Here is a 288,358-nt window from a genome sequence, read left to right as displayed (position 1 = left end):
CCTGTCACTGACCTAACCCCACCGTCCAACCAACCCCACTGTCACTGACCTCACCCCACTGACACACCATCCCCACTGTCACTGACCTCACACACCTGCGTCCTGTCACAGACCTCACCCCCATGTGTCCTGTAACAGACCTCACCCTCCTGTGTCCTGTCACTGACTTCACCCCCCGTGTCCCGTCACTGACCTCACCCCTCGGTGTCCTGTCACTGACCTTTCCCCCCTGTGTACTGTCACTGACCTCACCGTCCTGTCCCACCACCCCCACTGTCAGTGACCTCACCCGCCCTGTGTCCTGTCACTGACCTCACCCCACTGTCCCACCACTGACCTCACCCACCCGTGTCCTGTTACTGACCTCACCCCGCTGTCCCACCACTGACCTCACCCACCCGTGTCCTGTTACTGACCTCACCCCCCGTGTCCTGTTACTGACCTCACCCCCCGTGTCCTGTCACTGACATCACCCAACTGACCCACCACTCCCACTGTCACTGACCTCACCCACCCGTGTCCTGTTACTGACCTCACCCCCCGTGTCCTGTCACTGACATCACCCAACTGACCCACCACTCCCACTGTCACTGACCTCACCCCCCTGTGTCCTGTCACTGACCTCACACACCTGTGTCCTGTCACTGACCTCACCCCCCTGTGTCCTGCCACTGACTCACCCCCCCATGTCCTGTCACTGACCTCACCCCCCTGTGTCCTGCCACTGACTCACCCCCCCATGTCCTGTCACTGACCTCACCCACCCGTGTCCTGTCACTGACCTCACCCCCCTGTGTCCTGCCACTGAGTCACCCCCCCATGTCCTGTCACTGACCTCACCCCCCGTGTCCCATCACTGACCTCACCCCACTGTCCCACCACCCCCACTGTCACTGACCTCACCCCCTGTGTCCCATCACTGACCTCACCCCACTGACCCACCACCCACACTGTCACTGACCTCACCCCCCGTGTGGCCTGTCACTGACCTCACCCCCCCCGTGTCCTGTCACTGACCTCACCCCCCTATGTCCCATCACTGACCTCACCCCACTGTCCCACCACCCCCACTGTCACTGACCTCACCCCCTGTGTCCCATCACTGACCTCACCCCACTGACCCACCACCCACACTGTCACTGACCTCACCCCCCGTGTGGCCTGTCACTGACCTCACCCCCCCCATGTCCTGTCACTGACCTCACCCCCCTGTGTCCCATCACTGACCTCACCCCACTGTCCCACCACACCCACTGTTACTGACCTCACCCCCCTGTGTCCTGTCACTGACCTCACCCCACTGTCCCACCACCCGCACTGTCACTGACCTCACCCCCCCGTGTCCTGTCACTGACCTCACCCCCCTATGTCCCATCACTGACCTCACGCCACTGTCCCACCACCCCCACTGTCACTGACCTCACAGACCTGTGTCTTGTCACTGACCTCACCCCACTGTCCAACCACCCCCACTGTCACTGACCTCACCCCCTTGTGTCCTGTCACTGACATCATCCAACTGACCCACCACCCCCACTGTCACTGACCTCACCCTGCTGTGTCCTGTCACTGACCTCACCCTCCTGTGTCCTGTCACTGACCTCACCCCCCTGTGTCCTGTCACTGACATCATCCAACTGACCCACCACCCCCACTGTCACTGACCTCACCCTGCTGTGTCCTGTCACTGACCTCACCCTCCTGTGTCCTGTCACTGACCTCACCCCACTGTCCAACCACCCCACTGTCCCACCACCCCCACTGTCATTGACCTCACCCCCCCCTGTGGCCTGTCACTGACCTCACCCCACTGTCCCACCACACCCACTGTCACTGACCTCACCCCCCTGTGTCCTGTCACTGACCTCGCCCCCCTGTCCCACGACCCCCACTGTCACTGACCTCACCCACCCGTGTCCTGTTACTGACCTCACCCCGCTGTCCCACCACAGACCTCACCCCCGTGTGTCCTGTTACTGACCTCACCCTCCTGTGTCCTGTCACTGACCTCACCCCACTGTCCCACCAACCCCACTGTCACTGACCTCACCCCTCTGGGTCCAGTCACTGACCTCACCCCACTGTCCCACCACCCCCATTGTCACTGACCTCACCCCCCTGAGTCCTGTCACTGACCTCACCCCACTGTCCAACCACCCCCATTGTCACTGACCTCACCCCCCCATCTGTTGTCACTGACCCCCCCATGTCCTGTCACTGACCTCACCCCCCCGTGTCCTGTCACTGACTCACCCCCCCATGTCCTGTCATTGACCTCACCCCACTGACCCACCACCCCCACTGTCATTGACCTCACCCCCCCCGTGTCCTGTCACTGACCTCACCCCACTGTCCCACCACCCCTAGTGTCACTGACCTCACCCCCCCCCGTGTCCTGTCACTGACCTAACCCACCGTCCAACCAACCCCACTGTCACTGACCTCACCCCACTGACACACCATCCCCACTGTCACTGACCTCACACACCTGCGTCCTGTCACAGACCTCACCCCCATGTGTCCTGTTACAGACCTCACCCTCCTGTGTCCTGTCACTGACTTCACCCCCCATGTCCCGTCACTGACCTCACCCCTCGGTGTCCTGTCACTGACCTTTCCCCCCTGTGTACTGTCACTGACCTCACCGTCCTGTCCCACCACCCCCACTGTCACTGACCTCACCCGCCCTGTGTCCTGTCACTGACCTCACCCCACTGTCCCACCACCCCCACTGTCACTGACCTCACCCGCCCTGTGTCCTGTCACTGACCTCACCCCACTGTCCCACCAACCCCACTGTCACTGACCTCACCCCCCCGTGTCCTGTCACTGACCTCACCCCACTGTCCCACCACCCCCACTGTCACTGACCTCACCCCGCCCTGTGTCCTGTCACTGACCTCACCCCACTGACCCACCACCCCCACTGTCACTGACCTCACCCCACTGTCCCACCACCCCCATTGTCACTGACGTCACCCCCCTGTGTCCTGTCACTGACATTACCCAACTGACCCACCACCCCCAGTGTCACTGACCACACCCTCCTGTGTCCTGTCACTGACCTCACCCTTCTATGCCCTGTCACTGACCTCACCCCCCTGTGTCCTGTCACTGACCTCACCCCCCGTCCCACCAACACCACTGTCACTGACCTCACATCCCCATGTCCGGTCACTGACCTCACTGTCCTGTGTCCCATCACTGACCTCACCATCCTCTGTCCTGTCACTGACCTCACCCCACTGTCCCACCACCCCCACTTCACTGACCTCACCCCCCTGTGTCCTGTCACTGACCTCACCCCCCTGTGTCCTGTCACTGACCGCACCCCACTGTCTCACCACCCCCACTGTCACTGACCTCACCCACCCGTGTCCTGTCACTGACCTCACCCCACTGTCCCACCACCCCCACTGTCACTGACCTCACCCCCCTGTGTCCTGTCACTGACCTCACACACCTGTGTCTTGTCACTGACCGCACCCCACTGTCTCACCACCCCCACTGTCACTGACCTTACCCACTGTGTCCCATCACTGACCTCACCCCCCGTGTCCTGTCACTGACCTCACCCTCCTGTGTCCTGTCACTGACCTCACCCCACTGTCCAACCACCCCACTGTCCCACCACCCCCACTGTCATTGACCTCACCCCCCCCTGTGGCCTGTCACTGACCTCACCCCACTGTCCCACCACACCCACTGTCACTGACCTCACCCCCCTGTGTCCTGTCACTGACCTCGCCCCCCTGTCCCACGACCCCCACTGTCACTGACCTCACCCACCCGTGTCCTGTTACTGACCTCACCCCGCTGTCCCACCACAGACCTCACCCCCGTGTGTCCTGTTACTGACCTCACCCTCCTGTGTCCTGTCACTGACCTCACCCCACTGTCCCACCACCCCCACTGTCATTGACCTCACCCCTCTGGGTCCAGTCACTGACCTCACCCCACTGTCCCACCACCCCCATTGTCACTGACCTCACCCCCCTGAGTCCTGTCACTGACCTCACCCCACTGTCCAACCACCCCCACTGTCACTGACCTCACCCCCCCATCTGTTGTCACTGACCCCCCCATGTCCTGTCACTGACCTCACCCCCCCATGTCCTGTCACTGACCTCACCCCCCCGTGTCCTGTCACTGACTCACCCCCCCATGTCCTGTCATTGACCTCACCCCACTGACCCACCACCCCCACTGTCATTGACCTCACCCCCCCCTGTGTCCTGTCACTGACCTCACCCCACTGACCCACCACCCCCACTGTCATTGACCTCACCCCCCCTGTGTCCTGTCACTGACCTCACCCCACTGTCCCACCACCCCTAGTGTCACTGACCTCACCCCCCCCCGTGTCCTGTCACTGACCTAACCCCACCGTCCAACCAACCCCACTGTCACTGACCTCACCCCACTGACACACCATCCCCACTGTCACTGACCTCACACACCTGCGTCCTGTCACAGACCTCACCCCCATGTGTCCTGTAACAGACCTCACCCTCCTGTGTCCTGTCACTGACTTCACCCCCCGTGTCCCGTCACTGACCTCACCCCTCGGTGTCCTGTCACTGACCTTTCCCCCCTGTGTACTGTCACTGACCTCACCGTCCTGTCCCACCACCCCCACTGTCAGTGACCTCACCCGCCCTGTGTCCTGTCACTGACCTCACCCCACTGTCCCACCACTGACCTCACCCACCCGTGTCCTGTTACTGACCTCACCCCGCTGTCCCACCACTGACCTCACCCACCCGTGTCCTGTTACTGACCTCACCCCCCGTGTCCTGTTACTGACCTCACCCCCCGTGTCCTGTCACTGACATCACCCAACTGACCCACCACTCCCACTGTCACTGACCTCACCCACCCGTGTCCTGTTACTGACCTCACCCCCCGTGTCCTGTCACTGACATCACCCAACTGACCCACCACTCCCACTGTCACTGACCTCACCCCCCTGTGTCCTGTCACTGACCTCACACACCTGTGTCCTGTCACTGACCTCACCCCCCTGTGTCCTGCCACTGACTCACCCCCCCATGTCCTGTCACTGACCTCACCCCCCTGTGTCCTGCCACTGACTCACCCCCCCATGTCCTGTCACTGACCTCACCCACCCGTGTCCTGTCACTGACCTCACCCCCCTGTGTCCTGCCACTGAGTCACCCCCCCATGTCCTGTCACTGACCTCACCCCCCGTGTCCCATCACTGACCTCACCCCACTGTCCCACCACCCCCACTGTCACTGACCTCACCCCCTGTGTCCCATCACTGACCTCACCCCACTGACCCACCACCCACACTGTCACTGACCTCACCCCCCGTGTGGCCTGTCACTGACCTCACCCCCCCCCATGTCCTGTCACTGACCTCACCCCCCTGTGTCCCATCACTGACCTCACCCCACTGTCCCACCACACCCACTGTTACTGACCTCACCCCCCTGTGTCCTGTCACTGACCTCACCCCACTGTCCCACCACCCGCACTGTCACTGACCTCACCCCCCCGTGTCCTGTCACTGACCTCACCCCCCTATGTCCCATCACTGACCTCACCCCACTGTCCCACCACACCCACTGTTACTGACCACACCCCCCTGTCCTGTCACTGACCTCACCCCACTGTCCCACCACCCGCACTGTCACTGACCTCACCCCCCCGTGTCCTGTCACTGACCTCACCCCCCTATGTCCCATCACTGACCTCACCCCACTGTCCCACCACCCCCACTGTCACTGACCTCACCCCCTGTGTCCCATCACTGACCTCACCCCACTGTCCCACCACACCCACTGTTACTGACCTCACCCCCCTGTGTCCTGTCACTGACCTCACCCCACTGTCCCACCACCCGCACTGTCACTGACCTCACCCCCCCGTGTCCTGTCACTGACCTCACCCCCCTATGTCCCATCACTGACCTCACCCCACTGTCCCACCACCCCCACTGTCACTGACCTCACCCCCTGTGTCCCATCACTGACCTCACCCCACTGACCCACCACCCACACTGTCACTGACCTCACCCCCCGTGTGGCCTGTCACTGACCTCACCCCCCCCATGTCCTGTCACTGACCTCACCCCCCTGTGTCCCATCACTGACCTCACCCCACTGTCCCACCACACCCACTGTTACTGACCTCACCCCCCTGTGTCCTGTCACTGACCTCACCCCACTGTCCCACCACCCGCACTGTCACTGACCTCACCCCCCCGTGTCCTGTCAGTGACCTCACCCCCCTATGTCCCATCACTGACCTCACCCCACTGTCCCACCACACCCACTGTTACTGACCACACCCCCCTGTCCTGTCACTGACCTCACCCCACTGTCCCACCACCCCCACTGTCACTGACCTCACAGACCTGTGTCTTGTCACTGACCTCACCCCACTGTCCAACCACCCCCACTGTCACTGACCTCACCCACCCGTGTCCTGTTACTGACCTCACCCCCCTGTGTCCTGTCACTGACATCATCCAACTGACCCACCACCCCCACTGTCACTGACCTCACCCTGCTGTGTCCTGTCACTGAACTCACCCTCCTGTGTCCCATCACTGACCTCACCCCCCTGTGTCCTGTCACTGAACTCACCCTCCTGTGTCCCATCACTGACCTCACCCCCCGTGTCCTGTCACTGACCTCACCCTCCTGTGTCCTGTCACTGACCTCACCCCACTGTCCAACCACCCCACTGTCCCACCACCCCCACTGTCATTGACCTCACCCCCCCCTGTGGCCTGTCACTGACCTCACCCCACTGTCCCACCACACCCACTGTCACTGACCTCACCCCCCTGTGTCCTGTCACTGACCTCGCCCCCCTGTCCCACGACCCCCACTGTCACTGACCTCACCCACCCGTGTCCTGTTACTGACCTCACCCCGCTGTCCCACCACAGACCTCACCCCCGTGTGTCCTGTTACTGACCTCACCCTCCTGTGTCCTGTCACTGACCTCACCCCACTGTCCCACCAACCCCACTGTCACTGACCTCACCCCTCTGGGTCCAGTCACTGACCTCACCCCACTGTCCCACCACCCCCATTGTCACTGACCTCACCCCCCTGAGTCCTGTCACTGACCTCACCCCACTGTCCAACCACCCCCACTGTCACTGACCTCACCCCCCCATCTGTTGTCACTGACCCCCCCATGTCCTGTCACTGACCTCACCCCCCCATGACCTGTCACTGACCTCACCACCCCGTGTCCTGTCACTGACTCACCCCCCCATGTCCTGTCATTGACCTCACCCCACTGACCCACCACCCCCACTGTCATTGACCTCACCCCCCCGTGTCCTGTCACTGACCTCACCCCACTGTCCCACCACCCCTAGTGTCACTGACCTCACCCCCCCCGTGTCCTGTCACTGACCTAACCCACCGTCCAACCAACCCCACTGTCACTGACCTCACCCCACTGACACACCATCCCCACTGTCACTGACCTCACACACCTGCGTCCTGTCACAGACCTCACCCCCATGTGTCCTGTTACAGACCTCACCCTCCTGTGTCCTGTCACTGACTTCACCCCCCGTGTCCCGTCACTGACCTCACCCCTCGGTGTCCTGTCACTGACCTCACCCCACTGTCCCACCACCCCCACTGTCACTGACCTCACCCGCCCTGTGTCCTGTCACTGACCTCACCCCACTGTCCCACCAACCCCACTGTCACTGACCTCACCCCCCCCGTGTCCTGTCACTGACCTCACCCCACTGTCCCACCACCCCCACTGTCACTGACCTCACCCCGCCCTGTGTCCTGTCACTGACCTCACCCCACTGACCCACCACCCCCACAGTCACTGACCTCACACACCTGTGTCCTGTCACAGACCTCACCCCACTGTCCCACCACCCCCACTGTCACTGACCTCACCCCACTGTCCCACCACCCCCATTGTCACTGACGTCACCCCTCTGGGTCCAGTCACTGACCTCACCCCACTGTCCCACCACGCCCACTGTCACTGACCTCACCCGCCCTGTGTCCTGTCACTGACCTCACCCCACTGTCCCACCACCCCCACTGTCACTGACCTCACCCCCACTGTGTCCCGTCACTGACCTCAACCCTCGGTGTCCTGTCACTGACCTCACCAACCCGTGTCCTGTCACTGACCTTACCCCCCTGTGTCCTGTCACTGACATTACCCAACTGACCCACCACCCCCAGTGTCACTGACCACACCCTCCTGTGTCCTGTCACTGACCTCACCCTTCTATGCCCTGTCACTGACCTCACCCCCCTGTGTCCTGTCACTGAACTCACCCCCCGTCCCACCAACACCACTGTCACTGACCTCACATCCCCATGTCCGGTCACTGACCTCACTGTCCTGTGTCCCATCACTGACCTCACCATCCTCTGTCCTGTCATTGACCTCACCCCACTGTCCCACCACCCCCACTTCACTGACCTCACCCCCCTGTGTCATGTCACTGACCTCACCCCACTGTCCCACCACCCCCACTGTCACAGACCTCACCCCCCCCCGTGTCCTGTCACTGACCTCACCCCCCTATGTCCCATCACTGACCTCACCCCACTGTCCCACCACACCCACTGTTACTGACCACACCCCCCTGTGTCCTGTCACTGACCTCACCCCACTGTCCCACCACCCCCACTGTCACTGACCTCACCCCCTTGTGTCCTGTCACTGACTCACCCCCCCATGTCCTGTCATTGACCTCACCCCACTGACCCACCACCCCCACTGTCACTGACCTCACAGACCTGTGTCCTGTCACTGACCTCACCCCACTGACCCACCACCCCCACTGTCACTGACCTCACCCCCCTGTGTCCTGTCACTGACCTCACCCCCCCCGTGTCCTGTCACTGACCTAACCCACCGTCCAACCATCCCCACTGTCACTGACCTCACACACCTGCGTCCTGTCACAGACCTCACCCCCGTGTGTCCTGTTACTGACCTCACCCCCGTGTCCGACACTGACATCACCCCACAGTCCCACCAACCCCACTGTCACTGACCTCACCCCCCCATGTCCTGTCATTGACCTCACCCCACTCTTTCCTGTCACTGACCTCACCCCACCGTCCAACCACCCCCATTGTCACTGACCTGACCCCCCGTGTCCATCACTGACCTCACCCCACTGACCCACCACCCCCACTGTCACTGACCTCACAGACCTGTGTCCTGTCACAGACCTCACCCCCATGTGTCCTGTTACAGACCTCTCCCTCCTGTGTCCTGTCACTGACTTCACCCCCCGTGTCCCATCACTGACCTCACCCCTCGGTGTCCTGTCACTGACCTTTCCCCCCTGTGTACTGTCACTGACCTCACCCCACTGTCCCACCACCCCCACTGTCACTGACCTCACCCGCCCTGTGTCCTGTCACTGACCTCACCCCACTGTCCCACCACCCCCACTGTCACTGACCTCACCCCCCCTGTCCCACCACCCCCACTGTCACTGACCTCACACACCTGTGTCCTGTCACAGACCTCACCCCCGTGTGTCCTGTTACTGACCTCACCCTCCTGTGTCCTGTCACTGACCTCACCCCACTGTCCCACCACCCCCACTGTCACTGACCTCACCCCACTGTCCCACCACCCCCATTGTCACTGACGTCACCCCTCTGGGTCCAGTCACTGACCTCACCCCACTGTCCCACCACGCCCACTGTCACTGACCTCACCCGCCCTGTGTCCTGTCACTGACCTCACCCCACTGTCCCACCACCCCCACTGTCACTGACCTCACCTCCACTGTGTCCCGACACTGACCTCAACCCTCGGTGTCCTGTCACTGACCTCACCAAACCGTGTCCTGTCACTGACATTACCCAACTGACCCACCACCCCCAGTGTCACTGACCACACCCTCCTGTGTCCTGTCACTGACCTCACCCTTCTATGCCCTGTCACTGACCTCACCCCCCTGTGTCCTGTCACTGACCTCACCCCCCGTCCCACCAACACCACTGTCACTGACCTCACATCCCCATGTCCGGTCACTGACCTCACTGTCCTGTGTCCCATCACTGACCTCACCATCCTCTGTCCTGTCACTGACCTCACCCCACTGTCCCACCACCCCCACTTCACTGACCTCACCCCCCTGTGTCATGTCACTGACCTCACCCCACTGTGTCTTGTTACTGACCTCACCCCACTGTCCCACCACCCCCACTGTCACTGACCTCACCCCCCTGTGTCCTGTCACTGACATCACCCAACTGACCCACCACCCCCACTATTACTGGCCTCACCCCCGTTTCCTGTCACTGACCTCACCCCACTGTCCCACCACACCCACTGTTACTGACCACACCCCCCTGTGTCCTGTCACTGACTCACCCCCCCATGTCCTGTCATTGACCTCACCCCACTGACCCACCACCCCCACTGTCACTGACCTCACAGACCTGTGTCCTGTCACTGACCTCACCCCACTGTCCCACCACCCCCACTGTCACTGACCTCACCCCCCGTGTCCCGTCACTGACCTCACCCCCCGTGTCCTGACACTGACCTCACCCCACTGTCCAACCACCCCCACTGTCACTGACCTCACCCCCCGTGTCCCGTCACTGACCTCACCCCTCGGTGTCCTGTCACTGACCTCACCCACCCGTGTCCTGTCACTGACCTTACCCCCCTGTGTCCTGTCACTGACATCATCCAACTGACCCACCACCCCCACTGTCACTGACCTCACACACCTGTGTCCTGTCACAGACCTCACCCCACTGTCCCACCACCCCCACTGTCACTGACCTCACCCCCGTGTGTCCTGTCACAGACCTCACCCCCGTGTGTCCTGTTACTGACCTCACCCTCCTGTGTCCTGTCACTGACCTCACCCCACTGTCCCCCACCCCCACTGTCACTGACCTCACCCCACTGTCCCACCACCCCCATTGTCACTGACGTCACCCCTCTGGGTCCAGTCACTGACCTCACCCCACTGTCCCACCACGCCCACTGTCACTGACCTCACCCGCCCTGTGTCCTGTCACTGACCTCACCCCACTGTCCCACCACCCCCACTGTCACTGACCTCACCTCCACTGTGTCCCGTCACTGACCTCAACCCTCGGTGTCCTGTCACTGACCTCACCAAACCGTGTCCTGTCACTGACATTACCCAACTGACCCACCACCCCCAGTGTCACTGACCACACCCTCCTGTGTCCTGTCACTGACCTCACCCTTCTATGCCCTGTCACTGACCTCACCCCCCTGTGTCCTGTCACTGACCTCACCCCCCGTCCCACCAACACCACTGTCACTGACCTCACATCCCCATGTCCGGTCACTGACCTCACTGTCCTGTGTCCCATCACTGACCTCACCATCCTCTGTCCTGTCACTGACCTCACCCCACTGTCCCACCACCCCCACTTCACTGACCTCACCCCCCTGTGTCTTGTTACTGACCTCACCCCGCTGTCCCACCACTGACCTCACCCACCCGTGTCCTGTCACTGACCTCACCCCACTGTCCCACCACCCCCACTTCACTGACCTCACCGCCCTGTGTCCCGTCACTGACCTCACCCCCCTGTGTCCTGTCACTGACATCACCCAACTGACCCACCACTCCCACTGTCACTGACCTCACCCCCCGTCCCACCACCCCCACTGTCACTGACCTCACTGTCCTGTGTCCCATCACTGACCTCACCATCCTCTGTCCTGTCACTGACCTCACCCCCCCCCCCTGTGTACTGTCACTGACCTCACCGTCCTGTCCAACCACCCCCACTGTCACTGACCTCACCCCCCCATGTCCTGTCACTGACCTCACCGTCCTGTCCCACCACCCCCACTGTCACTGACCTCACCCCCCCATGTCCTGTCACTGACCTCACCCCACTGTCCCACCACCCCCACTGTCACTGACCTCACCCCCCTGTGTCCTGTCACTGACATCACCCAACTGACCCACCACCCCCACTGTCACTGACCTCACCCCCCCCGTGTCCTGTCACTGAACTCACCCCACTGTCTCACCACCCCCACTTTCACTGACCTCACCCTCCTGTGTCCTGTCACTGACATCACCCCACTGTCCCACCACCCCCACTGTCACAGACCTCACCCCCCCCGTGTCCTATCACTGACCTCACCCCCCTATGTCCCATCACTGACCTCACCCCACTGTCCCACCACACCCACTGTTACTGACCACACCCCCCTGTGTCCTGTCACTGACCTCACCCCACTGTCCCACCACCCCCACTGTCACTGACCTCACCCCCTTGTGTCCTGTCACTGACTCACCCCCCATGTCCTGTCATTGACCTCACCCCACTGACCCACCACCCCCACTGTCACTGACCTCACAGACCTGTGTCCTGTCACTGACCTCACCCCACTGACCCACCACCCCCACTGTCACTGACCTCACAGACCTGTGTCCTGTCACTGACCTCACCCCACTGTCCCACCACCCCCACTGTCACTGACCTCACCCCCCTGAGTCCTGTCACTGACCTCACCCCACTGTCCCACCAACCCCACTGTCACTGACCTCACCCCCCCGTGTCCTGTCACTGACCTCACCCCACTGTCCAACCACCCCCACTGTCACTGACCTCACCCCCCCATGTGTTGTCACTGACCCCCCCATGTCCTGTCACTGACCTCACCCCCCCCGTGTCCTGTCATTGACCTCACCCCACTGACCCACCACCCCCACTGTCACTGACCTCACCCCCCTGTGTCCTGTCACTGACCTCACCCCCCCCGTGTCCTGTCACTGACCTAACCCACCGTCCAACCATCCCCACTGTCACTGACCTCACACACCTGCGTCCTGTCACAGACCTCACCCCCGTGTGTCCTGTTACTGACCTCACCCCCCTGTGTCCGTCACTGACATCACCCCACTGTCCCACCAACCCCACTGTCACTGACCTCACCCCCCCATGTCCTGTCATTGACCTCACCCCACTCTTTCCTGTCACTGACCTCACCCCACCGTCCAACCACCCCCATTGTCACTGACCTGACCCCCCGTGTTCCATCACTGACCTCACCCCACTGACCCACCACCCCCACTGTCACTGACCTCACAGACCTGTGTCCTGTCACAGACCTCACCCCCATGTGTCCTGTTACAGACCTCTCCCTCCTGTGTCCTGTCACTGACTTCACCCCCCGTGTCCCATCACTGACCTCACCCCTCGGTGTCCTGTCACTGACCTCACCCACCCGTGTCCTGTCACTGACCTTACCCCCCTGTGTCCTGTCACTGACATCATCCAACAGACCCACCACACCCACTGTCACTGACCTCACACACCTGTGTCCTGTCACAGACCTCACCCCACTGTCCCACCACCCCCACTGTCACTGACCTCACCCCCGTGTGTCCTGTCACAGACCTCACCCCCCATGTGTCCTGTTACTGACCTCACCCTCCTGTGTCCTGTCACTGACCTCACCCCACTGTCCCCCACCCCCACTGTCACTGACCTCACCCCACTGTCCCACCACCCCCATTGTCACTGACGTCACCCCTCTGGGTCCAGTCACTGACCTCACCCCACTGTCCCACCACGCCCACTGTCACTGACCTCACCCGCCCTGTGTCCTGTCACTGACCTCACCCCACTGTCCCACCACCCCCACTGTCACTGACCTCACCTCCACTGTGTCCCGTCACTGACCTCAACCCTCGGTGTCCTGTCACTGACCTCACCAAACCGTGTCCTGTCACTGACATTACCCAACTGACCCACCACCCCCAGTGTCACTGACCACACCCTCCTGTGTCCTGTCACTGACCTCACCCTTCTATGCCCTGTCACTGACCTCACCCCCCTGTGTCCTGTCACTGACCTCACCCCCCGTCCCACCAACACCACTGTCTCTGACCTCACATCCCCATGTCCGGTCACTGACCTCACTGTCCTGTGTCCCATCACTGACCTCACCATCCTCTGTCCTGTCACTGACCTCACCCCACTGTCCCACCACCCCCACTTCACTGACCTCACCCCCCTGTGTCTTGTTACTGACCTCACCCCGCTGTCCCACCACTGACCTCACCCACCCGTGTCCTGTCACTGACCTCACCCCACTGTCCCACCACCCCCACTTCACTGACCTCACCGCCCTGTGTCCCGTCACTGACCTCACCCCCCTGTGTCCTGTCACTGACACCACCGTCCTGTCCAACCACCCCCACTGTCACTGACCTCACCCCCCCATGTCCTGTCACTGACCTCACCGTCCTGTCCCACCACCCCCACTGTCACTGACCTCACCCCCCCATGTCCTGTCACTGACCTCACCCCACTGTCCCACCACCCCCACTGTCACTGACCTCACCCCCCTGTGTCCTGTCACTGACATCACCCAACTGACCCACCACCCCCACTGTCACTGACCTCACCCCCCCGTGTCCTGTCACTGACCTCACCCCCCTATGTCCCATCACTGACCTCACCCCACTGTCCCACCACACCCACTGTTACTGACCACACCCCCCTGTGTCCTGTCACTGACCTCACCCCACTGTCCCACCACCCCCACTGTCACTGACCTCACCCCCTTGTGTCCTGTCACTGACTCACCCCCCCATGTCCTGTCATTGACCTCACCCCACTGACCCACCACCCCCACTGTCACTGACCTCACAGACCTGTGTCCTGTCACTGACCTCACCCCACTGACCCACCACCCCCACTGTCACTGACCTCACAGACCTGTGTCCTGTCACTGACCTCACCCCACTGTCCAACCACCCCCACTGTCACTGACCTCACCCCCCGTGTCCCGTCACTGACCTCACCCCTCGGTGTCCTGTCACTGACCTCACCCACCCGTGTCCTGTCACTGACATCATCCAACTGACCCACCACCCCCACTGTCACTGACCTCACCCCCCCTGTGTCCTGTCACTGAACTCACCCCCCGTGTCCTGTCACTGACCTCACCCCCCCATGTCCTGTCACTGACCTCACCCTCCTGTGTCCTGTCACTGACCTCACCCCACTGTCCCACCACCCCCACTGTCATTGACCTCACCCCCCTGTGTCCTGTCACTGACCTCACCCCACTGTCCCACCACCCCCACTGTCACTGACCTCACCCACCCGTGTCCTGTTACTGACATCACCCCGCTGTCCCACCACTGACCTCACACACCTGTGTCCTGTCACTGACCTCACCCCACTGACACACCATCCCCACTGTCACTGACCTCACACACCTGCGTCCTGTCACAGACCTCACCCCCGTGTGTCCTGTTACTGACCTCACCCTCCTGTGTCCGTCACTGACCTCACCCCACTGTCCCACCAACCCCACTGTCACTGACCTCACCCCCCCATGTCCTGTCATTGACCTCACCCCACTCTTTCCTGTCACTGACCTCACCCCACCGTCCAACCACCCCCATTGTCACTGACCTGACCCCCCGTGTTCCATCACTGACCTCACCCCACTGACCCACCACCCCCACTGTCACTGACCTCACCCGCCCTGTGTCCTGTCACTGACCTCACCCCACTGTCCCACCACCCCCACTGTCACTGACCTCACCTCCACTGTGTCCCGTCACTGACCTCAACCCTCGGTGTCCTGTCACTGACCTCACCAACCCGTGTCCTGTCACTGACCTTACCCCCCTGTGTCCTGTCACTGACATTACCCAACTGACCCACCACCCCCAGTGTCACTGACCACACCCTCCTGTGTCCTGTCACTGACCTCACCCTTCTATGCCCTGTCACTGACCTCACCCCCCTGTGTCCTGTCACTGACCTCACCCCCCGTCCCACCAACACCACTGTCACTGACCTCACATCCCCATGTCCGGTCACTGACCTCACTGTCCTGTGTCCCATCACTGACCTCACCATCCTCTGTCCTGTCACTGACCTCACCCCACTGTCCCACCACCCCCACTTTACTGACCTCACCCCCCTGTGTCATGTCACTGACCTCACCCCACTGTCCCACCACCCCCACTGTCACTGACCTCACCCCCCTGTGTCCTGTCACTGACATCACCCAACTGACCCACCACCCCCACTATTACTGGCCTCACCCCCGTGTCCTGTCACTGACCTCACCCCACTGTCCCACCACCCGCACTGTCACTGACCTCACCCCCCCCCGTGTCCTGTCACTGACCTCACCCCACTGTCCCACCACACCCACTGTTACTGACCACACCCCCCTGTGTCCTGTCACTGACTCACCCCCCCATGTCCTGTCATTGACCTCACCCCACTGACCCACCACCCCCACTGTCACTGACCTCACAGACCTGTGTCCTGTCACTGACCTCACCCCACTGTCCAACCACCCCCACTGTCACTGACCTCACCCCCCGTGTCCCGTCACTGACCTCACCCCTCGGTGTCCTGTCACTGACCTCACCCACCCGTGTCCTGTCACTGACCTTACCCCCCTGTGTCCTGTCACTGACCTCACCCCCCCATGTCCTGTCACTGACCTCACCCTCCTGTGTCCTGTCACTGACCTCACCCCACTGTCCCACCACCCCCACTGTCATTGACCTCACCCCCCTGTGTCCTGTCACTGACCTCACCCCACTGTCCCACCACCCCCACTGTCACTGACCTCACCCACCCGTGTCCTGTTACTGACATCACCCCGCTGTCCCACCACTGACCTCACACACCTGTGTCCTGTCACTGACCTCACCCCACTGACACACCATCCCCACTGTCACTGACCTCACACACCTGCGTCCTGTCACAGACCTCACCCCCGTGTGTCCTGTTACTGACCTCACCCTCCTGTGTCCGTCACTGACCTCACCCCACTGTCCCACCAACCCCACTGTCACTGACCTCACCCCCCCATGTCCTGTCATTGACCTCACCCCACTCTTTCCTGTCACTGACCTCACCCCACCGTCCAACCACCCCCATTGTCACTGACCTGACCCCCCGTGTTCCATCACTGACCTCACCCCACTGACCCACCACCCCCACTGTCACTGACCTCACCCGCCCTGTGTCCTGTCACTGACCTCACCCCACTGTCCCACCACCCCCACTGTCACTGACCTCACCTCCACTGTGTCCCGTCACTGACCTCAACCCTCGGTGTCCTGTCACTGACCTCACCCCCCTGTGTCCTGTCACTGACCTCACCCCCCGTCCCACCAACACCACTGTCACTGACCTCACATCCCCATGTCCGGTCACTGACCTCACTGTCCTGTGTCCCATCACTGACCTCACCATCCTCTGTCCTGTCACTGACCTCACCCCACTGTCCCACCACCCCCACTTCACTGACCTCACCCCCCTGTGTCATGTCACTGACCTCACCCCACTGTCCCACCACCCCCACTGTCACTGACCTCACCCCCCTGTGTCCTGTCACTGACATCACCCAACTGACCCACCACCCCCACTATTACTGGCCTCACCCCCGTGTCCTGTCACTGACCTCACCCCACTGTCCCACCACCCGCACTGTCACTGACCTCACCCCCCCCCGTGTCCTGTCACTGACCTCACCCCACTGTCCCACCACACCCACTGTTACTGACCACACCCCCCTCTGTCCTGTCACTGACTCACCCCCCCATGTCCTGTCATTGACCTCACCCCACTGACCCACCACCCCCACTGTCACTGACCTCACAGACCTGTGTCCTGTCACTGACCTCACCCCACTGTCCAACCACCCCCACTGTCACTGACCTCACCCCCCGTGTCCCGTCACTGACCTCACCCCTCGGTGTCCTGTCACTGACCTCACCCACCCGTGTCCTGTCACTGACCTTACCCCCCTGTGTCCTGTCACTGACATCATCCAACTGACCCACCACCCCCACTGTCACTGACCTCACACACCTGTGTCCTGTCACAGACCTCACCCCACTGTCCCACCACCCCCACTGTCACTGACCTCACCCCCGTGTGTCCTGTCACAGACCTCACCCCCCGTGTGTCCTGTTACTGACCTCACCCTCCTGTGTCCTGTCACTGACCTCACCCCACTGTCCCCCACCCCCACTGTCACTGACCTCACCCCACTGTCCCACCACCCCCATTGTCACTGACGTCACCCCTCTGGGTCCAGTCACTGACCTCACCCCACTGTCCCACCACGCCCACTGTCACTGACCTCACCCGCCCTGTGTCCTGTCACTGACCTCACCCCACTGTCCCACCACCCCCACTGTCACTGACCTCACCTCCATTGTGTCCCGTCACTGACCTCAACCCTCGGTGTCCTGTCACTGACCTCACCAAACCGTGTCCTGTCACTGACATTACCCAACTGACCCACCACCCCCAGTGTCACTGACCACACCCTCCTGTGTCCTGTCACTGACCTCACCCTTCTATGCCCTGTCACTGACCTCACCCCCCTGTGTCCTGTCACTGACCTCACCCCCCGTCCCACCAACACCACTGTCTCTGACCTCACATCCCCATGTCCGGTCACTGACCTCACTGTCCTGTGTCCCATCACTGACCTCACCATCCTCTGTCCTGTCACTGACCTCACCCCACTGTCCCACCACCCCCACTTCACTGACCTCACCCCCCTGTGTCTTGTTACTGACCTCACCCCGCTGTCCCACCACTGACCTCACCCACCCGTGTCCTGTCACTGACCTCACCCCACTGTCCCACCACCCCCACTTCACTGACCTCACCGCCCTGTGCCCCGTCACTGACCTCACCCCCCTGTGTCCTGTCACTGACATCACCGTCCTGTCCAACCACCCCCACTGTCACTGACCTCACCCCCCCATGTCCTGTCACTGACCTCACCGTCCTGTCCCACCACCCCCACTGTCACTGACCTCACCCCCCCATGTCCTGTCACTGACCTCACCCCACTGTCCCACCACCCCCACTGTCACTGACCTCACCCCCCTGTGTCCTGTCACTGACATCACCCAACTGACCCACCACCCCCACTGTCACTGACCTCACCCCCCCGTGTCCTGTCACTGACCTCACCCCCCTATGTCCCATCACTGACCTCACCCCACTGTCCCACCACACCCACTGTTACTGACCACACCCCCCTGTGTCCTGTCACTGACCTCACCCCACTGTCCCACCACCCCCACTGTCACTGACCTCACCCCCTTGTGTCCTGTCACTGACTCACCCCCCCATGTCCTGTCATTGACCTCACCCCACTGACCCACCACCCCCACTGTCACTGACCTCACAGACCTGTGTCCTGTCACTGACCTCACCCCACTGACCCACCACCCCCACTGTCACTGACCTCACAGACCTGTGTCCTGTCACTGACCTCACCCCACTGTCCAACCACCCCCACTGTCACTGACCTCACCCCCCGTGTCCCGTCACTGACCTCACCCCTCGGTGTCCTGTCACTGACCTCACCCACCCGTGTCCTGTCACTGACATCATCCAACTGACCCACCACCCCCACTGTCACTGACCTCACCCCCCCTGTGTCCTGTCACTGAACTCACCCCCCGTGTCCTGTCACTGACCTCACCCCCCCATGTCCTGTCACTGACCTCACCCTCCTGTGTCCTGTCACTGACCTCACCCCACTGTCCCACCACCCCCACTGTCATTGACCTCACCCCCCTGTGTCCTGTCACTGACCTCACCCCACTGTCCCACCACCCCCACTGTCACTGACCTCACCCACCCGTGTCCTGTTACTGACATCACCCCGCTGTCCCACCACTGACCTCACACACCTGTGTCCTGTCACTGACCTCACCCCACTGACACACCATCCCCACTGTCACTGACCTCACACACCTGCGTCCTGTCACAGACCTCACCCCCGTGTGTCCTGTTACTGACCTCACCCTCCTGTGTCCGTCACTGACCTCACCCCACTGTCCCACCAACCCCACTGTCACTGACCTCACCCCCCCATGTCCTGTCATTGACCTCACCCCACTCTTTCCTGTCACTGACCTCACCCCACCGTCCAACCACCCCCATTGTCACTGACCTGACCCCCCGTGTTCCATCACTGACCTCACCCCACTGACCCACCACCCCCACTGTCACTGACCTCACAGACCTGTGTCCTGTCACAGACCTCACCCCCGTGTGTCCTGTTACTGACCTCACCCCCCTGTGTCCTGTCACTGACCTCACCCCACTGTCCCACCAACCCCACTGTCACTGACCTCACCCCCCCATGTCCGGTCACTGACCTCACCCCACTGTCCCACCACCCCCACTGTCACTGACCTCACCCCCCCATGTCCGGTCATTGACCTCACCCCAATGACCCACCACCCCCACTGTCACTGACCTCACAGACGTGTGTCCTGTCACACACCTCACCTCCGTGTGTCCTGTTACTGACCTCACCCCCCTGTGTCCTGTCACTGACCTCACCTCACAGTCCAACCACCCCCACTGTCACTGACCTCACCCCCCCATGTCCCGTCACTGACCTCAACCCTCTGTGTCCTGTCACAGACATCACCCAACTGACCCACCACCCCCACTGTCACTGACTTCACACACCTGCATCCTGTCACAGACCTCACCCCCGTGTGTCCTGTTACTGACCTCACCCTCCTGTGTCCTGTCACTGACCTCACCCCCCTGTGTCCTGTCACTGACCTCACCCCACGGTCCAACCACCCCCACTGTCACTGACCTCACCCCCCACCTGTATGCCGTCACTGACCTCAACCCTCGGTGTCCTGTCACTGACCTCACCCACCCGTGTCCTGTCACTGACCTTACCCCCCTGTGTCCTGTCACTGACATCATCCAACTGACCCACCACCCCCAGTGTCACTGACCTCACCCTCCTGTGTCCTGTCACTGACCTCACCCACCCGTGTCCTGTCACTGACCTCACCCTCCTGTGTCCTGTCACTGACCTCACCCACCCGTGTCCTGTCACTGACCTCACCCCACTGTCCCACCAACCCCACTGTCACTGACCTCACCCTCCTTTGTCCTGTCACTGACCTCACCCTTCTATGTCCCACCACCCCCACTGTCACTGACCTCACCGTCCTGTGTCCTGTCACTGACCTCACTCCAGTGTCCCACCACCCCCGTGTCCTGTCACTGACCTCACCCCCGTGTCCTGTCACTGACCTCACCCCACTGTCCCACCACCCCCACTGTCACTGACCTCACCCCCCCATGTCTTGTCACTGACCTCACCCCACTGTCCAACCACCCCCACTGTCACTGACCTCACCCCCGTGTCCTGTCACTGACCTTACCCCCCTGTGTCCTGTCACTGACATCACCCAACTGACCCACCACCCCCACTCTCACTGACCTCACCCCCCCATGTCCGGTCACTGACCTCACCGTCCTGTGTCCCATCACTGACCTCACCGTCCTGTGTCCCGTCACTGACCTCACTCCAGTGTCCCACCACCCCCACTGTCACTGACCACACCCCCGTGTCCTGTCACTGACCTCACCCCACTGTCCCACCACCCCCAGTGTCACTGACCTCACCCCCCTGTGTCGTCACTGACCTCACCCCCCTGTGTCCTGTTACTGACCTCACCCCACTGTCCCACCACCCCCACTGTCACTGACCTCACCCCCGTGTCCTGTTACTGACCTCACCCCACTGTCCCACCACCCCCAGTGTCACTGACCTCACCCCCCTGTGTCCTGTCACTGACCTCACCCCCCGTCCCACCACCCCCACTGTCACTGACCACACCCCACTGTCCCACCACCCCCACTGTCACTGACCTCACCCCTCTGTGCCCTGTCACTGACCTCACCCCACTGTCCCACCACCCCCACTGTCACTGACCTCACCTTCCTGTGTCCTGTCACTGTCCTCACCCCCGTGACCTCTCACTGACCTCACCCCCCTGTGTCCTGTCACTGACCTCACCCCCCCGTGTCCTGTCACTGACCTCATTCCCCTGTGTCCCGTCACTGACCTCACTCCCCCCGTGTCCTGTCACTGACCTCACCCCCCTGTGTCCTGTCACTGACCTCACCCCCTCGTGTCCTGTCACTGACCTCACCCCCGTGTCCTGTCACTGACCTCACCCAACTGTCCCACCAACCCCACTGTCACTGTACTCACCGTCCTGTCCCACCACCACCACTGTCACTGACCTCACCCCCCTGTGTCCTGTCACTGACCTCACCCCACTGTCCCACCACTGACCTCACCCCCCTGTGTCCCATCACTGACGTCACCCCACTGTCCCACCACCCCCACTCTCACTGACCTCACCCCCCTGTGTCCTGTCACTGACCTCACCCCACTGTCCCACCACCCCCACTGTCACTGACCTCACCGTCCTGTGTCCCGTCACCAGCCTCACCCTTCTATGTCCTGTCACTGACATTGGCCTCCAGTATCCCTTCAGCAATCTCACTCTCCTGTGACCTGTCACCAATTTCACTCTCCTGCATCACATCACTGATATCACGGTCTTGCATCCAATTATTGTCTTAACCCATTTGTATCTTATCACAGCCTTCCTCACAACTGCTTTAGTGCCCACCCTTGTATTAGCAGCAAACATACTTCATAACCTTCTGACCCTCCATCTGAGTCTGGGACACAGTTGTAAATGAGAACCCATCACTGATAATGTAGCAGAGCCTGAGCCTGCCAACCTGTTTACTGCAAGTAATTTAATCCGTTATCCATATTTCCCTCAACACCACAAGGTCTGAGCTCATGAAGTGACTTTTTATTTGCCGTTTGGAAATCCAGATACCCTCCATTTACCAGGTCTCATGTGTTCACTCTGGTTTTTCCATCCTCGCTGAACTCGAACAAATACAACACACACACATCTCTCCCTTTCATAAGCATGCTGATTCAACTAAATTTCATTATCACATTTTTAAATGTCCTGCCATGACTTCCCTGTGGATTCCAGCTCTTCCCCAAGGGAATTACAGTGTAACATTTATATCTTCCAAACTGCTGGATCCGTCCCAGAGTTCTGGTAGCTTGCATCCACTTTCTCTGCAGCTATTGGGATGCCCAGGCACAGACCACAGGCTGTCCACGGTACACGTCTCGAATAGTAGGGACTGTTTTAAGTACCTCCCTCTCCTTTTGTATCCCACTCTCTTACAATTATTAGGGTGCTTTGACCAAGCAGTCAAACACATTAACTGACATTTGTTCGTCTCTTCATTATTAATTCCCCAGTCATACCCTCCAAAGTTTCAACATTTACTTTAGCTTCACTCTTTCCTTTTAGACACTTGCAAGGGTTTTTACTGTTGTTTCTTGTTCCCACTGTCTTTACTTTCCTCCTGTTATTTTCTTTGGACTCATTCTTTATTTCCTTTGAAATTCCCCATTCTGCTGGTCCTCCACTAACCTTGGCAACATCACCTGGTCTTTCCTTCAGCGTGATACTGCTTGACTTCCTTATTGGAACTGGAACTGCTTTATTATTGTCAACTGTACTGAGATACAGAGGAAAGCTTGTCTTGCAGATCAATTCATTACACAATGCATTGACGAAATGCAAGGGAGCACGGTAACAGATCTCTGAATAAAGTGTAACATCTACAAAGGAAGTTCAGTGCAGGTAGACAATACGGTGTAAGATCATGAGATAGATTGTGAGCCATGAATCCATCTTATTGTGCTGTCAATAGTCTTAAAGCTATCCTGCTGGTATATACTTTCAGGCTTTTGTATCTTCTACCTGATGGAAGGGGGGAGAAGAGAGAATGGCCGGGTGATTTATACTGGCTGCTTTACCTTTACCAAGGTGGGGAGAAGGACAGACAGAGTCCATGGAGGGGACTCTGCTTTTTGTTATGTTCACAATTCTCTGCAGATTCTTGTGGTCACAGGCAGAGCAGATGCCATACCAAGATATGATTCGTCCAGATAGGACGCTTTCTAATGTGCACAGATAAGATCAATAATGGTCAACAGGGACGTGACAAATTTCTTCAACCTCCTGAGGAAGTGGAGACATCGGAGAGTTCTGTTGGCTGCGTGGTGCTTTGAATTTTCGATGGATGGCCCATCTACTGGAGCCTTTCTCGTCAGAATTCACTGATCAGCCACACCCAAGCTTAATGATCCATCCTGAGCTCTCTTTAACACTAACCCTACCCTAGCCTATTCTATTCCTCCACATTCCCATCACTCTCCCATACACTAGGGATAAGGGGACGCGGGAGGAATCTGGAGCACTCAGAGGGAAACTCAGCAGGAACGTGCAAACTCCACACAGACAGCGGTGGATGTCGGGATCAGACTTGGGTTTTTGGTGCTGAGGCAGTGATACCACCTGCTGCATCATTGTGTTGCCTCTTTGCCTTTAAGAATCCTGAAATATTTCCTTACGTGTCTGCCACCTCTGTCCCAGGATTTCTCTAATGCTCCTCTGAGATTAAAGTTTCCCGTTTATTCCGATAACTCTCTGATAACCTCTGGCATTGGTTCTTTGAGAGGAGGAGCAAGGAATAAAGTGAGGGAGGGAGGGAGGATAGATGGGAACAATGGGGGGAGGGGACCCATTGGGAGCAATGAGTGGGTGATAGAATAAATGGTGGTGAGGGGAGAGAGTTGGGACTGGGGGAGTGGGGAGATTTGGGACCTTCACGGGAGGGGGGACAGAGTCAGGACCTTCAGGGGAGAGGGGCAGATTCGGGAATTTCAACTGGGAGGGGGACAGAGCCAGGGAGGGAAAGCAGAGTCAGGTCCTTCAGGGGAGAGGAGAGAGCCAAGACCTTCAGGGGAGGGGCAGGTGTAGTTGGTGATGTTTCTAAGAAGGAGGAGAGTCTGCATCTTCAGGGGTGAACTTTTTAAGACACAAGACAAGGCACTACCTTTAGGACCTCTCAGCAAAGGCTAAAGGAAATTTGAAGGGAGGCAATGCACTGGATTAACACGTCCCAATCGGTGTGTGTGTGTGTGTGTGTGTGTGTGTGTGTGTGTGTGTGTGTGTGTGTGTGTGTGTGTGTGTGTGTGTGTGTGTGTGTGTGTGTGTGTGTGTGTGTGTGTGTTTGTGTGTGCACCAGGCTTGAGTGAGAAAGATGAGGATTGTGTGGAACAGAGACAGCAGGCTGGAGGCGAGATATTGCGAAGCCGGCAGCTCGATTCCCATTCTGCACACAGGCTGCCTGACAATGAGAATGTTTTATTGTCAGCTCTGTCCATCGATCGATTGGGGGAACTGGGGCCCAGGCAGGGGGGCTCCACTCTCATTCTCTGCTTCACTAATATTAAACCAATATCTCACCCAGCTTTCAGCTCCAACTCTCTGTAGAATTGTAAAGCCAGGAAAAAAAATTGCAGCTTTCAGAGTGTGTTAACCCATTCCTTCCCAAATACGGCTTTATCCCAATTTTGTGCCATTCTGCCAAGAGAAGCAGGGCCTCAAGCCCATCAATGTAATAAACACACACACAAAATGCTGGTGGGCCGGGCAGCATCTACAGAGGGAAATAAATAGTCGAAGAAAGGCCTTGGCCCAAAATGTCGATTGTTTATTCACCTCCATAGATGCTGCCTGACCTGCTAGATCCTCCAGCACTTTGTGTGTGTGTGTGTGTGTGTGTGTGTGTGTGTGTTGCTAACAATGTGATGCTGCCTGATAAAGATGATAAAAAAAACTTTCAGTGAGCACCAATGGCCAATGAATTGCATTGAGGTGAAGGGCGGGTACTGCACAGCGGTGGGTGGAAATCAAGCGGGCACCCACCCTTGCAAACTACGTCTAAGGTGTAAATGGATGCTAGGCTACTGAGAGGATAGTTCATTAAAGCTGATGACAAGAACTTAGAACATTCCTCCAGATATATAGGAGAGCACTCTGATTAGCTGCATCCACGCCTGGTATGCAGGTTCTCGTGCACAACCAGCTCAGTCACGGGCACAACCCTCCCCACGCTCGATGACTCAAGAAGGCATCATCCGTCGTCAAGGATCCTCACCACCTGGGACATGCCCTCTTCTCATTACTGCCATCAGGGAAGAGGTTCAGGAGCATGAAGACCACACTCAACGATCCAGGAACAACTTCTTCCCATCTGCCATCAGATTTCTGAATAGTCAACGAACCCATGAAAACTACCTCACTATTCCTCTTTTGCACTATCCATCTACCTATTTATCTGACATGCCATCTTCTCACAGCTACCATCAGAGAGAAGGTACAGAATTCTGTAGTCCCATACCACTTTCCTTCAACCATTCAGTTCTTGAACCAACCTGAACAACCATAATCGCTACCTCGGTACAGCAACATTATGACTACTTTGACACTTCCCACTACATTGGACTTTTTTGCTCTAATTGTGTTCTTTCTTGCAAAATTTGTGTATAATTTACATTAATGATTTTCATAGGAATGTTGTATCCCTAATGCTATGCACCTGTCACACTGCTGCCAGTAAGTTTTCCATTGCACCTGTGTCTGCATGTATTTGTGCGTACGGTCTTCATCTTTGATTTATCTATCTCTTTATTATTCAACTTACAGTAATTTTTGTCTTGCACTGTACCATAGCCATAAAACGAAGAATTTCACAACATATAGTATGTCAGTGATAATAAGCCTGATTCTGATTCGGAAAACGTACGCAGAGCCCGAAGTCGGATTCCAGAAGAGGAGAGCCGAGGAGTTGCAGTAATTGGCAGCAGAAGGCAGCTACAGCAGAGAGAATGCTGCAGCAGAGGGCAGTTGGCCTGTCGTTTCTGTGCCACCCCTCTGAGAGAGCAGCAAGGGCAATGGCTTCAGTCCCTTCCGCACGACACTAGCAAAGAGCCAAGTCCAATTGCCTTGTGACAGCCGCCATGAGTTGTGCTTCTCTTCCCTTTTCAACTTCAATGGCCCTCAGAATCGATCAGCGGGACAGGCTGCACTCAGAGCAGTTTGTCCCACCCTATTGTCATGTATCTTTCCCCTTTTCCTTTTACTTCTCAAATCTAATCTTTTTTTTGAAGTCTAGGGTCCCTGTAGGTGGCAGCACAGCCAGATAAAGTGGCTAAAGCACACGGGGTACCTGTCTTTATTAGCCAGGGCGTGGAATATAACAGCAGGGTGCAACCTGCAAAAGATCAGCTGGAGGACGTGTACATTTCTGGTCTCCACTCTGTAGGAGGTAACTGCACTGGGGAGGGTGCAGAGGAGGCCTGGGAAAGAGTAGTTCACTCACAAGGAATATGTGGGTGAGGCTGAGTCTGTTCTCCCTAGAGCAGAGGAGGATGAGGCTGTTGTCCCTGACAAAGGGGATCAACATTATTAGCAGGTAGATTGAGAACTTTTTTCCACACAATGGAGAGGTATAAAATAACGTTTAAGTTGAGGAGCAAGAGAGAGGTTTAGAGGAGCTCTGGGGGGAGAGGTTTCTCAGAGGAGGGGTTGGAATGGGTGGTAGAGGGACACTGAAGGAGCATCGAGATGAGCAATTGAATCACAAATGCAGGGAAGGCTATAAACCAAGTGCTGGTAAATAGGGTGAGCATAGGGTCAAAGTGGACAGGGTGGGTTTGAGGGGCTGTTACTGTGCTGTCTAGTTGTACAGATCTGCTTTATAAGCAGTGCATATACAATCAGAACTTGCAGTTCAAAGTAATTTCTCCTGTCACTGGTAGATGTTTTGAATCTGCATCCTTTCGACACTGAGCATTCTGAACTTCCCTACATATATTAATTTAAGGGACGAAGGCAGCCCAAGCTGAGCCAGCATTTACTTCCCCAACCTGAATAGCCCTTGAGAAGGTGGTGGACAGCTGCCTTTCTGAACTGCCGCAGTGCTTGAGGTGTGGGTACCCCCATAAATTCTGTTAGGGAGTAAGTTCCAGGATTTGGGCACGACTTCCTTTAAAACACAAGGAGAAAGAGTTGATCACCCGTCCCTTCAATGCTGGCCTCGGTGGCCTCGGTGCCAATTCTCCATGCCCCTCCATCCCACTATCTGTTATATCTTTATCCTCCTCTGCTTTAAATATTTCCAATGATCTGGCTTCCGCCAAACAATGGGACAGGGAATTCCCGGGATTCAAAACCTTCTGTGAGAAGACATTTCTACACACCTCAGTTTTCAGTGCTCAGCTCCTTATCCGCTTGTCTGAGACTCTCCCACCAGTGAAATTTGCGGAGAGTTCTGGACACAGCACATCACAGGAAAGCAGCCCCCTCCCCCATGGACATCTACACTTCTCGCTGCCTCTACCCTCTCTGGACATCCTCTATTCTTTCCCCTTTCCTAGTGGGCAGAAGATATATAAGTCTGAAAACATATACCACTAAGTTCAAGGGCAACTTCTACCCTTCTGCTATAAGACTATTGAAATATTTCCTAATGTGATAAAATGGACTCTGGACCTCACAATCTACCTCATTAAAAATGTGCACCTTGTGTATCTGTACTGCAGTTTTTCTGTAACTGTTAAACTTCATTGTTGTTTTCCCTCAATGCACTGTGTAATATGTATGAACAGTACGCAAGACAAGCTTTTCATTGCGCCTCAGTACAGGTGACAATAATACATCAATTCCAGTTCCCAACTTCTGCCTTGTCAAACTTTCTTAGGGTCTTTATGAACTATAAAATGAAACCCATGATTTTCAACACCTAAATTAAGTCTCTCCATAACAGTTGCTTTAAGGAGAAGAACGACCGTTTCTTCAATAAGTAAAGATAAAATGCTGGAAGCTCTCGGCATCAGACAGAGCCACAGAACGATTCTCGGTAAAACCAGAGAATACTCCATGGAGAAAATTGCCTTTGTCTACATTTTATTTCAGATTTCCAGCATCTACAGCTTCTTTATCTCTGCGCACATTCCCACTAAATCCACTGGAGACTGGAAGAAGGAGAATAGCTCTTAACCAGCAGTGGAGTTACTGGGGCACAGTCATGACAGTGTTTCCGTAGCAAGCTATTCTTGTTTTTACGAGGCCGAGTTGCTAGCTCGATGCTCAACCTGAATTGGATTTGAACTCGGGAACCTTCGCTCTGGAGTCCGGCGCTGATATTATTGCACCACCAAGTGGGACAACTGGAGACTGGAGGAACTGAAAAAATTGAATGGATCTGGGATGGGGGAGAGGGTGGAGTCAAGATAGCTGTGGGAGTTAGCAGGCCGGCAATAGATGTTCGGTGCCCTCCTGTCCTGAGTTGGAAACTGAGAGATTGAGATGGAAGGGAAGAGTCCTGTGGGACACATAATGGCAAAATTATGAAGTACTTATCCCCCATACAGAGGAACTGCCCGAGAAGTAAAGGGCTCCCAGCATGTCTCTTTCTCACTTTATCACAGACTTCTAAAGGATTGGCCAAATCCTCCAGCCTCAAACACTCAGGGGCTTTTGAGGTGGGTGAATATTTGAGAGATGTTGTGTGTTACAGAAGAGGAGTTGAGGGCAGCATGGATCAGCCAAGATCATCTCCTTCTCTCTATCCATCTCCCTCTCTCACTCTCTCTCCCTTTCCCTCTATTTCCTTTCTCTCCCCCTCCTCTTTCTCTCTTTCTCTCTCTCTCTCTCTCTTTCTAATCCAGAATGCTTTCACAGTAAGGGAATACTCTGGACTTGAGTGTCGCTGTCCATGGTCCTCCCTTACCCGTCCATGCACTTCAACAGTACAAGAGATTTTGAGGATGCTGTTAATCTTGAGCAAAACACACAAAATGCTGGTGGAAGTCATCATTCTGGCAGCATCTATGGAGGAGAATAAACAGTTGACATTTTTCACTGAGGCCCTTCTTCAAACCTATGCATTCCTTTCCATGGATGCTGCCTGATCTGCTGAATTCTTCCAGTGTTTTGTGTGTGTTGTACTTGCACTGCCTGGCTGCTGATTATGCAGATCCTCTGACCCAGCAGGAACCTGTCGAGGGAAGAAGAGGCTTCAGGTGCAAGTTGTCTCAGGTGGTGTCTGGAGGCCTCTGAAACCCCAAGAACCATAGATTGCTCACCGCTGCCAACGGTTTTCAACAGTTTTTAAGTGTCTACATAGGGTGATGGTTATAGAGCAGCACAGCACAGAAACATGTCTTTCAACCCATTTAGTCCATGCTGATCAAGTCTTTGGCCTAGTCCCATATAACTATACCTGGACCATGTCCCTTCAAAGCTCTCCCATACATGTACCTATCAAATTTCTCTTAAATGTAACAGGTGAAGTTGCATCTACCACTCCTGCTGGCATCTCATTCCACACTGGCACCACCTTCTGACTGAAGAAGCTCTGCTTCAGATTCCCCTTTCACCCTAAACCTATGACCTCTAGATCAAGTCTCACCTAACCTGAGGAGAGACTTTGAAAAGCAATTCAAACTGATATTTAAAAAAGGAAAAGGAACACAATTGAAATGCTAACTAATTTTGTTGATGTGCATTTAATGTGTTTAAGAATGTGTTGGCACGTGGCCAAGTGGTTAAGGTGTTGGTCTAGTGATCTGAAGGACGCTAGTTCGAGCCTCAGCTAAGGTAGCGTGTTGTGTCCTTGAGCACTTAACCACACATTGCTCTGCAACGACACCAGTGCCAAGCTATATCAGCCCTTGCCCTTCCCTTGGACCAACATTGGTGGTGTGGAGAGGGGAGACCTGCAGCATATGGAGACCATCAGACCTGCCAGTCTCCCATACAACCCTGCCCAGGCCTGCACCCTGCACCCTGGAAATTTTCCAAGGTGTAAATCCATGATTTCTCGAGACTAACGGATGATGATGATGATGATGATGATGATTATTATTATTATTATTATTATTATGTTTAAGAAGTGGTTCATGTATTTACTATGGCAGCATCCACAGAGAGGGAACAAAGTCAATACAGACTCAGTGAGCTAAAGCCCTGGTTCCATGCTATAACTCTGTATTAACCCTGTATCTCTCTCCACAGATGCTGTTCAACGTGTTACTTAGTTGCAGCACATTCTAGTTTTACACCGGAAGATCATAAGCTATAGGAGCAGAATTAGGCTATTTGGCCCATTGAGCTTGCTCCATGTTTCACTGTGGCTAATCCATATTTCTTCTCAGTCCCAATCTCCTGCCTTCTCCCTGTATCCCTTCATATCCTGACCAATCAAGAATATATCAACCTCTGCCTTAAATATATAAAAAGGCTTGGCCTCCAGAGCTGCCTGTGGCAATGAATTCCTCAGATTGACTACTCTCTAGTTAAAGAAATTCCTACTCACCTCTGTTCTAAAAGGACATCCCTCTATTCTGAGGCTGTGTCCTCTGATCTTAGACTCTCCCACCCCATCTGCCATTTCTTTGCCCATTCTGCTAATCTGTTCAAGTCCTTCTGTAGCTTCTCTTTTTTCTAAAACTACCTGGTCCTCCACCTATCTTTGTATCATCTGCAAACTTTGAGGAAGCCATGCTGACGACGGTTTATTTTATCATGTCCCTCCAAGAAACCTCATCCTTAATAATCAGCTCCAACATTTTCCCAACCACTGAGATCAGACTAACTGGCCTATAATTTCCTTTTTTCTGTCTCTCTTCCTTTATGAAAAGTGTGGTGACATTGGCAATTTTCCAGTCTTCCAGAACCATTCCAAAATCTAATGATTCTTTGAAGATCATTACTAATGTCTCCACAATCTGTTCAGCCACCTCTTTCAGAACCCTGACTTACCTACCTTCAGACTTTTCAGTTTCCTAAGAACCTTCTCCCTAGTATTGGTAACTTCACACACTTCATGACCCCTGACATCTGGAACTTCCACCACACTGCTAGTGTCTTCCACAGAGAAGACTGATGCAAGATACTTATTCAGTCCATCCACCATTTCCTTGTCCCCCATTACTACTTCTCCAGCATCATTTTCCAGCAGCCCATTATCCACTCTCCCCTCTGTTTTTATACTTTATGTCCCTAAAGAAACTTCCGGTATCCTCTTTAATATTATTGGCTAGCTTTCTTCTGTATTTTATCTTTCCCTTCTTAATGACATGTTTACTTGCCTTCTGTTGGTTTTTAAAAGCTTTCCAATCCTTTAACTACCCACTAAGCTTTGATCTATTATAAGCCTTCCCTTTGTCTTTTCTGTTGGCTTTGACTTCCCTTGTTATCCATGGTTGTGTTGTCTTGCCTTTAGAATACTTCTTCCTCTCTGGGATGTATATATTCTGTGCCTTCCGAATTGCTTGCAGAAATTACAGCCATTGCTGCTCTGCCATTATCCCTGTCAGTGTTGTTTCTCCAATCAATTCTGGCCAACTCCTCTCTCATGCCTCTGTAATTCCCTTTACTCCACTATAATACTGATGCATCTGACTTTAGTTCTCCTTCTCAAATTTCAGGGTGGAGTTGATAATATTATGATCACTTTTCCCTAAGGATTCTTTTACCTTAAGCTCTCTAATCAATTACAGTTCATTGCACAACATCTAATCCAGAGTAGCTGATCCCCGGTGGCCTCAATCATAAGCTGCTCTAAAAAAGCCATCTTATAGGAATTCTATAAATCCCCCCTCTTGGAATTCTGCACCAATCTGACTTTCACAATCTGCCTGCATATTGAAGTCCCCCGTGACTATTGTAACATAGCCCTTTCAGCATGCATTTTCTATCTCCCGCTGTAAGCTGTGGACCTCATTCTCACCACTGTTTGGGGGTCTGTATACAACTCCCATCAGGATCTTTTTACCCTTGCGGTTCCTTAGCTCAATCCACAATGATTCATCACCTCTTTCTAATGATTCGATTTCATTTTTTAGCTATAGAATCACACTGCACCCCCCCCCCCTCACCACCTTCCTGCCTGTCCTTTCAATACAATATATATCCATGGACATTAAGCTCCCAGCTATAATCTTCTTTCAGCCATGATTCAGTGATACCTACAACTTCATACATGACAAACTGTAGCTGTGCTACAAATTCATCCACCTTATTCCGTATACTGTGCGCATTCAAATATAACACTTTTGGTCCTGTATTCACCCCTTTAGATTTCCCCCCATGTTACACTTCACATCAAGCCACTGACTGCAATATTGCCCTATCATCAGCCTCTTCTTGCTAGGAGTCTCACTACACATTCCCTCTGTTTGCAATCCAACTACCTCAACTTCAGCACTATTATTCCAGTTCCCATCCCCCTGCCAAATTAGTTTAAACCCACTCGAACAACTCTAGCCAACCTGCCCACAAGGATACTGGAACCCCTCCGGTTCAAGTGTAACCCATCCCTTTTGTACAGGTCATACCTTCCCAGATGAGATCCCAATGAACCATAAATCTCAACCCTCCTCCCCCTGCACCAGCTTCGCAGCCAGCCAAATCTTCACAATCTTACCCACATTGGCACGTGGCACAGGCAGCTATCCAGAGATTACTACACTGGAAGTCCTGTTTCTCAGCTTTCTACCTAGCTCCCTAAAATCTTTCTTCAGGACCTCCTCACTTTGTCTACCTACATCATTGGTGCCAATTTGTACCAAGACTTCTGGCTGCTCACCCTCGCCCTGAGAATGCCATGGACACAACCTGAGATATCCCTAATCCTGGCACCAGGGAGGCAACGTAGCATCCAGGTGTCTCTATCGCGCCCACAGAACCTTATCTTGGTTCCTCTGACTAAAGAATCTCCTATCAACATTGAAGTCCTCTTCACCTCTCTGCTCTTCTGAGCCACATCACCAGACTCAGTGGCAGAGACCCAGTCATTGTGGCTCCCTGCTCCCCCTCCTTCCCTCAGTAGATTGTCATCCTCAATAGTATCTAAAATTGTATAATTATTGAGGGGAACTGCCACAGGTGTTTTCTCTACAGGCTGTGCATTTCCCCAACTTCTCCTGACAGTCTCTCAGTTACCTGCCTCCTGCAACTTAGGAGTGACTACCTCCCTGAAGTTCTTATCTACCACCTCCTCATTCTCCCATACAGGTCATCCAGCTGCAGCTCCATTTCCTTAATATATTCTCTCATGGCCTGTAGCTCGGTGCACATGGTGCAGATGTATTTATCCCGGAGACAAGAGGTCTCCCAGACTTCCCATGTCCCACATGCAGTACCAACCACTGAAGCCACTCTCGCGATACCTTGCATAGATGAGCAATGAACACAGAGAGTAACCTACAGGACAATCTACCTCGCCCAAGTCACTGACTGGCACACTCAAAAGAATGGCCGTTCTGCTTGCACCTGTGTTACTTGTATTCCCCCTTACTCATAAATGCCTTTTGCCGATTGGTCACTCAACTCAGAGAAACAGCTGCAAAGCTCTGCCTTTGAAATCTCGATCGCTGCCCTAATTAAAAGGTAGCTCTTTTCACGCACAACTGGTGTGGATTATCCAACTAGTTTTAAGTCAGATCTCTACCATCTGCAACTGTTTACAGGTCCAGCGGTGGTGTAGAGCTAGCAGGGGGAATGAATCAGGAGACTTTCCTAAATACATTGCCATTCTCTGGTGCATGGTGAGATGCTCCAGCTTATCGCACAGCTCTGCCATCTACTCAAGCAGACACACACTGGAATGTGAGCAACTGACAGACCATGTCTCTCCTGAGCTGCCAACTCCCTTCACGCAATCTGGGCCAACAACACAGGATCCATGTGCATACTTGTTCACCACCAGCATTAACCAACAGTCTGTGTTGGAACTACAAGAGTCTGTAGATGCTGGAATCTGAAGGGTTTCGAACTGAGACATCGACAGTTTCTCCTCCACTGAGTTCCTCTAGAAGTTTGTACTGCTGCTCTATATTTTATATTGTGTATCTCCATTCTTCCTCATAAAATGAGACACTTTGCATTTCTCTGGATTAAAGTTCAAAGTAAACATTTAATAACAGAGCATATATTGTACCTTTCACCACATGCAACCCTGAGATTCTTTCTCTGTGGGCATACTTAGCAAATTTATAACAAATCTATAGAATAGTAACTAAACAGGACCAATGGACAACAAACTGGGCAAATGCAAATACAAATAAATAGCAATGAGCATGAAATAACAAGATAAAGAGTCCTTAAAGTGAGACCATCAGTTGCGGGAACACCAGAAGTAGAACGAGTTTTGTTCAAGAGCCTGATGGCTGGGGGTTAGTAACTGTTGTTGAACCTGGTGGTGTGAGTCCTGAGACTCTTCTACCTTCTACCTGATGGCAGCAGTGAAGAAAGAGCATGGCCTGGGTGGCGAGGATCTCTGATGATGAATGCTGATTTTCTATGGCAATGTTTCATGAAGATGTGCTCAATGGTTGGGAGGGTTTTACGTGTGATGTACTGGGTCGAATCCACTATCTCTTGTAGGATTTTTTACTCAAAGGCATTAGTGTTCCCATACCAGCCAGTCAGCACACTTTCCACTACACATCTATAGAAGTTTCATCTTCCATTTTACTGCCTTCCTAAACCTGCCACTGTCCTACCTGCTGCTAGTTGTTACTTAGCAACGGTTCTCAGTAGTGGTCAGGATCCTGGACAAGGCAGAATTATCCATTAGCAAAATTGAATGGGAAACCATTACTTGAAGATCAGTTAATGGCGATGATTCAACGAGAGAGTGGGGGTAAGTGTAAACACATTCCCACAAAGATAAAAGTAGGGCTGGTATATCATGGGCAAATCCCTCCCATCACCAGCAGTATCTTCAATCATTTGGTTCTTGAACCAACTGGCACAACCGAAATCACTACAGTTTAGCAACACTGTGACCACTGATCACTCTGCACTAAAATGGACTTCAGTTTTCCCTTTGTTCTGATTGTGTTCTTGCAAAGATTACGTGTAACTTATGTTGAATTTGATTTTTTGTGAATGCTGTGTATCTGATGCTACCTATGTGCCTGTAATGCCACTGCAAGTAAGTTTTTCATTGCACCTCTGCATCTGACAATAAACTTGACCTTACCACATGAGTACTGCACCAGCACCTCCTTTGAGCCCAGACAAATGAGGAATCAAAGTTGGGAAACAGTGAGGCAAAAATGGGGAGCAGGACTCACTTTGATAACAGTACAGTGTGGGAAGAAGTACAGAAATTGCAAGTGGCAAGTGGGAAAAACAGCAGAAGAAGGCCAATCGGACCCTCATGACTATTGTCCTATCCAGTGACATCACAGCTGACACTTAATCTCAACATGAAGGTGGAATCTCATGTGAATAGGGTGGTGAAGAAAGCTTTTGGTATGCTGACCTTTATAAGTCAGAGCATTGAGTATAGGAGTTGGGGTGTAATGCAATGTTAAAATTTTGCAAGGCATTGGTGAGGCCAAATTTGGAGTATCGTGTACAGTTCTGGTCACTGAATTATAGGAAAGATGTCAACAAAATAGAAAGAGTACAGAGAAGATCTACTAGAATGTTACCTGGGCTCCAGCACCTAAGTTACAGAGAAAGGGTGAACAAGTTAGGCCTTTATTCTTTGGAGCATAGAAGGTTGAGGGGGGACTTGATAGAGGTATTTAAAATTATGAGGGGGATAGATAGAGTTGACGTGGATAGGCTTTTTCCATTGAGAGTAGGGGAGATTCAAACAAGAAGACATGAGTTGAGAGTTTGGGGGCAAAAGTCTAGGGGTAACACAAGGGGGAACTCCTTTACTCAGAGAGTGGTAGCTGTGTGGAACGAGCTTCCAGTAGAAGTGGTAGAAGCAGGTTTGATATTGTCATTAAAAAAAAAAATTGGATAGGTATATGGACAGGAAAGGAATGGAGGGTTATGGGCTGAGTGCAGGTCAGTGGGACTAGGTGAGAGTAAGTGTTCGGCACAAACTAAAAGGGCCAAGATGGCCCGTTTCCGTGCTGTAGTTGTTATATGGTTATAACACTACTTCCGTGCATGAATCTCAGACCCTTTGAAACCTAGGTATCCTCAAATTTACTTAGAAACACAGCCTTCCACAGAGATCGTGGATGGGGAACTTCCAACATTCTTTGGTGCTGAAATCTCTTCCAATCTCTATCATGAACAGCCTACTCTTTACCCTCACACTGCAGCTGGGAGAACATCATTACAGGGAAGAACAACCCTGTAAGGGCCCAGAAGAATCTTGTGCATTTCAGTGACAACACACCTAACTCAGGGTCTAATGGACTGTGTGCTTATCTCTGTGACTGCTGCAGGAACCAGACTGATGAAGGTGTGCCACATTCTCTCTGTGGAAAGTTGGAAAGGAAAACTGGTCTTGCGCACAATATTCCTGTTGTGCTCTCCTTAGGACTCCAGATCTCAAAGTCCCTGGTCTTCCGCATATCTCACAGGGACACTCAGGACCCTCTGAGCACGAAATTAAACATTTAACAAGCACTCAGATAGGTACATGGATTGGAAAGGTTCAAAGGGACGTGGGCCAAACATGGGCAGGAGGGACTAGCTTAGATTGTTACCTTGGCTGGAATGAACAGTATGGGCTGAAGAGCCTTCTTTTATGCTGTGTTAAAACCATTCAAACTCTCACCAGTCATAGAACACCCCCCCCCCCATTCCACTGGAGCAGATGAGATGAACTCCCAGTGTTGTACATTAGTTTTCATGGTGTTTGTCCATTTGCTTAATCTCCCACCCGGCTGCCCTCCATCAGCAGATTTGGATACGTTAATGTTTGAGTTCTCTATGAGTGCACGGAGAAACACTATCAGGTAATACAAATGCCTCTCTCCTCAAGTGGATGAAAAAGTTCATCAGAGTTATTTCAACCAAAACAAGGCATCATCTTCCACACAGATATCCATTCCACAGTTAATATTTCCTGAGTAGATTACCTGAACACTGCCACAATATTTGTTCTGTTGATGCAAATCTGATCTTAGAAACATTGAAAACCTACAGCACAACACAGTCCCTTCGGCCCACAATGCTGTGCCGAATATGTACTTTCTTTAGAAATTACCTAGGGTTACCCATAGCCCTCTATCTTTCTAAGCTCTTATTATCTCATCGTATTACAATTAAAGTCTTTTTTAAATTCACCATGTCATTACTGCTTGGGTTGACTTTGAGGCTTTGATTGTGTGGATAGTCAGAGGCTTTTTCCCAGGGCTGAAATGATTAACATGGAGTTTCTTCAAAGACTCTATCGTATCGACCTCCACCACTGTTGCCAGTAGCCAATTCCACACACTCACCACTCTCTGCACTAAAAAACTTACCCCTAACATCTCCTCTGTACCTGCCTCCAAGCACTTTAAAACTATGCCCTCTCACGTTAGTCATTTCAGCCCTGGGAAAAAGCCTCTGACTATCCACACCATCAATGCCTCAATGTCAACCCAAGCAGTAATGACATGGTGAATTTAAAAAAGACTTTAATTGTAATATGTTGAGATAATCAGACTCAACACATTCCAACAGAGTCCAAGCTCTGGGATGGACAATAAACACAGAATCAGTACAGTTGGCTTTTAGAGTAACTGTTAGGAACACACAGGTACAGTATGTCTTCAGGGAAAAAAATCCCAGGGTTGTATGTGGTGACATGTATGTACTCTGATAATAAAATTTACTTTGAACTTTGAGAAGTAATAGTCAGTAGACACACAGAATCAGTACAGTCAGCGCCAGGAGTAACAGCTCGTAACAATAGAATTGGTCAATCTGGGCAGAATTGTCCACAATATTCCAAATACACATTCTCACTGGTGTTCTGTATAGCTGTAACCTAATGTCCCAAATGTTGTCCCACTCAGTGAAGGCAAGTAAGCCACAAACCTTCTTCGCCATCCTGTCTCTCTGTGTCTCCACTTTCAGACAACCGTATGCTTGTCACCCTGGGTCTTTCTGTTCTAAAACAGTCCCTGGGGCTCTCTCAGTTGCAGCCCTTAGTGAATTTCCCAAAATGGGAAAGCAGTCAAAAGCTATTCGGTCTTTACTTTTTCCTTTATTGATAAATCCTTTTGCAACCCTGACAATTTTTTTTCAATGATTGCAACATAAAGACTGTTTATAGGGTTGTAAAGGGGTGCTGATGACTCACTGTCCCTAAGCAAAACCTCACTGCTTGAACTTTCCACCCTCTCCCAAACCAGCTCAGTCACAGTGAGTCTCTCCTCAATGAATGCCCTCCATCGCTTTCAGCAAACATGCTTCCTTCTGCACCAAACCCTCATTTTGTTTCACTGCTTGTTGTATAAAAAAAACTCACTGAAACTCCCTGCTCAGATTTCAATCTTCACCTCTCAGGCTCCCTAATGCTTGTTTCCACTGAAAACTCTCTTATCCACAGCCTTCGTCGCTCTCTCTGCCAACTTATTTCTGTCACCTGTATTAACCATTTGGACGACAATGTTGTCATCGTGGTTTGTAAGTCTGTGAATGACATCAAAATTGGTGGCACAGTAGACCGTGAAGAAGTTCATCTGAGATTACAACAGGATTTAGACCAAATGGGGAAACGTGCTGAGAAATAGCAGATAGAATTTAACGTAGTTAAGTGTGAAGTGATGCATTCTGGTCACTTACACAATAAATGTCAGGGCCCTGGGTCTTGTTGTTGAACACAGAGATGTAGAGGTGGTGATGGTTTGCTGGCCTTCACAGGTCAGGACACTGATTACAAGGGTTCAGATGTCCCATTACAACCATACGAAACATTGGTGAGACCAGAATTGGGGTACTGGGTGCAGTTGTAGTCGCTCAGCTGCAGGACGTATGTCCTGAAGTTAGAAAGGATGCAGAAAAGAATCACCAGGATATTACTGGGACTGGAGAGCTTGAGTTATAAGAAGAGGCTGGATAGGCCGGAGCATAGGAGATTGAGTGGTGACCTTATGAAATCATGGCAGGTCACAGTCTTTTCTCTATGGTAGGGGAGCTAAAAGTAGAGAGCACAGGTTCAAAGTGAGAGGAGGAACATTTTGAAGGGACCCCGAGGGGCAAATTTTTTTCATACTGAGGGTGGTTAGTGTGGTAAACCATGTATATCTGTTTGGACACGCCCCTCTGCTGACTGCGCCTGTGGCTCCTCCAACAGACCCCTAGATAAAGGTGATTATGTCACTGCTCCTCCCACAGTCCAGGGCAGTCATCCGGCATGGATGTGCTCCATTTTACTGCTAATAAAAGTCTTTCAGTATTTACTCTGCTTCCAGTCTTTTGGAGTTACTGATAGTGCATCAGTTAGCATGTGGAACAAGCTGCAGAGGAAGCTGAAGTTGGACAGGTACATGAATAGGAGTGGCCCACAGGGATATGAGACAAACACATTTGGTCAGCGTGGATAATTCAGGCAGAAAGGCCTGTTTTTTGATCCTTACAGCCTCTCTACTTCTATTGAAGTATAGAGCAGTGAGCTTTGTCAAAAATGCTGAATTAAAAGGTAATCATTTCAGTCCCACACTTGGGCACAAAAGTCTGAGTTTGCTTCATGGCAGTGGGTTTGTTCCCACGTCCGGAAGATGTGCAGGGTGGTAGGCTGATTGGATGCTGTAGGCTGCCCAGAATGTGCAGGGGAGGGGGCAAATCTGGGAGGGAGAGTCAGTGGGGAAATGGGGACAATGAAATGGTTTTAGTGCCAGTGGGATCTGTGATGGATGTGAACTCTGAGCTGCTGAAAAGCTTGTCTTGCATGTTCATACAGATCAGATCATTACACAGAGCATTAAGGTAGAACAAGGTAAAAAAAATGGAAAATACAGTTTAAAACTACAAGAAATGTGCACTGCAGGTAAACAATAAGATGCAAGATCATAATGTATAGATTAACCATCTTATCATACAAGAGGTTCATTCTAGAGTCTGATTAGCAGTGGGATAGAAGCTATCCTTGAGCCTGGTGGTGCGTACTTTAGGTTTTGATATCTTCTGCCCATTTTGGAGGGGCAGACGAAAGAATGCCCGGTGTGGGTGGGGTCTTTGATTATGCTGGCTGCATTACAGAGGCAGTGAGAAGTTCAGACAGGGTCCATCGAGGGTAGGCTGGTTTCCATGATGTGCTAAAATATGTCCACAGCTCTCCGCAGTTTCTTACAATCACAGGCAGAGCACTTGTAAAAGATCACACTACATTATTTCAAAGAACAGTAGCATTATTACCCCTGTTGCCCTGGCTACAATCTATCTCTCACCTAACATCACTGAAAATAACCCACTCATTAGCCTTTCCAGTAAATCGTCCTTAGCCCGAAGATGAAAACAGACCCATGTCTGGCACCTTCAGATCCCGTTTCACTCTCAAAGTGTTTGATCATCCATGCCACGTCCAACTTAGAAGTTCCTCAGTGGAGCCACCAAAGAAACTGCTTTTAAAGAGAAACTTTAATTTACATTGTTAACAGAATGAAAATAATGAGAAACTGCTCTCAGTAACTGGAGGGTTACAAGCAGGTCGGCGGTTTAGGTTAATTGGTCGATGGAACAATGTGCCAAAGAAAAGATCTCCTTTCAATGAGCCGTTGTGTGTGTGAAATGCATGGTCAGACATGGGCAGATACAGATTCAGTAATACCTGTAGAGATGCATTTATAAACCTCTGAGTCAGCAGAAGCAAGATTCTGGGAAATCCTTGCTGTTTGTAAATGATACTACGCTACCTGTACCAGTGGTGTTCACATGGTTATTTAATCACATAGACACACCACTGGACCATCTCTCACGCACAATAATGACTACATTTTATTGACAGCAAACTCTGATTTGGAAAAGCCAAAGGCTAAAAAGGCCAGGGACCATATAAAACTTCTTTATGTTTCTGCTGGCACTCTGCTTCATGAAGTCTACGCGAGAAACATGATAAGGTCATTCATGCCCCGTGGACATGCCAAAGTGCTTTTTGACCCTGAAATACTTTGACAAAAATGTCAAAACAGAACAGGAAACACAGGAGTCCATTTGTGAGTAGCAAGCTCTCCTAAACAACTAAGTAATAATACCTAGGTGGCCTCTTTGAGTGACCTTAGGTAAGCATTGATCATTGATCAGAAGGTTGGGAGAATTCCATTGCTTTTGTCTGTAAGAGTGTAATGAGATCTTTAAAGTCCACCAGAAAGTATAGGCAGAGTCTTGGTTTAATATTTCATAGGGTTATACAGAATGAAACAGACACTTCAGCCCAACTCACAAGACAGCAAGACTTAGGAGCAGATTTACAACATTCAGCTCATCAAGTATGCTCCGCCATTCAATCACGGCTGATTTATTTTCCCTCTCAACCCCGTTCTCCTGCCTTCTACCTATAACTCTTAAAACCTTACTAGTCAAGAACCTATCAACCTCCACTTTAAGCATACCCAATGACTTGGCCTCTGCAGCCACCCGTGGCAATGAATTCAACATCCTCTGGCTAAAAAAGTTCCTCTTCATCTCTGTTCTAAAAGGATGTTCTCCTGCCCTGATCTATGCAGTATTCCAGGTTTAGTCTCGCCCTACTCAGTGCCTCGACCAATGAAAGCCAGTGTGCAAAACACCTCCTCCATTATCCTGTCTGCCTGTATCACCCCCTTCAGGGCAACATTTACCTGCACCCCAGTCTCTTTATACTGTAACGTCCCAAGAGCCCTGTCATTTATGATTAGCACCCTGAATTAACTTCCCAAAATGCTTCATGATGCACCTATCCTTGTTAATCCCTGTCTTTGCTTTCCCAGTTGATACTGTGACCAGGCAGCCCTTTTCTCTGTCCACTATATCACTAGTTTTAGCGTCATCTGCAAACTTACTAATGGCACCACCTAGATTCTCATCCAAATCATTAATACAGAACAGAAACAACAGAGGACCCAGCACCAATCCCTGTGACACACCACTGGAGACACGCCTCCGGTGTGATAAATGGGCCTCCACCTCCACCTTTTGCCTCTTATCACCAAACCAATTTTGTATCCATTTGGCCAACTCACCTTACATCCTATCCTCTTCAAGCGTCTAGATCACCTCTTCAAAAAATTTGTGAGACATCCATGCACAAGTTCATAGTGACTATGCTAATCCATCTTTGACTTTTCAAATCTCACCTCTCAGAATTCATTTCAAAATCTCTGCCCCACTGATGTTGGCCTATCAGTCTGTGGTTCTTTAGATTGACCTTGCAGCCCTTCTTGAGTAAAGGAACAACATTAGTCACCCTCCTACCTCATCCACAGCACATGCATAGCCCCAACTGGCTCTCCGCTCTGCTTTGAAGCACCTCGACATGTCAGGCTTTGTGTTCAATACCATCATCCCCTCAGTACTAATCATCACGCTTCAAATCCTGGGCCTCTGAACTTCTAGTTGCAGCTGGATCTTCAGCTTCCTCATCGGAGACCACAGTCAGTGTGGATCAAAAATAACATTCCCTCCTTGCTGCCAGTCAACTCCGGACACATCTCAAGGATGTGTGCTTAGCTGACTGCTCTACTCTCTCTATACTCATGACAGTGTAGCTCAAATGTCATCTGTAAGTTCACTGATATTGTTGCTGTTGGTGGTAGAATCTCAGATGGTGTCGAGGTGGTGTACAGGAGGGAGATAGACCAGCTGACTGAGAAGATTTGCAACAGAAACCCTGCCCTCAACATTGAAAAGTCCAAGGAATTATTTGAGGACTTCAGGAAGGGGAAGTTGGGAGGACATGCACCTGTCCTTATTGAGGCATCACCAGTGGAAAGGGTCTTGCACTTTGGTAGAAGGACCAAAAGCACAGACTAATTTTTAAATGGGCAGAATCTTCAAAACTATGAGGTGCAAAGGGACTTGGGAGTTCTCACACAGGATTCTCTAAAGGTTAACTTGTCTAAGAAAAGATGTGCTGACATTGGAGAGGGTTCAGAGGAGTTTCACGAGAATGACTGTGGGAATGGAAGGGTTAATGTTTGATGGCTCTGAGCCTGGACTCATTAGAATTTAGAAGAATGGGGGGAGGGGAAGAGGGATCTCCTTATAACCTATGGAATGCCTAAATCGGGGGTCGGCAACCCGCGGCTCCGGAGCAACATGTGGCTCTTTTACGTCTGTGCTGCGGCTCGCTGTTGCTTTGGGAAATAATTGGTCAGTATTTAATTAAAATGTATTTTATGTTAGTTTGTTAGTTTTTGAAATGTAATTCTAAATTTGAAGATTATGGTGATCTTGTACAATCTAATTAAGACGTTGTGGCGACCCATTTCCTGACACATCCGAACCGGCTCACAATTAGCCAGCGTTCAGGCTAAGGGAGATAGCCTACGGGGGTTTGTGAGTACGTGTCTTTTGCAGCATCCGCGCCCATGGGGGGCGGGTTGAGGGAGGCTTAAAAGCAAGGCTGTTTAGTTCGAATAAAGCTATCTTTGACTGCAGTTTACTGACTGCGTGTAGCACACCACTACAACGTGTTTTTATCACTGGCTGTCCAGAGGGAAGGTGCTGAAACGCTTTGTCACGTGTCTGGAAGAAGTGAAAACTTTCCTGGGCAGCAAAGGGCCCACCTTTCCTGAGCTAGAACAGCCAGAGTGGCTGGAAAAGCTACACTTCATGGTAGACATGACAGCGCACCTGAACACGCTGAACACAGCTCTTCAGGGGTAAGGACGTACAGCCCTGCACATGTTGGAGGATGTTTTGGCATTCGAGCACAAGTTGACAGTGCTTGCCAGAGATTTACAGAAAGGCACATTGTCTCACTTCCCCAATTTGAGAGAGTTCAAACAAGGTCACGACATGATAAATTCGGAGTATTTACATTCTGCAATCATCGCAATGCAAACATCGTTTGGGAAACGCTTCTGTGAGTTCAGAGAGGAAAAAAACACATTATCCTTCCCGGTCACTCCCCTAAGCATCGATCCATCCCTACTGAATACGACTGTATTGTCAGGTGTGAGTCAACCTGACCAAGTATGATAAATATTTTAATTGCCTATTATTTTACGTATATTCATATGTTTTCATTGTTCAGTGAAATAGTCCTTTTATTTTTCAGGTTGACAACTGGCTGACGTTATTTTTGGTTTGCTGCTGGTGGCAAATTTAAGTTTGGCGTTTTTCATAAATACAAGAAGGACTCAAATAGACGTTGAGTATTTTACTTAAAAGTAACCTTCAACCCAACGTCTTTTTTTCGGAGTTCAAAATGTTTTTGTTGCATGCAGAAATGTAATTTCGTTTTCTCTGCAGGAGTTCATCAATTTCATAAATGCAACACATTATAGTTTGTTTATACATAGCATAAAGGCAAAACAAAACGTTGTATGCAGTGTTATTTCATTTTAAATGTCAAACGGGTTTTGCGGCTCCCAGTGTTTTCTTTTCTGTGGGAAACAGGTCCAAGTGGCTCTTTCAGTGGTAAAGGTTGCTGACCCCTGGCCTAAATAGAGTGGATGAGGAGAGAATGTTTCCTCTAGCAGGGGAGTCCAGGACTGGAGGGCACAGCCTCAGAATAGAGGGGCATACATTTTGAATGGAGATAAGGAGGAACTTCTTTAGCCAGAGGGTGGTTAATCTGTGGAATTTGTTGCCACAGGCAGCTGTGGAGGCTAGGTCTTTGGGTGTATTTAAGGCTTGAGAGGTTCTTGATTAGTCAGGGCGTAAATGGGCAGAAGAATGGGGTTGAGAGGGAAAATGGATCAGCCTTGATGAAGTGGCAGAGCAGACATAATGGGCCGAATGGCCTAATTCTTCTCCATGTGTGTGACCATAATAAAGCTATTCCAGTTCCAATTCCACCTTCACAATCTGCTTTGCTTGTATTCTGTTCTCCTTCCTCAAGACAGATCTGGCACCAGCGTACCACAGAGCTTTTCCCTGCAACTTAAAACACCCCAGTCTTCTCATGTTTCCAGTCTGCTGCAGGGTCACTGACCCAAGAGGGTAACTCTGTTTCCCTCTCCTCACCTGCTACGAATCTCCAGCAGTTTCAAGAGTAAGATGGTAAACACGGCCCCCTCACACCCTGTCATCACTTCTGCCACCAAATTGGTTAGCACGTTCCAAGAAGTCACGCTAGCAGCTATACTTCATTAAGAGTTTGAGGAGGTTCAGTATGTCTGGCACGTCAGCAAACACCAGCAAATTTCGACAGATGTGCCATGGAGAGCATTCTGACCAGTTGTACAACCACTTGCTAAGGAGGCTCCAATGCATAGCATCAAAAGAGGTTGGAGAAGGTTGACCCTCTCCTCATCATCGAGAACATTGGCAAAAGACGGTGCCTCAAGAACAGAGGACCAATTGAGGACCCTCACCCTCCGGGTCATTACTAGCATTGGCAGGAGGCACAGGAAACTGAAGACCCACATCTACATTTTAGGAACAGCTTCCTACCCTCTGCAGTCAGATTTCTGAACGCGCCATGAACTCATGAATACTACCTCTTTTGCACTAGTTGTTTTAACTTATAGTAATTTTTAAAAAATATTAAGTCTTGCACTGTACTTCTGCCACAAAACAACAGTTTTCACAGTATACGTATGTCAGTGATTCTGATTTGGACTCGCTCTCTCGCTGTTACTTAATCCCCGAGACAGAAGCTGTGCATCCTACAGACTCGTACATGATTCCTTAATAATTCAGACTCTAAGAAACTAATGAGTAACTTCCACTCCCTCAAAGCATGCCTTCCATTTCTTCTAGTCCCAGCACACAAGTCATTCAATCCCCAAGTCCATCTGACTCCCTCACACACTGTCTACCTCCTTATGATCTTATTGTTTACATGCACTGCACTTTCTCTGCAGCTGTTACAGTTCATTCTGCCTTGTTATTGCTTTACCCTGTTCTACCTCAATGCACTGTGTAATGAATTAATCTGCATGAACAGTATGCAAGGGAAGCTTTTCAGTGAAACTTGGCGCAGTCGACAAAAATAAACTAATTCCAACTCCAACTCCATATCAGCTGTAAAGAAATAGCAATAACATGAATCTTACTGTCCATAGTTCTCAGAGATTAGATGAGTTTGAGGGTGAAGGACAACACAGAGAAGAGTATTATTTACAGCAACTGTATACGTATCTGAGGATGTGTGGACATCCCTCACGCGCTGTCCACAATTCATTCACTCAGTCCTTATACATATCTTTACTGCACTCTTTTCAATTTAACTTTTCAACTTTTCTATAATAGTATTCAAAGAGAAGCCTCACTAATGGCTTATATGCCTAAGATATTGTCCAAACCCCTGTTCTCAGTGCCCTCCCTGATGAAGGCCAACATGCTAAAAGTCTTTTTCACCACCCTGTCCCCCTGTGACGCCGCTTTCAATGACCCATGGATTTGTATTCTGAGCTTTGTTTCCTCCATTACATTCTCCAGTAGTCTACTATTCATAGTCTAAGTCCTATGGTGGTTTAACTTTCCAAAATGCATCACCTCACAGCTATCTGTGTTGAAATCCATTCGCCATTCCTTGGCTCACTTCCCTCACTGAACAAGATTCTCCTGTAATCCACAATAACCTTCTTCAGTTTCACTAGCACCTCCTACTTCCATTATCACCTGCATACTAACTGACCAAACCTTCTCCAAATCAGTTACTGTATCTAAATAACAGGAGTCCCACCACATAGGTTGGACATAAGTCACAGTCCTCAACTCTGAGAAAGGACCTTCAACCTCCACCCTCTGCTTCCTATCTCCAAGCTGATTTTGAATTTAGGGAGATCTCTTTCACTTTGTGTGTTAAGTACAGTGTTGGGGATTCAGACACTCACTGAGACCATAGCTGAAAGCCATTTAACAAATGATAAATGGAGGCTGGCCATTAAAAGTGGATAGGAAGGAGCAGAGGTTATCCTCTGCTTTAGGAAACTGAGAGCAATTCTGCACAGAAAGGATGGACTTGCCTGGCAAGAAGTGTGATATCAATTTACCAGAACAAGACCTAAAGTCTAAAGATCAAGCTTCAATGAATGAATGCAGGAACTAGGGCTGTGCTCCCTGGAATTTAAATGGCAGGTGATAATTTAAATGAAGTGAATAAGGTATTAACAGAAACTGATCGGATAGTGAAAAGGTTCCAGTATTTTCCTGGCATACATGACGAATAAACTCTTTTCTGGCTTCCACCTGGGTACAGGCATCGATTTTGACTGACATTTTGATGATAAACTCTGCCATTTTCATCAGGGATGATGCCTAGGCATGTCTAGACAGGTGGGTAGGTTTACCCCTGTCATCCATCACAGATAGATAGGGTCGTAAAGAAAACTTTTGGCACATTGGCCTTCATAAATCAAAGTACTGAGTACAGGAGATGGGATGTTATGCTGAAATTGTTTAAGACTTTGATGAGGCCTAATTTGGAGTATTGTGTGCAGTTTTGGTCACCTACCTACAGGGTAGATGTAGATAAAGCTGACAGGATGCAGAGAAAATTTACAAAGATGTTGCTGGGACTGGAGGATCTGAGTTATAAGGAAACATAGATACATAGAAAGATAGAAAATAGGTGCAGGAGTAGGGCATTTGGCCCTTTGAGCCTGCACTGCCATTCAGTATGATCATGGCTGATCATCCAACTCAGAACCCTGTATCTGCTTTCTCTCCATACCCCCTGATCCCTTTAGCCACAAGGGCCATATCTAACTTCCTCATAAATATAGCCAGTGAACTGGCCTCAACTTTTTCCTGTGGCAGAGAATTCCACAGATTCACCACTCTCTGTGTGAAGAAGTTTTTCCTCATCTCGGTCCTAAAAAGCTTTCCCTTTATCCTTAAACTGTGACCCCTCGTTCTGGACTTCCCCAACATTGGAAACAATCTTCCTGCATCTAGCCTGTCCAATCCCTTTAGAATTTTATACATTTCAATAAGATCCCCCCCAATCTTCTAAATTCCAGTGAGTATAAGCCTAGTTGATCCAGTCTTTCTTCATATGAAAGTCCTGCCATCCCAGGAATCAATCTGGTGAACCTTCTCTGTACTCCTTCTATAGCAAGAATGTCTTTCCTCAGAGTAGGGGACCAAAACTGCACACAATATTCTAGGTGCAGTCTCACCAAGGCCTTGTACAACTGCAGTAGAACCTCCCTGCTCCTGTACTCAAAGATTGAATTGGTTAGGACTTCATTCCGTGGTACATAGAAAACTGAGAGGAGATTTAATAGAGATATACAAAATTACAAGGGGTATAGATAGGGTAAATGCAAGCAGGCTTTATCCCCTGAGGTTAGGTGGAACTACAACTAGAGGTCATGGGTTATGGGTGAAAGGTGAAAAGTTTAAGGGGAATATGAGGGGAAGCTTCTTCACTCAGAGGGGCTTGAGTGTGCCAGCACAAGTGGTGCATGTGAGCTCCATTTCAATGTTTAAGAGAAGTTTGGATAGGTACTTGGGTGGTAGGGGTATGGAGGCCAATGGGAGTAGGCAGTTTAAGTGGTTCAGCATGGACTAGATGGGCCAAAGAGCCTGTTTCTGTGCTGAACTTTTCAATGACTCTGTGAGGGACATGAATAAGTAGACAGTCATAGTCTTCTTCCCAGGATTAAGTCATAGATACAAAATAAGTTAGCAGATATGATAGGTAACTTCTTTATACAGAGGACAACAAACTGACAGAGGAAGTGGTTGGTAGGTACAATTGCAACATTTAAGATAGGTACATAGAGGAAAGGGGTTGGGGGTTATGTGCTGATCATGAGTAAATGGGCCGCAGTGAAGACGTTGTGGTTGGCAGAGTTCAGATGGGCTGAAGGGCCTGCTTCTATGAACCTACTCTAAATGCAGAAGCTGGTGGATATTTGTAACTCTCTTCCTGATGCAGGATCAGTTGCTGAATTTAAATTGTAGGTGATCAGATCTTCGTTAACAGGAAACACGAGCGACTATGGGGCAAAAGCAGATCCATTGAGCCAGGCCAAACATCAGCTGTGGAGGTTTGGGAGTGGGCAGGATTCCATCATGACTCTGGGGAATGGAGAGGTGAGATACTTACCACTCTGTACCAAGCATGTGAGCTACTCTTGAGGCCACAGGGTTGGATGAGGTTTATTCTGGGGGTCTCAGTGATCAGAATGTCATTGAATGACCAGGGTTGGTGGTCAGACTCTCTCCTGTTGGAAATGGTTATTCGAGGCCACTATTGGGACATGAATGTTTCTTGCCACTTCTGTCTATACCAGAGGGGCAGGAACTGCCACATCTTTTGACCATCTGAAAGCAGAATTTTATTGTGTAATCTTACGACAGAGGCAAGGGCAGTAATGTAGCAGCTGAAGAGGGTGGGCCCTGAGAAACTCCTGCACAGATGATGTGAGACTAGGACAAGGTTGCTTTGTGTTTAATTCCTCTTCTATCCAGCTGCGTTCCATTTGATTCAGGCTCCCTGAAGCCACATTTGCTCGAGAGTAATCATTGTCCTCCCAGCTCTGCAGTTCAACACTCTGGCCCATGCTGGAACAAGGCCTAGAGCTAAGAGGTCTTGATGCAAGGTTTTGTCCCAAAGCAGTGACAGTTTCTTTCCTAGCACAGATGCTGCTTGACCTGATGAGTTCTTCCTGCAGGTTGTGTGTTGTTCCAGATTCTTTTACACCCTGCAGTCTCTTGTATCTCCTGGTGAAACCCAAGCCGGGCATCAGCAAGTAGGGTGCCACCCAGGATATATAACAGCACAAGAATAGGCTCTTCAACCCATGATGCTGTGCCAAACTAATTAAACTAGTTATTAAATACCTAACTAAACTGATCGCTCCTGCCTTCACAATGTCTGTACACTCCATTCTTTGTACATCCTTGTGCCCAAGATCATTATGAATGTTTGCAGTGTATTTTCCTTCACTACCATCCCAAGCATCAACCAATTTCTGTAAAAAAACACTTGCCCTGCACATGTCTTTTGAACTTTCCCCCTCTCAACTTAAATGCATGCCCTCGAGTATTCACATATTGACCCTGGAAAAAAAGTACCAGCTGTATTCTACGCCTCTCTTTATCTTGTAAATTTCGATCAGGTCTCCCCTCAGCCTCTGCCACTCTAGAGAAAACAACCCAAGTTTGTCCATCCTCCCCTTATACAACATTCTCTCTAATCCAGGCAGCATCCTGGTAAACCTCTTCTCCATCCTCTCCACATCCTACCTATAATGGGATGGCCAGAATTGAATGTAATATTCCAGATGCAGCCTAACCAGAGTTATATAAAGCTTCAAATTATTTTCCCAATGCCTGAACTCAATGGCCTGACTAATATAAGGAAGCATGCCAAACATCTTCCTTCTCCACCCATATCTGCACCTGATCTATACCCCGCTGTATCCTTTGGCAGCCTTCCACACTACCTGGCATGACAGCATAGCAGTTAGCCCAACACCTTACAGCAGCCAGCTGTAAGATCGGGATTCAATTCCTACCAACCGTCTGTAAGGAGTTTGTACGTTCTCCTGTGACTGCATGGGTTTTCTCCCACATTTCAAAGACTTAGGGTTAATAAGTTGCAGGCATGCTATGTTGGCACTGGGAGCCCAGCAAACTTTGCTGATTTGATTTGATGCACTTGATTGATATGAAATGACACATTTCACAGCATGGTTTGACGTGCATGTGACAAATAAAAGTAATCTTTATCCCAATGCCATTAGTCTTTGTATCTTCTCAAAGTCACTCCCCAGCTGTCCATGTTTTCATTGGAGTCAGTGTGTGATTTAGTTGGGTTTGTAGATGTATTATATAAAACACAGAGAGTGGTGGATTCCCGGAATATGCTGCAAATGCAAACATCACATTCTGGAGGCATCTAGACACATGGACAAACAAGGAGTGAAGTGATATGGATCTGGTACAGGCAGATGGAATTAGTTTTATTTCGCATCTTGGTCAGCACGGAGAGGGCCTGTTCTTCTTTAGTTCTATGTTCCAGCATGATTTTGACTCTTATGGGTTGCTGTCAAGCTTCCTTGTGTGTTACATACTGAATGTAATGTGAGAGGGTATTCTGACTTACAAGCGAAATAAAAAGCTGTAGGTTTGTTCCTCACCTCTCCGTCTCTCATGTGTGCTATTCACGGCCACCCAGCTTCCCAGTACCACAAACATTAACAACTGGTGACAAGGTGATGAGTCTTCACACGATATCTACTCTTCTGTTCCCTTCAGCAAGAAAGGTCCACCTGAAACATTGGTGGTGTACCACAGTGTAATGTGGGTGAACAAAAAGGAGGATGCCATAAGCCATGTGAAAACAACTACAGAAAGCGTGGTAAGTATAGAATCCGAGGGGAGAGAAAACAAGAACAGGATGGTTAAATAAAACAAATAAGAGAGGGAGCAATGGATAAGGCTAGTTAACTTTTCTGGAACATGATTTTGTTTGACATTGTGACAATGTTTAGAAGTATGAGGCTGTATGATGAATCGATAGAGCAATGGAATTCAGAAACTGAAAGATTTGAAAGTTTTGCACTGGCAAATCAAATTTCACATGATATTCATGTTCCAACTTTTCTGACTGTGACAAGGTGCCAAAACACTTAATTTATTACGCAGTCTAATGCAACACGGTAAGCCTGATGTTACACCTTACAAGGACATAGTTAAAGTCTTAAAGGACCACTATTCACCTAAACTTTTGATTATTGCTGAGAGGTTTAGATTTCATAAAAGGAATCAAGAGGAAGTCAAGTTTATTTCGCAGCTTGTGGTGGCGCTGAAGCAATTGTCTGAACACTGATTCTGAGCAGTCACTGAATATCACGAGACATGAGGGACTCATACTGTATGTAGTCTGTGCAGTGAGGCAATTCAGAAATACTTGCTTACAGAAGACAGTCTAGCATTACAGAAGGCAATAGAGGTAAGTTCATCTATAGAGAGGACAGCTAAAAGATCTATTTAGTGCATCTCTTCAAGTTAAACTAATTTGGCAGGGAGATGGGAACCGGAGTGATAGTGCTGAGGATAGGGTAGCTGGTTTACAAACAAAGACCGTGTGTAGTGAGTCTGCTAGCAAGGAGAGGCTGATGATAGGGAAAAATTACAAACAAAGGGATGAGTTGCAATGTAAAAGAGATACAAAATACAAAAGGTTGATGAATACAGGATTGAAGGTGCTATGTCTAAATGCAATATACAGAATAAGATATATGAATTTGTCGCACAGTTACAGACTGGCATGTATGATGTGGGCATCACTGAGTCGTGGCTGAAAGAAGATTATAGCTGGGAGCTTAATGTCCAAGGATACACGTTGTATCAAAAGGAGAGGCGGGTAGGCAGAGGGGATGGGGTGGCTCTGTTGATAAAAAATGAAATCAAATCATTAGAAAGAGGCTACATAGTATCAGCAGGTGTAGAATCGTTAGAGGTATAGCTAAGAAACTGCAAGAGAAAGAAGACTGTGATGGGAGTTATGTACAGATTTCCAAAAAAGTAAAGATATGGTCTACAAATTAGAAAGGGAGATAGAAAATGCAAGTCAAAAAGGCAATGCCACAATAGTGTATGGAGGATTTCAATATGAGGTAGATTAGGAAAAGCAGGTCAGTGTGGATCCCAAGAGAGGGAATTTGTAGAATGCCTATGAGATGGCTTTTTAGTGGAACTTGTGATTGAGCCCACTAGGGAGTCGGCTATTCTGGATTGGGTGTTGTGCAATGAACCAAAATTGATTAAAGAGCTTAAAGTAATGGAACCCTCAGGGGCATTTGAGCATAATAAAATATAATTAACCCTGCAATTTGAGAGGATGGAACTACAGTCAGATGTATCAGTATTACAGTGGAGTACTGTAAAGGGATTTTGTGGAGGCGTGAGAAAATAGCCAGCCAAAGTTGACTGGAAGGGAACACTAGCAAGGATGATGGCAGAGCAGCAATGGCTGGAATTTCCGGGAGCAATTCGGAAGGCGCAGGATAGATACATCCTAAAGACGAAGTATTCTAAAGACAGGATAACACAACCATGGCTGACAAGAGAAGTTAAAGTCAACATAAAAGCAAAAGAGAGTGCATATAATAGAGCAAAAATTAGAACTGGGAAGATTTTAAAAACCAACAGAAGGCAAAAATGTCATAAAGGAGGAAAAGATGGAAGATGAAGATAAGCTAGCCAAGAGTATTAAAGAGGATACTCAAAGTTTCTTCATATAGATAAAATGGAGAGTAGTTAAAGGACCGCTGGAAAATGATACTGGAGAGATAGTAGTGGGGGACAAGGAAATGGCAGACAAACTGAATAAGTATTTTGCATCAGTTTTCACTATGGAGGATACTAGCAGTATGGTGGAAGTTAAAGAGTGTCAGGGGCAGAAGTGAGTGCAGTTGTGAAAGAGGTGGCTGAAGAGATTGTGAAGGCACTATTAAGGATCTTTCAAGAATCAATGGATTCTGGCATGGTTCCAGAGCACTGGAAATTTTCAGAGGTCATTTCACTCTAAGAAGGGAGAGGGGCAAAAGACAGGAAATTCTAGGCCATTCGTCTGAATTCAGTGGTTGGGAAGATGTTAGAGTCGATTATTAAGGCTATGGTTTCGGGGCACACAATAAAATAGGTCATAGTCAGCATGGTTTCCTTAGGGAAAAATTTAGCCTGATAAATGTGTTGGGATTCTTTGAAGGAATAAGAAGCAGGATAAACAAAGGAAAATTGGTGGATGTTGTGTACTTGGATTTTCATAAGGCCTTTGACGAGTTGCCACATATGAGGCTCCTTAACAGGCTAAGAGCCCATGGAAAGATACTAGCATGAATAGAGTATTGGCTGGTTGGCAGGAGGCAAAGAATGGAAATAAAGGGAGCCTTTTCTGGTTGGCTGCCAGTGACTAGACACAGATGTTTATGTTGGGACTGCTTCTTTTTACATTATATGCCAATGATTTGGATGATCAAATTAATGGCTTTGTGGCCAAATTTGCGGGCAACATGAAGGCAGGCAGAGGGGCAGATAGTTTTGAGGAAGAGAGGTTACAGAAGGACTTAGACAGATGAGGAGAATCAGCAAGGAAGTGGCAGATAGAATACAGTGTCGGGAAGTGTTTGGTCATGCATTTTGGTAGAAGCGAAGACTATTTTCCAAATGGAGAGAAAATTCAAAAATCTGAGGTGCAAAGAGACATTGCTCTCCATTTTTCTTTTATTCATGTGCCCTTCTAAGAGTCTCTTAAATATTAATATATCTCTCCACCTCCTCACACAGTGTAAAAAAACTCCTAGCTCAGACATCCCTCCTATACTTTTCATCAGCTATCTTAAAATTATAGCCCCTCATATTAGCCATTTCTGCCCTGGGGAGAAAAAAAAACTCCCTGGCTGTCCACTCTGCCTATGCTCTTATCATCATACATGACTATATCAAGGCTCCTCTCATCTTCCTAGCTCACTCAACCTTTCTTCATGAGACAAGCTTTCTAATCCGGGCAACATTCTGGTAAATCTCCTCTGCACCCTCCCTGTATGAGCGACCAGAACCAAACATAATTTTCGGAGCATTGTCCAACTGGATTTGGACTACAGATATAATGTGCTCTAAGATGGTGCAAGGTTGAGAAGCAAAGTGCAATGGTTCAGTGGAGTCAAAGTTACATTTGAAGTCTGCAGACTGCAGGGGAGAACATTCACTTACACTGTGGTGTAATGCTGAAAGCAGACACTTGTGTTGCGTATCAGAAATAGGCTGAGAAAGAGTGGAGATGTAGAATGGATAGGGGCAGAACACCAATTAAAGACGTTGATAGCACAAGGCACAGCTAATGGAGGAACTTCTGTCACAGCTGCAGCGACCCTTCGTTCAATCCCGATCTCCAGCACTGCCTGTGGGTGAAATTTCCATGTTTTCCCTGTGACCATGTGAGTCTTCCAACCACCCCCACATCCCAAAGGCTAATTGGGTGCTGTGAGTTGCCCTTTTGTGTGTAGGTGAGAGGTAGGATTGGGGGGGGGGGGGGTCTGTAGAAGAAGTAAGTTGGGGTAGAAATTGCTGTCAAAAATGGGTGCGATGGTGGGTACTGTCTCAATGGGCTGAAGAACTTGTTTCTGAACTCCAACTCTCTCAGAGAGGTGGTCAAACAGCCAAAGAAATAACACAAGGCACAATGTGAGACACTTAGTGCAAGGGTTCAATTCAGGGCAGCTTAGCCTGTGAGAAAGGGTAGCTTAAACACAATTAGTTACCACAGAAGATCACAGAGAAAGGGTACAATTATAAAGATGGGCTGAGAGGAGAGACCACACTCCAGTCACTCAAAGGCTGAGGTTTTGATGAAGAAACTGTGACAAACATCTCTGCTCAGTATTACTCTGCTGCAGATACGTGTGTGCATCTAGCCAGACTTCAGAGACAATCCACCAAGATCAAAGAACATGCTGGAGGAACTCAGAGGGTCAGGCAGCACCTTGTAGGAGGGAAAGGAGAAGTTGACAATTTGAACTGAGGTTTTTGATGGTTCCTTTCCCATGACAGGTGCTGCTTGTCCTGCCGAGTTCCATCAGCACATTGTTTGTTCCGCCAGCACATTGTTAGTTCCGCCAGATTTTAGCATACGCAGTCTATCATGTCTCCGTCAGGATCCAGTATGACTTTTTTCCAAGTCCAGTTCTGTGACTAATGAGGTCATGTTGGACCACGTGGGCTCTTCCACAGTGGGACAGAGGGTGAGTGACAGAACAGGAAAGGTGTTTGGGTAGTTGTAGAGGTGGTGTGTTCCTTCCCTGATATATGTTGGGCTCTTTGCACTCTCAACATACTGATTTGAGTTCAAACTTGCACCCACAGTGGTCTGCTGTTGTGACAATCGAGTCTCTTCAGACCACTGAAATTAAACGTTGAAAATAAAACAATGTTGGTAGATTTGACATTAGGTTGAATGCTACTCTGTACAACTCCCTCATGGATGTCTTCCATGTTTTTAAATGCAGCACCTAATCCAATAGGGTGGTGGGACAGAGAAATATCTCTACCAAAAGAGGTGGGAGGCATTCCTTCCCTCCACTAGCCTACAGGTCACCTGTGGGCAAGGTGTAGCACCTGCTTACCACCCCCCCCCCCACCTTGATCAGGACAACATTAAGCCAAGGGAGCAGATGGTAGTTAGTCGTATGAGCAGCTGGTGCATATCACAAGACCTAGTTATGGCGCCCCTCAGACAACCTCTGAAGAGTATTGATTATGGCAGGAGTCACCCGCCTTGTAAAAACACTGCTCAGAAGAAGGCAATGGCAAGCTACTTCTGTGGAAAAATTTGTCAAGAACAATCAGGGTCATGGAAAGACCATAATCGCCTAACGGGCGCATATGAACAAATCACCCTAATCCAATGCTGCCAGAAATTCAGATGTAAGACAACAGCCTCTCAACATTGGTGAAGTGTGAGATGAATGGTTGTTACAGTCTTTGAACAGCATACAACATTGCCCTTCATAACTCTGATCATATCTTACTGCCTTGATAAACCAACCAATATAATCAAAGACCGACCCACTCTGGACACCCTCTCCATCTCCACCTTCGGGCAGAAGATACAAAAGCCTCTACCCCACTATTTTCAGACTCTTGAATGGACCTCTTTTACAACAAATCAAACTCTTGCCCTCACAAACTACCTTGTTATGACCTTGCACATTATTGTCTACCTGCACTGCACTCTCTCCCTAGCTGTTACACTTTATTCTGCATTCTGTTATTGTTTCACCTTGTACTGTCTCAATACACAATGCAATGATCTGATCCTTATGAACAGTATGCAAGACAAGCTTTTCACTGTATCTTGGTACACATGACAACAATAAGCCAACATCAATGCTTCTAGAAATTCAGATGTCAAACACCAACCTCTCAATGGTGGTGAGGTGTGATACTGAATCATCGCTATAGTCCTTACACAGCTTACATCAGCATTATTCTTTGAAATACGTGTCAGAAATCTGCGTGACACAGCTGCTAAACTTGTTAAGCTAAGATTTGCTGCCAGTATCTTATTGTTCTATCACTTATTTATCTACGTTTTCCCTAGCCTTGGTGACTAAGACTTGATATTACCTGTCAATTCTGCCATCCCTATTGGACAGTGAGGTGTACTGGGTGTTATCATCTCTGAAGATCTATCCTGGGCCCAACATATTGATGCAACTACCAAGAAGGCACGATAGCAGCATTATTTCATTGGGAGTTTGAGGAGACTTTGTATGTCACCAACGACTCTCGTAAATTTCTGCAGATGTACTGTGGAGAGCATTCTAACTGGATGCCACTAAGTAGGGGCCACTGCACAGGATCAGAAAAAGCTGCAGAAAGTTGTACAAGAGCCTGAAAACACAAACTCAGTGTCTTAGGAACAGATTCTTCCCCTCTGCCATCAGATTTCTGAATGGACAATGAACCCATGTACACTACCTCGGTATTTTTTCTCTTTTTTTGCTCTCTTTTTGCACTAATTCAATTAAATTATATATGTGTGTGTGTGTATACCTTATTCTAATTTATAGATTTTTATAATTATGCATTGCAAAATACTGCTGCTGCAAAACAACAAATTTCACACCATATGCCAGTGAAACCTAATTTCACAAAATAAACCTGATTCTAACCAGGGGGCTGAGAGAACAGAGCAGCAATACTGAGCGCAGCACAAAGACCCCACCCACCATAGACATTCTCTCTTCTCACCTCTCCCATCAGGCAAGGTGCCTCGAACCTTATTGTCTACCTGCACTGCACTTTCTCTGTAACTGCTATACTTTATTCTACTTTCAGTTACTGTTTTACCTTATATGACCTCTACGTACTGTGTAATGATCTGATCTGTATGAACAGAATATAAGACAAGCTTTTCACTCTACTTCTGTACTTCTGACACTAATAAACTCATTAACCAATTTATTCTAGATCTGAGGCACAAAAGGAAATTATGAGGCAAATAACCTTCACAGTTCCCACACAGAAGAACCTCATCTCTGTTCTCTCAATCCTTGTCGAGTGCCCTTGCACGTAGCCCAATTGAACCTTGGAAACACACCAGAACGACTGTAGTGATTGGGAGTGGTGACTCAACATGGATAATTAAAACTGGGTGATAATGCTGGCACACTACAACACTCAGATCCTGAAAAGGAAAGGGAAAAAATGTTCCATTCTCTCTGCTGGGGTATTCTATTGCTCCCAATGTGACCTCCTCTGCATTGGTGAGACACATTGTGAAATGAGGAACCTCTGCTCCATCCACCACAAGCAGGACTTCCCAGTGGCAAACTTTGTAATTCCCATTCCCATTTCCATTCCGATGTGTCGGTCTTTGGCCTCGTCTCATGCCCAGATGAGGCCACCCTCAGGGTACAGGAGCAACACTTCTGGGTAGCCTCCAACCTGATGGCATGAATATCAATTTCTCCTTTCAGTAAACAAATCCCCCCCCTCATTCCCCACTCTGACCTTTTACCTCTTCTCATCTGCCTATGACTTCCCCTGGATCCCCTTCTCCAATGGCCCACTCTCCTCTTCTATCGGATTCCTTCCTCTCCAGCCCTTCCCACCTTCCACTTGGTTTCACCGATCACCTTCCAGCTAGCCTCCTTCCCCTCCACTCCCCCCCCCCTTTACCTTTTTATTCTGGCATCTTCCCCTTTCCTTCTCAGTCCTGACAAAGGCCCAAAATGTCAACTATCTCTTCATTTCCATAGATACTGCCTGGCCTGCTGAGTTCCTCCAGCACTTTGTATGTGTTGCTTAAATCATTGCAGGATTTGATTGATTTTCAGTTCTGAGTGCATTACTCGCAGATAGGAGGTGCTCTTGCAGATAGAACTGACAGCACACAAGTTGGCCATTCAACAGTGGGCTGGTGCCAACCCTCAAGTTTTACACACCTTTCCTCCTACTCTACTCCACCTCACCCCATTCCCAAATCCTGCACCTTCTTCATCTGTGTCTGTATCCAGCTTCCTGCTTAATACTCCAACATTCGCCTCAACCTCTGAACATGGCAGCGAGCTCCAGAGCAACCCCACTCTCTGTGCAAAGGTATCTCTCCTGCTGATAGTTGTTATAGCCATTCCACTCCCATAATTTCTCTTGTGCTTCTTCTTAGCACAAACTGGCACTTGTGAGATTTGAAATCTTCATAAATAAGGAAATATGATCCTCTGAAGTTTAAACTGGAAGGGCAGTAATCTGTTCCTTAATGAATGTTCAATGGCTGGCTCTTTAATTAGACACTGACATGGTTTCTTCAAATTATTGCTCTACTATTAACCTGCAGGTCATGGGTATAGTAATTATTTAAAGGAGAAAGCCCCTACTGCATTATTTAAAGATGGTCAGTACATCATTAATTATTCAAAGACATTGGTTGCTGGCACTGAAATTACTTATAGGTGGCAGACTGATTAATAATTTACTGAACGCAGTCTTGCAGCCATTTAAAAAATTATTGGATTTGTGACTTGCAGCTCAAATCGGCAGTAATTAATGCAGGTCACTTCTAATTCTTTAACGGAGCACTCCTTGGTACCTCATTTTGAAATGCAAGTCACCAGCACAGTTATTATTTAAAGCAGCGACTATGACGGACTATTTCCCTTCAGGAAGTAATTCCTACCCCAGTGAGGTCACTGGAATAGAAATAACACGAGTGGCTGATCGACAAAACACACGCACCGCCATCACCCCCTGTTCCTCTCGTTGTTCAGCAGTTGGAGATGGCTGCTTGTGCTGTGATAACCACAGTGGACCAGCTCAGCATTACAGCAAGACCCTGCCGCCTGATACTTCTCCAGTGCTCAGGACAAATAACAAAAGCCCAAAAGCTCATGGGCTTTCTGGCCCGTTGACCTTGGCATTCAGTGAGCGCAGGCATCGGAGGCAATAGCGAGAGGCAAGAGGTTCAGGAGTGCATTTCTATGGAAAGTACCACCGGCCATGAAACGCTCAGCTCTACATTCAGCCTCAGTCCTGTCCCCCACAGCACACAGCACAGGCAGGCTGGTGAATGGCTCCTCAGGGACCGAGGCATTTTCACAGTTACACTCTTTATTATAATCACTCTCTGACCATTTGTCTCCTGGAGAAAGCAGGAATCCAGGGAAGTGACCCTCACCCTGAATACAGAATCATATAGTGACTGGTACACTGTATGAATACATAAGGCAGACTGCACAGTAACCCTTCCTCTCTGATCTCTGCCACATCCTCCTTTTTCTTTCAGTGACCAAAGGAAAGAAATGCTATTAAATTACACTTAGATGATTTTAAGAATACCGTTTTCTGGTTAGGAATACTGGTTTGATATTGAATAAACTAAATTTCACTTATATTACATGGGATTCCTCCTGGTATGTTGTAAAATATAATTTATTTCCCCAATTTTCATGCCCCCCCCCAGAACAACGTCCTTGACTATAATATTAAAACCCACATGAGCTACCAACATGCGTGAAAGCACATTGCTTTTGAAATCAAAGCCACAGAAAGCATTCGGCACTTGGCTTTTATTTGAATAGCCATCATTCTGCTTTTGCCCGGGATAATTTTATAATCCTTGATCCAACAGCACTCTAGTGAGAATCATCATGGCTGCGGGTAATGCTGGTTCACAGGTTCAGTGAGCCGGGTTTGATCCTGGTCTCCGGTGCTGACTCTGTGTACGTGCTCTTCCTCTGAGTGATCTGTTTTGCACTCACATCCCTGAGACCCGCCAGCATGCTATACACCACACACAGGTCACAGAGAAGCAGCTTCACCTCGCCTCCTCCAGCCCAGAGTGTCAAGTAACACAGGAATGGGCTTGAGGGAGACAGACTCTGTATTGTGATCTGGAGCTCCTTGTCACCTGGAAGGGCACCAGTTCTTACATCGGGCGCTCGGCGTACAGGCACCAGAGCGCGGCCACAAAGCTGGGTCCTGAGGCAGTCTACAGCACCTGTCATGTAACCAAGGAAGATCATTCACCTCCGCTGAACACTCCATTGTCTTTCTGGAGTGAGGGTGAAGCAAAGGAAGTTGGTGACTGCAGAGACAGGCTGTCACATAATGTGCCTTCAGCCCACAGACTCTGCTGTTAGCCCACGGACTCTGCCCTCTTAACAGCCCTCAGTGATCAGAGCCAAGAACTGAGCACTACAGTTAATGTCATCTCACTCCAGGATCTCAGCTAACCATCCCCATCATATCCAAGGCTCTTCGCATCCCTTGGACAGTCACCACAGTTATCACCCTCCCGGGAATCAGCATTGTCCAAGAACAGACTCTGGCCCAGGTATTGGATAATGCGAGGGCTCTATGTAGTCATTCTCATCGTAAATACATAGGGACTGTGCAGATTCAGGTACAGGAATCTGAAGACACACACTCAACGTTTCAGGAACAGGTTCTTCCCCTGCACCATCAGATTTCTGAATGGTCCATGAATTCATGAACACTATCTTGCTACTCCTTTTTTGCACTGTTTATTTATGCTATGTTTTATTGTAACTTCCAGTAATTCTTTATGCCTAGCACAAAACAACAAATTTCATCATGCATTCTATGTGAGTGGTAGTAAACCTGATCTGATTCACTCAAGGACCTGCACATTAACGCCAACCTTCAATATGCCGTTTATGCACAGTAACCCTCTTCCTAAAGTCTGTACCTAACAGTGAGAATGCAGGGACCCTGGTTGGGAGCAAATAGCTGATTATTTACATCTATTAAAATCACACTTATTTAAAAGACGTTTGATAGGTACAAGGACAGAACAGTTTGGATATGAGCCGAACATGGGCAAATGGGACTAGCTTGGATGGATATCTTGGTCGTCCTGCACAAGATGGGCTGAAGAGCCTGTTTCTGGGATGTACAACTCCATGACTCCGCTTGCTCCACACCTCCCCAAGACACGCTCCCCAAGACAGCGCGTTGTCCCTAGGTAGACGAGAATGACAGTTCTGCATAAGATGAAAATTGGGAGACTTTCTACTGCTTTGTAGATCAGTTCATTTCCAGTTCAAGGAGGAACGGAGAGCTATTTGATTTAGGTCTGGGAAATGAAGTGCAGCAAATAACTAAGACAGCAGACCAATTGGGAAATAATGAGCACCGCTTCAATAGGAAGCTACAATGAAGAGTCAAAACCTGTGAATTACTTGTCTATGTTTGTAGATTGCTAGCTCAGTAATATAAGCACCATATTACTATCTTGTTAAGCAAAAAGGATGGCATTTCAGATTGGAAGTGCTGGATTCGCCCTCCGACAATGAATGATTTGAATGTCTCTAAGGAATACAAGTGGTCAAATTACTGGTGACACAAAGTAGGGACTCCAGTCATCAAGGAGAATGTTACAACAAATAAACAGGTCTGTGGAAGAGGTGGGCAGGTGGCAGATGCAATTCAAGGCAAAGTCAAAGTAAAGAATTGGAAGGGAAATGTGTCGAAACCTGCGGATCAGCGGAAGGAAGACCCAGCCTCCAAAAATGCTGCCTCTGCTAATGTCAGCAGATTCAGCAAAGGCAAACTAGAGTTCACAGTCTACGTGACAATGGGAGTTTGCCACAGATGCAGAGAAAACAAGAGGAATCTTCTCATCTTTTGAGTTCAGGGTTAATGAAGAAAAAAATCGATCCCTCTGGATGGGGAGTAAGTCACACAGAACGGTCAGCAGAGTGCCAAACAGCCAAGTGCCTACATGCAATGCGTCCTTAAGACCAAGGACAGTTTCACCACAGGGAATCACTGCAGTGACAGGAATGCGAGTAAGAACAGGGTAGCAACAAAGACACAAGAGCAGTAATCATCATACATACATTCTACACTGAGTCACAAGCAGGTAGTTTTTAGACCACAAGAATTAGGCCATTTGGCCCATTGAGACTGCTCCACCATTCCATCATGTCTGATCCGTTTCTCCCCTCCTCAGTCCCACTCCCCGACTTCCTCCCTGTAACGTTTGGTGCCATCAACATCCATTCAGCCTGAATGTTGAAATCTCCCATGACTATCACAACATTGCCCTTTTGATACACCTTTGCTATTTCCTGTGGTCTACATCCTAGCAACTGCTGGGATGACTGTATAAAACTGCTGTTAGGGTCCTTTTATCCTTGCAGTTTCTTAACTCACACAGATTGCACATCTTACGATCCTATGTCACATCTTTCTACTGATTTGATGCCATTCTTTACCAGCAAAGCCAAGCCACTCCCTCTGCCTACCTTCCTAACCCTCCTTTACAATGTGTAATCTTGGACATTCAGCTCCCAACTATAACCATCCCATTTTAAAGGTCCAAAAGTGAAAAAGAAAGGGTTGCTTAAGAAGGACAAGCCACAGGTGAAGGCGCAGTTGTCAGGACAGCGGCAAGGGGAACAGGGGACACAGAGAGCCCAAAAGCTGAAGATCTCAGAGAATGAGAAGGAGTGGGATAGAGCTATGGAGGGAGATATAAGCATGGCAGTTGTAGGATTCATTTTAAATTCTCTTGTCAGGAGTTAATTATTATACAGACCTTGTTCTCTGTCCCTTCTAGACATGCCACTTTACCAAGTCAATGGAGTTCTGGAAGCAGGGGGCAGGGCATTAATAATTTCATCTGCCACATCTTTAAAAATCTTTGATTTCTGTCTTCCTCGTCCTATTACTTGTTGAGTGCTTCCTGGATTTCTCTCCATTGTCACCAATCCCATTCGTCAACATACCCTTACCCATTTATCACAATCCCTACCTGACCTCAGCCAACCCCTCCAAGAACAGGCCCAGCACCATCAAAAGCTCTTCATATGACATGCTGTTTAATCCTGGAATCATTGTAGACAATACTCTGGTATCATCAATATAAAATCTTCCTGATCTTCAATTCCCTCCGCAGTAAATGATGACATTCAGTCGTGTTTTCTGATTATCTGCTGTACCTTCTCTGAGCAGACAGGGTGATGAAGCAGGCTTTCAGCACACTGTCCTTTATCAGTTAGGACACTGAGTATAGAAGTTGGTATGTTCTGTTGCAATTTTTCAATATGTTGGTGAGGCCACATTTGGAATAATGTGTCCAGTTTTGGACACCCTGCTATAGGAAAGATGCCATTAAGCTGGAAAGAATGCAGAGGAAATTTCCAAGAACTTTAAGGACTGAGTTATGGAGAGGGGTTGAGCAAGTTGGGACTTTTTCATTGGAGTGCAGGAGAAGAAGGGGTGATTTTAGAGTGGTGTATAAAGTCATAAGGGGCATTGGTAGGGTGAATGTGCACAATCTTTTATCCAGGGTTGGGGAATCAAAGACTCGAGGGCTTAGTTTAAGAGATTTAACGGGATCTGAAGATGGTCATTATATGGAAAAAGCTGATAAAGTTAGTGGTTGAGAAAGATACATGAACAACATTTAAAAAGCACTTGGGCAAGTATGTGCATAGAAAAGGTTTACGGATATGGGCCAAGCGTGGAAAAATGGGACAGGCTTAGATGGGAATCTTGGCCAGCATGGACCAGTTGGACTGAAGGGCCTGTTTTCACACTGTACAACTCTATGAATCAGGCTCTAGGAAGCCCCTAACCACCTTGCTGTGTTTTGCTCCCTGATCAATGTCTCATTTCCTCGCCAGTTCCTGAAGGAGTTGCTCTCTGGATATATAGCCCACTCCCACTGTTACCAAGACGGGTTTTCAACCTTCTTCCCCAGGAAGTTTACCTCCTCCACACACCCCCAGAGAAGCGTACTTCTACTCCCAGACTCTCTGAAACCAATGAAACGAAGGGCTTGAGATAAGAACCTCACAAGTTTGGTTTAAAAATCAATGCACTGAATGAGCAGCACAGAGCTCACAGAGCAGACACAGAATGCATCTGTTGTATTGCGTGATGTTTTGTGGGACACTGTCAAGCAAGGTGTCATTGAATACCACAGCACAGAAATACGCCCTTCTCCCATCTAGTCTGTGCTGAACCATTAATCTGCCTAGTCCCATCGATCTGCACACTGATCATAGCCCAACAGACCCCTCTATCCATGTACCTATTCAAATTTCCCTTAAATATTGAAATTGACCCTGTAGCCACCACGTGTGATGGCAGCTCATTCCACACTCTCACCGCCCTCGGAATGAAGAGGTTCCCCCTCCTGTTCCCCTTAAACATTTCACCTTTCACCCTTAACCTTTATAGGAGTTGAATTAGGCCACTCAATGGGCTTAATTCTGCTCCTATATCTTATGGTCTTAACCCACGACCTCTAGTTCTAGGCTCACCCAACTTCAGTGCGAAAAGCCTGCTTGCTTTTACCCTGATAATTTCGTACACCTCTTTTAAATCTCTCCTCAATCATCTGCTTTCTAGGGGACAAAGTCTTAACCTATTCAACCTTTCCCTATAACTTAGGTCCTCAAGTCCCAGCAACATCCTTGCAAATTTTCTCTGCTCTCTCTCAACCTTGTTTACATCTTTCCTGGAGGTAGATGACCAGAAGTACACACAATATTCCATATTAGGCCTCACCAATGTTTTATACAACTTCAACATAACCTCCCAACTCCTGAACTCAAAACACTGATTTATGAAGGCTAATATGCCAGAAGCTTTCATTACGATCCTGTCTACCTGTGATGACACTTTTAATGAATTATAGATCTGTATTCCCAGATTCCTCTTCTACCACACTCCTCAGTGCCCTGCCACTCACTGTGTGAGACCTACCTGGTTGGTCCTCCCAAAGTGCAACATCTCACGATTGTCTGCATTAAGTACCATCTGCCATTTTTCAGCCCATTTTGTCAGATGGTCCAGATCCCACTGCAAGCTTCGACAGCCTTCCTTGCTATCCACTACACCCCCAATCTTGGTGTCATCCGCAAATTTGCTGATCCAGTTAACCACATTATCACCCAGATCATTGACATAGGTGACAAATATCAATTGGCTCAGCAACAATCCCTACGGCACACCACTAGTCAGAGGCCTCCAGTCAGTTGTAGAGGCAACCATCTACAACCACTCTCTGGCTTCTTCTGCAAAGCCAATGTCTAATCTGATTTTCTACCTCATCTTGAATGCCGAACAACTCAACCTTCTTGACCAACCTCCCAGCTAAAGTCCATGTAGACAACATCCCTGCCCTTCATCAAGTTTCCTGGTATCTTTCTCAAAAAACTTTATAAGTTTGGTTATATATGACCTACCACACACAAAATCATGTTGATTATCTCTAAACAATCCCCATTCATCCAATACTTATATATCTGGTCCCATTGTACACCTTCCAATAAGCTTTTCCACTACCAATTTCAGGCTCACAGTCTAATAATTTCCTGACTTATTCTTAGAGCCTTTCTTAAACAACAGAACAACATTAGCTATCCTCCAACACCTCACGTGTGGCTAAGGAAGTTTTAAATATCTCTGCTAGCAACGTGTAATTTCTGCACTTGCCTTACACATGATCCAAGGGAACATCTTCTCAGGCCCTAGGGATTTATCCATCCTAATATGCCTCAAGACAGAAAATGCCTTCTCTTTAGTAATCTGTATAGGATCCTCACTGCTGCACAGCCTCACATCTATAGACTCTGCATCCATCTGCCGAGTAAACACAGATGCAAAAAAATCTTTTTAAGACCTCTCTCATCTCTTTCAGCTCCATGCATAGACTACCACATTGATCTTTCAGCAGACCAGTACATAGAAGTCCCAACGAGAGAGTGTCTCTCTCTCAATAAATTATAGATCTGTATTCCCAGATTCCTCTGTTCTACTGTATTCCACAGTGCCCTACCACTGTCCTACCAAGACCTACATTGGTGGGTCCTCCCAAAGTACCTTAAGAGAGGCCTTGATCTAATAGGGAATGTAACAGGGCAGGTGACAGAAGTTTGTGCTGGGGATCATTTTGCATCTAGCGATCATAATGCCATTAGTTTCAAGGTCATGATGGAAAAGGAGAGGTCTGGTCCTTGGGTTGAGATTCTAAATTGGAGAAAGGTCAACTTTGAAGATATCAGAAAGAACCTGGCAAAGGTGATAAGTGGGAGGCCTTCAAAAGTGAAATTTTGAGAGTACAAAGCTAGTATGTGCGTAGCAGAATAAAAAGGTAAAGATAACAAATGTGGGGAACCTTGGTTTTTCAAGAGGTGTTGAGGTCCTGGTTAAGAAAAAAGAGGAGGTGCGTTGCAGGTAGGAACAAATGAGGTGCTTATGGAGTACAAGAAATGCAAGAGAACACTTAAGAATGAAACCAGGAGACTAAAAGAAGTTGCTCTAACAGACAAGGTGAAGGAGAATCCTAAATGCTTCTACAGATATATTAAGAGCAAAATTGGTCTTCTAGAAGATCTGAATGGAATGAAGATCTGAATCTACATGTGGAGCTGAAAGAGATGAGGGGGAGCTTAAAGGGACTTTTTGCATCTGTACTTACTTGGGAGACAGACACAGGGTGTATGGAAGTGAGGAGGCAGAGCAACAGTAGGATCATGGACCCGAGACAGATTACAGAGGAGGAGGAGATTGCTATCTTGAGGCAAATTAGGGTGGGCAAACTCCCAGGGCCTGACAAGATGTTCCCTTGAACCCTGTGGGAGGCAAGTGCAGAAATTGCACAGGCCCTAGCAGAGACATTTAAACCAGCCTTAGCAACAGGTGAGGTGCCGGAGGATTGGAGAATAGCCAATGTTGTTCCACTGTTTAAGAAAGGCTCTAAGAATAAGCCAGGAAATTACAGACTGGTGAGCCAAACATCAGTAGTAGGAAGTTATTAGAAGGTATTCTCAGGGCCAGATATGTAAGTATACATATATGAGCATGACATAGGGATAATCAGCATGGCTTTGCACATGTTAGGTCATGTCTAACCAATCTTACAGAGTTTTTTAAGGAAATTACCAGGAAAGTGGATGAAGGCAAGGTAGCGGATGCTGTCTACGTGGACTTTAGCAAGACATTTGACAAGGTCCCACATGAGAGATTGGTCAAGAAGGATTAGTTGCTTGGAATTCAAGATGAGGTAGTAAATTGGATTAGACATTTGCTTTGCGGGAGAAGCCAGAGAGTTTTAGTAGATGGTTGCCTCTCTGACTGGAGGGCTGTGATTAGCGGAGTGCCACAGGAATTGGTTGCTGGGTCTGTTGTTGTTTGTCATCTGTATCAACAATCTGGATGACAATGCGGTTAACTGGATCTGTAATCTTGCAAATGATGCCAACACTGTAGGTGTAGTGGACAACGAGCCTGCAGCAAGATCTGTACCAGCTGGAAAAATGGACTAAAAAGTGGCATATGGAATTCAATGCAGACAAGTGCGAGGTGATGCATCAAGGTAGGTCTTACATAGTGAATGATAGGGCACTGGGAAGTGCTGTAGAACAAAAGGATCTGGGAATACAGGTCCATAATTCATTGAAAGTGGTGTCACAGGTAGATAGGGTTGCAAAGAAAGCTTCTGGCACATTGGCCTTCATAAATCAAAATATTGAGTACAAGAGATGAGATGTCATGTTGAAATCGTATAAGGTGTTGATGAGGCCTAATTTGGAGTATTGTGTGCAGTTTTGGACACCTACCTAGAGAAAAGATGTAAATAAGGTTGAAACAATACAAAGAAAATATACAAGGACGTTGCCAGGTCTGGATGGCCTGAGTTATAAGGAAAGATTGAATAGGTTGGGACTGTATTCTTTAGAACCTAGAAGATTGAGAGGAGATTTGATAGAGATATACAAAATTATGAGGGTATAGATAGGGTAAACGCAAGCAGGTTTTTTTCCACTGAGGTTAGGTAGGACTACAACTAGAGATCATGGGTTAAGGGTGAAAGATGAAAAGTTTAGGGGGAACTTGAGAAGAAACTTCTTTACTCAGAGGGTCATGAGAGTGTGGAATGAGCTGTCAGGGCAAGGAATACATGTGAGCTTGATTTCAATGTTTAAGAGATGTTTCGATAGGTACATGGGTGGTAGGAGTATGGAGGGTTATGGTCCCAGTGCAAGTCAGTGGGAGTAGGCAGTTTAAATGGTTCAGCATGGAATAGATGGGCCGATGGGCCTGTTTCTGTGCTGCAGTTTTCTATGACTCTATGACTAAGACCAAGTTTGTCCCTTGATATCCTTTTCCTTCAACATATCTGTAGAAGCTCTTGCGGTTTTCCTTCGCCTTGGCTGCTAGATCAACCTCCTGTCTTCTCTTAGCCATCCTGATTTCCTTCCTAAATGTTCTCTTACATTTCTTATACTTCCCAAGTACCTCATTTGTTCCTGCCTGCCTATACCTGCCATGCACCTCCTTCTTTTTCTTAACCAGGGCCTCAATATCTCTCAAAAACCAACTGCCTTTTAGTCTGACAGGAACATGCCAATGCTGTACTCTCATGATTCCACTTTCCTGAGAATACCTTTGCCAGAAAACAACCTGTCCCAATCCACACTTGCCAGATCTCTTCTGATACCATCAAAATTGGCCTTACTCCAATTTAGAATCTCAACCCAAGGACCAGATCTATCTCTTTTCTATACGTACTTTGAAACTGATGGTATTATGATCACTAGATGCAAAGTGTTCCCCTATACAAACTTTTGTCACCTGCCCAGTCTCACTCCCTAATAGGAGGTCCAGTATCGCACTCTCTCTAGTTGGGATTCCATGTTCTGATTAAGGAAACTTTCCTGAACACATTTGACAAATTCTTTCCCTTCCAGCCCTTTTACAGCACATTTACAAAATGTGGAAAGTTAAGTCACCTACAATCATAACCTTACATTTCTTAGAACGGTCTAAGATCTCTCTACAGATTTGTTCCTCTAAATCCCATAGACTGTTGGGTGGTCCATAATATAATCCCATTAAAGTGGTCATAACTTTCTTATTCTTCAGTTCTATCCATAAAGCCTGACTAGACGAGCTCTCTAGTCTGTCCTGACTGTGCGGGATAGGTGAGGGTTGCAATGGGATGGAAGAGTTAAGGGCAAAAGTGAAAGGAGGATCCAGAGTGAGAGCCAGGGCATGATAGCTGTAAGAATGTACCCAGCAGGGTGCTCCCTGTACCCAGGGTAGGAGGGATGAGGGGATGCAGACAACAGCTGGAAGAATGTACCCCAGGAGGTGAGGGACCTGTATCCAAGGTAAGGGAGAGTGATGAGGGGGGTGGAAGTGTGTGGGGAGTCAATAGTTGATGGGATGTTCCTGAGGGGGAGTGAGGTTAGTACCGGGAGTGAGAGAGGTGCTGGGACTGATGGTTGGGGTCAACAACAGCGGACATCGGTAGGACCCATCCCGGGAGAGGGCGGCATTTACAGGGACTGAGATGCCCTTCCCCCCCAGCTGCTGCAGCCAAAAGGATTGCTTCATCTATTGATCAGGTTTCTGTAATCGATTTCTCTTCCAGTGCTGCTGCAGCTCTCCTTACTGCCCCCTCCCTGATCTTTGGCAGCAACACCAGAGTTAACCACACTCCCCCTCTCTCCCCCAGCCCTGTCAGGAGGTGGGGGCCTTGGTGGAAGAAAGCAATAGCCGGCTGGCTCCCTGAGAGGGCCGGGAGGGGGGGTCGGCCCCGCACACACTCGCTCTGTCCTGATTTGATCATCACTACGATGCGGTAAGCACTTTGGATATTGCACCTATTTTTCACTGTGCTGCAGTCAATGAGAAGAGAAAGAGAGGGAGGAAGGGAGAGTGCAGGGGGGGCGGGGAGAGAGAGGGGGAGAGTGAGAGGGAGAGAGAGGGAGGGGAGAGAGGGAGAGAGAGAAGGAGAGGGAGAGAGAGAGAATGGGGAGAGAGAGAGGGCGGGAGGGAGAGAGAGAAATGGGTTTCAGGGAAAACTCATGGGTAAAATGACACTTAGAAGCTGAAAGATATATAGAGAGATATATATAAATAGGAAAAAGGGGAATAAAATCTGGCACAGAGAGAATGAGTTGAGATACACTAATTTAGCAGGTGATGATTTAGTTTGAGGTCTGTGTGCTTGTGCATGAGGCTTGGTCTGTCACTGTACATATGAGAGGTGTGTGGCAGGTCTGCCAGGTCAACAGCCACACAATATGACGATGAATGTTTATGCAATGACCACTGTGTGTGTGAGTATGAGAGAGAGAGAGAGAGAGAGAGAGAGAGAGAGGAGTGAGGGGGGAGAGAGAGAGAGCAAAGAGAGAGTATGCGAGTGGGAGAGGGAGTGTGAGAGAGAGGGAGTGGGAAAGAGAGGGGGAGAGTGGGAGAGAGAGGTGGGGAGAGTGGGAGAGAGAGGGGGGAGAGTGGGAGAGAGAGGGGGGAGAGTGGGAAAGAGAGGGGGAGACTGGGAGAGAGAGGTGGGGAGAGTGGGAGAGAGAGGGGGGAGAGTGGAAGGGGGAGAATGGGAGAGAGCGAGAGAAAGGGAGAATGGGGGAGAGAGAGAGAGACAGAGAGTGTGAGACAGATAGTATGAGTGGGACAGGGAGAGGGTGCGAGACAGAGGGAGAGAGTGCGAGTGGGGGAGGGAGAGGGAGTGGTCCCAGCCTCAGATGCTCTCTGTGTGAGAGCATCTATGCTCCCGACTTCATGGGTTTCTCCTAAGTGCTCCCCTACCCCCCACAGTCCAGAATCCTGTGTGTGTGGATAGGTTAATGAACTGGGGGGGGGGGTAGCAGCTAGGAGTAGGAATATGGTACATAGGGGGGACTTTCTGTGACATGGAAAGGGGCTAAAAGACGTGTTCTGAGAACCTGTATGGGCCAAATGGCTTTCTGCCTCATGGCAAAATAAATTCACTGCATGCAGGTGGTGAGGGAAGTGCATTGACATGTGTTCAGGTCATAGGGACCAAAGTCCGTATGTATTTTACTGGGGAAAACTGCAGAAAGCGCTTTGTGATATTTTAAGTCAAGAACGGAGTTGAGGATGATAATGGCGAACGATCCATTCTCTTCCACAGTGTTACACTGATAGATGCTGGAATTTTATTTACATTTGTAAAGTTTACCAGGTTACAGGATACTAACCTTCACTGGGGGAATGTGCCCTCTGATATGACACTCTCCATGTCCGAGCCCAGTTAGCGAGTGGATCACCTCCTGCCTGTTGTACATGCACTCAGCTACTAAGAGTTCTCCCTGCAGTGGTGACCCAGGCTGGTCTCTATTGGGCAGCTAGCAGAGTCACTGTCTAACAGCGAGAGAGACCTGGTACCCTCCTGACCAGTCTGTGTGTGGAATTTACATATTCTGCCTGTGACCGTGTGGGTTTTCACGACTTCCCCACACCCCAAGGGTATGCTGGTTCATAGGTTAACCAGCCACAGCAATTGCCCCCAATGTATGGATGAATGGGACAAACTGGAGGGAACTGATGGGCAATTGTCAGGGCAATAAAATAGGATCAGTGTAAATTGGCACCTGACGTTTGGTGTGGCCTCTATGGCTAAAGGCTTGTTTCCACACTCTTTGGCTCCGTATTCCCTGAGATACTGAAGATAGTCTGTATTAATTTGGTATTTTGCAACAACTGCCAAGACATACCAATGTTTAATGATAAGTAACAGGAACATGAGTCAGACTCTCAACCTCTCGAGCTCACTGCACCATTCAGTGCTAATAGCTGATCTAGCCTTCGCCTCAGCATCACTCTCCCAGTCTGTCTTCATACTCCTCAGCTCCCTTTCCTGAGTATAGAGTCATAGAACGGTACAGCACTGAAACAGGCCCTGCAGCCCAACCAGCCCATAATGACCTTGGCGCCCACCCATCTAGTCCCAATTTCCTGTGTTTGGCCCAGATCTCTCCAGGACCCAGCCCTCTATGCACCAGTTCAAATGCTTCTTAAATGGCACTATTGTACTTGCCTTAACAATTTCCTCATCCATAAATTCACCAATCTCTGCATGAAGAAATTGACCCTCAAGTCCCTTTTAAATCCTTCCCCTCCTACCCTGAACCTATGCCCCTAGATTTAGACTCCTCTACCCTAGGGAAAAGATCCGACCTGCGCACTTCCCTTGGTAGAGCAATCAAGTCATGAACCTATGAGAGAAGAAATTCATCTTCAACTGTGTGAAATTGGCTACCCCATATTTAGAAAAGACATTCCTCTTTCTAGGTCCCCCACTGGTGGGACATTCTCTTGCCAGACTGCAATCTACCCCACCCAGTATGTTGTACATTTCAATAAGATCACCTCTCCTTCTTCTAAACCCAATATCAATACAAACTTCCTTTAAATGTCAATCCTTTCCTTGCAGGGATCTTCTCTACCTGCCTCTAATGCAAACACATCCATCCTTAAAACGAGAGAGCAAATGTGGGTGTAGAGTTCCAGCAGATGGTTCACTGGCCTTCTGTAAGGTTGGATCAGAACTCCCTTACTTTTGTATTCCACATATCTTGCAATAAGAGCCCTTCATCAGGACTGAAAAGAAAGAGAGCAGGCGACTGGTATAAAAGGTTGGGTGGACAGACATGTAGGTGTGGGAGTGGGAAGTGGAATTAAAATGGCCAACCACTGTTGATCCGACTGTTACAAACAACATAGTAAAGATGCTCAGCTTTTCTTTTACTTTAGAGTCAATGAAACATACTGCAAGACATAGCCCTACAGTACACCCAGTCTATGCTGACCATCATAGTTACACTACTCCTAGACTAGTTCCATTTTATTCTCCGCACATTCCTACCAACACCTATTATCTGCAAAACACAATTAACTGACTAACTCACATGGGTTCAGGATGTGAGAGAAAACGGGATCATCCGGAGGAAGCCCATAAATTACAGCTGAACTCCCCACAGGAGCCCTGGAATCCAGGACTGAATCCAGGTCACTGGAACTGCTCTACTTCGCTTTTACATGCCTGCTCAAGTCTTATTGCCCATTTTACATTACCTGCTTGTTGATTCTTGTAACTATTTCCTCCCTTTGTAATTTTTATGGTCACATTGCCAATCTTTAAAAATTCCCCAATCCTCAGATTTTCCTGAATCTTCACAACATTTGGTGCCTGTTCTTTCAATCTGATCTCATCTTAGTGAGCCAAAGAGATTTAATGTTCTCATAGAAATGTTCTTGCTCAATACAACATGCTAAGACTTTTGAAACATCTCTTTAAATACTTACCCTTTTAAAGTACTTTCCAAGTCCACTTTAGACACCTTTGTCCTCATATCCTTAACCTTTGTGTATAGCCTTTGTATAAATTTCAAATGTTATTTTCAGACCCATGTTTTTCATTCTCAACCTTAATTTGAAACTCTTCCAATCCATTTCTTCCTTGGGCAAATTCTTACTACGAAATCATTAATTAATTCTATTTCATTACACGATAATGGATCTAAAATAGCTCTGTCCCTGCTTGGTTCTTCAGTGCTTACTCAAAGAGACCATCCAAGAACTAATCCTCCAGGCTACCGTTACCAAATCGAATTGTCAAAATCACCTCTGATTATTGCAGTATCTTTCTTGCAAGCCCATCATATTTCTTGATTTGTACTGTATCTGATAGTATAGCTGCTATTTGGAGGCCCATATACCAGTCCAGCCAGTGATTTCTTGCCCTAATTGTTTTGTAGTTCCACTCATACTGTGGGTTGAATTTTCCAAACCGCTGTCATGCCTTCCCACTGCAGACTGTACAGACTTTGTGAACAGAACCATCCTTCCCCAAATAACCCCAAAAATCTAGTTCCCAAGATCAATCGCTGCCATGAACATCAAATCGGGCCAGTTGTTTCTATTTGTGCAGTCAGCTTAGTACTGGCAGCATGAATTTGCATGGTCACCTGCTGTGCTCTGTCTCTTCCACTCTCCCTTCCTGAAGCTCTCCAGTTACCATTATAAGAGAAAAAGAATCCCTGTCATTGTCTAATCACAAACAAGAGAAAATCTTCAGATGCTGGAAATCCAAGCAATACACATGAAGTGCCGGAGGAACTCAGCAGACCAGGCATCTTCTATGGAAAGGAGTACACAGTTGACATTTCGGGCCGAGACCTTTCATCAGGACTGGACAGAACTGTCTGGTAGACTAACCTCTACTTTGTTGAGGACAGGTGACAATTGTCAGATACCTTCCCTTATTTACCCCTTGTACAAGACCCCACTAAGGAGCACCAGGCCATTGTCTTCCACACATCTCCTATCTATTGCCGTCAACCTCATAGTTCCCTCACCCTGCACCTCCCGTTTCTACTTCCTACCCAAGATCCATAAACCTGCCTGTCCAGGCAGACCCATTGATTTTGCCCCACCAAACTTATATCTGCATACCTCGACTCAGCTTTATTCCCCCCACCCCTCGGTTCAGTCCCTTCCTACCTACATCTGTGACACTTCAAACACTCTTGATCTTTTCAATGATTTCAAGTTCCTTGGCCCTGATCATCTAATTTTCACTACGGATGCCTAGTCCCTATACACCTCCATTCCCCAGGAAGGCCTCAAAGCCCGCTGTTTCTTTCTGGACACTAGACCCAACCAGTTCCTCTCCACCACCATTCTCCACAGCCCTGAGAACTCACAAGGTTCACAGCTATGCCTGCCTTTTTATTGGCTACGTGGAACAGTTTATGTTCCAAGCTACACTGGTGTCACTCCCTAACTTATCCAACATTATGTCGACGACTCCATTGGTGCTGCTTCCTGCACCCATATGGAGCCTGTCGATTTCATCAACTTTGCCTCCAACTCCCCACCCTGCTCTCAAATTTCTGACACATCCCTCCTCTTGCTCGATCTCTCTTTCTCTATCCGGGGAAGGCTTATCTACTGATATCTTTTACAAACCCACTGATTCTCACAGCTACCTGAACTATATCTCTTCCCACCCTGTTACTTGTAAAAATGGCATCCCCCTTCTCTCAGTTCCTCCGTCTCTGCCACATCTGCTCTCAGGATGAGGCTTGTTATTCCAAAACTAAGGAGATGACTCCTTCTTCAAAGAAAGGGGCTTCCCTCAACCACATCTCTTCCATTTCGCACACATCTGCCCTCACCTGTCCACCTGCCACCCCACCAGTCATAGGGTTCCTCTTTTCCTCACCTACCACCCCACAAGCCTCCGTGTCCAACAAATAATTCTCCATAATTCTGCCATCTCCAACAGGATCCCATCACCAAGCACATTTTTCTCTCTCCCCCCCCCCCCAAGTTTCTGCTTTCCTCAGGGATTGCTCCCTATGCCACTCCCTTGTCCATTCTTCCCTCCCCACTTATCTCCCTCCTGGCACTTATCCTTGCAAGCGGAACAAGTGCCACAACTGCCCCTACACCTCCTCCCTCACTCCCATTCAGGGCCAAATGGTCCTTCCAGGTGAGGCGGCATTTCATCTGTGAGTCTTCTGAGGTCATCCACTATTTCTGGTGCCAGTGTGGCCTCCTGTATATCGCTGACGTAGATTGGGAGACTGCTTCACCAAGTACCTATGCTCCATCTGCCAGAAAAAGCAAGATCACCCAGTGGCCACCCATTTTAATTCAACTTCCCATTCCAATATGTCCATCCATGACCTCCTCTACTTTTGCGAGGAGGCCACACTCAAGTTGGAGGAGCAACACCTTATATTCTGTCTGGGTAGCCTCCAACCTGATGGGATGAACATTAATTTGTAGAACTTCTGGTAATGTCACCCCTTTACCATTCCCCATTCCCACTTTATCTCTTTACCTGCCCATCACCTCCCTCTGGTGCTCCTCCCCCTTCCCTTTCTTCCATGGTCTTCTGTCCTCTCCTTTCAGATTTCCCCTTCCCAGTCCTTTATCTCTTTCACCAATCAACTTCCCAGCTCTTTACTTCACCCCTCCCCATCTCCCAGTTTCACCTATCTACTTTGTATTTCTTCTTCCCCCCTCACCTTGCTACTCTGACTTTTCAACTTTTTTTCTCCAGTCCTGACGAAGGGTTTTGGCCCGAAACGTCAATTGTACTCTTTCCCAATGATGCTGCCTGGCCTGCTGAGTTCCTCCCAGCATCTTGTGTGTGTGTTTCCTGTCATTGTCTTATCTTTACCACTTCCCTTTCCAAATACCACTTCTCTCCTTTCAACTTGACTTAATCTCTTATCTAATTCACTTCTGGGGTCCCTATCTATTGCCCAACAGGTTTCAACCTGCCCTCCAGTTTGCAAGAGGACCCTCCTCCACTGAAACAGTAGCGGAATTTTTCTTCCCTCTGATTATTCTTAGCTGGAGTCGAGGGAAGCTCTCAACCAGCATTTGATGAACAGACGCAGTAGGTGCTGGGGACACTGATTCTTAAACCATCTGTATGACAATTCCTATTTTTGTGCTGACAAACAATCTCATTAGTACAGAATTAATATAGGTCCCTCCCACACATAGGGAAATTTCTCTGCAAGTGAACCACTTGCACTGCCCATGATATCCACGTCTTTCTCTACACAGCTGCATGCTTCATCTCGACCCCCATGAAGGGTAAAGACACTGACGGAGGCTTGGGAAAAAGGCCAGAGCACAGAAGGTCAGGACCTCACCATTTTTTAACAGAAAAGAAGAATAATTTTGATTTTAATTTGTTAGTGAGGGAAACCGTGAATATGCAACCAGCGGTGGGCAAAGAAATGAGGACAGAAACACACAGGGGATGGGGAATGGTGAAGGAGATGGGAGGAGGGGAATGATTACCGGTGCTCGTTCCGCCAGAAGAAACAGGATCTCCCACTGACCACCCATTTTAATTCTACTTCCCATTCCCACCCACTCCAGGGATATGTCAATCCATGGCTTCCCCTACTGTCACAATGAGGTCACATTCGGGTTTAAGGAACAACACCTTATATTCTGTCCAGGTAGCCTCAAACCTGATAGCTTGAACATCAATTTCTCATACTGCTGTTATCATTCCCCAGCCCCTTTTCTCTCTCTCTCACCTTATCTCCTTGCCCACCCATCACCTCCCTCTGGTGCTCCTCCCCTGTCTTCTTTCTTCCATGGCTTTCTTGTCCTTTTCTATCAGACTCTCCCTTCTCCAGCTCTGTATCTCTTTCACCAATCAATTTCCCAGCTCTTTAGTTCAACACTCGCCCCTCCTGGTTTTGCCTATTACCTTGTGTTTCTCTCTCTCCTCCCCCCACCTTTTAAATCTATTCCTCATCTCTTTTTCTCCAGTCCTGATAAAGGGTCTTGGCCCAAAACATCGGCTGTTCTCTTTTCCATAGATGCCTGGCCTCCTCCAACATCTTAAGTGTGTTGTTGTAAATGTAATGACGTTGTTTTGAAGTGCCTAAGCGTTCTGAAAGCAAAAACCAGGTTACTCTGAGAAAAGCAAGTTCTTGAAAAATGGAGGCGCACTGATCAACATGCACATGAAGACAAATGTGTGGCAGCCAGCAAGGGTCGCTGGCTGGAAGTGAGCAAAAGGCAGGCAGAGAGACACTTCGTGTGTATTGTACGAGGAGGAAGTAAACACAGAGTAGGGGAAACAAAGGGAGACACTCCCATAAAAATTCAGAACCAGGAAGACAGGTGATAGTATGAGTGTGAAAAAGGGAGAAGGGATTCCACCTGTATTCAGCAGAACCTGTTCAAGCCATTGCAGCAGGTTTAAAGATGTCAGCTGAAAACCACAGCTCTGTTAGGAACGCCCAGGTATACAAAAGGTGAACAGCAATAGGTGGTTTTTGCCCTCTTTGCCTGAGGAGCACTGTCTATGGCCTGAATCTCCCCTCCCCTGCACTGTCTATGGGCCATCTCTCCCCCCCCCCACACTGTCTATGGACCATCTCTCCTCTCACTGCACTGTCTATGGGCCGTCTCTCCCCTCCCTTGCACTGTCTATGGGCTGTCTCTACCCTCCCCTGCACTGTCTATGGGCCGTCTCTCCCCTCCCTTGCACTGTCTATGGGCTGTCTCTACCCTCCCCTGCACTGTCTATGGGCCATCTCTCCCCCCCCTGCACTGTCTATGGGCCGTCTCTCCCCTCCCTTGCACTGTCTATGGGCTGTCTCTACCCTCCCCTGCACTGTCTATGGGCCATCTCTCCCCCCCTGCACTGTCTATGGGCCGTCTCTCCCCTCCCCTGCACTGTCTATGAGCTGTCTCTCCCCTCCCCTGCACTGTCTATGGGCCATCTCTCCCCCCCCCGCACTGTCTATGGGTCATCTCTCCCCCCCTGCACTGTCTATGGACTGTCTCTCCCCTCCCCTGCACTGTCTATGGGCCGTCTCTCCCCTCCCCTGCACTGTCTATGGGCCATCTCTCCCCCCCCCACACTGTCTATGGACCATCTCTCCTCTCACTGCACTGTCTATGGGCCGTCTCTCCCCTCCCTTGCACTGTCTATGGGCTGTCTCTACCCTCCCCTGCACTGTCTATGGGCCATCTCTCCCCCCCTGCACTGTCTATGGACTGTCTCTCCCCCCCCCACACTGTCTATGGGCCATCTCTCCCCTCCTCTGCACTGTCTATGGGTCATCTCTCCCCTCCCCTGCACTGACTACGGGCCGTCTCTCCCCTCCTCTGCACTGTCTATAGGTCATCTGTCCATCTCCTGCACTGTCTGTGGGTCATCTCTCCCCTCCCCTGCACTGTCTCTGGGTCATCTCTCCCCTCCCCTGCACTGACTACGGGCCGTCTCTCCCCTCCTCTGCACTGTCTATAGGTCATCTGTCCATCTCCTGCACTGTCTATGGGTCGTTTGACCCCTCCCCTGCACTGTCTGTGGGTCATCTCTCCCCTCCCCTGCACTGTCTATGGGCCGTCTCTCCCCTCCCCTGCACTGACTATGGGTCATCTCTCCCCTTCCCTGCACTGACTACGGGCCGTCTCTCCCCTCCCCTGCACTGTCTATGGGCTGTCTCTCCCCTCCCCTGCACTGTCTACAGGCCGTCTCTCCCCTCCCCTGCACTGACTACAAGCCGTCTCTCCCCTCCCCTGCACTGTCTATGGGTCGTCTCTCCCCTCCCCTGCACTGTCTATGGGTCATCTCTTCCCTCCCCTGCACTGACTACTGGCCGTCTCTCCCCTCCTCTGCACTGTCTATGGGCCATCTCTCCCCCCCCCACACTGTCTATGGGCCATCTCTCCCCTCCTCTGCACTGTCTATGGGTCATCTCTCCTCTCCCCTACACTGTCTATGGGTCGTCTGTCCATCTCCTGCACTGTCTGTGGGTCATCTCTCCCCTCCCCTGCACTGTCTCTGGGTCATCACGCTCCTCCCCTGCACTGTCTCTGGGTCATCTCTCCCCTCCCCTGCACTGACTACGGGCCGTCTCTCCCCTCCCCTGCACTGTCTATGGGCCGTCTCTCCCCACCCCTGCACTGCCTATGAGCTGTCTCTCCCCTCCCCTGCACTGTCTATGGGCCATTCTCCCCCCCACCTGCACTGTCTATGGGTCATCTCTCCCCCCCTGCACTGTCTATGGACTGTCTCTCCCCTCCCCTGCACTGACTACGGGCCGTCTCTCCCCACCCCTGCACTGTCTACGGGCCGTCTCTCCCCTCCCCTGCACTGACTACGGGCCGTCTCTCCCCTCCCCTGCACTGTCTATGGGTCGTTTGTCCCCTGCCCTGCACAGTCTATGGCTCGTTTGTCCCCTCTCCTGCACTCTCTATGGGTCGTTTGACCCCTCCCCTGCACTGTCTGTGGGTCATCTCTCCCCTCCCCTGCACTGTCTATGAGCTGTCTCTCCCCTCCCCCACACTGTCTATGGGCTGTCTCTCCCCTCCTCTGCACTGTCTATGGGTCATCTCTCCTCTCCCCTGCACTGTCTATGGGTCGTCTGTCCATCTCCTGCACTGTCTGTGGGTCATCTCTCCCCTCCCCTGCACTGTCTCTGGGTCATCTCTCCCCTCCCCTGCACTGACTACGGGCCGTCTCTCCCCTCCCCTGCACTGTCTATGGGCCGTCTCTCCCCTCCCCTGCACTGTCTATGGGCCGTCTCTCCCCCCCCCTTGCACTGTCTATGGGCCATTCTCCCCCCCACCTGCACTGTCTATGGGTCATCTCTCCCCTCCCCTGCACTGTCTATGGACTGTCTCTCCCCTCCCCTGCACTGACTACGGGCCGTCTCTCCCCTCCCCTGCACTGTCTATGGGTCGTTTGTCCCCTCCCCTGCACAGTCTATGGCTCGTTTGTCCCCTCTCCTGCACTCTCTATGGGTCGTTTGACCCCTCCCCTGTACTGTCTGTGGGTCATCTCTCCCCTCCCCTGCACTGTCTGTGGGTCATCTCTCCCCTCCCCTGCACTGACTACAGGCCGTCTCTCCCCTCCCCTGCACTGTCTATGGGCCGTCACTACCCTCCTCTGCACTGTCTATGGGCCGTCTCTCCCCTCCCCTGCGCTGTCTATGGGTCGTTTGACCCCTCCCCTGCACTGTCTATGGGTCATCTCTTCCCTCCCCTGCACTGTCTATGAGCTGTCTCTCCCCTCCCCTGCACGGTCTATGAGCTGTCTCTCCCCTCCCCTGCACTGTCTATGGGCTGTCTCTCCCCTCCCCTGCACTGTCTATGGGCCATCTCTCCCCTCCCCTGCACTGTCTATGGGCCGTCTCTCCCCTCCCCTACACTTTATGGGCCATCTTTCCCCTCCCCTGCACTGTCTATGAGCTGTCTCTCCCCTCCCCATCACTCTATGAGCTGTCTCTCCCCTCCCCTGCACTGTCTATGGGCCGTCTCTCCCCTCCCCTGCACTGTCTGTGGGTCATCTCTCCCCTCCCCTGCACTGACTACGGGCCATCTCTCCCCTCCCCTGCACTGTCTATGGGCTGTCTCTCCCCTCCCCTGCACTGTCTATGGGCCATCTCTCCCCTCCCCTGCACTGTCTATGGGCCGTCTCTCCCCTCCCCTACACTTTATGGGCCATCTTTCCCCTCCCCTGCACTGTCTATGAGCTGTCTTTCCCCTCCCCATCACTCTATGGGCCGACTCTCCCCTCCCCTGCATTGTCTATGAGCTGTCTCTTCCCTCCCCTGCACTGTCTATGAGCTGTCTCTCCCCTCCCCTGCACTGTCTATGGACTGTCTCTCCCCTCCCCTGCACTGTCTATGAGCCGTCTCTCCCCTCCCCTGCACTGTCTATGGGCCGTCTCTCCCCTCCCCTGCACTGTCTATGGGTCGTCTCTCCCCCCCTGCACTGTCTGTGGGTCCCCTGCACTGACTACGGGCCGTCTCTCCCCTCCCCTGCACTGTCTATGGGCCGTCTCTCCCCTCCCCTGCACTGTCTATGGGTCGTCTCTCCCCTCCCCTGCACTGTCTATGGGCCGTCTCTCCCCTCCCCTGCACTGTCTATGGGTCGTCTCTCCCCTCCCCTGCACTGACTATGGGCCGTCTCTCCCCTCCCCTGCACTGTCTATGGGTCGTCTCTCCCCTCCCCTGCACTGACTATGGGCCGTCTCTCCCCTCCCCTGCACTGTCTATGGACTGTCTCTCCCCTCCCCTGCACTGTCTATGGGTCGTCTCTCCCCTCCCCTGCACTGACTATGGGTCGTCTCTCCCCTCCCCTGCACTGACTATGGGCCGTCTCTCCCCTCCCCTGCACTGTCTATGGGTCATCTCTCCCCTCCCCTGCACTATCTGTGGGTCTTCTCTCCCCTCCCCTGCACTGACTACAGGCCATCTCTCCCCTCCCCTGCACTGTCTATGAGCCGAGTCTCCTCTCTGCTCCTTAGAAAGCCCAACTGCAAGAGTGGAAATTAGAAATAATATTTACAACCGAAGCAGTTGTTCCCTTCTGTCCTCAGTAACTTAGGAGAGGTCATCCATAGTACAATGAACTGCAACAAATTGGCGAGATGCACTCTGGGCTTGACCTTCCTGAGAGAGAGAGAGAGAGACTGAGATGGAGATAGTGAGAGAGAGTGAGATAGAGAGTGAGGTAAAGAGAGATAGAGAGAAGAGAGACAGAGATGAAGAGAGAAAAGCAAAGGAAAGAAAGACAAATGTGGAGTACTGTGTTTCTCAGACGATGATGAGGGAATTTGAATTCCCTGTCTGGTCTGATTAAAAGAGCGTGAATACTCCCCATAGAGGGATTACTAAATATGTTCTTTGCTGCGTAATCAAATATCACAAAAATAATTAATCCAGTCAAATTAAGGCCTCCCAAGGTGTTTGCAGGCACATGGAGACCGAGTGCACAGTAAGATAATGAAACACATCAGTCGTGCTCGACAGCTGCTGTGCCTCAGACAAGACGGGTTTAGAAATATTAACCGGAGCTGCACATCTTTGGCCACCCTTCCAGCCATACAAGGTGCCCAGTGTTAACTCTCATGTTTAGTGCATAGGTCAGACAGAGCACCTCCATCCCCTGGTACCACCTGTGCCTTGGCAATCTCACATACACTACAGTGTGATATATCTACTGTCACATACTCCTCTTCTCATGACACCTTCCTGTACATTTTGAACCTCTCCCTTTGCACAGACCAGTGGCATAAGCATTCCTCCCTCATGTAATTTGAGTTTGCTCACATTGTTTTCAGTGTTGTATCTTGCATTATACACTGGAGAGATATATCTCCGGTTGGCCGTGGGCTTTGTAGAATGTCTCCATCCAGAACTCAGGCTCCTCGGTGTTTGTAACATGCCGTTTCACTGCTGCCCTGACTTCTCTTTCCTGCCTTCTCTTGCTGTGCAAATGAAGCTCAACACTACAGCCCTCCAAGACAGACAGTACTCTTATTCTAGGTGACCAGCATTTCTTCCATATTCCCTCAATTATTTCAGATAATATAGTCACAGGTGGACAGAGCAGTGAAACAAGCTCTTCAGCTAACTGAGTTTATGTGACTAAGCAGCTGCCCATTTTGATACTAATCTTGTTCTAATACATCACATCCCCCCACATTTTCATTGCCCAACCCCTGCACCCTCAGATTCTACACTCATCAGCATACTGGGGAAAATATAAAGTGGCCAGTTAACCCTATGTTGTCTAAGAAACCTATGTAGTCGAGTGTAAACTCTGCACCCCCAGCACCAATGGTCAGGTTTGATGCTGGTTCACTGGAGCTCTGAGACGGTGTGGTGGGGGACTGCTCCACCAGCTGTGCTTCTGTGTTGCCCCTTCATTCTGCATTCTCCTGTCTTATGGTCTGTCATTGTTTAGCACTGTTACTCTTTCCATCCATTACTTCCATTTGTCTTCTAATCCCACTTCTCTCCACCCTTGCTCTAAACCGTTATTTTTCTTTGTCATTTTCCAGTTTGGATGAAAGGTTTTTGACCTAAAATATTTACTCTATTACTTTCTCCAAGGTATGAACAGACTTCCTGGACATTTTGTACATTTTCTGTTTTCATTTCAGATTATTATTAATGTTTTAGTCAGACAGAGTTAATAACTATCAGGCCTCTTTTCTCCAGAAAGAGCTGGTGGTAACAGATGTCTCCAAAATTATAATACAGGGAAGAATAATGGGAAAATAGAAAACATAGACACTTAAGGAGGCTAAATGGCCCATCCTGACTGCTCCTCAGGAAGAACAATCTAGTCTGATGCTAAAATCTGGCTCCTAGTCCACAGCTCTACATGACCCGGCTCTTCAAATAAACTGAAGACTCCTTAAATATGAAGAGGGTTAGGGAAATGAAACTGGAGAAATTACTGTGACAGAAAGCCAATAAATCCCAAGCGGCTGATGGATTTCCTCCCTGGGCTTTGAAAGAGAAAGCTTCAGAGACACTACTTACCATCTTCCAAAGTTCTATAAATCCCTGTATAGTGTCCATCCACTAAAAGGTAGCAAATGTAACTCCACTATTTAAGGAAGGAGAGGGAAAACAGGGTACTAAGACTGATTAGCCTAACATCTGTAAAATGGAAAATTCTAAATCCTAATCAAGGGATCGTAATAGGGTACTTGGAAAATGATTGGATAGAGTTTATGTGAATTATGAAAGGGAGATTATGTTTAACAAATCAGTCTGAGGTTTTTTAGTTGTAACTAACAAAATAGATATGGTTCAATGATTCCATTTAATATCAGATAAAGCATGCAATATACAATCTGGGTGAACAAGTTGATGTGGAATATTTGGAGTTCAAAAGTCATTCCATAAGGTGCCACACAAGAGGTTATTAAAAAGAGTTAGAGCTCACTTGGGGTAAGATACGACAAGGATGTACAGAAGCCTGAAGACCCACACTCACCAATTCAGAAACAGCTTCTTCCCCTCCACCATTATATTTCTGAAAGGTCCATGAATCCATGAATATTGCCTCATTATTCCTCTTTCTTGAACTATTTATTTAGATTTGTAATTTATGGTAAATTTAATATGAAGATGACTAGAGTGAGGTAGGTCCAATTACGGATAGAACAGGAAACATATGCATTGGCAATGGAGAGGGTTAGAAGGCCCTTAATGAAAAAGACCTTAACACATTGGAGCAGGATTAGACCATTTGGCCCATCAAATCTGCTCCACCATTCAATAATGGCTTTTTTCCCTTCTCAGCCCCACTCCCTGGCCTTCTCCTTGATGCCATGTCCAATCAAGAATCTATCAAGCTCTGCCTTAAATACACCCAACAATCTGGCCTTCACAGCTGCCTGTGGTAACAAATTCACCACTGTTTGCTAAAGAAATTGCTCAGCACCTCTGTTTTAAATGGAAACCCTGAGGCTGTGCCCTCTTGTCCTAGACTCTCCCACCATGGGAAATATGCTTTCCACATCTACACTGTCAAGGCCTTTCAACATTCAAAAGGTTTCAATGAAATCCCCCCTCATCCTTCTGAATTCCAGCAAGTACAGACCCAGAGCTATCAAATGTTCCTTGTATGATAACCCTTTCATTTCCAGATTCATCCTTGTGAACCACATCTGGACCCTCTCCGATGTCAGCATATCGTTTCTAAGATGAGGGGCCCAAAACTGTTCACAATACTCAAGGTGAGGCCTCACTATTGCCTTATTAAGCCTCAGCATCACATCTTTCTCTTGTATTCTAGACCTCTATTAATGAATGCAAACATGGCATCTGCCTTCCTCACCACTGACTCAAACTGCAAGTTCACATTTAGGGTGTTCTGCACAAGGACTCCCAAGTCCCTTTGCATCTCAGATTTTTGGATTTTCTCCCCATTTAGAAAATAGTCTGCACATTTATTTCTACTACCAAAGTGCATGACCATGCACTTTGCTTCAGTGAGAGGGGTCATGATGTTTGTGCGGAAGAAGTAAAACAAGCTGATACACTAGAACATATCAACATAAAGAAAGAAAATGTGCTGAAACTTTTGAAAACCATTAGGATAGATAAGTCCCTGGGGCCAGATATGATATATCCTTTTTTACTACAGGAAGTGAGAGAAGAGAACGTTGCACCTTTGGGAATGATCTTTGCACCCTCACTGGCCACAAGAGTAGTGCCAGCTGATTAATGATGGCAAACATTATTCCTTTGCTCAAGAAAGAGAGGAAGGATAGCCCTGGGAATTATAGACCAGTGAGACTGACTTGAGTGGTGAGCATATTATTGGGGAACATTCTAAGGGACAGGAGTATTTGGGAAAATGTCATCTGATTAGTGAGAGTCTACATGACTTTGTGAGGGGGAGGTTATGTCTAATGAGCCTGAATGAATTCTTTGTAGATATTGATAAATGTGGAGCAGTGGATGTGGTGTATATGGATTTTATTAAGGCAGTTCACAAGATTCCCCATGGCAGGCATATTGAGAGGCATGGGGATCCAGGGAATCTTGGCTATGAGGATAGAGGATTGGCTTGGACATAGGAGGCAAGAGGGAGCATATTCTGCCTGAAGGTAGATAACCAGTTGTGATCCACAGGGATCCTGTCTGGGACTCCTGCTTTTTGTAATTTTTATAAATGACTTGGATGAGGAAGTGGAGAGGTTGGGTTAATAAGATAAAATAAAGGTTGGTAAAGATGTGGATAGTGGAATTTTAGTATTGCAATGGGACATTGACAGGATGCAAAGCTGGGTTGATAGAAGTAGCAAATAGAGTTGAACCCAAAAAAATGTTAAGTGATATACTCTGGAAAGTCAAATTTGAAGGCAGTCTACAGGATTAATGGCAGGATTCTTAGCAGTGTGGAGGAACAGAGAGATCTTGGGGATCACATCCAAAGATCGCTCAAAGTTCTATAGTGTGATGACCAGCATTAGTCAGGGGAACAAGTTCAAGAGCTGTGAGGTAATGTTACAGCTCTAGTTACCTGGTCCATTTCTGACACCTCCCTCCCCTTTCTTGATCTTTCTGTCTCCATCTCTGGAGACGGCTTATCTACTAATATCTACTATAAGCCTACAGACTCTCACAGCTACCTGGACTATTCCTCTTCCCACCCTGTGTCTTACAAAAATGCTATCCCCTTCTCACAATTCCTCCATCTCCACTGCATCTGCTCTCAGGATGAGGCTTTTCATTCCAGGATGAAGGAGATGCCTTCCTTTTTTAAACAAAGGTGCTTCCCTTCTTCCACCATCAACTCTGCTCTCAAATACATCTCTCCCATTTCCCGCACATCTGCCCTCACCCCATCCGCCCACCACCCCACTTGGGATAGGGTTCCCCTTGTCCTCACCTATCACCCCACCAGCCTCCGGGTCCAACATATAATTCTCCGTAACTTCCGCCACCACCAACGGGATCCCACTACCAAGCACATCTTTCCCTCCCCTCCTCTTTCTGCTTTCCACAGGGATCGCTCCCTGTGCGACTCCCTTGTCCACTCGTCCCCCCCATCCCTTCCCACCAATCTCCCTCCTGGCACTTATCCTTGTAAGCGGAACAAATGCTACACCTGCCCTTACACTTCCTCCCTCACCACCAATCAGCCCCAGGTGAGGCGACACTTCACCTGTGAGTCAGCTGGTGTGGTATATTGCGTCCGGTGCTCCCGGTGTGGCCTTTTATATATTGGTGAGACCCGACGCAGACTGGGAGACTACTTCGCTGAACACCTACGCTCGGTCCACCAGAGAAAGCAGGATCTCCAGTGGCCACACATTTTAATTCCACGTCCCATTCCCATTCTGATATGTCTATCCATGGCCTCCTCTACTGTCAAAATGAGTCCAAACTCAGGTTGGAGGAACAATACCTTATATACCGGCTGAGTAGCCTCCAACCGGATGGCATGAACATTGACTTCTCTAACTTCCATTAATGCCCCTCCTCCCCTTCCTACCCCATCCCTAACATATTTAGTTGTTTGTTTTTTTTCTCTCTCTCTCTGTCCATCACTCTGCCTGTTCTCCATCTCCCTCTGGTACTTCCCCCCCTCCCCCTTTCTTTCTCCTGAGGCCTCCCGTCCCATGATCCTTTCCCTTCTCCAGCTCTGTATCACTTTCGCCAATCACCTTTCCAGATCTTAGCTTCATCCCACCCCCTCCGGTCTTCTCCTATCATTTCACATTTCCCCCTCCCCCCACTACTTTCAAATCTCTTACTATCTTTCCCTTCAGTTAGTCCTGACGAAGGGTCTCGGCCCGAAACGTCGACAGTGCTTCTCCTTATAGATGCTGCCTGGCCTGCTGTGTTCCATCAGCATTTTGTGTGTGTTGTTTGAATTTCCAGCATCTGCAGATTTCCTCGTGTTAGCTCTAGAAAACCATGGTTAGATCACACTCAGAATATTGTGTTCAGATCTGGTCACCTCATTATAGGAAGGATGTGGAAGCTTTAGAGAGGGTGCAGAGGAGAATCACTAGGGTGTTCCCTGGACTAGAGAGAACATCTCATGAGGATAGGTTGAGTGAGCTAGGGATTTTCTCTTTACAGCAAAGGATGTAAGGTGACTTGATAGATGTACAAGATAATGAGTGGATGACCAGAGATTTTTTTCCCATGGTAGTATGAGGAGACATAATTTTAAGGTGATTGGAGGGAAATTTTTTAAACAGAGTGGTAAGTGCATGGAACACCCTGCCAGGGGTGGTGATAGTGGCAGATACATTAGGGGCATTTAGCAAAACTCTCAGAAGGGGACATGGATGATAGAAAAATGAAGAGCTATGTAAAAGGGAAGGGTTGGATTGATATTAGATTAGGCTAAAAGATCGGCACATCATAGATTGTGCTGTAATGTTCTACGTCTGAAATGAGCTGCTGCTGCAAAGCTACGATTTTCACATCATATAATTCAGTGATAATAATTCTAATTCTAATGAATTGAGGATCAAAGGGTCGCAATGAGCAAGTTATTTTTTAAGTCCTAAGGTCCTAGAAACCCTTCAGACCAACTTGTTGGTGACAACCAAGTGCCTTTCTGAGATTTCTGTGCCTGTATTTACCCATAACCCCAACATCTATCCCATTCATATTGGTCCAAATGACTAAAACATTTCAATTTTACTCACTATTCCATACACCCACCACCCTCTTTGTGAAAAACTTTCCCCTTTAAATCCCCTATCACCCTAAACCTGTGTCCTCTAGACTTAGACTCCCCTGCTCTGCAAAAAAGACTGTGACCATTCACTTCATCCATGTCCCATATGAGTTAAAAATCTCTAAAAGGTCAACCCTCAGCCTCCCATGTTTCAAGGAAAACAGTCCCAGCCTGTCCTCTAGAGACACGAGAGACTACAGACACCAGCATCTAGAGCAACAAACAAGAAGCTGAAGAAACTCATTGGGTCAGGCGCCATCGGTGGAGGGAAATGGACAGTTTTGTTTCGGGTCGGGACCCTTCGTCTGGACTGAAAGATAGAGAGGAGATAGACAGTACAGAGGGGAGGAAAAGGGTTGAAGCAAGAACTGGCAAGTGGTAGGTGGATCCGGCGAGGAAGGGTAGCAGGTAGGTGGAAGGTGTAACTCTCTAGATGGAAGCTGTAACTGGTCAGTGTCAGAGGGATCATTGCTGGTTCCCCAACTGTTCACAGTGAGTGCTGATGACTTGGATAAAGAGTCTAAGTGTACCATATCCAAGTTTGGACAATGGTACAAGATGGCATGGCAGAATGAGTTGTGAAAAGCATACAGAGGGGCTTCAAGGTGATGCAGACAGGGACGACAACAAGGTGATGTGAACAGGTGGGGACAAGGTGATGCCGACAGGTGGGGACAAGGTGATATGGACAGGTGGGGACAAGGTGATGCCAACAGGTGGGGACAAGGTGATATGGACAGGTGAGGACAAGGCGATGTAGAAAGGTGGGGACAAGCCAATGTGGACAGGTGGGGACGAGGTGATATGAACAGGTGGGGACATGGCAGATTTAGTAAAGTGAGGGTAAATATAGTCATCCACTGGTATAAAAATGCAAAAGCAGATATTTCATAATCATTAGAGGTTGAAAAACTGGTGTACAGATGCAGCAACAATTAGGAAGGCAAACAGTAGGAAGGTGTGTATTGTAAGAGGATTTTAGTGCACGAAGAAACTGATCTCACTGTAGTCTAGAGAGCTCTGGCACAACCACAACAGGAACATCTAGCTTCCCACACAAAAAACATATACTTGCAATAGATGGAGTGCAGTGAGGATTTGCCAGATGGTTCCCGGGACAGGAAGAGATATACGTACATTGCAATTGTCTAAGTCATTGTTGAACCTCACTTGGACTACTACGTACAGTTTTGGTCACCTTGTTATATGAAAGATGCAGTTAAACTAGGAAAAGTGCGGAGAAGATTTGAAAGGATATTGCAGGATTAGGAGAGCTGAGTTACAGAGACAGCTTTACAGGCTAGGTCTTCATTCCTTGGAGCGCAGAAGAATGAGAAGGGAACTTCAGGGGGTTTATACAATCGTAAGGGGCCAGATAAGGTGGATGATAGCAGAGTCCTTTCCCCAGTATAGAGAAGTCCAAAACTAGGGGACATGGCAGATTAGTAAAGTGAGGGTAAATATAGTCCTCTATTTTAGTATAAAAATGCAGAAGTAGATTGAAGGTGATGGGAAAGGATCTAAAGGGGATTTGAAGGGCAACTTTCTCTTGCAGAGATGGTGAGTATATGGAACAAGCTGCCAGAGGAAGTGGTTGAAGCAGGTAGAAATATTGTCATTTAGGAAGGACTTGGATAAGGACATGCAGGGATGGTGCTTGGAGAGGCATGGGCTGAATACAGGAATTTGAGACTAGATGGATGAGCACCATGGTTGTCACAGACTAGCTTGTTGTTTGACTTTATAGGACAGTCTGAGCGTACTTTCGCTGTAGTTTGGAAGAGTAAAAGATGCTCTCATTGAAACACACAAAATTTCTATGGCAGCCAGTGGGATGATGTTTCCACTGGCTGGGAGATCCAGAACCAAGCACCCATCTCAGTCAAGGAGGAGAGATGATGAATCCTTAGCATCTCAGGCTCTGTCGCTGAGTGTAATCCAGATAAAGATCAACAGGTTTCTGGGTTTTAAGAAAACCAGTGTGTAAGGGAATAGTAGGGAAAAGTAGAATAAAAGATCAACCATGCTAGCAGAGGAAACACGGGGAGGAAAGCAGCCTACACTTGTTTCTATTTCATGTTCGCGTCTCCCCATTAATTACTTTATGCCCCCTAGCATTTGATCACTCTGCTGAAGGAAATAGATCCTACTTCTCAGAACTTTACTCACCCCAGTTACATCTTCCTTCATCCTCCACTCTCCTATAACAAAATGACCCAAGCATTGCAACAACTTGCTAGATGAGCTCAGCAAGCTGAGCAGAACCGATCTGAACTGTCCGAGTTCCTCCGTGGATGCTGCCCGGCTGGAGAAACTCAGCATGCCAGGCAGCATCCATGGAGGAAATTGGACAGCTGATGTTTCAGGTTGACTTCCTGGCAACTGACTTAACATCCTTCCTTCAGAACTAGGAAAAGTTACAAATTGAGCATATTTTAAGTTATGCAGTAAAGGAAGGAATGGAGAGAACAGAAGTAATATGTGTGACAGGCTGGAGATGTTGGCTGGGATCGCTCGTTAATCACAGGAGTACTCAGTTGGGATAGAATGTAAATAGAAAGGGACAAAAGAGGAGAGGGGGTAAAAAGAGAAAGAAGTGCAGGAATATTCAGGATACTGTGATGAGAGCGTGCAGGAAATACCTGGCAAGTCAGCCAGATTCTATTTAGAGAGGAAAACTGAGATGACTATCTTTCATTGGAACTGGGATGGCAGAACTCACCAACTTCAGATCACCAGTGTTGAGTCCCAAGGGCTCTAATGTGTCTTGTCAGAAGATCAGCTGAGCAGATTTACTGAGACAACCTTAAGAATCTGGAATAGAGCAAGATCAGAGTGGGAATGGGATGGGGAGATTAAATGACAGACAAGTGGAAGGTCAGGGTCACCCTTGCAGATCGAATGGAGGCGTTACACAAAATAGTCACTCAAAATGAACTTGTTTTCTCCAATATACAGGCACTGTTGATGCCTTTTAATCACTGTTGACCTCTCCTGCCACCACTAAGGTCTGTGGACAGAGCCAGAAAAATAAGCAGCTATTATTAAATCAAACGGGAATTGTAGGAGATACAGAACCTCTGTAGAATACAATACTTACCAGCACGCACAGTGACCTAAGCAATGGCTTGGTTGCAGTCAAGGGGGTATCTAGATAGGTACTTGAGAGAGAGAGGGGCAAATGGTATCCTGAGTACGCAAAAACATTCAGATGGACCACAAATACCAGTCTGATTGAGCTTTCAAGTCATTCATTCACAACAAATAATCGCCATGTGGATTTTGCGATAACTAGAGGTGCTGTTTGCCACTGGGAATCAAATAATTTTGTCTGACAAATGTATCAGCTGGAATGATGTGATGTCTGTGATGGTGCAATCATAGCGAAATCAATAAATCCATCAAAACAAGAAATGGCATTTCAAGCTTAGACTCTTCTCAACTCTCCAACTAGAGACCGGCTTCGCACTGTCTCCCAACACAGTCAGCGAGGAAATGGCTCCAGTACCTTGAGTGACGTTTCTCCATGTGGAATCCACCTCTGTACATGTCAGCCCGATAGACAAGACAGGAATCATCACTAACCCCAATGCCCTCAGGCAACACTCCCCCCCTCCCCCACCTCCACACGCACACATACAGGAGCATCCCTGCACTGAGACTAGACCTCCATGAAATCTTACATTATCATCAGAATCTGTACTGGGGTTCCTGGAAATCTCCTCCTCACCCACGTTGGTGCAGGGCCTACATCAGAAAAGATCAGGAGAAGCAGCACTTCCCAGACTAGATGAGCCAAAGAACGACGAGAAAATAGGGAGCACTGTAGGTCAACATTCAATCAAAAGCAGTTACTGACCCCAAAACACAATATCTGAACCAGGCAGGCCTAGCAATACCAACAGAAATTCAGCACCCAGACATTGAGGCACATTAAATATGCTCAGCATCTATTGCTTCAAAATAGGTAAACAATTCTGGCTACTCTTTAGGTGAGACAGGAGGCAGGTAAAATCATCGATTCAGGGTGGGAAAGGGACAAGATTACAGTAGTGATTAACACAGAGAGGAAAATGAGAAGGGACGGAACTTCAAATGCAAATCCCAGTCAAAATTCCCCCAGGCACTTTATGAGAAGACTGAGGTATTACTAAGGTCACAAAGATGTAGCTTGTGGGCAGGACGCACAAGAGGGTAGTTACAATCTCTTAAAGAGGCAACACAGATAAAGCGTAATGACATGGATCGGGGCCTAGAATATAAAGATTGGGATGTTAAGTTATATCTTTCCATATCACTTGTGTGCTGTTCCGATTGTCACACTGTAGGAAAAGTGCACATGCTGGAGAGAATACAGAGGAGATTCTCCAGGATGTTGACACGAGGAAATTCTCCAGGACATTGTCTGTTTTGGAGAAATTAGCTGTTGGGAGAGATTTGATAGGCTGAGCTTGTTTTCTGTAGAGGGAAGAAAGCTAAGGAGTGAGTTGATAGAGGTATACAAATTGATAAGAGGCATAAATAGGGTAGATAGAATAACACAGACAGAGTGTTGGAGGATCTCAGCAGGTCAGGCAGTATCTACAAACATTCAACATTTCGGGCCAAGACACTTCATCAGGACTGGAAAGGAAGAGGGAAAGTGCCAGAATAAAAAGGCGAAGGGAGGGGAAGGAGGACAAGCTAGAAGGTGATAGGTGAAGCCAGGTGGGTAAAGAGCTGGAGAAGAAGGAATCTGAGAGGAGAGGAGAGTGGACCATAGGAGAAAGGGAAGGAGGGGTACTAGAGGGAGTGATTGGCAGGTGAGGAGAAGAGGTAGGAGGCCAGTGTGGGGAATAGAAGAAGAGGGAAGGGAAGGAGAAAAGAAAAACAGAGAAAAAAAGATTACCTGAAGGAGAAATTGATGTTCATGCCATCAGGTTGGAAGCTATCTCAACAGAACATAAGGTGCTGTTCCTCCACCCTGAGAGTGGCAGAAGAGGAGGCCAAGGACTGACATATTGGAAGGGGAATGGGGATTGGAATTAAAATGGTTGACCACCGGGAAATTCCACTTTTGGCAGATTGAGTGGAGGTGCTTGACAAAGCAGTCTGCCAATTTATGTCAAAGTTTTTAGTCAGAAACTTTTCCCCACGGTAGACATATCAAAACCAGGAGGGCATGGATTTGTGAAAGGAAAGGGGCATTAAATGGGATCTGAGGGGTAAGTTTCTTACACAGAGCATGGTGATGGTGCAGTGACACACAATTATTACATTTAAGTAGCAATTAGAAATAAACCCAAACTGGCAAGACATAGACCAGTGGTGGCACAAGTACATAAGTGGTCAAGAAGGTGATGAAGGCTTGCCTCATTGTGTTATAGACCGTAACTGGAGTATTCAGTCCAGTTCCAGTTGCCATACTACAGGAAGGATGTGATTCTGCTAGAAAGGGTGCAGAAGAGATTCAGAAGGATGTTGTCAGGCCTGGAGAGCTTGAATTAAAAGGAGAGACTAGATAGGCAGGGGCTGTTTTCACTGGAACGAAGGAAGCTGAGGAATGACTTTGCCGACACGTGAAAAATCACAAGGGGGCATAGATACGGTGAATAGTGTTTTTCAGGGTTGGGAAGTCCAAAACTAGAGGGCACAGGTTCAAGGTGAGAGGAAAACAATTTAAATGGGACCTGAGGGACTGGTTTTTCATGCAAAGAGGGGGGTTTATGGAAGGAGGTGCCAGAGGAAGTTGTAGAGGCAGGTACATTTCAATGTTTTGAAGGTACTTGGACAGGTTCATGGATAGGAAAGGATGAGAGGGAGTAAGGCCAGTTGTAAGTCAGTGGTGTTGGCTCAAGAAGGCACCATGGTTGTCATGGAAGAGTTGGGCTGAAAAACTTGTGTCTGTTCTGTATAATTCTGTGATGTTGTGAACACAATCTTAATTCACCAATCCAACCTAATTCTCATAGAGCTCAGATTTATATAGCATAGAAATGGCCCCTTTGGCTCAAGTGCAATGTTTGCTTACACTATTCCCATGTGGCTACATTGGGCCCTAATCACTCTAATCCCTTCCATCCATAAATTGCCAGAAGTTTCTTTTAAACATTGTAATTGTACCCGCTTCTGGCATTTCTTTCAGCAGCTTGTTCCACACATCCACACCCGCTGTGTGAAAATGTTGCCATTCAGACCCCTTCTAAATCCTTCCTTTCTCCTACTAAACCTATCACCTCTAGTTTTAGAATCCCAAGTTTGGATAAAAAGATTATTCTATCAATGCCCCTCATAATGTTATAAACCTCTATAACGTCACCCCTCAGCCTCCCATATTCCAGTGAGAATGAAGCCAACCTATGCAATCTCTCTTTATAACCGCACTCCCGCATCAAATACAACACCTGGTGAATCTTGTTTCAACTTGTTCAGATGCTCCCACATCTGTCCCACATGTTTTGCACATTTCTCTCTGCCTCTCCTAAAAGCTGGCATGATTTCGGCATTGAGTACTGACTCTCAGGAGGCACCCAGCAGCTTAATGTTAGGAAAGGGTTTCTCAGGCTTTTCCTGCTCTTCCTTCTCTTTCGCTCTGGCCGTCAACTGATAAAAATGTGTCTCTCTGTCTCATCCCCCATAGTTTTAATAAAACATTTCTCATCTCCTCTGTTCAGTGTTTGGTCTGAAGGCACACAGTCAGCAATTCAGGAACAGCTTCTTCCCCTCTGCCATACAATTCCTAAATGGATATTGAACCCATGAACACAACCTCACTTTTTTTTAATATATATTATTTCTATTTTTCACTATTTTTAGTCTATTCAATATACATTTATAAACTTACTCTGATTTATTTAGTTATTTTTCTTCTTTCTATATTATCACGTATTTCATTGAACTGCTGCTGCTAAGTTAATAAATTTCACGACATATGCTGGTGATATTAATAGTAATAATAATAAGTACTTTATTGATCATGAGTGGGAAATTATTTAATAAACCCGATACTGATTCTGGTGTGTCACCTCTCAAGTGTCAACTTCCTTCCCATAGTAAACACAAAACACTAAGTACACATGTCTGCAATAAGATCCTACTGTATACAGATTTACCATTACACACCTATTTTTATGCTCAAAAGACCTTGCCATTGAATCCAACACACAAAGAGGGGACTACTTGCTTTATTTCATTTTACAATGCACGATTTTCCTGCAGACACACTGACAGTCACATCCCCAGAACGACTGCTCTTCAGAAAAGCCGTAAGTACTTAATTGGCTGAGAAGCACTTCAACACTCTCCAAGGTCACAAAAGGACATTCTTGAAGAAGGGTCTTGGCCCGATACATCGATTGTTTACCCTTTTCCATAGATGCTGCCTGATCTGATGAGTTCCTCCAGTATTTTGTGTGTGTTGCAAAAGGCTAGTCTTTCCGCCTAACCCATTTGCTTACTTTACCATCTTTATCAGCTGGGAGTGTTGCATTAATGAGCTGAACCTCCAAACACCTCTGCCTTCCTCCCATGTTATTGCCTTAATTTTGTTTAGCCAGAATATATAATACCACATTTTGAATTCTATTGGGGAATGTTTTTTTCTCATTGCATAAAACTTCCACAAAACTTCTCTTGATCTCTGGAATTATCGGCCTGGATTTTGGAGCAAAATATCAGCAGCCAGGATTCTGTCCCTGAACCCATAAATACCACCTCACTATGTTGCCCTTTTAGTGTATTACTTATCTTAAAAATATTTCTTATTGGAACGGAGTAATTTTTTATGTATTGCACTGTACTGCTGCCAAAAACAACAAATTTCATGGCCTATGCCAGTGATAACAAATCCAATTCTGATTCTGTACAATTAGAATGTCTATTCAGACAGAGATCCCACGTACTGAAGCCCACCCTGTTCAGCATACACACCAGGAGTCCACCCTGTTCAGCATACACACCAGGAGCCCACCCTGTTCAGCATACACACCAGGAGTCCAGTGACAGTAACCCCGAGCACAGAGAGATACTGCCCAGGATCTGTGACTCCACTGGTTTCAGCGAGGGCTGTAGGGTCACAGTGCGAAGGCACTGGGCAGAGTGATTCAAGTGTTCTTCACTTCCGAGGCGGCCACCAAAACTCAGCAGACAGGTTACATGATGCAGACGATGCTAGTTATATACACACTCAGAGGCTGAGCACTGGGTACATGACTCATTCACCAGGCCTTTACCTTCATAATCCACGGGTAAAGGACCTCTACCCAGCTGTCTCCAGTACACAATATTGCCCTCCAACATTAAAAGTTCAGTGACAGTCTCTGGAAAACATTGTCTCCTCTCAAGACTTTGCCTCATTAACACCTTTAATAAATATTAATGAAGCACAATTTGGCTTTTAACAAATAATCATAGAACATAGAAATCTACAGCACAATACAGGCCCTTCAGCCCACAATGTTGTGCCGACCATGTAACCTACTCTAGAAACTGCCTAGAATTTCCCTACCGCATAGCCCTCTATTTTTCTAAGCTCCACGTACCTGTCTAAAATTCTCTTAAAAGACCCTATTGTATCACAATATATAATGCTACAATTATTTCATTAACCTATACTATTCTAAGTAACTATTAATTTCCATCTCTATTTTCAACAAGGTTAACCCTGCAGCAGTTGAGTATATTTGCTATGTCTTCTTTTGAGCAAGGGTCCTGTCTTACAGCCCTCTGGAAATGTCCTGTCTCTACAGAGAACCCCAAGTGTTGTGGATAGTGCAGAAGGCTGTCGAAGGCTACAATGGGACATTGATAACATATGCAGAGCTAGGCTGAGAAATGGCAGATGGAGTTCAATCCAGAAAAGTATGAAGTGATTTACTTAAGAAAGTCAAATGAAAGCGGAGTACAGGGCTAACGGCAGAACTCTTAGTAGTGTGGAGCAACAGAGAGACCTTGGGGCCCAGATCCCTCAAAGTTGTTGTGCAAGTTGATAGGATGGTTAAGAATGTGTCTGGTGTGTTGGTCTTCATTAGTCAGGGATTAAGTTCAAGAGCCACCAGAATGGTGCAGCACTATAAAACTCTGGTTGGCATTGTACTCAGTTCTGATCACCTCATTCCAGAGGGCAAGTGGCCTCGAGGCCAAGAAGCTTAGAGATGGGGCGCAAGCTCATGACCTATTTCATTTCTTGCCGATTAAAGCATCAAGGAGGATTGAAAACATAGAGGTGGGTGCAGAAGGTGAGTAGCTGTTCAGCGCCATCTATCAACACCTTGCTCGATGCTCACGTAGGAAGGTCCCTGCGTTCAAATGCTCTCTCTTTCTCTCTCATTGCTGTTAGACAAAGGTACCGGAGTGCCAGATTGAACTAGACACAGTGTAAGAATGAACTAGAACTGAATTGAAACTGAATATGCCTGGATCCTTTTGATGACTTTTGTGGTTTGGTGTGTTATACTCTGTGTTTTCCCCTTGTTTACTTTTGCTGTTTGTTCAATTTGTTTCTCTTTGTGTGTGGGGTGAGGGTGGTCTGATGTGTTGCTCTATGCTTTCGTGGCAGTCTGTGGGAAAAGGTAGGGTTGTATACTGTATACATACTTTGATAATAAATGTACTTTGAACTCTGAACCTCATTATAGGAAGGATGTGGGAGCTTTAGACAGGGTGCTGAGGGGACTTCCCAGGATGCTGCCTGGATTAGAGAGCATGGTTTACGAGGAAAGGCTGAGCAAGCTAGGGCTTTTCTCTTCGGCACAAAAGAGGATGTTAATAGGAGTATAAGATGATAAGAGACACAATGTGACTTCTGCCATCAAAGAGAGGGTGGCAAATGCTTATTAATCTCAGCTGATCTATCTGGAAGAGGTACAAATGGACGGATGAACAGAGATAGAACTGAGAACAGAAACAAATAAGCAATCAACACTGAAACGGTGAAACAGAGAAGTCAGCTGGAAATCTTAAACAAAAGAGAATGCTGTTAATACTTGAAATGCTGGACAGTCCTGATGCAGTCTTGACCCACTGAGTTTCTCCAGCAGTTTGTCCTTTGCTCCAGGTTCCAGCATCTGCAATCTCTTGAGTTCCTGTTGGAAATACTTAGCTGATCAGGCAGTGTGAATGTTACAGGTGAATGATCTAACTTCACAAATGGTGAAAAGGATTTGAAGAAGGGTCTTTGGCCCAGGTGTTAACTGTTTCTCTTTTCACAGATTGGGTATTGTAACAGACTCTTAGAGAGGCACATGGAGCTGAGAAGAATAGAGGGCTATGCGGTAGGGAAATTATAGGCAGTTTCTCGAGCAGGTTACATGGTTGGCACAACATTGTGGGCAGAAGGACCAGTAACGTGATGTAGATTTCTCTGTTCTAGGTTCTAAATGTCGTCTGACTTTCTGGGTGTATCCAGCATTTTTCGTTTTTATTCCCAATTTCTAACCTCGGCAGACTTTTTTTATTTTCAAACTGTGGCAAGATTGTGACCCACCTTCTCTTTCTTCAACTAACTTATTGTGCCAACCTTTGATTCCAGTTTGTCTGGCAAGTCCATACAGAATCCACTAATACTAGCAGTGTGTAATTTTAATCTAGGTTTCTCATTGTCTCTTCCACCTCTACTGTGATCATTTCCCCAGTACATCTCCACAATTGCTCATCCTCATTTGCTAGAACCAGATCCTCAAAGGGTAGAAATGTGTCCTGATATTGTTCAATGTCTCTGTCATAACCCTCTTACATGAAGACTATCCCCACCAATACCAGGTTGGCTAAAGTCTTTGATATAGCTCATTATAGCTCTTTGGCCTGTGTAATTATTCCAGCAAATTGTTACTTCTGTATTTTTCTAGGTTGAAGTCAGAAACTTTACCTTATGGTATACCCAAGGTGAGAGATGGGACTTATACACCTCAGTAGAAAAGGTTCCCCATGGTAGGCTCATCCAGCATGTCATAAGGCATAAGATCCTTGAAAATGTGCCTGTATGGATTCAGAATTGGCTTGCTCATGGAAGGCAGAAGATGGTTGCAAATGGAACGTATTCTGTCTGGAGGTCAGTAATTAGGGACTTTTCTGGATTGAACTCTATCTGCCACTGCTTTGCCCAATTCTGCATCTTTTGTAACCTACCACTATCTTCTACACTATCCATAATACCACCAACCTTCACGTCATCTGCAGACTTACTAACCCCACTCTTCCCTTCCTCTGTCAAGTCATTCATAAGAATTTCAAAGTGCAGGAGTAATTTATAATCCACTAAATTTAGGGAGATTGCCCATTTAACTACAGTCACTTCCATTATGACCATAGGATGCAGGTTATGTCTAAGGTCATACCCTGTATATTTGTTCTATGTTTTTTTACCCTTTCTGCCCCTAATTTATCTAATATTATTGGGATTTTTAAGCATCTTCTACCACAAAGACTAATCAACAATAATTACATCTTCAGCTATTTCTCTATTCCCTATTATCAATTACCCAGTTTTACTCATGAAGCACCCTAAGGTTACCTAAGATGCTCTGTCTTATTGACCAACAGAAACTCTTACATAACATTATTTTTACATGTTTTCTCCCTCTTTATCTCCCACATTAATTTCTTCAGGCATCATTTCTAAATATTCCCCATCTTCTGATCTTCTTCTAACCTTCACAACATTCAAATTGATCTCATCCTTTAGTGAACCAAGAAGGAACCATTTTCTCATCAATGCAATATACTGCTTAGAACTGTAAAAATACCTGCTCAAATGAATGGTCCTGCTGACTTACCTTATCTATTTTACACAGTCCATTTCAGACAACTCTGCTCTCTCATCATCGTAATTGCCTTTATTTAAGTTTTTGGCTACCCAAGATTTTAATCCTCAATCTAAATTTGAAGTTTCGCTTTGCTGTGATCATGCAGATTAATTAAAAGTGTACCAGACCCTTTAACTGATTAGAGACCCATTAACAACCACACACAGTATCAGCAATCAGATTCCATGGAGAGAATGAAGAAAAGATGCACCAGAATGATTCAACAAAAGTTATATGATAAAACTATAAGTAAAGTGAAACTTTTTCCATCCTTCAACTACAGACTCATCAAATCAAGTCATTAGAAAGAGATGACATAGGGTCGGAAGGTGTTGAATCATTGTAGGTAGAGCTAAGGAACTGCAAGGGTAAAAAGACTCTGATGGGAGTTATATATAGACCCAAACAGTAGTAAAGATGTGATCTACAAATTACAATGGGAGATACAAAATGCATGCCAAAAGTACAATGTTACAATAGTCATGGGGATTTCAATATGCAGGGAGATTGAGAAAATGAGTACGGTGCTGGATCCCAAGAGGGAGAGTTTCTAGAATGCCTATGTGATGGCTTTTTAGAGCAGCATGTAGTTGAGCCCAGAACCAGAATTGATTAGAGAGCTTAAGGTAAAGGAACCCTTAATGATCATAAGATGATAGAGTTCACCCTGAAATCTGAGAAGGAGAAGCTAATGTCAGATATATCAGTATTACAGTGGAGTAAAGTGAATTACAGAGGCATGAGAGTGGAGCTGGCCAAAATTGATTGGAAAAGAATTCTGGCAAGGATGATGGCAGAGTAGCAATGTCTGAAATTTCTGGAATCAATTCAGAAGGTGCAGGATACATCCAAAGAAGAAGAAGTATTCTAAAGCAGGATGACACAACCATGGCTGACAAGAGAACTCAAAGTCAACATAAAAACCAAAGAGAGGGCAGATAATACAGCAAAAATTAGTGGGAAGTTAGAAGATTGGGAAGCTTTTAAAAACCAACAGAAGGCAACTAAATTGTCATAAAAAAAAAGGAAAAGATAGAATACCAAGGTAAGTTAGCAATAATATTAAAGCAGATACCAAATTTTTCTTCAGATACATAAAGTGTAAAGGAGAGGTGAGAGTAGATATCGGACTACTGAAAAACTATGCTGGAGATATAGTAATGATGAACAAGGAAATGACTGACAAATTGAGTAAGTATTTTGCATCAGTCTTCACTTGTGGAAGACACTAGCAGTATCCCAGGAATTCGAGAGTGTCAGGGGCAGAAGTGTGTGAAGTTGCCATTACTAGGTAAAAGGTTCTTGAGAAACTGAAAGGTCTTAAGTAGATAAGTCAGCTAGACCAGATGGTCTACATCCCAGGGTTCTGAAGGAGATGGCTGAAGAGATTGTGGAGGCATAGTAATGATCTTTCAAGGATCAGGCATAGTTTCAGAGGACTGGAAGGGAGAGAGATAGAAGAAAGGAAATTATAGGCCAGTTAGATATAGACCTGACCTCAGTGGTTGGAAAGATGTTGGAGTTGATTATTAAGGATGTGGTTTCGGGGTACTTGAAGGCAAATGATAAAATAGGCTGTAGAAAAAACAAACAAGAAAAAATCTGCTGAAGGGCCTCAGCCCGAAACATTGATGGTACTCTTTTCCATAAATGCTGCCTGGCCTGCTGAGTTCCTCCAGCGTTTTGTGTGTGTTGCGTAGAAATAACAAGCAGGATAGACAAAAGAGAATTGGTGGATGTTGTGTACTTGGATTTTCAGAAGGCCTTTGACAAAGTGCCATACATGAGTCTGCTTAACAAGTTAAGAACCCATGGTATTAGAGGAAAGATACTAGCATGGACAGAACATTGGCTGATTGGCAGGAGGCAAAGATGGGAAATAAAGGGAGCTTTTTCTAGTGGTGTTCAACAGAGTCTGTGTTGGGACCATTTCTATTTGCATTTTATATCAATGATTTGGATGATGGAATTGATGGCTTTGTTGCAAAGTTTGCTGATGATATGAAGATAGGTTGAGGGGCAGGTAGTTTTGAGGAAGTAGAGAGGATACAGAAGGACTTAGACAGATAAGAGGAATGGGCAAAGAAGTGGCAGATGGAATATCGTGTTGGGAAGTGTATGGTCATGCACCTTGGTAGAAGAAATGAAAATGTAGACTATTTTCTAAATGGAGAGAAAATTCAAAAATCGAGGGTGCAAAGGGACTTGGGAGTCCTTGTGCAGATTCCCTAAAGGCATATGCGATGTTAGCATTCATTGTGAAAGGACTAGAATATAAAATCAAGGATGTTATGTTATGGTTATAAGATATTAGTGAGGCCTCACTTGGAGTATTGTGAGGTGTTTTGGTCCCTTTATCTAACAAAGGATGTGCCGACATTGGAGAGAGTTCCAAGGAGGTTCACGAAAATGATTCCATGATTGATTATCATATGAGGAGCGTTTGATGGCCCTGGGCCTCGATACACTGGAATTCACTGGAATTCAGGGGTGGATCTCATTGAAACCTATAGAATGTTGAATAGAGTGGATGTGGAGAGGATGTTTCCTCTGGTGGAGGAGTCTAAGAGCAGAGGACACAGTCTCAGGATAGAGGGATGTCCATTTTGAACAGAGATGAGGAGGAATTTCTTTAGCCAGGGAGTTATGAATCTGTGGAATTCTTTGCTGTGGAGTCAGGGCATGAAAGTTTATGGGGAGAAGGCAGGAGACTGGGGCTGAGAGGGAAAATGGATCAGCCATGATGAAATGGCAGAGCAGGCCGAGCGGCCTAATTCTGCTCCTATGTCTTTTGGTCTTAAAAACCTTAGGTCAGGCCACACCTTGTAAGTTTATACTTATCTACAGCCATGGTCTCTTTTCTTTGTTCAGTCATAATCCAGAGCTACAAAGTGACAGCCAAGTGGGAACTACAGATTCTTACCCAGAAACAATGTACATGTTAATAGCTATACCCTGCCACAAAAGACCATTAACAGTTAAACCCTAGACAGTATTCCTGTACAGTTGTACTTTGTAACATTTAACTACTTGTATCCTTGAAGAACAGATTTGACATTTGTGTTCCGTAAGTGTGGATCCAGTAACAGTTGCATCCGGGAATAACCGATGTACAGTACTCAAAGTGTTGCTTCTTGCTGGAACCTTTGAAATTGCTCCTAATAAATTGCCATTTCTTAGAGTTGTTACAACACAGCAGGAAGCCATCAAGTTTATATCAGTTCCTGGATGAGGAATCCCACCAGTCCCATTTTCCTGCTCTTCGCCCACAGCCCTGCAAATTATTGCTCCTCACGTGCCTAGCTAACTCCCTTCTGAAAGACCTGAGCGAGTGTCCTGGTGGGCACTGAGTACCAGATCGTCAGTGTGCTAAGGGAAAAGATTTCACTCATATTCCCCTTGCACGAGTCGTAATATCTGTGCCCTTCTTCAACTATCCACTAATGGAAAGGGCATATTGATGGAGTTGGGAGGGCGGGGAGGTAGTGGAAGCAGATACAATTACAATGCTTAAAAGGCATTTGGACAGGACAAGGTTAGAGAGACATGAGCCTGATGTAGGCAAGTGAGGTTAGTGTACGTGGGCATCTTTGTCAGCATGGAGAGGGGTGGCCATCGGGTCCTGGCTCTGTGCTCTGTGTTCCCATGATGGGATTGTTTCCATAATGTACAACTCTATCATGCCAAGTAAAAACACTTTTTCCAATCTAACTTTAGAGGTGAAATCCCTCATCCCTGGAATCTTTCTGGTCGATCTTTTCTGCACCTTATCTGTGACCTTCTCAACCTTCAAGTGTCATGATTAAGAATAATAATAGCATTATGTGACAATGCACCGCAGGAACAGGTTGATGATGGCAGTGCCAACCCCAATGCCAAGTGAAACTGCACCCCTGCCTGCGTTTGGTCTATTTCTCTCCATCCGTAATTGTTCATGGACCTATATATGAACAGGCTGGAAGTGGAGGGACATAGACCTTGTGTCTTATATGTAACTGGTATCTCCTGGACCTCTCCAGCAGGATATACAACCTTCTGTGTAAAACTAAAACTTTTCTCATAAATTAACTTTAAACCTGAAACCTCTGCCCTCTAGTATTTGACCCTGGGGAAAAAAGACTCTGACCATCGATCTCTCATACTTTTAGATATTTCCATTATATTATATATATCCATTATCTTTTATAATAATTATAACAGGGTTGAAAAGCATATAGATAAGGTGGAGAATATAGATAAATTGGAACCAGCTTAGGTGGGATCAACAACAACCTTGCATTTGGGGTTAGCAAGACCAAAGAATTGATTATGGACTTCAGGAAGGGTAAATCGGGAAAGCACATACCAGTCCTCATTGAGGGGTTAACAGTGAAAAGGGTGAGTTTCAAGTTCCTGGGCATCAACATCAGCATCTATGGAAAGGAATAAGCAGTTGACATTTTGGGGCGGGACCCTTCATCAGGGTCTCAGCCCGAAATGTTGACTTTATTCATTTCTATAGATGTTGCCTGACCTGCTGAGTTCCTCCAGCATTTTGTATGTGTTGCACCAGCAGATATCATTCATTAGGGGTTTGAGGAGATTCGGCAAATCACCAAAAGGCTCTAGCAAACTTCTACAGATATGCAATAGAGAGCATTCTGACTGGCTACATCACCAGCTGTTATGGAAGCTCCAATCTGCCGAATCAAAAGTGGCTGCAGGGGTTTGTAGATTCAGTTAGCTCCATCACAGACACAAGAGCACTACTCCACTCCCCACCATAGAGGATATCTTCAAGAAGATGCTTCAAGAAGACTACATCCATTATTATAGACCCCCACCACCCAGGACATGTTCTCTTCTCATTACTACCATCAAGGAGGACGTACAAGAGCTTGAAGAAACACACACAACATTTTAGGAACAGCTTCTTTCCCTCCACCCCCATCAGATTTCTGAATGGTCCATGAACTTATGAACACTACCTCATTATTCCTCTTTGGCACTGTTTATTTATTTTACTTTTTTAATTTTATGTCTTACAGCAAACAACAACAAATTTCACACCATATCAGTGCTAAAACAAACCCTGATTCTGTTTCTGATTGCTTTTTCTCACCTGCCCACTGACTGTACCAGGAGCAACTGACAGCAGCCAATTAACCTCCCAGTAAACTCCACATTGACCAGAGGTCAGAGTCAAATCTGGATCACAAGGGCTTTGAGCAGCAGCTCCCGGGGCTGCAGCACTGTCCCACCACTCTCAGTGCTATCCCCAGAATACTGCTCCTACATTTTGAGCAGTTGTGGAAGTTATCAAGGATAAACACCACTGTAGTCTCCATCACAGACAAAGCTCTCCTTACCATTGAGTACATTTACATGGAGTACAGCCACAAGAAAGCAGCGTTCCTCAGTGAAGACCTCACCATCCAGGACATGCCCCCTTCACACTACTACTGGAAAAGGCGTACAGAATCCTTAAGTCCTCATCACCAGGCTCAGGCACATCAGGATCCCAAACTGGCGTTAGCTGCCACTACTCGGAACTGATTCGATCACCTACAGACTCATTTCAAGGACTTCTTACAATTCTTTTTTTTTAATTATTTGCACAGTTTGTCTTCTTTTGCATCTTGGTTGTTGGCCAGTCTTTGTTTATGTACAGTTTTTTTTCATAAAATTCTATTGTATTTCTTTTTTCCTGTAAATGCCAGCAAGAAAATGAATCTCAAGGTAGCATATAGAAACATATACATACTCTGATAATAAATTTACTTTGAACTTTAAACTTTGAAGGAGGCTTTCAGTAAGTCTTTGAATCATAATGTGTCGATGGTTTCATGTTACAACATGGATCTTTTGATGTATGGTGTAGCAATCAGTGGTTCTGTTATTACTGAGTAAAATATTAATTCCTATATAGTTTTAAGTTAATTAAAATCTCTAAGTTAAGAGGCAGAACTCTGTTAAATACAAAGGACACTGCAGATGCTGTGGTCAAATCAACACGTACAAACAAGCTGGATGAACTCAGCAGGTCGGGCAGCATCCGTTGAAACTAACAGTCAACGTTTCCAGCCGAAACCCTTCTGTCCTGATGAAGGGTCTTGGCCTGAAACGTTGACTGCTCATTTCAACAGATGCTGACCGACCTGCTGAGTTCATCCAGCTTGTTTGTACGTGTTGAACTCTGTTAAATGCTTTTTAGTTTGTGGGAATAGTTTTCAAGAATGGGTATATATTGTAGGATTTATTAATCAGTGAAATGAGTTGGCTGTGCCAATTTAGCAGACATTCTGAGCATTAGATGGCTGGTAAAAGGTTAACAGAGCTGCAAAATAACAAGCTGTGGAAAACTAGCACAAGAATCTTGCCCATTCACAGATACAAGCACAGAACAAGGAAGTGCTGGTTGTACTGAACAGCAGTTGGCTGAGGTGGAACGCTGTAAACATGGGAGAGAATATGCTGTCAACTCTCCACAGATTCATGATCAATAGGAATTCATTATTCTCTTAGCATAGTGAAATATTTGTTGGTGTGCCTATGACAGCTCTGATAAACAGCCAGAACAGTCAATAGAACTACTCAGGGACTCAAGGGTTCAAACTCTGAAGCAAGCAAGAGCACTCCTTATGCGGCTTTCCTGTAAACGAATATTGGGGTTTGATTGTTAATAAAACTACGAGTTTATAATCCAGAATAATCTCTTGAAACAATTTTCTAACAGTCCAACCACTTTTATACATAACCCCAAGAATATCAATCACTCAGAGACATCGTTTCAGCGGAACGGGGTAAGGTTAAGAAGTCAAGGCCAAAGCTCCCAGGATAACAAAGGAGATGGATATGATGAAAAAAGAGACTGAGTTGCTAGAATCTGAAACAAATAAAAACAAACTGCTGGGGGAGCTCAGCAGGTCAGGCAGCATCTGTTGAGGGAGGTGTGCAGTCAATGTTTTGGGTCTAGACCAGTGGTTCTCAACACGGGGCATATGCCCCACAGGGGGGTAATTTGATTTTTAAGGGGGGCAATTCAAGAATGAGTTATTAACAGTGAATTTTTTCTAGTAAGTCTGTGTGAGTATGAGTGTGTGTGCGAGTTAATACATGTATATATACAGTATGCATTCATAAAAATACTTGTGTGTATGTACATGTGTAATTGCGTATGTATCACCATCATTACAACCATCAAATGGCTTTCATAATTAAATTAATGAATTGACTGATGTAAGAAGGAACGAATGAACAAGTCCAAACGCGTAAGAAACTCGTACGAGGTCGCGCCAATGCTGCTTTTTGCAGTAGCTTTCGGTTCTTGGTGGTGTGAAGGTGTGTACATTGCGTCATCTCTTTTAAACGTTGTATCTGTCTTGTTATGCTGTAGAAACGAATCGGCATTGTTTTATTTATTTATTACTATTATTATTATTTTAATATCACTTGATGTACTTTTTTTTACAATTTCTTAGTAATTTCTTCCTCAGAACTTTAACAGTCCTTTGGTTCTTTTATTTTTCTCTTTCATGAATGCCATGTTCTTTGGAAGCTTGTTTAAACCAAGTTAATGGTCTTTTAGGCTTCCTCCAGGTGAATAGGAGTTCACTTTTTGAATAATAAGAATTATATATCACCACAGGAGGCATCAGAATTTTACAGGTGATTAGGTGGGGCATGGCCAAAAAAAGGTTGGGAACCACTGGTCTAAAAGACATGCATCCATTCCACCATCTCCTCTTTATACTGGCCATCTTCCCATTGCCCTTCAGTCCAGAATATAGTTGTCAATCCATAACATCGACTGTTCCTTTCCACCCACAGATGTTGTCTGACCTGCTGAGGTAAAGGTGGTGAGGGAATGAAAAGAAGGTAACACAGTGAAAGTTGAATTTTATAGTCAGATATACATAGGTGTGATGAAAAACTCATGAATGCTGCTTATATGATGCCCCTGCTGGGAAACCTCGGGCAGTCAAGCAGCATCTGTGGAGACAGAGGGAGGATTTGGGTTGAAATCCTGCACCCAGGACTGCAGGATCTAGTAAACAGCTTAAATAGCTCATGAGATGCAGACTGAGTACAGTACATTAGGAGGGGAAGTTTAAAGAAGCCTTTTATATTCGCAGATGTGCTCTTTGCAAATCTTGTAATAGTAAGGAATGAACAATCTACTGGAGGGACGCAGTGGGTCAAGCTGCATCAATGGGGACAAAGGAACTACTGACACCTCAATGAAAGCTGGTGTGGGTTCTCCCAATTTCCCCTTCTTGAAGTTTACATTTAATTCCTTGGTCATACCGATATTGAGTGCAAGGTCATTGCTGTGACACCACTCAGCCAGCCAATCTCTCTCACTCTTGTATACCTCCTGGTTAAAAAAAAACTGAGATTCTTCACACAGGGGTGTCAATGGCAAATTTATAGATGGTATTTGAGCTGTGCCTAGGCACACAGTCATGAACGTAGAGAGAGTAGAGCAGTGGGCTAAGTACTCATCCTTGAGGTGCTCAGAGAAGTAGAGATACTAATATTGATTCCCACTGACTTTGGCAGGATCCAGTCAGGAAATAAGCAGAGTTATGGGAGCAATGAACAATATGCTAGAAAACCGAGTAGGTTGAGCCACCATCTGTGGTGGGAGAGAAACTTCTGATACTTCGGGTCGAAACCCTGCATCAGGACGACTGATCATTGAGCTGTCATAGACTCAAGGGGCTGTGAGTCGTCCTTTTGATACACACTGGGGGTGTACCAAGGTCTTGCATCAATGGTGAAGAAGTGCTCCATCTCACTGCTGACACACCAGCCACCTCGAGCTCCCTAGGGAAGAGCCTGCGTTTCCTATGTGGTTTACCTCAGACCCACAAAACTGACTAGGAGCAAGTCACCTTGACCCCAAGGAGCTGCCTAAAAGTATTATCTGAAACAATGGAATTGTTGCACAGTGCAGATGTAAAGCAGAAGGAAGTGTACAGCCATGAAAGGAATAAATGCAAAACTATTTTCTAAGTGGGAAGCAAATTCAGGCACTGGAAGTGCAAATGAACTTGGGAGTCCTTGTGCAGGATTTCTTGAAGGTTATCTTGCCGGTTGAGTCAGTAGTAAGGAGGGCGAGTGGAATGTTAGACAGTGGGGACAGCCAAAGACTTTTCCCCAGGATGGAAACAACTAACATGAAGGGGTCATAACTTTAAGGTGTTTTGATGTCAGGGGTAGGTATTTTTACTCAGAGCGCTGAGTACAGGCAAATATATTAAGAACATTTAAGAAACTCTTAGGCATATGGATGATATTAAAATTGAGGGTGATGAAGGAGGAAATGGTTAGATTGATCTTAGAGTAGGTTTAAATGTTGGTACATCATTGTGGGCCAAAAGGCCTGTACTGTGCTGTAATGGTATATGTTCTAAGTTATATGTTCCCAGGCAAACATCCTGAGCATCAAAACCTTCATCAGAGGTTCATGAAAACCTTCATGAGAGGCAGAAGACAAAATGTCAGTATTATAGTGGAGGAACGGGAATTACAGAGGCATGAGAGAGGAGCTGGCCAAAGTTGATTAGAAGGGGACACTAGCAGGGATGACGGCAGAACAGCAATGGCTGGAGTTTCTGAGGGCAATTTGGAAGGCATAGAATAGATATGTCCCAAAAGTGAAGAGGTATTCTAAAGGGAGGGTGAGACAACCGTGGCTGACAAGCGAAGTCAAAGGCAGCACAAAAACAAAAGAGAGAGTATATAATATAGCAAAAATTAGTAGGAGGACAGAGGATTGGGAAGCTTTTAAAAACCAATAGAAGGCAACTAAAAAATAACTATAAGGAGAGAAAAGATTAAATATCAAGGTAAGCAAGCTAGCCAAAAATATATAAACAAGAATACCAAAAGCTTTCTCCAGATAAATAAAGAGTAAAAGAGATATTGGACTGCTGTAAAATAATGCTGGTGAGATAGTAATGGGGGCAGATAAACTTAATAAGTATTTTGCGTCAGTTTTCACTGTGGAAGCAGTATGCCAAAAATTCGAGTGTTGGGGGGCAGAAGTGAGTGTAATATCTATTACTAAGGAGAAGGTACTTGGGAAGCTGAAAGATCTGAAGGTAGATAAGTTACCTAGACTAGATGGACTGCACCCCAGGGTTCTGAAGGAGGTAGCTGAAGAGATTGTAGAGTCATTGTAAAGATCTAGAGGACTGGAAAATTGCTAAAGTCACTCCATGCTTTAAGAAGGAAGGAGAGCAGAAGAAAGGAAATAATAGGCCAGAAAGCCTGACTCCAGTGATTAGTAAGATGTTGGAGTCGATTGTTAAGCATGAGGTTCCAGGGGAATTGGAGGCACATGATTAAATAGGCCAAAGTCAGCATGGTTTCCTTAAGTGGAAATCTTGCCTGACAAATCTGTTAGAATCTGATGAAATAACAATCAGGATAGACAAAGGAAAGTTGTTTACTTGGATTTTCAGAAGGCCTTTTGACAAGATGCTGCACATGAGGCTGCTTAACAAAATAAGTGGTAATACAGGAAAAATTCTATCATGGATAGAAGATTTGCTGACTGGCAGGAGGGAAAGAGTGTGAATAAAAGAATCCTTTTCTGCTTGGCTGCCGTGACTAGTGGTGTTCCCTAAGAGTCAGTGTTAGATTATGTGTCAATGATTTGGGTGACTAAATTGATGGCATTGTGGCCATGTTTGCGGACAATACAAAGATAGTTGGAGGGGCAGGTACTATTGAGGAAACGGGTGGTCCACGGAAGGACTTGGACAGATTGTGAGAATGGGCAAAGAATTGATAGATGGAATATAGTGTAGGGGAGTGTATAGTTATGTATTTTGGCAGAAGGAACAGAGCTGCAGACTATTTTCTAAATGAGAATAAAATTTAAAAACTCAGAGGTACAAAGGGACTTGGGGGTCCTTGTGCAGGATTTCCTAAAGATTAACTTGCAGGATGAATTGGTGGTAAGGAAGGCAAATGCAACAGTAACATTCATTTAGAGTGGACTAGAATATAAGAGCATGGATGTGATGCTGAGGCTTTATAAGTATTGGTCAGACTACACTTGGAGTATTGTGAGCTTTTGGCCCCATATCAACGGAAAGGTGTACTTGCATTGGAGAGGGTCCAGAGGAGGTTCATGAGAATGATTCTGGGAATGAAAGGATGAACATGTGAGAAGTGGTTGATGGCTCTGGGCCAGTACTCACCGGAGGTTAGAAGAATGTGGTGGGCGGATCTTGTTGAAACCTATCGTATATTGAAAGACCTAGACAGAGTGGGTGTAGAGTGGATGTTTCCTATAGTGGGTGAGTCTAGGAATGGAGGGCACAGCCTCAGAATAGAGGGACATCCATTTAGATCAGAGATAAGAAAGAATTTCTTTAGCCAGAGGGTGGTGAATCTATGGAATTCATTGCCTTGGGAAGCTGTGGCGGCCAAGTCATTGAGTACTGTGTACTTAAAGCAGAGGTTGATCGGCTCATGGTTGGGTGGGGCATCAAAGGTTACAGAGAGAAGGCAGAAGAGAGGGATAATAAATCAGCCATAGTGGAATGGTGAAGTCGATGGACTAAATGGTCTAATTCTGCTATATGGTCTTATCACATTGTTAAACCATGTGCTTCACATACCCGACCCAAATCTCTCAAAACAAGACTAGTAACTAAGTTCTGTCATGGAAGGAGTTTACTAGTTGAAGAGAAGGAAGTAATCAGAATCACAATCAAGTTTATTATAACTGTCTTAAATGACACAAAATTTGTTGTTCTGTGGCAGCAGTAAAGTGCAAAGCCATAAAATGACCATAAATTATAAAATGAATAATTAACACAACTAAAAAGGAATAATGGGTTAGAGTTCATGAACTGTTCAGAAATCTGATGGCAGAGGGCAAGAAGCTTTGGATCCTGTACCTCCTTCTCAATGAGGACATGGATGGTAAAGATCTTTAATGATGGATGCTGTCTTCCTGATGCACTGTCTTTTGAAGAAGCCCTCGATGGTGGGGAGAGTTGTAAGCATGAAGGAGCTGGCTTAGTCTACAACCCACTGCAGACTCCTGCCGTCGTGTGATTGGAGAATGCCCTTAATGGAAATAATTTGGAAGATGTGCAACTCAGTGGTTGATGGTTGGATTGAACTGTTCTCCGATCTTGGCAATTTACTTGCAAACGTTTCATCACCATGCGAGGAGACATCGTCAGTGCACTGTTGATTGTTAGTAGGTCACTGTCAGTGTCTCCTGGTATGGTGATGAAACGCCTGCAAGTAAATTGCCAAGACTGGAGAACAACTCAACCCAGCCAATTTCCTTAATTCAACAATTGCAGTATTTCCATCAAGTCCGGCCACTCGAATTTGGGAATTTATAGAGAATTGAGTACAGGGACTGAAAAGTCCAGTGTAGATGTGGAAGGAGTGCAATATTGTCCAAACTACCCACACATCTTCCTATCAGCCATCTCCCACAGGGGTCACACTGGCTTCATCAGTCACCTTAGAATGCACAGAACAGTAGCAGAAGCAAGCCATCTTCAATTCAAGGGATTACTGATTGTTTCTAATAACACCCACAAAATGTTGGAGGAACTCAGCCCGTCAGGCAGCATCTTATGGGTGTTACTTAAGATTTCCAACATCTGCAAAATATTTTGTGCCACAGTTTCTAAGAAGCGTGACATTAAATGTCACCGGCCTCTCTGTACATATCAACCCATTTGTGTCTTATATTTAGTGAATGCAATCATTATTATATGGTTGAACCTGTAAATATAGACCATGATTAGTCAAAGGCTCTTATTATAGCCCAAATAACAATAGTAGTCTTGCTAAAATTCCAGTAAGTTGACTGTTTACTCTTTTCCATAGATGCTGCCTGGCCTGCAGAGTTCCTCCAGTATTTTGTGTGTGTTGCTTTGGATTTCCAGCATCTGCAGATTTTCTCTTGTTTGTGATTGACAGCTACATTAGGCAATTGTAAATCCATTAACTGTGTTCTTAACTGTAATTACAGCTGCATTAATAGTCATAACCTCAATAGTCAGCACACTAATGTATAGAAACATATTTAAAGTCAAAGCCTGTCACAATAGCGGTGGTATTCTGCACCAACAGGTCAATAACAATTAGACCTTGTAACAATGGGTCATTAATATTTATGGAAAAAGTCTGCTGGACAAGTAGCATCTATGGAGGCAGAGGAATGGTTGACATTTTGGGTCGAGACCCTTCATCAGAGCCGAGTGTGTAGGAGGAAGATAGGGAGAGGCAGGGATTAAGATAATGGCTGGTAGGTGACAGACGAAACCATGAAGAACCCAGCTTCACCTTCACCTAAAATTCACCTGGAAAACTTCTGACATCTCTCTTCCTATAATTATCTGTTTGCCCATCTCTGTCCACTGGTATCTGTGGAATCCTTGACTACACCTCCTCCCACTCTACTTCCTGTAAGAATGTGATTCCCCTTCTCTCAGTTTCTCATTTCTGTTGCATCTGTCCTCAAGGTGAGATCTCTGCTCTAGGATTTGTGAAATGTCCTTCTTCGTCCAGAAAGGTGGCTTTCCCTCTGTTATAGCTGATGGAGCCCTCACCCACATTTCTTCCATTTCCCATATCTCTGTTCCCACCCCGTTTACAGATATAGAGTTCCTTTGATCCTTTTAGCCCAGCAGCCTCCACATCTAGTGTATCATTTTTGCCACTCCCATTAGCTTCAATGAGATCCCACCACCAGTCATATCTTCCCCTCTCTTCCCACTCTCTGCTTTCTACATGTCTCCCTGGTCCATTCATCCCTCCCTCTCTGATCCCCATCACTTTCCCCTGCAGCCATAGGTGGAATACCTATCCCTACACCTTCTCTCTCACTAGCATCCTGGGACCTAAACAGCCTTTCTGGTGAGGCAGAGATACTGGTTCACCTCCTCTAACCTGGCCCATTGCATTCAGTGCTCCTGAAGTATCGTCCTCCACAAGTCAGACCAAGTGGGGACGAGGTGACTGATTTGTAGAGTACCTGCTCTCTGTCTACAATGGCCATTCCCAGTTCCTAGATATGGGTCATTTGAACTTCCCTTCCCATTCCATACTCACTGATCCATCTTTCCTAATCTTCTCCTCTACCACCGTGAGGCCAATCACAAATTCCCCATCCTTTTTACTTCTTCAGACTGCCTACCTTCTCTCTACACTCTCAGTCCAGAGGAAGAGTCTCAACCCAAAACATAACCGTCCCTGTGCAAAACATAAGATCTGCAGATGCTGGAAATCCAAGCAACATACACAAAATGCTGGAGGAACTCAGCAGGCCAGGCAGCATCTGTGGAAAACAGTAAACAGTCGATGTTTCTGGCTGAGACCCTTCAGCAGGACTGGAAATAAAGATGAGAATTCAGAGCAATGAAGGGGGTAAGGAAGAAGTATGTGGTGGTAGATGATAGGTGAAACAGGGAGGTGGGGAGGGAGATCTGAAGTAAAGAGCTGGGAAGTTGATTGGTGAAAGAGATGAAGGGCTGGAGGAGGGGGTGTCTGATAGGAGAGGACAGAAGACCATGGAAGAAAGGGAAGGGGGAGGAGCACCAGAGGGAGGTGATGGGCAGGGAAGGAGATAAGGTGAGAGAGGGAAATGGGAATAGGAATTGTGAAGAGAGGGGGACAATTACTGGAAATTCAAGAAATCGATATTCATGCCATCAGATTGGTGGCTACCAAGACAGAATACAAAACGTTGCTCCTCCAGCCTGAATGTGGCCTCACTGCGGTGGTAGAGGGGGCGACGAACTGACGTGTCCAAATGGGACTGGAAAGTGAAATTGAAATGGGTAGCCACCGAGAAATCCCACTTTTGCCTCAACAGTTGCTGATTGACCCACTGGTACTTTAACCAGCTTACTTATTGTTCCAAATTACATCATGTGCAGTCTCTAATACATCTATCAGTTGGCAAAATAACTTGTGATAGTTCCATTAACAGGATTATACCCCACAACTACAATCCCAATAAAAGCCATTGCTTGTAGTCACGATTGCAGTAGGCCCACAAACTCATCCATCCTATAACCACAGGCCTATTATGTTACATACCTCTCAACAGAAGAAACATTAACTAAAGTGGTTCAGTAATAGTCAAACATTGTGACTACAAACTCACTAACAGTTTTAACCTATAAATGCAATATATGAACTATAGCTTCACTGTATCATCAACCCAACGCATTTCCATTGATGACAAACCCACTAAGTCACACAATACACTGAAAGAGTTACCAGCAGTCAGACACTGGAACAATACACAACTTGATCATCATCTTTCCCACTGGACAGACCTCTCAATATGTTAACAGATGGCATCTTGAACCTTTGATCTCCCAACTACCTCCTCAAGTCTCTTGCATTTTATTTGTCCACCTCCTGACACTGTACCTGTATCAGAGTCATTATCGGCATGATATTTGTTGTAAAACAACATTCTGTTTCCTTTTCACTGCCTCATTGTAATTATGTGTGACATGATGTGTGCGGATGGCAGGCAAAACAAAAGATTGACATTTTATCTCAGTACATGTGAGAAGAATGCACCAATATCATTCCCAACTATAGATCAATTAACTCTAACCTCCCTATAACTACAAAACCATTAACAACATCCTATAACATCAGATTCATTAACTATTAACTGTACAATGACAAAACTGTTAATAGTCACACACTGTAACAATCATTCACTCCAGAAGCTCATTACTGTGAATTCCCTGTAACAATAGGAATCCTGTACCTTAGTTAACATTAACTGTCACACCATGTAACCGCAGAATCATTATTAGTTAAACCCAATAAAAACAACACTCAGACGCTGTGTAGACCCTTCATTGGTACTCAACCTGTAGAAACAATAAGCCTGGCCATCTGTGTGACAATAAACTTGTTACCAGAGATGTAACCCGTAATTGCAGACCCTCAGTCACAATTTGTTACTGCAGAACCATTAAATTGAATCCTGTAACTACAGACCCAATTACTGAGTTGCTTCTTGAATCTATTGGAACATTAATGGTCATACCTTACAACTACTGATATATTTGCGGAGCTGCCTGAAACCCGTCAAAATGCAATGTTATTAATAATCATACACTCTAAATATTACTCCACTAACAGCGAATGTCTGTAAGTCAGAGGCATTGGAAAACATTAAAAACCCTCACATGGCAAGAGACCCTACACCTCCACTTCCTGTCACAGGCATCCCAGAGATCTCGGGACACAGCCACCACAATGTACTCTACGTGGTCCTGTTGCCTTCCAGAACTTGTCTCTGGAGTCTGATGTCCAAAGGCTCAGGGAGTCAGACCCTCTGCAAGTAAACAATGCAACTTGTACATCCACAATGTGTGCTCACGCACATCTCATGGAAGTAACTCTCCCCACAGATGCTCTCTGACCTGCTGAGAATTTACAGCACTTCCTGTTTATATGTCATACATTCTTAACCACAGAATCATCAACTTTTAATTTTCAACCTATTACACAGGACTGTACCAGATAACTATACTAATAATGTCACTAATAATGAATTATATTTGATTATTTTGATTGAGTTATTTTGAAGAAGTAAGAAGAAGATTGAAGGCAGAGCAGTAGACATTGCCTTTAAATACCTTACTCTAGTAAGGTATTTAAAAGGGTCCCACATGGTAGGTTGGTGCAGAAGATTAAGGCCTATGCAATTCAAGATGAGCTGGCTAAGGAGCTTGGTGATAGAAGGCAGAGGGTGGTGGTGAAATATTGCTTTTTTGAGTGTGACTAATGGTGTATCATCAGGATCATTGCTGGGACCTTTGTTGATTGTAACACGTACAAATGGCTTGAATTTAAGGGGTATAATTAGTAATATAATAGTGTTAAATCAAAAAGGAGTAAGACATGAAATGATAGGGGTGCTGAGTAAGTTTGATGAGCAGGGATTACCATAATTCTCCAAAAGTGGCAACACAGTGAAATGGGGTGGTGACGAAGGTGTATGGCATGCTTGTTTTTGTAGGTTGAATCACAGAATATACAGTACTGTGCAAAGTCTAAGGCACAGGATATATATACTGTATATACTTAGACATGTACAGTATATATATGTCTAAGGCACATATATATATAGCTAGGGTGCCCAAGACCTTTGCACAGTACTCTATTTGTCAACGTGGAGCAGAGAGCGAGTCTGTAAACCTAATGGGTGCAAAGGAGGTTGGGAATGGCACAGGTGGAGCTCTGAGGAGAGGTATGGGACAGATATCAGGGGAGTGCCGGGGCAGGGTGTAGCACAGGTGCAGCCATGAGACACCAGGCAATGTAATTTGATTCCAAATAATTGGTTTATTGATCATTACAGAATGTCTCCCTGGTGCTTCCCACCCTCTCCCCTCTCTCTTCCACTTTTCCAAATTATGATCCCCCTCTCCCTGCCCCTCTCCCACCCTCAGTCTACAATAGAGACCCAAATCAGAATCAGTTTTATCAACACTCACATATGTCATGACTTTTTTTTGCAACAGCAATACATAAAATTACTACAGTACTGTGCAAAAGTCTTAGGCGCCCTAGCTATATCTACGTGTGTGTAAGATTTTTCACAGTACTGTAAATGCTGCGATATGACGCTGGTACTTTATAAATTTCACCAAGATTGGAGGACTTTAGTTGTGGTAAGAGACTGGATAGACAGGACTGGTCTTTCTGGAGTGAAAGAGGCTAATGGGTAAAGTTCTTTTCCCCATGGTAGGGATAGGAAAACCAAGACCATAGTTTTAAAGTGAGAGGAGGGAGTTTCAAAAGGAGAACTGAGGAGCAAGTTTGCTTTTGAAAACACAGAGAGTGTTTGATACATGCTGCCAAGACGGGTGAAGGAATGTTTTTAAAGCATGGAGACAGGCATGTAAATAGGATCATACATCAAATGGTATTAGTGTCGACATGCAAAAAGCTCAGCACAAGCATGATGGGCCGAGGAGCCTGTTTCTGTGCCGTGCACCTCTTTGATACTGTGACACTGTAAATCTATCAACAGTTTTAGCCTGCAGCTGTACCCATCAATAAGTTATGAAGGGTGGCCGAAAATCCAGAAACAGGCACATTCACTCACTAACTTTAAATAAAGGATTCCTTCACAGATACACGCTATGTACAGAGAGCCATTGTGTCACATGTGTTCTACAACTAAAGCTACATTAATACGCTTGTTTAATAACATGTCCATTCAAGTCTAACTCTATAATTAATTATTGGCCTATTGTGGATAGGCAGACCCATTAGAAGCTGAACAGCAATTAGGACTTTATTTAATAACAGTTGGACCACTAACCTAACTGTAGACCCATTTAATGGCACTCTAATAATGCTAAACCTATAAATACATGTGTGTCCACTAACCACAGACCTATCAGCAGCTATTCTATGGAACTATGGAACCAAGATCAATCTTAGAATCTTAATATATAACAGCAGGCACCTTAAACATATAGCCACTCTACCTGCAAACCTATTTACCTTGTGAATACACAATCAACAGTGGTCCCTCTAGGCAGACTGTATCTGTAACTTACGATCCATTAATAGTCATAAATTATTACTGAAAATTCATCAGTAACCAGCATTCATTGTAACAATTTATGATAACAGTATTTATGAATTGTATCGTTACAGTCTGATTAACTACTGCACTCCATAAACAAGGGCCCATTAACAGATACGTACTGTAACTGTGGATCCGGTGGCAGAGTGAGATCCCATAACAGAAGCCCCCTGAACTTACCTTACTGCATGTTACAGTGACAGAACCATTGCATAACTGAATACTTGGGGCTATAGACAAACACACCATCTATGTTGCAGAGCATCTGACATAGCTTCAAATTATCTCCTGAAGCAGCAGTGGTGGCCAAAAGACTGACAGCGGAGAGAGAATATTTTGCTGCACAATTTGTTACAGAAAATGTTTTGTTCATCCAGACAAGAGCAGAACGCTGCAGTTTGCTGGGAATTGGTAATAAGAACAAAAAAAAAGAAGCAAGAATGAAGAGGTACATGGACAGGAGGGGTTTAGAAAGATATGGTCTAAAGGAGGGAAATGGGACCAGGTTAGGTGGCAATTTTGGTCAGTGTGGACTAGTTAGATAGAAACATAGAAAACCTACAGCACAATACAGGCCCTTTGGCCCACAATGCTGTGTGGAACATGTACTCACTTAGAAATTACCTGAGGTTACCCATAGCCCTCTATTTTTCTAAGCTCCATAAGATGGGTGAAGGGCCTTTTTCTGTGCTTGGTGACTAAATACCTAGCAAGTCTGGGAGCATCTGTGGGGAGAGAGAAAGCAGGAAAGACTGGAGGTCAGCGACCAGTGATATTCCACAGGGATCTGTTCTGGGTCCCCTGCTCTTTGTGATTTTTATAAAAGACTTGGGTTAGTGAGTTAGTAAGTTTGCAGATGACACTATGGTTGGTAGTGTAGAAGATTGTTGTAGGTTACAACAGGTCATTGATAGAATGCAGAGCTGACCTGAGAAATGGCAGATCTGTTCAGCCTGGAGAAGATCAAATTTGAAGGTATAATTCAGAGTTAATGGCAAGATTCTGAATAGTGTGGCAGAGGGGATTCGCGGTCCATTGGTCCATCAAAGTTGTGGCACAGGTTGATAGGGCATTAGTCGGGGAATTGAATTAAGAGCTTTAAGGTAATGTAGCTCTATAAAACCCTAGTTAGACCACACTTGGAGAATTGTGTTCAGTTCTGGTCACCTCATTATAGGAGAGATGTGGAAGCTCTACAGCAGGGGCCCCCAATCTTTCTTATGCCATGGACCTCTTCCATTAACCAAGGGGTCCATGGACTCGAGGTTGGAAACCCCTGCTCCAGAGGGTGGGGCCAAGGAAATTTACCAGGTTGCTGCCTGGATTGGAGAAGATGTTTTATGAGGGTTGGAGTGAGGGAGGACAAGAAGTGACTTGATAGAGGGACATAAGAAGATAAGAGGTATAAATTGAGAGGACAGTCAGAAATCTTTTTCCCAGGGCAGAAATGGCTAATACAAAAGGGCATAAATATAAAGTGATTGGAGGAAAGTATAGAAAGGTGGCAAAAGAAAAGAAGATGGCTATATGGAAAGAAAGCTTTAGATTGATTGTGGAGCAGGTCAAAAGGTCAGCAGGAGAGGGAGAGAGAGGGGGGAGAGAGAGGAGAAAGGGAGAGATGGGTAGAGTGAGGGGGAGAGAGAGGGAGGGGAGAAGGGGAGACGGGAGAGAGAAGGGAAAGGGGAGAGAAATGGGGTGAGAGAGAGTGAGGAGAGAAGGAGGGAGAGAAGGGGGAAAGAGTGGGGGAGGGGGGAGAGAGCATGGGGCAAGGGGAGAGGGGTTAGTGAGGGGTAGAGGAGAGAGGAGGGAGCATGAGGGGAGAGAAAGGGGGAGTGAGGAGAGGAGAGGGTGGGAGAGAGGGAAGAGAGAGGGGGAGAAAGGGAGAAGGAGACAGATGGTGAGAGAGAAAAGAATAGGTGGGAGGAGGAAGAGAATGGGAAGAAGGACGAAGTGGGGTGGCAGAGAGAGGAGGACGAAGTGGGGTGGCAGAGAGAGGGCCAGTCCCGACTTTCCTCATATCTCAAGCACTCCAGTCCAAGTTAAACCTATAAGATTTGATATAAGAGCAGAATTAGGCCATTTGGCCCACTGAGTTTGATTTGCCATTCTGGCTGACTTTTTTCAAACTCCATTCCAGCTCAGCTCTCCTTATGCCTCTCTGGTTTATTTTACTCAGCTGTAATATATCAGATTTCAACATCTCCCTCTCAAACCAAAGGATGAATTCTATTGTATTCTGGTCACTGCCTCCGAAGGGCTTCTTCACCTTAGGTCCTTAATCAAGTCTGCCTCACCACAAAATGCCAAATCCAGAATTGCTTGTTTCCTCATGGGTTCTACCACAAGCTGCTCTAAAAAGCCAGCTTGTAAACATTTCACAAATTCCTTTTCTTGGAGATCACTTACAATCTGATTTTCCCAGTGTACCTCGATATTGAAACCCACCCTTCTCACCCATGATCACTGTAACACTGACTTTCTCACTTGCCTTTTCTAACTACAGGTGTATTTTGTGCCCTAAAATCCTGAATAGCATTCAGAGGCATGTACACTACCATCAGGGTCTCTTTACCTTTGTGTTTCCTCTAGCTACCAAGATTTTACATCCTCTGATCCTATATAACTCCTTACTATCTATTTAATTTTACTTTTTAACCCAAAGGGTCACCCTCTCACCCTCTGCCCACCTGCCTGTCTTTTCAATAGCATCATATCCTTGGATGTTTAACTTCCAGCTCTGATTCTCTTTTCATTCACATCTCTGTGATACCCACGTTGTAACTGCTAATTTCAATCTACAATATTAACTCCTCGTCAAACATTTTGGAACCCTTCCCAGCTTAATGACATCATTCCTGAAGCTGGGTAACCAGAGCTGCACTGCATGCAATTCACTAAGAATGGTCTCAATAATGACTTAGACAGTTGTAATATGACATCCCAATTCTCGTCAAATGCCTTCTGTATCATCCTGTCTGTATCAAAATTCAATGTTCAAAGTAAATTTATTAGCAAAGTACAGAAATCCCACCATATACCATTTTCTTGTGGGCATACTACTCAACTCTATAGAATAGTAACCAGAACAGGGTCAATGGATCAATGAAAGATCAACTAGAGTGCAGAAGACAACAAACTGTGCAAATGCAAATATAAATAAATAACAACAAATAATGAGAACATGAGATAAAGAGATAAAGAGCCCTTAAAGTGAGATCATTAGTTGTGGGAACATTTCAATGATAGGGCAAGTGAAGTTGAATGTAGCTATTCTCTTTTGTTCAAAAGCCTGATGGTTGAGGGGTAGTAACTGTTCTTGAAGCTGGTGGTGTGAGTCCTGATGCTCTTGTACCTTCTACCTGATAGTAGCAGCAAGAGGAGAGCATGGACAGAGCAGTCAGAATCTGATGATGGTTGTTGCTTTCCTACTACGGTGTTTAATGCAAATGTACTCAATGGTCAGAAGGGCCATGATGGACTGGGCAGAATATACTACTTTTTGTAGGATTTTCCATTGAAGGGGATTGATGCTTCCAAACTAGGTTATGATGCAGCCTGTCAATACACTCTACATGACACCTCAATAGAAGTTCGTCGAAGTTTTAGATGTCATGCTGAATCTCTGCCAACTCCTAAGGAAGTAGACAAGCTTTTTTCATAATTGCACTTACTTACTGGGCTCAGAACAGGTCTCTGAAATAGTAACAACTGGGCATTTAAAGCTACTAAACCTCTCCAATTCTGATCCTCCAATCCTCCAGTCCTCCAGTCCCTACTGGATCATGGGCTTCTGGTTTCCCTCTCCTGAAGTCTATAATCAGTTCTTTTGTCTTGCTGACTTTGAGGAAGAGGTTATTTTGATTGCCAATAATCACAAATACAAAAATAAGGTAGTTATCCAAAATCTAGGAAGTCCATGGAACTCTAATCCTAAAAAAAAGAGTTAAATAGATATTTGATAAGCAAAGTAAGTAAAAGGTGCACAGATAGACAGGAATGTGGGACTGAGACACCAGGCATGGGATTGAGTGGTCAACTCCTGTTCAAACTCACATGTTCACAAATACAAGAAAATTGCTGTTTCACCCAGAAAAAGTGGACAGCATCAAGGGGAACAGATCTAGAGTGGGTGCTATATCCTCTGAAGTTGAACGGGAAAGTGGATATTGATGGAGGTGAAAGAATGAACCAGAATCTTGGAAGCTGGAAAGGAGAGAGCAGGCAAGACGCTGCATTCCTTTGGGTGTATCGGAAATAACAGAAGATGATCCACTAAATTTGAAGGCTATGGGAGGAATAATTTGGGGCATGAGAGAAGGAAGGGATGAAGGAAACAGAATGGACACAGTCAAGGGGTGTGTCAACTGTGGTGGAAGGAATCTCCAGTAGAGGAAAATTATCTCCATTACATCTTAATGGTGACATTTCCATAAGGTTTTGGCCCTGTTGTTTCCAGGTGGAAGACTATCTAAGTTTAGTAAGTTGAACATATTGCCACAGTGTAGGTATCAGTGTCAGAACTGATGCAAGGAGAATGAAATGGAATCCAGAAGCAAACGAGATGTGAAGAACTGTAGAAATAAGAGAAAGCAGATGCTGAGAGGAGCAGAGGGGGGGCAGGAGGAAGCTTTGACTTGAATCATCAATTGCCAATTTCCTCTACAGGTGGCTATGGGATACAGTGGGCTTGTTGCTCTGTCCCCTGTTGTATTTTTTCTGTATGTATTTCAGTCATTCCTATATTGGATGTCCGATAAACAATGTGGTAAATTTGAGATGGTAGAGTACCCCATTAGGGACCCCCACCTTTCAGGCTATGCCCACTTCTCAAAGTTGGCATAAGGCTGGAGGCACAGGTGCTTAAAGGGTTCACCAACAGCTGCTCCCCCAATACCATCAGGTTCTTGAACTGACCTTAAAACCCCCAGACCCCTTTTCTTTTGCTCTCTCTCTCTCTCTCTCTCAATTTGCACAGTGTCACTTTTTTTGGCGTGTGTGTTATGCATAATTTATGCTAATTTAAATTTATGTTAATTTATGTTGGTCATGTTTGTAATGTACTGTGCCGCTGCTGCATAAAGCTAATTTTCACGGCATTTATACCCTGTATGTGCTTGCCTATGACAATAAATGAACTTGACTTGTCCCAGAGAGAGATCTGAATGACATTGGCATACATATGGAACATGTTGTACCATGGAATTATTTTGTCAAGGGATCACATGTTGCTGAGAAATCGAAGAGAGCCTGGGATAGAATCTTTGAGAGCTCCAGGACTGAACAGTGAAAAAAACATTGCAGTTTGTTTTGCAAGGATTCAATAAATAATATGAGTATTGATTTGCAAACCCCACCACTGTAAGCAACTGCCTCTTGTTCTTCTCAAGCTTGCTATAGCCTTCAAATAGACCAGACTCCTCCTACCTCCTTCAGTACCTCTTCCTCCCATGTTGGTTGACAATCTAGATGAAATAGCTCATGCCTCAGTCTATTCCTCATACATTAAGTCCCCTCTCTTAACTCCACCCCGGACATGTTCCACATGTCTTTCTACAAGGTCGTGATTGATAAGTTCGTGGCCTAAGGTAGAAGGAGTCAATTTTAGAAAACTTAGCACATTTATTTTTCAACATAGTCTCCTCTTACATTTACACACTTAATCCAGCGGTCATGGAGCATATGGATCTTGGACCTCCAGAAAGTTTGAAGTTAATAACTCATCTCCTTCTACCTTAGGCCACAAACTTATCAATCACCCCTGCTGTGGACATTTCCTGTAGGTCCAAGATCCGTATGCTCCACGACCACAGAACTAAGTCTGTAAATGTAGGAGGGGACTATGTTGAAAAATAAATGTGCAGGGTTTTCTAAAATTGACTCCTTCTACCTTAAGCCATGAACATATCAATCACCCCTTGTATAACAATGGCTTTTTTCTCCTTCTGATCTACAACACCGTGTCTGACTTGTCTCTTTGCTTACCAACATCTAAAACTTAACGAGCAGAGATAAAAACAGAAAATGCTAGAAATACTCAGCATGGCAGTGATTGCTGTACCCCATCACAAAAGATGTACGAAAAGATATATACCCTATAATCACAAACAAATTAGCAATCATCTCTGTTTGAAACACATTGGCAGCTGTACCCTATAACTATATAGCTATTAATGTTCTGAAGTACACAAGCATTGACAGTCACACGCGGGGAAGCTCATTATCAGGCAGAATAACATACACTCATTAATACATGTATTTGGCATCTTTAGCTGTAGGCCAATTGAATATCGCTCCTTGTAATTATGGACCTGTTAACAGAGTTGATCCCACCTCTACAAACTCATTAGTAGGCAATCATTGTAACTGTAGGTGAATTAACAAAGTCATAATTTGTAATGATAAAGCTATCTGTAGTCTTATTCTGCAAACATGCACCCTTTAACTGTGAAAATATCCTGTAATTTTAGACCCATTAACAGCCAAACTCTGTATCTGTGAACTCACGCTCTTTACTCGATAGTCTTATAGATATATGAACAAAGCTGATCATGGATCATTTGACAGAACTGTACCTGAAACCTATGGATCTCTTAGTGGGAATTTGCCAGAGATTTTGATGAAAAATACATACTAACTTTATAAATTCTAGCATCTTAAAATTTAAGTACTAGTATCATCTTGGTCCACCTCAACTGTATTATCACCAAGGTCAACAAATCCAAACAACCTCTTTGAACAGCCTCTCAGCCTCTTTGGAAGAACCTCATCATCACCGAAAGTAAGCTTTAGCTACAGGATAACAAGAAAGTAGCTCAAAGGAGAGGTTGGACAGCTTTGCATTGTTTTCTCTGAAGTGTCAGATGGAGGCTTAGAAGAGTCCTGATAGGTACATAAAATTATGAGAGACATTGATAGACTATTACGTTAGAAATGTATTCCAACATATCCAAAGTGTGAACAAAAGACTTCACCTCCATCTCTCCAGTTTAAGATGGCGCTGGTGATGCCCAGTAATTACTTATCGGCAGCAAAATATAAAACAGAAATCTACTAAAAACCTTATTAATAACACTTTATTAGTAATAATCACAGTTAATAAAGGAGAGTTGTGCAGAGGTGAGGTTAGGCAAGTGGAGGTGGAAGTAGGAGGAGGAGAAAGCGAGGCATGGCAGAGGCAAGCAGAGGCGGGAGAGAGGTAGGTCCCGATGTCTGATGGATTTAAGTGCCAGGTGAATTGGAAAGATCGGGTATGGGCCGAATCATGGCAGGGTTCAGACCCCAGAGCTGTCCTAGAGCAAGGAGCAACCCGATGTTTGAACGATGTAAGTGCTGGGCCAGATCGAAACGATCAAGGTGTCAGGAATGGAGGTGAGGAACGGGCCAGATTCACCACAACATTTACTCAGCTCTGGTCCGAACTGAGGCTGTGGCATGCTCCAGCTGTAGTGCTGCCTGGCTTTCTGTCAGCCATAAAGCTTCAGTTCTGAATGCTATATTTATTGTTTGCTCAATTCTTTTTCTCTCGGCGAATCGGGTGCTTGGCCATCTTTTGTTAATGGGTTCTTTTCGGGTTTCTTTGTTTGGTGGCTGCCTGTAAGGAGATGAAATTCAAGGCTGTATAATGTATATGTACTTTGATAATAAATGGACTTTGAACTTTGAACCTTAGAACAGATCATTGGCTTCAGCCTTCCTGAAGACTGTGGACAACACTTTGCAGAAACTACGTGGCCTGCTGCTCTATAAACACTATACAAAAAGACAGGAAGTTCAGACATATCCACAAGCCTCAAACTATAACAGGTGTCACATTGATCCAATGTAGGAGACATCTCACTTTGGCATTTCAGGAGGCCCTCGACTGGGTTGGCAGACTGGACGCCCGAGAGCGAGATTTTTGATGCAGTACGAAAGAGGAGCCATGGGAGGTGAACACAAACTTAAAAAGGCAGAAAGGGAAACGAAGCAGTAGGAAGGTTTAGCAGGGAATTTCAGAGCAGTAACACAGAAATAGATAGGATGGTGGACCCAATTTATCCGTGATGTCTGCACTTGCTCTATATCCCTCTGAGCCTTTCCTGTCTGTGTAGCTGTCCAAGTACCTTCTTGTGCCATAGAGTGAGTAAATGGGGTTGATCAATTAAAGCAGCAGAAACGTCCTGGTGGGATGTAGGGTCTCAGATCTCAGAAATTGAAGCTCCCAAGAATAACTGAAAGCATGGCTTGGGCAAATCAACACTTACACCAGATGGGAACACGAGAGGCTGCAGATGCTGGAATCTGGAGCAAAAGTCTAGGTGCTGGAGGAACTGGGTAGGTCAGATGAAGCTCTCGACCTGAAACGACATTCCTCCACTGAGCTCCTCCAGCATTTTCTGTTTTCTTTACACCAGATGGAGTCTGACCAAAGTGAAGCTAGATTCCCCCCCGAATGGTGAAAGGCAACATTCATTGACATAGAACAAGAGCCATACAGCACAGGAACCAGCCCACAATGTCTGCACCGAACACTGCTGAATTAAATTAAATCTCTTCTCCCTGCAGAAGATCCATATCACTCCAGTCCCTGCTCATTCATGTGTCTATTTAAAAGCCTCATAAAGATCACTATTATATCTGCTTCCACCACCACCCTTAGCAGCCATTTCCAGACACCAACCACTCTGTAAGAATATGTCCCGCACATATCCTTTCAATTTTCCCCTTACCTTAAATGCATGCCTGTTAGTTCATGACATTTCTGCCCTGGGAAAAGGACTCTGAAGATTTACCTGATTTTTGCTCTGTTAAGTTTATAAGCTTTCAAGAGGCTTCCCCTCAGCTTCAATGCCAGAGAAAACAACCTGTTTGTCCAATTTCTCATATAGTTCCTATCCTCTAATCCAGCTAGCATCCTGTAGAATCTCTTCTGCACTCTCTCCAAAGCCTCCCTAAGCCTTCCTGTAATGTGCAACCAAAACTCCAAGAGTGGCTTAACCAAAGTTGATACACTATATCATGTCTTCCTGATTGTTATTCTCAATGCCGTACCCAATGAAGGTAAGAGTATCATATGGCTTCTTCGTCTGTTTTGCATGCCCATCTTCAGTGAGCTATGGACTTGGACCCCAAGGTCCAAGATTTGACTTCTGTTAAAATCATTGATCTGTTAAATAATTAAATCCTTTCATCAGATCCAATGCAGATGATGTCACACAACTCAATTTACAGCAGTTTTCCCCCCTTAAGGTGCAACTCAGAAGGTACTCTTAGCCAATGCAGCGCTGGTGTTTTGAAAGAGTTTTCACAATAATTCCATGTCCCTGTTCTTTCTACATTGGTCAGAAAATACTTCCTGTTCAAAGACAGATCACCACAATTGCACAAAACCCACTATGCAATTTCATAAACCCTTCCATGAATGTAGCTTGAAAATCCATGCTCAGCAATCATTTAATTATATTGCTATTGACAACCTGAGAACTCTTTCAGATTTATCAAACACCATTTTTCTTTTCTCATCTGCATTGACTCTGCTCAGTCATATTCACTCTATAACCTATCACTGAAAGCCTTGGGTTAGAAACCATCAGGCTTGGGAGATAAGTTTCATTATTTTCCACTTTTTATTACATAAAAATACACATCAAGTCTAATAAACTATCCTAAATCTATCCACCTTAGTTCTGTTCTCTCAGAATCTTACAAGAGTGAATCTATTCTGCACATATTCAATAACATTCTGTGATAAGGAACTTAAACCACACAATAATCCAAAATCAGCAAGATGCCCTTCCTTTCATGCTGCAGTTCCTCTGTGATTGTGATAAACACACTATTTGCCCTGATAATTCCTTGCTGTACTTGCATGCCACATCATATGTCTTATGAGTTACACTGGGGTCTTGATCAGCTCAGTAAGTGGCCGAGGACCAGCAAAGGAAGTGGAATTCAGATGAGTGTAAGGTGCTGCAGTTTGGTAAGTCAAATCAAGATTGGACTTTCATTGCAAACAGTTGGACACTGGAGAATGTTATAGAACAGAGTGACCTGAGTGAATGTTGTAGACAAGGTGGTGAAGAAGGCTGTTGGCATTGCTAACCTTCATCAGATCGGGCACTGAGTATAAAAGTTGGGAGGTATGATGCAGTTGTACAGGATGCTGATGTTATACCCTGTTATACAAAATATGTTACTAAAGTAGAAAGAATGCAGAAGAGATTAGGGTGTTGCCAGGACATGCAGGAGAGGTTGGACGCAAGGACTTTGTTCCATGAAGTGTACATAACTGAGAGCTGATGGTTTATAAAATCATAAGGACACAGTCAGGATGAATGTACTTAGACTTTTTTCCAGGGTTGGGGAATCAAGAACAAGAGGGCATAGATTTAAGATGAGGGGAAAGACTTAACAGGAATATGAGGGGCAACTTTTTTTTGCATAAAGGGTGGTAAAGGGTGGAATGAGCCCCCAAAGGAAGTGGCCGATGCTGGACAGTAACAACTTCTAAACTACAGTTGGACAGTACATGGATAGGAAAAGTTTAGAAGGTTATGGACCAAACACTGGCAAATGGGACTGTCTTGGAAGAATATCTTTGTTGGTATGGACCTATTGGTCCAGAGGGCCTGCTTCTATGCTGTATGACACTATGAACCAGCACAATTAGATCCGGTAAAATATTACCAGTTTTTCATTAATTATAACATATATTTTTCTATGCTTTCTACCAAAATGAAAAACTTCAGATTTTTCCAAACGACACACCACCATTTATTAAATGTCTTTTAAAAATCCAAATATAACATGTCTACTGGTTCCTCTTTATATACTGTTGGTTACATCCTCAAAAAACTGTTAGATTGGTCAAACCTAAACGATATTATGTCTGCTAATCATATTACAATCACAATCAGTGATTGGTGGTATTACTTTCTCTACTTTTTAATCTGCTGCATCTGCTCCAGAATCTCTCAAAATGGGCTAGATTATCAGTGATGCATCCATTTTCTCTGCAGCCTACCTTCGTCAGCTAGATCTGCCTTTAAGAGTTGGCCAATATTCTTGTAATTATCTTTAACATCTCGCTGGATATCTGTCATGAGATTTCTCTCTCAATCTTTCCACTTATTTTTATATTCTTCAGTGCTCCTTGTATCTCGCCCAGTCTGTGGAATCCCAGTGGATCTTGCCTTCCTTTTAAATCTCTCAGCCAACTTCATGACTAGGAATGTTTCATAATACATGCAGAGCTCTTACCATTTGATGTTATGAGTAAATCCTGTACTACATCACCACCTAACTGAATACCTCCCCTAAGGACACTCTACAGAGCAAAATCTACACCTAACCGCAGGTAACAATGCATTTTGTGCATCCAGGACCTACTCCACTCTACTCCCATGGTTAGACTGGACCTCCTCACCTCCACGATACAAAGTTTGCCTCTTGCCACAGGAATAAGATCTAGCTCTGCGACATCCATGTGGTAGCCATTGTGCAACAGTCACCCATGTCAAAGGAAACCATGCAAAGACAATCTCCATTCCACACTATGAAAATTTCCCAGGTTCTGAAAATGAATATTGTGATTTATCAAAGCTCTAAATAAGTTTAACTGCTTCTAGATTTGATATGAGTTTTTTAAAAATGCCATACCGCTTGTGTTTCCATGCTCTTTGATTCAAGGAGTGGACTCAGCTGTAGGTGTGAATTTAATTTTGCTCATAATCTTTCGTTAATTCTCCCCCACAGATTCAGTCTCTCCATTATCACACTCAGACCCAAATTTTCTAAGTTTTAACATCAACTCTGTCTTGAACTCGGTGTCGCTATTTATAAAGTCCCAGATGGATCTTACTTGTTCTTTTATAAAAAGTGGTTTTATCAATGCTTTCCTATTCTTAAATGGTCCTTTGTCCCTCCTCTGCCACTACCTTCAGTCTTTCATGAGTTGGTATTTCTTCTCTTTATCTTTCTACTCAACACATACCTCGATACTTTCTTGCATTAACAGGTCTTTGCCAATCTGTGAATACATGCACTTTATACATAGAGTACATGGGGGGGGGGGGGGAAAGAGTATTGATCAGCAAGGAGCATTACTGCCTTCACTCTGGAAGACATCCATTAACTGTTGGAGTCTTAATGGAGAGACATCACTGATACTCAGTCTTGCCATGGGTCTTCAATTCATCAGCCAGCCTCCAATGGATACTTCAGATGCCTTTTTGAAAAGCCATATAAATATGATTTGCTTGCTTGACCTATACATGCCAAACAATTGCATTAAATGTTTTAATTGAACCTTTCAGACAAGCATTAACTTCCTGTATTTTCAAATTAACTTTACAGGAGCATCAGTGGGAAGGCCAGCATTGCTTCCTTTCCCTAATTGGTGAAGCATTCACACTCACAGCAACAATAACAGTTATGTGTTTCCAAGTTAGGATGCCACACACGGATGGTGGGATTTCCATGTGACTGGTGCCCTCGGCTTTCTTGGTGGCGGAGGATGAGGGTCTGGGAGTCGGTATCGTAGTAGCCTGGGTAAGTAGCTACTGCTGTGGACCAAGTAAGTGCTTACAGTTCCAAACACAAGTGGACTGCTTGAGTCTTGATGATGCTGAGTTTCCTGTTGGAGTTACACTCACCCAGAGAAATAGAGAGGATTCCATCACGTTCCTAATTGTTCCTTGGAAATGCTAGAAAGCTCCTGGTCATCAGAGCGACACTCAGCCTTGGAACTGTTAAAAAGAGTCACTCATCCTAATCCTCCTTGTAGTGCGAGGTCTATATCTCCACGAGTCACAAAACTCCAATACAATTTTATAAGACCCAATACAAATAAATTATAAGACCATGAGACACAGAAGCAGAATTAAACCATTTGGCCCACCGAACCCACTCTGCCATTCAACCATAACTGATATATTTTCTCTAAATTCATCATCCTGCCTGCTCCCTGTAATCTTTGACACTCTTCCTAAACAAGAACCTATCAATCTCCACTTTAAGTATATTCAATGACTGCCCTCCACAGCTGTCTGTGACAATAATTCCACAGATTCACCACCCTCTGGCTTAAAAAAAATTCCTTCTCATCTCTGTTCTAAAAGGATGTCCTTCTGTTCTGAGGCGGTGCCTTCTGGTCCTAGACTCCGATACGATGGAAAACATCCTCTCTATCCAGACCATTCAATATTCGATGGGTTTCAGTGAGATAGATAGTATTTGTCCTAGTAGGAGAAAGCTTAAGGTGAGAGAGAGAAGGTTTAAAGAAGATTTACCTGGCAAGGCAATTTTTTTTAAACACATTGTGGTAGATGCCCAGAACACTCTGCCTGGAGAAAAGGCAGAAGCAGAAATGATAGCAACATTCAAAAGGCCTTTAGATAGACATTTGCTATTTTTCTGCCCAGTTACTCAGACTGCCTACATCATCCTGGATATAAAACTCTCCTCCCGACTATAAATTATGTGATACTTCTTTATTACGTCCCCTGTAATTAACATATATGAAAAAAAATCAAGGTATTGACCCCCACACACTTTTGCACCAACCCATCAAGAGTCCCAGTGGTGTCAGTCTAAGTCCCACAAACACCAATCAACCATTCTATTCTTAACAATGGATTCCAGTAACCTTCTGACCATAGTTAAACTAGTTGTACCAGCTAACCTCCAATCCTCAGATATCATTCAGCAGACAGAAAGGTCTGAATAAACAGAGGCCGGTTCTTTACAATTTCTTCGCTTGCTTCTGTTCATAGCCTGGGAGATATTTCACCAAGGCCAAGCAATTTGCTCATTTAGAAAGACAGCAAGTGCCTTTACATGGAATCTTTAACCATGTTGATCCTGACAAAAATTTAACACTTGTTTATCTTAACAACAAAATTAGATATAATATGATGCTGTAGTTACATCAAACAGGTGTAAAATGTTTTGAAGGTGATCTCAAAAGCTGTTCATATAAACCTTTCCTAACCCATTATCCTTATGGTCCCTAAACCATAGTCTTTCTTTAATTATCCTCACACTGGTGATAATTTATGAAACATGTTTGGATTTTTGTCCTGCGCATTTTCTGAATATCAGTCTTACACTTTCTGCAATCATCAATGCCCGTAATGTCTCATATAAGTTTTACGTTCTTGCCTTATCCTTCCCTTGCTATGGATTTAGCTGTCCCACCTTTTCGCTTTATGAAATCATGTTTGTCCAGAACATGTTGAATCTTTCCTCAAAAGACTTCCATTGCTTTGAGACCGATTTACTTTGAAGTAGCTCCCTTCTAGTTTAGTTTTGCCAAGTCATTTCTCAGTATAATAGAACTGACCTCACTCTAAGTTAGAGCCTTTACTCCCATATCTCTGCCCTTTTCCACGATCATGCTATCGCTAAATGTTAAATGATCATTGCCACAATAAAGCTCCCCAATAATACACCTTCCACCAGTACAGACTCATTCCCTAGAACTCTGTCCAGAATTACTCTCCCATGCTTGGGCTTGGACAAAAAAAAAGTTCTATTGAACATCTGCACTTAATACATGTCAGGTTATGACACTAATCAGTAAAGTGTTTGCCCCTTGATATCCCCTTGACTTCAGTTTCACTTGGTCTCCTTGTGAGCAGGTTATTGATGAGTAAGTGCCACTTTGTAGCCCTGTTGACGACACCTCCTATCACTGACAATGATTAAGAGGAGACTTTTCCACTCCTTTGGCAGTAATTAACTGGATTAGATTCATCCTGCGTATCCGGGCAACGCTCCACATTTTTGGATGGAAGCCAATGATTTAACTGGCGGGAATAGCTTGGCTATCGATGCAGTTAATTCTGGGTTTTTGCTCTGATCAATGCTCTCCACTGTTCCTCAGTATCACATGGAGTGAATCAAACTGGATTCTGCGATGGCGGATATCTCGAGTAGAATCCAAGGCACTGAGCCCAAAACAGTTGCTAATGCGTTAGACATGCTTTGGGCATTCACATCGTTGAGGAAGGAGCTGCTCCTGTTCTTAAGGGGTTTCACCCACCACATGTTGTTTAATTGCATGCCTTATTCATAAATAGAAGTGCCTGTATTGCAGAGATTTCAACTAATCCATCATTTGTCTCCTTGACTGTACTTCTTCCTATAGATGCTGCCTGGCCTGCTGCATTCCACCAACATTTTGTGTGTGTTGTTAGTCTCCTGCCTGCTGGTTTTGGAGGCATGTAGACCTGTGTCATTGGCCACCTTTTGGCTTGCTTGGCTCTTCTCTCAGTCAGCTACCTCTGCTCTCCTCACTAGGGCAGAGCTTACCTGCTGACTCGACAGAAATGGAGGAGTGAGGAACAAGCTGGGCCATCGCTTATCCATTTGCAGTGGAATCAGATGTCTGCCTTCAGACCTCCTGATCAGATCAGTGCTTTTCACCCTCAGCACAATGCATGTCCTCAGTGTTAGTCCCTTCAGTACATACTTCTCCCAATGCTACCTTGCCAATTCTGGCATCCTCTGCGAGAAGGTCTCTACGTTCTTCCTGTGAGTGTGTGGGTTTTCTCCAACATGACGGTTACTAGATTAACTGATCAATGTAAATTGTCCTGTGATTAGGCCAAGGTTAAATAGTTGGGTTGTTGGGTGGTACGGCTTGTTGGGCTGGAAGGGCCTATTCTGCACTATATCTCTAAATAAAATTGACGCATGTGCAACAGGGAAACCGGCAGGAAAAAGTTACCAATTTATCTTTTGAGGTGGTTAATTCCTTGCCAACTAAGTTTCTCATTCAGTGATGGTGCTCCCTTGGAGAAGGATACATGAGTTCTGCATCACTGATGCATTTGCTACTCACAGTGCTGCTTCCAAGTACTGTTCAACGTGAAGGAGCAACAATCCATCAGTCAAGGGATGCCGTTTGCTGTCAACAGGGCAAGGTATCATCTCCTGCACTTGAGCTGATGCCAGTCAAAAGGCATCATGGGGTCCAGAACCAGTACAAGGACAGCTTCTTCGTACCTCTTTATCGAGGTTGTCCTCGTGACAGCGGACTCCAAAACATTGCTTCTAAAGTGAGACTCTTCAAATGAAATGCTAGACTCTTGCTTGAATAGTTTCTGCGGCAAATAGTCTAATCACTGGCATTGTCAATTTCAGCTCCAGCTCTTTGGCCTTTATATTTTCATTTTATTGTTATTTTTATTTAGAAATCGAGCACAGTAACAGGCTCTTTTGGCCCAACAAGCCCACGCCACCCCATTACACCCAGTGACCATTTGGAACCCTGTGGAACATGGGAGGAAACCAGAGCAGCTGGAAGAAGCCCACGTGGTCACAGGGAGAACGTACAAACTTGCAGACAGCAGCAGAAATGAACGTAATAGCATTACGCTGCTGTTACTAGTCGTTCATGGGCTTTTCACGTTCACATATCCAGTTGGATATTAAATGTTGCATTAGTCTTTTAAGGCAACTTCATTCCCTGCATTTATTTATAAAATCTTTTTCTCCTAGTTCCACTTTCTCTATTCAGCGGTAATGGGTATCCCATACTATCTGGTGCACACTCTTTGATGATGATGCTGGTGACTCTGTACAATCCTGTGATGGCAGTCATCCCACATTAAGCCTTTCATTTCTCCAGCATCTCCTCTTTGCTGGCAATGCTCCTTCACTGTCCTCTTTCCAGGACTAGGCAGCTTTCCCAAGAACTTTGCTAAATTACAAGTGGGTTGCAATCTAGGAAGGATGCAGAGAGAGCAGAGAAAATTGATGGGAACGTTCCCCAGGTGGATTTTAAATACTGCTAACATGCCTGACTCAACCACTATTTCTGGCCGCTTGTTCCATATGTACTCCATCTCTGCATGAAGAAGCTGCCCCTGATGACCATTCTGATTCTCTCGCCTATATCCTCCCGCTTTTGCACCCGCCTCCTGGAAAAAGGACCACGTGCTGTCATCTTCTATGTGCTCGTCGTGACTGGATATTCCTCTATCACGTCACCTCTCTGTCCCCTATGTGCCAGGGAATAAAGTGCTAGTCTGTGCAACCTCTGATTGTAACCCACGTTAAATCAGCTGAACCAGTCCATGCCGATCATGTTGTCCACCTAGCTAGCCCCAAAGTGCTGCTTTTAGCCCATATCCCTCGAAGTCCCAGCCCACTCAGGTACCTGTCCAAGTATTTTTTAAATGATAGCATTGTACCTCCTTTAACCACTTCCTCTTGCATATACTTACCACCATCTGTTTGGGAAAAAGTTGCCCCTCAGGTCCCTTCTAGTTTTTTCCCTTCTCACCCTAAGCCCATGTCCCCTAGTTTTGGTCTCCCCCTATCCTGGGGAATTGGCTGCAACTGTCAACCATAACTACGCCTGTCATCATTTTAAAGACTTTAGACAAATCATATAGCCTATAGAAAAATACCAGACCTGATAATTCAATTTTCACAATTACACTGCTCCCAGTTTACAGAAACAGTTAGCTAATCAATATAAACATGAGATATTTAAAAAGGATCCAATCCATACACATCACATAGTTGGCCATTAATGACCCAAACCTCAGACCCACATGGTACAATCAAAAGAATCTCCACATCCAGTGAATTTAATTATACCTCACTCTGCACAAAGGAATCACAAAATACACAATATGTATCAACATGTGAGTGAGGGGCAAGGGTCACCACTCAGCCCCACCCATCCGCTCAGGCCCGTGACAATGTCAGGCTGATCTGAACATGGTCACATCTCTCCAGTTCTGCCCCAGTGCAGTAGCCCCACACTTCCTTGCCCATCCATTTTCATCTGCCTCTGCTTCCACTACCCATTCAGCAACAGAGTTCCACGGTCTCATGGCTCAAAGGGAAAAAATACACCTCACCTCTGACTGACAGAGTCATACTGAACACAGTGACCCAGTATGCGGATTCAGAGCAAACTCCAGTGATCCTGTGCACAGGACAGGATCAGGCCAATCCCAGGGACACCCCCCCCCCCCCACCCCGTACAGGACCAGACCAAACCCAGTGATCCTGTGTACATGATCAAGCTGGTCCCAGTAACCCAGTGTGGAGGAGCAGGCCAATCCCAGTGACCCAGGGTATGTGATCACGTCAAACCCAGTGACCCTGTGTACTGGATTAGACCTAACCAAGTGACCCAGTGTGATGGTTGAGACTGGACCCAGTAACCCAGTGCCTTGTGTCAGCCTGTGACCAGTGGCCCAGTGTGCAGGGTCAGGCCGGACCCAGTGACCCAGTGTGCAGGGTCAGGCCGGACCCAGTGACCCAGTGTGCAGGGTCAGGCTGGACCCAGTGACCCAGTTACTGGATCAGACCGAAACCAGTCAATCTAACCGCTGCCCTCAGTGAAAGAGGTGACGCATGGATGATCCATTATGTGATGAACCTTGTGGATCACATAATACCCACAGTAAACAATCACAGATAACCAATCAACATACAGTATACACCAAATCAACCACAGAAATGGTCACTGAGTCAATAACATATATAGAAACAAACATGTTGAGTAAAATTTTCCCCAAAACACCACACTCGCTGGCCTTCCATGCTACAGAATTCTACAGTGGTCGATAACACAACTGTTTCACCTGAACCCAATAACGAATCTAGGTACCAGATTTCAAACTCTGCCTAAGCAGCCGAAGTCTTTGTCCCAAGAATGGGATGTTGAGTTTAAGACAAGACATTTTGGTGGGAAGTAGTTGCTTATGGTCAGTGTATGTTTCGGGATAAGAGACAAGGTAATGAACAGACACAAAATAAAGGAAATACTGTAAATTGGAGGAAAAGGTTGAGGGTACGTGTGATGGAATCACAGAGTTTCACAGCACAGAAACAGGCCCTTTGGCCCATTTTATTCACACTGTCCTTTCTGTCCATCTACACTAACCCTTCTGCCTGCATTGGGACTGTATCCCCGTAAGCCTTGTCTCTTAAGTATAGGAACTCACACAAGTTGATAGGGTGAATAGGAAGGCTTATGCTGTATTGGCCTTTATTAGTCAGAGTTCAAGAGCCTCAGGGTAATATCACAGCTCTATAAAACTCTGGTTAGACCACACTCGGAGTATTCTGCTCAGCTCTGGTCGATTCATTATCAAAACAATGTGGAAGCCTTCGAAAGGGCACAGAGCAAAATTTACCAGGATGCTATCGGAATTAGACAGCATCTCTTATGATAAACGGTTGAGTGAATTGAGGCTTTTCACTTTGGGGTGAAGGAGGATGAGAGGCGACTTGATAGAGGTGTATGAGAGGGCAGTGGTGGCTAATACCAGAGGACATCCTTTTGATGTGCGTGGAGAAGGGCTTAGGGGAGATGTCAGAGGTGGATTTTTGTTTAAAACACTGAGAACAGTAAGTGCTAAGAAACCACTGTTATGGGTGCGTGGTATATTAGGGACACTTAAGAGACTCTTAGATAGACATATGGATGAAAGAAAAATGGAGAGTTATGGACTGTATGGGGGGAAGTGTTAGATCGATCATGGAATATGTTTAAGGGTCAGCACAACATTGTGGGTCAAAAGGCCTCTACTGCTCTGTATTGTTCTATGTTCTAACTCACCACCTCCTCTGACAATGAGCTTCTGATATCAACTGCTTACTGAAGGACAAAAAAAACCCTCAGATCCCCTTTAAAACTCTTTCTCCCTCATATTAACCCATGCCTTCTTGTTTTTGATGCCCGTACCATGGGCAAAGGATTCCGACTAGCTAGGATCTATGCCACTTAGAGTTTTATAAAGCTCTGTCAGGTTACCCGTTGCCTTCCTCCACTCCACTGCAGACTATCCCAGCTTACCTAATGTCCTCCAGCCCAGGCAGCATCCTGGTTCAGCCACGTTGATGTTATGCCAAGAAAGCTCACCAGCACCTCTACTTTGTCAGGAGGCTAAAGAAATCTGGCATATCTCTGTCAACCCTTACCAGTTTTTATCATTGCACCATAGAAAGCATTCTGTCTGGAATCATGCTGGCTTGGTAAAGCAACTGCTCTGCCTGTGACTGCAGGAAAAAGCAAAGAGTGTGGACACAGCTTGGCACATCACAGCAACCAGCTTCCCCTCTATGGACTGTCTGCTCTTCTCGCTGCTTCAGTAAAGCAGCCAGCACAGCCAAAGACCCCACCCACCCCAGATATTCTCTCCTCACCCCTTTCCCGTCGAGCAGGAAACTACATACCATCGGACTCAAGGACAGCTTCTATCCCACTGTTATCAGACTCACAAACAGGTTTCTTGCACAATAAGACAGACTTTTGGCCTCATAATCTACCTCATTATGATCACCATATTGTTTCCTTGCACTGCACTTTTTCAGTAGCTTTTACTCTTCATTCTGTATTGTTCCTGTCAACATTTCAGGCTGGAGCCCTATATCAAGACTTGTACTCTATGCCCTGACCAATGAAGGCAAGGATGCCCATCGTTCTTCATCCTTCTATCCACCTGTTTGAGAGGTGAGTGGGATCTGCTGCTGGCCAGCTCTTGGTTACAGCATTTCAGAAGTTTGCATAAAGATTGTCACAGGGTTAGCAGTGTGCAGGAGGCTGGAATTGCCAAGTCTGGAGCCAACCAAAGCAGAGTTAGAAGTTAGCAGAGAGAACAGATATTCAGAGTAGAATGAAGACTGCAGTATCTCTGAGGTGAAAGGCAGCAGTTCTGTGAAGGAGAGGCAAACACTGGAAGCTCATTCTAGTCCAGACTGAGACAGTTGCCAGAAAGATGGCTTCATTGGCTCCTTTCTAGCTTGGTTGAGCCTTATTAAGACAGAGCGTAATGTCATTGCACCTCAGACATCTCTCCAAATGGTTAACCCACATTATTGTGCTGCAGAGGCCAGAGTTGAAAGCTTTTATGGCTTTCAATCTGTTTCAGCATCACACCTTATCGGGTCCCAAATTCAGAAGTGAAAAAAACAAATGCGTGCAGATTGCAAAGGAGATCTGCAAAAATCGCAACATTTACACATTGAAAGCGAGCAGTAAATCTTTCCTTAGAATATTTCAGACTGTACCGCTGCTCTCCAGCTTCATCGCCTCTGCACAGAGGTGGGCAGTCAAATGGAGAGCAATTATAAACCTTTCTTTATCCCTGTGCAAAGATATTGTTTAATTTGGGTGCACGATACTGTCACCTCTGTAATTCATATTGCCGCCCATTCTCCAAGGCTGAGGACTGGTTATTAAGGGCACTGGCACCCAACCCGCTGTGTTGCGGACTTTGGATTCAACCACCAGAGCAAACTAAGTGATAAATGCAAGATTATGTTGTACAGGCGACCACTGTGTTACGGGGGTGGGGGGGGGGGGGGGCTGCTGAGTGCCAAAAAAATATCCTGTATTATAATTTTCCATAACACAAAACCACGTCATCTGTGCATGTGTCAAGGGACTCAGGCTGAAAATATATTTATGTTTATCTATTTACACATAAATTCCTTATGAAGAGTAAATCGCAGATGTTTGGTAGTAATGTGTGATCTCCACAAGGTTAATTTCTGCCATCCAAACTAGAGTCACCTGTATCCTTTCAATGACTCCACAACAAATCACTTTTTCTGCAACTTGCATTTAGCACAATCAAAACACCCTTTCTCCACCACCGGCTGAGCAATTGCAACATATAGGGACATCTCCCAAACAGTCACACTTGGAATGTTGAAGAAATTGTGGAGTGGAGTTGATTTTAGCCAGCAGAGCTGTGTAGCTGAACAGGGCACAAATAATTATCAGTGATGAGGTTATTCTGGTGCTCCAGTTATTACTCAGGTTTGTGGCTGAGTGGGAAAGATAAGGCTCCAGGTGCAGGAACACGGGAGCTCCCATTTACGGGCACCATCCACTCACATTTTCAACCTAGCAGAAGCATCACTGAATTGAATTCGAGGGTTTTATCACCCCAGAGATCACAGATTTGCCCCCACTTGCAAAAGTTTCTGATGAAATGAAAATTAACACCGGTTTTTACATTTTAGGGCTGACGGAAAAAGAAACATTTTGAAGAAACAGCAAATGATTGCAAAGCATCCGACTCGCGGCAGTTGATCATTAATCTCTACAGCTGTAGCTCAGAGATGTGCACGTTGCATGATTATAAATGCTCTAGGAACTATTTGAAGGCCGTTGAGTTTAAACAAAGCAAGAAGTGATTGTGAGAAATCCTAACAAGGAGCACAGCATGAAGTACCAAAAAGCAACAGAAACAATTGGACAGGAGTGGGAAACAAGATAATAGCCACACAGCGAGACGGCGTAATTTCTCATTGCAGGAAGCCAGGAACATTCCTTCTTTTTTAAAATGCACACATTCACACAAACAGCTGTTACCACATTCAACCCATGGTAAAACCCCACCAGAACATCCCCATCGCAAGGTCCTCCGCCACCAAGAGAAAGACCCTGAGACTTGTGTGGAAGAAGCTTGGGCTTGCAATGGGGAGTCACCAAAATCAGCAACGTGGTCCCTTTTGCACTCAAAAGCTTACTGAGGCTCTGCGAGCATTGCTTCACCCGGGCAAAGAAAGAAATAGTGATGCAGGAAGAGGACACTGGTAGGAGAGGCAAAAAATAGGGCAGCGGGAAAGAGGAACAAAAAAAGAAAGCATGACGATAGATCTTCAAAACCTAAGAGGATGAAGTAGATGTCAGGAGTATGAGAAGTGAAGACAAAGAATGAGAGCTAAAAAGAAAAGCAGGAAAGGCAAGATATATATATATATATATATAAAATGAGAGTGGGGGAGGGGAAACAGAGGGCAATAGGATGAGGAGCAAACATAGGAGTTAGAAACTAGGAAGGAAAAGACGAGCCAAATCGGGCACGCAAAGTGTGAGAGCGGGAGAGGGAGTGGGAAACGAAGGGGGCGAAGCAGCAAAAATCAGACAGAACCAGAAGGGAAAGAGGAGTGGCAGAGGAGCTGGAGACCAGGCCTAGCAACCCTTCAACTGGTCAACGGAGGAAGCTATGATGTTCAGTCAGCCCATCTGCCTTCTCTGGATGCTCTGAGCCACTCCATAGTTAAACAAATGCACTAGATAAATCAACAGCAGGAACACAAGACCAGCTCTGCCTGTGCCTTTCAGTTCAACTAATAAGCATAAATTATTCTGCTATTGACAAACAATCACTTTCCTTATCTCCACATTACTCTCTTTATTTTCTCTCTTTCCTCAGCCTCTCCCTGCTAACAGCAGCCCAGTAATCCCCGACGCCTTTTTTCTATCGACCGGCTTCTGGCTCGGCCGCTCGATCCACACTGTGACATTCAGATCAATACTGCATGAATAAAAAGAAGCCTTTTCCTCTCTCCCGGCTCCTCTCTCTCTCTCGTCAGCTTACCGTCAGACGCTCGTAGTCCCAGGGTCGATTTCAGCTTCCATGCGTTGTCAGATGTGGAGCGCTGGAAAACGAAGGGAACGGGCAATGGAACAAACATATCGAGACTGACAGGCAGTTTTCCAACCTTGCATACCAGGGACCCAAGTTGGTGTGTATGTGAGTGTGTGTGGCTGTATCTGTGCCTTCAAACAGGGAATAAAGCGTGAGTGGTGAAGATTGTAACAGTGACAGTTATATGTGCTCAGAACTGACTATCTGTCTTTCTATGTATTAAAATCACACATACACCACATACACACGCATGCACACACACATACACTCTCTCTCTCTCTCACACACACACACACACACACACACAAACAGAGGCACACTGTACCCCTTCACCTCCTCGATTACTGCCGTGTGAGAAGCCAGCAGTTCATAGCCCAGAGTAAATGCATGTTGGTTTCACAGCTTGTTGGGAACAATGGACTCCCCCCCTCAACCTAATCTTCTTGTATTGTCTGGTACTATCATTCTCTCTCACTCTCTTTCATACTCTTCCCCAGTTTGACAGCTGACGACTGATTTCAGAGAGAGAGCGATCCGTCCCCTCTCAGTCCCCCTCAGAGGAGCCCCTAGCCCTTCGCAGACAAAAGCAATTATTCCAAAGGTACAATATTCTGCGTCCGCTACACACCAAAATCACACCTCCCCCTTCCTCCCCACACAGAAGACCATAGCAACCAGCCTTCCCACAGCTCCAGCTTAAACGGTGCAGAAAAATACATTTTAAAAAAAACTTCCTCTCCCTTAAAAGATAAATGACATGTTAAGGGGCTTCCATTCAATGAGCAGGACAACTTTAATTTCATTCTAAGGTCAAAACTCAAGCAGCAAATCCAGGCTCTGTGATCAGCCAGGGCATCAGTGAAGGCACAATTAAAAATCCTTTCATTGAGAATTTCATAGGCAGGTGATTCTGTGAAGCATCCACATTCAAAGCAAACCATAATAAACTGGTTAGTTTAAATATCAGAGTGCAGAGAACTCGACTTGAACTCATCAGTAAATTCTCTGATGGTAAATAGGAGAAGGGAGTTGGTGGTGGTGAGACTCAGATTGAGATGGGTCTGAAAACACGGTGGGGTGGAGGGTTGGGTGTGGGGGGGTGGGGAAGCAGCTAATTACACCAAAAGAAAATATATCATCACAGAGCTAGACGTGACACCGGCACAGGCAGTTGCTGATAATATAAAGCACCACTCCCACTAAGCCGCTGCTGGCCAATGGTGTAATGCAAAGAGGATCTTAATGTGGAAATGGTTACATTAAGGGTTTGGCCACTGAGAGATCAAACAGCCAGTCAGGCAACTGGAGGATGCTCACCAAATTTTCACAAATAACAGACAATTTCTCAATTACTTACACAAATACACAGGATCCAATTTGCCCCTTTCATTCAGACCTTTCACAACAATCATTGAGTTGTAGTTGTGCAGCAGTAAGCAAACCCTCCAGTCCAACTTGTCCATTCTAAACAACTTGTATTCCTGAGCTAGTCCCATCTTCCTTGAAACTCTCCTATCCATGTACCCGCCTACGTGCCTTTTGAACACTGTAATTGCTCTACCACTTCCTTGAGCATTTTGTTCCATATACCCACTACCCTCTATGGGGAAAAAAGCTTGCTCAAGTTCCTTTCAAATCTCTCCCTTCTCTCTTTAAACGTATCACCCTTACCCCAGGCCATAAGATTTATAAGAACTTATGGAAGAGAAACAAGCCTCTGAGTTATTTATATCCATAAAGACACAGTCATATAAAGTTGAAACAGGCCCTTCAGCCCAACTGTGTTGCTAGCAAGCTAGTTCTATCTGCCTACGGGACAAATTTAGCCCACAGTCCTCTAAACTTCTCCTCTCCATGTACTTGTCTAGGTGGATTTTAAATGTTATTAATATACCCAGCTATAATATACTCAGCTGCTATAAAACTATAAGACGTAGAAGCAGTATTAGACCATTTGGTCCATCAAGTCTGCTCCATCATTTCAACCTGGCTGATCCATTTCCCTCTCAACCCTATTCTCCTGCCTTCACCCGATAAACTTTCACGCCCTAACTAATCAACCTCTACCTTAAATGCACCCGAGGACTTGGCCTCCATAGCTGCTGGCAGCAACAAATTCCATAGATTCACCACCCACTGGCTAAAGAAATTGCTCCTTATCTCTGTTCCAAATTATATTCCTCTATTTTGAGGCCATGCCCTCTGGTCCTAGACTCACCCACCAAAGGAAACATCCTCTCCAAATCCACTCTAACTAAGCCTTTCAACATTTGATAAGTTTCAATGAGATACCCCCCCCCCACCCACACACACACACCATTATTCTAAATTCCAGGGAGTACAGGCACAGAGCTTTCAATTACTGTTCATATGGTAATCCTTTCATTCCCAGAATCATTCTCCTGAACCTCCTCTGAACCTTCTCCAATGTCAGCACGTTTTCTTAAATAAGGGGCCCAAAACTGCTCCAAGTGAGGCCTCATCAGTGACCTATACAGTCTCAACAGTACATCCCTGATTTTATATTCTAGTCCTCTTCTAATGAATGCTTACGTTGTATTCATCTTCCTCACCACTGATTCAACCTGCAAACGAACCTTTAGGAAATCTGCACGAGGACTCCCAAATCCCTTTTTTATATTGGATTTTTGAATTTTCTCCCCATTTAGAAAACAGTCTATATTTTTATTCCTTCTACCAAAATGTATGATCAAACACTTCCCAATACTTTATTCTATCTGTCACCTTTTTGCCCATTCTCCAAATCTAAGTTCTTCTGCAGTTTCTCTGTTTCCTCAACACTACCTGTCCCTCCACCTATCTTCATATCGTCTGCAAACTTGGCCACAAAGCCATCAATTCCATCATCCAAATCATTGACATACAACTTAAAAAGAAACAGTCCCAACTCAAGACTCTTGTGGAACTAGTCACCAGCAGCCAACCGGAAAAGGACTCTTTATTCCCACTCTCCCTCCTGCCAATCAGCCAATGCTCTATCTATGCTAGAATCTTTTCTGTAATACCCTGGGCTCTTAACTTGTTTAGTAGCATCAAAGGCCTTCTGAAAATCTAAGAACACAACATCCACCAATTCTCCTTCGTCTGTGCTGCTTGTCATTTCTTCAAAGAATTCCAACAAATTTGTCAGACAAAATTTTCCACTAAGGAAACCATGTTGACTTGGGCCTATTTTTTCATGTGCCTCCAAGTATTCTGAAGCCACATCCTTAACAATCGACTCCCAACCACTGAGATTAGGCTAACTGGCCTATAGTTTCTTTTCTCTGTCTCCCTCCCTTCTTGAAGAGTGGAGTGACATTCGCAATTTTCCAGTTGTCTGGAACCATGCCAGGATCTATTGATTAATGAAAGATCATTACTAATGCCTTCAGTCACCTCGTTCAGAACCCTGGGGCGTGGTCTGTCAGGTCCAGGTGACCTTTCAGTTTCCCAAGCACTATCTCCCTAGTAACAGCAACTACACTCACTCCTGCCCCCGACACTCAAACTTCCTGCACACTGCTAGTGAAGTCAGAATCAGGTTTAATATCACCGGCATACATGTCATGAAATTTGTTGTCTTTGCAGCAGCAGTACAATGCAATAGATAATAATAGAAAGAAGTGAATTACAGTAAATTCACTCAATTAAATAAGTAGTGCAAAAATAAAAATAAAACAATAGTGAGGTAGTGTTCGTGGGTTCAATGTCCATTCAGAAATGGGATGGCAGAGGGGAAGAAGCTGTTCCTGAATCGCTGAGTGTGCACCTTCAGGTTTCTGTACCTTCTTTCTGATGGCAGCAATGAGAACAAGGCATGTCCTGGGTAATGAGGGTCCTTAACGAGAGATGCCATCTTTTTGAGGCACTGCTCCTTGAAGCAGTCCTAGATACTACAAAGGCTAGTGGTGGAGCTGACTAAGTTAACAATTCTCTGGGGCTTATTTCAATCCTCTGAAGTAGCCCCCACCCCATACCAGATGTTGATGCAGCCAGTTAGAATGCTCTCCACAGTAGATCTGCAGAAATTTGTGAATGCCTTCGGTGACATACCAAATCTCTTCAAACTGCTAATGAAATATATCCAATATTGTATCTTCTTTGTAGCTACATTGATATGTTGGGACCATATGTTGTGTCATCCACAGTGAAGACTGATGCAAAATACTTATTCAGTACATCTGCTATTCCCTTGTCTCCCATTACTACTTCTCCAGCGTCATTTTCCAATTGTCCAATATTTACTCTCATGTCTTTTACTCTACATGTATCTGAAAAAAACTTTTGGTGTCATTTTTGATATTATTGGCTAGCTTACACTCATCTTTCATCTTTCCCCCTTTATGGCTTTTTTCAGTTGCCTTCTGTTGGTTTTTAAAAATTTCTCCTCAAACTTCCCGCCAATTTTTGCTCTAATATATGCCCGCTCTTTTGCGTGTATGTGGCTTTGATTTTCCTAGTCAAACATGGTTGTGTCATCCTGCCCTTAGAATACTTCCTTTTCTTTGGGATGTATCTATCCTGCACCTTCTGAATTGCTCCCAGAAACTCCAGCTATTGCTGCTCTGCCATCATCCCTACTAGTGACCCCTTCCAATCAACTTTGGCCAGCTCCTCTCTCATGCCTCCTTAATTCTGTTTTCTCCACTGTCTGACTTTAGCTTCTCCCTTTGAAATTGCAAGGTGAATTATATCATAATATGATCACTGTTTCCTAAGGGTTCCTTTGCCTTAAGCTCCCTAATCACATCTGGTTCATTACCCAATACCCAATCCAGAATTGCTGATCCCCTAGTGGGCTCAACCTCGAGCTGCTCCAAAAAGCACCCTCTTTCTCTCGAGATCCAGCATCAACTGGATTTTCACAATTTATTTGCATATTGAAATCCCCCATAACTAACATAGCATTGCCTCTTTGGCATGCTTTTACTATTTCTCACTGTAATTTGTAGACCACATCCCATCTACTGTTCGGAGGCCTGTAAATAACAGCCATTAGGGTCTTCTCAACCTTGCAGTTTCTTAACTCTACATACAAGAATCTTCCATGTTCTGATCTTATGTACTTCCTTCTAAAGATTTGATTTCATTTTTTTTTACCAGCAGAGCCACTCCTGCTCCATTGCCCACCTGCCTGTCCTTTCAATAGATTGTGTATCCTTGCATATCAGGCTCCCATCTACAATAGTCTTTCAGCCATGACTCTGTGATATCTACAACGTCACATTGTTTGTTTGCCTTCCTCAAAGGATCCACCTCGCAGCTCATTGCACTGAGTTACTTTGGTTACTTTGGCTCGCCTGACTTATCCATATATCACTGACATCTTCTGCAGCTTTCTTCCTTACTATTAACTATACTGATGGTTTTGGTATAATCTGCACATTCCTCAGTCATGGATCCTGCACGAAGTGTAAGCCACGGACTGCAGCCAATGGCTAAGCCCTCCAGAAGACTAATGGAAACACCCTTGCAGTCACTAAAACACCTGTCAGCCACCAAGCTTTGCTTTCTGCCACTAGATTAACTTTGAATCCAGAGCCACTACCGCTTGAAAGTCATGGCTGCCATGTTGGGCTTTGTCAAACTTCAAGAACAAAGACAATCTATTTCACGATTCAAATTTCACAACATATGTCAGTGATAGTAAAACTGATTCTGATTCATCTATTTTGTCTATACAAAAAAAAATCTAGTTCAGTTTGTCAGATAACTGCTTCATAACAAATCGATGCCAACCATTACTGATTAATGATAGTTTAAAATATGTCCAGAACCAATTTTTTTGCAATAATTTAGCAGGAATTTGCTTGACTGGCTTGCAATTATCTACTCAATCTCTTTTCCCTTTATTTTAAACAGCAGCCTTCCTTTTATACCATAGGATCAAAACTCTGACTCTATTTTTCTCCAGTCCTGATGAAGGGTCTCGGCCCAAAACGTTGACTGTACTCTTTTCCATAGATGCTGCCTGGTCTACTGAATTCTTCCAGCACTTTGTGTGTGTTTCAGAAATGGCATGCTTTGTTGGCTCTGAAGGAACTTATGAGGCCATTGCAGCAGACCCTGGGCACTCTGGACTAGAAAGGCAGGCAGAAGCGACGATGAGGTGAGGGAGAGTGGATGAAGTAAGAAGCTGGGAGGTGATTGGAGAAAGAGGTAAGGGGCTGAAGGAAGAAGCAATCTAATAGAACAGTACAGTGAAATATGGGAAAGAGGAACCAAAGTCAAAGTTCAAAATAAATTTATTATTATATAGAACACTGAGCTCCATTTTCTCATGGACCTACTCAGTAAATCCAAGAAACAGAATCAATGAAAGATTGCACCCAACAGGAGGTCAAACAAGTGTGCAAAAGACAGCAAACTGTAGGTAGCCAGATAGGCAGACCTACAGATAGATAGATTGATATATAGTTAGATAGGTAGGCAGGCAGACAAATAGATAAACAGATAGTAACATATAGCAGATGAAGTTAAGAGTCCTTGAAAGTGAGTCCAGAGGTTGTGGGGACAGTTCAGTGGTGGGTGAGTGAAGTTGCCCCCACTGGTTCAGGAGGCTGATGTGGGTTCTGAGGCTCCTGTACCTTCTTCCTGATGGCAACAGTGAGAAGAGAACACGATCTGGGTGGTGGGGATCCCTGATGATGGATGTTGCTTTTCTGCGACTTTTCTCCTCTATGATGGACAGGCAACAAGAGAAGAAGGAGTGAGAGGGTAACCAGAATGGGGAATGGAAAAAAACAGAGAACAGTGAGTAATCACCAGAATTTAGAAAAAGTGATGTTCATGTCATCAGGTTGGAGACTACATAGACGGAATATGAAGTGCTGCTCCTCCAACCTGAGTTTGACTTCATCTTAGCAGTAGAGGAGACCAGGGACATAGTACCCACTATAGGACAGGCAGATAGATCAGTGGGTTGGGAGATGGTACACTCCTTCCAACACTTACATAGGGGTTTCCTGTACTCCCATCCATGGAAGTTCTGACTCAGACCCTGAATGCTCCTTCTCCACTTGGACTGATTATGGGTCATTCTAGGATGCCGAGGAGTATTCCGGTCTTCTGGAATCATACTAACCTTAGCCTAAAGAGGTTTGGAAAGTGATAGAGCCTGCATTACTTTCCAGTCTACTCTTACTTCAGGGGTACCTTCAGTAACAGCTTAGTGAATCTGCATTTCCTTTGCTTATTGTATTCATTGTAACCAACATTTCACACTTTTCACTGCTAACATTAATGCCCATGCCACATCCTCCTTTCGTGAAGATGGAATACAAAATTTTCATTTGGTACCATATTCCTAAACACCCTTCTGCATCCTAATTTCTTAAACTGGGGAATATTGAACCCTTTTATCTCCCCTTGAATGCCCCTCACTGCTGTGAAACTGATCACTTTTCAGTAGTTGTTACCACTTCTGCTCAAGCAGATCTACTTCAATCTAGCAAAATCAGCTTCACACTAATCCAGTTTAGTCATCGTTTAAATTGAACAGAGCTATGAGAAATGACAAGGTAGTTAGCTGCTTCTAGCCCATTTTAACTACCCAGGTTCAAGATGTAAGCTCAGAACTATCTACATCTTATTAAAGTTGATTAAAGATATTTCCATTGAATGCACTGACAATTCCACTCCCTCTCCTCTCTACCTTTTATATCTTTCTAATCCAGTTAACAACAGGGAGTTGAAATCCCCTGTTCTTTCAGTCATGGCTCTGCCCACTGCAGCGTGGGTTTAGATCAGTCAGCACGGGTAGGTCAAGTGGCAGAGAAAGCAGAAGAACTTCTAGGCTTCATTAGCCAGTACAGAGAGAAGAAGAATGGAGAAATTGTGGTACATCTCTAAAGCCAATATTGTGTGCAGGTTTGGTCACTTCAGTATAGAAAGGACATGATTACGGTGCACAAGGTACAGCGGAGATCCACCAGAGTGTCGCCTGGGATGAAGTGTCTCAGTTATGAGGAAGGATGAAGCAGAGAGGCTTGTTTTTTTTTTCTCAGAGTAGAAAAGATGGTTGAGGAGTAGATATCCTGATAGAGGCATGTAAAATTATGAGGGGCACAGATAAAGCAGGCAGTAGTAATTTCTCCATAGCAGAGAGGGCTGTAACCAGAGGGCATAAGTTTAGGGTAAGGGGTAGGCAGTTTTAGAGCAGATATAAAGAAGACAGATTTTGAAATGCACTATGCCAAACGGAGGAGGTAAAAGAGGCTGTCCTGAATTTAGATATCTGCATCAGCTCTTGAAATGCCAAGCCAAAGCTGGCCACAACCAAATGGGATCAGCGTAGGTGACGCACCTAAGGGCCGGCTTGGACACAGTGGGCTGAAGGGCCTGTTTCAGGGATGTACAACTCTGGTGTAATATCAAATCAGCTTTACCACAAGTCATTGGCCAAGTATTCATTTTTTAGCTCAGAAAAGTTGCTGGGGATAGAATAATCATAGGTCCAAGAGTGAGAGCCATGACACGGTGGAACAAAACAGAATGACCATGGGCCAAATGGTTACAGAAGGTCCAGAGCTCAGAATCCAAAAGACAGCAGTTTGGAGTCAACCAATGGACAGTATGCAGAGCAGTGAGCACAGTCTACCACAGTGACGCCAGCAGACACTGTCAAAGGAAAAGGCCCCTGTGTGCTCACAGAACATGAATCTCATCGAAGGCTTTGTCCCAACAAGTTCTCAGAGCAGGCATGCAGACAGACAAGGGGTCCTCTGACATTAATACAATAGGGATTAGACATCTTGAGATAAGTATTTTCATCTGATTTTATTGGGTTTTACATTTTAAAAGTCCCCCACACCACACCACCCATGGGCACTGGTGTTCCTGCAATGCCCAGCCTATGGGCACCGGGATCCTTGCAGCACACAGCTAGTGGGCACTGGTGTCCCTGCAATGCCCCACCTGTGGGCACCGAGTTCCCTGTAGCACACAGCCAGTGGGCACTGGTGTCCCTGCAATGCCCCACCTGTGGGCACCGAGTTCCCTGTAGCACACAGCCAGTGGGCACTGGTGTCCCTGCAATGCCCCACCTGTGGGCACCGAGTTCCCTGTAGCACACAGCCAGTGGGCACTGGTGTCCCTGCAATGCCCTGCCTGTGGGCACCGGGATCCTTGCAACACACAGCCAGTGGGCACTGGTGTCCCTGCAATGCCCCACCTGTGGGCACCGAGTTCCCTGCAGCACACAGCCAGTGGGCACTGGTGTTCCTGCAATGCCCTGCCTGTGGGCACCGGGATCCTTGCAACACACAGCCAGTGGGCACTGGTGTCCCTGCAATGCCCCACCTGTGGGCACCGAGTTCCCTGCAGCACACAGCCAGTGGGCACTGGTGTCCCTGCAATGCCCCACCTGTGGGCACCGAGTTCCCTGCAGCACACAGCCAGTGGGCACTGGTGTCCCTGCAATGCCCCACCTGTGGGCACCGAGTTCCCTGCAGCACACAGCCAGTGGGCACCGGGATCCTTGCAGCACACAGCATGTTAGCTTTGGGCTTCTTGCAGTCAGTGCCCAGCTCTGCATTAGCCTGCATTAGTTCTTCAACTAAGTCCTGGCTAGTGTGCACTGCTGCCATTGCCCTGCTTCCCATTCACCTGCCCTTGGGTAGCCATGCTCTGACTACCCCCGTCCTGCCTTTCAACCTCTGGAGTCCTTACCCTGAGCGGCCTCCTCTCGTACCTGAGCATGCGATTGTACGAAGCCATTCCCTTGCTGAATTCATTATTGAATGACGCACCGTCCAACGGGTTTTAAGAGTTCTACCCAGAGCTCTGGAAAGCTGCCACTGCCTCCCAAGAACTGATAAGTTTACAGTAGTTTCCTTGCTGGCATTCCCATCTTGAGGCAGCGGGTATTTTTCTGGCTTATCTTCGGTGGGATCCAAATAGTATGCAGATCCCGCCTCTCTCACCCCCAGCAGCAATGGAGATGGTGTGGCCCTGCACCATTGGACTCTGCTGGTGATGTGCGTACCAGTGGCCTTAACTGCCTGGTGTGCATAGACAGTCATACCTTATTTACAGACTGCTCTCTGTAGTGCAAGCCTTTTCTCCTGTTTTCACAGTGCCATATTTGGTAGCCAAAGTCCCTTCTTTGCTCTAAGGGTTGCAGGCTCCTCTCAAGCCTGTACTGGAGGCCAGGGTTGCAGTGTAATCAATGTTGTGGTGTAGCTCTTTTTCAAATGGTGGCCACTGAGTATATGTTCATGGTTTTCTGTTGCTGTACCCCATCCACTCCAAAGTTCAAGGTGTTGTCCAGTCCAGAGATGCTCTTCTGCACACCACTGTTGTAACACCTGGTTATTTGAGTTACTGTCAGCTTGAACCAGTCTGGCCATTCTCCTCTGACCTATTAACAAAGTCCAAAGAACTCACTGGATGTTTGTTGTTTCTCACAGCATTCTCTATAAACCCTAGAGACTGTTGTGAGCGAAAATCCCAGGAGACCAGCAGTTTCTGAGATACTCAAACCACTCCATCTGGCACCAACAAACATTCCACTGTCAAAGTCACTTTGATCACATTTCTTCCCCATTCTGTTGTTTAGTCTGAACAACAACTGAACCTCTTGACAATGTCTGTATGCTTTAATGTATTGAGCTGGTGCCACATGACTGGCTGATTAGATATTTGCATTAACAAGCAAGTGTACAGGTGTACCTAATAAAATGACCACTGAATGTGTAATCAATTAATAATTGTAATCAAGTCAAGTCAAGTCAACTTTTATTGTCATATCGACCATAACTGCTGGTACAGTGCATAGTAAAAATGAGACAACATTTTTCAGGACCATGGTTTACATGACACAGTACAAAAACTAGACCGAACTACATAATAAAAAAAATACAGAGAAAGCTATACTAGACTACAGACCTACACTGGACTGCATAAAGTGCACAAAAACAGTACCAGCATTACAATAAATAATAAACAGGACAGTAGGGCAAGGTGTCAGTCCAGGCTACGGGTATTGAGGGGTCTGATAGCTTGGGGGAAGAAACTGTTATATAGTCTAGTCGTGAGAGCCCGAATGCTTTGGAGCCTTTTCCCAGACGGCAGGAGGGAGAAGAGATTGTATGACGGGTGCATGGGGTTCACTTCTAAGAAACAAGTTTCTTTAAACCACACAAAACCAGATGGGATACTTCACCTACTTTTTAAAGCTACTCTTTTCAGATTACAAGAAAACAATAATGATTCCTGCTTTAAAATTCATGGAGCTCTGGCTTGTGATTTTATGCTTGCTTCTGTCCATGCTCAGAGCACTATCCTTTGGAGTTCATAATCAAACATTATTGATTACATTAACTGGTTTGTAAATCAAATTTAAGTTTAATTATTGAAAATATACAAATTTTCTACCATCCACTACACTCTACCATAATTTGGATGATTTCCAAATCAAACTAGTGAACCTTCAACGATTTCTGTTTGCCTGATACACTGTAGGTATATCTTTGCCCCTCAGCAATGCCAACGCACGCCGCTGTCACGTGTTCGGGATTCAGCCATCCATATTACAAGTGAATAGACAGAGGAGTTGAGGACCATAGTCCTTGTGAATGCCCACCTGACTCCAGCCTACAGAGCCAAAGGATAGAGCAGCTTAAGGACACTTAAGGACTTCTTTACGATGCTATGTGCCTGCAATGTTACAGCAAGTAAGTTTTTCATTGCACCTGTGCATGCATGTACATATGACAATAAATCGAGTTTTACAGAAATCCTTTACGCTTAAAAGGTATTTAAGAACTCATCTGGATTCATCATATGCCAGACACCATGACTTTGACGGTGCAGTAGGGAGGTGGTGTGTGGGTGAGAAGGGTGTTGTTGTTCACAGTACAAGACAAGTGCAAATTCTCCATTTGCAAACACTTCCTCAGTAGTCTGACATAGAATTTGATATGTTTGTGGTCAGATAGTTGAGAAACCAACAAAAGAACATAGGACACTACAGCATAAGAACACCCGACTAAACTCATCCCTTCTGCCTACACAGTGTCCACATCCCTTCATTATTTGCACATCCATGTCCCCATTTAATAGCCTCTTAAGCATCTCTATTGCATTAACCTCCTCCCTCATCTAGCAGCACATTCCAAGTTCCCACCACTCCTCGGCTAAACGTTTACCCTATACTTCTCCTTTGAACTTTACCCTCTCACCTTAATTACATACTCTCTGGTATTAGAGATTCCAAACCTGGGGGAAAAATACCAGCCGTCTACTCTATCGTCCTCTCATAATCTTGCTGACCTCTTTTAGGTCTCCCTTCATCTCTGCCACTCCAGAGAAAACAAACGTACATTTGCCCAAGCCCTCCTTTTCATACATGCTCTCTAATCCAGGCAGCAGCTTGTAATCCTGTCCAAAGCCTCCAGGTCCTTCCCAAAATGGGGTGACCGGAAATAAATGCAATACTCTAAATGTGGCCTAACCAGAGTTTTATAAAGCTGAAAAGTAACTTCCTGACTCTTGGTTTCAGTGCCTTAATTAATAAAGGCAAGCATGCCACAGGCCTTCTTTACCACCTACTCAACCTGCACAACCCTTCAGGGGCTACGGACTTGAATCTCACAATCACTTTACATCAACACTATTGAGAGACTTGCCATTAACAGTGCATTTTCCCTTTAAATTTGATCCCCCAAAGAGTAACACTTCACATTTAGCCCAATGAATCTCCATCTGCCATTTCTCTGCCCAGATCTGCAACTGATCTATATCCTGCTTTAGTCTTTGACAATGTCCTACACTATCCACAGCCCCACCAATTTTTTATTTCATCTGCAAACTGACTCATCTATCCTTCTACATTTTCATCCATGTCATTCATATACATCACAAACAGCAGACCCCTGTGGAACACCACTAGTCGCAGATCTCAGCCCAGAATGCACATTAACCACTGTCCTCTGTCTTCTATGAGCAAACCAATTCTGAATCCAAATGCTACAGATCCCATGCATCTTAATCTTCCAGAGGAGCTTACCATGAGCAACCTTGTCAAAAGCTTTACTAAATCCATGACAGCATTCACAGCCCTACTTTCATCAATAGACAATAGGTGCAGGAGTAGGCCATTCAGCACCGCCATTCACTGTGATCATGGCTGATCGTCCACAATCAGTACCCCGTTCCTGCCTTCTCCCCATATCCCTTGACTCCACTATCTTTAAGAGCTCTATCTAACTCTTTCTTGAAAGCATCCAGAGAATTGGCCTCCACTGCCTTCTGAGGCAGAGCATTCCGCAGATCCACAACTCTCTGGGTGAAAAAGTTTTTCCTCAACTCCGTTCTAAATGGCCTGCCCCTTATTCTTAAACTGTGGCCTTTGGTTCTGGACTCCCCCAACATCGGGAACATGTTTCCTGCCTCTAGCGTGTCCAATCCCTTAATAATCTTTTATGTTTCAATCAGATCCCCTCTCATCCTTCTAAATTCAATCACCTTTGCTACCTTAACTTGATCAAATAAGAGATAACTTGCCCTGCACAGTTACGCTGGCTGTCCCTAATTTAGACATAGTTTTTTAACTGCTCGTAAATTCTATCCCTAAGAATCCTCTTCAAATGCTTCCCTACCAATGACATGACACATAGGTAGAGGAAACATATTAATGCTGCCATTATAAAATCAATCCCTCACTCACCTGTTAGAACTTTCATGATGCAGATTCCACAAATTAGCATTTTCATACACAGAACAATACAGTAGACAGGAGCCTCTGAACCCATCTAGAGATTTGAAGAGACAAGATGTGGGTAGGGGTTTGAAATACACAGGTCATGCAAGTTTGGAGAACAATGTTGGAGGCTGTGGAGGGCAATTCTCCAGAAATGTAGGGTCTTGGGCCGAAATAGTGACTGTCTATTTCTCTCCTTAGATGCTGCCTGGCCTATTGAGTTTCTCCAGCATTTTGTATGTTGCTCCAGAGTCTGGGTGCATCTTTCTAAGTTTCAGAATTTTTCCTCACCTAGAAAACTTGCCAACATCTGCCAATAGTCCAAACACCAGCATTGACCTTTTGTCTCTGGGAAAATGGTGCCGAGATGATCACCCAAACTCCATCATGTCAATCAAGAAAGGACTCTCTGGCAAGGTGTGTGCTTTACTCCTTGTTGAAGCTTTGCTTAAGAGCAAGCAGATTCTTATCACCATTAATTACCTGCAGATGAGAAATAAGTGGCAAGACCAGGAAGACAGTGGAATACTGAAAGCTGAAGCTCTGGAATCATCGTGCAGTTCCACTCATTAGTGATCATATACCTTGCTGCAAGCAAGTTTAGTTAGAGACGTGCTGCAAGCTTCCATCATGCATGGCTTTCAGATTACATAAAAGAGCAGATATTCAGCCTGGGAACCGGTGAAGTTCAGTACTAAGTGGAAGGAAGCCAAGCTGACTAGAATCGGCTGTCAGCTCAGTCCATGTGGCCCTGTGGAAAGAGCTAAGGAGGCCAATAAGAATGATATCCCAGGCTGAATTTGACCCACAGTCAACATAATGCAAGTAGCATGGCACTTATGGAGTCATTCAGTCAAGAGCTCTGGATTCTGTCAATTTGCAAGTGACTTCCGAGGTTGCCACAATCGTGTGCCAGTCAGCAGTCAGCTGCCCTGATGACAGACAGGGCTCATCAGTCTCTGCCTTGCAGGTACTTGGGTTAGAGTTAGAGAGTTGTACAGCACATAAACAGACCCTTCAGCCCACCATGTCCATGCTAACCTTTTTGTCAATCTGCCCACTCTACCCAATCTTTCCTATTTAACAGCCTATCTAAATGTTTCTTAAATATCTCCCTTCTTTCCTTTTCCGTTCCCCATTCTAGTTCCCCTCTCACTCCTCTTCTCATCCTGTATTACCTCCCTCTGATGCCCCTCATCCTTTCCTTTCTTCCGCGATTCAGTTTCCTCTCCAATCAGATTCCTTCTTATTCAGCTTTACCTCCTCCACCTATCACTTCCCAGTGTTCTTCACCCCCTCACCCTCACCTGGCCTCACCTATCACCTGCCAGCTGGTATTCCTTCCTCTCCCTAGCCTTATTCTGGCTTCCCCCTTCCCTTTCCAGTCCTGATGAAGGGTCTTGGCCTGAAACATTGACTGCTTATTCCCCTCCAAAAATACTGCCTGACTTGCTGATTTCCTCTCGCATCTGCAGGACCTCCTGTGTTTAAATATAGTGATTGTATCTGATTCTAACAGTGCCTCTGGTCACAGCCACTGCCTCTGCCTCTGACCAGATATCAACCACTCTGGGCAAACAAGGCTTTCCCTGCAAATATTGGCATCCCAGGGGCCGTGGCCTTACTGGGCCATGCTCTGTGGGCACTGGACATTCTGGCAGCCCTGGAGCACAGAGATTAGGGTATGCAGCACAGAAACAAGCCCTTTGCTCTAACTTGTCAATGCTGACCAAGATGTCTTCCTGAGCTAGTCCCATTCACCTGCATTCATCTGCAGTGTTCCCAGAGCTTGGGCTAGAAACCCAGTGCTGGATGAGAACATAGGTGCATGGTTGGTAACTCTGGGGATGGCGAGTGAAGCAGGTTCTCTAAGACTGCACAGGATCTAGATAGGAAAGTGGACAAAGGAAAACTTCAGAGTTACATACAGGATTTGTAGTGTTCCTTGGGATGATAGTTTCTCCAGTACTCCAAGAGTATGATCCAGGATGCTCAATGCCCAGGAATGCCAGTGCTCCTAGAACATGGAGTAGGAAGAAGCCCAGTGCCACAGGGGTGTCAGTGCTCCAAGTGTGTGGACCAGTAAGACCAGTGCCTCAGGATGCCCTCTAGTTCTGGCGACATCCTTGTAAATCTTCTCTGCATTCCTTCCATTTTAACCACAACTTTCCTACAAAAGGGTGACCAAAACTACACGGTATTCTAAGCATGGCCTCATTAATAACTTGTATAACTGCAACATTACATCCCAAGTCCTATACACTCAATGCCCTGACTGATGTATGCCAGTGTAACAAATGCTTTTTTCACCACCCTGCTGATCGGTGAAGGCAATTTCAATGAACTATACACTCGTATTCCAAGGTCCCACTGTTCCGTCAATTAAGGAGACATAAGCTGTACATAATTCTGCATTTGCAGACACTCCAGATATCTCATATAATTATGTGATATACAAAACTTGACTCTGTGGTTGACAGTGAGCAGGAAAACTTCAGACTGCAGGAAGAAGTAGATGGCTTGGTCAATTCGGCAGGAGAACGGCAAATAGCCTTGAATACAGAGGAGGTGAGATGCAAGGCACTGGGCAAAGTTCAACAAGGTTAAGGAATATGCAACATTTAGAAATAAAGAAAAACAGACAGATTTTATCATTTGCATCCTTACATCCTCACAGGTAGCAGGTGGTTTATAAGGAAATTAGAATGGATTTCTTCGCTTGGTGAAGAGGATAAAATCTGCTGACACCACCGTACTGTGCCAAATCTCAAATAATGATGAGTTGAAGTACAGGAAAGAGATAAAGAGTCTAGTGACAGGCTGTCATGATAACAACCTTTCTCTCAAAGTCAGCAAGACAAAAGAGCTGGTCATTGACTTCAGGAAAGGGGTTGGTGCCATGCTCCTACTAACATCAATAAAGCTGACATTCAGGAGGTTGAGAGCCTCATGTTCCTAGGAGTGAACATCACTAATACTCTCTCCTGTCCAACTACATAGACTCCATAGCCAAGAAAGTTCACGAAAGCCTTGACGTCCTCGGGAAGCTAAATTTTTAAAAATTGGCATGTCCCTGTTGACGCTGACCAATTGTTATCAATGCATCATAGAAAGCATTCTACGTGGATACATTATGGCTTTGAATGGCAACTGCTCAGCATGTGACCACAAAAAACTGCAGACAGCTGTAGATACAGCTCAGCATGTCATGGAAACCGGCCTCCTCTCCAAGGACTTCTCACTCCTTCAATAAAGAAGCCAGCATAAAATCTTAAAATGTAGGGGCAGAATTATGCCATTTGGCCCAATGAGTCTGCTCCATCATTTCATCATGACAGATCCATTTTCCCTCTCAGCCCCAGTTTCCTGCTTTCTCTCCATATCCCTTCATGCCCTGACTAATCAAGAATCTATCAACCTCTGCCTTAAATATACCCAATAACTTGGCCCCCACAGACGCCTGTGGCAATGAATTCCACAGATTCACCAATCTCTGGCTGATAAAACTCCTCCTCATCTCCAATCTAAAAGGACATCCCTCTATTCTGAAGCTGTATCCTCTGGTCTTAGACTCCCTCACCATAGGAAACATCCTCTCCACATTCACTCTATCAAGGCCTTTCAACATTCATCGGTTTCAATGCAGTCACCCTTCATTCTTCTGAATTCCAGTGAGCAGAGACCCAGAGCGATCAAAATACTCTTTGTATGACAAGCTATTCAATCACGGAATCATCCTCTTTTGAACCCTCTTCAGTGTCAGTACATCCTTTCTAAGATAAGGGGCCCAAAAACTGCTCACAATACTCCAAATGAGTGCTTTCTAAAGCCTCAACATTACATCCCTGCTTTTATATTCTAGTCCTCTTGGAATGAATGCTAACATCACATTTGCTTTCCTCACCACCAACTCACCCTGCAAAGTAAACTTTACAGAATCCTGCACAAAGACTTCCAAGTCCCTTTGTATCTCAGATTTTTTAATTTTCTCTCTATTTAGAAAACAGTCCACATTTTTATTTCTTCTACCAAAGTGCATGGCCATACACTTCCCGACACTGTATTCCATCTGCTATTTCTTTGCCCATTCTTCTAATTTGGCTAAGCCTCTGTGCTTTCTCAAACTATCTACCCCTCCATCTATCTTCATATTGTTTGTAAAGTTGGCCACAAAGCCATCAATTCCATTATCCAAATCATTAACATATAATGTAAAAAGAAGCAGTCCCAACACATACCCATGTGGAACACCACTAGTCACTGGCATATAACCAGAAAACGCACCCTTTGCTCCCACTCTTTGCCTCTGCTGATCAGCCACAGTTTTATCCATGCTAGCACCTTTCCAGTAATACCATAGGCTTGTTACGCAGCCTCATGTGTGGCACCTTATCAATGGCCTTCTGAAAACCCAAGTACACAACATCCACTGATTTTCCTTTGTCTATCCTGCTTGTTATTTCTTAGAAGAATTCCAACAGGTTTGTCAAGACAAGATTTTCCCTGAAGGAAACCATGCTGACTGGCATATTTTATCTCGTGCCTCCAGGTACCATGAAACCACATTCTTAACAATTGACTTTAACATCTTCCTAACCACTGAGGCCAGACTAACTGGCCTATAATTTCTTTCTCCTGCCTCCCTCCCTTCTTGAAGAATGGAGTGATACTTCAAATTTTCCAGTCCTCCAGGACGATGCAAGAATTAATTAATTCTTGAAAGGTCATTAATAATGCCTCCACAATCTCTTCAGCCATCTCTTTCAGAACCCTGGGGTGCACTCCATCTAGTCCAGGTGTCTTATCTACCTCCAGACCTTTCAGTTTCCCAAGAACCTTCTCCCTAGTAATTGCAACTTCAAACACTTTTGGACCCTGACATTCTCGGACTTCCGGCATACTGCTAGTGTATTCCACACTGAAGACTAATGAAAAATACTTATTCTGTTTGTCCGTCATGTCCTTATCCCCATTACTACTTCTTCAATGGTCCGATATCTACTCTCGCCTCTCTTTTACACTTTATATATCTGAAGAAACTTCTGGTATCCTCTTTAATATTATTGGCTAGTTTACTTTCATATTCCATCTTTACTTCTTTATCAGTTTTTTAGTTGCCTTCTATCGATTTTAAGAGCTTCCTAATTCTCTAACTTCTCACTGATTTTTGCTCTATTATATGCCCTCCTTTTGCCTTTTATGTTGGCTTTGAAGTCTCTTCTCAGCAACATTGTGTCATCTTGCCTTTAGAATCCTACATCCTCTTTGGAATGTACATAACCTGCATCTTCTGAATTGCTCCCAGAAATCCCAGCCATTGCTGCTCTGCCATCATACCTGCTGGTGTACCTTTCCAATCAATTTTGGCCAAGGGGATGCCTCTGTAATCCCCTTTATTCCACTGTAATACTTATACATCATCTTCTCAAATTGGAGGGTGGATTCTATTATATTATGATCACTGCACCCCTAAGGGTTCCTTTACCTTAAGTTCTTTAATCAATTCCAGTTCATTGCACATTCCCCTAATGGGCTCAACTATGAGCTGCTCTGAAAAGCCATCTCATAGGCATTCTACAAATTCCCCCTCTTGGGATCCAGCACCGTCCTGATTTTCCCAAATTACCTGCATGGTGAAATCTCCCATGACTACTGTAACATTGCCCTACTGACATGTATTTTCTATCTCCCATTGTAATTTGTAGCCCACATCTTTGCTACTGTTTGGGGGGGGTGGTCTGTGTATAACTCCCATTATAGGTGTTTTTTTCACCTTTGCAGTTCCTTAGCTCTACCCACAATGATTCAACACCTTCCTGATTATATGTCACCTCTTTCTAATGATTTGATTTCATGTTTTACCAGCAGAGCCACACCACCCCCTCTGCCTACCTGCCTGTCCTTTCAATGGAATGCTTCACCTTGGACATTAATATTCCTTCAGCCATGATTCAGTGATGCCCACAACATCATACATGCCAATCTATAACTGTGCTACAAGTTTATCCACCTTATTCTGTAAATTGCATGTATTGAAATGTAACAAGCATTTACAAGCCCCACCACACCTCTCTTCTCCTCTCTCCTAACAGGCAGAAGATACAAAAGCCTGAAAGCACGTACCACCCGGTTCTATCCCACGTAATAAGACTATTGAATGGTCCCCTAGTATAATAAGATAGATTCTTGACCTCACAGTATCTCATTATGCATAGTCTGCACTTTCTCATCTACCTGTAGCATTTTATTCTGCATTCTGTGTACTATGCCAATGCAATGTTGCAATGAAATGATCTGTATGGACAGCGTGCAAAACAAGTTTTTCACCTTGTCTTGCTACATAATCATAACATCAAGATAATAATTAAAGACAGGCAGAGAGGAAATGCTGAAACGATATGCACCTCTAGTTTGGCCACAGTTCCCAAAGCTGTTCTAGTCAGGAGAGATGCAGTTTCACTGGAGCCAGAGAGACTTACATGACCAGGTCTGGAAAACCAGAAGAGAAATATGAAGGAAGATTGGATATGATGTGATTGTTCCCTTTGGAACAGGGGAGGTAGAGGGGAGACTTACCTGGAACATCTGAAGTAATGAGTAGTCAATAATGGACGTAGTTCTCTGAAGAGAGGGGCCAAATCCCATGGGCAATCATTGAAAGCAATTGATTCAGGAGCTCAAGGGGAGCTGGGAAATAGTTTTGTTATACAGACGGTAGTAGGGATCCATGAACTCACCATCTGATGCATGCGTCATCAGCTGCAGGGCCTCTGGACTAAGTACTAGAAGCAGGGATGACATTATGTATCTTGTTTTCCTGAATGACATTGAGACAATGGCCCCTTTCTGTTCTGCAAGTATTTTACAAATCTCAACCCTCCGCTCACCCCTAAGCCAAAGTTAGTACAGCATCACCGGGATTATGGGAGAGCTCTGGTTAGAACTCAAGTATTCGAAGATCCAGCCAGCCTCACTTTCTGTGCTACACATTCTATACCAAACACCGCCACCTCCACTGTACCAAAAAAAAAGGGGGGGGGGAATTAGAGGCATTCAGGGGTTAAATTTAAGATCAAATCCACAGGTTCAATCACCTATACGTGTTCACAGTTAACACACTTAATCAGTGCTTGTCATCTGTGGTTTGAGCTCTAGTTTAGAGAGATTTAAGGCGGGAGTCAATAGCAAATTTAAAAATCAATGCAGTTAGAATTGAAAAATCAATGCCCTTTAATCGTCTATCCGATCCACAGTCAAAACAATTAGAACCATGTAATAACCAACATCCCAACAACATTACAACAACATCAATATTAGTGTGAGCCGCACAAGAGGAGGGTTCTGAGGGGGGACCCTCGGCAACACTTCATACAACAGCAATACCAGGAGCATAGCCAGCTCCTGAATACCAGCTGTGCTGCACACGGGGAAAGACCAATTATACAACAGCGTCAATGTTAAGGTCATCCATAATCTCAGAACATCAATATCTGTTTCAAATGAACTTCTGGAGCATCACTAACAGTGAGAGAAATGTCTTCCTGGAGATTACATTGCAGGAAGACTATCAGCAGCATCTCCAGCTGCACGCAGCACCATGAAGCTTCTCTGGAGGCAAGAGTGCAGTAAAAGGCGGCAGATCTCCAGCATCGACTGCTTACTCTACCAAGACAACCTATTGCAGAAACAAAGCAATGTGCAAATCTTAGTACAGCTGGTGTCCCTGCCACAAATAACAGTCAACCGTCATAGCCAAGGGTCAGACAAATTCCAATGAGCACCACTGGCTTGACAGTCTCCAATTGCTCAATGCATCTCAAATAAAACTGCAGTCGAGATCTACAAAAGTAGTGAAGTATTCCCCATGCACTAGGACCTGAGAGAGAGTCCCTGAATAAATACTGCAGGATATTCTGCACACACTGAGGCCTGAGAGAGAGACAGACCCTGGATAAATGCTGCAGGATATTCCCCACGTACTGGAGCCTGACAGTTAACTGAATAAATGCTACAGGATATTCACCATGCACATGAGTACAAGAGGAATCATAAAGAGGCAATGCAAGATATTCCCTGATGACTGAGAACCAAAAGAAATTATGAACTTTTGTGTGAGGGCATTCACATTCACCAGGCCAGAGAAAGATCAGAATACACACTGCAGTGTATTTCCCATTCACTAGAACTTGAGGGAGTTACTGAATACACACTGCAGGATATTTCCATATTTCCCACTAATGGGGGGGGGGGGGAGAGTTACTGAATACCAACTCCCCATGCACTGGAGCTTGTGAGACATCCTGAACAAATTCTAGACTCAAGATTGGTCAATGCCATCTTCAGTATACAAGTGTAAAGGAGAACAAAATAATTATTGCTGTGGATCAATGCAGCAAAAATACACAATAATAACAAAGAAAGCACAATATATATAAATACGTAAGATAGCTTATGCACATAGCTGATTGTATGTTCATAAGGTGATGCTAAGGACAGAAATGTCTGTATATAAGGAGACTGGCAGGAAATTGTATATATTGGTGGTTGGGTATATGGAGGGCTGGGTTAGAAGGTGGAGCTGTTAATCAGCCTTACTGCTTGGGGTAAGTAACTAATGGTACTGCTGTGAATGCTACCTAGCCTCCTCCCTGTAGGGTTTGGCCCAAACAGTCCTGGAGCAAAGTGGGTACAATCCATCATGACGTTACTAGCCCCTTTTCCGGCATCTTTCTGTGAAAGGTCCTCGATGGCAGGTAAGTTGGTGCCGGTGAAGTGTTGGGAAGATTTGACTACCCTTTGTAGAGCCTTCCTGTCTGCTGCAGCGTAGCAATGATGAAGCTTGATGATGATGCGCATCTCTAAAATGATGTAAGTATAGACATGCATAGTCCAACTTACTTTAGGCTCCTCAGAAAATATAGATGCTGGTGAGCTTTCCCGATAGTGTACCATATGTTCTGGGACCACGTGAGGGTGTGCAAGATATGCACTGACAGGCGTGTTTGGCTGTGCCCCCAATGTAAAGAGACGTATGATCCACTTTGTCTTGTTGACATTCAGGAACAGGTCATTTGCAGAACAGCAGCATTTTCCTCAGGCACGGTGAACTGGAAGACATTGTAGGTAAAAACTTCATAATTTTTTATTTACAATAACCTGACAGATGGGTTAGGGAGAAGTCCACAATGACTGTGACCTGATAAAGAGATGAGTTTGTGAGAGGTCCACAGTAACTGACAAAGAGATTGGTTTTGGAGAGGTCCATGGTGATGGTGATCTGATAAAGAGATTGTGACCTGATGAGGAGATGGGTTTGGGAGAGGTTCAGAGTGAATGTGACCTGATAAAGAGATAGGTTTCGGAGCGGTCCTTGGTACTATGACCTGAGGGTTAGGTCATGATGATTGTGACCTGATCAAGCAAAGGTTTCTGAGAAGTCCACAGTAACTGTGACCTCATAAAGAAATACGTTTGGTTAAGGTTTACAGTGACTATAATCTGATGAAGAGATGGGTTTGGGAAAGGTCCATGGTAATTGTGACCTGATAATGAGGTTCATTTGGGAGAGGTCCATGGTAACTGTGACCTGATAAAGAGATGGGTTTTGGAGGGATCCACAGTGACTGTTACTGGTAAAGAGATGGGTTTGGATAAGGTCCATAGTGACTGTGACTTGATAATAAGATGGGTTTGGGAGAGGTCCACAGTAACTATGAGCTGATAAACAGATGGGTTTGGGACAGGTCCATGGTAACTGTCACCTAATAAAGGGATGGTTTAGGAGTAGCCCTGGATAAATATTGCATTATATTCCCCAGACACTGAGGTCTGGGAGAGATCACGAACAACCTCACTGAAGTTTTGGGTAGACTCACAACAGATTGTTTCCCTCTCACAAGTGATAGGAGTAAACTGCAAACTGCTGCAGGAACGCAGTAGATCAGGCAACACCCCTTGAGATAGGGATAATGGCAGACTCTCCGAAAGATGGCCACTGCTTACACAGGGCTTCCATGTGCTCTCACTATATTGTCTCGAGATTTCCAATACCTTCCCAAATATTTCCACCCCACTCTGAATGGTCATAGACCAGAGGTCTCCAGGAGTGAGTGAGGTTGCTGCATTTCTTCAAGGAAACTTTCATTGTACATGAAATTCACAGTCATGTAGTGGTATTTGCAATACTTCACAGAGTCAGTGATCGGTGGGGTGGGGGGGTCAGTCCCCTCCACTGTCTGTAAGGAGTTTATATGCTCTCTCCATGACCGTTTGGATTTCCTCCGGGTGCTCCAGTTTCCTCCCGCATTCCAGAGACGTGCAGGTTAAGGTTACTAAGCTGTGGGCATACAACATTGGCGCCGGAAACGTGGGCTATCCCCAACACATCCTCAGTCTGTGTCATTGATGTTACGATGCATTTCACTGTATGTTTCAATTTCAATGTACATGGGACAAATAAAGCTAAAGCTAATCTTTACCCTGGAATCTTGTCTGTCCACTGGGTTATCTACCACAGAACTTGGAGTAGGTACCTTTCTCAATCTCTCTGTCCCAATCTCTGGAGGCAAACAATCCCTCTTCTTACCATGTCTCCTTTAAGAATGCCATTCCTTTTTCTTAGTTCCTTCAGCCCTGTTGCATCAGCTCCCATGATAAGTCTTTCCCTTCCAGAACATCAGAGATGTCCACCTTCTTCAAAGAACAGGGCTTCCTTTCCTCCACCATTGATGCTACCTTGGAGCTTTGAGCAGCAGGAAGTCATAGATCAGAATCCTGAGTAGATGTAGTTTACTCTGGTTTGCCAATTGAGTAGAAAAGGCAGCAAATCATGGTAGCTTATTGCTTTAAGCAGCGACCAATCAGCATTCAGGATTAATTAGCAAGCACAAATTAAAGTAACTAGTGTCCATGGGTTTATTGTCCATTTGGAAATCAGATGGCAAGGGGGAAGAAGTCTACTGGCACGAACACACATGGGCACAAGAGAATACTGCAGGATATTGCTTGCATAGTGCTATCTATGAGGGAAGTACTGCAGAATATTATGCAATTGCTGGGGAGTAAAAGAGATTGTGGAAATACGACAGGATGTTTACATAGCAGTGGATGTTGTCTATATGGACTTCAGTAAGGCCTTTGACAAAGTTCCACATGGAAGGTTAGTTAGGAAGGTTCAATTGTTAGGTATTAATATTGAAGTAGTAAAATGGATTCAACAGTGGCTGGATGGGAGATGTCAGAGAGTAGTGGTGGATAACTGTCAGGTTGGAGGCCAGTGACTAGTGGTGTGCCTCAGGGATCTGTACTGATCCAATGTTGTTTGTCATTTACATTAATGATCTAGATGATGGGGTGGTAAATTGGATTTGTAAGTATGCAGATGATACTAAGGTAGGTGGTGTGTGGATAATGAAGTAGGTTTTCAAAGCTTGCAGAGAGATTTAGGGCAGTTAGAAGAGTGGGCTGAACAATGGCAGAGGTAGTTTAATGCTGATAAGTGTGAGGTGCTACATTTTGGTAGGAATAATCAAAATAGGACATACATAGTAGATGGTAGGGCATTGAAGAATGCAGTAGAACAGAATGATCTAAGAATAATGGTGCATAGTTCCCTGAAGGTGGAATCTCATGTGGATAGGGTGGTGAAGAAAGCTTTTGGTTTGCTGACCTTTATAAATCAGAGCATTGAGTATAGGAGTTGGGATGTAATGTATTGTGTACAGTTCTGGTCACCAAATTATAGGAAAGATGTCAACAAAATAGAGAGAGTACAGAGAAGATTTACTAAAATGATACCTGGGTCTCAGCAACTAAGTTACAGGGAAAGGTTGAACAAGTTAGGTCTTTATTCTTTGGAATGTAAAAGGTTGAGGGGGGACTTGATAGAGGTATTTAAAATTATGAGGGGGATAGATAGAATTGACGTGGATAGGCTTTTTCCTTTGAGAGTAGGGGAGATTCAAACAAGAGGACATGAATTAAAAGTTAGGGGGCAAAAGTTTAAGGGTAACACAAGGGGGAATTCCTTTACTCAGAGAGTGGTAGCTGTGTGGAACGAGCTTCCAGTAGAAGTGGTAGAGGCAGGTTCAGTATTGTCATTTAAAGTAAAATTGGATAGGGATATGGACAGGAAAGGAATGGAGGGTTATGGGCTGAGTGCTGGTCAGTGGGACTAGGTGAGAGTAAGCGTTCGACACGGACTAGAAGGGCCGAGATGGCCTGTTTCCATGCTGTAATTGTTATATGGTTATATAGATTGGGGACTGAGGAAAACCCTGAATAAAGGTGAACATACCTCTCACACTGGACCCTGAGTGAGCCCCTGAATAAATGCTGCAAGATATTCCCTCTGACTGAGACCCTGAAGAGCTCCTGAATAAATACCACAGCTTATTCACTTATAAGTGCTGGAGGATATTCTTGTCTGACCAAGGTCTGAGTAGACCTGGAATGAAATCTGAAAGAGATTGCCAATTCAGCGGAACCTAAATGAGACCCTTAACAAATACTGCAAACTTTACCCTCTTGCTTTAGCCTAATACCTTTAATTAACACTGCATCCAATTACCTTGTCACTAGTACAAAACAGAGACCCTAAGTGATTCAGCAGAATTCAAGATTTAAGACTGATTCTTGTCATTTTTCAGTACACGGGTGTAAAGGAGAATGAAATGATTGTTACTGTGGATACAATGCAGCACAAAAAAAACACAATATATGTAAAGAACACAACAAATAAACAAAAAAATATATAAATATAAAAGCAATCCTATGAAACAATGTACAATGATTATATACATAGATCGATTGCATATACAAAAAGTGATGAAAGGTGATTTGTATGTAGTGGAGGTGGTGACAAACTAGGGCTGGAGAGAGATTCTTAATGAATAACTGTTGGATAGTTCCTACAGTTTTAGTGCCTGAGAAAGATCATCAGAAAAAGAGAAAAGAAATTCAGCACTTGGAAAAACAACGACAGAATCAAACAAAGTCATCATGGATCTAGGAAGGAGTAAGAATGATAAATCACCTGGAAGTTTTGGGGTTGCAACTTGCAGAATGCACGAGAAGGAATCAATGGATGGTGGACATTTGAACTTTCAGCTTTTCTCTCAGTGGAGAGAGAGCAGCAACAGAGAACATGGACAAACAGACATCATCCTATGGCGAAAGCTTGTAGGGAGAAACGGCCTCATCAATCTCTGACTTAGACCATAAGACCATAAGATGTAGGAGCAGAATTAGGCCATTTGGCCCATCGAGTCTGCTCCACCATTTCATCATGGCTGATCCTTCTCCCCCTCAGCCCCAATCTCCTGTTTCTCCCTGTGTCCCTTCATGCTCTGACTAATCAAGAATCTATCAATATCTGCCTTAAACATGCTAATGACCTGGCATCCACAGCTGCCTGTGGCAATGAATTCCACAGATTCACCACTCTCTGGCTAGAGAAATTCTTCCTCATCTCCATTCCAAATGGGAACTCCTCTATTCTGAGGCTGTGTCCTCTGGTTTTAGATTCCCCTACCATAGGAAACATCCTCTCCACATCAGCTCTATTGAGGCCTTTCAACATTCGATAGGTTTCAATGAGGTCACCCCTCATTCTTCTGAATTCCAGTAAGGAGAGTCATCAAATGCTGCTCACTTGACAAGCTTTTCAATCCTGGAATCACTTTCGTGAACCTCCTTTGAACCCTTCACAATGTCAGCACATCCTTTCTTAGATAAGGGGTCCAAAACTGTTCACAATACTCCAAGTGAGACCTTAACAGTCCTTTAAAAAACCTCAAAATTACATCTTTGCTTTTAATATTTTAATCCTCTTGAAATAAATACTAGCATCATATTTGCCTTCCTCGCCACCAACTCAACCTGAAAATCAATCCTGCATAAGGAATCCCAAGTCCCTTTGCAACTTAATTTTTTGTATTTTCTCTCCATTTAGAAAATAGTCTACCCATTTATTTCTTCTACCAAAGTCCATGACCCTACAATTCCCGACACCGTATTCCATCTACCACTACTTTGCCCATTCTCCTAATATGTCTAAGTCCTTCTGAAGCCTCTCTACTTCCACAAAACTACCTATCTTCACATTGTCTGCAAACCTGGCCAGAAAACCGTCAATTCCATCATCCAAATTACTGGCATACAACATAATAAGAGGCAATCCCTACACAGACCCCTGTGGAACACCACTAGACAGCAGCAGCCAATTAGAAAAAGCTTCCTTTATTCCCACTCTTTGCAAATGCTCTATTAATGCTAGTGTTTTCCTATAATATCATATGGGTTCTAAATTTGTTAAGCATGTGTGGCACCTTGTCAAAGCCAGATTCAGTTGACTCTTGAAAGATCATTACTAATGCCTCCACAATCTTTTCAGCCACCTCTTTCAGAACCCTCAGGTGCATACTGGCTGGTCCAGGTGATTTATCTACTTCCAGACCTTTCAGTTTCCCAAGGACCTTCTCTGATTACTGGCAACTTCACACGCTTCTGCCCCCTAACACTATCAAACCTCTGGTATACTGCTAATGTCTTTCTCAGAGAAGACTGATGCCAAATATTTATTCAGTTCATCCGCTCTTTCCTTATCCCCCATTACCAACTCTCCAGCATCATTTTCCAGTGGTCCAATATCTACTCTCACTTCTCTTTTACATTTTACATATCTGAAGAAACTTTTGGTATCTTCTTTAATGTTATTGGCTAGCTTACCTTTGTATTCCACCTTCTTCTTCTTTACAACTTTTTAGTTACCTTCTGTTTGCTTTTAAAATCTTCCCAATCATCTAGTTTCCCACTGATTTTTGCTCTATTGTATGCCGTCTCTTTGGCTTTTATGTTGGCTTTGACTTCTCTTGTTAGCCAGAATTGTGTCATCTTTCCTTTAGAATACTTCTTCGTTTTCAGGATGTATATATCCTGCACATTTCAAATTGTTTTGAGGAATTCCAGCTATTGCTGCTCTGCCATTATTCCTGCTAGTGTTCCTTTCCAATCAACTTTGGCCAGGTCCTCTCTCATACCTCTTTAATTCTCTATACTCCACTGTAATATTGATACATCCGACTTCAGCTTCTCCTTCTTAAATTGTAGAGCGAATTCTATCAAATTATCATCACTGGCCCCTAAAAGTTCCTTTACCATAAGCTCCCCAATTAATTCTGGTTCATTGTACAACACTTAATCCAGAATAGCTGATCAAAGGTTCAAAGGTTAATTTTATTGTCAAAGTATGCAGATACAGTACAAGTTCGATATCTGTCTTCTCCAAATAGCCAAGAAATTCAGAAAGAGTATGGGATTTGTTGAAATAAAAGACATCAATTCCCCCATCCCCAGCATGAAAAAGGAAAAAAAATAAACAAATCTCACAAATCCCAAAATCCCCCACACCTCACCCACATGAAAAAAAACAACCCCCCCCCCCCAGTGGGCTCAACCAGGAACTTTCCTAAAAAACCATCTCATGGGTATTCTAGAAATTCCCCTTCATGGGATCCAGCACCAACCTGATTTTTCCAATCTACTTATATATTGAAAACACCAATGACTATTTAAATTTTTCTCCTTTGGCATTCATTTTCTATCTCCAATTGTAATTTGTAATTCACGTCTTTACTACTTTTTGGATATATAACTCCCATCAGGGTCCTTTTACCCCTGCAATTTCTCAGCCCCACCCACAAGGATTCAACACATTCTGATCATATATCAGCTCTTTCTAATGATCTGATTTCATTTTTTACCAGCAGAGCCACAGCACTCCCTCTGCCTTCCTGCCTGTCCTTTCAATACAATGTGTATCCTTGGACATTAATCTTCTTTCAGCCACGGTTCACTGATATCCACAACATCATACATGCCAATCTGTAACTGTGCTACAAGTTCATCTTCTTCATTCTGTATACTGCATACATTCTAATATAACACCTTCAATCTGGTATGCACCCTTTTCGATTTTGTCCACCTTTCACATTACACTCATTGTGTTGACTGCAATTTTGCCCTATCATCAGCCTCTCCTTGCTAGCAGCTCACTATACACTGCCTCTGTTTGTGAACCAAATACGCCATCCTCAGCACTATAACTCTGTTTCCCATCACACTGCCAAATTAGTTTAAACCCTCCCCAACAGCTCGAGCATACCTGCCCGCAAGGCTACGAGACCCACTTTGGTTCAGGTGTAACACGTCCCTTTGTATCTGAACAGAATTTAGTGCGTTTCAGTGAATAAATACTGCGGGATATTACCGACTCACAAGATTAGAGATAGAAAGAAGGAGGTGAAGAAAGATGTAGGTAAATAAATTATTTTTGGGGAATACCCTACAGTGTATATTCAAACCCCTTCTTCATCCTCTTTGTTTACTCAGCCTAAAGTAAAGAGGCAGGATAAAGGACTGAACATACACTGCAGTCTATTTCCATTTCACTGGGGCCTGAGCAACTTACTGAACACACACTGCAGTCTATTTCCCAGCTACTGGAAAGTGGTGGGGGGGGGGGGGGGGGCGGTTACTGAATACACACCTGTAGTCTATTTCCCAGCTACTGGCATGTAAGGGTGTTAATGAATACACACTGTAATCTGTTCCCCTGTCACTGGGGTGTGAGGGTTATCGAATACATCTGCAGTCCATTCTCCTATCCCTAGGGTGTGAGAGGGTTACTGAACACACACTGCAGTCTGTTCCTCTGTCACTGGGGTGTGAGGGTGTAGCAGAATACACACTGCGGTCTGTTCCCCATTCATGGGGGTGTGAGGGGGGGGGTTACTGAAACACACTGCAGTCTATTTTTCTTTCACTTGTGAGTGAGGGTTGCTCTGAATACACACTGTAGTCTTTTCCCCATCCATAGGGCTGTGAGGGGGTTACTGAATCCACATTATTTCTGTTACTGAATACACACTGCATCACTGATTTGTGGCTGAAAGAAGGCCATAGTTGTGAGCTTAACATCAAAGGATTTACTTAGAATCAAAAGGACAGGCAGGAAGGCATAGTTGGTGGTGTGGCTCTGTTGGTTGGAGATGGAATTACATCTTTAGAAAGAGGTGACATAGGGTCAGAGAATGTTGAATCTTTGTGGGAGGATTTAAGAAATAACAAGGGTAAAAGAACCATTACGGGTATCATATATAGGCCTCCAAACAGTAGCCACGATGCAGAGTTAATATTGCAAAGGGAGCTGGAAAAAGCATGTAATAAGAATAATGTCACAATTGTAATGTTGGACTTCAATATGCAAGGAGATTGGGATAATCGGGTTGGTGTCGGATCACAAGGAAAGGAATTTGTTGAATGCCTACAAGATGGCTTTTTAGAGTAGATGTGCTTGAGCCTACTAGGTGAAAGGCTGTCTTAGATTGGGTGTTGAGCAATAATTCAGATGTTATTAGGGAGCTGAATGTGAAGGAACCCTTAGGAGGCAGTTACCATAATATGATTGAATTCATACTGCAATTTGAGAGGGAAAAGCATAACTCATATGTATCACTATTGTAATGGAATAAAGGAAATTAGAGGCATGAGAGAGGAGCTTTCCCAAGTGAATTGGAGGAAAATACTGGCAGGGATAATGGCAGAGCAGAGATGGCTGAAGTTTCTGGGAATAGTTCACAAGGCGCAATATAGATATGTCTCACAAAGCAAGAAATTCACAAATGGCAGGCAACCATGGATGACAAAGAAAGTTAAGGGCTACATAAAAGCCAAAGAAAGGGCATATAAGATAGCAAAAGTGAGAGTGAATTGAATGATTGGGAAGCTTCTAAAATCCAACAAAATACAACTAAAAAAGCTATAAGAAAAGATAAAATATGAGGCAGACTAGCCAGTAATAAAAAGCCGGATACCGAAAGCTTGATTCAGATATAGAAGGAGTAAAAGGGAGGTGTCGTTGATATTGGACCACTGGAAAATAATTCTGGTGAGGTAGAAATGGGTGAGGTGAAATGGCAGATGAACGTAATGGGAACTTTGCATCTGTCTTCACTGTCTTCACACCAGCAGTGTGCCAGAGGTGCGTGAGTGTCAGGGAGTAGGAGTGAGTGCTATTGCTATTACAAAAGAAAAAGTGCTAGGCAAACTCAAAGGTCTTAAGGTAAGTTTCCTGGGCCAGATGGATTACATCCCAGAGTCCTGAGAGAGGTTGCTGAAGGGATAATGGATGCATTGGTCATGATCTTTCAAGAATTACTTCATTCTGGCATGGTCCCAGAGGACTGGAAAATTGCAAATGTCACTCCACTCCTTAAGAAAGGAGGAAGGCAAAAGAAAGGAAATTATAGTCCAGTTAGCCTAAATTCAGCGGTTGGGAAAGTGTTGGAGTCCATTATTAAGGATGAAGTTTCAAGGTACTTGGAGATTAATGATAAAATAAGTCAAAGACAACATTGTTTCTGTAATGGGAAATCTTGCCTGACAAATTTGTTAGAGTTCTTTGAGGAAGTAACAAGCAGGATGGACAAAGGAGAGGCAGTGGATTTCATTTACTTGGATTTTCAGCAGGCGTTTGATAACGTGCCACACATGAAGCTGCTTAACAAGACAAGATCCAATGGCTTTACAGGAGAGATACTGGCATGGAGGCAGTAAGCAGGAATAAAAGCGGCCTTTTCCATTTGGCTGCCGGTGACTAGTGGTGTTCCTCAGGGATCAGTATTGGGACTGCTACTTTCATATTGTTTGTCAATGATTTAGATAATGGAATTGATGACTTTGGGCAAAGTTTGCAGATAATACATAGATAGATGGAGGGGTAGGTAGTGCTGAGGAAGCAATGAAACTGCTGTAGGACTTAGACAAATTTGAAGAATGCAAAAGAGTGGCAGATGGAATATAGTGTTGGGAAATGTATGATAATGCATTCTGGTAAAAGGGCTACTATCTAAATGGGGAGAAGGTTCAAACATCAGAGATGCAGAGGGACTTAGGAGTCCTTGTGCAAGACTCCCAGAAGGTTAATTTACAGGCTGAGTCTGTGGTAAAGAAGGCAAATGCAATGTTGGCATTTATTCAAGGGGTATAGCATATAAAAACAAGCAGATAATGCTAAGCCTTTATAAGACTCTAGTCAAGCCACACATGGAGTATTATCAACAGATTTGGGCCCCATATCTGAGAAAGAATGTGTTGTCATTACAGAGAGTCCAGAGGAGGCTCATGAAGATGAATCTGAGAATGAAGGGATTAACATATGAGAAATGTTTGGCAGCTTTGGACCTGTACTCCCTGGAATTTAGAAGAATGTGTGGGATCTCATTGAAACCCTCCAAATGTTGAATGGACTAGATAAGGTGGATGTGGAGAGGATGTTTCCTATGGTAGGGGTATATAGAACTAGAGGGTACAGCCTCACAATTAAGAGGCAACCCTTTAGAACAGAGGTAAAGAAGACTTTTTTTTTAGCCAATGAGTAGTAAATCTGTGGAATGTTCTGCCACAGACTGTGGTGGAGGCCAGTTCTGTGCATATATTTAAGGGGGAAGTTGATCATTTGCTGATCAGTCAGGGTGTCAAAGGATATGGCGAGAAGGCAGGTGTATGGGGTTGAGTGGGATTCAGGATCAGCTATGATGGAATGACAGAGCAGACTCAATGGGCTAAATGGCCTAATTCTGCTCTTAAGTCTTATGCTGTTAAGAAGGGCAGTTACTGAACACACACTGTATTCTGCCCTCCATTCACTGGTGTAAGGGGGTTACTGAATTCTCAGTTGGGTCTATATCCCATTTACTGTGGTGTGAGGGGGTTACTGAATTCACCATTGGGTCTATATCCCATTTACTGGGGTGTGAGGGGGTTACTGAATTCACCATTGGGTCTATATCCCATTTACTGGGGTGTGAGGGGGTTATTGAATTCACCATTGTGTCTATATCCCATTTACCGTGGTGTGAGGGGGTTACTGAATTCACCATTGTGTCTATATCCCGTTTACTGGGGTGTGAGGGGGTTACTGAATTCACCATTGGGTCTATATCCCATTTACTGGGGTGTGAGGGGGTTACTGAATTCACCATTGTGTCTATATCCCATTTACTGTGGTGTGAGGGGGTTACTGAATTCACCATTGGGTCTATATCCCATTTACTGGGGTGTGAGGGGGTTATTGAATTCACCATTGTGTCTATATCCCATTTACCGTGGTGTGAGGGAGTTACTGAATTCACCATTGTGTCTATATCCCGTTTACTGGGGTGTGAGGGGGTTACTGAATTCACAATTGGGTCTATATCCCATTTACTGGGGTGTGAGGGGGTTACTGAATTCTCAGTTGGGTCTATATCCCATTTACTGTGGTGTGAGGGGGTTACTGAATTCACCATTGTGTCTATATCCTGTTTACTGGGGTGTGAGGGGGTTACTGAATTCTCAGTTGGGTCTATATCCCACTTACTGGGGTGTGAGGGGGTTACTGAATTCACCACTGTGTCTATATCCCATTTACTGTGGTGTGAGGGGGTTACTGAATTCACAATTGGGTCTATATCCCATTTACTGGGGAGCGAGGTGCTTGCTCATTACATTGAATACACCATGGAGTCTATGTCCATTCACTGGGATGAGAGGGGAATACTGAATACACATTACCATCTATTCCCCAATAGCTGGGTGCTGAGTACACACTGCAGACAGTATCCTATTTGCAGGGATCTGTGGGGATTAGTGAATGCACGAAGTTGTCTATTTCCCATTCACTGCTGCATCAGGGGGTTACTGAATTTAGAATGTGAGATATTCCCCATTCACTGGTCTGTGGCAGGGTTACTGAATACACACTGCAGACTATTCCCCATTCACTGGGGTGTATAGGGCTTTCTGAATATACACTGCAGACATTATCCGACACACTGGGACCTGAGGGGGTTACTGAATGCACAAAACCATCTATTTCCCATTCACTGAGGTGTGAGGGGCTTACTGGTTACAAACTGCAGACAATATCCTATTCACTAGGTGGTGAGGGGGTTACTGAATACACACTGTAGTCTATTTCCCGTCACTGGGGATGTGAGGGGTTACTGAATACACCTGCATTCTATTCCTGAATCACTCAGCCCTGGGGGAGATTCTGCATAAATGTTCCTAGATATTCCACACACACTGGGTCCTAAATATTGCTAGATCACACACACGCACACATGCGCACACGCGCGCACACACACACACACACACACACACACACACACACACACACACACACACACACACACACACACACACACACACACACACACACACACACACACACACACACACACACACACACATGCACACACACACTCTGACTCATCCTGGTCTGGAATAGCACCTACTGAACATTTGTGGTGATTCACTTTCTCTCTCTCTCTCTCTCTCTCTCTCTCTTTCTCCCCTCCTCCCCTCTCCTTCTCTCTCCCTCCCCTTCTTTCTCTGTGAGTGTGTGTGTGAAAGTGAGAGAAGAGGTGAGACAAAGGAAAAGATTCAACATCCTGTAGGATAATCAACATTCTCCAAGTTTGCACAGAGACCTTGAAGAAATGCTGCAGCATGAGCTACGTGAGCAGTTACCACAGGGCATTCCCTATTCACATTGTTTTATGTTATGATGAAATTATTTGGCAGGGCAATTTCCTCTTCCCCATTCCCAAGCTTGCTCACGTGTTCCGCATCGTACTGCAGGGTCTTCCCCAAACACATCAGTCTGTGATCCAGAATAAATGCTGTAGGGTATTTATTCCCCTTCCACCAGGCTCTGTATGAGCTCTGGAATAAATTATTCCCTTTTCTCTGCTTTCTGTGAAAAATTCTGAATAAATAACACCAGGATTTGTTTTCTTGCTTTATTCAGGTTTTAGAACAGGTTGCATCTGGAAAGACCAGCATTAGTTGCTGCACCCTGGGTTTCAGAGCCACTGCATTCCTTCCCCAGATGGATTCGTTTGATTCACTCACAATGAAATACTAGCAAGAAATCAGAATAATGTGTGAGCTGGAGGGAAACTTGGAGAGGGTGATGTTCCCCTTCACATGTTGCCTTGTCTTGTTCAGTGGCAGAGGGCCTGCCTTTGGAGATATTCCTGGAGAAGCCTTGACAAGGAGCTGGGGTGTATTCGGTGGATGTTGAAATAGCAGTGGAGGGAGTGAATGCTTAAAGCAGCTCATGGGGTACCCAATGAATGGGACCATCATTGTGCATTGTGCCAAACTCCTTGAGTATTGTCAGAACTGCACTCATCCTACCAAGTGAAGAGAACTCTTGTGACTTTGAGTGATGGAAATGCATCATTAGGCGAGTCACTCAGTGCAGGTTCCTAACTGTTGATTTGCTGACATAACAACAGAATTAGACCACGAGACACAGGAGCAGAATTAGGCCCTTCAGCCCATCAACACCGTTCTGCCATTTCATCATGGCTGATCCATTTCCCTCCCAACCCTATTCTCTTGCCTTCTCTCCAGAACCTTTCATGCCCTGACTAATCAAGAACCTATCAACCTCCACCTTAAATATACCCAGTGACCTGACTTCCAACACCAATGTGCTAATGAATTCCACAGATTTGCCACCCTCTGGCTAAAGAAGTTCCTCCTCTTCTCTATTCTCATAGACATCCTTCTATTTTGAGGCTGTGCCCTCTGTTTAGGGACTCACCCACCAAAGGACAAATCCTATTCATATCCATTCTATCTATGTTCAATAGGTTTCAATGAGATCCGCCCCTCATACTTCTAAAGACCCAGAGCCTTCAATTGCTGCTCATATAAAAGCCTTTCATTCACAGAATCATTCTCATGAACCTCCTTGAAACCCTCTTCAATGTCAGCATATCCTTTTTTAAACAAAGGATCCAGAACTGCCCACATCACTCCAAGTGAGGTCTCACCAGTTCCTTATACAGCCTCAACATTACATGCTTGCTTTTATATTCTAGTCCTCTCAAAATGAATGCTAACATTGTATTCATTTTCCTCACCACTGATTCAAGCTGCAAATTTACCTTTATGGAATCCTGCACGAAGACCCAAATCCCTTTGCATCTCAGATTTTTTAATTTTCTCCCCTTCTACCAAAGTAAATGATCAAACACTTGCCAACACAGAATGCCATCTGCCACCTCTTTGTCCATTCCCCTCATCTGTCTAAGTCCTCCTGCAGTCTCGCTGCTTTTTCAGCACTACCTGCCTCTCTAGCTAACTTCATATCATCCACAATCTTGGCCACAAAGCCGTCAATTCCATCATCCAAATCATTGGCATACAATTTAAAAAGACGAGTCCCAATACAGACCCCTGTGGAACGACACTAGTCATTGGCAGCCAATCTGAAAAGGATCCCTTTATTCCCAATCATTGCCTTCTGCCAATCAACCAATGCTCTATCCATGCTAGCATCTCTCCTGTAATACACTAGGGCTCTTATCTTGTTTAGAAGCATCATGGGTGACTCCTTGTCATATGCCTTCTGAAAATTACAATACACAACATTCACTGATTCTTCATTGACTAACCTACTTATTATTTCTCAAAGAATTCCACAGATTTGTCAGGCAAGATTTTCCCTTTAGGAAACCATGCTGATTTTGGCCCATTTTATCATGTGTCACAAAATACCCCAAAACCACATTCTTAACAATCAACTCCCACCCAACATCTTCCCAACCACTGAGGTTAGGTTAAATGGCCTATAATTTTCTTTCTTCTGCCTCTCTCCCTTCTTAAAGAGTGGAGTGACATTTGCAAATTTCCAGTCCTTTGGAACCATTCCAGAACCTAGTGATTCTTGAAAGATCATTACTAATGCCTCCACAAACTCTTCAGCTACCTTATTTAGAACCCCGGGGTATAGTTTATCAGGTCTGGGCACTCGTCTACCTTCAGACCTTTCAGTTTCTCAAGCACCATCTCCCTACTAATAACAACCACTCTCTCTTCTATTCCTTGACACTCTTGAACTTCCAGCATACTGCTAGTGTTTTCCACAGTTCATCTGTCATTTCCTTCTCCCCCAATACCTGTGTCATTTTTCAGCAGTCCAATTTCTACTCTCACCTCTCTTTTACTTTTTATATGTCTGAAAAGTCTTTTTGATTCATTTTTGATATTATTGGCTAGTTTCCCTTCATATTTTATTTTTTCTTCTTTTTCCTTCTGTTGGTTTTTAAACAGTTCCCAATCAGCTAACTTCCCACTAATTTTTGTTCTATTATATGCCCTCTTTTTTTGCTATTATGTTGGCTTTGATTTCTCAGCCATGGTTGCTCACCCTGCTTCAGAATACTTCCTGTTCTTTGGTATATATCTATCTCAGGCCTTCTGAATTGCTCCCAGAAACACCAACCATTGCCCTACGATTATCCCTGCTAGGGTCCCCCTCCAATCAACTTTGGCCAGCTCCTCTCTCATGCCTCTGTAATTCCCTTTAATCCACTGTAATACTGATACATCTGACTTCAGCCTCTCTCTAAACTGTAGAGTGAAATATATCATAATATGACCACAATTTCTTTAGGGTTCCTTTACCTTAAGCTCCCTAATCACATCCAGTTCAATACCCAACACCCAATCCAGAATTTCTGATCCAAAAAAAGCAATTTTTCTCTCGAGATCCAACATCAACTTGATTTTCACAGTCTATCCCCCATGATGAATATAACATTGCCTTTTTGACACGATTTTTCTGTCTCCTGCTATATATTGTAGACCACATCCTGGCTATTTTTGGAGGCCTGTAACTAACTCCTATCAGGGTCCTCTTACCCTTGCAATTTCTTAACTCTACCCACAAGGATTCTACATCTTCTGATCCTATGTACCTCCTTCTAAAGATTTGATTTCATCTTTTTCACCAGCAGAGCCACTCCTGCTCCACTGCCCACTAGCCTGTCCTTTTGATAAATTGTGTATCCTCAGATATTAAGCTCCCATCTACAATAGTCTTTCAGCCATGACTCAGTGATACCTATGTCAGACCTGCCAATCTCTAACTGCGCTACAAGATCATATACCTTATTTTGTATACAGCGTGCATTCAAATATAACACCTTCAGTCCTGTATTTGTCACCCCTTTCAATTTAGTCCTCTTTTTACACTGCGAGCCATCCCACTTAGTGCAATTTTGCCCAATCATCTGTCTGTCCATCTTGAAAGTCTCTTTATACACTACCTCTGCTTGTAAACCAACATCCCTATCCTCAGCCCTATAACTCTGATCCCCATCCTCCTGCCAAATTAGTTTAAGCTCTTCCTAATAGCTCTAGCGAACTGCCTACCTTGGGTTCAGATGTAGCCCATCCCTTTTGTCCAGGTCATACCTTCTCCAGCAGAGATCCAAATGATCCATAAATCTGAAATCCTGCAATGTACTCCAGTTCCTCAGCCACACATTCACCTGCCAAATCATCCTCTCCAATCAACTTTGTGAGGGCATCAGCGTTCTCCTCTCTTGCTTCTCTTAATAGCTTGAGTCAGATCCCATTAGGCCCCCAGCACCTATTTCTTGAGATCAATTTGCCCTAGAATGACGGCATTACCCCTTCCTGACCTATTCCTTAATGAATACAATGTGAAGTATTTGTTTAGTACCTTGCCCATTTCCTCGGGCTCCGAGCTGTAAAATTTCTATATCTTAGTGCACTACAGACATACTACAGACATACTGCTGCCTTTACTGATGGAAAATCCCACTTCTGATATAATACAAGGAAGATCATGGATGAAGCAGCCTAGAACCAGTGGAACTTCTGCAGTGGTGGTCCTGGGGCTGAATAGTTGACCTCCAACAACTGCAACAATCCTTCCGACCATGAGATATCCTAACAACTGAAGCATTTTCCTTAGATGCCTATTAACGAGTTTTACCACCGTTCCTTGCTGCCTCCCTCAGTCAAACACTGTCAATGCCAGTCACCCTCATCTCTGGAATTCAGATGTGTAGTCCATGTTCGGACCAAGGCTGTGTTGAGGCTGGAGCTGAGTGCTTCTGGCAGGATTGGTGATTTGGTTATTTGTGAGTGAGGGCTGCTTGGTTGCAATATCAGTGATACATTCCACGCTTTACATTGGGACGACTGATTGGGTTCATTTAGATAGATTAGACTTTTGCAGTTTTTCGTGGCCATTTACTAAATGCTAAACGTCATCAGATAAATGCTAGCCCTGCAGTGTGCATGTCTTCAGTCCAACAGCTGGAATGTTGTCTGCATCCAGTGCTCTCAGCCATTTAATGAGATCACATGAAATGAGTGAAATTGACTAAAAACCAGCTTCTGTGATGGTGGGGATCTCAGGAGGAAGCAGAAATTGATCTATTCGGCACCAACTAATAGTTGCAAACGCTTCTGTTTCCCCTTCAGGCTTTTCATGGATAAAACACTGCAGAAAACTTCCTGTTCATCAGGCTGCACCACTTGTCTTCCTCAGATCCAGACTAAATACGGGGATAACACGGAATTTCCAGCTTGAGGATTGCGATATGTTCAGCCACTAATTCGCTCTGCACCAACTACCTCTCTGTTCAAGGCTGAGGTGGACGGCTTTGAGGAAATTGGTGGCTGAAGGGGATGATGCCTAAAAACGGTTTGGTGATGATTTTAATGAACGATGGCCTCCTCTAGCTTCTTACAGACTGCATGTACTGCAGGACATAATGAAAAAATACTGCAATGTTCCCCACACCCAGGCTCTGACACAGAGCTGCAAGATATTCTGCACTCACACAAGTCCGGTGCAAATACCTTCAATAAATGCTGCAAGATATTCCTTATCTACCAAGCTGTGAGAGCTGTAGTGAATTAATTTGACACAGTCCTTGCCCCAGCCCAACATTCACTTAGCTCTGTGACAGATCCTGAACAAATTCTGCAGGATATTGCTCACTTGCCAGGCACTGCAAGAGATTCTGAATGCATACTGAAATGTATTCCCCGTGCAGCAAGCAATGTAAATAAATAACGGGATATTTCTCACATTTTTCATGAGCTTTTATGAGAGAATGAATGAATTCTACTAGATTATTGCCCCACTTGCCTGGCTTGGGAAAAGACAATAAAAATTGCAGGATATTCCCCATTTACCATGTTCAATTGATTGAACACTGCAGGACATTTCCCACTCGTTAGGGTCACCTGATGTCCTGCAAAAATATTGCGTGGTATTTTCCATTCATCAGATTAAAAGTCATTGAAACGGCACTGTAAGATTTTCTCTGCACAACAAGGCAGCCAAAGGATACTTGGAATAAAAGCTGCAGGAATCCCTTCTCACCAGGCAACGTGAATGATGGTGAAAAAACCTCTTGCAAGATATAACCGTCTCTGAGGGGTCAGCAGAAGACATGAAGGTAAGTACTGCTGACTGTGGCTTTGCCATCAGGCTCCAAGAGATGGTGGAGTAAAGCTGAGGAACATTCCCATTATTAGGCTTTGCAGGAATCCCGAAATTTGAATTTGGTGGGCACTGCGAGAATTCCAAGTGCAGGATAGATTTCCCCCCCCCCCCCCCCCACTGGAAGCCCTCTTACCCTGAGAAGGTATTGTGGAGTAATCTCACCCCATCAGATTTCAGGAAAAAAAACCTCTCAGCCAATATTATAGAAAGTTCCCACTCTGCAAGAAGCTAATAAATTCAGACTGCATCGCCTCAGAATTTAAGCAGATCCTGCTGGGCAGCAAGCAGCAAAATCAAGATGAAACTTAGCAGATGGTGCTCACTGGAAGGTAACATTTGTACTACACAAATACAAGAAATGATCATCTCCAGCAAGAGAGAATGGCATGACCAGGACCTGAGTCCCTACTGTCAAGGATGACTCTGAACTAGAAACTGAAATGGACAGAAGAAACTATAAAGGTTAGGTGTGTTGTGACAAATCACTCTCTCCTAACATTACATATATGTTCAACATCTCCAAGGCCTACTGCCACACTTTGGTATCTTGTCCACTTGTCTGAACCAGTGCAACTCCCAACACTGAAAAATCTCAACACCACCCAGTTCAGAGCAGCCCTTTTGATAAGCACCCCAAACATTCATCCCCTCCATCACCAGCACAGAGCAATTACAGTGTGCACCATCTACAAATTGCTCTGCAGCTCTTGGCATTCACCCACTCAGAGTACAACACCCCAAACACAGCAGAACACCATCATCAAGATGGTGGAGAGCAGAGGAAGCTGGGGAACCCCACCACCTGCAAGTTTCCGAACACCTCAACAACACTGTGATTTTGCAAAATCTATCACACTTCTTTTATCATCACTCGGTCAATAACCCTAGTACGCCCTTCCCATCAACTCTGTAGGCATCCCATTACATGTAAGGAGTGCAGTGATTCAAGAAGCCACCTTTCCAATTTGGGAAAGGCAAAGCTAGCATTTCCTCTGATGCCTGCTCCCATAAGGAACTAATCAAAGAATGGATCCTACTAAATGTGGTCTTCGAATGCTTAAATAAATATACAAGTTCTCACTCAGCAGGATGAACAAATATTACACACCAACTCCCACAGATCCTGAATAAATATGAAAGCAGCTTCTAAAAAGCAAAAAAAAACATAATAGCAAGTGTTAGAGACTTCAACACCCAATCAGAAACGAGGATAGCAGAATAAAGGGCCGAACGAAGATTAAAGTTTGACAGCAAGGATTCATTATAAAAGTTTTAAATTGAGATCAGGCCAATGTGACTATGCTGAGAAATTATTTACGAAAGGCAAATTAGAAACAATAACTCTAATGTAAATTAGTGCCAAACTTGGAGGAGACAAACATTGGGGAGGGACTGAGGATTCACCACATACAATCTCTTCCAAAGGGGGTATCCCTGATTGATTATCATGGATATCAAGAAGCATGGCATAAGACGAAGAAGGGAAGCTTTATGGCAAATACTGAGAACTCAAAGCTGCAGAAGATTTTGTGGAGTATAGAAGATACAGAGATGAAAGGAAAAAAGAAAATCAGTAAGGCAAAAGGGTTCTTGAAAAAGATATTTCCAGGTAAAAAGGCATGAAAGCCTTTCAGGTTTCACTGTAACTTTTGTAAAAGGGAAGATAACAAAAGAAAGAGGAGCACCATTAAGGACTAAAACGGTAGCTTGAGTGCGTAGGCAGAAGACCTACATTATATCTCATTGGAATCATAGTCGTACAGCAGGAATGAGGTCAGCAGGGTAGATAGTGAGAGACCTTTCCCCTGGCAGAGCAATTCATAACCAGGGGGTCTGAAGAAAGGAACTAGAGGGTTAGTATGCAGCTGAGGAAGAACTGCATGCTAAAGACTGAAATTTGGACTGCACTGTTGAGGAACTGGTGGAGGCAGGGATGTCATAACATTTAAGCATTTCACTTGAAATGCCATGGCACAGAAGGCAACAGACTAATTCCTGGAAAATAGGATTAGTTCAGAAAGTTACTCAAGCTAATTATTTGGAAGAGCTTAATATAATCAAAAGAAATCAATGATTTCATGAAGGGCAAAGAACATTTGATAAATTTGCTTAAGTTCTTTGAGGGCATAGCAAGCAGAATCCACAGAGGAGAACCAGCAGCATGCTGTATTTGGATTTGACAAGGAGTTACAGAAACTCATGCACCAGTCTTGTGGTATTGGAGGAAGAATGCTATCATGGATTGAAAACTGGCTACCAGATAGAAAAAGGAAATTTGCAATAAATCAGATCCTCAAGTCCAGCAACACCGGTGTGAATATTTTCTACACTCATTCAAGTTTTCTTATATTTTTCCTGTAGGTAGGTGACCAGAACTGCGCACTGCATTCCAAATCTGACCTCACCTACATCTTATACAACTTCAAGCTCAACATCCCATCTCATGTACTCAATGCCTTGACTTATGAATGCAAATATGCCAAGATTCAAGATTGTTTAATGTCCGAGCCCACTAATCTGTACCATTGTCTCCTCTGAATATCTGCCGATATCTCACAGCGCTTTTTGGTGTTTTCTGCAAGTTACTGTGCAGAATTCAGATCACAGTGTGAAGCCATAAAGTGCAGTGTTTTTGACACTTTCATTAACTGCAGTTACAAATCTCCTAATTTGAAATTAGAAAGAAAAAGAGGGGTCACACGATGTTGCCAAAAAAATCAGATTAATGTAAATCTGAAGGCATTTTATAAGTATATTAAGGGCAAAAGAATAATCTGTGAAAGGGAAGGGCCCATTAGGAACAGAAGAGGCTGACATATCTTCCCCAATGCTGTCAGAGTTCTGGACCAATTGCCTATTTTACATTGCCTTCTCTGTGGTGCTGCCATACTCCCATACTCACCTCTTAGTTATTCCTTTATTGTCACTTCAGTTTTTCATTCAGTACTACATTACTTTGCATTGCAATCTTTTCACCATCCTGCTCATCATTGTGTTTAATACTGCCATGTATTGATTACTGCTGGGTAACCATTACCATCATGTATACTCTGTGAACAGACACAAGCAAGGACTGTCATTGTACCCGATGTACGTGTCACTAAAGTACTCTGAATCCAAAGAGTCAATCTGTGTGTTTGTATAGGCAGGTCCTACTTTTGTCTGTATTCTCAAAGGGATTGCACTTTCTAGCTGTGGACTCAGTGAAAGGGAAGGTGAATTCCTAGTGCTAGTCTCCATAAATAGAGGGACTCAGTGACTTAAAGGTAGATAAATTCTCAGGGACAGATGAGATATATTCCCAGCTGCCATGGGAGGCAAAGGAAGAGATTGCTGGGGATCTCGCTGAGATTTTTAAATCTTCATTGAACACGAGAAGTACCAGGTTACTGGAGAACAGCAAATTAGCTCCTTTTTCAAAAAGGACAGCAGGGAAGTGCCTGGCACAGACAGATCTGTGAGCCCAGCATCAGGATTAGGGAAGTTATTGGGCAAAATTCCGCAGGACAGGATTTATGACCACTTGGGAAGGCAGGGACCAATCACAGCTAACCAGCATGGCTTTGGATCCTGTCTGACCAGCTCGACTGAATCCTTTGAGGAGATAACAAAGTGAAGCTGGAGCAGCTGATGTCATTTACATGGCCTTGAGGGAAGTCTTTAATAAGGTCTCACATGGGAGATTGATCCAACAGATTGGGGAACAAAGTCAAGTTAATAAATTGAATCCAGAAATGGCCTGGCGATAGGAGACAGAGCGTGCTCTGTGATTGGATGCCTGTGACTAGTGGAATTCCATGTTGGGTCCCCTGCTGTTTGTAACATACATGACTGATTTGATGTGGCTGTGGAAGCGGGAGGCTTGATTAGGAGGTTTGAAGATGACACAAAAAAACTAGTGCGGTTATTGACGGGGTTGTCTTAGGACACATGGTGACATTGATGTGTTGGTGAAGTGGGTTGAGAAATGCTAGTTGGTGTTTAATCCTGATGAACGCGAGATGATTCACTTTAAGAATACTAATGATACCCCACAAATAGTAAGAGTCCTGTGGAGTACAGAGAAACAGAGGGATTTTGGTGTACAAATCCAATGATTCTGGAAGTTGACAGCACAAATAGATAACATGGTTACAAAAGCATATGGGATACTAGCCTTCATTAGTCAAGAATTTGAACACCAGAGCAAAGGGGTTGTGTTTCATCTTTCTAAAGCATTAGTCAGACTCAGTTTGTATTCTACATGCAGTTCTGGTCAACGCACTATAGATGTGATGGCACTGGAGAGGTTGCCTTCACATCTTTTTATTTTATTGAGATACAACGTGGAATAGGTCCTTCTGGCCATTCAAACCACGCCGCCCAGCAATCCCCTGAATTAATCCTAGCCTAATCACCAAACAATTTTATGATGACTGATTAGCCGACAACCGGTTCATCATTAGACTGTGGGAGAAAACCGGAGCTCCCGGAGGGAACCCATGCAGTCATGAGGAGAATGTACAAACTCCCTACAGGCAGTGGTGGGAATTGAATCCTAGTTGTCAGTACAGTAAAACATTGTGCTAACCACTACGCTACCATGCCGTCCTAATTGAAACGGAAACAAAACAAAGAAATGCAAACCAGTAGAATTCAAACGTCAACTGAAGGGGTAGCCAATCAGGTCTGAGGCAAGCAAATGGGCGGCTATATAAACAGGAGCACTCGCAGAGAGAAACCCGAACAACTACGCACTGAGGATGTCACCTCAACTGCTGATGACACATCTGAAAGTTCGGTGAACACCACAACATCAGATAGGAAGAAGCTGTTCCTAAAACTTTGAGAGTGAGTCTTCAGGTTCATGTATCATCTCTCTAATGGTAGTGGTAGACTGCAGGCAATTTTACCATATTTTGGAGGTGAATAAAACTAGAGCACATAGGGTTACAGATAAGGGTGAGAGACTTGAGGCTTTCCAACTATAGAGTGGGGAGTACATGGAAGACAAGAGCTTGAGAGAGTGATGGAAGCAGATATAGTGACTGCTCTTAAGAAGGGTCAGGATGAGCACTTGAGTACTACTCTCACCTTCTAGCATTCATCCCAACCAGAGAAGGCTCTGGGCCAGGTGCTGGAGGATGGGATTAGTGAAATGGGTACTTTCAGGACAGTGTGGATGTGGTGAGACAAATGGTCTGTTTCTATGGTGTATGACTCCACAACAATGAGGATTCCTGAATTCCAACTATCTGCTCAGCACTGGAGATTCTTGCGGTACCTAAAACTCCTGCCCTGCAATGTGGGCAGTGAAACTACTGGTAGCTCTTCTCTAACCCAAACCTATCCCAAACCACTTTATTGTCATATTGTAGATGTGACATCCCATAGCTTCTCACTGGACTACAGGAAAGCAGGGATCCATAATAAGATGTTGTTGGATACATCAGGTATCCGAACTCTTTCATCAACTCAGGAAGGTCTGAGTAATTCCAGGATAACTGGAATATTCCCAGGAGGGGATTCATTGAGATGTCCCAAGTGCAGCCAATAGCAGGCACACACATGCTATTGATCATAGCTGTCCAGTGATCAGCCTGTGTTTTGGACCTGTCTCACTGATGCCATCTGCTGTTTAACCACTAACAAAGCGTTCTTTTCTCTTTGTCACTTTCCTGAAAAGTCCTGCAGGTTTTAATATAGGGGAACAAACAAAAGCTATCAAACAAAACTTTAAAACGGGAAACATTTCATTGCCATACTCTTGGTTCCCGCATCTTACTGGAGACTTCAATCGATTGCAATTCTGCTTGACTGTGCTTCTTGCTGGAGCCAGTTCACTTCCCAAACGCTTTTCAGGGGTTGAGTAGGATCAGAGCTTTAAGTATTTTTTCATCTTCTGGTCTGGCCTCAATTGCTAGTCTTTCCAAGCAATAATGTTCAACCATTTTCTGTACTTGTGCTCTTCTCCTTTTGTTTCTCAGCCTGCTTCTTATTTTTATTTTTTACAGCACATTAACAGAACCTTCTGGTCCAATGACCCCATGCCATTCAAATACACCCTTGTGAATAATTAACCTACTAACCTAACAGTTGGAATGTAAGAGAAAGCCAGAGCACCTGGAGGAAACCCACATGGTCATAGGGAAATGTACAAATATCAGTGGAGGAATTGAACTAGGGTTACAGATACTGTAATAGCATGACATCTGCTGCTAAGCTATCTTTCTTCACCAGGCCTGTTACTCAGGGTTCAGGGCTGCATCCTCTGACAACTACCCCAACAAAACCACCTCCAGTTGATTCACTCCTTTTGTTTGCACAGTTCCACCATATCTTCATGTAATGAAGACCCATGCCCACATGCAGGAATATCTCCTCAAAATTCAGGCTAATAAGTGAAAAGTAATAAATGGCCTACAAGCTGCAAGTGGCAACCATCTCCAGTAAAAAAGAGAGAGAGAGAGAGAGAGAGAGAGAGAATCTAACTATCTTTCATTGACATTACTACTGCCGATTTCCCCAGCACTAATATCTTAGAGGTGTATAAGATGATGAGAGGCAGTAATTGTGTGGATAGCCAGAGGCTTTCTCGCAGGGCTGAAATGGCTAAGACGAGGGGGCACAGTTTTAAGGTGCTTGGACGTAGGCAGAAGAGGGATGTCAGGGGTAAGTTTTTCACAAAGAGAGTGGTGGGTGCATGGAATGCTCTGCCAGCAAAGAAGGTAGAGGCGGATACAATAGGGTCTTTTAAGGGACTCTTAGATAAATACATGGAGCTTAGAAAAACAGAGGGCTATGTGCCAGGGAAATTCTCAGCAGTTTCTAGAGTAGGTTACATGGTCAGCACAACATTGTGGGCCAACGGACCTGTAATGTGCTATAGATCTCTATGTTCTATGTTCTGTGTAACCGCTGACCAGTAATTTAATTCAATCTGCCAAAGAGAAGGCGGCAAAAGTACTGCAGAGTCACCTCTGATTAATAACTCGACATGTGATTCCCCAAAGTGTTTTAACACAGAACACTGAGGACATAACATGGAACAGTACAGCACAATACAAGCCTTTCACCAATCCTGTTGTGCTGACCAATCTAATGCTTCCGTCCTACACAGTCCTCCAGTTTTCTTTAATTCTTGTGCCCATCTAAGGGTCACTTAAAAGCCCCTAATGTATCTGCCTCTACTCCCACCTCTTCCACACAGTAAGTTTGCAAATGACATGAAAGTTGGTGTCATGGACACATAGAAAGTTATCATAGGTTACAATGGGATATAACCCTCCGTGTAAAAAAAACACTTGTTCTGTCATCCTCCCTGTACTTTCCTCCAATCACCTTAAAATTATGCCCCCTCATAATAAGAAATTCTGTCTTGGGAAAATGTATCTGACCCCTCAATCAAGCCAGCTCTGATCCTCCTTCACTTCAAAGAGGAAAGCCCTAGTTCGCTCAGCCTAGCCTCATTTAGCATGCTCTCTGATCCAGGCAACATCCTGGTAAATATTCTCTGCACTCTCTACAAATCTTCCACATCCTTCTTATACTGAGGAGACTAGAATTGAACACAATACTCCAATTGTAGACTAACTAAAGTTCTATAGAGCTACAACATGAACTCAATCCTTCCAATAATGAAGGCCAACACACCATATGCCTTCTTAACCACCCTACCAACTTGCATCGCATGTTTGAGGGATCCATGGACCTGGATCCCAAGATCCTTGTGCTCGTCACACTCCTAAGAAACCTACCATTAACTTTATATTCTGCTTTCAGGCCCAAGCTTCCAAAGTGCATCACTTCAGTTTTCCAGAATGAACTCCATCTACCACTTCCCAGCCCAGCTCTGCCTCCTATCAACATCCCATTGTAACCCATGATAACTTTCTACAGTATCCATGACAACAACCTTCACGTCATCTGCAAACTTACTAACCATTTCCCTCATTCAAGTCTTCTATTAAAAGAACAAAGAGCAGGATCCCAGAATAGATCCCTGCAGAACATCACTGTTCACAGATCCACAGGCAGAATACACTCTATCTCCTACCACCTTCTGTCTTCTGTGGGCAAGCGAATTCTGAATCCACACAGCAAAGTTTGGTTCACCCTTTCCCTGTCTCAGTGGAACAAACTAGTATGGCCTCTCTTCCAGTTACTCTATCTACATTTTGTGACAGGAATCCATCATTTTACACCTGTCCAAAATCTACCATCCAATCTTCTCCTCAGTGTTTCTGTTCATGTTGGGGATGTCGATAGAATTGTCAGAATAGTGATTGCTCCCTTCCTGCTCCTGACTTCCACCCCATTAATACTGACTCAGTAGACTATCCCTCCATGATGTTCTCCCTTTCTGTAGCCCTGATTAGTAATGCAACTCCCCCACCTCTTTTACCTCCCTCCCTGCCCCTTGTGAAACATCTAAACCATGGAACATCCATGCTCTAGGTTCATCAGCCTCATTCCTGATCCTTCGTGAATTAAAATAGACACATTTCAACCTATCCAACTGACTGCAGTTATGCCCTATCAACTGCCTATCCTCCTTCACAGTCTCTCTGTAAATTGTATCTACCTGCATACCAACTGCCCATCCTCGCACCTGTCACTCTGGCTCCCACCCCTTGCCACCCTAGTTTCAATCTTCCCTAACAGTTCTAAAGTACCTGCCCCCTCAAGTTCAAGTTTAACCCGTCACTTTTGTACAGGCCTTATCTTCCCCAGAAGAGATCCCAATAATCCACAAATCTGAAACCCTGTCCTCTGCACCAGTTCCTCAGCCACACATCCAACTGCCATGTTCTTATCCTCACTGGCACATGGCACAGGCAGCAATCCAGAGATTACTGCCCTTGTGGTCTGGCTTTCTAGCTACCTGTCTAACTCCTTATATTCTCTCTTCAGAACTTCATCCCTTTTACTACCTATGTCATTGGTACTAATACAGTGCCTACAAAAAGTATTCCCCCTCCCCGGAAGTTCTTATGTTTTATTATTTTACATTGAATCACAGTGGATTTAATTTGGCTTTTTTGACAGTGATCAACAGAAAAAAACTCTTTGATGTCAAAGTAAAAACAGATTTCTACAAAGTGATCTAAATTAATTACAAATATAACATACAAAATAATTGCGTAAGTATTCACCCCCTTTAATATGACACACCAAATCATCACTGGTGCAGCCAATTGGTTTTAAAAGTTACATAACTAGTTAAATGGAGATCTGTTTTTGGGGAGTGTGCAGTCAAGGTATTTCAACTGATTGAAGTAAAAATAGACCTGTATCTGAAAGGTCCAATTGCTGGTGAGTCAGTGTCCTGGTAAAATCTACACCATGTACACAAAAGAACACTCCAAGCAACTTCGCAAAAAAGCCTATTGAAAAGCACAAGTCAGAAGATGGACACAAGAAAATTTCCAAGTCACTGAATATCCCTTAGAATATAGTTAAGTCAATTATCAAGAAATGGAAAGAATATGGCACAGCTGTAAATCTGTCGAGAGCAGGCCATCCTCAAAACTGAGTGACCATACAAGAAGGGGACTAGTGAGGGAGGCCACCAAGAGACCCATGACAACTCTAGAAGAGTTACAAGCTCAGTGGCTGAGATGGGAGAGACTGCACATACAACAACTGTTGCGCGAGTGCTTCACCAGTCGCAGTTTTATGGAAGAGTGGCAAAGAGAGAGACACTCACATGGAATCTCAGCTAGAGTTTGCCAGAAGGCATGTGGGAGACTCTGAAGTCAGCTGGAAGAAGGTTCTATGGTCTGATGAAACCAAAACTGAGCTTTTTGGCCATCAGACTAAATGCTATGTTTAGCATAAACCAAACACCACACATAATCAAAAACACACCTTCCCTGCCATGAATCATGGTGATGGCTGCATCATGCTGTGGGATTGCTTCACTGCAGCAGGCCCTGGAGGGCTTGTGAAGGTAGAGGGCAAAATGAATGCAGCAAAATGCAGGGAAATCCTGGAAGGAAAACCTGATGCAGTCTCGCAAGAGAACTGCGACTTGGGAAAAGATTTGTTTTCCAGCAAGACAATGACCCCAAGCATAAAGTCAAAACTACACAGGAATGGGCTAAAAAAAACTTTAACCACGTAAAGTTAATGTCCTGGAGTAGCCAAGTCAGAGTCCAGACCTGAATCCAATTGAGAAGTTGTGGCTGGCTTTGAAAAGGGGTGATCGGTCACTATCCCTATGCAATCTGACAGAGCTTGAGCAGTTTTGTAAAGAAGGAAGGGGAAATATTGCAGTGTCCAGATGTGCAAAGCTGATAGAGACCGATCCACACAGACTCAAGGCTGTAATGGCTGCCAAAGGTGCATCTACTAAATACTGATTTGGAGGGGGTGAGTACCTATGCGATCAATTATTTGGTGTTTTATATTTGTAATTAATTTAGATCACTTTGTAGAGATCTGTTTTCACTTTGACACGAAAGACTTTTTCCATTGATCACTGTCAAAAAAGCCAAATTAAATCCACTGTGATTCAATGATGTAAAACAATAAAACATGTAAACTTCCAAAGAGGATGAATAGTTTTTATAGCCTCTGTATGAATCATGACTTTCGGCTGCTCCTACTCCCCATTAAAAATGCTCTGGACCCAATCTCAGATTGACCCTGGCACCTGGGAGTCTCTTTCATACCCATACAGTCTCCTGCTTGTTTCTCTAACTACTGAATCCCCTATCTCTACCACTCTCCACTCCTCAACCCTTCCCTTCTGAGCTATGGAGCCACACACTGCCAGAGGCCTGGCTGTCCCCTCAACAGTATACTAAGTGGGATTTTTGTTATTCAGAGGAATAGCCAACGAAGTACTCTGCACTGTCTGCCTATTGCCTTTACCTCTCCTGACAGTCCACCCAGCTACCTGCCTTCTGCAACTAAGGTGTGACTATCTCCCTTTAGCTCCTACCTGCTACCTCTTCATTCTCCCGAATGAACTGAAGGTCATCCTACTCATCTCAGTTCTCTAGCATGGTCTGTAAGGAGCTGCACCTAAATGAACTTCTCGCAGATGTAACTATCAGGGATACCGTACTTCATTCTCGTTACTCTAGCTAGGCACTAATAAAGAAGAGAAACCCTAGCTTCTGTGTCTTCTCACAATAGCCTCTTGAGCCAAAGTCTCAGTTCCCCACTTCAACGACATCTGGTCCCATAACAGCTGCTCCGCTGAAACCTAACTTTTCGATCCTCGCAAAGTGTCTAATAACCCAATCTCAAATTCTGCAGAAATTTCCAACAGAGCCCACTCCTTTTTTAAAATCTGGAGTGTACTTTCCACAACTAACTGTCCCGCAATTTCAAGCTCTGCTGAAAGTCCCAAACAGGCCCTGATTGCTTTTTAAATCTGTTACGTACACTCCATAAGTAACTGCCCCATGATGTCAAGCTTCACAGAAAGTCCTAACTGGCTGCACACACTGTTTAAGTCTATCAGAACTCTCCACAAGTCACTGTCCCATGATCTCAAACTCCACAGAAGGACCAAACAGGCACCACTTGCTCTAAATCTGGCACACACTCTGCACAAGAAACTGTCCCGCAGTCTCAAGCTTTGCATAAAGTTTTAACCACGTAAAATACACAAATGGTGGAATGCCCTCCACTTGCCTGACAGAGTGCAGAATTAGCAATACTCAATGTTTAATACCCTCCAGGATAAAATAATCCATTTGGCCAAGCCTCTACCTGGAACAGTCACTGTCTCCAGCAGTGGCATATATTGGTTGTAGTGTGAGCAACTACAAGATGAGCTTCTGCAAGCCAGCAAGTTGTCTTAGTTTTCTTCAATAGTATTAGAACAAAGGCAGCAGACTCACAGGAAGAACACCCACCAGTTTCCCTTCCAAGACACAGGCACATCTGAGACAGCATTCATTCATTGTCAGTAGGCACAGAGACACCAATGGCCCAAAGATCCTCACCACCATCTAATGAAAGGTAATGAATCTTGGTCTTGCCAATGTGGCTCACTTCACACACATAAGTGAGAAAAAGACTTAGAATTTCATGGCATCGAGACTAAACAACTTACTCAATTCAGCTCTGGACACTTGCATTCTACAGATTTCCCACTAGGACTGGACCCGCACAGCACTGGCACGTACCTTTGTAATGGCCAGTCCTTTCTGAGCCAGATATTCATGCAGCTCCGTTGCGAGAGTGTTAATTGGCACGGCATCAACTGTTCTTGCTGAGAAGCTGTTCCACATATCCAGTACTCTGGGGGGAAATCAAAATTTAATAGTTTTTCCTTAAAAAAACACAATTTTAACATTACTGATGTAGTTGGTGCAGTCTTATAAAACCCACACTCAAGGTTATTGATAGTAAAGGTATTAAGGGATAATGGCCAAATGCAGGCAAAAGAAACGAGCTCAGGAAGGCACCTTGTTTGGGTTGGATGAATAGGGCAGAAGGGCTTGTCCATGTGTGATACAACTCTGTGACTCTCTGGCTACGACTATGACAAATCCCCACTAGCCGATGCACCAATACAGCCTCAACATCCCAGTAGCCCTCTTTCACAGTAGGCAGTGAGTGCAGATGGCCGAGTATCGACCCAGCACAGACACCAATTCTCAACAGACTGCTCTTGAAGCACCAATGTCTGATGTCAAGATGGAAGAAAAGCAAGAAGAGGAAGAAACTGAGCCAGAAATTGTAGAGCTAAAACAAGAAATTAAACAAGAGATTTCCCTTTAGAGCCTTCTTTATTTTAACCCATCTACGTGAGCGCCACAGTGATGCTATTACATTTTGGGCTATCGAAGTTTGGAGTTCAGTTCTGGCATCTTCTGCAAGGAGCCCGTACACGCGGGTTTCCTCCGGGTGCTCCGGTTTCCTCCCATGGTTGAAGGACGTACTGGTTAGTAGTTTAATCGGTTATTGCAAAATATCCTGTGATTCGGCTAGGGTTAAACAGGTGGGTTGCTGGGTGGTGTGGATCACTAAGCTGGAAGGGCCTGTTCTGCCCTGAACCTCTAAAGAAATAAATAAACAAATAAAATATAGCCTTCTGCTTCTTTCTCTAATATTCTGGCCTGTCTTCACCAGAAAAACATTCAAGATTGGCTTGATATGAAACATCTTATGGCAGCTAGTTTTGATCTACTCCCCAAAAAAGAACGTAGAGAACAATCATAGTTCAGCCAGGGACAGGCACATTATATCTGCACTAATCTACACAAATCCCACCTGCCTGCACATGGTCAGTATTCCTCTATTCCCTACCTGCCTCTCAAACTTTGCCATTGTATCTGTCTCTGCCACTTCCCTTAGCAGTGCATTCTGGGCACCTACCAGTCACTGTTTAAAATAATTTCTCTCACAAATCTCCTTTAAGCAATGCCCCTCTTACCTTAAACCCATTCCCTCTAGTATTTGACATTTCAACCCTGAGAACAGGACTGTACCTACCCAAGTTTGTCCAACCTGCTCTCACACCTCATAGAGTCGTAGAGCTTGGAAACAGGTACTTGGACCCACTTCATCCATGCCGACTAGATTTCCACCTAATCTAGTCCCTTTGCCTGTGTTTGGCCCATATTCCTATAAACCTTTCCTATCAAGCTATCTGTCCAAATGCCTTTTAAACGTTGTTAACATAGCTGCCTCAAGCACTTCCTCGGACAGCTCATTCCATATACTGACGAGTCTCTGGGTGAAAAAAAATTGTTCCTTGATTTTCTATCAAATCTTTCCTCTCACACCTTAAATCTATGCCCTCAACATTACATCCTTGTTTTGATATTCTAATCCTGTCAACTAAGGGAAAAGACTGTGTGCAATCACCCTGTCTATCCCCAATACTCCAATCCAGGTAAGGCCCTCACATACCATTTCTTCATTTCTCCTCTCCAAAAATCCTTTTACATCAAAGTCACATTTTGTAATAGTATGTGATGATATTATTACTTTCATTATGCATCACTTTGCCCTTATTTGCAATAATTTCTCCAAATAAGTATCCATCTTGGAAACGTATAAATCATCCAAAATGGTTGACTAACTCCAGCCATACTGAGAGGCCTAAACTGTCTGGCTCCTAGATGACATCAATGTAAAATTACAATACAGTCAACACCAATATAGTTGAATCAAGTCACATGGCTCAGAAGCAATTCGGAATGGCATTAAACGCTGATATAGAATGCAACATTTAAATACTGCAGAAGAACTATATTTTTCAAACCACCTTCTTCTCCTTGTTTGGAAGTTCCTCTATTCAATAATGAAGTTTCATACAGACATACAAACATTCAAACTAGGAGCAGGAGTAAGACACCTGTCCCCTCAAGTATACTCCAGCAAAGTTTTAGAGTCATATACCACAACAATACAGAAACAGGCCTTTCAACCCATCTAGTCCATGCCAGCCCTAGTGCCACCTAGCGGTACCTGGAACGTAGCTCTATATATCCCTCTCACCTATGCACCTGTCCAAACTTCTCTTAAATTTTACCATTGACCTCACTTCTAATATTTCTGCTGGCAGCTCAAGCCACACTTGCACCGAGTGAAGAAGATTCCCCTCAAAATATTTCACCTTCACCCAACCTATGACCTCTAGCTTAGTCTCACCTAACCTGAGAGTGATAAAGCCTGCACACTTCACCCTATCTATACCCCTCATAATTCTGTATACCTCTGTAAGATCTCCCCTCATTCTCCTATGCTCCAAGGAATAAAGTCCCAACCTATTCAACCTTTCCCGATGACTCAAGTCCTCATGTCACGACAAGATCCTCGCAAATACTCTCTGCACTCTTTCAAACATTGATATCTTTTCTGTAAGTAGGAGACCAGCACTGCACATTGTACTCCACATTTGGCCTCACCAATGTCTTATACAAAACTTCCAACATAATGTCCAGCACTTGACTCAATACTCAGAAGGCCAATATGCTGTTATACCAGTTAGATGGTCAATGATCATGGCCGATTCTGAGGTAACTCCTGCCTACCCAGGAAAACTCACCAGCTTGAAGCCAAACCATTTTTCAGAGATGGAATGGGAATGAAATATCTTGGATACACGTGTAGATGATAGGTGATCACAGGGAATTTGCCATGAGCTCAAAGAAAAGCACACAAAGAAAATTCTTAGTAACAGCACCAAGAGTACATGAGGCAATGAGAACAATGAGAACTTTTAACCCACAGTGCAACAGGATCAAAGAGCTTCACATTATTGTGAAGAAGCTTGGAGAAAGTCACAAACTTCCTCCTCAACACGTGAGAAATCCTGTCAACTCAGCTAAGTCATTTCTGGATGAGATTGCCTCAACCGTTCAGGTGTCAACCAGAGGACAGTGTCTCTAAAACACTGGAAGACCATTAGATTCAGGATTCAGATTCATTTATTTATCACACGTGCATCAAAAAATACACTGAAAAGCGTTAACAACCAACAGAGCAGCATGCAAATGTCATCACAGTTTTGGCAGCAACATAGCGTGGCTACAATGCTCAGCGGAACAACACAGGTAGCAACAGCAACCCGCGCACCCGTGTACGCACACACTCAATCAGTCGGCTATCCTGTCCTCCAGCAGATGCATAGATTCGTAGACACTGAGGCCTTCAACTTCCCCAGTGGGCTCACAGACTCACAGAGCCAGGGTGTTGGCCATCGGGCTGATCCTCAAAATCAATACTTTGTTGCCATGCTCAGAATCAGTGTGAGGCAGTAGTCCCAAGGTTACTTCACACAAGGGACAGCATTGTTAATCAGGCCCATCTCCTCCTCAAACTCTAAAGCAAACACCAATGATGGTAGGTTTCTACGAGAATCTGTTTATTGCCAATCCAGTCTTTGAAATGCAAGTAAAAAGATACAGAAGAGACTGTATGGATCCTCTAGCCTTCTCTGTCAAGGACCTCTATAAAGGCCCAGACTGATCTGATCTTGGCCTCAACTTCATTTAGAAACATAAACTAAAGAAATATTCTAACTGTCATCGTACTAAATAAATTTTTATATAAAAGTACAGAATGAAGAGATAATTTTATTCTCTGGAGTATAAAAATAAATTCTTCTGTTCAGGTACTCTACCTACAAAATGAAATTTGTTTGCTCTGGAGTAGTTCTATTACAGTTTATACTTGATCAATGAGAGCACAACTAAACCAAGGACCTTCTTTTACAAAGTAAAGTTATTAATCATTTTATGATCTTTGAAACTTATGATCATATCTGAATGATGTTCAAGTAGGACCTCATGTACTTAGTAATCATTCTCTACTATTATCGTGTAAAGTCGAGAACATGTTACAACTGTTGGATTGGATACATTATCCAATAGGATGGATTGATGGAAAACAAAATACTCTATAATTTGAAGAGTTTACATTGTTCTGCCCTAACTCCATGATTTACAAAAAAGAAGGTGATATTCTCCAAGTCCTGCCTCCTTCCAAACTTCCGCATATCGGAAAAATATCGGGATACCTCATGGAATGAAGAGCGCGTACCGTGCTGCACTGTTCTCTCTTCAACACTATTTAGGAAGCACAGCCTAAAGAAACAGTGGGAGCAGTTTCAGTCATATCTTTCCAAACTGAATTGCATAAGTATCTGAAGGAAAATTAAAATGCAGGACTAATGCAAAAGAGGATACAAAAGCTTACAATCATACATAAAGCCACCTGAGCTAGAATAAGCTGAATGATTACATAAAACATGGAACAGTACAGGCCCTTTGGCCCATGATGTTGTGCCTATCATATAACCTACTCTAAGACTCCTCCTACATAGCCCACCATTTTTTTATCATCCATGTGCCTATCTAAGAGGTTCTTAAATGTCTCTAATATATCTCCCTCTACTAATGCTCCTGGCAGGGTGTTCTCCACACCCACTACTCTCTATGTAAAAAAACTTGCCTCTGACATCTCCCCCCCCCCCCAACCTTTCCTCCAATCACTTTAAAATTACACCCCCTCGTATTAGTCATGTCTGATGTGGGAAAAAAAGTCTCTGGTGATCCACTCAATCTGTGCTTTTTTTATCATCTTGTACACCTCTAACAAGTCATCTCTCATTTTCCTTCCCTTCAAAGAGAAAAAAAAAGCCCTAACTGGCTCAACCTATGAAATGCTCTCTAGTCCAGGCAGTTCCCTGCTAAATCTCCACTTCACCCTCTTCCACATACTCCCTGTAATGAGGCAACAAGATGTGAACATAATATTCCAAATGTGGTCTAACCAGGGTTTTACAAAACTGCAACATTACCTCATGTTTCTCGAACTCAGTCCTCTAACTAATGAAGGGCAACACACTATATGCCTTCTTAAATACCCTATCAACTTGTGCAGATTAAGAGATCATTAAGGGATCTATGGATGTGGAGCCCAGGACCCCTCTGTTTCTCCACACTCCTCAGAATCCTGCCATTAACCCTGTATTCTGCCTTCAAATTTGACCTTTCAAAGTGGGTCCCTTTACTCTTTTCTCCATCTGCCATTTCTCAGCCCAGCTTTGCATCTTGTCAATGTCCTGACAACCCCACCAACCTTCATGTCATCTGCAAAGTTACTAACCAACACTTTCACTTCCTCATCCAAGTCATTTATAGGAACAAACAGATCCCTGTGGAACACCATTGGTCACTGGCCTCAGGAGGAAAATGCTCCTACCACAGTCATGGTGTAACCATCAGCAAATATTGACACCTCTGATCTAATGCTGACAGAAAGCTGAAGCAACTCAAGAGTTGTGTCCAGGAAACTACCCTGTGGAACTCCTACGGTGAAGGTGTATAGTCGGGATCATTCACTTCCAACAACCACAGCCATCCTCCTTTGTACACAATACAACTCCAGCCATTTTGCTGTCTGCCTTTGATGCCCATGACTGGCAACTTGACGACTCACTGGATCGAAAGCTGCCATGATGTCAAGGCTAATCATGGTCATCTCACCTCTATGACTCAGCTCTGTTCTTCACATCTGCACCAAGCCCATAATAATCACAGGTGAGAAAGTACCACTTTGTAGCAAATAGTATACCTTCCATAACTTTGAATACCTCTATCAGCCTTCTCTGCTCCAAGGAAATTGGACCAGAATTAGTCACTCCTCATATCTGGAACATTCCATCGAAGGCAACACCTGATAAATCTCCTCTGCACTGTCTCCAGTGCAATCATGTCCTTCCTACAGTACAGTAACTAGAAATGAACACAGTACTCCAGCTCTGACCTAACCCCTGGTTAATTAAATTGTATCATAGCCTCCCCATTCTTCAATTCCATGGAAACAAATTCAGTATGCCCTTTTCACCACCTTATACTGCTACCTTAACAGACCTGTGGACTTGGACAGCAAGGACCATGATAATCCACAGGTCTTTGTCAATCACAGTCCCTTAATAAATGCATCACCTTACACTTCACCAGATTAAATTTCATCTGTCAGTACTCTGTCTTTCTTAATTATTGATCCAGATCATTCTGCAGCCTATGGCTAATAACAACACCAACGATTTTTATACTATCTGCAGACTTATTAACCATACTTCCTTAATTCATATCCAAATTGTTAGGGTATGTGACAGACAGCAAGGAATTTTGGTACACCATTGGTCACAGGTTCCAATCCTCTAAGAATCCAAATCCAAAAAGTAATCCTCTGCCATTACCCCATTTCCTATTACCAGGCCAACTTTGGATCTTGTTGAAGTCTGTGAGTTCATCAATTGCATTGCCCTCATCCTTATGGTTTGTTATTTCTTCATAAAACTCACTCAGATTAGACAGGATCTCCCAGCAAAGCTGTACTGACTATCCAAGAACAGTCCTTGCCCTTGCGAGTAATTAATCCTATCCTGCAGAACATTTTTCAATAGCTTCCAAAAGTTATCAAGGTCCTACACAGTAGGTTCATACAGAAAACTGGGATGCATGGGATCCAAAGTGACTTGACTGACTGGATCCAAAATTGACCTACCCATTGATGCACCATCAATAACTCACTCTGAGACGTAAAGGCGAGATATCGGCTTTTATTGACTGGAAGAAGGAACAAGCAGTCAGTGACCACCATACTACATCCTGGAGACTGAGAGGCCGAGCTCAAGCCTTGATCGCCTTTATACAGGGGTCTGTGGGAGGAGCCACAGGAGCAGTCAGCAGGGGGCGTGTCCAGACAAGTATATGTAGTTCACCACACCCATATAAGACAGAGGGTGGTGGCAGTTCATTCTTATTCTGGGTGGAGTTATTTGACTGGTGGTGTTCCACAGGGATCAAACAACCCCTATAGTTTGCCATATTTATAAACAGAATACACAGCCAATATCTTCAATAGGATTGAAATGTCTAGTAGTAATGCATCTAAGGTGATTGGAGGTAAATGCAAAAGAGATGTGTTAAGCAAGCAAGCTTTTAGAAAACTCAAAGAGTGGTGGGGGCCTGGAATGCACTGGCAGTGGTGGTGGTAGATGCAGATAGCATGGGAGCATTTCAGAGACTCTCAGACTCATGAATATGAAGAGGAAGGAGAGATTTGACTGCGTGGAAGAGAGGTTAGAATAATTAAGAATCATTGGTTTAATTAGCTAAACACAAGAGATTAGAGATTAGCTTTATATGGTACATGTACACCGAAACATACAGTGGAATGTGTGGTTTTGCATCAATGAGCAACAATCTAAGAATTGTGCTAGAGCAGCCCACAGATGTTGCCACGCTTCCTGTGCCAACATAATATGCCCACAACTCACTAACCCTAACCAATAACTTTTTGGAATGTGGGAGGAAACAAGAGAACCCAGAGGGAACAAGAGAACCCCGAGAAAATCTACATGGTCACAGGGAGAACGTACAAACTACTTGCAGACAAGAGGCAGGAATCGAACCCCGATCAGTGATCGCTGGCTATAAAGCGATCACACTAATCACTACGCTATTGTGCCATGCACAACATGGTGGGCCACAGGGCTTATTATGTGCTGCACTGTTTTCCACTCTATGCCCTAATAACTTGGCTAAACAATGCTGTAGCTTTAAAGCTATGAAATGAAGCTATCACATTTGCTGTCCTCAAGCCATCTGGCACCTCAGCTGCATCGGTGAAAAATTTAAAAATCTGTTAGGACCCCAGAAATTGCTTTCCTCCCTTACATCCCTTTGCAGCCTGAGATGCATCTAACCAATCAAAGTCAAGCTTTTGTCACATGCATAGTATATGCATGCAGAGGTGCAACAAGAAAAACTTAATTGCAGCAGCATCACAGGGACATAGTGTTAGATACATGATATCTAAAAGAATAAAAACATAGTTTATACAAAGTTATAGAAGAAAGAACACAATTAGCACAGGAAAAAGTCCATTGTAGTGTGACGTGTTGTATTCCGAGGTAGTGATTAGAGTTGTGCAGGTTGGCTTAAGAACCAGGTGGTTGAAGGGAGGAGTAGAGGTTCTTCAACCTTGTGGTTTGGGACCTCCAGCTCAATGGTAAATGCAAGAAGATGGCATTGCCCAAGTGATGGGATCTTTATTGATTGATCTTGCCCTATTGTGGCAGCACTTCGTGGGGCCACTTTTGATGATGGCGATGGATGTGCCCATGATTTACTGGACTGAGTCCTCCTCTCTTTGCAGCTCCTTACTTTCATGCACATCTGAATTGCCGTACCAGACCATGACGTAGTCGGGACACTGTCAACATTGCACCTTCAGAAGGTTATTAGAGTGTTCAGTGACATGCCAAACCTTCTTAATCATCTAAGAAAGCAAAGACACTGCTGTGCTTTTTTCTATGTTTGCAAGCACATGCTAGATCCAGGGTAGCTCATCCAATATGTTAATGTCCAAGAATTTAAATCTACTTACTCTCTCCACTCCTACCCATCAACCTAGCCTCCTTTCCCTTCCTGACGTCAACAAGGATCTCTAGTCTGGCTGATGTTGAGTGAGAGGTTGCTGCTGCAATACCACTCAACCAGGTGCCCTATCTCACTCCTGCTTGCTGACACATTATTCATCCAACAAGAATCAGAATCAGGATTAAGTTTAAAATCACCAGCATATGTCTCTGTAGCAGTAGTACAATGCAATACATAATAATGGGGAAAAACTGTGAATTGTAGTAAATATATATGAAATGGCTAAATTAAATAAGTAGTGTAAAAGTAGAAATAAAAATATGGTGAGGTAGTGTTCATGGGTTTAGTATCTATTCAGAAATTAGATGACAGAGAGGAAGAAGCTGGTCCTGAATCATTGAGTGTGTGTCTTCAGGCTTCTGTACCACCTTCCTGATGGTAGAAATGAGAACAAGGCATGTCCTGGGTGATGGGTGTCCTTAATGATGGACACCGCCTTTTTGGGACATTACTCCTTGAAATACCTTGGATACTACGGAAGTTAGTGGCATGATGATGCTGAATAATTTTATAGTTATTTCCAGCTTATTTTGATCTTATGCAGTAGTTCCCCCCCCCCGACCCCCATACCAGATGTTGATGGAGCCAGTTAGAATGCTCGCCATGGTGCATCTGTAGAAATTTACGAGTGTCTTTGGAGAAACACAAAATCGTTTCAATCTCCTAATGAAATATAGCTGCTGTTGTGCCTTCTTTATAGCTGCTTCAATATGTTGGGTCCAAGTTAGATCATTAGAGATATTGACATCCAGGAACTTGAAATTTCTCAATCTTTCTACTTCTGATCCCTCTAAGAGTGTGTATCCCCTCATCTTACCCTTTCTGAAGTCCACAACCAGTTCTTTGGTCTCCTGTATGCCTTCTCATCACCATCTGAAATTCTATCAACAGTAGTTGTATCATCAGCAAATTTATAGATGCCATTTGAGCTTTGCCTAGCCACACAGTCATGGGTGTAGAGAGGGTAGAGCAGTAGGCTAAGTACATATCCCTGAGGTCCACCAGTGTTGATTGTCAACGAGGTGGAGATGTTAGTTCTGATTCACTCAGATTGTGATCTTCTGGTTAAGAAGTTGAGGATCCAGCTGCAGAGAGAGGTACGGAGGTCCAGATTCCGGAGCTTCTCGATCAAAACTGGAGGAATGATTGTGTTATAAGCTGAGTTACAGTCAATAAACAGCATCCTAACACAGGTATTATCCAGGCAATCCAAGGCCATGTGAAGAGCCAATGAGATAGTGTCCTCTGTAGACCTATTGTGGCAAAAGGCAAATTACAGTGGGTCCAGGTCCTTGCTGAGACAGGAATTAATTGTAGCCATAACCAACCTCTCAAGGCACTTCATCACTGTAGATGTGAGTGCTACTGGACGATAGTCATTAAGGCAGCTCACCCTGCTCATCTTGGACACTGGTATAATTGTTGCCCTTTTGAAGCAGGTGGGAACTTCCAACTGTGGCAGTGAGATGTTGAGTAAGTCTTTGAACACACCCGCCAGTTAGCTGGCACAGGTTTACAGAGCCCTACCAGGTACTCCACTGGGACATGTTACCTTGCGAAGGTTTATCCTCTTGAAAGAAAGTCTGACGTCGGCCTCCAGACCAGAGATCACAGTGTCATCAGGTGCTGTAGGGATCATCATAGTTGTAGTTTTCAAAGCAGTCTTAAGAGGTGTTAAGCTCATCAGGGAGTGAAGCATCGCTGCTATTCATGAAGTTCAGTTTCACTTTGAGGAAGTAATCGCCTGCAAACCCTGCCGGAGTTGATGTGCATCAGATTCTGCCTCCAACCTCCTTCGGAATTGTTCCTTTGTTCTTCAGACAAGCACCATGATTTCACTTGGGTAATGGTAGAAAGAGTCCTCTTAGTCAGACCCTTCCTGTACAGACCAAATATCCTTCCAAATACATACAGGAACAGGCCCTTTGGCCTATATAGTCCATGACTAAAGCATTTAAACTGCCTACTTCCATCGGGACCATAGTTCTCCACACCTCTACCATCCATGTACCTATCCAAACTTCTCTTCAATGTTGAAATTGAGATTACATGGATCACTTCTGCTGGCAACTCATTCCAGACTCTCTCAACCCTCTGAGTGAAAAAGTTCCCTCTCATGCTCCCCTTAAACTTCTCACCTTTCACCCTTAAGCCACGACCTCAACCTCATGGAAAAAGCCTGCTTACATTTACCCGACCTATACTCTTCATAATTTTGGATAGCTCTACAAAATCTCCTCCCAACCTTCTACATTCTAAGGAATACAATCCTAACCTATTCAATCTTTCCTTATAACTAAGGCCCTCCAGACCAGGCAACATCCTTGCAAATTTTCTCTGCATTCTTTCAACCTTGCTTGGATCTTTCCTGTGGGTAGGTGACCAAACCCGCACACAATACTCCAAATTATACAACTTCAATATAACATCCCATTTCCCGTACTCAATACATTGATCCATGAAGACCAATGTGTCAAAAGCTTCCTTTACAACCCTACCTACCTATGGTGACACTTTCAACGGATTACGTAGCTGTAATTCCCAGACCCCTTTGTTCTCTCACACTTCTCAATTCCCTACCTTTCACTGAGTAAGACCTACCCTGGTTGATCCTACCAAAGTGCAAGACCTCGCACTTGGCTGCATTAAATTCCATCTACCATTTTTCAGCCCATTTTTCCAGCTAATACAGATTGCTCTACTAGCCATGATCCCTCACTGCCCACTACTCTCCCAATCTTGGTGTCATCTGCAAATTTGCTGATCCAGTTAACCACATTATCCAGATCATTGATAAAGATGACAAACAACAAAGGACCCAGCACCAACCTCTGCATCACACCAGTAGTCACAGGCTTCCAGTCAGAAAGGCAACCCTCTACTACCACTCTCTGGATTCTCCCACAAAGCCAATGTCTAATCCAATTTAGTACCTCATCATGAATGCACAGAGACTGAAGCTATTGTCATTGTGTCCACAATCCTCACCCAGACACTTAAACCACTTGCTTGGCTAAGCCCTCCAGGTTTAGTCCTGCATTGCCCTTTCTCGATTCGGACAATCAGTTTACTGGCTGAAAGCTCTGCCCCCTCTAGGCCGCTCATGAAATTATATTTTACAGTCAGGTTGATACCGAAATCCCTGGCTTCTGCAGAATCTAGCACTCTCAGGGCTTTAATTCCAGAACATTCAATGTGCTCTCTTTTGTTTTTCAGAAAATGTGGTTTCCCTTCCACCACTACCAAGATGCTGTCCTCAACTGCATCTTCTCCATTTCCTGTACATCTGCTCTTACCCCATCCTCCTGCCATCAGAACAGGGATGGGATTTCCTTTGTCCTTTCTGACTACCCCACCAGACTTTGTATCCAGCACATCTTTTTCCAAGACTTTTACTATCTCCAATGGGATCCCACCACCAGGCACATCTTTCCATCCCCACCAGCTCCCACCTCCATTTTCTGCTTTGATTGCTCTCTCAATGACTCACCTGTCCGCTCATCTCTCCACACTGCTCTCCCTCCTGGCACTTATCCTTGCAAGTGTAGTTCTAACCTGACCCTTTCAGGGCCCTGAACAGTCTTTACAGGTGAGGCAACACATCACCTCCGAATCTATCAAGGTCATTCATTGTATCTGGTGAGACCCAATACAGATGGGTTCTGCTTCAATGAGCACCTCCACACTATCCACCACAGTAGCCAAGATTTCCCAATGGTCACCATTTCAATTCAACTTCCTACTCTCACACTTCCCTGTCAGTCCGTGGTCTGTCCTACTGCCATGATTAGGCTAAGCACAGGGTGGATGACCAACACCTGCTGGCTGGGTAGTCTCCAGTCTGAGGGCATGAACATTAATTTCTCTTTCTTCCAGTGATCACTCCCCTGTTTCTCCCCATCCCACCTTCTCCCCCCACCCCCCCATTCTGGTGGTCCTCTTAACTTTTTTCTTCCCCTCCCACATGACACGTCCCTCTGGTTCCCCCTCCTCCTTCCGTTTATTCCATGGTCCACTGTCCTCTCCTATCAGATTCCTTCTTCTTCAGCCCTTTACCTCTTCCACCTATTAGCTCCCAGCTTCTCACATCAACCCCAGCCTCTCACACCCACCTGCCCACCTTCCCCCTCAGCGGTCTCACCTACCACTTACCCCCTTGTGCTCCTCCCCACCTTCTTACTCTGACTTCTGCCCCCTTCCTTTCCAGTCCTGATGAAGAGTCTCATCTAGAGATGGTAACTGTTTTCCTCCATATATGCTGCCTAACCATCTGAGTTTCTCCAGCACTTCGTGTGTGTTGTTGGGCAGGGTTTCCTGACAGCACAATGTGCGAGCAAATTAGCTGAAGGCTGGTTTCTGAGATAGTGCCATAGTGCTGAGAAAGCTGTGGTGATTTGCCTGATTGGCATTGCTGGCCACAGTTTTGATTTTGGCAGTCAAACTGGGCCCACCTTTGTTCAGAGCTGGGGACACTCCTGTTATCTGATAATTTTTCACCAATATGCACTAGATTTGGCAAGACACTGGAACTGGAATTGGCAGATTATTGTTACACATACCAAGATGCAATGAGAAGCTTTTGTTAGCTTGCAATCACTCCATATACAATTACATTAAGGTAGTAAAAGGAAACAGAGTGCGGAATAGAATGTTACATTTACAGAGAAAGTACAGTGCAGGTAGAAGAGTGCAAGGATCATGACGAGTAAATTGGAAGATCAAGAGTTCACCTTTTAGCGTAGAAAAGGTTCATTTAAAAATCAGATAACAACAGGATAGAAGCAGTCCTTGAGCCTGGTGGGACGTGTTCTCAAGCTTTCATATCTTCTGCCTTACAGGGGCAGGGGGGAAAGAAGAGAGAATGACCAGGATGGGAGGGATCCTTTACTCTGCTTGTTTCTCTCCTGGGACAGTGTCATGGAGGAATGGCTGGTTTTCATCACTGGATGTGTTCAAACTCTCTGCAGTTTTTTAGTGGTCTTGGAAACAGCAGTTGTTATACCACCATGATCTATCCTAATGGGATGCTTTCTCTGGTGCACCTGTAAAAATTGGTGAGACTCAAAGGACCTGATGAATTTCATTTGCCTTCTAAGGAAGTGGAGGCAACTTCAGTGCATCGATCTGATCTGGTGATTGAGGAATTGCTTAATCTCTGTTGCCTGCTGGTTTTGCTGCTTCACATGCTATTCCTGTGCTGAGCTTCACCTGGGCTGGCACCTTATCTCATCTTAAAGGAAAACTTAGTGCACTCGTTATCAAATCAGGTTGATTGTAATAGCTGAGTGAGGGAATGGCAGGCTAAAAGATTATAGACTCACTGTGCCTCTCGAATGGAGAGCTACTCTAAGCAATGCCACGTAACATGGAAGAAATCAATAGCATGAAGTTGGTACATCAGCTCCTTCAGAACTGTGTGATGGTTACTTCTACCACTTCTCTTGATGGACAGACTCACCTTCGACAGGTGGATAGGTGAGATCAAAGCCAATTAGGTTTGCCCTTCATGTGAACTCCTTTGCTACCTATCAGAGACCTGGTCTAGCATGGTGTCTTGCAAATCTCAGCCAACATCGTGATGTTGCTGCCAAGTCACATTTGACACTGGACAGTCACTGTTTAAAGTGCAGCCTGATTCCTTGTTATCATTAGTGCTCTCTCCGTGGTGCAGCACTGATTCATCAGCTGAGCTGGTAATCAGGTGAAACTTTGAATTTATTTGGCCTAATGCCACAAGACTACTTGGTATGGAGTCAATATAGAAGACTCTCAGAGCTATTCCCTCCCTCCCGTCTGTATTGGAATAGGTTTATTATTGAACCTGATTTATATTGTACATATACCGAGCTACAGTGGCATCCATCCAGCTAGATCATTCCATTGAGACAGTAAGAAGAAAACAAAATGCAGAATATGGTGCAGCGGCTACAAAGAAAATATAGTGCAGGTAAGCAGGAGCCACAAGAAGGCAGATTGGAAGCTTAAGGATTCATCTTTAGCATTCAAGAAATCCATGCAAGACTCGAGGAGACATTGCGTCGCCTGGGACTGTACTCACTGGATTTCAGAAGAATGAGAGAAGACTTTATAGAAATGTATAAAATTATGAAAGGGCTAGATAAGATAGAGGCAGGAACGTTGTTTACACTGGTAGGTGAGACTAGATCTACAGGACATAACATCAAGATTTGAGGGAGTAGATTTAGGACAGAGATGAGGAGAAACTGTTTTTTTTTCCAGAGGATGGTGAATCAGTGGAACTCTCTGCCCAATGAAGCAGTGGAGACTAACTCAGTAAATATATTTAAGACAGGGTTGGATAGGCTTTTGCATAGAAGGGGAATTAAGGGTTATGGGAAGAAGGCCGGTAGGTGAAGATGAGTCCATGGCCAGTTAAGCTGTGATCTTATTGAATGGCAGAGCAGGCTCAATGGGCCAGATGGCCTACTCCTGCTCCTATTTCTTATGATCTTATGATTCTGATCACAGCAGGATAGAAGCTGTCCTCATCAGAATCAGATTTAATATCACTGGCATGTCATGAAATTTGTTAACTTAGCAGCAGCAGTACAATGCAGTACATAATATACATAAAAATTAAGTCAATTACAATAAGTATGTATATCAAATAGTGAAATTAAGATAGTGCAAAAACAGAAGTCGTTTAAAAAGTGAAGTAGTGTTTCTGGGTTCAATGTCCATTTAGGAATCAGATGGCAGAGGGGAAGAAGCTGTTTCTGAAGCACTGAGCGTGAGCCTTCAGGCTTCTGAACCTTCTTCCTGACAGCAACAATGATAAGAGAGCATGTCTTGGGTGATAGGCCTCCTTAATAATGGACACCACTTTTCTGAGGCACCGCTCCTTGAAGATATCTTGGATACTACAGATATTGTGTTTATATGTTCTCAAGAATTTGTGTCCTCTGTCTGAGGGGAGGTTAGGAAGAGATATCTGGGGTGGGAAGTTTATTACACTGTGCCATCCTTCTGGTGGGTCTGTCCTGCAGGTGAGACAGAATCTTCCCAGGGATCATGCTGGAGAAATCCAGTACTTGTCCATGTTTTATCATTCTGTGCTTGACTAGTCTGTGAGACAGGTTTTACAATTTATGTCCATTTGGAAGCCTTTGCAGTTTTGACTTGAAGTGAACTCAGGGTGCCAGTCAACTTTTTTTTGCTATTTTAACATAGTCCAATATTAATTTTAGCTGGGCTGCTTAAGTTCAGAGAACCAAAGTGTTTTGGCCAGATCAGGTGAGACTAGTTCAGTGAAGTACATTAGTGAACCAGTTAGATTTTCAGCAACAATTTGGCCATCTGTCAATCAGGTTTCTATTAAATAACTTCTCTCCAACCTTAAACCTATATCCTCTAGAGCAATACATAAAAAATGCTGAAGGAACTCAGCAGGTCAGGCAGCATCTATGGAAATGAGTAGATAGTCGGCGTTCTGGGCCAAGACCCTTCTTCAAGACTGAGAAGGAAGGGGGAAGATGCCGGAATAAAAAGGTGAGGGGAAGGAAAAGAGGCTAGCTGGCAGGTGATAGGTGAACCAGGTAGGTGGAAAAGGTAAAGGGCTGGAGAAGAAATAATCTGATAGGAGAGGACAGTGGACCAGAGGGTGCTACTATGCAGTTGAGAAGAAGTAAAGGGTCAGAATGGGGATGTGAGGAAATGGGGGGAATTTGTTTATCGGAAGGAGAAATTGATACTCATGCCATGAGGTTGGAAGCTACCTATACGAAATATAAGGTGTTGCTCCTTCAACCTGAGAGTGATCTCATCGACGTAGGAGAAGAAGCCATGGATCAACATGTTGGAATGGGAATCAGAATCCAAATGTTTGGCCTCCAGGAAGTCCCACTTGAGGCTGATGGTGCGAGGTGCTCGATAAAGCAGTCCCTCAACTAATGATCAGTCTCACCAACGCAGAGGGTCTACATCAACTGCAATATATGATTCCAGCAGATTCACAGGTGAAGGCAAAGACATGTTTGGTGGTAGGATCTACTAAAGAGATGGTGGAAGTTGTGAAGGATAACATGTTGGATATGTAGGCTGATGGGTTAGACAAGAGGAACTCTATCACTGTTAAGGCAGTGGGAAGAGAGGGCGAGTGCAGATGTATAGAAAATGGATGAGATGCGGTGAGGGCAGCATGAATAGTGGAGGGACGGAAACCCCGTTCTTTAAAGAACGGGGACATTGGGAACAGAAAGCTACATTCTGGGAACAGATGCAGTGGAGGTGAAGAATCTGAGGAAAGGGAATAGCCAATCCTGGGAAAAAGACTGTGCATTCACTTTATCTATACCTTCCCCATCATTTTAAACCCCTCTATAAGATCAGCCCTCATTCTTCTTTGCTTCAATAAAAAAGTCTCAAACCACTCAGTCTCTCTCCATAACTCAGTTCCCCGTGTCCCTGAAACATGTTAACTTTTACCTTTCCAAAACATCTAATGGAAACTCTCATATGTTTACAAATTCTGACTGTCTTTTTATCCTGCACTGTAATTTTTCTTTCCTTATTAACCTCTGAACCATTCTTGGCCATTTTTCATTGCTTTCATATCTTCAGAAATGTAACCTGTCCTCATACAATACTTGTTCCAAATATGATAATATTCTTAGTTAACATGGATGGAGGGTTTTGCCCTTGGAATATCTCTATCCTACATATTTTGAAAAAATCTCCTCAAATGACAAAACCCTTAATCTAGTTCAGCAAGTTCACCTTAGCTAGTTCTGCTTTCATTCCCCTGGAACTTCCCTTTATATTTAAAATACTTTTCTCCCTTGAGCTAAATGCAAATTTCAATTCATATTATGATCACTGCTACCTACCAAGGGCTGTCTTCACAATGAATTAATTGGTAAATCCTATCATGTTCCACAATAAAGTTGTAAAGTACCATTGAAAAGCTCAGAACAAGATTGCTGTACCAGAGGGGCATTAGGGACAGCTGTGTACTGTGCTTTACAGAAACCTGGCTATCCCCAGTCATTTTGGACACAGTGCTGCAGCGCGATGGTTTTACCATTCTCCACAAAGACAGGACAACTCAGTCTTTTAAAGGTAGAAGGAGTGGATTAAGCTTTATGATTAACTCATTGTGGTACACAAATGTAGTAGCTCTATCTCAGTTCTGCTTATTGGACCTGAAATATCTAATGATTAAACATTGTTCATTTTATCTGCCAAGGGAGATTTCCACCATCATTCTGGAAGCAGTATACATTCCACTTCAAGTCAACATCAGACAGGCACTGGAGAAGGTGAGCAATGTAATCAGCAGGCACAAAACTGTGTTCCCTGATGCCTTCCCTATCATTGCGGGAGATTTTAACCAGGCCAGCTTGAAGAAGTCTCTGGAGAACCACCACAAACACTTCACCTGTGAAACCAGAGGAGCCAACACACTTGACCACTGTTACACCACCATCAAGAATGCTTACTGTGCCATCCCATGCCCACACTTTGGGAAGTCTGAACAGCTGGCTGTACTTCTACTCCTAGCATATAGCACCAGTGGTGAGGTCCAAGAGGTATGGTCAAGGGAGGGGGAGGTGCACTTAAAGGACTGCTTTGAGTTGATGGACTGGACAACATTCAGGGGTTCATCTTGGGGTCTGAATTAACAGGCCACAGCTGTCACTGATTTTATCAAGACTAATGGATATGAGGGTGTGCCTTCGAGAACATACTGGATATACCAAAACCAACAGTTGTGGATAAACCAGGAGATTCGTAATCTGCTGAAGGCTAGATCTGTGGCATTCAAGACCAGTGATCCAGAACTAAACTAGAAGTCTGGGTACAACTTATGGAAGGCTGAAATAAAACACTTCCCATTGAGGTTAGAGACAGAATCGGGTGCACATCCATTCATACAGGCTATTACTTCTGACAAAGTGAAACCTACATCATGAATAGCAGTGATGCTTCACTCTGCAAGGATCTCAACACCTTAGTCCACTGTTCTACTCTCTCTCTCTCTCCCTACACCCACGATCGTGTGGGTAGGCACAGCTCAAACGCCATCTATAAATTTGCTGATGACACATCTATTGATGGGAGAATTTCAGATGGTGACAAAGAGGCGTACAGGAGTGAGATAGATCAGCTGTGTGAGCGGTATCACAGCAACAGTCCTGCACTCAAAGTCAGTTACGCCAAAGAATTGATTGTGGAATTCAGGAAGGAGAAGTTGAGGGAACACACACAGTCTTCATCGAGGGATCAGATGTGGACAGGTTGAGCAGTTTCAAGTTCCTGGGTGTCTGCATCCCTGAAGCATCCTGGGCTCAACATATTGAAGCAGTTACAAAGAAGGCACGGCAGTGGCTATACTTTATTTGGAGTTTGAGGAGAGTTGGTACATCACCGAAGACACTTGCAAATTTCTACAGATGTACTGTGGAGAGTATTCTAACTGGTTGCATCACTGTCTGGTATGGAGGGGCCACTGCACAGGATCAGAAAAAGTTGCAGAAAGTTGTAAACTCAGCCAGCTCCATCGTGGGCACCAGTGTTACCAGCATCCAGGGCACCTTCAAAAGGCAATACCTCAAAATGGTGGTGTCCATCGTAAAGGACCCCCATCATCCAGAACATGTCCTCTTCTCATTTCTACTATCAAGGAGGAGGTACAGGAACCTGAAGACACAAGCTCAGTGTTTTAGGATACTTACTCAATGTTTCAGGAACAGCTTCTTCCCCTCTGTCTCAGATTTCTGAATGGACAATGAACCCATGAACACCACCACAGTACTTTTTTTCTTTTCTCTCCATTTTGCACAACAAATTGATTTTTTTAAATACTTGCTTCTTACAGTAATTTATAGTTTTTATTATTATGTATTGCATTGTTCTACTGCCGCAAAATAACAAATTTCACAACATATGCCCGTGATATTAAACCTGATTCTGAATATTAGATCTCATACAAGCTGCTCTCTGAGTAGCATAGATTATGCTGCTTTATCTTAAAATTTAATATGACTTTCCAATCTACATGTGGATTAAACTGAAAAATTACCATCTTTCTGACAAGCTCCCTCTATATTCTGTCCTATCATGATCTTATTGCCAGAGTGACTCTATAACACTGTCACAAATACCTTTGATAGTGATTATTCAAGAAGGGCAACAAGGATAAGCCATGTAATTACAAAATTGTGAACTGATGTCAGTGGCAGAGAAGTTAGTTGGAAAAAACGTTGAGTGACAACACTAAGCTATATTTAAAAATACAGATGTAAATCAATGCGATCAGCATAGGTTTGTTAGGAGGAGATTCACTTTGAGGTGAAATAATATATTGATGTAGTGCACACGAACACTTGTGGGACTTCAGCAAGGTCCTTCATGGGAACCTGGCGCACAAAGGTTACAGCCATGGCATCCAGGGAAAGTTGGCAATGAAATCTAAGGGTGCTACAGTAGTGTATCAGTGATGCAATGTTATTACAGCCTGGGGACTTCAGAGTTCAATTCTGGCACTGTCTGTAAGGAGTTTGTATGTACTCCCAGTAACTGTGTAGGGTCCAGTCTCCTCCCACTGTCTGATTAGTAGTTTAGCTGCTCATTGTAAATTATCCCTTGATTAGGCTCATGTTAAAGAGGTAGGTTGCTGGGTGGTGTGGTTCACTGGGCTGGAAGCCCTTGTTCCATGCTGTATCTCAAGATAAATAAAAGTAATTTTTTTATTGTTTGGTTACAGGAGACAGAGGGTGGAGATGGATGGTTGCTTTTGTATTTGGAAGCCTGTGACCAGTGGTATACCAAAGTGATTGATATCGGGACTCGTGCTGTGAGGTGCATTATCGATCCGATTTGTGGAGATTTGATTAGAAAATCTGGAGGTGACACGAAAATTAGTGGTGGTATTGATAGGAAGGAGTATAATCAGGTTACAGAATGACATTGATCATTTGTTAGAATGGGCACGCCAACAGCAGATGGAATTTAATCCTGTGAGGCACTAGTAATTGTAAGGTAGGCATCATAAGTGGTAGGACAGGTTACTAAAGAACAGCGGTCCTTACAATAGGCCCAAAGATCCCTGGAGGTGGCTGCAGAGAGAGATAACATGAGTGAAGGTGACATGGGAATACTAACTTCCATTAGTACAGAAAGTTCAAAGTAAATTTATTAACAAAGTACATAAATGTCACCAAATACAACCCTGAGATTCATTTACTTAAGGGCATACTCAATAAATACGATAGCCATAATGAAATAAACACACCAACAGGGTGCACAATTAGTGTGCAAAAGACAACAAATTGTGCAAATATAAAAAGAAAGAAAAGAAATAATAATAAATAAGCAATAAATATCAAGGGAACATGAGATGAAGAGTCCTTGAAAGTGAGTCCACAGGAACAGTTCAGTGATGCGGCAAGTGAAGTTATACCTCTCTGGTTTGGGAACCTGATGGTTGAGGGGTAATAGCTGATCCTGAACCTGGTGATACAAGTTCTGAGACTCCTGTACCTTCTTCCTGATGGCAGCAGTGAGAAAAGAGTATGACCTGGATGGTTGGGTGTCCCTGGTGATGGATGCTACAATGCTCCATGTACATGTGCTCAATACTGGGAGGGTTTTACCCATGTGGACTAGGCCATATCCACTACTTCTTGTAGGATTTTCCATTCGAGGGCACTGGGTGTTTCCATACCAGGCTGTGATGCAGCAGGTCAATATTCTCTTCACAATACATCGATAAAATTTTACCGAAGTATTAGATGTCATGTCAAATGTCAGCAAACGCCTAAGGAAGTAGAGGCACTGCCATGCTTTCTTCGTAATTGCACTTATGTGCTGGACCCAGGACAGGTCTTCCGAAATTATAACAGCAAGGAATTTAAAGTTGCTGACCCTCTCTACTTCTGATCCCATAATGAGGACTGGCTATCGACTTCCAGTTTCCCTCTCCTGAAGTCTATAATCTGCTCTTTGGTCTTGCTGACATTGAGTGAGAGGTTGTTATTATGGCATCACTCTGCCAGATTTTAAATCTCCCTCCTTTATGCTGATTCATCACCCCTTTGATTCAGGGCACAACAGCAAACCTAAGTATAGCATTGGAGCTGTGCTTAGCCACATAATCATAAGTGTAAAGTGAGTAGGGCAGGCAACTAAGCACACAGACTGCTGGTGCACCTGCGCTGATGGAGATTGTGGAGGAGATGTGGTTGCTAATCTGAATGTATTAGGGTCAGCAATTGAGGAAACCGAGGATCCAATTGCACAAGGAGATACTGAGGCCAAGGTCTTGGAGCTTATTCATTAGTTTTGAGGGGATGATGGTATGGAATGCTGAGCTGCAGTCAATAAAGAGCATTTTGATGTATGCATCTTTAGAAGATAGAAGAGTATAGCACAGGAAAAGGCAATTCAGTCCACCATGTTGTGCTGAACCAGCTAAAAAGCTAATAAAAAAACACCCAACCACTAATCCCTCCTATCTGCACCCTATTTATATCCCTCCATCTCCCTCACATTCATATGCATATCCAAACACCTCTAGAAGCCTCTAATGTATTTGCCTCCAACACCATACCAACCAGCGCATCCCAAGCATCCACCACTCTCTGAGTAAAAAAGCTTACCCCTCACATCCCCTTTGAACCTACCCCTTCCCTCACCTTCTATGCATGTTCTCTAGTATTAGACATTTCAACCCTGAGAATTAGATACTCTGTCCACTCTGTCTATGCCTCTCATAGTCCTGTAAACCTCTAGCAAATCTCCCCTCAGCCTCTGATGCACCTGAGAAAATTATCCACATTTATCCAGTTTCTCTTGATAGCACATGCCCTCTAAACCAGGCAGCATCCTGGTGACCCTCTTTTGCACCCTTTCCAAAGCCTCAACATCCTTCCTAAAGTGGGGCGACCAGAACTTTGTGCAATACTCCAGATGTGGTGAACCAGAGTTTCATAAGCCTTCCTAACCACCTTATCAACCTATGCATCCACTTTCAAGGAGCTATGAACTTGGACCCCAAGATCTCTCTGCTTAACAACACTGTTAAGGACCTTGCCTTAGTACTGTATTCTTGCATTTCCCCTGCCAAGGTGCAACACCTCACAATTATCTGGTTTAATCTCCATCTGTCATTTCTCAGCCCATATCTCCAATTGATCTGTATCATGCTGTATTCTTTCCCAGTCTTCTACACTATCCACAACTCCACCAATCTTGCTGTCATCCGCAAACTTACTAACCCACCCGTCTACATTTGAATCCAGGTCATTCACATGCATTACAAACATCGGAGGTCCCAGCACTGATCCCTGCAACAGTTCTGAATCCAAACAGCCAATTCACCACGGGCCCTTTGCATCTTAATCTTCTGGATTAGCCTTCCATGAGGGATTTCATTAAACACCTTACTAAAATCCATGTAGACAAAATCCACTGCCCTATCCTCATCAATCTCTCTCACCACCTTGTCAAAAAACTCAGTCAAGTTGGTAAGACACGGCCTGCCATACAGGCCCAATCAGGCCATGGGTTTCCAAATGCTCATATATCCTGCCCCTAAATATTTTCACCAGCAATTTCCCCACAACTGATGTGAGACTCGCCAATCTATCATTTCCAGGATTTTCCCTTGTTCCCTTCTTAAATAGAGGTACAACATTAACCACTTGTAAGTCCTCTGAGACCTCACCTGTGGCTAGAGAGGACACAAACATACTGGCCAAGGGCCAAGTTTATATTTCTTTCTTTTGCCTGTTATACCACTGGTGTCTAGGGGAGCAACAAAGGTCCTCCATCTCTGGCAGCATTACCAGCTTGTTGCTGTTTCTGGAACAGTTTTGTTTGATCAATTGTTAGCCCTGAGCTGAACCCCTGAACCTAGAGGATCGGTGGACGACTTTTAGTCTGGTTTCTGTCCTTTGACCTGCTTAGCAAGGGTGACCCTACTAGGAGCCAAAGCATAAAGCCCTGACTCCAGCCAGCATCAAGTCATTGAGGTATGCAAGTCTCCAAACCACAACAGGGTTGTGTTCCTCTTGGAGGCAGAGGGAAGATGAAATCTCCCATGACAACAAACCTAGTATTTTTACATATTTCCTTAACCTGGTTACATATCTGTTCTTCAATGGCCCAGTGGCTATTAGGGGGCTCTGTGGTACAATCCCATCAGTGTGATTGCACCCTTCCTATTCCTGAATTCCACCCAAATGGACACAGCGCTTGACCCCTCCATTATGTTTCTTCAGGGTGTAGCTGTGATATTGTCCCTGATTAGTAGTGCAATCCCACTCCCTCTTTTACCTCCTCCTCTATATTTTCTAAAGCTTTGAAAACCTGATACTTTAATGATCCGTTCCTACTCCTGTTGTTCCAAGGTTGAATGAAGAGACAATGAAATGGCATCTGCTGTGGACCCTTTGTGCTGGGAGGCAAATTGGAGTGGATTCAAGTCACTTCTCAGGCACGAGTTGATATGTTTCATCACTAACTTCTCACTCTTGTACAGCTTTATAACCCACAGCTACAATATTGTATACAGTTCCAACCACCATAATAATAGGAAGAAGGAGACTGCATTGGAGAAGTTACAGAGGAGATTCCTTGGGATGTTGCCTAGGATGGAGTATTTCAGTTATGAGGAGAGACTGGAGAGGCTGGTTCATTTTGGAGCAGAGAATGCTGAGGAAAGACCCGACAGAGTTACACAAGATTTTGAGGGGCATAGATTGGGTAGATCATTTCCCCCATAGTCTTTAAAGTGGAGGTCAGAAGTCTAGGGAAAGGAGTGAGAGATTTAGATGGCTTCTCTTCTCACTCAGAGGGTAGTTGGAAACTGGACTACTTGAAGTACTGATGGAGATAGAGACAGTCACAATATTTAAGAAATATCTAGATGAGCACTTGAGTCACCGATGCAGAAGCCCATAAACTAAGTGCTGACTGTTTGATGGCTTACACTCAAAATCTACCACATTATGATCTTGTACTTTACCAGTTACTTCCACTGCATTTTTTCAGAGCTGTTACACTTTATTGTTATTATTTTACCTTATTCTACTTCAATGGACTGTGTAATGAATTGAACAGGGTACAAGACAAACTTTTCAATGTATTTTGGTACATGTAACAATAATAAACCAATGACATGGTAGGCCAAAGGGTCCATTACTGAGCAGAATCACTGACTCCAAGTAACTTCTCACATTTATCTCCACCCAGACTGCTTCTACTTCTTCAAGTCATTCTCCCAATAACACTTAAGATCATTGTGATTCCTTCACTTTTTCCTATTTTTCTGTTATTCCTAAATGTCATTAACTTCAATATTTAGGCTTCAATCTCTGCCATTGTTTGGCCACATCTCTGTACTGGCCATCAAATCATAATTATTTCTACTTGTACTCTCAGTCCAACTGTTTTGTTTTAAACGCTATGTGCATTTAGCTAGTCTCTAGTTTTATCTTTACATTATTTTTGTAACCTCTGGCCTTTATCTACTGATTTATTCTTAGATTTGTACCCTCTGTCCCTTTCCGTCACAGTCTGTTTATCATTTCCCATATTAATACCTTTCTCTCTAACCTTGTCTCTACTCTTTCATTTACCACATTTTAGCTACTTTGTTCCCTTGGCCGCACTATCTAATTTAAAATTCTCTCTACTTTACAGAGGACTTAGAGTTTCCCAGCATTTGGGTACCAGGACAACAGCATCTCTTTTTTTTATTTATTTATTAAATTTTAGAAAATTACAAGAATAAATGTGATGATAAAATAGTAAGAAAAATAATATTAATCCTCCCCCTCTTAACCCTTTTCTAAAGAAAGAAAAAAAAGAAAGAAGAGAAAGATTGCCTGGATATCGGAGGATCCCCACATGCTCCATGGAGTTCAAAATAATTTTAATATTTATTTTTTCTTTCCCCAATTACTTTATAATTTTATCTTCAAAGGACCTATGTATTTAATCCTATCTTTTGTAAGTATGGGAACCAAGTTTTCAAAAATATATCATATTCATTTCTTAGATTGTATGTAATTTTTTCAAGTGGAATACAACTATGTTTACAACTATTATTCCAACGATCCATAGTTAAATATAAATCAGATTTCCGATAGTTAAACATACTTTACGTATATGGTTTCAATTTCGGAGATTTTTTGGGTTGACTCAATTCGTTTTAAATAGTCCTATTGTATCTAATTGTTTTTTCCACCCTTCCATTATAGATCAAGCTTATTCAGCTTGGAAAACTAAGGGATTACTAAGATTTTCTGATTTATTTTTGGACAATTGTTTCATGTCTTTTGAGCAATTATCCAACAAATATAACTTGCCTAGATTTCATTTTTACAGATTTACATTTTTCATATTTACAGATTAGACATTTTTTGAGTTCTGTACTCCCTACGTTTCCAAATTTTGTGCCTTCAGATATTTTGGAGAGTTTATTTGAATTAGACCCTTTTCAAAAAGGGCTTATTTCAAAACTTTATAATATAATTATGAAGATACGTTCAGAGCCCCTTTATAAGACCAAAAAGGATTGGGAAAGAGAGCTTAACCTTATTATTTCTAGTGAGAATTGGGATAGAATTCTTCAATTAGTTAATACATCATCGATATGTGCCAAACATTCATTAATACAATTTAAGGTCGTACATAGGGCCCATATGTCCAAGGATAAATTAGCTCATTTTTACTCTTATATTAGTCCTATCTGTGATAGATGTCAATCTGAAATTGCGTCTTTAACTCATATGTTTTGGTCTTGTTCATTTTTGGAGAAATATTGGAAAGATATTTTTGATATTATTTCTGCGGTTTTTACAACCTCATCCTATTACCGCAATTTTTGGTTTACCAATGTTAGACTCACTGCATTTATCTTCTTCTGCCCGTCGAATGATTGCATTTCTAACTCTGATGGCTAGAAGATCTATATTGTTGAATTGGAAGGAAATTAATCCTCCCACTGTATTTAATTGGTTCTCTCAAACTATGTTATGTTTAAATTTAGAAAAAAATTAGAAGTGGTGTTTTTGAGACTTCTATTAAATTTGAAAAGTTATGGAGACCATTTATTCAACATTTTCATATGATGTAATATGACCCTGTGCCAAGTTCATTTGATTTCCCAGCTTCTAGCTTATGTATGTTGAGAGGACCGGAAGTGACGGCATTGATGAATATTTATTCTTGTGAGATATTATAAACAGCCCCCTTTTTTTTCTTTTTTTTTGCTTCTTTTTTCTTCTTTATTAGTTATTAGATTAGTAGATTAGCTAATTTTGTATTATATATTTTTTTTTTCTTTCTTTTTTCTGTTTTTTTATATCATATATTATGAAATATTTAGACTTACCATGTTCATACATATATTGTATGGTTTATGTCTTGGTAAACTCATTTATATTGTAACTATTGTTTATGTTTTTTTTAACTGTAATGGAATTTGTATGTTTGTAATTTCTTTATTAATTATTCTGTATTCTGCATTTGTATTCTGTCCATATTACTAATAATAATAAAAAGATTTAGAAAGATTTCCAAGTAACTGCGATAACTTTTTTGGCTACTGCCAATGCAATTTTTATAAATTTTTTCTGATACTTATTCAATTTAAGTTTCGATATTGTCCCTTCAATGTCTCCTAATAAAAATAATACTGGACTATGTAGGAGTTGTACTCCAGTAATTTGTTCCAATAAAAGTCTTAGATTTATCCAAACTGGTTGAATTTTAAAACAAGACCAATTAGAATGTAAAAAAGTACCAATTTCTTGATTACATCGAAAACATTGGTCAGACATATTTGAATTTAATCTATTTATTTTCTGTGGTGTTATATATAATTGATGTAAAAAATTATTTTGTATTAAATCTAAGTTAAACATTTATTGTATTTCTCATACTATCAGAACATAATCTTGACCAATTTTTTCCATCAATTTTAACATTCAAATCAGATTCCCATTTTTGTCTTGATTTATGAATTCCTGATTTAATTGTCTGTTTTTGAATCAAATTATACATACAAGATGTAATTTTTTTAATTTTTCCTTTCTGAATTAATATTTCTATTTCACTAGGTTTTGGCATCAACATTGTTTGACGCAGCTTTTCTCGTAAATAAGCTTTTAATTGAAAATAACAAAAAAGAGTATTATTTGATATTTATTTTTTAATTGATCAAACAATATCAATATACCTCCTTCAAAACAATCACCTATATATTTAATCCCCTTTTGGAACCAATTATGTAAAAGTTTATTATCCATTGTAAAAGGAATAAGCCTATTTTGAATTAAAGTTCTTTTTGCTAATAAAGATTTCTTTATCTCATTGTCCATATTTACCTTATTCCATAAATCAATCAAGTGTCTTAATATAAGAGATTCTTTTTTTTCCCGTATCCATTTGGATTCCCATTTATATATAAAATCTTCTGGTATGTTTTCTCCTATCTTATCTAATTCTATTCTAATCCATGCCGGTTTTTCTTCATCAAAAAAAGACACAATAAATCTAAGTTGATTTGCTTTATAATAATTCTTAAAATTTGGAAGTTGTAACCCTCCTAAATCAAATTTACATGTCAATTTTTCCAATGATTTTCTTGACATCTTTCCTTTCCAAAGAAATTTCCTTACATAATTATTCAGTTCTTGAAAAAACTTCTGAGGTAATTGTATTGGTAAGGTTTGAAATAAATATTGCAATCTAGGAAATATATTCATTTTTACAGCATTAACTCTACCTATTAATGTTATTGGTAACATCATCCATTTATCAAGATCCTCTTTTTTTTAATAATGGCAAATAATTTTGTTTATATAAATTTTTTACATCATTATCAACTCTAATACCTAAATATTTTATCCCATTTATTGACCATCAAAATTGAGTTACTAATCGACATTGATTATAATTTCCTTTGGTAAGGGGTAAAATTTCACTTTTATCCCAATTTACTTTATACCCTGATACTTTCCCATATTCTTCCAATCTAAAAGATAATCTTTGCAAAGATTGCAATGGGTTTGTTAAATAAATCAAAACATCATCAGCAAATAAATTAATCTTATATTCTTCTTGATTAACTCTAAAGCCCCCAATGTCTGAATCTGTTCTAATTAATTCAGCTAATGGTTCTATTGCCAATACAAATAAAGCAGGTGATAATGGGCAGCCTTGTCTAGTTGACCTCGTTAAGCAAAATGGTGTTGAAATCTGACCATTTGTAACTATTTTAGCTTGAGGATTAGTATTTAAAGTTTTAATCCATTGTATAAAAGATTTTCCTAACTCATGTTTTTCCAATACCTTAAATAAAAAATCCCATTCCAATCTATCAAATGCTTTTTCTGCATCCAAAGCAACTGCCACACTCATTTCCTCTCTTTTTTGTGCCAAATGAATTATACTAAGTAACCGGGTTATATTATCCATTGATAACTGCATTTCTTTAAAAAACTTCAATGATTTGGATTTTGAGCACGATTGGCAAATTTGCACAAGACACAAAACACAGAGGCGTAGTGAACTCTTAGGAAGATAACAGCAGAACATGGAGATCCAGGCAGCCCTGTCAAATGGGCAGATAGTGCTGAGAAATGTGAAGTGATCCACTTTGGTTAGAAAAACAGGGGCAACATAAAGTAGAGCCACAGTTCTAAAGAGAGTACAAGAACAGAGATAAATGTAGGTAACAGTTCATAGAAAGTGGCAGAGCAGGCTGAGAAAGTCAGATGGGATCCTGGGCATAGAATATAAAATCAAGGAATTCTTAATGAACCTTAATAAAACACTGGCTCAGCAGTTGTGCAGTCCCATTAGAGGTACCACACATTCAGAAAGACAATAAGCCTCTGGAGGCTGCAGGAGAAGTTTCCCCAAATGATAGCTGGAATGAGGAACCTCAGTTATAAGGGGCTGCACAGTGAATTAGGACTAATTCTGATCTGCAATGCCATGGAATCACAGAAACACCCACCTCATCCACGCTGACTGTGATGTCCACCCTCTCTAAACCTATTTGTCTGTGTTAGGTTTACACCCCTTTCCTATGCAAGTATCTGTCCAGTTGCTTTTTAAAATTGCAACAATGACTCTCTCCAACACATCTTCTGACCGTTTGTTCCAAAGATACACTCCCCTCTGTGGAAAATCTTACCTTTCAGGTTTCCTTTAAATTTTCTCCCCTCTCACCTGAAACTTGTGCCTTCTATTTTGGATTCCTCTAACCTGGGAAAATAAATAGATTCTGACTATCTATGCCTCCATAATTTTACAAACAGACTCCTACATTCCAGTGAGAATAAACCCATCTACTCCGGTCTCTTGCTTACAAGCCTCCACTCCTGACAAGGTCTTCTTCTGCATTCTCTATGGTGACTACATCTTCCCTGTGGTGTGGGCATCAAAACTGTACATAATACTCCAAAAGCAATCCAACAACTGCAACATGACATCCCAATGTTTAGACTCAACAGCTCATGCTACAAAGGCAAGTGTACCAAATGGCTGTTTCAGTACCCTATCCATCTGTGTTGCCACTTCCAGGAAGCTGAGGATTTGCATCCCAAGATCTCTCTGTATATTAACATTCCAAAGTTCTACCAGAATTTGATTTCCCAGAGTGCATTCCTTCACACTTGTCAGGATTAAATTCCATCTGCCCCTGCTCCATCCAACTTTCCAGCTGGTCTAAGCCCCACTGTAGCCTTAGGCAGCCTTCTTTGCTCTCTGCGAGCCCACCAATTTCATGTTGCCTTCAGTCTTGCTCATCAGACAACCTGATGCTTGTTCTGCGTAAGTGGGTAGGGGTGGGAGGGTTGTTGCTTTGCTGGTGCTTGTGCGTGGGAGGAGGGAGTGAGTTCTAACATTTTAACTGTCATTCATTCTTTGGGGCATTCTTCTGTTTTTGTGGATGTTTGTGAAGAAAAAGAATTTCAGGATGTATATTGTATACATTTCTCTGAACCAATGAACATTCTCACCTAACCAACTGCATCTATCCAAATCATTTATATAAACAGGGACTCCCTAGGTTCTCCTACATACTTGTAAGGATTTTTCTAACTAGTAATAATGCGTGGATACATTTTATACTCCATTAGTTTATTTCTAGGTATTTAAGATGATTATTCAATGAAATATTATTGCAAGAGTATGCAGAACAGAGTCATATATACAATGTAAAATAGGAACAGACACTTCTGATTTAGGGAGGAATCATCCTACAGATAGGTCTTAGAGATCGAACCAGGGGACTACCTGTATTACGAAAGTCCCAGCAATGATCTTTCCAGCACACCAGTCAGAAAAGCACCCCTCCACCACTAGCCTCTATCTAGTACCACCTAGTTAAAACTTTATTCAGATCACCAACACACCTTAGATTCTGGAGCAACACGCACAAAATGCTGGAGGAGCTTAGCAGGTCAGGCAGCATTGAAGGAAATGAATAAACAGTTGACTTTTCAGCTTGAGACCCTTCTTCAGGACTTAACCTTCAGAACTAGCCTACAAAGGCCACAAAGACAGCATCTACCGCTCTGCTTCCAGCAATTTTCTTCATTACCTCCTCAAGAAACTCAGATTTGTGAAACATGATCTTCCCTGCACAAAATCATGCCTAATCAGTGCCTGCCTTTCCATGTAAACATAGGTCCTGCCCTTTAGAATTCTCACCAGTAACTTCCCCATCACTGATGTAAGGCTCACCTGCCTGTAGTTTCCAGGTTCAGTCCTGCTATCCTGTTTGAACAAGAGGAGAAAGTGCAGAGTTTGCACATTCTCCCCATGGCTTCATGCTGTTCCATCAGATCCTCTGGCCTCCTCCCACATCCCAAGCCTTTATGGATACTATGGGCTAAGTGGCCATTACTGTGGCCATTCAGTAATCCCATAATATTGTGTGATCCAGTGCACAGAAATAGTGAGTTTTACCTTCAGTGGCCATTTTATTAGGTACACCTGCTCAATAATAATGTAAATATCTAATCAACCAGTCCTGCAGCAGCAACTCAATGCATAAAAGCATGCAGACGTGGTCAAGAGGTTCAGACCAAACATCAGAATTGGAAAAACGTGATCTAAGTGACCTTGACTGTGGAGTGATTGTTGATGCCAGACAGGGCGGTTTGAATATCACGGAAACTGCTGATCTTCTGGGATTTTCGTGTACAACAGTTTCTAAATTCTCACAGAGAGTGGTGCAAAAAATAAAGAACATCCAGTGAGTGGCAGTTCTGTAGGAGAAAATGCTTAGTTAATGAGAGAGGTCAGAGGCGAATGGCCAGATTAGTTCAAAGTGACAAGAAGGTGATAGTAACAAATTCCACAACACATGCCGGTGATAATAAACCCAATTCTGATTCTGATTCTGACCACAGCGGTGTGGAGAAGATCATCTCTGAATGCTCAAAGTGTCAAATCTTGCAGTGAATGGGCTACAACAGCAGAAGACCACGTACAATTCATTGGACAGCTCCTGTGATTTTGCGACCAAGAACCTTCATTTAAAATACTTCCTCCCAGCATTTCACAGTCATTGAAAATGTTACACAGACAAATTACAGCGAACATGCGCAATCAGCAACAAGATCATTAGCAGAGCTTTTGTTTTGATGATGCTGGTTTAGGACTGCAGACCAGAAGATGAAGCAATGCTCACTGCTCTGATTTAAACAGTGCCTCAAATATCCTACCAAACTCAAGTTGATGGGGCCTCAACTACAGAGATACAAATATAACATTGAGGCATCTTCCAGAGTAAAAATAATAAAAAAACATAAAAGACCTCAGATACTTGAATTGGGAGCCAAAAAAAAAAGCTGCTGTAAGACCTCAGCAGGTGGAGAAGCATCCGTGAAGAGGCAAGGGGAAATTTTGGATCAAACATGACCTTGCATCAGGACTAAGAGTGTAGAGCAGCCTTTCTCAGCATTTTTGCCCTGGAGGAACCTTTGAAATAATCTTCAAGTCTCAAGGAACCCCTGCGTTAAAATTATTATATCTACAGCCTGATCAGTAAGTTGTCTTCTATGCTCTTGCTCCTTCATTGGTCCTGTTTACAGTTACTGTTCTATAGATTTGCTAAGTATGCGCGCAGGAGAAGAGCATCAGGGTTGTATGTGGTGATGTGCGAATACTCTGATAATAAATTTTACTTTGAACTTTGAACATTGTGTCTGATTTGTTTGCCTTTCGTTGTTTATGCGATTTGTTCTTTTTTCCCCATGTTTGATGGCCTTGTTGTGTGGAGTTTTTCTTTAAACGGGTTCTATGGTGCCTGCAAGAAGACGGATCTCAAGGATGTACTAAATATTGTATACACACTTAAAAAATAAATGTACTTTGAACTATTTATATGGGAATATAGTTAGCATTGGTTCTACAGTGGACAGTGAAGGAGGTTATTTAAGATTTACATGAATCTACATCAATTGGGAAAACGGACGAAGGAATAGTAACTTGGACAAATGCAGGATGGTGGGTTTTGCAAGCTAAACCAAGGCAGGGCATACACAGTAAATGATAGGGCCCTGGAGAGTGTTGTAGAACAGAGACACCTAGGGGTAAAAGTACATAGTTCCCTAACAGTGATGACACAGATCATAAGGATGGTTTGGCACAAGTAGATTTGCCTTCAGCAGGCAGGCCATTAAGTACTAGCAGCTGGGGCATCATGTTTACAACTGTATGTCACTGGTGAGACCACACTTAGAGTATTGTCTGTAATTCTGATTGCCATACGATAGGAACGATGTCAATAAACTGGAAAGAGTGTAGAAAGGATGCACAAGGATGTCATTTGGGGTCCGTGGCTTGAGTTATGCAGAGACTGGATAGACTAGGAGTTCAAACCACAACCAAGGTGATGTTTCAGAGGGATGACTGACAGAGGTATACACAGGGGTGTATAACAAAGGTGGAAGATCACAATCTTTTTCCCAGGGTAGGGGGCTCTAAAATTAGTGAGCACAGGTTTAAAGTGAGAGGAAAAAGATGTAAAGTGGACCTGAGGAGCAGGGTGATCTGCATAAGGAATGAGCTGCCAGAGGAAGCTGCAGAGGGTAATGTTACAACATTTCAGGACACTCAGACAGTAGCATGTATAGGAAAGGTGAGGAATATAGGCCAAACACAGGCAAATGGGACTAGCTCAAGTTGACAACTTGGATGAGTAAGACCATGGGGCCTATTTGCATGTTGTATAGTTCTTTGACTCTGTATCAAGGAGGTCACATTGTCGGCACTGAATGCAATAGACTAGGTTGGAGGAGGTGTATGTGAATCTCTGCCTCAGCTTGGAAGGCTGTTTAGGTCACTAGAGGGGACCTACTGTCCAGACAGAACAGAGACAGAGTTTCCTGGATCTTCATCTTTCACCCACTCAGCCTCTGTAACCAGCACACCATCCTTCGTCATTTCTGCCAGACCTAACAGGATCCCATTACCAGTCACATCTTTTCCTCTTCCTCAACTCCCTTTCTGAAGGGACCCCTGTCGCCACAACTCTTGCCATTCCTACTCACCCCTCCCAGACATTCTTCCAGGTGAGGCAAAGACTTACGCATCCTTTGTCAGCGCTTTCCTTACCAAGGCTCCTCACCCTCCCTACCTCGTTCCAACTGCCAATCATTCCTCCCTTATCTGGATCCACCAAACAGTTACCCACCCTATGCTATACCAGCTATCTTCCCTCCGCACTCTCAGTACTGATGCAGGGTCTTCAAAGGTTCAGTTTATTGTTGAAGTTTGCATGTACAATACAACTCTGATATTTGTCTTCTCCAGATAGCCAGGAAATACAGGAAGACCATGGGTATTGATGAAAAAACATTTTTTCAACTACCCCCTCCCCCGGGCACAAAAAGGAAAAGAAACAAAACTTGCAGACCCCAAGTATCCCCTCTCCCCCACAGCAGAGAAAACAGCAACAATAACAATCCCCAACTCCATCATCCACAGAAAAGAACAGCGACATTAGCACCAAACCCCCCAAGCCCTCTTACACACAAAAAATTTAACAGATCACCCACCCGCCGATCGGCCACAGGAAAGATAACATCAAATATCTGAATGAGTCCAATGATCACACAATTCTCAGAATATCAAAAACTTTGTTGTCCGCATATGAGGAGAGCAGCCGCATGAACTCAGTCCTTCTGTTAAGAGTGACCGCTGACTCATGTCTGAAACCCACCAATCCGGGGACGAACACACCGATCTGACTGATGACCCGCTCCACATTCACCTCAATCCTTCAATCTTCCTTGTCACTTCGAGATGGAGTTGTTCATGACCCCACGCCTCATGTCCGGTCTTTTACATGAGACACCTTGTGTTCTCAGCCCTTCTCGGCTCCCCATCTCTGATCTCCACGAGGCAGCTCTCCAGACACAGTGCAGAGCTGGATGCTTCAATCGAGTTCCAAACTGTAGGTCACAGGCTCCAACAGTTTCCATAATATAAAAAGTACAAGCAGAAAGCGGAGGAGAAGAGAATTAATTGGAAAGATTTGCTATCTGAAAGATGTCACCCAAGGAGTTGTTATTTGCTGGTGCCATCTTGACCGGTCTTGACCCAAAATATCATCTCTCATCTTTCCTGCACAGATGCTGCTTGACCGACCAAGTTTCTTTTGCAATAAAAATTGGAATGTTAGTAGGAGTGAGTCAGGGACCTGCAAATTATGTCGGGAGGAAAGTTACCATCAGAATTAGAGAAAAGAGCAAGAATAACACTATTATTCTGCAGGAAGATTTTGATCATCTGCTTTTCAATCGGAACAGATTAGGAGCAAATGGGGGAAAATGAACACAATTTCCAAATGTGCTTAAGGCACCTTCCTCAAGCAGTGTATCTGGTCATTCCACAGGGGCAGTGGCACCATACAAGTAACAGAATAAATCAGTTGATGGGCTTAGTGTGAGCAAACATCTTGGGAGTACTAACCATACGACATTTAAACTCCAACAAGAAAAGGAACCACACGGTACAATCCCTCAACCTCAAGAACCTATGCAGCAACTAGATGGGGAGAGCAGAAACAGCAAAAGCAGCAGGAGGAAGCAGCAAAGTCATTTGTTAATGTTGTTTTATTGAATTACATGCTGTGCTCTCTCTCACTCCCCAACACTCAGCCTCTGTCCAGATCCTGCATAATGACTTGCTTGTGTGCTGCGCCGAGAATCCTTGCTGCAATCCTTCATTGCAGTAGCCTGGAGCAGGAAGCAAGCCCTCGCTGTCTCATTTACAAGAGACTGCAAGTCAGAGGTTAATCTCTACGGATCTGTAAGGTGATTTAACTTCACACAAGATAAAAAGCTGAGGCAGAAAGATAGTGAAAACACTCATCCTTATAAATATGGATTATTGGGTGGAATGAAGATTTGTGCTGAGAAATAAGCTCTTCCAGTCACTCATATTTACTCTATTATAGTTCAGCTCCTCCCATCCCTCCCCATCCTTCCCTCTCACACATTTCTATTCACTTCTCACTCCCTGACATGCACCAACCCACAATTCTTCCTCCCCACTGCACTGTCCCTCCCGTGAATTTGGAACTCTTCCTCACACACATACATAAATAAGCCTCTCCCAGTCTCCCCACTACATTTCAAAACGTTCTGCCAATTTATTTATCACCAGAAGGTTGAAGATTTGCTTTCCTTTCTGCATTCAGTTGCCCTCTCGGACTTGCCCAGTTGGGGTTAGAGTGCGGTGTATGTTGGTGGGTGGGTGGGAGGCTTTTTCTGTGTTGTCACTTCGTCCTGTTTTGTTATGTTCCGTTGCTCTGCCCAGCACTGTGGGCATGCTATGTTGGCACCGGAGTGTCTGGTGACACTTGGGTGTGTTGGTTGTTAATACAAATAACGCTTTTCACTGTATGTTTTCAGGTAGGTGTGACAAATAAATGTAAATCTGTTTGTATTTGTTCTGTATATCACCTTGTCTGAGGGCAACATGCTTGTGTAGCAGTTACGCAAAGTTATTACAGCTCGAGGCGTTCTGAAGTTCAGAGTTCAATTCTGGCGCCATCTGTAAGGAGTTTGTGCATTCTCCCGTGAACATGTGGGTTTCCTTCCACAGTCCAAAGACTTACCAGTTGGTAAGTTGGTCCCGTGACTATAAATCGTATTCTGATTAGGCTCATGTTAAATGGGTGGGTTTCTGGGCGATATGGCTCATTGGGCCAGAAGGGCCTGTCGCACGCTCTATCGCTAAATAAATTAATTAAATTAAACAAGTATCTGCAACACAGACAACCCGTTGGCTTCATTCAATTTGGAAATAGAGAAATCTTTAAATTCTGATGATTGGGGATTAGAAAACTGATGAGAGTGATAATGAAATAAAAGTGCATGATTGTGAGCAATGGCAGTTAGTGTGAATCTGTTACAGCACCAGCGACCTGGGTTCAATTCCACCAGTGTAAGATTGTAGGTCCTCCCCGTGACTGCGTAAATTTCCTCCGGGTGCTCCGGTTTCCTCCCACATTCCAAAGTAGGTTCATTGGTTACATAGGTGTAATTGGGCAATGCGGCCTTGTTGAGCAGGAGGCATCTACTGTGCTGAACCACTAAGAAATAAAATAAATCTAGCAGAGGGGACTCACAAACTGCTATTCTATGTATGAATTTTTTGCTATACTAGGGTCTTTATGCCCACTGCAAAAAGAAAGAAAACCCATACAGAATCAGTAGCAAATAAGCTGCTCACCTTGTTTAAATTAGCAGTCCTCCCATGTTGTTTCTTACATTAAGTTAGAAAACAGACCACTTTAGAACCATAAGGGTGTTGACTAGAATTGCACTACACGAAATAAACATGACATACCACACACACTACACAAAAGACGACTACTTAGGGAATGAAAGGATCCAGCCCTTTACCACCAAGCAGGTCATGGGCAAAATATGTAACAGGGCAGCTGCAAGAGAAAGCAAGTGTGGCAGCACAAGAACCCACACCATTAAAGTCTGGGGAGAATTGCGTGTCGCAGTGTTTCACCTGGTGACTCTGCATTGCCGTCTTCCAGCCTATTCTACATCATGGTTTCTCCTCCACGACTCTCCACTACTGCTGCCCAAACCTGTCTTCCTATTGTTACAAAGCTGGTGGCTGACCAATTATCCACTATGGCAAAAGAGGACGTTGTGAATGGGATGATTACAGTCATGAGGGACGTGTTTGTTTTCATATTTTCCAAGTTTCCTGGCCGTGAGCATTGATGAATGGGTTGGCATTTATTGGCCATTTTTAATTCTTTAGAATGTAGCAGTGGGTACAATGAAATATAACACAAAGAGAAGCCCTTCAGCCCGTTAGCACTGCGCCAAATAACAACCACCCATTTGCATTACAGTCTTCCGCGAATCCTGTGTTTTATTACACTCACAAGCTCAGAAACTCCGCCCTCATTCCCTGCCTCCAGACTCCAACACTTGCCCACATTCTATGGGCAATTTATAATGAATTTGCATCCCATAAATCCTTCGGATGTGGAAGGAAATTAGAGCACCAGAAGGAAAATCATGCAGTTACAGGGAGGACATGCAAACACCACACAGACAGCACCCAAGGTCAGAATTTACTCTAGGTCTCTGGTGCTGTGAAGTATCAGACCCACTGGCTCTGCAAAGCGCCTTCCTCAGAGTTCAAAGAAGATTCACGAAGATGATTCCTGGAATGCAGGGACTAACATATGAGGAGCGTTTGTTGGCTCTTGGATTGTATTCATTAGAGTATAAAAGAATGAGAGAGGATCTCATAGAAACATTTCAAATGTTGAAAGGGTTGGACAGAGTAGATGTGGAAAGGCTGTTTCCCTTGGTGCTTGAGCCCAGGACAAGAGGGATCACAATCTTAGAATTAGAAGGTACCCAGTTAAAGCAGAGATGAGGAGAAATTTTTTCAGCCAGAGGGTCGTGGATTTATGGAATTTGTTGCCACATACAGCTGTGGAGGCCCAATCATTGAGCATTTTTAAGGAGGAGATTGACAGGTATCTAATTAGTCAGGGTATCAAGGGATATGGGAAAAAAGCCAGAAATTGGAACTAGATGGGAGAATAGTTTAGCTCATGGTGGAGTGGCGGAGTGGACTCAATGGGCCAAATGGCCTACTTCTGCTCCTTTGTCTTGTGATCTTGTGATTTCTATGTGGTGTTACTGGAGCAAATTCTAGCACTCAGACCCAGTGATCTATTTCCAAGTCTGCTTGCTGTGCAGCTTGCAGAGAAACCCGCAGCGAGTGGAGGTTCCTGAATAACTGCTGGTTTGAAAAGTTCTATCAGTTTAGCCTCTGAGCACCCTCATGCCATCCTGCATACAATTTACAGAGTGCCAGTAATGGAGGGAATGAATGAGTGGGTTGGTGGATGACTATGTTAATCACGATGGCTGCTTTGCGCTTGAAAATGGGAAACTTCTTTAATAATAATGCACCTAATCTTATTCAGTAAATTTGGTAAGTCAAGTAAAGAGCCACTTGCCACTGTATATCCAGTCTCTGACCTGCTCTTTTAGCCATAAGCATATATAGTTGGCCTAGTCAAGTCTCAGGTTGTTGATGGAGGACTTGACAATAGTAACTGTGCGTTGACATACTGCATATTTGAACATTAAGACTACACAATTAGACTATCTTTTTTTGTAATGACATTGTTTAATTTGGCACATCAGCCCATGTAGTGTAGCTCATGTCTTGCTGCATTGCAGACATGCACTGTTCCATTTCAGCAGCATCGCAAATGGAATGCGATATTGTGCAAGAGTCAGAGTCCATAAATGGGCTTTTCAACCCACAACATCAATGTTGACCTTTTCGTCCAGCTACACAATCCTCATTTACCCACATTAAGACTCAATTCATCTATGCCTTGTCTATTTAAATATCTAAACGTCTGACTCAACCACATCCTCTAGCAGAAAACTCATGATATCAAACACTCTGTTAAAAAAAAACTTTCAAACAAATCTCCTTTGAAACTCCTTCCTCTCCACTTAAAGTCACTTTATGCCCTCTTGTTTTTGATACCCCTATTATGGCAAAATTATTCTGACCATCTACCCTATGTACAGTGAATTCCAGTTAGTTGGGACACAATTAAATTTGGTCCAATTAAGCGGCTGTCTGAATTAACCTAAGTTTCATGGAAATAGATAAAAAGATATGAAAGGATAAACTGAGTTATAAAGTATGTATTTAAATGAAATTCAGAACAGATTAGAGCACTAACAATAACACTACCACACTATAAAACTGCGCATTAGTTCTTAATAGTTATTGACAGAGGAATTCATCCAGTGCATGTAAAGAACAGAATCAGCACAGATAAAGTACTGACTTCATACAACGTTATCGACAAATGCATCCTCCAAATCTTAACTTTCATTGTACCATTCAAGATGATTGCCAACCTTCAAATTTTTTCATAGTTTCTATCTTGCTAAAGTAGTGATATCTTTTCATTTTCACTCCTGACCTTTTCAGGCATCTCCAACCCTGAATGTTTGAAACCACAGTGAGCAAAACGTTCTGATTTGTCAAGTTGCTTAGCTCTCGCCAACAATCGGCGACAAAAATGACTGCTTTTTGAACATAGACACATGCAACTGACACTATTTAAAAACTGTTCACTCTAAGCACAGTATAGCATCTAACAGCCACACAAGTGTGCATGACTAACACTAGTTAGAACCTGTTTCATAACAGTCTCCTGTCCCAATTAAGTGGCATGAAGGGAAACCCGGGAACTTACTCGATTAATTTTAGTTCTTTAAGAGTTGTGCCAAACAAGCAGCTATCCCAATTAACTGATGGCCCAGTTAACTGGAATCCACTGTATCTCTATCAGGCTACCCTTTAACCTCCTCTGTTCCAGGGAAAACAAGCCCAGCCCATCCAATCTTACCCCAGAACTAAAGTCTTCCAGTTCAAGCAATGTTCTGGTAAATCCCATTTGGTTCCCCTCCAGCACAGCCACATCCTTCCTGTTCACTCTTCTCCATACTATCTAACTTGACTTTTGTAGAATTGCAACACGGACTCTTGTATTTTATGGCCAAAACAAGACCTAATGATCTTTTCATCCCTCTGTCTACTTGTGTTGCCATTTCAGAGAACTATGGACTTGAACCCCAATGTCCTTCCAGTCATCAATATTTCTTGGTGCCCTACTCATTACTATCAGTTAACCCTCTCTGACTTCCCAAAATACATAACTTGCTTTGTCAGTATTGAATTCCATCTGTCAATGCTTGTGAACATCCCAATTTTGGAGAAACTCTTCTGACCTTTCTCCAAAGCCACAACTTCTACACTGTGATAACCAAAATGGCACACATACTCCAAATGTGGTCTAACCAAAGTTTTGTATAGCTGCAACTTAATATCCTGACCTTCATGCTCAACACCCTGACAAAGACGAGAATTACCTTCCCTGTATGTTAGAACCCAAATCTTTGTATTCACTGCATGACAGCATCTTGTTCTGGTCTGGCGTTAATCATTAATAGAGACACATTAATAAGATAGTGAATAACTACCTGGACAATAGACTTGGCTACAGTGGGGGAGACAGGTGCTAGCTGACAAACAATATATCTATAACAAAATGAAATGACACTTTACCCAATACTATACCTTCCCGTTTCACTTGGCATCCACTCACATCTATACTAAACTCTTGAGGTCCTCACTCTAGTGGATCTTTCCAACTTGTTCTGCTTTCTAAATGATCTCACTTTGCCTTTCATGAAATATAAAATGATTTACACCTAAACTTAGAGGCCAGGATTAGAAAATGAACACTGAGATTGTTCCACACTGCCAAAGTTCTAGGCTGGTGGCAAGTGCCAAACTGAAAGAAGCGAAGTCATTAATTTGAGCATGGAAAGCAAGAACACAGTATCCGCTCATAGATTGCTAGGCTACAAAGTCGGATAGATTTTTGCATATTAGGGGTAATTAAGGGTTATGGTAAAAAGGCAGGGGAAGTGGAAATGAGTCCATGACCCAGATCAGCCATGATCTTATTGAATGGCAGAGCAGGCTCCACGGGCCAGATGGCCTACTCCTGCTCCTATTTCTTATGCGCTTGTTCTGTACTATAATGTCTCTTCAGGTAACTGGTCAGACAAATATAAAGTGGAGACAGGACAGAATACAAAGACATGGAAGTCATGCTAGAATGACAGAAAATTTGAATCGCAGTGGGTGAGGATAGCTCTGGTCAGAACATAACAGGAAATACATGACTGTGAGATTTACACTACAGAATGGCAGTATAAGAGAACTATAGAAAGGAAGGAAGACTGGCCAAGCTGCAGCTGTTTGCTTTGGAAGAGATGAAAGGCAGGGAAGATTTGAGGCATATAGAATTATAGACCTGGAGAGATTGACAGGAATTACAATAACTAGAGGGCTAGCAGATAAACTCATCAGAAGAATTGAAGAGATGATGTCTGGTGAAGGCAGAAGCCCTAACCCATTTTAGGGAGCATCCAGTTAAAGATCTGCTCCCTACTTAATCTTTGTCACTGTTATGTTAGTGGCTGACTGTTGTAATTTTAGAGTTTTGTACATCGCCAAAGACACTTGTAAATTTCTACAGATGTACCTATCACGGACAGCATTCTAACTGGTTGCTTCACCATCTGGAATGGAGGGGCCATTGCACAGGATTAGAAAATGCTGAAGAGAGTTGTAGACTCAGCTAGGTCCATGATGGGCACCGGCCTCCCCAGCATCCAGGGCACCTTCAAAATGCGATGCCTCACAAAAGGGACATCCATCATTACAGACCCCCATCACACAGGACATGCCCTCTTCTCATTGCTACCATCAAGAAGGTAGTACAGGAGCCTAAAGACACGCATTCATTGTTTCAGGAACAGCTTCTTCCCCTCCACCATCAGATTTCTGAATGGACAATTAATCCATGAATACTACCTCACTAATTTTTCCTCTCTTTTTGCACTACTTATTAAATTTAATATTTTATATACAATTATTGTAATTTAGTTTATTATTGTTATACATTGCCAGTGATATTAAACCTGATTCTAATTTTTGCCAAGTGCAAATACATTCCCCAATTGCAACTAATGCACATATTCCTACAAAATAATATTTTGAAAGAATATGCCCACCATTTCCTTAAAATGCAATTTTTTTTTATCTTGACTTCTTTCGAGCAAACTAATTGCTGATTTTGATATCCCTTGCTAGCTTCTTCTCTTTCTCTCCCACTCAGCAGCTCTTGATATTGGTTTCGTCATGTTCATGCTTTCACTTCCTTTTGCCTGATTTTTAATTTGTGCTGTGATTTACCTTGTTTTATCCATGTGTTTTATTTTATTTGGCAAGCTCTTGGCTCTTAGAGGAACAACTGGTTCTATATCACATGAAATTATTTTTTTTTAACTCATCCCATTGAATCATTGTCATTTCAATCATAAAGGAAAATTCCCAGTTTACTGTGAACAGTCTTCAGCTCGCTCCATTGAAATCACCCTTACCTAAAATACTAATAATTTCTTTTGTTAAGCAAAAACACATGGGTGCACAGTTAAGCTGTTAACTATCATCAGCACTAAAGCTCTCCCCAAATTAATTCCCAGAATTATTGCAAAAACTATTTTGTACATGCTTAATAAGTTCACTATCTTTATATGAGCTGGCCACTTGAAATTAAAATTTCCATAACAATCCATTATTTACATTTTTCTAATTTCTGTAATCATAGTGGGAACCTCTTCAGAATTCATATTATAGTCTAATATCCTTTCCTCTTTTTATATATTTTAACCATAAGTTCCATGCTGCCTACATACGCCTATTAACAACAGTTACTTCTTCCCAACTTTATCTATACACTGGTTCCCAGTTCTGACTGCTTGGCTACTCTGACATATCCTCTGGTAAATTTAATCCGAGAATTCAATCACAGGCTTTGTATATACATTATTTATTTGACACGGATTCCAACATCATTCTGCTCTGGTGTTTCATTCATGTAGTTCTTATCTCTCTCTCGTAGATTAAATATTTTTCATCTCATCATTTTCCTTTTACCATCATGCTCCAACCTCAATTTCCGACCAATTGCCCAGTGCCTTTTAATCCCTCCCTTCCACATTTCTTTAAATTCTCTTCAAACACTTATTCTTTCTGTTAAGATGCAATCCCTCAGTGCAATCCATGCAAACAACAGCATATTCCTGTTCCACCAATGGGCACCATGAAGCATATCCCACATTTCCTTCAGATACACAATCACCCCCATTACTTGAACAACCCTATACAAAACTGCACATTCTCATTGTAACTCTTGGGGTCCTAACTCTAGTGGGTCTCTCTAAATTGGATCAAATTATTCTCTGTGGGTTTCAATGTGGCTTTGATGACTAGATCCTCCTTTTTTCCTTTCCAATATCATTTCAAATTCTAGAACTTTACTCATGCATTTTTATTAATCTCTTGGTATAATTGCCTTGCATTTCTAGTTTTCCCCATCTTCTGGCTAACTAATACACCTTTCCTTGAAACACTCATCATTATGCACAATGGATTCCATTTACAAAGAAATGCAACCCAACCAGCTAACAAGAGCACACATTCTTATCTTTTCAATGATTTCAAATTCCCTGGCCCCAAGCATCTCATTTTCACCATAAATGTTCAGTCCCTATACATCTCCATTCCCCCACCAGGAAGGCCTCAAAGCTTTCTGTTTCTTTCTGGACACCAAACTCTCAACCCGTTCCCCTCCAGCACCACTCTCCTCCATCTGGTAGAAATTGACCTCACTCTCGATAATTTCTGCTTTGGCTCCTCCCACTTCCTTCAAACAAAAGGTGTAGCCATGTGCACTTGCATGGATCCCAGCTATGTCTGCCTTTTTGTTGACTACGTGGGACAGTCTATGTTCCAAGACTACACTAGCGTCACTCCCCAATTTTTCCTATGCTACATCAACAACTGCATCAGTGCTGCTTCTAGGCAGAGCTCGTCAACTTCATCAACTTTGCCTCAAACCTCCACCCTGCCCTCAAATTTACCTAGTCCATTTCCAACACCTCCCTCCCCTTTCTCAATCTCTCAATGTCTGGAGACAGCTTATCTACTGTCTATTATAAACCCACAGACTCTCACAGCTACCTGGACTATACCTCTTCCCATCCTGTTATTTGTAAAAATGCCATCTCCGTCTCTCAGTCCCCCTGGCTCTGACGCATCTGCTCTCAGAATGAAGGAGACGTCCTTCTTCAAAGAAAGGGGCTTCCCTTCCTCCACCATCAACACTGCCCTCAACTGTATCTCTTCCATTTCGCACATGTCTGCCCCACCCCATCCTCCCACCACCCTACCAGGGATCGGGTTCCTCTTGTCCTCTTCTACCACCCCACTAGCCTCCATGGAACACATAATTCTCTGTAATTTCCCCCATCTCCAATAGGATCCCACCATGAAGTACATCCTTCCCCACCCCTAACTTTCTGCTTTCCAGACATCACTCCTTACGCAATTCCCATGTCCATTCATCCCTCCCCACTGATCTCCCTCCTGGCACTTATCCTTGCAAACAGAACAAGTGCTACACTTGCCCCTACACCTCCTCCCTCACTACCATCCAGGGCCCTAAACAGTCCTCCCAGGTGAGGCAACACTTCACTTGTGAGAGTATTTGGGTTCATCTATTGTATCTGGTGTAGCCTCTTATTTATTGGTGAGACCCAGCGTAGATTGGGAGCCTCTTCACTGAGCACCTATGTTGCAACGGCCAGAAACAGCAGGATATCCCAGTGGCCTCCTATTTTAATTCCACTTTCCACTCCCATTCCGACATGTCAGTCCATGGCCTCCTCTACTGTCACGATAAGACCTCAGTCAGGTTGGAGAAGCAGCACCTTATATATTCCGCCTCAAACCTGATGGCATGAACATCAGTTTCTCGAACTTCCAGTAATGCCCTCCCAACCTTCTCTATTCCCCACTCCCTTTTCCCTCTCTCAGCTCATCTCCTTACCCACCCATCACCTCACTCTGGTGCTCCTCTCCCTGTTCTTTTTCCCATGGCCTTCTGTCCTCTCCTATCAGACGCCCCCTTCTCCAGCCCTGTATCTCTTTCACCAATCCACTTCCCAGCTCTTTACTTTACCCTTCTCACCTGTTTCACCTATCATCCTGTGTTTCTTCCTCCCCTCCCCCCACCTTCTTACTCTGACTCCTCATCTTTTCTTCAAGTCCTGATGCAAGGTCTCAGCCCAAAACGTCGACCGTTCTCTTTTCGATAGATGCTGCCTGGCCTGATGAATTCCTCTAGTATTTTGTGTATGTTGCTTGGATTTCCGGCATCTGCAGAATTTCTCTTCATTGTTAATGATTATCAAATCTTGTCCCCCACCCCCTCTTGCTTCACTGTTCCTTTATTTATTCACTCACTATCTTTCTGGCTTCTCAAAGATTTCCCTGCTGAACCACATCAGTTTTCTTTTGGGTTCCATCTCCGCTGTGTATCCTTTCCATCGCACCGAATCTAGTCTGATCCAGCATTTCTTTACCTGGTGTAATAGAGGCCTGGGAAAAAAAACTATCCATATCCTCTATTCCCTTCTCTTAAACATCAGGCTTTCTATAATTCAACTCCAGCTACGGCAACACACTACATAGTGATGTTTGCTGAAAACATTAATCCCCTAACATAAAGCCTACTCTGGCATAACTCTAAAAAATGTTTAGTTAATGGCAAAAAGCTAAAAAAAATCAAATACATGAATTAGCGTAAAAACACTAACAAAAGTAATCAGTAAATACTGCAGCAAATATTTATTTTTATTTATTGAGATACAGCGTGCCACAGGCCTTTCCAGCCCTATGAGCCACACCACCCAGCAACCCGTTTTTACAAAACTATAAAAGCTTATTTACATCACATATACACAAGGGACAGACTTCCAATATTTACAAGACAGTAATTATCCTCAGATTAAAACAGTTAATACCCCAGGGTGGGCACCGCTCCCAGAAGTGACTGCGTGCTCCATCTCCAAGGACAGCCAGGCATGAACATATCCTCAGAAAAACGTCATCAGGCAGTCGGCCCAGGCAGTTTCTGTCGCCTAGACCCGTGAATGGCCATCTTGGCCAGGCCCAGGACCAAGCCCACCAGGAGATCCTCCTCACGCCCGTGGATGAGGAGCGCAGGGGTAAAGTGCAGCCAGAACCTCAGCAGCAGCCCCTTGAGAAACTCAAAGAGGGGCTGCAACCTCTCACACTCCGGGTGAGCCTGGTACTCACTCCTCCCGCCCAATGGACAGGCTGTCAGTGAACCTGCTTGAAGACCTGTTGTACGGTACTGCCCAATGTCCACCCCAGGTCCGCAGTGTACAGGGGAACACCCAACTCCCGATGTAGCTGAGCCTAATCACAGAACAAATTACAATGACCAATTAGTCTACTACCTGTCTTTGGACTGTGGGAGGAAATCTGAGTCCCCGGGGAAAACCCATGCATTTCACAGGGAGGACGTACAGACTCCTTACAGATAAAAGCTGGGATTGAACTCCGAACTCTGATGCCCCCCGATTAGTGTCGCACTAACCACGACGCTGCCGTGGCGCCTGTTCCCAAACGTGCTCTGTTTGTTTGCCTCCTGCTTGTCCCTCTCCGCTCTCAAGGAGATTCAACGATTCAATCATCTTCAATGATTGACATTGCACAGAGCCTCTCATCTCTCTTTCCAAGGCAAACTGAAGAATTGGCAACGACTCACAGGAGAAACTATTGGGGCAAAGGGAAAAAGGAGGAGGCGGCAGAGCACAGTACGAGAGAGTTCATGTAAAGTCCGGCAACAGATTTAATCATCCCTTTCTGAATTAAAAGTATGACTGGTGAGCTCAGTCCTCTTGTGTTGTACAGCTTGAAGTAAGACTGGCTCCTTTCTCCTCTGGAAGAGATTGGGAGCTTTAGCATCACCTGGAGGCACTCTGGTGTAACCACACGTTTGAAATTCACACCACCAGCTGGTTTTTTACATGCAGCTTTCAGGAAAAGCAGTCAGAGAAGGACTAGGTGGTCATCAGGCAGAAAATGGATGGCAGCTGCAAGCAACCCTCAGCAGGCATCTTACCCCAAAACTGTTTCTGTGTTGGAAAATAGCGGCTTCAATTCCTCTTCATTGAGTACAGCCAGACCCAAAATTATGACACTACACACAATATTCTAAGTAGCCTCCAATGATGGTTTGAACAATGTTTCTTGAACTCCCTGTAATTTCTCCCCTTCTCTCTTGTTCCATTCCCCATTCCAGTTACCATCTGCCCCTTTTCTTCTCCTCATCTGCCTATCACCTCCTCCTTCCCTTTTTACCATGGTCCATTGTCCTCTCCTACGAGATTCCTTCTTCTTCAACTCTTTAATTCTTAGTTTGAATGAAGAACCCAGCTTCTTAATTCAAATGCCTCTCCCCCCCCCCCAAGGTTATCATATCTGGATTGGTTCAAGTGCCACATGGTAGCAAGTGAAGGACTAGAAAGATGGGTCAGATGGTGTAGGAAGGAGGGTTTTAGATTTCCACATTATCTGGGGCCATTTCTAGGAAGGTGAGAGAGGTTGGGCAGCAATGTAGCTGAACCAGGAAGAGCCCAATGGGACAATTTTCTTGTGTTGTTGGGGAAGGATTTTCCCAGGGGAACAAGACACTTCGTGGATGCACAGCTGGAGGGAAGATCCAGTCAGATAAAGCAGACACTAGCATAATGAGACAAGTGGCGAGAACACAAAGCTAAATTGCATCAAAGCAACACGACACTAAGAAAAATCCCAAAGCATTTTTTATACTAAAGGCAAGAGAGTAACTAGGAAAAGGGTAGGGCTAGTTCAGGATTACAGCAACAATCTCTGTGTGGAGCCAGTAGGGTGTCGGTGATATCTTAAATAAATTCCTCTGATCTGTATTCATTAAGGAGGGTGGTGTAGTTGAAGAATTCAGGGAAGTAGGGTGGGAGTGAAATTCCAGGTATTACCCTTGTCTGAATTAGACATTAGACAATTAGAATTTGCCATAACAGTGGGGAGTTTCATAAAACAGCCATCCTCCCTACACCATCCTCGGGTGGAATCCCTCAATTCCCTCAACTGTGGCTACAAGCCTTCCATCAACTTGCCTCCTTCCTACCTCTGTAATCTCCTGCAGCCTCCTATGATCTGTGAGCTGATCCTGTTCTGACACCTGAACCTCCCAGTTTTAATTGCTCCATCTGTAAAGATCTTTAGCTCTGGAATTTCCTCCCTAAATGGCTCCACCACTGCACACTCTCCAGTGCAAACCCATCACTCCCGAGCATGGCAGACAGTACTCCATCTTGTTAGGCACCAAGCTGGATCTGCAATAAACCAGCAAGTGTAGGTGTGTGAAAACCACTAGGAACCAGGACAGCAGTAGAGCTTTGAATGTCTTCAAGTTTACTGAGGAGACCAGTCAGAAGAGCATCTGAATTGTCAGGCTGGAAGGACAGAGACGCAGACAAAGATTTCACCAGTGGATGAGCTGAACCACTGGTGAAGCTGGTGGTGTTACCAATGTAGGAGACGGCAACACAGGGTGGAATATGGCAGCAAGATTGCAGGGTCTAGTTCAGCTGCTGGAGTGCAAGGTGGAGTTTTGATGGAGCTGATTTCAGGCATCTCATAGTCCTCACTGTTTTGAGTGGGTTATATCTGTAACACGCTGTAAGGTTTCACTACTAAGGCTAACGTAATGGCTTCTATGTAATGCTCCACTGTTAAGGTAATGGTTTCTCTGTAGCAGCGATGTTTGGGTTATGACTAGAGATAATGGGATTTTGGAATTCAGTGGCTGTCCAATGGGAGAAATGTTGTTCTTTCTTGTGTGTCTGCGAGCCCGGTTTTTTGCGGCCTTTTGTCAAGGAGAGATGAAGAGGGAAGACACATGTGGAGAGTGCTGGTAGACCACCAGACAGAGTGGACTGGGATCTGAGGCTCCGAAGGTCGGCTACGTTCGGAGAAGACCGATGGTGGAAGAATGACCACTGACTGAGCTCCAATGTAATTTTGACTTTGACTTGGGCCTTTTTTTTGGCTTTGTTTATTTTCATTACTAACCCTCTATTCAGATTAAGATTCATAAAGTCTATCATTTAATTGCATATGGTGTAGTGTCTAATATTTTGCATTGTGGGTTTGTAGCTGGGGGTAAATTACGCAGCATCCACACAAACATGATTACCCAGTTTGGCGGGGCTGAAGGCCGATTCCCCTAGATGAACACAAGCTGGGCGACCCAGAGGGTTGCATATCTGTTATCCTTCAAAACACAGGAACAATTCCAGAATCTACAGAGCTTTGGAAGATGTCATCTACTGTATTCACTGAGTCCAAAGCCAGGTCCTCCGATCTACTGCCTTTCCAGCTCACCAACTTTTCTCGGACTGTGCATTCACCTCAGTTCCTTTAGTTCACTAGACCCTTTGATTCAGCAATACTGTATGTCTGTCAGGTTTAGTGTGTGGCTTCTTCCATGAAGAGTGGTGCAAAGTGATTGTTTAATTCCTCTGTAATGCCTACTCCTCATTATAAATGTTCCTGTCACTGTCTATAAGATGCCTCACATTTGCCCTCCCTTCCCTTTTCACATACTAACAAAAGCTTTTACCGTCCGTTTTATCTTCCTAACAGTCTACTGTCAAACTCTACCTTGCCCATCTTCATCAGTTGCTTGCTCTTCCTTTGCCACATTCTAAAATTGCTCCCAGTCATCAGGTTTAATGCTACTTCTGGCAACTTGACAAGCCTCTTCCTTGGATTCAAGGAAGAAATTTCTAGTTTCTCATCAGCCATACATGAATCACTTTTCCTTCCCAATTTGTGTCTTAAAGAAATATTTTTATGCAGTTAACACACACACAATGCTGGAACATCTCAGCAGGCCAGGCAATCTATGGAAAAGAGAACCGTCGATGATTAGGGCCGAGACCCTTCGGCAGGACTGGAGAGAAAATGCTGAGGAGTAGATTTAAAAGATGTGGGAGGAGAAAGAGGAACACAAGGTGATCAGTGAAACCTGGGGGGCGGGAGGAATGAATTAAAGAGCTGGGAAGTTGATTGGTGAAAGAGGTACAGGGCTGGAGAAGGGGGCATCTGATAGGAGAGGACAGAAGGCAATGGAAGAGGTGATGGGCAGGGAAGGAAATGAGGTGAGAGAAGGAAAAGGGGATGAGGAAAGGTGAAGGTGGGGGGGGCATTACTGGAAGTTTGAGAAATTGATGTTCATACCATCAGGTTGCAGACAGATGGAATATAAGGTGTTGCTCCTCCAACCTGAGTGTGGCTTCATCACAACAGTGGAAGAGGCCATGGATAGACATATTGGAGTGGGAATGAGCAGTGGAATTAAAATGGGTGGCCACTGGAAGATCCTACTTTCTCTGATGGACAGAGCATAGGTGCTCAGCGAAGTGGTCTGCCAATCTACGTCGGGTCTCACCAATATACAGGAGGCCACAATAGGAACACCAGACACAGTGTATGACCCCAATCTGGAAGTGCCGCCTCACCTGGAAGGATCGGAAGAACACTGATTTCCTGAAGCTCTCCTCTCTAATGCCTCCCCCTCCCCTTTACTATTCCCCATTCCCTTTTCCCTCTTTCACCTTGCCCACCCATCACCTCCCTCTGGTGCCCCACCCCACCCTGCTTTTTTCCCATGGCCTTCTGTCCTTTTCTATTAGACTCCCCCTTCTCCAGCCCTGCATCTCTGTCACCAACTTCCTAGCTCTTTACTTCATTCCCCTCCCCCGCAAGGTTTCATTGATCACCTTGTGTTTCTCTCTCCCCTCCCCCAATGTTTTAAATCTACTCCTCAGCTCTTTTTCTCCAGTCCTGCCGAAGTGTCTCGGCCCAAAACGTCGATTGTTCTCTTTTCCATAGATGCTGCCTGGCCTTCTGAATTCCTCATGTCTGTGTGTTGGTTGTATTTCCAACATCTGCAGATTTTCTCTTATTTGTGTTTTTTTTGCAATATATGTTTTGTTTCTTTTGATGCTAAGTATTGCTTGTACACTCTCATGCCTTTCGATACACTCCCCTAATCAATCGCAGCTAATTCTCTTCTCATTCTCAACACTATTATTAGTCTCCTTTGTTTAGATTTAAGATCCTAGTTCTATACTGAACCTCTCTTTTCCAATGTAAACTCCTGTAATATTATGGTCAATTTTCCTCAAAGGCCCCATGACCAACTAAACTAGGTTACTACATCAAGTTCTGGGATTGACTTGGAGAGCATTCAATGCAGAATTATCAGCATGATATTGAAACTGCAAGGGATTACTTCAGAAAGGAGAAGTAAGAGACCACAGATGCTGGAATCTGGTGCAAGATAAAACAAGCTGGTGGAAAAGTCATTGGGTCAGGTCAGATCTGCAGCTGGAAGTGGGCCGTTGGTGTATTGGACTGAATGAGGTGTGGGAGATAAAGAGGTGAGGGGAAGGGGCAGACTAGAGGCTGACAAGTTGTATGTGAATCTGAGTTAGTAAGGACTACAAGCAGATGGGATCAGGTCAGGGAGGGAAAGGTGTAGATGGGCATCAGTCTAGGACGTGATGTGAAGGCTAAGGAGGGACCAGAGATTTGGAACCTGAGAAGAAGAAATGTGAACCATTGAGGTGAAGGGGGGAAGGTAAGCAGATAGGAAGAGTAGGAAAGTGGAGGGAGGGGGTAAATGGGGTTGAAATTTAGATTAGCTGAAGGATAGGAGTGACTATGGCTTCCCCATTTCTTCCTTCGTTCCCAAGAGGCTCAGGAGAAAGTGATTTGACCATGCTGCTCTGAACATTTGCTTCTGTATAATCTGAACATACGCATGGGAATAGCCAAATAAAGGCATCTTTTCTGGGCCCACTTAAAGAGCTGAGTTGCTGTTTCAAAAAAAGGGAGGTTCTTCTTTACGCATTTCCACAGATTTAGCAAAATATCCCGAAGAATTCAACAGGGATGTTGGTAAAGGGAGATAGTACACTGAGCCATATGGACGGATGAAGACAACCTCATCAAAAGAGTTGGGTTTGAGCTACATCTTATTGAAGACAGGCAGCACGATTTGGAGAGCAATTGGCCTTGGCAGCTAGGAGAGCGGCAGCGAATCAGGATGCGAGTTGCGCTGGCCAGCTCCGGGTAGGAGTGGCGGGAGAGGGCACACAAGGATTTCGAACTGAGCTCGGCGATTATAAATATCGGACCATTGTTTAAACTGGAGCCACTAGCACCTGGAGTTTAGATCAGCTGAGCTCTAGGTTCTCACATCTTTGGTGGGCAGGATGAGAGGGGCCAGACAGAGGAACAAAAGCAAATGGGGGGGGGAGGTGTAGGAAAGAGCAGCGGATCAGACTGCCTTTTGAGCCTGCTCTGTCATTCGCAAGGATCAGGGTTTGGTTTGATTTCCCTGTCCTTTCCCCCCACAATTAGCGCTTCCCCTATTGTCTGCCCAGTCCCATGGCCGACCTGCTGAGCAGGTGAGTGGCTACCCGGTGTTACTGATGACAATGCCCAATGCCTTCGCCGGAGGATATTACTGGTCGTGCGGCGCTGAAAGGGCTTTGCCACAACGTGCTCGTTGCGAGCAGCCGGCGATTGTCAGCACATTTGTGGGCGCAGGAACTGCTTTCAGATGAATTTGGCTCACCATGTAGATGAGAAACAGTGGAACTGGATGACAAATCCTCAGCGATACGGGAGGAAATCGACTGAAGGATCTAGTTCAGGACTAAATCAGTAACCCCCCACCACTTACTGCGAGATTGCCACCGAAGGGTTATTGTAACCGAACCTCTTGACAACACCCTCGAAATCAGAGGTTTTCTGCTTCAAATGACAACCAAGGCACAACTGCCCTTATATCAAATCACCCCCACCCCCGCCTCCAGAACACCAAACAAGCATCCCCTGGGTCCCAGGGTCCTGCATTATGCAAGGCGTAATTGTGATGGAAGCTGTTTTAACATGTACCTGTCCACTAAACCGTGCAAATGCATCCCCCGTGACAATGAGCGACCAATGTGAACAATGAACGGTGTGGCGTGCTCGAAACCGTACACCGGACACACACACATACACACAAACCGCCGTCACGAATCCAAAATTTAAACCGGCGTTAATGCCAAAAGATCACCAAATTTGGCAAAACCACACACCCGGGATTATTCAAGGTTTCCCTGCAAATACTGAAAGGGTTTGCCGGCGGGGATTCGTCGGTTTAAGTACAAAAGGAAAAATAAAATAACGTTAAGAACGGAAGTAACGAGCTCATCTCTGAACACGGCGTAATTCTGCAGCAATTAAAAGTGTATTCGTCGAGCTCCCGGTAAATTACAATGCTGGGAATCCCGGCGGCAGATGCTGCATCGTCAGCTCCCTCCCTCCCTGCCTTTCTTCCTCTGATCCGCACAGCAGTTGAAATCTCACAACCCCAATTCCACACCTTTTAATTGATTTTTGGGGGTAATATACAAGACATTAATTTCCGTGCCTTTCCATTGATTTTCTTCCGTAAAAAGAAAAATATTTATAAACGAAACCACCACGCGTTCCCTCCATCGAAAGAATACACTTTCTCTTTGCAACCAATAAATCATTTAAAACCTGCAAAATTAGGTGTACTCAGTCAAATCATTTTCTAAGTTTCATCAAAATCCACCTTCCAAATGAAATTGCAAAAGTTTATAATGAAAATAAACCTTTTCCACAGTATACTTTTGACGAAATTCTTTTATTCTAGATAACACAATAACTGGAAACAATTTACAAATTTCTTCATATACAATAGTCTGCTTGCATTATCTATTACAATTTGCATTGTCCAATAAAGTATCCTAACCATCTTTTGCAAATAGTTAATCTGTTGAATTTTTTTTAAGATCAATTTGTTTTTTGACATAAAACATTCAGGCGTTTGTACAATCTCTACTTAGTAACAGAAGGAGAAAGAGCCACAGCAACCGCATTAGCCCTTTTTTTTTGCAATCAATAAAAGGAGTCCTAAATTATGCAAAGAGAAGCTATTAATATGCAAAAATTAAGAAGATAGAGAGAGTGCACATTACCGGCGCTTCCATCGGTGGGCGCTGACTCCATTCAGTAGTCGCAGACGCAAGAGCCCACCTCTGCCTCGCGTCGCTAAGCAACGCGCCGTCAATCACCGCCACCCGCCTCCTCCAGGGATCCGGCGGAAAATAATCATATGCAAATAAGATTGCGCAGGCCAGCCAATAGCCTCCGCCTCTCCCCTTCCTCCCTCTCCCCCCCCCACCCCAGTCCGTCATCAATCGATAGCGGGCAGGGTCGCCGCGCAGACGTGTTTGACAGTGCTGAGGGGTTGCTGCTCGCTTTGGGCGGGGAAATCGGAAAGGCGGCCCGGGATTTCATGATGGGATTACGAGACTTATTTTTCCCTGTTCTCAAACGAGGGCAATAAATGTGTTGAGGATTGTGAAGAAATTTGCCGACGGGAACGGATAGACCTCGCGGAAGGAGCGAAGAGCGACACGTCAACACACCCATCGTCGCCACCGTTGGCGGTTGGTGACGTTCGAAGGAGCGAGTGCGCGCACCGGCAGGGCGGGAGCGTGTGCGCATGCGTGACCAGAAGGTGCCAGAAGCCGACGAGGACTACGACGGGGGAAAAAAAAAGGACGGTCCGGGAGGGCGCGACATGGCGGCCGTCAAGCGAGCGCGGTGGGAGGAGGAGGAGCTGATGGGTTGCTACTGCATGATATCCCTACACCAGATGTTCGAGTCGGTGGGCTCGCAGCTGACCGAGGCCGACGTGGAGGCTCTGTCCTTCCTGCTTGACGAGGCCTACCCGCTGAGCCCGGCGGCCGAGGCCCCGCCAAGCCCTGAGGAGATCGAGGGCGTCGACTGGAGACCGGATAGCGTTGACGCCCTGGAGCGGCCACTGGATACCGGCCGCATTCACCAGCCCAAGAGCGGCGTGCGCCTGCTGTTTGAGCTGGAGCGGCGGGGCCTGTGTGACGAGACCGGTTTCGGGAACCTGCTGCAGCTGCTCCGGGTCATCAACCGGCACGACCTGCTGCCCTACGTCAGTCAGAAGCGGAGGAGAACAGGTAGGGGCCCCGGCGAAGCGAAAGGGAAGGCCTTGCAGCCCGTTGCCGGGATTCAGTGGGTGGTCCTATAGTAAGTGAAGTCTCCCGCTTTTGTGGGAGCAAAGGGCTGGTTGCTGCGGCTCCTTTTGGACCCAAGCACAAAGTCAACGTGCAATAACCATTAGCAGAGTTTTCCATTTGAGCGGATGGGAATCGAGTCTGGCTGCACTGCTGAAGGGCGGTTAGATTTATTGTCATGTTCACCTGAGAAGATGCTAGTTATCTGAGCCCCTCGTAATCTTCATAACACGTAATCTTCGTAACATTTCCCAGTTCTCCCCTTAGCCTCTGCAGAATCGGGTTCATTTTGTCACCCAAACACATTATTCTAAATTACAAAACCCACATTTGTCCTATCTGTCCTTGTAGCACATGCCTGCTTATCGTGTTCTCCACCCCCTTCAAAGCTTCTAGGTCCTTCTGTAATGGGTCGACCAGGATTGAATGCAATACTGCGTGTGTGGCCTAACCTTGTAACAACTTGCTGACTTTTGAACTCGATGCTTTGATTCATAAAGGCTAGGATGCCATATGTCGTCTTGACTGCCCCATCAATGTGTGCCCACTTTCAAAAGAAATGGTGAATTATGCAGTAGAGCAAAAGTATTTGGGCTAGCAGGTCCACGTCAGTTCTGAAGGAGGCATTCTGCTTACTTTCCTCTGCCCCTGCAAAAGGACCTGTCACCTTTTTTTCAATCAATTATCTACATTTTTTTTTGTAACAGTAGGCTACCCAGTTTAGGAGAATTCTATGCTATCTCCCAGTATTTCCAATCTGCATACGTTCCTAAGGTCAGGGTCAAACCAAGCTTCTGGAGCTGGAAGGCCACAATATTATGTTATGCCTCCACGCTATCCGTAATGAGCTTTTATCCCTGGCCTGTTCTCTCAAACTGATATTTTATACACTTTACTTTTGTAAGTAAAATCTAATTAAAGTTCTTTATTGTCTCTGCATTTATGATGCAGAATTGGATTTTTTGAAATGAGTGTATCTCTTCAGAGGAGCAAAACAATGCCATCAGTTTGAGCTAATCTAAAGTCAGTCACAAGGAATTCTTGAGATTTAAATTCATTCTTAATGTTAATGGTGAAAGCAATAGAAATTAAGACTGGCAAATCTCCAGCGCGTTTGATTTATCTTCTAACACCTTTAAAAGGAGGGGAAAAGCTGAAATATTTTCTTCCAAAGTTCATCCAGTTTCCAAGTTCTGTCTTTTGAATAGTAGCCTAGAGAAGAAAACAGCTCAGCAATGGCTGAGCTAATGTGAGAGTCAATTTGGCATTACCACTGGTGTTATTAGGTAGCCTCGATGGTGGTGGGTGTGAGTAAGTAGCACCAGAATTGTCAACCCCATATGGTTTAGCCTCGGATTCCTGTAAGGAAAACAACATTTCTGCAGAAGAACACGCTTGTGGTACAGTTGAAAGTCAGTATTAAACTTAGGACTGTATTTAAGCACTTTGCAAGTGGATGAAGGAGGCAGCTAACCTGAAGTTCATGCCTCCAAAATGCTGTGAGCTTTCAGCTAGTTGAAATCTGAGATGTTAAGCTAAAAGCATTGAGAAAGGAAGCAAGGTTCAGGCAAAATGATTGTATTCCCAGTTTGGCATGGGCAAATGATTGCTTAAAGGACAAAGTAGAGTGGATGTTCATTTCAGTTTGGCTGACTGTCACCAGTGGTGCAGTACAAACTATCCAGTGTATCAGTTACCTGGATGTAATATGCACAAGTTTGTTAACTGAGTGCTATGCAGAAAGTCTGCAAAAGAATATATGCAGATGGGTAAGAGGGAGACAGTTGGAATATGATGTGAGAAAGTAAAGTTGTACAGGTGGAAGAACAGAAATTGTGTTCAACTGAGCTGGAAGTAATTAAAGTTCAAGAACTAGGAATGCACGTCATTTCCACTGTTCCATTGCTCACTGAGGTCATGGCTGGTCTTCCACTTTGCCATTTCTTGCCCTGGTTCAGTAGATTTCCCTTAATGTCCATATTTTTGAGAAATTGACAGAACATGTCCCTTAAGGCCGATTTCTTCAGCTGGGCATTAAGCAGAAAGAGTTTACATGAGTGAGGTAAACGAAGGAGATTCTGCAGATGCTGGAAATGCAGAGCATCTCTTTCAAAATGCTGAAGGAACTTAGCAGGTCAGACAGCATATATGGAGAGGAATAAGCAGTTGATGTTTCAGGCCTAGACCTTTCATCAGCACGCATGTTTTTGGATTATTCAGATTGGCTTAATGGTTAGCACAGACATGAGCCAGACTGTCTGCTCCTGCCCTGTGCTGTTTCAGGATAATAGTTCGGCTAATAAAACACCGAGGTGTAGGACAATTTTTTTTTAAGCTGTGAAACTTTTCTGTAACTGGTCGAGCTATGGGAACAGGTTTTTTAACAATTAAAGTTTCAAAGTATATTGGAAATGAGCAGAAAAATGGACAATCTAGATTTACTTTGATCCTGCTGAATAGTGTATCATTCTTAAATTGTGACTGTTTCCTGTCAATGCTTTTGCTCATGCATTCTGCTTTTTAAAACCTTTAACTATTTTCAGTTGCCAAATCAAGCAGGTTATGAGACCAGAGATGTCTGGATGGAGTAGCATTTATTAATGACTGGTCCAGTTTAACAAATTGCTCAGTGTTTGGTGGTCTTGCGGTGTAATTAGTATTTTATCTCTACAGTTCTATTTTCTCAAAATTGTTTCGATATACAGCTTTATAAGCATAACATAAAACTATAATTGTTCTACCCAAAATAGGTTTGTTAAAAATTGCTTTGACTTGAAATATGAATCATGGATTTAGCAATTAAACCATGATCCTGAAATGTAGCTTTTAATACAATCTTTACAGATAACCAATTCCTTCTCTAAGCTAGAAGTGTTTGCAAATAGTATGGAGATTTTATTCCTTAAGTAGCTGCCTTCAAAAAGGCTCAAGTCATTGTGGGAACTGCAGATCTGCTATCTCAATACTGTTAATAAAGCAATGTGAATCGTTACTACAGTGGACAGAGATGCCAAGAGAAAAAGGATCTAAAAATAGGGTTGTAATTAACAATCTATCGAGTACTTTTGAAAAGGTTGAGTAATAAAGACAGTGCTGTAGCATGGGTTTTCATGGAATTGAAGACTATTTTATCCAAAATGATTATATCTTTCCCCAATTCCCACCCCCAAATTCCCCAGTCTGACCTTATACCTCTAAACACTCTGGTTCCATCGGCTGCGTATGTCTAGGGAAGACTGTCTCCAGCCTCGCCAAACATGTGAGTTTGAGGTGCAAAACCCCGAAGCACCCTGTTTGTGCGGATGCTGCATGATTCATTACCCTGTTACAAATAAGTACCACAAAATTGCACAGTACACCACATACAATTAAACGATTTAGTTTTAAACTCTTAATTTGACCAAAGGTTAGTGAAGAAAAATACAAAAAAGAAAAGGGCCGATTTTAATGAAACAGTCTTATGTGCTCAAGTTGGAGCTCACGGTTTCCTCTTCGCCGATCTTCCTTTGATCACCCTGGGCTTCGTCGAATCATGGTCCCGCTCTGGGTCAAGTCCTATAACCTCTTCTCTCTGGAGTCTTCTCCCTTCATCTCCCGCCAATCCAAAGACCCAGCTCATACCCGTGTCAGGCACACAGCACGAAAACACACACCCTTCATTGGACGGCTGACTTTCCAAAGCACCCATTATCTCTAACCATTACCCAAGCTCTGCTTATACAGGAAGACCATTACGTTAACAGTGAAACCTTTCCTGCCTATTACTTCCCCTGGGTCATCTCCTTCCCTCCCTCCGATGGTCCACTCCCCTGTCGTATCAAATTGCTTCTCTATCCCTTGACATTTCTCACCCACCTGGCTTCACCTGTCATCTTCCAGCTAGCCTTTTTTTCTTCTGTTTCTCTCCCCCCACCACCACCTTTTATTCTGGCATCTTTCCTTCATCCTAAAGAAACATCTTGGCCCAAAATGTCGATTATCTATTCATTTCCATAGATACTGCCTGACCTGAGCTCCTCCAAAGTGTTTCACTTTGAAATTTCAGCATCTGTAGACTTTCTGCTGTTTAATCTTTTAAAGATCTGTTAAAAATCTTTAAAGTTATGAAGGGGCTCAGTATGAGGGGAGAAACTGAACAATGGGTTGGGTGTATAAGGTTATCACTGACAGATCATAGAAAATGCGTATCTTTGTTCAAGGGTGCATTTTCTTTGTTCAATTGAAGCAGATAGCTTGGACACAATTAATTGAACCATAAGGCCTGAGAAATTGTGGATCAAGTGGGTGAGGTAATAAAGATGTTCTTTTGGGATAAATACTGATGTGCGTTCAAACAGTGCAATAGGGATGATGCACTGCAATTTAACCTCACTGCATTTTATGACCACTTTAAAAGCTCCACCTCAATAATGAGCACAGGTGCTTTTAGTGCAGAATTTGTTTGCTTTCTTGGACTGGGAGCAAACTTTTAAGCTGCTAAATAGAAATCAGTTCTAAAAACCATTGCCTTGGAGGAGCTGTTTCTTCAAGATGTTTCTTTTTCATATTCCACTACTTCCTGATATAATTGACTCTCTAAGACTGAGGCCAAGGAAACAGCACTTAAACTTTGAATTGTGTTTTGTTTCAGCATTCACTCCATCAAGATTTTGTTTTCATTAATTCTGTTACTTACTTGCTCACTTTAACTTGCCCATGTTTAATCTTTTGAAATCAATGCAAGTTATTTGTTGGAGTTGAACTTGTGATGCCAAAACCATTGCATTGGTTGCGTCAATAGTATTGTGAGCTCCATTATATTGTAACTAAACAGTTGTTTAGTTCATTCTGATTCTGCCTGATTGGGTGATTGCAAGGTTTGTCCTATATCAGCCATTATTAGGTTGTGGAACTTGCTTCAGAGCAAAAGTTGTTTTATTTACACCTATGATGCAGTTACTAGGCTCATTTAGTGATGTAGATTGATCTTCCAATTTAGTCTTTTTAACTTCTCTTTACTCTTCCAGTGTCTCCTGAGAGGTGCACGTACGGAAGACCTGCATCAGGAATTAGAGACCAGATGGAAAGCTGTTTAAGTTCCGAGCATGCTAATTCGACACAGAGGGATTGGGAATCAGGTAATATTCAGTCTTGCCCTTGGCCTCTTAATAAATTCTCCTGCTATGGTCAATGTTAGAGACATAGACCAGTTTAATATTCATATTTAAACAATGCAATAAAAGGCGCTGCAAGTACGTTATACAATAAAAGAAATGGGTTTTGTTTGAAAGTGCTCAATCCAAGCAAAACATTTTCTTAATGAGAACCTGCAGATGCCTGAAATTCACATCAACATATGCTGGAGAAGTTCTGCAGATCGGACAGCACCTTTGGGGTCATAAACAGTTGACGTTTTGGACGGAGATGCTTCATTGGGACTGGAAACTGCTGGGGGTGGGGGGGAAGAATCCAGAATCAGGTGGTGGGGGGACTATATCCTCAGGCATATCTTATCTAATGATACCTTTGTTAACTTTCCTGAACTGTGTTCAATATTCTAGCTGAGGCCTTGCCAGCAATTGCCTTAATTTTCCCCCCATAAACAAGAGTAATCAAATGCTTATAACATGTTCATCATCTTGCTTTGCCATATTTAAGGATTTGTGCTTAATGATGTGACAATCTTTCTAGTTGTCTACAATATTCAGAATTCTACCAAGTAGTGGGAACTACTTTATTCCTCCCAAAGTACCTCAACTTAAACTTTGCACTGCAGTGTATCTGCCATATTTCTGTCCATTGAGCCTATCTAAACAATAATAACCTTATTACATTATAACATTTTATATCTTCTGAAAATTATGGGTAAATTTTGTTTTTCAAAATGGAAATCAAAACTCATCTTTCTCAATTGAGCCCCTGCCTAATCCATTGCATCTTTTGCTTTAACTGACTTAGTTCAGTATCTATTGTGCTGATTTCCATTTTAACAGGTCTTCACTGTGTTACTATTACCTTGGTCAGCCTGTTAATTTAAAATTTATTCAGGTATAGAGCACTGAAGCAGTCCATACTGACCATGTTGCCAGACTGAGCTAACCCCATTTGTTTATGTTGGACCATTTCCTTCTGTGCCCTTCCTACCTGAATAAGAACACTACTGCACAATACATAACCTACTGAGATCAATCTAACCCTTACCTCCTACATAGTCCTTTATTGTTATCATATGCTTATCTAACAATATCTCAGATCTCCTTAATGTGTCTACTTCTACCACTACCACCTCTGGCAGGCTGTTCCATGCACTCACCACTCTTACAAACAATATCCTTGCCTCTGACTTTCTCCCCCGCCCCATATTTTCCTCCAGTCACCTTAAATTTATGTCCCCTCATATTAGCAGTTTCTGCCCCTGTGACAATACCTCTGCTGTCAACTCAATTAATGCTTCTTATCATCTTCTACTCTATAAAGTCATCTCTCATCCTTCTTCGCTCCTTGGGGGAAAAACCCTAACTCAAATCAACCCTCACAAGGCTTGCTATCTAATCTAGGCAGCATCCTGTTAAGTCTCCTCTGCACCCTCAATAAAGTCTCCTTTAATGCACCCTTCCTATAATGAGGTAATCAGAACTGAACACAATAGTGGTCTAACAGGGTTCTATAAAACTGCAGCATTACCTTGTGGCTCTTGAATGCAATACCCCAATTAATGAAGACCCAACACTCCATACACCTTCCTTAAGGGATCTATTGATACAGATTCAAGATTCTTCTGTTTCTCCACATTAAGAATCCAGCGGTTAACACTATATTCTGTCTTCAAATTCAGCGTTCCAAAATTAATCACTTCACACTTTTACTGGATTGAACATCTGCCAAATTTCAGCCCACCTCTGAATCTTGTCAGCATACTGTTGTAACCTACCCGAGCTTCTACACAATCCGCTCCAATGTGCTTTGTTACATCCTCAGAATTCATTCAGGCTTGTGATGCATAAAGTACCCCTCAGAAAGCCATGCTGACTATCCCTAATCAGACTATGCTTCTCTAAATGCTCATAAATCCTCTCCCTCAAGCATCTATTCCAAAATTTGCCCACCACTGAACTGAGATTCATTAGTCTATGAATCCGTACTCCCTTTCTTGAACAAAGAAATGCCATTTGCCACCATCCACTTGTCACTGGTGAGAATGCAAAGAACTTTGCCGAAAGTGCAGCAATATCTTCTCTCGTAATAACCTGGGGTGCATCCTGATGAGGAACTCTGCAGATGCTGGAAGTCCAACCAACACACACAAAGTGCTGGAGGAACTCACAGGCTGGGGAGCATCTATGGAAAAGAGTAAATGGTCAATGTTTTGGGCCAAGACCCTTCATGAGGACTCTGAAGGATGTCATGGCCTAGCACCAAATCCAATATGGCCTTTCCTCTAGTCAGCTTGACTACATATTATGTCAATCCTTCCTGGACACAAATAATGAATTTTGCCCCATCTAAACTTTTTGCACTCAGGAGGTGCTGATCAAATACTAGGAAAGTTGAAATCTCCCATGACAATAACCCTCATATTTCTGCACCTTTCTAAGATCTGCCTCCCAATCTGTTCCTCAGTGTCTCTGTTTCCATTGGGGAGAAGGTGGGGAATCTATTGAATACTCCCTTCTGTTTGCTTTTCACACATTCTATCTCAGTAGACACAATCCCTCCATGACATCCCTTTCTGCAGCTATCCTTGAATAGGAATGCCATTCCCCACATCTTTTACCTCTCTGTCCGTTTTGAAAGATGATCATTGTGCTGTGTTGGATGATGAGGGTGATCATGGTCTTCCATTCGTCTTTATTCTGAGAAGTTCTAATAAGCTCTTCAAAACTTTTGCTTGTCCATCCCTTGATGTAACTCATGTCATGCACTGTTGTCCACAACTTTTTCTTTCATCAATTTATCCTGTCACTGCAAGATGTTCAAGCTTCTCTTTCCTCAGTACACGTCCCTGAAATTCCAGCTGCTATTTCCTGATTGATATTAGCTCCCTTCTTATTCTGGCTTTTTACACACTTTTTCATTTGTTACACTGTTCTTCCACGATATTTTCATTGTTCTTTTCAAAAGCCACAATTCTATGGCTTCAAGTCTTCCCTCATTTTGCTTTGATATCGTCCAACATTCGCTTTCATATGTTGTGGAATAAACGTAGCACTGAACACAGTTTTGTACTCCTAGAACAAGTGTTTCAACAAGTCAGCAATATACCCAGACCATCTGCCCAAGGGGGGCCAACCTTTTACATTCCATTCATCAATTTTTTCACGCACGAGTTCAGATGCGCCATACAACTGTTCCCCATTCAATTCTTGTAAAAATGTTAGTATAGACATATTTAGCATTTTTACATGATATATTGATTTAATATAAAACAAGATAAACATTACTTACCTTAATGACACTTTTAACAAATACATTGTCTTTTGATTTCTTCCTTTTTCTCAGTCACATTCTTTCCGTAACTCAGACTCGAGCACTAGCTTCTGTTTTCTGTTTTCCTTCTATTTCAGTCTGATGTTGTTTTATAGTGTCTATAGTGTTTTATAGTGTCATTATGTGAGAAAGTGTTTTCACGGACAATACACAACAGTTTTCCTGACTAAAAATAAAAACTCATTTTCCTGCTGTTGGTTGCGCCACTTCTTTTTTTTTTTAATTTTTTTTATTAGTTTTTCAAAACATTTTACAAATTAAAAACCCCAAATCCCAATGAGGAACATTAAAACAGTGCAAAATTAAGCATACAATAACAATATGCTACAAAGGAAGAGAATTTAGCAAAAAAAAAGCACTTGAATTAAAGACAAGTAAGCTTAGTATCCTCCCCAAGCCCCACAACACAAGAAAAAACAACAGCAGCTCCAGACCAACTACAACTCAATATAGAGAGTATAAGTCAGGACAGCCAAACTCCCAGACTGTGAATACACTCAGCAACAGAGGGTTAATAATGCCTTCTACCAGAAAAAAAAAAGGAGCTGAATGCAAGGGGCCGAAAAGAAAAAAAAACCCTAGTCAAGAGGAAGGTTATGAAAGTACTCGATAAAAGGTCCCCAGACCTTATGGAACTTTAGATCCGAATTGAGAACTGAATAATGAATTTTTTCGAGGTCCAAACAGGCCATGATGTCGTTAAGCCATTGAGCATGAGTGGGCGGGGCAACATCTCTCCATCTGAGGAGGATCAAGCGTCTAGCCAGGAGAGAGGCAAAGGATAGTATTCGGCATTTGGTCGGACCCAGACACAAATCTGTCTCGCCCCAAAAACCGAACAGAGCAATTAAGGGGTTTGGTTCTAGGTGCTGATTCAGAATACACGATAACGTAGTGAAGACATCTTTCCAGAATTTCTCCAAGCTAGGACAGAACCAGTACATATGGATGCATTTATCACAGAGCGGACTAACGCTAGGGTAGAATCGAGATAGTTTAGATTTAGAGATATGGGCTCTGTTACGTATTCAGGCAACAATAAATATATGAGTTCGGCAAGGGTTTCTTATAACAAACAACACGTTTATTAAACACAGAAAACAAACCCCCCAAAAGTAAACAAACACTACCGTAACCGGAAACAGCTGCTGAGCGGCTGTTCAAACAGTTCGTAAAGTGATATTCCAAAACAGTTCTTTAAAGTGATATTCCAAAACAGTTCTTAAAGTGATATTGCCAAAACAGTTCTTAAAGTGATATTGCCAAAAGTTCGATATGCTCACAGTCCATTTAAAAGGAGAGACTTTACAGGACGATTTAAATTCTCTTTCACGTCGCTTGCTTCGATCCCCGACGTCGAAATTCCCACGAAGAATTTACGAAACAGAACGGCTTAAAGGCACTGACCTTTCCTTCTCCACTACCTTCAATCTTTTCTAGGTAAACCTAGGGATTAGCACGAAGATAGTCAACGAAATCCTTCCAAATAAGGATCAAACAAAGGTCGCCCCCGTTTCACCGTAGAAAGCGATTCTCCTCGATCTTTACTTCCAACCTTGAATCTTCACTCTCCTCTAATTCCCTCGAACTAACAGAATCATAAAGAACCTGTTGGCATTAACCTTTTAAACTTTAGGCATTAAATAAAAACTTCATCCTTCAGCTAAACTGCGTCATCACTTCAAACACGCAGTGGCATGAAGTCAACTTGGCAAATCCAGCCACGAACTGCCCCTCCTCACAGGGTGGGGTCTACCTTTTATAACCTGTGTAAAAAAAAAACCATCACATGATCTCTACTGGCGGGAAAATGACGTCATTCCACCATCACAAGACCATCACCTCAAGTCCAGTGCAGCTTCAACCCCAGTCACATGACAAGGGCACCACTGTCATGTGTCACGAGTATGTAACACCTCCCTCCAAAAAAAACATTTTTGGTCTGACAAGAACAAAAATTTTTAACAATTGCTTACAAGAAAAACAAAGGTATAAATTTTATAACATTCACAATACACAACACCATCATATAACAGCTTATAACTCACAATACAGTAGGAGTGTTACAATTGAAAAAAAAACCACTCCATAAAAAAAATTAGTGTACATTCAACATCGAGATAGACAATCAGCAACCACATTATCTTTACCTTTAATATGAGTTATCACAATATTGTACTCTTGTAACATCAAACTCCAATTTAATAACCTTCTGTTTTTGTTTTTCATCTTACTCAGAAAAACTAACGGATTATGATCAGTGTAAACAATAAGTGGTTTCTGAGTTGTACTAACATATACTCAAAATATTCCAAAGCTAAAACAAGAGATAACAATTCTTTCTCTATTGTCGAATAATTTCTTTGATGCTTATTAAATTTCTTAGAAAAGTAAGCTAATGGATGATCAACCTCATCACCCTCATTCCTTTGCATTAATACTGCTCCTGCAGCCTCATCACTAGCATCCACAGCCAATGAAAAAGGTTTTCCAAAGTCAGGTGCCTTAAGCACAGGTTGTTGACATATCATTGTTTTCAATTTTTCAAATGCTTCTTGACAAGGCACCGTCCATACAAACTTCTCATTCTTCCGCAGAAGGTTAGTTAATGGAAGGGCAACATTAGCAAAATTCTTACAAAATTTCCGATAATATCCTACCATTCCCAAAAACCTTCTGAGAGTTTTTTTCCCCGTTGGAGTGGGAATCTCTAAAATTGCCTGAACTTTTGCCTGAACAGGAGCTACCTTACCTTGACCCACAACATAACCAAGGTAAGTCACAGTGGCATGTCCAAATTCACTCTTAGCTAAATTAATAGTTAAGTTAGCTTTTGAAAGCCTTTCAAACAATTTCTCCATCGCAATAATGTGTGCTTCCCAAGTATCATTTCCTGTCACTAAATCATCAATATAAGCATCAGTATCTTTCAATCCCTGAATCACAAAGTTAATCATCCTCTGGAAAGTACCTGGGGCATTCTTCATCCCAAATGGAAGAACATTATACTCATATAACCCAGATGGAGTTACAAATGCAGAAATCTCTCTACCTCTGTCCGTTAATGGAACACACCAATACCCTTTCAATAAATCAATCTTTGTAAGGAACTTTGCCTTTCCAACTTTATCTACACAATCATCTACTCTAGGAATTGGATATGCATCTGTTTTCGTTACAGCATTCACCTTCCTATAATCCGTACAAAACCTAATACTACCATCTGGCTTTGGCACCATAACACATGGCGAACTCCAATTCGAGTTAGAATGTCTAATGATATTATTCTCTAACATATATTCAATTTCTTTCTCAGCAAGTTCACATTTTTCCATGTTCATCCTATATGGATGTTGTTTAATAGGTTTGGCATCCCCAACATCTACATCATGTGAAGCTATAGAAGTCCTTCTCGGAACATCTGGAAACAACTCCCTATATTTAAGAATCAACTCCTTCATCTGTTGTCTCTGCTCCAACTGTAAATGTGCTAATTTTTCATCAATATTTTCCAGAATGGTTGAATTTGGTAACCTAACAGAAACAATGTTGGATTTAGAATGAAAGTCAGATGAATCATCTGTCATGTTCCTAGTTAAATCAAACTCATTCTCATTAACCACAACAGTCACAGTATCAGATTGTTTTTCAAAATATGGTTTCAACATATTTATATGGCAAAGTTGTGTTGACCTTCTACGATCTGGAGTTTTTACCATGTAATCCACATCATTAATTTTAGACACAATTTCATAAGGACCATGAAATCTAGCTTGTAAAGGATTTGTCTGCACTGGGAAAAGAACCAACACCTTATCTCCAGGCTTAAACATCCTCATCCTAGCGTCTTTATCATACCAAGTCTTCATTTTCTCCTGAGCCAACTTTAAATTTTCCTTAGCTAAGCTACAAGCTTTATGTAACCTGTCCTTAAATTTCAACACATAGTCCAACAAATTAATGTGTACTTCCTTATTAATCCACTGTTCTTTCAACAAAGCTAAAGGTCCTCTAACTCTATGCCCAAACACAAGTTCAAATGGACTAAAACCTAAAGATTCCTGTACCAATTCCCTTACTGCAAATAAAAGTAAGTTTATACCCTCATTCCAGTCACTTTCATTTTCCACACAAAATGTCCTAATCATATTCTTGAGGGTAGAATGAAACCTCTCCAAGGCACCCTGCGATTCTGGATGGTATGCAGACGAAGTGATTTGCTTAGTTCCCAATTTATAAACTATCTGTTGAAACAATCCAGACATAAAATTACTGCCTTGATCAGTTTGTATCTCCTTAGGTAAACCAAAATAAGTAAAAAAATTTATAAGGGCCTTTGTCACAGTCTTAGCTTTTATATTCCTAAGTGGTACTGCCTCTGGAAACCTAGAAGAAGTACACATGATAGTCAACAAATACTGATAACCAGTTTTTGTCTTTGGTAATGGACCAACACAATCTACAATAACTTTAGAAAATGGTTCACCAAATGCTGGGATAGGTTGTAATGGAGCTACTGGTGTAACCTGATTTGGTTTACCCACAATTTGACAAGTATGGCACGTTTTACAAAACATCGCCACATCTTTTCTTAGACCAGGCCAGTAAAAATGTTTTAAAATCTTGTCCACAGTTTTCCTTACCCCTTGATGTCCACCTAAAGGCACACTATGAGCTAAATTCAAAATCTCATTTCGATAAGCTTTTGGAACAACTACCTGGTAAACAACATTCCAATCCTCACTTGCAGGAATTGTAGGTGATCTCCACTTCCTCATCAACACTCCTTTTTCCAAGTAATATCCTACTGGCACCTTATCAATTTCACTATCTAGTAAAACCTGCTCTTTTAATTTTATAATCTCAGAGTCTCTATTCTGCTCTGCTATCATCTCCTTCCTAGGCAAAGATAAATCTTTATAGTCAGACTTACTCCCAGAATCTTGTTCAAACAACGAAGATAAGAAAGTCTCTGACACATCCTCAAAACTCGAATCCTGAGTTGAACAGTCCTGAATAACAACCTCATTCTGCACATCAATCTTTTTAGCCATAGCTCTAGTCACAACACAGGAAGAATCTGTGTTAGAATTCAACTCTGGTTCCTCTGACTCCATTGTCAAATTTACTTCAGGAAAAACTTGTCCACCTGCCAAGTCATTACCTAACAATAAAGAAATACCCTTCACAGGTAAGCTATGCTGTAATCCTACTTTAACAAATCCAGTAACTAACCCTGATTTTAAATTTACTTTATGTAAATGTACAGGCATAAAATCACTTCCAACACCTCCTATGTAATTTACCTCACCAGTATCAGACTCTTCATTAAACTTCAACACACTGTCTAACATCAATGATTGAGAAGCACCAGTATCCCTAAGGATTTTTATTGGCACCAGAGTAGATCCTTCTTTCAAGGATACAAACCCTTCAGTTATAAAATGATCTAACTTTCTAACTTGGTCAGACTCTAACAAAGCCTCATTTGTTTTTATCAAACCCTGTAACTTTACAGGTTCTTCAGTATGTTGCACACAAGCATCTGGAACTGCTTCCTTCTCTTTCTTTTTCAATTTGAAACAGTTAGCTATTACATGGCCAGGCTTCTTACAATAGTTACAAGTAAGACCAAACTGTCTTTCCTTCACAGGCTTTCCTTCCTCATCAACTTTCTCATTAACCTCCGATTTAATTTCAAATTTACCTGGAGTCTCCGTGTTATTTTTCCTCTTAAAAATTCTGCCCTGAGGAAATTTGTTCTTATGGATCAAAACATACTCATCAGCTAATCTAGCACAGTCCTGCAATTTATCAGTATCCTTCTCATTTAAGTAGGTCCTTACTTCAACAGGAATGCTTCTTTTAAATTCCTCCATTAAAATCAGCTCTCTCAATGTATCATAGTCCCCATTTACATTTTTAGAAGAAACCCATCTCTCAAAACACATAGCTTTATCATAGGCAAATTCCACATAAGTTTTTTCCACAGACTTTTTCAAACTTCTGAATCTTTCCCTATAAGCTTCTGGGACTAACTCATATGCGTTTAAAATATGACTCTTTACAATATCATAATCAAGTGCTTGCGCAGCTGTTAAAGCTGTGTAAACTTGTTGTGCTTTGCCTTTAATTACACTCTGTAACAACACTGACCATTTATCTTTCGGCCACTCTGACATCCGAGCAATAGTTTCAAAATGTTGAAAATACCTTTCCACTTCTGTTTCACTAAATGGAGGGACCAATTTAATTTCTTGACTAGCAACAAACGTTTTTTTAGAACCAGAAGACTGATTTCCAGTCCTTAATTTCTCCATTGCATATGCAAATTCTCTCTGCTTTTGTTCCATCTCCAATTTACACCTCTCCAATTTCATTTGTTCGATTTGCAACTGCATCTCCAGATTACTTATTTGAAAGGACTCTAAAATCGATTCATCAAAAACACCCGAGACCACATAGTGTGACGCGATTTTCCTCTGTATCACAGCCTTAGAAGTAGTCTGCAAAATACCTTTAAGTTGCAATCTACTAGCTAGCTCAAACACCTCAGTTTTTTTCGCCTTCGCCAACACCTCTGCAGCTGGCGAAGCCAGAAACTCATCAATATTCATTGCTGCCGAATACCACAACAAGCCAAACAAAAGAACCGAGTAATCCCCGTTTCCAAAACACCGATTTAAAAGTTAGCAAGCATTCAAACTCAAAAAATTCAATCCCGACGCAGCCCCCATATTTAATGTTACGTATTCAGGCAACAATAAATATATGAGTTCGGCAAGGGTTTCTTATAACAAACAACACGTTTATTAAACACAGAAAACAAACCCCCCCAAAAGTAAACAAACACTACCGTAACTGGAAACAGCTGCTGAGCGGCTGTTCAAACAGTTCGTAAAGTGATATTCCAAAACAGTTCTTTAAAGTGATATTCCAAAACAGTTCTTAAAGTGATATTGCCAAAACAGTTCTTAAAGTGATATTGCCAAAAGTTCGATTTGCTCACAGTCCATTTAAAAGGAGAGACTTTACAGGACGATTTAAATTCTCTTTCACGTCGCTTGCTTCGATCCCCGACGTCGAAATTCCCACGAAGAATTTACGAAACAGAACGGCTTAAAGGCACTGACCTTTCCTTCTCCACTACCTTCAATCCTTTCTAGGTAAACCTAGGGATTAGCACGAAGATAGTCAACGAAATCCTTCCAAATAAGGATCAAACAAAGGTCGCCCCCGTTTCACCGTAGAAAGCGATTCTCCTCAATCTTTACTTCCAACCTTGAATCTTCACTCTCCTCTAATTCCCTCGAACTAACAGAATCATAAAGAACCTGTTGGCATTAACCTTTTAAACTTTAGGCATTAAATAAAAACTTCATCCTTCAGCTAAACTGCGTCATCACTTCAAACACGCAGTGGCATGAAGTCAACTTGGCAAATCCAGCCACGAACTGCCCCTCCTCACAGGGTGGGGTCTACCTTTTATAACCTGTAAAAAAAAAACCCATCACATGATCTCTACTGGCGGGAAAATGACGTCATTCCACCATCACAAGACCATCACCTCAAGTCCAGTACAGCTTCAACCCCAGTCACATGACAAGGGCACCATTGTCATGTGTCACGAGTATGTAACAGCTCTATGAACAATCTTAAACTGTAAAAGGCAGTGGCGAACACAGAGAGGTTGAGTTAACCGATTTGAGAACTGAATCCCAGCTCTCCTCAGATAAGGAGATACTTAATCCTGCTCCCAAGCCATTTTGATTTTATCCATGGGGGCCCATCGTAAGGCTGCTAGTTTATCTCGGATGATTGATATTAAGCCTTTACCTAGTGGATTCATGGAAAGAAATAGGTCCATAGCATTTTTCGCAGGCATTTCAGGAAAGTTAGGAATTAAAGGAGCAATAAAGTGTCGGATTTGGAGATATCTGAAAAAATGAGCATTGGACAGATTGAACTTAACAGAGAGCTGCTGAAAAGAAGCGAAGCGATTATCAATGAAAAGATCTTCAAAATGTCTAATGCCCTTCCTATACCAAACCTGGAATGCTGAATCGTATGTAGTAGGTAAAAAAAAGGTGATTATGAGCAATAGGGCTGGAAACGGAAAACCCCTGGAAACCATAGCATTTCCTGATCTGAGCCCATATACGCAAAGTGTGACTAACAAGAGGATTAGCTATTGATCTGGGCAGACTACTAGGGAGTGCAGAGCCAAGAAGTGCAGAGATAGATAATTCTTTAGTGGAGCTCAGCTCCATCGCCACCCAGTTAGGGCATTCGGGTTGGCCATGGAAGAAAGACCAGAAGGTAGCACAACATATATTAGCTGCCCAGTAATATAAATGAAAGTTAGGTAAAGCCATGCCACCCTCTTTTTTTAGATTTTTGGAGATGGATTTTATTAATTCTAGAGCGCTTATTCTGCCACAGATATGACAAAATAATAAGAGGGTTGCGCCACTTCTAATCATCCAATGTGCCGCAGGTTGGCCATTCCTGATCTAGCCAGTATATTTGATTTTTTTCCCATGAGTATCAATCTGTCTTTCACGTTCAAACACCCACTAGATGTATAAGAATTAGCACTCATAAGCATCTTCAGCTTGTGTACATGACCAGAATTTTTCAGTTTCTTCACCTCTTTGCATTCTCCATTCATCCATTGTTCTTTTGCTTCACTACATTCTTCCTTGGTTTCTTTGTTCATAGTTTTAAATTTGGCTCTATTCTTTAACATGATTTTCTGTCTTTCATTAGATCCAGAATTACAGCTTTTTTCTTTCTGTATCACTTCATTGGACACATCCATCACTTCCTTTTTAAATTTCAACTAGCTTGGTGTGCTCCATTGTCAGAGCTTCAAATCTGTCCTTCACTGCTGCCATAAGATATGGGAATAGAATTAGGCCATTTGGCCCATTGAGTCTGCTCAATCCATTATTCCTCTTAGTCCCAATCTCCTGCCTTCTCCCCATATTCCTAGTGTCTTTCATCTTCATGTCCAGATCTTTCAAGCAAGCCAAGTCTTGATACTACTTGCAATAAAATAGACACTTCAACCCATTGCATTTTTTTTCCTTATCACTGCCTATCCTTCACCAGAGTCTCTGTGCACTGTATCTACCTGTGTACCAACTGCTCCATCCTCTGGCCTATCTTTGGGTCCTATTCCCATACCAAATTATTTTAAATCCCCCGATAACTCAAGCAAATCTGCCTACAATTTATTGCCAACCAGTCCTGTTTTAACTGTTTCTGTTGTGTGGCACAGGCAGCCATCCAGAGTTATTACCCTTGAGGTCCTATTTTCAGCGTCTTATTCTCTTAAGGATCTCATCCCCCTTTCCTACCAATGTCATTAGTACCAATAATGTAGGGGTGACTACCTCCCATGTGAGCTGTAGATCCTCCAGCTCCAGCTAGATACACTTTAGTTTTCTGGGAGCCTGGAGGTCTCATAGAACTCCCACACCACTGACCCTAGAACTATTCCCACTACCCTTGAAAGCTACCAATAGACAGACAAAAAGATACTTAGCAGAATTTTAGCTTGGCCTCTGCCTCTTGTCACCAAAGCCTCAGGTTTCCAACTCTTTACTCTGGCCGACTCATACTATGCCTGCTCCCGCAATGACTGCTCTGCTTTAATTACATTTCTTTTTCAAAGTAGATATGTCACCATATTCAACTGAGATTCATTTCCTTGTAAGCATACCAAGCAAGTCTAGAGAATGATAAGTATAATAGTCAATGAAAGACTGCCCAATCCAGAGTGCAGAAGATGCCAAACTGCAAATGCAAAAGAAGAAACAATAATAGTTAATAAATATCAAAAGCATGAGAGTGTCTTTGAAAGTGAGTCCATTGGTTGTGAGAACATTTCAATGACATGGCAAGTGAATCTGGTGATGCAATCCCTGAGGCTCTTGTGCCTTCCTGATGGCTGCAATGAAAAAGCACATCCTGGGTGGCAGGGTCCCTGATGATGGATACTGCTTTGCTGTGACAGCGTTTCATGTAGAGGTACTCAGTGGTGGGGTGAGTTTTACCCTAGCCGGCCTGGGCCATATCCACTTGTTTTTGTAGGATTTTCTGTTCAAGGAGATTGGTGCTTCCGTACCAGGCTGTGATATAGCCAGTTGGTATACTCTCCACTGTAGAAGTTTGTCAAAGTTTTAAATGTCATGTCAGATCTCTGCAAATGCTGCGAAGCTTTCATTGTAATTGCACTAATATGATGGGCCCAGGACAGGTTCTGTAATGAGCACTGGCTCATGGACCTCAGGGTTTCCTTCTGTTCTATAATCGGCTCCTTGATCTTGCTAGCATTGAGTGAGAGGATGTTATGACACCAGTCAGTCAGATTTCAATCTCCCTCCTATATGCTATATCACCACCTTTGATTCAGCCTATGAGAGTGTTGTCATTAGCACTGCAACTGTGTTTAGCTATGGTCAAACCAAGTAGAGTAGGGGCTAAGCACAGAACCTTACTGATGTAGATCATGGTCCAATCCACACGGACTGGGGTGGGGGGGGGGGGGGGGGCTACAAGTGAGGAAATACAGGATCCAATTGTACAGGGAGGCCTTGGAGCTTGTTGATTAGTTTTGAGAGAATGATGGCGTTGAATACTGAACAGGCAGCTCTACAGTAAACAGTGCTTCTCTGATACTGTGGTATCCCAGAAATTTTGCTTGATCAACAGATTTTTTGGAATATTGAATGTTAATATTGCAGCACACTTTAAATTCACAAGTTTCAAATATTAAATTCTATAGAGTTTCAGGGGAGCACAAGAGTGAAGGTCCAAAGATTTTTAGGAAGCATCAGAACTTCCTAATAGATAGTATGTATACTATTGCAGTTCCGCTGAATGGGCCACAAGGATTAGTGGTAGACAATTGGTATATGAAATTTATTATTTTGCCACCAAGTAACGTGTTCATGAATGTATCATTGTACAACTATTTGATAGTTGCATAACTTGCTAAGCAGGTATTTAGTAAAGCATTTGGGATGCTTTTCTGTGTATTTAGATGTATTATAAAGTCAGGGAGATTGTGATGAACCTTTTTGAAACAGCAGTGCTCTGGTGTGTTTTCAATTGCATTTTAGGAAGGATGTGATGGTCATGGCTTCAGTGAAACAACCTATGACTTCCAGCACTATCCATGCCCAAGGAGAATTGAAAACTTGAACAATGCTACTTTTCTTTCTCCCTCTTCTGAGAGAGCTGAAGGATCTAGACAGATGGGCACATTTATAAAAGCTAACTGTTCCACAAAGTCTTTATTGTCTCTTGTAACCTTCACATCTCACTTACCTCATGAAAATGAAGTATTCAATTAATAATCAGCTACCTTCTGTGACCCTACATGATCCCTTAATTCATCTAACATTTACACTCTGAAAAGGTAGTGAAAATAGACAGCGCTAATTGCATTGAAGTGGATGGATAGGTATGTACTTAAAATTGGAAGGAATGAATAAGACTGATTGACTTCCAAAGAGCTGGAGTACATATTAATAGCTATGCCATATCCTGTATGATTGTGTGGAAAAACAACATTAGAAGAACTTTGTGGGACAGACAGCACTGGTGGCAGCAAGTGTATGTCAGCTTATCTGGTTGAAGTAATCTTGAGTCAGCAGGAAGTCTGCAGGAGGACCTGTACAGATTAGGAGAGTGGGCAAATGGTGAGGTAGTGTATGATTGTGCAATTTAGTTAAAAGAATAAAGGCATAGACCAGGCATGGGCAAACTGCGGCCCGTTAAGCTTTTTAATCCGGCCCGCAGAACTTGATGAAATTATATTAATAAACCTTGTTAACGTTTTTGCCCCGCAATTCTGGCGTTTTCCCAATAGATGACGCACTCTATATACATTTGTGGCGACCCATTTCCTGGCACATCCGAACCGGCTCACAATTAGCCAGCGTTCCGGCTAAGGGAGATAGCCTGCGGGGGTTTGCGAGCACAGAGCTTTGGAGCCTCTGCCACGGGGGGCAGGTTGAGGGAGGCTTAAAAGTGAGGCTGGGGATTTCGAATAAAGTTTTTTTTCTTCGACTCCAGTTACCGACTCCGTGTCGTAATTTTAGCGCTGCATGTAGCACACCGCTACACATTGACCTTTGTTGAGGTGCAGTGTATTACTCCACATTTGCGCTTTACTCTTTGTTCGGCTCGACCTATTTGTGTGAACAGGCGTTCAGCGTCATGAACATCAACAAAGCCAGCCACAGATCCAAGTTAACCGACCAACACCTCAGATCCATCCTGAGAATCGCCACAACAAAACTAAATCCAGACTTTGATGCGCTGGCTAAAAAGGGAGACCAACAACACTGGTCCCACTGAAATTAAAAATAAGTTTCTTCGTTGTGTTATGTGAAAAAAAATGCATTTGAAAATACTTTTTTCAATAAGCCTTACATGTTACATGTCATTTCTGTTAAGTGATGGACATGAGTAGTGCGCAGGTGCACGTACGTTCTCAAAATAAAAAATGCGCTCCAGATCAAATAACGCGCTCCGCGTACTGGCGCGCTGTCAGTATTATGTCTTTGTGCTGGTTGTTGTTGAGTTTTGGCACAGGGGACAATTGAATAAGAAGGAGCAGGACAAGTAGACCTGCATCTCCTACCGTTTTTGAAATAAAGACAGTCAGGAGGAGAGTGATGATGATAATATCTTGAAGGATAACAGAATTTTCAGTGCTTTAAAATAATAACTGTTACTATTAAAAAAAGCTGTATTTTATTCATTTAATTTTCAGTGTTTTAAAAGTCATTTCAATAAATAGCTAAATACCATGACTTCAAAGACAGATATTTTGTTGTAATGCATTTGTTCATTTTCAATTGAAATTAAAGCACATGTTTTCTACATATCCCATGATATTTTATTTTCTCTTCTGAGGTGTATTACCAAAACGCTCCGTCCATCTGCTCCTGGTCCGGCCCCCCTGTCAAATTTTAGAACCCTTTGTGGCCCACAAGTCAAAGTTTGTCCACCCCTGGCATAGACTATGAATGGGAGGTGAATTCAGAGTTCAGAAATCCAATGGGACTTTTGAGTCCTACTGCAAGATTCCTTAAATGTAAGCTTTCATTTCAAAATAACTAGAATAGCAAAACGAGGAGTAATGCTGACACTTTATATGGTATTGGTCAAACTGCATTTGGGTATTTGAGCAGTTTTGGGCCCCAAAACCTAAGAAAGGTTGTGCTTGCATTAGAGAGGATCCAGAAGAATTTACAGTAATCCTGTTAATAGTGGGAGAGCCTAGGACCAGAGGATATCCTTTTAGGTCATCCTTTTAGAACAAACGTGAGGAATTCCTCTAGTCAGAGGGTGATGAATCTGTGGAATTCACTGCCACAGAAAAGCTGTGGAGGCCAAGTCATTGGATATTTTGAAAGTGAAGATTGAATCTTGATTAGTAAAGGCATTGAAGGTTATGGAGAAAGGCAAGAGAATGAAATTGAGAGGGGAAATGTATCAGCCATGATCAAATAGGGGAGCAGACTTGATGGGCCAAATGGCTTAAATCTGCTCCTATATCTATGGTCTAGGGCAATAGACAGATTGCTGTGGGAATGGGAAGTTTAAATGTAATGCAGTTGGAAACTGGAAGGTGGCTGTTGCAGAGGTTCTCTGGAAAATAGTTGCCTAATCCATGTTGAGGCAGTCATATACCTCAAGCCCTGAATTCCGTAGACCTGATTGGCAGAGATGCAAGTGAGCGAGGTGAATGTCATGTTACATTTTTACACTTGGAGTGGAGACATTGTGCAGGCAGATGGAATGGGATTAAATTGGCATTGTAACAACACTCTGCGCTTTCAGTTGCCACTTTACACGAAGATGTGATTAAGCTGGAGAGGGTACAGAAAAAAGTTGTTGCGGGTCTGGATGGCTGAAGTGATTAGGAAAGATCGGACAAACTGGGTACAATCAAAATGAGAGGTGTAGATAGGGTAGTTTTATTTTTTCTTTGCCCTTCCAGCCCGTTGAGCCTGTGCTGCCCAATTACACCCATATGACACCCATACATCTTTAGAATGTGAGAGGAAACCTTAACACCCAGTTCTTATGTTCTTAAACCCATGTGATCACAGGAAGAATGTACAAACTCACAGACGGGCAGGAATCGGGCCCAGGTTATGCTAACTGCTATACTACTGTGCCACCCTAGTTAGCCAGTCTGTTGCTTAAGTTTAAAGTGAGAGGGAGTAGGTTTCAAGGGTATCCGGAGGTGAATTTTTCACATAGGAATTGTTATGTAGATGAGCTGCCAGAGGAGATGGTAGAGGCAAGGGCTTGAATAAGCAAGGCACAGAAACAATTAATTCAGGCAAATGGGATTAGTCAAAGTTGAACAGGACAGAGATGAATCCTTCAACCCAATTTCTCAGGCTTAACTGAGTTGGTCCCATTTGCTTGCTTGGGCACATATCCTTGTAAATCTTTCTTATCTGCACATGTCCAAATATTTTTGAAGTGTTGTAAATTTCCCCACCTTTGCCACTTCACGTGGCAACATGTTCCATATATTGACCACCCTGTGTGGGAAAAACTTACTCTGTAGTCTTAGATATTTTGCTTCTCAGCTTAAACCTCTGCCCTCTAGTTTTAGATTCTCCTCTCCTGAGGAATAAGACTGTGACCACATTGTCTGCACACCTTGACTCTATTAACCTCTATAATTTCATTCCTCAGCCTACTTCTACGGAGCAAACAGCACAAGTGTAACCATTCTCTCCTTGTAGTTCTCTTATACTTGGGAATCTTTTTTCCATCATCTCTAGCTTAATCACATATTTCCCATGAAGATGAGCAATCCATAAACCTTCGTGTCTAACTGTATTGCCACTTTCTGGGTACTGTGCACTGTATCCCACCTCTTCCACAACATTGCTGTTCATAGAGCAGTGCAGCACAGGGAAAGCCCTTGTCCACAATGTCTGTACTGAACACAATGCCAATGTAAACTAATGTCATCTGCCTGTAAATGGCCTCTCCTTCCCTCTTATCAGTTGCCTTTTCATGTACATGACTGAATGCTTCTTAAATATTACTGTCATATTTGCTTTCATGCCTCTTGGCAGCAAGTTTAAGGCATCTTCCACTTTAAAAACAAGCTTGAATCTCCTTTGAGATTTTTCCACCATTACAGGGCAAATCAGGAAACTTCCTAGCTTGCTAGAAAAATGTACCTCCAAAGAATACTTGAGTTTGGTGCCATTTAGTGACCCTTTCCTGATTCCTGAGTTTGATCTGACATGAAATTGCATTGAAAACAACATTTCTCTCAATAGGAACATCCCCGAATAAGCAACGGTGTGTAGGTCGCAGGAGAAGTCAAGCTGCCGGTAAGCGAAGGGGGCGCAAGAGCAATGTGCCCTGTAACCGGGAAGCAACTGACCAACAGTCTCCCCAGTTACAGAAAGCAACATGTGGTGAGTATTTGCCCCTGCACAGTGTGCTTGTTTTAATTTTATACATAGTTTTCGGCCCCCACTGTTTAATTGGAAAGGAAAAGGAGAGAATTTTTTTTGTGGCTGTCTGTTTAGATGATCCAACAATTCAGTTGGGTGTATTGGGCTGGAATTCTGCTTGCTGCTTAACTACAAATACCCCCCTGAATATGAAATGGAGAACTTGAAAAGTGAGGGTTAGAAGTTGCATTTTAATGGGTTATAATGAATGTGGTCAGATTAAGTATCAGTAAAGTTATGACCTGTAAATTAACTTTTCTAACCAAACTACCATTGCCACCCTGCCCCCAAGAAGATTAGTCAGTGTAAATTTTTTCTTGGGTGTTCACAAGATGAAGGTAATGCTTTGTGGGTGATTAAGTCCCAAGTAGTCACCACAGCAAAAACCAACTTATGTAAATTTGATGCATTCTTTATATCGAGGGATGGTGTTCTGAATAATAGATTTGCTTTACATTTGGGTATAGTATCTTTTAAAACTGCCTTGTGAACTTGATAATTTTTCCAATTCTTTGAATTCTCTTTTTATTGGTATTAAGTACAAATGGGGTGCAAATATTCATGTGGGTCAATGAAGTGACAATATTTGGTATGGTCTTTAAGGCCACTTTTCCTATCAAATTCTTATTGTATAATTAATCATCAGTAGTTGGGTTGGGGAGATAGCTTTTGGTACCTGGAAACACAAATCAGTGTATCCATGTTGGGACGATCAGTTTTTTTTTGTCCTTGACAGTCCATAATGTTCCTCAATCCACTTCAAGAACCACAGTATGAGATTGCAATCTGCAAACAACTGCAAGCGTAGAGTGACACTGAAAAATGTGTCAGAAATAAGCTGTTTCTGCATGCCTCTGGGTTACTCAATGGGCACAGATGTATTCAAATGCTCACAGACTGGTCTTTGATTAAAATTTTGCAAATGATCCCATACTAATCCTATATGTCTAATGCTGTTTAATGAGAAATTCTTTAATGACAAGCTTGCAGTGGCCTTGATTGTTCATATGACCTCATTAACTGATGGGTAACTAGATGCATGGTGTCTCAAAGTTTAAAAGCTCAGTCGCATGCTAGGAGTTTGAAGTATTGATCAGCTTCCCTGGGAGGTCAGTATAGTGCTCAGTAAAATAGAAAAGGCCTGTTCTAGACCCAGTTTACATTACTAAAATGGGGAAGTGATTAGAATCTCAGCTGCTTTTTGATATTCTGTGGCTAATGTCTACAGAAAGATGCAAGGCAAGGGCAGAGTTAAGCTCTACTGTGTAGCTCAGAATTCTCTCAGCAATGTAAGTTGTAGTTCTGTTGCTTAATTCAAAGTTTAGTGGTACTTCCAAACTATCACTCATACTAAAATGAACTTTTGGGCTGTTTAAGGAGTTGTTTGCCAAAAGACATGGAGTTTTGAAATGTTCCTGAATACACCTTTTCCTGGTTGCATGAGATTTTATCCTCATCACTTTACCAATGTCTATATGCATTGTGCTCCTAGAATTGAAACCACTAACTCCTACCCCCTTCCTGAAAATGAATCCTAAGCATTTTGCTACTAGGATTTGAAGTGACTGGCAGCCTATGAAACAGGACACCAGTCCGCATGGAAGTCAAACGTTCGGCTATTTGATTTGTCTCAGTTGCAGGATTTAACCTTTGACAGAAATCTGCAAAATCACTAACATCCATGGCAGTGTGCAGGGCTTCTTCCTCTGAATTTCCCCTTGCTCATTTGAAGTAGCAAATGTGCACCAGTCTGTGAGCATATTGCAATAATTACACAGTTAAGAGTTGTGTGTTGTGTTCCTAAATGAACAAGGTATTGTGGCAGTATATTGCTCATGAGTTCAACTATAATTGTGCAGTGCTCTGTAACTGCTAGTGAACTAAGGAATATAACCCTACAACAAGGCACCTGTCAATTTGTGTACTGATATCATCTTGAACAATGGTGGACCCCTCCCTCAGAGTTGTTTTTTCTTGCATTTTCACACTTGAGTGGTAAATAAATGGTGTGAGGAATTTTGTGGAACAAAACATTACTTTGCAAAAGTCTGGTGAAATGTGTTGATCCTGTTTGTGTCCATGTGCCTACGTGACAGCAATCCTTCTGAGCGGTCTGCAGGATATGTGTTCTAAAGAAGAGTCTCTCTATGCACACGTTCTTTCAAAAAAACATAGGTTGGCTCTTGTACAACAACTTCCTTCATGATGTGGCAACAAGTCTCTGGTAGGTCCAAGCACAGCATCAACAACAAAAAAGCAGTATGTGATTTTCTTCAAATATTAATCTAAAAAAAAACTTAATTCTTTAAAAGCAGTCCAAGGACTCTCGCTTTATGTACATAAAATAATATAACATAGAATCTAACTGTGCATTTCTTTGAAAAGTAGTGTAACTTTGTACTTGAACACACTTCAGCTTCTGACGTGAGATCTGTTTTTGAGGATTTTTGTGATCAAACATTTAATTACAGGTATACCACTCAAAGATTGGTGATAAGAGAGTCTGTCTCTCTGACAAAGATTCATCTTTAAGGATATGTTCTGACAGGAGAATAGAACAAGGTAAACCTTTAAATTTGTTGAGGGGAGTCAAACAGTTGCTAGACTAAAATAGTGGCCAGAGTGCCTGAAGATGCCACCCAGACTAGTCCTTGTACTGGAAAATAAGTTCTGTTCTCATTTAAAAACAAGTTCTAAACTGTGACCTCAATGCCAAATTGGAGGAAAAAAGTTCTTTCAAGCTAAAGACAAGGATTTTTGGAATTGCTAACTGTCCTCAGTCTGATTTTTTTTAAATCTTAGCATGATGAACAGTGAAGCCAAAAGATCTTAAGATCTCATCTCCATTTTATAGTTTGTTTTAGCAACTGGCCTCAATTCTGGATCTGAGTTTACATTTTACATCTTAATGCGGACTGATCTTGCTCATCTGGTCCGTGTGTTATTTTAAATTTTAAAACGAATTCCTATGTGACTAAATCAACTCGTCTCCTCCAGAGATGTTGTTTGCAGGCCCTTGGGCAGGAATACCTGACCTGCCGCAGTAATCAAAGTTTTGACTGTCAGTTCTCCTGGGACTGAATATCTGGATTGTTAATAAAATCTGTATTAACAAGATACTGTGCTTCCATCCATTATATCCCTTTGAATGAGTTACTAGATGTTTGGAATTGGCCATCTGGAGACTAAGCCTGGACCTTATCTATCTTCTACTATTACTAGTTTAAAACAAAAATACCCTAAATGAAAAGCTCCCTACACTGTTCCAGAAATCTGCAAAGATTAAATGCAGTTGGCTTACGACAGTCACTATACTTGACATGCTCTCTGAGACGGATCCGAGTGTCTTGAAGTTCCATGGTTGCGTTCAATTGTATGACTTTGTTCAGTAATCTCCCAAGAATTATAGGGGGAAAAGTCCCTTCCTCTGCTATGTACATATTGAAAAGTAGGCCCAAGCTCATATTTTTAAGAGCAGTTTGAATGACTGTTTGAGGTCATTTGCAATTCTGCCTTGGACTTCAACATCAGTTTCCCTTAAACTAAAATAATAGTTTCCTATTTGGAAAGTAACTGATTCCAGTGCTTAGACCACTGAGGATGCACAAATCTATGGGAAAATGTCATCTTTATTTTGTAAGAACAACATGAAACCAATATCCTTTTAAACAGTTCTCTCTCGAATACTGTGACTTTTGCATTTGAAAGTGGGGCAGATTTAGTATATTTAGCCCTAGAATGGTATAAAGATATTGAGCCAAGTATTGGTTCATACCCAGTATTCCTGAGGGTGAAAGTCCATCCAGACTTTGGTTTACTTTATCATTGTTCATGCCATCTCCCTACCACATGAGGCCCAATGAGCTACCATTTGTTCCCCTGAACTGGTTATTGTGATATTCACTTGTTCTCCCGCACCTCACTGAACACATGCAAGTTGGTGGCTGAACATGTTTCTAAAGCAGGGAAAAGTTCTTGTAATATAGTGGCCTATAGTGTACACAGCAACAGTAGTTTGCTGTTGTTGCAATCATCTGCAACGTGCTCACAATATCTTGGAGTGTGTAGCAAATGGCATATCTGCCATCCTTTTCTGGGAATTTAGTTTGGGGGTGGGTGTGTGAGGCCTGCCTGTGTTGCTGATTGTGGTCTGAGTTATCTATGAGTATCTGTTCTGTTAATGAAACATTTATCAAGTGGCAGAAATGTTTTAAAAGTCAAAACCTGTCTCTCTCGGTTCACAGTTAACTCTACAGCAAGATGATAAAGTAGACGCAAAGAAAGAGATGGTGGGCTAATTATCACCACCAAAACGCAGGAAATAAAACAAACGGGTTCCCCTCAGCCTCAAGAAATTACACTCAAAGCAGTCTGCTCTACTGTTTCTACGTTATCTTTTGGACTAAGGTGCACATCTTCTCACAAAATGAAGCTTGAGATTCAGATCTGGAATTGGGGATGTTCTTTATCCCCACAATAACCAAAGGTTGGAAAATGCTCAAGGTGTTGTCAGTGAATTCAACTGTTGTGTCCGACTGGAGATGTGTTTTATGTCAAGGATATCTACGTGATGCTGTTCGGTTGCCATCCAGTAGGGAGAATGTTGCACTCCATTAATAATGCTGTAAGCCTTGCCTACTGTACACTCAAGATAATACAAGTACTTTGGGGGGAAAATGTTGGATTATAATTTTGCAGCAAAAGCCTCGATGTCCAGATATGTACCTGCTTCCCAGTCATAACTCAGCGGGTATCAGTTCAAATTCAGAGGAGTTTAGTCCAGTTCAACAAATTTCAGGTCAAAAAGGAGTACTTGAATTTGCAAGTAAGTGACTGGTAAACACTTACAGTCCATTGGAGAATGATAAAAGATGTGCAGCTCATTTAGTCCAGTGCCTCTGCTTTGAGGGCCTGATATCTGGGTATTAGCTGAAAGGGTCGTCAAGAACTTGGAGCTCCTGTCCCAGAGCTTACTACAGTCTGCTAATATACAGAAATGTGTGACGATTACTAGTGTCAACTGGTGCAGCCTTGGTAGGGAAATGGCTGGGAAAAGTTATGCTTCAGAGTCATTGACCTGCACACAGATGCTTCCTCTGAGTATCTTGCTTTGTGAGATTCTAAGATTATGGAGTGAAGTAAAACCAAGCAACACCTAGAGTGTGCCTTTTAACCAGCCCAACAAACCTTAGCCCTTGTGTGTCTCCTATAGTAAACAATCTGCACAACCCATAAGGCTGCTGCTGATTTCTGTAAATTTTTAATTGTGTGCAGCCTGTCACTAATTTTTAAATCCCCTGAAATAGTAAGACACTTATCAATCACAGAAAATGAATCCTATAAGCCATGGATGTTCTGTGTGCCCACTCTTCCTGACGTTAGTGCATGTACCCTGCTCTTAACAAAGGAAGACTTGAAAGTCTGAAATATGTAGAAAGCTTAGATGGTGTGGCAGAGTAAACTGAGAGGAATCTCTGAACAACCTGTATTTGCTAAATGTCACTTCCCCATTTCTTGCAATAACTTTTCAATTGCTATATTCTGATTTAACCATCTTCAATTCCAAGCAGACATCCTGCTAGTAAATTTCTGATAATGAACTTTGAGAATTTATAAATCAATATGGGAATGTTTCTCTTGTGATTCTCCAGCATGTTCGTTGTTTAGAGATTCCATTCCTTTTATTTATATTAAAAAAACTGAAGTTCTCAAACTTGATTTGACACCCAACCGTAACTGTAGGTGCCATCTCTCCTGTCCAGTTCTCTTGGCTGATCTGAGTGGGGGGGATGCCTACCAGTTAACCCTTAGAGTACTGTATTTGGAATATGTCCACATTTTGCTTTAAGTGCAGACTGTTTTAAATTAGCCATTATTCTTTCCATGTTTTTTTTTAAAAAATGCTCATTTTGTGTTAAGGAGCCTGCTCGAAGTGTTCTGTTATAATTTTGGCTCTGTAACTGAGTGGGGATAATCTGATTTCCCTCTATCAAATCCTGCCTGTTTAAAAGGGTTGCAATGTGCACCTGGTTACTGAAGCTCCCTTCAACTTAACAGATATTGTTACCACAGTGTCCTAATGTCAAAGTAAATCTGCTGTAAAATGAACACCACCGTATATCCTGACAATTGTTAATGAAAACATGTCGAACAGTTTTTTTTGTGATAAATGTCAGTATTGCTGATTGAAATTTCTTGGTGGGTGGGCTTAGCCTTGTGATTATACGAGTTGCTGCTTTCACAGGTGTCCGTCCATGAAGGGAAAGTGATGTAAAGAGAATTGATGGTGCTCAGCGTATGTAAATTCCTTCAATCCACCTGCATTTTTTTTACTAGATGCTATAAACTGATTTGCTTGTCCTGTTCTTCAGTGCTTAAAGAAAAGAGAGTGAGAAATAGGCGCCTGATGTGTTGTAAACTGGCTAAAGACAGTAACTCCTCCAATGTTGGCTGAGATTTCAGGTGTAGTCAATAGCATCAATAAACTGTGCCACTCTGATCTTTTACCAAAAAAGGAGCAAAATATTATGGAACATTTGATATAGGGTTTCCAGTTTAAACTGACTCCACAATGAAGCTGGTTTATCTCGGCCACAGCCTCAAGTCTTTTTTTTTCCTCCACCCCAACACTAAGTAACAGTTACACTGGACCAGTGAACAGAGACTGTGGTGCAGAGTGGACCAACCTTCAGCTTTTTTCTGTTCCCCTTCTCCATGTCTTCCTGGCAAATTCAAACTAGAAAGTGTTCTCCATCCCGGTGGTTTTTCCTGAACAAGTGAGAATCAATCCAGTTTTAAAGCACATTTGTGTTTTTCAGAAAGTTTTGGTATAAGGACTGCCATTTTTACTTCTAATTCCAGAACTATTTCTGAGTCCAATATGCTCCTTGTGCTAATGTTTCCTTATGCTGTAAAAGACAGAATTATTGAAAGATAAGGTACTTAAACACAATTGTGTTAGCCTTTTATGTCCAAAGAGTGCTGCCCAGTGAAGTTCTACCTCAGTGGCTCATCCGTTAGCTGTGCTGTTAATGTAAATCTTCGAAAAGAGGGTGGATCTCTGATAAGGGATCCCACTGAAAATGTTAGTTGCCTTTAACTCTCATTAATCTGTTTTTCATCAAACCTCAAACTATGGTCAGGTATGAATGTTATACTGGGCATTGCTTTGTGAAACACTGCATTATAAACAAAAGCAATGTGATTTTCTTATCCAAAAGCAGTCATAAGCACAAGTCCCTTTACACACTGCAGTGTAGAGCAATTTAAAGCAACATTCTCTCTTGGCTTGTGTAAGCCTGAAGGTGTCCATATAGCATACTCATAGCATGTGCAATGCATCCGTCACTTCACATCCTGCAATGAAGCAGCTTTCACCTATTTGTATCCAAAATGGTGATTGTCTCTTCAACTGAAGAGATGGTGTTCCTTGAATGTTTCAAGATAAACCTGGGAGAACAAGGAAAAAGTACACTTTCGTTCCTGACCCATCTCTCCCTTGTCCTCCATCTGTCTAACTACTGTTCCAAACCCTTTCTTGATTCTCCCCTTCCCTCACCCAACAACAAATGATGATGCCATCTCTTTAAAAATCTAAGAAACTACCTGTTCTACAAGAATCCAGCTACCCAAGCAAAGGGTCAGTTCTGCCACCTTGGCCAGAAACTGGTGCTAAATTGCAGGTTGGTTTTAGGGTTTTCGGACATGTTAGTGTAAAACAGCCAGTTCTGCTTATTGCATGAATGTCTGATTCACTTCATTGGAGGGTGGAGGGTGTAGCTGCTGGGTTGTTCTTCATAAATCAGTTGAAGAGATGGAGTTCTCAGGAACCTGGTGTTAAAATGGTGCTGAAAGAAATTGCACTTCAATTCTTTTTCTGCAGAGAGTGGTCATTCTGGTTCCTTTCAGATTACTGAACAACTTTCCTGTTCCACCATTCAGTGTTCCTGATAGCTGTATCTTTTAAGCCAGCAATAAGTGACCTGATAGTGTAGTATATGCATTGGGGACACTAACGCAGAGCATTTGCTGTTTTTTTTTCCCTAATACAGACATAAGGCTGCGGGTGCGGGCTGTATTTTCTGATCAGCATTCCGTGCTGCGAGGGAATGTAGTCTCTGTGAAACAGGACCCCCTGGATCGCTGTTTTGACCTCTTTGGGCAGGCAAACACCATTCTGAAATCCCGAGACTTGGGATCTATTATCTGTGACATTAAGTTTTCTGAGCTGTCCTATCTGGATGCCTTCTGGAATGACTACATCAATGGTTCGCTGCTGGAGGCACTGAAAGGTGTATTTATAACTGACTCGCTCAAGCAAGCTGTGGGTCAAGAAGTGATCCGACTGCTCGTCAATGTGGATGAGGATGATTATGAAGAAGGCAGGAGGATTCTGCTTCAGAATATTTCTCCATGAGAGGTGTGCATTGGGAACCAAGATCACTGACTAAATTAAATTTTAAACTAAACTTTATATGAAGTAAAATAAAGAGAAGCAATTAGCCCTTTATTACAACCTCCGTTTTATTCAGTACTGGGTCAGGTGATGTCTACTGATGGTGCTCCCATGTAAGTACGTTATAAGCGTGTAGCATTACCAGTCCTGTGGTGTGAAATAGGGTAAGGGAGGTTTGATTTTTTTTTTCCCCCAATGAAGCTTTTTTAGGGGGATATATTGAAATAGGGTCTAGAAATAGAAGCTGAGACCATATTGGCAAGTGCCATGGCATTAAGAACCATTTCTGTTGTAAACCCATGTCAATTTGTACCTTAAAGCAATTCCAAGTGGTTTTGGTCACCTGTAGTCTGGGTGTGCAGACTGTATGCTTTTGGTAGTGGATCTAGACCTGTTGCTGGAATGGTAGGGGAAATGGGACTGGGTGGAGGGAATGAAGACATTTTGAATTGCTGATGCTGAATACAAGAAGCCAGTATCTGAGATTGTTTAGCAATCTGCCTGAATTTCTGTTGGTATGTATTCAGTGTGGTTGAAGCTCATCAGCTTAAGTTTGATATGAACTTAATTTCTACACCTGATTTTCATCCTGCTTGATGTTTAGATTCCATCTCTTGGGGGGTAGATTCATTATTTGTAACTTCTGATTCCTGACCTTCCCCATGCTGATTTCTTCACTGACATAGCTTCAGGCTGTTGGCACTTTTGTTCACGTGAGGGTGGCAGCATCCAGCAGAGATCACTGGACAAGAGTTGTAGGTGGAAAAGTGCTGAAGTCAGTGATACTGATCAGGCTAATTTCCAGCAAAGTAGAGGGAGCTGAACTATACTGAACCTTGTTTCTTGCACTGTGAAGTAGAAGGAGTGACTTTATTTTATGCACTAGTTAGCCAAAATTTGGAGCACTGAAATTGGCAATCTGGAAACTAGATTTGTGGCCCCTATTCTCGTTGGTCAGTTTTAACACAAATTATTCAGTTAAGGTACATGTTCCTCATTACTATTTTTAATGGAAATAATTGGGCTGGGTGCATTTACTTAAGTTTTTTCTGGGTTCTGTATGGTAAAGTTTTAAAGATGTAGGTGGTCCGTTTGGGTTTTGTGAAAGGGCTTGAGGGAGCATGGTGACATTCCATCACAGTAACTAGGAAAAATTAACATCTTTGGATTTTGCAAATGCTTCTCCCTCAGGTTGCCATGTTCAGGCCTGTCTCCCTAGCACTCTTGCTAACAATGGACTGTTTCCACATTTCAACTAAACAGATAAGGGTGTTTGTTTTCCTTTTGTCATTTGGTCCAATTAGGTGTGATTCAGTCAGTGGTTCTGTGAAATGCACATCAATAGATTTCCTGTAGAATGTTCTGTGTGCTTGGGCACAAGCACAGCAGAGGCAGCAATGTAGGCTTTGTAGAATATGGATTGTTCCCTGCAAGTTCCACGTAGCTGCCGGGTCAGTTTCAGTCCTGTGCTGCTAGTTCCACATGGGTACAAGAAACTGCCTCAGTGTGACTGGACAAGAGAGCTGCATTAGCATGGAGAGATCCTGCAACTTTCACATGTGGTACTGGAGTCCTCAACTTAACCTTTCAACCGAAGAAATATTTCAGTGGAAAGACATTAAACATTTCTTGAACTTTTGCTGATTGTTTTATATTAAGATTATTACTCCATTTTTCCTGGGAAATTTAGAAGATCTGGGGTACCGGCAAATCCCAAGCTTTTGGTTACTGCCCCAGGTTTAAGAGGGAGGGGCTGCTGGCTCTGAGGAGGATGGCAACAAGCCAGCTCTGAAAGCTAAGGTCTATGATAAACTCATCTGAAGTGCTGTGTCATAAATCAACTGATGAGGAGCTGAACAAAATGTTTGAGTATTTTCCATTCCTCTTACTGAGCTGACAAAATCCTGCTCCAAGCCTCAGACTTCTGTGCAGCTGGTATGTCCTGCTGTTCAAACTTGCCATTGTGGCTATATTGTCCCAGGTAGGGAGGTTTCCATCGCGGAGCCCACTTGCCTTCAACCAGCTTGTAAATAGCCATGTTTGTTTATTTTTATTCCTTTTTGGATGATTAAAATATTACTTTTGTGTATAGCTAATATTCTGTATATTTGTTTAAAATATGTGGGTGAGATATAGAACCTTTTTGCTAATTTGGGCAACAATTTTCTAGGTTTGAGTACTTGACAAAGGCTATGCTTAAATACAGGGGTGTTTGAGGGAGCTCTTTGTAAAGCATGAATTCAATAAAGGTTGTCACAAAATTTGTTGGTTTTTTTTACCGTGGCAAAATCAAGGTTGTGAAGTCTGAAGAGGTAAGCAAATATACACTTAACCACAAACACAGCAAAGTATGTTTATGGAGGTGAGCTCTTCTGAGGTTCAAGAATGAAACCGAGCTTGACCATGGAGATGTGATTGAATTCCTTTTAATGTGTTTAGGGAAATGTTTGGGGCAGTGCCTTCCTAAATGCTCACAGGGAGAGAATTTGAGTCTCCATGCCCAATGAAAAGTTAATATTGAGTCATCAATGATAGCTACTGGGTGTAAGTAATTGATGACCAGATACTCCAATATTAAGGATTAGATGGTGACCACTTTCAAGGGTATGACTAGAGCTGTATGCTCTATATATGCATATACTGTGTTGCCATGGATGCTTTGTATCTCAGCCTCAGTAAGTGTGCAGTCCTCTCCACCAGCATCAATGAATTAATGTCTCTGTGGCATTGATAATAGGTCTGAAAGGGAGTCGGAACACTGTTCAAAAATTGTGCTGGAAAAAAGCCAAAAGATGAAGTGGAAAGTAGCAATGTTTACTCAGGTTTATTCCATTGATGGAGTGCATGTCTGCTTCAGTCTTTCTTTTGTCACCTTCAATTGTAATTTCCTGTTGAATGTTTTAGAAAGTATTCTTCCACACCACCACCTAATGTTGTTACGCAGGCTTTTTTAAGATAAATGGCTAATTATTCCAGTATCAAAAAAATTGCT

At 44.4% G+C, this 288,358-nt stretch overlaps 1 protein-coding gene and 1 long non-coding RNA gene across 5 annotated transcripts; one reads left to right on the top strand and one right to left on the bottom strand.

The window, feature by feature from the left end:
• Positions 1–143,703: 143,703 nt before the first annotated feature.
• LOC132393134 (uncharacterized) lies at positions 143,704–252,022 on the bottom strand. Its single transcript, XR_009511763.1, has 3 exons — positions 251,854–252,022; positions 196,934–197,048; positions 143,704–143,722 (listed from the first exon to the last, which is right to left on the bottom strand). It is a non-coding gene; the product is annotated as an uncharacterized LOC132393134 (long non-coding RNA).
• Positions 252,023–252,061: 39 nt separating this feature from the next.
• Positions 252,062–286,204, top strand: dedd1 (death effector domain-containing 1). 4 transcript variants are annotated; one of them, XR_009511757.1, is made up of 4 exons: positions 252,062–252,873; positions 257,937–258,047; positions 276,732–279,473; positions 281,156–283,261. XR_009511757.1 is itself a non-coding variant. In XM_059967975.1 (4 exons), exons 1-4 carry the CDS (start codon positions 252,384–252,386, stop codon positions 285,325–285,327), a joined length of 1,107 nt encoding a protein of 368 aa, XP_059823958.1. In that variant the 5' UTR covers positions 252,066–252,383; the 3' UTR covers positions 285,328–286,204. The 4 variants fall into 4 exon arrangements, 1 of the variants encoding a protein (XP_059823958.1); XR_009511762.1 differs by having other exon boundaries at positions 276,732–281,535; positions 283,156–283,261; XR_009511758.1 differs by having other exon boundaries at positions 276,732–281,736; positions 283,156–283,261.
• The last annotated feature ends 2,154 nt before the right edge of the window (positions 286,205–288,358 follow it).

The sequence above is a fragment of the Hypanus sabinus genome, chromosome 1 (genome assembly GCF_030144855.1).
Source record: "Hypanus sabinus isolate sHypSab1 chromosome 1, sHypSab1.hap1, whole genome shotgun sequence".
In the NCBI taxonomy this organism is placed as follows: Eukaryota; Metazoa; Chordata; class Chondrichthyes; order Myliobatiformes; family Dasyatidae; genus Hypanus; species Hypanus sabinus.
The sequence above is the reverse complement of the archived record's forward strand: the minus strand, read 5'-3'. Positions and strand labels throughout refer to the sequence as shown.

Excerpts from the sequence above, each read along its gene's own strand:
- dedd1 (XM_059967975.1), top strand. The coding sequence starts at position 252,384 with ATGCGTGACCAGAAGGTGCCAGAAGCCGACGAGGACTACGACGGGGGA. Across the intron at positions 252,874-257,936 it reads TCAGAAGCGGAGGAGAACAG|TGTCTCCTGAGAGGTGCACG; the intron begins GTAGGGGCCCCG and ends TTACTCTTCCAG. Across the intron at positions 258,048-276,731 it reads ACAGAGGGATTGGGAATCAG|GAACATCCCCGAATAAGCAA; the intron begins GTAATATTCAGT and ends TTCTCTCAATAG.